This window comes from Sorex araneus, chromosome 3 (genome assembly GCF_027595985.1).
Source record: "Sorex araneus isolate mSorAra2 chromosome 3, mSorAra2.pri, whole genome shotgun sequence".
Classification (NCBI taxonomy): domain Eukaryota; kingdom Metazoa; phylum Chordata; class Mammalia; order Eulipotyphla; family Soricidae; genus Sorex; species Sorex araneus.
In genome coordinates this window covers 193,039,460-193,322,316 of record NC_073304.1, presented here as the reverse complement: position 1 = coordinate 193,322,316, position 282,857 = coordinate 193,039,460, and the positions used below count along the sequence as shown (strand labels likewise).

The following is a 282,857-nucleotide window of genomic DNA, read 5'->3' as shown; positions in this document are numbered from 1 at the left end:
CAGGATGACCACTCAATACCCTTATTTGGAACCACAACACCCAAAAGGAAAGAGAGATATAAAATTGGAATGCCATGCTACAGAGGCGGGGTGGGGTGGGGGGATGGGACTGGGGGGGGTGGGAGGGATATTGGATTCATGGGTGGTGGAAAATGGACACTAGTGGAGGGATGGGCTCTTAAACATTGCATGAGGGAAAAACAAGCACGAAAATGTGCGAATCTGTAACTATAACCTCACTGTGACTCACTAATTACAAAATAAATAAATTAAAAGAAAAAAAAAACAGAGTTTGCCTGGTGGTGGTGAGTATCTGTGTAGTCCTGAGGGTTTCACTAGTGTGCATGGTGCCAGGGGGACTTCCCTTTTGTACATTTGCTTTTCCCTTTTGGATTACTTCTTGGAGTGTTGTGGGGAGAGATCCACAGGACCCCTTCCAGTGACCCTCTGCCAGCTGTCCAGGGTGAGGGCCTGAGAGAGCAATGCTTTCGTGTCCTGCAGGCATGATCTAGCCACCTTGGAGGTTCTCAGTACCCAGGGGCCTCTCAGGCCACAGCCAGTAATGTTTGGGGGCCTCCAGAACTGCACCTTGCAATGCTTGGGGGACCAAACTGGGCCTGGCCATATGTAAGGCATGTTCCTTAGCATCCTGTACTGTCTCAGCTCTCTGGGAAAATTTTTTATTATGATTTTGCAAAATTGCTCTCTGTCCAGGACATAACATCTAGCAATTTGTAACTAGGCCTCTTCTGACTCAACCCTGATAATGCTGTTACCATTGGTGTTTAGTTTTGCTGCAGTGTTGCCTTTCAAGGTGAAACAAGATACTATTCACTGTAATGAAATCAGCAAGTGTGACGGAGGGGCTTGGAAGTTGTGACTTCCTGAGCATGGAGCTTCCTGCCACAGCTGCATCATTCTGGCCTTTTTTTTTTTTACCTATTTATTTATTTATTTTAATTTATTTTTTAATTGAGTCACCGTGAGAACAGTTACAGGGCTTTTAGGATCGAGTCTCAGTCATACTATACTCAAACACCCATCCATTCACCAGTGCACACATGTTCCACCACCAATAACCCCAGCATACCCCACTCCCGCTCCCCCTCTGCCTATGTGGCAGATGATTTTCACTTTACTCTTTCCTTACTTTGATTACATTCAATTTTCTACAGGAAACTCACTATCATTATTTGGAGTTTTTTCCCCCAACAGTCAGACCTGTCAGAATGGCATCAAGAGATTGTATGTTTTCTATTGTTGGTAACAAAGAGCATGTGATGTTGCATGGTCGCAAAAGCGGCCACCCGGATTTGGAATTCTGGTATTAAGTCCAGAGGTATTTCTGCCAGCAGCCGCTGCATTCTGAGATTGGTTTCTGTGCCTCTGGGATAATGGACGCTCAGGGGTGGTGGAGCCACTCCTGAGCATATATTTTGTATATCAGGAAATAGCATATATTTTGTTTGGAGGTGTCCCAGTCCCTCATACCGGAGCCGTGTTAGTAGAAGTTCAGTGTCGCCGGGGCTACATCTGGAGAAGGCGTGCTGGCTGTACCTTCTCCGTCTGGCACCCCGGTGTTGTGTGCCCGGTCTGGGGTCCGGAGCAATCTCCAGCTGGCAGTGCCTGCCAGAGAGGCCCGAATTTTCCCATTCTGGCCTTTAGAGATTAACTGTCTGTCCTTTCTACACCACTTGAGTATTTGGGTACTAACTGTATAGTGTATCATTTCTGTGTTTAGGTATAATGATCTTATGATCTTTGGGCCATAACTCTTTTTTTCTGGAGGTAATATAGTGGTCATTGCATCCTGTAAGCCCAGCTCAATCTCTGGCATAACATACAATCCCTCAAGCATCACCAGGAGTATCTCGTGAGCCAGGAGTAGCCCTGAGCACACTCAGTGTGGACTAGAAGCAAAAATCTCATTTAATGAAGACATACATATACATATACATACAAATATTCCCACATGCACACTCAACATATGTTGATATGTCCCCCAAACCCAATGCTAGGCAAATACAAATCATCACATAAATATACAGAAACTGCATTAAAAATCCATAGCCCTGCTAAAACGATTGTAAAAACTAGTTTGTTGTAGAATTTATGAAAGTCTACATGAAAGTTCATGAAACCCCTTCCCCTGCTTTCTCTCCTGAGAACAACTTGGTGAATTGTTTGTCTCAATAGCTCCCACTCACTGAGACCCCCTGTGAACGTGGGATTAAATTAAGTGCTTTAAATGAACTATCTCACTTGTTCTTCCCAGTCACCTATGATGCAAGCACTTACTTTATCCCATTACCAGGATGGGAAGACCAAGGCTCAAAGCATTAGTCCAAGGTCACTTAGGCTTGGTGAGGTGTCTCAGAAGTGTTTTCACATCCTTCCACAGAACTCAACATATCGACTGCACACTCAGCCTCCACCTGCAGGGGCGCCCCCCGCCATTCCCCAAGTGAGGGTGCAACAAGGAGGGTGAACCCCAGTCTCTTGTTTGTCCTGAATTCAGGAGAGCAGGACCTGAGTAGAAACAAGGCAAAAGCATTGTCCCGGCTGGTCCATCATCTGATTATAATCATGAACAACAGTAACCATTTGGGAGCCGCCTTCTAATTGCCAGCAACCGTACATCCTGAAGAATCGGCAGTCCCAGTCACCACAGGGAGAGCCCCGTGCCAGAGGCAATACAGTCTCGGGGAGGCTAAGTGACGCCGTGAGTGGCACGAACAGTGAGCGGCAGAGCAGAGATTAGATGCCAGGCTTGCCCGGTGCTGTTTTGCTCCCTTCCTTTTGCTCTCTTGCTGTTGTTGCTGCTGCCGTTGCTGCAATGACCCGGGTTGACCTCTGGCTGCAATGCTCACACACTCAGCACAGTGCTTGTGGGGTTACACATTTTAGCCTCACACCCATCTGTGCGCTGAAGATCACACCCGCTGCTGTGGTCAAAGACCAGGGACACTGACCACACTCTGTGCCGGCTCTGGGGATAAAACTCACAGCCTCACTCTTGCAACACAGATGCTTTTTACCACTAAGCCAACCTGAGAGTCCTTCCCCCACCCCATGTCCTGTAATAGCCCCCCGCCACGTCTCTCTGTCTCTCTTTCTTGTAGGGGCACATGCAGGAGTGTTCAGGACTTACTCCTAGCAGGCTTGGGGGCCCATAGGGGGAGCCGGGGATCAAACCCAAATGGATCACGTGCAAGGCAAACACGCTATCTAAGGTACTATCGTTCCCCTGGTAGTTCTTTCTTTCCACCACCAAGAGCATAGCACTATATCTTCAGCAAGGGACACTCCAGGAGCAGCCTGAACCCCACAATCCTTTAGAATCAACCCTGCCTCAGAGTCCAACCAGGTCTCCGGGATCAGTAGCAGACACCTACCCTGGGCAGCTAAGGAGCCCTTGAGCTGGAGGCCCGACAGCAAGGGGCCCGGGCAGCCTGTCGCTTGCTGAGAGCAGACGCCATATTTCCTTCTGCCAGTGACCTCACTTTGATTGCTCTCAGGCAGTCCCACTCCCCGCTAAGGGCATTCCCGGGGACTGGGGCTCAACAGTAGAGCACTGGCCTGCCATGAATGAGTTCCTGGGTACGATCCCTGGCATCTCTGGTTCCAGAGAGTCTGCTAGTCTGAGCTAGTGGAAGCTGAGGAAGTGGAAGGCAGTTCCCCGCCCGCAGCTGGCCAGAGCCCAGTTCTCCCAGGAGACTAGAAAGTCCTCAGCCCACAGAGCAGCACCTGCACCATCAGTGCCGTCAGCCTGAGGGCAGCCACACAGAACTGAGCGCTCACCTGAGACAGAGCAGTTCTGCAGGCTTGGGGTGGGGCTGCGGGGCAGAGGACCGCCTTCCACTTCCTCGGCCGCCTTGGCCCCAGGCCTCACTTTCAACTCTTCTCCATAATTTCTCCTGGATGCCAAATCTGGCCCTCATCAGAGGCCCGCCCTGCACTTGTCTGAGTGCTCCATCCACCCATCACTCGGGGCGACAGACAGGACTGACTGCCCCTCCAACCGCTGGCCCTGCCCTCAGCTTCCTGGGTGAGACTGGCCCAGACTCTGCTGCCAGCTCCGGTCTGGCTGTGACTTCCTGGGACAGGCTCACTGCTGGGCATCAGGAGCCAGAACATCCCTGGGCTGGTCCTCTCTGAACCTCTGCCTCTTCCCCAGTGCCCCTCACAGTGCCAACCACACCAGAGCCTTGCCATGAACCAGTGTCCCCAGGTACCTACCTGTGAGCTTTAGGCCCAGAGCCAACATTCCAGAGCAAGCCCTCAGACCTTCAGTCCCTGAGACCTTCCTGCCCCCTCGGCCCCCAGGGCCCAATGGAGTACTGTTAGCAGACAGAAAGGGTGGCTTTTCTTTTTTATTTGCTGCTTCTGAGGGCCTCTCGTAGATCACAGACTAAGGGATCAACACAGGCAGGGGGAAGGGATCCTACACTGAACCATCAGATCACAATGGTGCCACCCATAGGTTCCCTGACAAGTCCTCTCTGCCAACACTTTAATTGTACTAAAAGGAAGGAAGAAAGGAAGGAAGGAAGGAAGGAAGGAAGGAAGGAAGGAAGGAAGGAAGGAAGGAAGGAAGGAAGGAAGGAAGGAAGGAAGGAAGGAAGGAAGGAAGGAAGGAAAGGAGGGAGGGAGGGAGGGGAGGGAGAGAGAGAGAAAGAGAGAGAGAAAGAAAGAGAGAAAGAAAGAAAGAAAGAAAGAAAGAAAGAGAGAGAGAGAGAAAGAAAGAAAGAAAGAAAGAAAGAAAGAAAGAAAGAAAGAAAGAAAGAAAGAAAGAAAGAAAGAAAGAAAGAAAGAAAGAAAGAAAGAAAGAAAGAAAGAAAGAAAGAAAGAAAGAAAGAAAGAAAGAAAGAAAGAAAGAAAGAAAGAAAGAAAGCAGCCTGGAAACAGGACTTGGAGGCAGCATGCCCCAGTAACTGTCCAAGAGGCGTTCTACTGTGAGTGAAGGATGAGCTCCACAGCGTCCTGGGAGGGACTCCGAGCTCCAGAGTTTCTTGCCACTGGCAAGGCACCCCCGGTTTCCTCGCAAGCCTCGGTCCCTGCAGTTTTGCTCTGTCCAACGCGACTGTTCCGTTGACAGTGGTGGAGGGTTGCTTTGTCCTTTTTAAATTATTATTCTCTGAAGACATCCCTTTGTAGACATCCAGCCACGGGCTCCTCCCAGGCGGAAACCCGTCCTGGCGCGAGATGGCGGGATTAGAGGTGCTGATAGCCCAGTCCGGGGCCCGCGCGCAGGTAACCCCGCGGCCAGGGAAACCTCCCGGCAGAAGGAGCTCCGGGACATCGACGCCAGCTTCCCGCGGGGGGCTGGCCCACGCCCTGCCCCTCGGCCACCGCCCAGGGCCCCTCCAGGAGCGACAACGGGGAGCACGAGGCGCAGCGCGGCGCCCAGAAACTGGGGCCGACGGGCTGGGGTGTGGGGGCGGACAGCGGCGGCTCGGAGCCCGCCTCCCCGGTGCGCGCAGCCTGGCGGTGGCATTCCAGGTGCTCGCAGGGCCAGCGGGGCGCGGGGCTGGCGCGCAGAACGAGCGAGAGCGCGGTGATGCGGTGGATGGCCCGGCGCAGCGTGGCTATCTTGGAGAGCCTCTTGCCGCCCAGGTCGTGGCGCAACGCGCGGCGCAGCGCGTTGAAAGCCTCGTTGTAGTCCAGGATGCGTTTGCGCTCCCTTACGTTGGCAGCCATCCGCCGCGCCTTGGAGCGCACGGGCCGGGTGCGCTTCCTGCTGTTGGCCCCCTCTTCCACTTCGCCCAAACTGCGAGGGGCACCGTTCTCCCTTAGGACCCCGAAATCCCTCCCGGTCCCCAGGCCAGAGATCCCTAAATCCTGGGCAGAGCCCTCGCCCCCTTTCTGATCTCTGAGGCCTGGCCCTGGCCCGCCTTGGTGCATGGCCCTCCCTGCTGCTTGAGCCGCGGTTCCTCCCGGACTCAGGGTCCACCCTCTGAGCAAGCTGGACACTCCGGGACAGGCCCTCACTAGCTGGGCTTTATGGCACCACGTGGCTCCCCGCCCTCCTCTCATTCATCCCCCTCCTTCTGCCTATTACCTGCCTCCAGGTAGTTGACGAGGGAGGATCTGGAGGAAGGAAGCGTGCAGATTCTTGTAGGAGAGGACCAGACGGGCAGCCGGCCACGCCTGGGGCAGTGTCCCCCGCCACCCTGGAGAACTTGTTCTGCTTCACTCTAGGGTTCCACATTCTTCCTCCAACCCCAGTGCCAAATTGAGTGTGCGGGCAGGTGGGCTGGTGGACTCACACCAGGGCTGCTGCGGTCATAGAGTGTTTTCAGAACCTTGCAGGTTCTCGTCAAATCCCATGGACATTCCAGCACTGTCTCTGAGAAAGACGTGACCACCCCAGTGGACCAGGGAGCTGATGTAAAAGAGCCTGCAGGTGACAGACACAGTGAGGGCTGGTTGGGATTCAGGCTCTTCCTAAGGACATATGCACTTCCACAGCTGCCTGTGATATATGAAGAAATGAAGAAATGTAATATATGTGAAATGAAGAAATGCCTGGAAACAGAATAGTGAGAGGCTGTTTTCTCAGCTGGTTCCTGCCATCCCCACAACATATGTGCAGTTGTGCACATTTGCACACAAAGGCTTGCCGGCCAAGCAGGAGGCCATGGAGTTTGGCTATGGGTGTCTGAAAGTCTCTGTCCATACAACGAGCTCCAGTAGCAAGAGATCATTTTCACTGGCCTCAGAGTGGAAGGCAGGACTCAGGTCCAACCCACGCTGCCTGATTCTGATTCCTAAGGGTCATGTTCTATGGCCCTCTCTGCTGCCAGCTCACCCTCCATCCTATACTCATCAGCCCCTCTAGGAAGAGTTGAGTACCGGTCAGTTCATTGCCTAGCACCTCTGAACAGCTCCTGGGCTTAAAGGTGGACAGACCAGGAAGTGCAGGAGAATTTTGCAAACCCAAAAGGACAAGGGCATTTGGTGGGCAGGAAATGTCCGAGCCAGTGACTCTTCTTGAACCTCCCCATTCCGGGAACATTCAGACACACATATGATTCCAGAGAATTCCACTGGAATTCTAGTTCTAATATTGCCAGAACTAGGCTATACTTGAGCGTGTAATGTAATGTAATGTAACCTTGAGCTTGTCCTGTTCCCCTCTGAGTTGCAAACTTCCTTTTCTCTGCAAGGAAGACATCCTCTCTACAAAAGAAGATGGGCAGAACCAGCTACATAGTTTTCAGGCTCTGGTGCAAAATAACAATGTGGAGTCACCCAAAATGATTAAGAATTTGAGGCCAGAGAGTACAGCAGGTAGGGCACCTGCCTGCACCCAGATTCAATTCCTGGCACCACCTATGGTCCACCGAGCCCCCGAGAGTGATTTTCAAGCACAGAGCCAAGATTAAGTCCTGAGCACTACTGGGTGTGGCATAAAAAATCACAATAAAAATTTTTGAATGCGTTAAGCATTAAACTGAATTTAAAACCCTTCTCAGTAGCTGCCCACACCCCATACCCATGCAGCTGAGTGTTGAGTGTGGGGTAGAGCATCACAGGATAATGAGCACAAGCTTTATTCATTAATGATCTTGGGGAATGTTTAGGACCTCAGTCTTCTCCCTGAAAAATGGGAGTGATGGCAACCACAGAATACTCACTGAAATGGAATGTAGGCATCCAGGAACACTGCTTCTGGTTTGCTTAAGTATAACCTCAGCAGAGTATGATAATTCCCAGGCTTCCCCTCCTCTGTGTTCCCAGGGCACCCATGTGTCACTATCAGAAAGAATTAGGTGGTCAATCCCACAACACCACCCCCCTCCTTGCCATCTTCACAAAAGGTGGGTGACGACCCACCCAAGGAAGACTCCCCTTTGCAGTGTATCCCCAGCACAGCCTCAGAGTCTGCCTGGAGCCCTGTAGGTGCTGAGGTGAGGGGGCCGGTCCACTGATAAACATAAGCTCCTTCCAGTGTTACAGTTTCCTCGAGTGAGAAGTCAACAGTCCACCGTGGACAACATGTGCTTGTTGGTAATCATCTTTGCAATGTTGGTAGTGACTTCCATTGAGTGCTTATTATAGGACAGGCACGGTCTAAGTGCTTCATTATCTTGCCCTCAAAACATTCGCTATGGAAAGCCCTGTTATTATAATGCCCATTTTACAGGCTGGAAACTGAGACCTGGAGAGAGTTAAGAAACTTGCCCTAAGACAGAAGGCTGAGCTATGGCTGAGCCAGGATTTCAAATTGGGGAGTGTGGTTCCTATCTGTTGTCCAAGCCTCAGAACCCTCCCAGCTGGGCCTGCGTTCCTGGCATTGTTGAGTTGAAAGAAACTATATTGGGTTGAATGGTTAGCTGGCCACTTTTGACTTTTGTAACCTCGCTTTGTTCTATTTCTGTAACCATGCTTACACCCTTGAGCTATACATAACAATGCACTGTACCTAAGTCCTGTCACATACATCCTGCCATCTGTATGCCGGTCGGCTGATGATCACATACGAGCCTAAAAGATAAGGGAACATCTGACCCGCTCACAGAAGGAGTTACTGAGAACAAAGAACCCAGATAGTGACTCTGGAGGAACCCAGATAGTGACTCCGGAGGAACCCAGATAGTGACTCCAGAGGAGCCCAGATAGTGACTCCGGACACGTGACTGGCCCTGAGCGCAGATAGTGGTTCCGGACACGCGGACCCGGAGATAGTGGCTCCGGATGAGACTACGTGACTACGTGACTGGCCCTGAGGACTCAGACCCTATAAAAAGGCTGCCCTAACTAGCACAGACTGCTGCATCCACCTGAGGTGCAGCCCCAGCATGTTGGTCTGAATAAACTTTTTCTCTTGCAAGAGTCTTCTCGACTATCCCGTCTCCCTCTCTTGCGGCTCCGGTCCCAACATCATAGTGAGCGCCCTGGGCAGTACCAACAGCCTCCACTGACTGCCTCTAGGTGACTGTCCTCTGAAACAAAGGTCAGCAAGATATTCAAATAATTTCGGCCAAGTGTGAACAGTAAAAAAGAACTTGGATGATGAAAAACCTGACAAGGGGTGCTGATGAGGGAGGGTCCCCCAGATGAAGAGAAAGCGTCAAGCAGGAGAAAATAGAGAAGATGAGTTGGAAGCCAGGAGAAGGTTGAGCAGAATCACTGCCTGCCTCCTGGGGACTTGCTGCGTGAGTTAGGCTAGGTTGATTCCAATTCATTCCTGCTGGTGGTTGCTGGGACCAACAGAGCAAGAGAGCAGACCCTGCTGACCCTGCAGGTCTTTGTAATAGGGGATTCTGGGTCAGCCCTGGCTTCCTGCACGCGCATGTTAAGAATGCTCAGGCCTCAACCAGCAATTTCTCAGCAGCTCAACTTCATTCTAGGCTGGGGCCTGCTTTCCCCTGCAGGTTTCCCCTCAGTGCTGCTTCTTCCTATTTTATTTTTAAAGGGGCCTCCCCTCCAGTGACCCTGGGCCTTCTGGTGATACTCAAACTACCACACTAAGAAGGTCCTAGCCATTCTGGAAACATCCAGAGCCACCCTAGAGGTGCTCAAGGGCCAGCAAAGCTTCACCCTGAAGTGCTGGGAGTGCAGGTGTGGGATGCAAGGCCAGGACGGGGAACCTCATGATTTTGCACATGCCAGGCTTGTGCTCCACCCCTGTGAGCCATCTCCTCTGCCACAACTACGTAGCACTGCACTGTCACACTGTTGTCCCATTGTTCACCTATTTGCTCGAGCAGGCACCAGTAACGTCTCCATTGTGAGACTTGTTGCTACTATGTTTGGCATATTGAATACACCACGGATAGCTTGCCAGGCTCTGCCGTATGGGCGGGATACTTTTGGTAGCTTGCCAGGCTTTCTGAGAGGAACGCAGGAATTGAACCCAGGTCAGCTGCATGCAAGGCAAACGCCCTACCCGCTGTGCTACATATCAAGGGTGGTGAGTTGGCTCGAAGGTCTGGAGAGCATGCTATGCATGCTGGAGGCCTGGGTTAGAGCCTCAACATCAAGTGATTCCCCAAGTACTGCTGGGAGTGGCCCCTGAGCACCACCAGGTATGGGCCATAACCTTTTTTAAAATAAAGAATTTGAGAGACCATATTGTGCTTTTGTACATGCTGGTCCACCTCAAGGTCAGTCACTTCGATGTTCCCATTTCTTAGAAAAGTGCCCACAATATGTTTACTGAATATTGAGTAAATAGTACAAGCCTGGATATAAGATATTCATGAAATTTTGTAGATTTAACACCAGTCTAACAGAGAGTTTCTCTACTTAACTTCAACAGACAGTATTGAGCACCTCCTGTGGTATGTAGGTTGGGCAGAGTGCGTCTTTTGTCCATGTAAGGTTCCAGAGTTGGGTCTGCAGCACCAAAAACAGCTACTAAATATCAGGTTCAGTGCCCTAGGCTTTTACGTGTGTTGACAGCCACAAATTAACTTACTATTAAAATATTAAGAAGTAAATTTGGGGCTGGAGAGTTAGTAGAGTGGGTCTGGCACTTACCTGTATAGCAGCTCACCCAGGTTCCATCCCCAGAACCCCAAATGGTCCTCTGAGTCCTGTCAGGAGTAAGCCCTGGGCTCCACTAGGTGTACAACCTCCCCATCCCCGTCTGCAAAGAAATCTTGCCAACAGAAATATTTTAGAATTCTGTATCCACCAATTACCTGGAAGAAATGTGATATGTGATAACTGTGTTGAAGCTGTGATTCTCAAGCAGAGTTGTAGTGCATCTTAAAGTTTCCCAGGCCTGAGCCCGAGCAATAGTACAGTGGGCAAGGTATTTGCCTTGCACGTGGCAGACCCAGGTTCGATCCCCAGGCCCCATATGGTCCCCCAAGCACTTTCAGGAGTGATTCTTGAGGGCAGAGCCAGGAGTAACCCCTGAGCATCACTGGGTGTGACCCAGAAAGCAAAAAAAAAAAAAATTTCCCAGGCCTCTGTCCCCCATATACAGGATTCAAAATTCTGCCTAAACAAGCAAAGTGATTTAAATATTCAGAAAGATATAATTATTCTTCCAGGGTCTGGATCCCTGGTTATTAAAATTTTAGCTTGTATAAGAATGACTGGGTTATATGTATACTCTTTGTGCACTGAAGTTTAAGTGTTATTCATGGATAATTTTGTCTACACACAGTTTTCTTCTTGCACACAAACTTTGGGACACCCCATGCATGCGCTGAATGGCAGGAAAATAAATCCACAGCAACAGCCAAGTGTGAGGCTCAAAAAGAACCAAAGAGCCAAAGAAAATTAGTAAGTAGGGTCCGGAGAGATAGTACAGCGGGTCGGGCTCTTGACTTGCATGCAACCGACCCGGGTTCGAGCCCCATGCGATCCCCGAAAGCACCGCCAGGAGTGATTCCTGAGTGCAGAGCCAGAAGTAACCCCATGAGCATAAAACAAACACACACAAATTATTAAAGAACAAATTAAGAGATTGAACCACGGATTAGTCTGCAGGTCCTGAGCTCGAAAATCAACATGAAACCGAGGAAGGCTACTGCAAAGAAAGAGAAAGCGCCAGGCCCTCTTGCCCCAGACGCAGTCGGGGCGGTGGGATAGGGGGGATTAGGTATGGGGGGTTTCTCGGCGTTTCCTCAATCCCAGGCCTGCTGCTGCCCCTTCCCCGCAGCTGCCAGGACACGGCCCAGGGCGCCACGGAATCATTCGGGACCACTCTCGACGGGTGCCCGCGCCCCCACGCCCTTCCGCCCCGGGTGGGGATCGAGGCGGCGGTGGCGGGCGGTGGGGGGCGGGGGTCTCGCGCGCCTCGGGACTTCAAAGGCGGGGGAGCTGCGCAAGCATTTCCGCGGCACCTGCGGCGGCCGCCCAGCGCGTCCCGGGCCGCCGCCGTGATTTAGGGCCCGGCCGCCCCGCCCGCCGCCGCCAAGGTGCCTATTAGCGCGCGGCGCCGCTGGATGTCACGGATTTCAGGAATTCCTGGGCGGCCCCGGGAGTTCCGGCGACGCACCCCCGAGGGCGCACGGCACGCCCCCCACTTTGCAGAGGACCCCGGTGGGGGGCGGGGGCCCGGTCCGTGGGGTCCCGGGACTTGGTCTCCTCTCTCGGACTGAGACACCTTTAAAACAGAGGACACTTGGGTTCTGGTAGATGGGGAGGCCGTGTCAGACCCTGCCTCATCCGTCCATCCGTCCGCTATTCCCCTTCTGGTGAAGGAAGGGAGTCAACTAGATGGAAACTTGTCCTCATGGAAGTCACGTTGTAGAGATTGAGGGCAATGATAATAAGTAAACTTTGTTGTAACTAAGTACTATGTGAAGTAGATTGATTAGAAGGCGATAAAGTGCTGCAGGGGTGTGGGGGAGGGAGAACAAAAAAAAAAAAAAGAAAGGCAGTGGAAGGGCCAGAGCTATGGGACAGGGGGGAGGGCATTTGCCTTGCACGCAGCCGACTGGAGTTCTATCCCCACATCCCATATGGTCCCGAGCACTGCCCGGAGTGATTCCTGAGTGCAGAACCAGGAGTAAGCTCTGAGCACTGCCGGGTATGGCCCCAAAAACAAGCAAAAGAACGAAAAAGGCAATGGAGCAAGTGTGGAGGGGACCTGAGGATGGAAGGCCAGGGAAAGCCCATCAGGTGATAGAGATGACCCAGAGTTAAGGACTGGCTTTTTGTTTGCTTTATTTTGTGGCCACACCCTGCGGTTGGATGTCTGAGCTCAGGGGTCGCTAGGGTCAGGCCCGGTGACTGTGCTGGGGGACTGTGTCAGGCACCAGAAGCGCTGAACTGAGACCTCACCAAGCAAAACCAGTGCTGAGTGACCATCTGGCCTGCAAGTGTGGGGTGGCTTATTGTTGGTTTGTTTGTTTGGGTAGACCAGAGTACTGAAGTTGTTTTTCATTGGTTGACAAGTGGCATTTAGTCTATTCAAGCTATCACTTTAAATCTTTTTATGTTGTAGGGAACAGAAGGTCACAGACAGCGGTGCCTGCTGTGTTGTGGCACTGAGGGTCCCAAATGCAGAGCCACAGCGTCTGCACTCAGCACAGGTGAGCGGCCCTGGGAATCGAACTCATGGCCTCCTGTTTGTCAGGCGGGGGTCTTTAGCTACTGTAGGGCCGTCCTGGGCCCCCTGAGTAAGGACTCCAACAACACAGGCTACCTTGGAGACGAGGTTCCAGGCAGCAGAAACAAGTCCAAAGACCTGAAGTGGGAGAATGATGTGCAAGTTCCAGGAACTTGCAACTGGAGCTGGGGATGAGTAGCAATGCGCTTCGGCTGGTGACTCGGTCACAATGGCTACTGCAATATCTTCTGCTTTGACTTGGCATTTGATGGGAACCCATTAAATATTTATCTCCTCCTCTCACTCTAGGGATCTTTAAAAAGGAAAGCAAAGCCATTAGCTCTCTCTTCCTCTGAGTGCTGAATGAGGACTGCCTCCACCCTAGCTCTCTCCACGAACACCCATCATCTGTCTCCAGTGCCCACTCCCTCCCTGTGCTCTGGGAGGGGGTTCCCCATCTCTCTGTCCTGCCCCCCATCTCCTGGGGGTGGGGTGGGATGAAGGGTCTTGTCTCAGCAATCACCCTTCCTTTGTTTATACAGCTTTCTTGCTTTCTCTGAGATAGTCTTTCCTGGACATAGTTCCTTATTGCTCTTAAAAGCTTTCTTCTCCTTACCGTTGACTCCTCACCCCTCATCAACCAGGTCTGATTCTTTTTGTTTGTTTGTTTATTTAGGAAGGAAGGTTTGGGGCCATACCTGATGGTGCTTAAGGGGCTACTGCCCGTTCTGATTGAGGGTTACTCCCCATGACGCTCAGGGACCATGCTGGCACAGGGATTGAACCATGGTCAGCCGCGTGCCAGATAAGCCCCTGAACTTTGTACTGTCTCTCCAGCGCCCCAGGTCTGATTCTTGTTACCTCTCAACCCCAATGTAGCAAAACCCTTTTCTCTCATTTCCCCTACCTCATTTGCCTGTGACCTCAGCAAATCTTCAGTGATCAATTAAGTTATACATTTATTGAGCATCTGCCATTTATCGGGTTGATTTAGGTACTGAAGATAAAGATGAACAAAGCAGATATGAACCCATCCTCAACTAAATTGCCAGTTACAGAATAAGGGCAACTTATGAACTAGTTATTTTAAGAGAAGGAAACAAGCAAACAGAAAAAACCCCACATGATTTGGGGGAGTGAAAAGGATGAAATATTAACTTCCCTGAGGAATCAGGAAAGATTTTGCAAGGGACTGGGCCCAGAGGAATAGTACAGCAGGTAGGATACTTGCCTTGAGTGCAGTAAAGCTGGGTTCAATCCCTGGCAGCACATATGGTCCCCTGAGCACTTCTAGGAATCATCCTGAGCCAGGTATGACTCAAACACAGACTGAACACAGCAAGGTATGGCCCAAACCCTGTTGCTCCCCTCCCCCCCAAAAAAAACAGTTTTATAAGGGAGCTGTTGCCTGTAGTGAATTTCAAAGGATGAAGAAGGTGTTTGCCAATCAGGAAAGAAGTGGAAGAACATCGAAAACAAAGAAAAAGCATGTGCAAGCAAGGCCCCGGAAGTATAAGCTATTGCAGTATAATGAGGAAAATAGGATATGATTCTGACAGAGCATGGGATGCAAAACCAGGGCATGATGGGAAATGATGCAGAGATGATTCCTTATAATGCTCAGGGATTTTATTTCTGTCCTAGAGGTTATTTAATATCACAAACAGGGTAATGAGTTAAGGAGTTACACGGTCCTACTTGGAGTGTTGCTACCATCCCTTGGACCGTGTGGAGAATAAGTGTCACAAACTCTAGGTAGGGTCCAGGTAAGAGAGGAGAGTCCTGAGTCTGTGAGCCGGGAATGGGGACCCCACTTGTTTGGAAAGTACAGTCAGCAGTGTTGGGATGTAATAGATGCCAAGGGGAGGTGTTACCTTCACCACATCTTCCTTCAGAGTCCAAGGCCTGAGACTCCCGAGTAGCCTCTAACTGAGGTCGATGGTGGACATGGGGATAGGCCAGAGAGAGCAGAGAGCTGCCTGCATACAGGTGCCCAGGACACAGGATGGGAATGTCGCTTACTGTCACTGTGGTTTGCCTGCAGCTTTTATTTTGTTTTGGGGTCATGCCCTGTGCTGCTCAGTAGTTACTTCTGGCTCTGCACTCAGGAATCACTCCTGGCAGTGCTGGGGAACCATATGAGATGCCAAAGATGGAACCTGGGTTGGCCGCATGCAAAGTGATATCTTACCCACTATATTATTGCTCTGGCCCCTACCTTTCAGCTTTTGAATAGTCTTTTTAATAGTCATTGAGGGCAGGGGTGCCTAGATGGTGGGGCTCTGAGTAGGTGCGATTCCCGGCAACCAGGACAGAAATCAGTCGGAACCTGATGTCAGGACAGGGGCCCTGAAGGTAGAAGCAGCAGCAGGGAGACGGCTGGGCCTGTCCTGGGCTCCCCTCCTCCGGTCCTGTGGTCTCACCACACTGTTTCCTGTGGTTCCTGGAATGTGTTTTTCAAACCTAATTTTCTTCCATTGATCTTGTGAGCTACCAGCCTGGGAAGCAAAGTCAGTAGAGGGGAGGCCAGGGGTGGGGGAGAATCCCGACAACACTAGGCAGAAGAGCCTCAGTTCCTCCTGTGGGAAGTGGATTGAGAACCGCCCTGAAAGGAATAGAGAATGAAATGGCACCAGGTACAGAGCTTAGCACACCGAAGTACCGAGAACTTAGTATTCTCTCCCTGCAGACTACATCAGCACGGCCGGGGTTCTTTCTGCCAAGCTCCTGCAGGCATAAGGCCGTCTCTCATCGCTGACCCCAGCCCAGCCAAGCCCAGCCCACGGGGCAACATCCCTCAGAGAAAACCTTCCTGAGTGCCTGTTCCTGCTTGGAACCAGAATATTCCTTCGTTCTTCACCTCCACTTGCCTCAGCTGTGCCTTTCACGGGGGACAGTGCTCAGGTTGTTTGTCTCTGGAATAAGACCATCAGCTGTGAGCTGTGCGGGGCCCCAAGCTGCCAACGTTAACTCCAAGACTCCATTCCCAGTGGGTGAGTCTGCCAGTGGCCACAGGGGCTAGTTCTCCGTCTGATTTGTTGTGAGGACTAAATAAGCAGCAAGTCACACTCAGCTCAGGCCCTCCACTGCAAGCCCCCCAGGCCCAGGCTGGCCGCTGCAGCTGTAAATCAAGCCTCCCTCCCACCCACCCCAGCTTTGAGCCACCTCCGCCCACTAATGACCGGTGATTGGCTTCTCGTTAAAGAAATGACAGAGGCCTCTGCGGTTTGAGCAGGGGGTCAGCGGGGGTAAAGGAGGAATCCTGGTCTTGGGGGCTCTTGGGTGTGGATGGAGGGCTCAGCCAGCCTCTCTGACTCCACGGAGAGGCGGGGAAGGGCCCTGCTGTGATGGGAGGAAGGAAAGAAGCTGTGCCTAGTGGCCAGAGCCATGGATTGTCCCAAGGAGCCATGTCTGAGCTCCTGAGATCCAGTTTTCTCATCTGCCAAGAGAGAAAGACAACCCTACCCAGCGGGGTTGATTGTGAGGGCAGGAAAAGGTCAATGGAATGTAATTTTCTGGAATGTGGTAGGTGTCCGTCAAAAGCTATTATCATTAATTATTGCTGTACATTATTATTTGGATTTTAATTTTCATTGTCTTTGGAACCCAGGTGCCGATTTTTCCCAACTTCATTTGGTGAATAATTTATTGTTCAATTGTCTCCAATGATTTCTGATGCCACCTCTGGCTGCCTCTTCAATATCTGTCTGATCTGGCAAAATCTTTGGCCTCCTTGTTCATTTTCACAGTTGTGCTGGGGGGTCCCAGCCTTTAACACTTTCCAGGGCGATCTTAGAATCCCTTCGTTTCATTTGCCATGATTATTTCTCTATGATGCCCTCCGGTCTTGTCTATGTATGTTCCTTCTTTTTTCTCAAGGACACGTCCCTTGATAGTGGCAAAGGGCTACTATACTCTAGTAGGAGTTTTAGAAGCCACGTGCATATTCCATCATGCACAGAGAACCTTACAAGTAGGCCCCTCCCAAAAACCAGGCCCGCTAAAAATGACATAATGGATGTTTATTGTCTTCCTTCCTTCCCTCCCTCCCTCACTCCCTCCTTCCCTCCTTCTTTCTTTCCTTTCTTCCTTCCTTCCCTTCTTCCTCCCCTCCCTCCTTTCTTGCTTCTTTCCTTTCCTCCCTCCCTCCCTTCTCTTTCCCTCCCTCCCTCCCTCCCTCCCTCCTTCCTTCCTTCCTTCCTCCCTCCCTCCCTCCCTCCCTCCTTCCTTTCCTCCCTTCCTCCCTCCCTTCCTCCCTCCCTTCCTTCCTTCCTTCCTCCCTCCCTTCCTCCCTTCCTTCCTTCCTTCCTTCCTTCCTTCCTTCCTCCCTCCCTTCCTCCCTTCCTTCCTTCCTTCCTTCCTTCCTCCCTCCCTTCCTCCCTTCCTCCCTCCCTCCCTTCCTTCCTTCCTTCCTTCCTTCCTTCCTTCCTTCCTTCCTTCCTTCCTTCCTTCCTTCCTCCCTCCCTCCCTTCCTTCCTCCCTCCCTTCCTTCCTTCCTCCCTCCCTTCCTTCCTTCCTCCCTCCCTTCCCCCTCCCTTCCTTCCTTCCTTCCTTCCTTCCTTCCTTCCTTCCTTCCTTCCTTCCTTCCTCCCTTCCTCCCTTCCTCCCTCCCTTCCTCCCTTCCTTCCTTCCTTCCTTCCTCCCTCCCTTCCTTCCTTCCTCCCTCCCTTCCTTCCTTCCTCCCTCCCTTCCTTCCTTCCTCCCTCCCTTCCTCCCTTCCTTCCTTCCTTCCTTCCTTCCTTCCTTCCTTCCTTCCTTCCTTCCTCCCTCCCTTCCTCCCTTCCTTCCTTCCTTCCTTCCTTCCTCCCTCCCTTCCTCCCTTCCTCCCTCCCTCCCTTCCTTCCTTCCTTCCTTCCTTCCTTCCTTCCTTCCTTCCTTCCTTCCTTCCTTCCTTCCTCCCTCCCTCCCTTCCTTCCTCCCTCCCTTCCTTCCTTCCTCCCTCCCTTCCTTCCTTCCTCCCTCCCTTCCCCCTCCCTTCCTTCCTTCCTTCCTTCCTTCCTTCCTCCCTCCCTTCCTTCCTTCCTCCCTTCCTTCCTTCCTCCCTCCCTTCCCCCCTCCCTTCCTTCCTTCCTTCCTTCCTTCCTTCCTTCCTTCCTTCCTTCCTTCCTTCCTTCCTTCCTCCCTCCCTCCCTTCCTCCCTCCCTTCCTTCCTTCCTTCCTTCCTTCCTTCCTTCCTTCCTTCCTTCCTTCCTCCCTCCCTTCCTTCCTCCCTCCCTCCCTTCCTTCCTTCCTTCCTTCCTTCCTCCCTTCCTCCCTCCCTTCCTCCCTCCCTTCCTTCCTCCCTCCCTTCCTCCCTCTCTTCCTTCCTTCTTTCCTTGCTTCCTTCCTCCCTTCCTCCCTCACTTCCTCCCTCCCTTCCTTCCTTCCTTCCTCCCTCCCTTCCTTCCTTCCTCCCTCCCTTCCTTCCTTCCTCCCTCCCTTCCTTCCTTCCTCCCTCCCTTCCTCCCTTCCTTCCTTCCTTCCTTCCTTCCTTCCTTCCTTCCTTCCCTCCCTCCCTTCCTCCCTTCCTTCCTTCCTTCCTTCCTTCCTTCCTCCCTCCCTTCCTCCCTTCCTTCCTTCCTTCCTTCCTCCCTCCCTTCCTCCCTTCCTCCCTCCCTCCCTTCCTTCCTTCCTTCCTTCCTTCCTTCCTTCCTTCCTTCCTTCCTTCCTCCCTCCCTCCCTTCCTTCCTCCCTCCCTTCCTTCCTTCCTCCCTCCCTTCCTTCCTTCCTCCCTCCCTTCCCCCTCCCTTCCTTCCTTCCTTCCTTCCTTCCTTCCTCCCTCCCTTCCTTCCTTCCTCCCTTCCTTCCTTCCTCCCTCCCTTCCCCCCTCCCTTCCTTCCTTCCTTCCTTCCTTCCTTCCTTCCTTCCTTCCTTCCTTCCTTCCTTCCTCCCTCCCTCCCTTCCTCCCTCCCTTCCTTCCTTCCTTCCTTCCTTCCTTCCTTCCTCCCTCCCTTCCTTCCTCCCTCCCTCCCTTCCTTCCTTCCTTCCTTCCTTCCTTCCTCCCTTCCTCCCTCCCTTCCTCCCTCCCTTCCTTCCTCCCTCCCTTCCTCCCTCTCTTCCTTCCTTCCTTCCTTCCTTCCTTCCTTCCTTCCTTCTTTCCTTGCTTCCTTCCTCCCTTCCTCCCTCACTTCCTCCCTCCCTTCCTTCCTTCCTTCCTTCCTCCCTTCCTCCCTCCCTTCCTTCCTTATTTCCTTCCTTCCTCCCTTTCTCCCTCCCTTCCTTCCTTCCTTCCTTCCTTCCTTCCTCCCTTCCTTCCTCCCTTCCTCCCTTCCTCCCTTCCTCCCTCTCTTCCTCCCTTCCTCCCTTCCTCCCTCCCTCCCTCCCTTCCTTCCTTCCTTCCTTCCTTCCTTCCTTCCCTCCCTCCCTCCTCCCTTCCTTCCTTCCTTCCTTCCTTCCTTCCTTCCTTCCTTCCTTCCTTCCTTCCTTCCTTCCTTCCTTCCTTCCTTTCCTCCTTCCCTCCTTCCCTCCTTCTGTCAGTCTCTCTCTCCCTCTTTCCTTCCATTTATAGGACATACCCACAAATGGGTGAGATCAGAAGATGTTGGGCCTGGCCATGCTTGTGGAAACAATTAAAGGTGGGAGTGGAACCCGGGACTCTCACATACAAAGCATGCACTCCAATGAGCTCTCTCCCCTGCCCAGATGTCTTAAGTCAGTAAGTTTCGAGGTACTTCAATACGCCACAGTAGGAAAGGAATGTACACATTACCCCATTGCCCAGTGTTTTCTGCAACCTTGCCTGGTTTCTCTTGGTAATGCAGGAGGTAATGGTCTGCAGTCACTCCCTGCTTGCCTCCTATGCAGCCTACTCACTCCTTCCCCTATTTTCTGGCTGGAAGATTTCAGGCTACTCAGAAAGGGAACCACAGGATGAAAAATGGAAAGGCTGGAGAAAGGGCTTCAAGAGATGGAGTGGAAATCCAAGCTGATCCATGCCACGTATGGAACACTTTGCCTGACAGGCCTGTGGAAGCTCTGCCCAGCAATAGAGCCTGAACAGAACACCCACAGTGAAAGGAGTCAGAAAGAAACTTCACCAATATCACCCTAATCGATACAGAAAGCTAGTGGAAGTTAGGATCACCCGAAACTGTGACTAATGCTGAGCTTTATATAGACAAGACTTTTTCTAATATACACATACTCTATTAAGAAAATGTTTGAAGGGCTGGAGCGATAGCACAGCTTTTGCCTTGCACGCGGCTGACCCGGGTTCGATTCCCAGCATCCCATATGGCACCGCCAGGGGTGATTCCTGAGTGCAGAGCCAGGAGTGACCCCTGTGCATTGCCAGGTGTGGACCAAAAGGCAAAAAAAAAAAAAAGAAGAAGAAGAAAATGTTTGACTTGGAGTGTAGCACAGAAGGCCAGAGAGATAGTATAGCAGGTAAGACACTTGCCTTGCATGTGGCCGACCCAGGTTCAATTGCCAGCACAATGTATGGTCCCCTAAGCCCCATTAGGTGTGATCCCTGAGCACCACCAGATATCGCCCAAAATAACAAAAAAGAAACAAAGAAAGTAGCACTAGAAGAATAATGCAAAGGATAGAAAAGAAGAACTGTGCTATGGACAATACACCAATGATAAATTTTATGAATTCGACCTCTTAAAATATCAGATTCTATGTAATATTTTTGGACAGTGGTTGACCGCAGAAAGTAAAATCATGAATCAGAATGGACCACTGTGTGCTTTCATATAGAGCTTTGCAACTCTTTTAAAATACTACCAAATTTAATTAATTTGGCATGTATAGGAGCCAGAGCGATAGTACAATGGGTAAGGCGCTTGCCTTGCATGCAGCTGACCCAGGTTTGATCCCTGGCATCCCAAGGTCTCCCAGGAATGACCCCTACGTGCAGAGCCAGGAGTAAGTCCTGAGCACAGCTGGTGTGGCTCCCCCCAAAATTTTGCACATATATTTACTAATTCATTTTCTTTTCATTATCTCCTAAATCTCAGTTTTATCCTGGCTGAATAACGTTCTTTAAACTTTCCTTTTGGGAAAGTCTGCTGGTGATAAGTCCAATATCTATTTCTCTTATATGCTGTACTATCCCTTCAGCCTTGGTATTTATATTTTAATGGGTTTGGAAATATGTATATTTGGAATTAAATATACTCTCATTGCTATTGATGAGATGCCAACTTCAGACCAACTATTTCTCCTTTTAAGGCAATTTTTTTCCCAAATCCATTTTGAAGTCTATAGTTTTTGTTTTAGATATTTCACTATGACACAGTTAAGTGTGTGACACAGTTAAATAGGGCCAGAGCAATAGTACATCAGGGAGGGCAATTTGCCTTGCACATGGCCAACCCAGATTTGATCCCCAGAATCCCATAGGGTCCCCCAAACACCACCAGGAGTTATTCCTGAGTGCAGAGCCAGGAGTAACTCCTGAGTGTCACCGGTGTGGCCAAAAATGAAAAAAAAAATAGTGTGTAGGTTTAAAATTTATTTTCTAGAATTTGCTGGGTATCCTGAATTTGAGGTTTGATATCTTCTCAGATTGATAAAATTCCTCATCTTTATTATTATTTTGGGGAAGGGCATACCCAGTGGTGCTCCAGGCTTACTCCTGCCTCTATGCTCAAGTATCACTCTTGATGGAGTTTGGGGAATCATAAGCAATGTCAATGATAGAACCTGGGTCATTAGTTGTATGCAAGGCAAGCACCTTACCTGCTACACTAATATCTCTCTGACTCCTATTTTAAGTACTTTGTTTTATTTATTGATTGATTGATTGGCTTTTTTGGTCACACTCTGCGATGCACAGGGGTTACTCCTGGCTTTGCACTCAGGAATTACTCCTGGCGGTGCTTGGGGGACCATATGAGATGCTGGGAATCAAACCCGAGTTGGCCGCATGCAAAGCAAATGCCCTACCCATTGTACTGTCGCTCCAGCCCCCTTTGTTTTATTTTAAAATTTATTTAATGTTTATTTCATTTTGTGTTTCATTAAAATTGTTGTTGTTATTTTAAATTATTGTTGATTATGTTTTATTTATTTTCTATTATTTTTTGTTTTCTTGGGTTGCCAGCAGTTGAGTCACAACCAGTAGTGCTCAGGAGTGACCACCAGCAGTGCCCAACGGACCATACACAGTGCCAGAAATACAAACTCTCATTGATCTTATGCAAGACAAGTGCCTTACCCACTGTATTATCTCTCCAGACCCTGGGTATTATTATTTTTCCTACTATAAATACTGTTACTATTTTGCTTACACCACTGGTACATCATCCCTCCATCAGAATCTCAAGATCCATTCACCATTATCCCAGAGTCTCTTTCCTCCTTAACATTCCAGTTTACTGTTCTTAGCACAATTCCTGAGGGTTGTTTCCATTAGAGATTTTCTAATCCCATGCTTTATTTCTTTATACTCCGCATATGAGCAAAATCTTCTGATACTTGTTGTTTTCTTTTTGATTATTTTCATTTAGCATGACCCCATCCAATTCCATTCAAGTTGCAGCAAATTGTAAGATATCATCTTTTCTCACTATTGAATATATTGTATATATATGTATATATATTTATATCACAATTTTAACTATTCACCTATTGCAATGTCTCCAATGTTTTTTTCAGGATGGCTTTGGCTATTCTAGGAGTTTCATGTTTTGTACATATTTTAGAAATATTTAATCTGTGTCCTTGAAGAATGCCACGGAGATTTTGATGAGGATCATGTGGCATTTGTAAATTTCTTTGAGTAAGGTACTTTATGATTCTGATTTTAAGTGTTGATTCTTCCAACCCACGGACAAGAAATATATTTCCATTTCCTTGCACTTATTATTTCTTCCAGAAGTGATTTATAGTCTCCAATAAATAGGTCTTTTACCTTCCTTTGTTAAATTGATTTCTAGATACTTGGTTAATAGGGTTTTTTTTACACTATCATAAAAGTAATAGATCGTGGTGGGCAGGAGACACATCTGGCTGTGCTCAGGCTTACTCCTGGCTCTGTGCTCTGGGGTCTCTCCTGGAGATACTCAGGGAACCTAGCCTGGGTTGGCCACCTGTACGGCAAAGACCTGACCTACTGCACTAATGTCTCACCTAGAATAGATTTTATTCTTTTTCCTTTTGGATCATTATTCACAAATTAGAAAGCAACAGATTCTGTGCATTGATTCTACAGTCTGCTATTTTATTGTATAGGTTCATTGCTTCCAGGAGTCTTTTGGCATATTTTTTTTCTTGTTTGAGAACTCTATTTGTTTCCATAACATTTCTTTCCATAGTTTTTAAAAATCTTAGGCACTGTTGTTTACAATATGATAATGATAGTTTCATGCATAACCTGATGGACTCTTTAGGACTTCCTAGGTACAGTATCACTATCTGAAATAGTAATGGCTTGACTCCTTTACCGACTTAAACTCCTTTGATTTCTCTTTCTTCCTTTTAATTGCTGTGCAAAGACTTCTGATGCTATGTTGAATAGTAATGGTAGAAGTGGACATCCTTGTCTTGTGCTGGGTTTTAGAGGAAAAGCTTTCTGTTTTTCCCCTTAAATATGATGTTGGCTATAGATTTATTGTACATGAACTTTACAATATTAAGTTCTTTCAATCCCCATTTTCATCACAAGTGGACGTGAAATCTTGTTAAATGTTTTCTCTGGATCTATAATCACGGGGTTTTTATCTTCCCTTTTATTAATGTGGAATATCATGTTAAACTATTTGCATGTTTTGATCCAGTCTTGCATCCCATCCCCAATTGATCCTGGTGAATAATGTGTTTAATGTGCTCAGTTCCTTAGGATTTTTGAGGACTTTAGCATTCACGTTTGTCTGGCATCTTATTGGTGGGTAAGGTCTTTACTTTTGGTATTGACATACTCTTGGTCTCATAGAAACTGTTCAGGAGAATGCCTGTTTCTTCTTCTTTCTGGAAGAACTTTAGAAGGACACGCAGTCCTTTGAGAAGGCCTGGAAGAACTCATTAGTGAACCCATCCTGCCAGAGAGAGCACACTTCCATAAGCTTTGGAGTTTTGAAAAATATTTTGGTGTTTGTTTGTTTTGTTATTTTCTGTTTGTTTTGTTTGGAAGCCACACCTGGTGGTGCTCAGGGCTTAGACATGGCTCTGCTCTCAGGGATCACTCCTGGGGGCCCATATGTGGTGCCAGGATCCAAGCCTACTCGGCTTGCAGGAGTCAAAGACCATCCCCCCTGTACCATCTCGCTTGGGTCCCGAGTTGGTGTTTGAGCCTCCTTCAGGGAAGTAAGGCCGGGCACTCTTTGAGCAGTAGGAGCTGAGACTCGGGGAGGCAAAGGCATTGGGAGGAGGCCCTACCGCTTGGGTGGAGGGGGAAGGGGTCAGAGACAGCAAAGAGGGAGACCCAGAGAGCTGCAGTTTTAGTTTTAGTCCAAAATGCGGCAGTTCTGGGACAGACAGTCAGGATTTGAGTCACTCCCCATCATCCTAATCCCTTGGGACAAGCCACTCAAATCAATCTCTTTGGCTTGGATGACAGGGTCATCGTCTCGGTCAGCTCATGGAGCCGTTCAGGAGAAAGGCAGGAGAGAACAAGCGGAAAATGTCTGTCACCCAACAGTAGCTCAAGTATTAGATGAATTAATTCACAGCCTTGATGCTTACAAATTCGTGAATGGACTAGTTTGTGCATAAGTATACGACAGTGTCTAACTACCTGGATTGTCACTTCCAAGGGAGGAAGGACTCTCCGGGGTCCTGCTGCTCCGGGCCAGGCCTATTCCAAGCGGCAGACAGGGACCCTGAGGTATCCGGGCGGGTGCACCCGGAACTAACAGGTGCTTGGGGGTCCGTGGTGCCCCCACAGGTGATGGCCCAGGTCCAACCACCATCCCCAGATTTGGTGCACTCCACAGAATTGGAGCAGGGGAGTGGGGAAAGTTTGCAAGCTATGCCCCTGAGCTTACCCAGGGTGCACGGGTTCTGGGATTCTGGGACCCCAGATCCTGGCACTCCCTCACCTAGTTTCCTAGCACCGGCCTCTAACTGTGGGTGCCAGGGTTTCCCGAGGCTTCCTTGTCATCCATGCTCAGTGACATCCTGTGGATGCATTGGTTTGGGGCTCACGTCCCAGCTCCATGCCCCGGGGTCTGGGCTGTGGAGGACCGATTCACTTCCTTCCTTCTTTCCTTCCTTCCTTCCTTCCTTCCTTCCTTCCTTCCTTCCTTCCTTCCTTCCTTCCTTCCTTCCTTCCTTCCTTCCTTCCTTCCTTCCTTCCTTCCTTGCTTTTGGGTCACACCCAGCAATCTCAGGACTTCCTCCTGGCTCTGTACTCAGGGAATCAGTCCTGGCAAGGTTCGGAGGACCATATGGGGTGCTGATTTGCCATATGCACGGCAAGCACCTTGCCCACTGTGCTAGCTCAACCCCCAGAGCATTGATCTAATTCATACCCACCAGAGGGGAAATGACTTTCCCCAAATTGCAGAGCTTTCTAAATCAAAATCCCCCACAGCTCTGTGTACCCCAGAGAATAACTGCACCACAGCTGACAGACGCGAATCCAGTGGGCCCTGCCTACATAGGAGGCGCCACCTCAGAGCCAGACCCCCAAAGCTTGGGCCGCATTCCTCCTGAGCAAGGTGCCACCCTCTGTAGCCAAAAAGTCATTTGGGGGTGCTGGGTGTTCCTGGCTTTAGTTTTCTCCTACCCTTCTATACTTCTATGGCCAGACTCCTCTTTGCTGTTTCTGTTGGAGGAAGAAGTCATCTTCCCTATGCCCAGGGTCAGTGTTTCAGCCCCTGGGTGGATGGAGCACCCCATCAGTTATTCTTCTCTTTGTGGTCAGTCTCTGGCCTGGCTCCTTCCTTCTCATCTGCCTGTAGTCAGTGAGACATCTGGGTTGCTTGCACCCCCTGCTGGATTAGGAGACCAGTTTGCTCTTTCTCATGAATCTGTGGGTCCATGCAATGGTTCTTTAGCCTCCTGTGATGCAAGTAAAAGTCACTCCTGGGGGAGCAGGTGGCCCCTCAGCTTCCCCAGAACCTCTCTTCTCCTTGGCCTTCCTTACAGCATTGTGGCTAAACTTTGAGAGGAGAGAGGAGAAACCTGCTTGTTCTTTTAAAGTCTGAACCTGGAAATGCTTGGACACCATTTCTACCAAAGATCATTTTTTTTTTCGCCAAAGCAAGTCTCAAGTTCAGCTCCAAACTACTATTTTGGGGAGGGGCCTGGGGGACCATACCTGGTGGTGCTCAGACCTTACTCTGGGCTCTGCACTCAAATATCATTCCTGGTGATCTCAGAGGACCATGTGGGATATCAGGGATCCAGCCTGGGTCAGCCTTTTGCAAGGCAAAGTTCCTACCTGGTGAACTATCTCACTGGTCCTGTCAGCTCCAATTTAAAGAGAGGAAAACTGGGTGTGGAGGAATAATTGTACAGGGACTTAGACCATATGTCTTGCAAGCATATGGTCATGAATTCAAATCTTCTTTGGTGTTCCCATGTACAGAGCATGATCCTGGAGGCTCTGGTCTGTGAAATCCCCAGAACCCCAAACAATTTCTGGATCCCTACAGCCAGGCATGTGTGAGCAAGGGCGTGTGACCCCCAGTGAACACCATGGACAGAAGATATGTGCATGCCATGCCCAGGCAGTGTGACTTTGGCCAGCATGTGGATGAGCACAGCTAAAAGAGTAAAAACCTCGGTGAGCACCGCACTGAGTGTGTGAATACCATAGCCTGCATGTGAGCCTCTGGTCATCCCAAGGGAAGGAGGGGGGACTGAGTACAAGCAAGTTAAGAAATCGGAACCGAAGCATATAGCACAGTGGGCAGGGCTCTTGCCTTGCATGTGGCTGACCCGGGTTCAATCCTCCACACCCCATTTGATCTCCTGAGCCCTGCCTGGAGTGATCCGTGAGCACCACCAGATGTGGCCCAAATAATCCAAAGAAAGCATAAAGGGGAGTGGAATATACTGAAGTTTCTTTTAGGGAATGTATTGGATGGTGCTGAGTGTGCACAGGGCTTACTCCTGGCTCTGTGCTCAGGGGCCACCCCTAGGGGGCCTCAGGGGACCCTACGCAGTATTGGGGATTGAGTTGGGGTATGCAGGGAATATGCCTCCCCCCTGTACTATCTGACCTAATTGAGAGTCTGAGCAGTTGAGGGGAGGGTAGAAGGTGAGAGAACTTGTGTGCAGCTGTATTTGGGACCTGTCAACCAGAAGTGAGTTAGTGGCCAGCCTGCTGCTGTGAGAGGTCGAAATCGTTCCCTATGTAAAATGGGCTGATAACAGCCACTCCGTCAGAATGGGTGTGAGGATTCAGTGACACACTGGAACCCTTCTGACATCACTGAGAGTGCAAAATGCTGGCCTTGCACATAGATGGACCCTGGTTCTGAATTTTAGAACTGCTAGGGGTCACTCTTTTTTTTTTTTTTAATTTTATTTATTTTTAATTAGAGAATCACTGTGAGGGTACAGTTACAGATTTATACACTTTTGTGCTTATACTTCCCTCATACAAAGTTCGGGAACCCATCCCTTCACCAGTGCCCATTCTCCACCACCCGTAAACCCAGCGTCCCTCCCACCCTCCCCAATCCCATCTCCCCCCCACCCCACCCTGCCACTGTGGCAAGGCATTCCCTTCTGTTCTCTCTCTCTAATTAGCTGTTGTGGTTTGCAATAAAGGTGTTCAGGGGGTCACTCTTTTTTTTAATATGTTGAATATACTTTATTTCTTTCTCATTTTTTAATAAATTATTTATTTTTAATTAGTGAATCAACGTGGGGGTACAGTTACAGATTTATACATTTTTGTGCTCATGTTTCCCCCATACAAAGTTCAAGAACTCATCCCTTCACCAGTGCCCATTCTCTACCACCAGTAAACCCAGCATCTCTCCCACCCTCCCCAGTCCCGTCTCCCCCCACCCCACACTGCCACTATGGCAGGGAATTCCCTTTTGTTCTCTCTCTCTGATTAGGTGTTGTGGTTTGCAATAAAGGTGTTGAGTGGCCATTGTGTTCAGTCTCTAGTCTATATTCGGCACGCATCACCCTTCTGCTAGGGGTCACTCTTGAGCACCACTAGGTTGACCCAAACCGTTACCCTCCAAAAATTAGAAGGAAAACAAAGAAATTAGCTCTCAAAATTTCTTTTTCTCTCTCTCTTTTTTAACTGAATCACTTAAGTTACAAAGTTACAAAGCTTTCATGTTTGAGTTTTGGTCATACAATGATCAACCATCCATCCCTTCACCAGTGCACATTTTCCACCACCAAAATCCCCAGTATTCCCCCTCGCCATCCCACTCCTTCCCCTGACTGTGTGGCAGACAATTTCCACAATACTCTCTCTCTCTTTACTTTGATTATATTCAATATTTTGACTCCAGTCCCATCACCACTCAAACCTGCCAAAAAGGCAATGCTAGACAATTTGTTTTGTATTGCTTGTTATGAATAGCATAAGATGTCTTCTTGCGGCATTCTTGTGGGTCTCTTGCAGCACTCTTGCGGCTGCGCACTCCTGGAATTCCAAATTTTTACATAATTAAGTTCTGGAGAGATCTCTGTAGCAAGCTGCTCGGTTCTAAGATTCTTTTGTGTGTCTCTGGATCCTGGCTGTTAAGGAGCTTAAGGGGGGGCGGGGGGCGGGTAGTTTGTGGGCGTCACCTCAGGGTCCCATTGAGGTGGGGGGAAAGGAGAGTGACAGGCTCATCCCCTTCCCATGAAGCTTGGCGTTTGCTGCTACTGCTGCCACGTACCTGGGCTTCTAATTGGGTTCTGGAAGATGCCGGCCACTGGGGTTCCTAGGGGGCAGGTGGAGGGACAGCACCTGCTCCATCTGGTGTAGCCTCGCGAAAGTGGCCTATTGCGAAGTCCAGAGGCATCTGATCTGCAGCGAGCTGCTCCGTTCTGAGATTCTTTTGTCTGTCTCTTTTTCTCTTCAAGGGTAATCTGGAAGGAGTGAGGGTCACGGCCTCTGTGTTTAGGGGATTATACTCCGGGTATCCCGTTTGCAAAGCAAGCGCACCTACAGTTGAGCTGTTCTCACTCTTCAAACTTGGCTCACTCAGAAAGTAACTTTTATGCCTGGCTGGCGTCAGTGGCAAGATTGAAGCCCGGGGTATACAAAAGCAAAGTGGGTGGTGTTTTGGCGCACTCTGCTGGTCAAATGTGAACGTGCAGGGAAGCTGTCAAGCTGGGCCTGGGGCTCCCATTTGGTCCCTGCTCAGTCCTTGGAGATGTTTGGGGACCCCGGTGGTGTCCTGTCCAGCCTGGGCTCCCGCAGCTCCCACGTGTTCTGGTCCTTTGTGCTACCTCCCTTGCTCTTTTCTGGGACTCGCCAGTGTCCCTCCACTCTCCCTCTCAGGGGTTCTCCAAATTGTTACCACTATAACCAGGTTTTCCCTAACCCTTTCTCAACTCCCTCCCCGCAACAGGAAGCAGAACAGGAAGCTCCCTCCCAGGCCCACGGGTGTCTGTAGCCACACGCACCAGCACAACCAACCTCCTGCCGACCTCCCTGCCAGTCTTCAGACTTTGCTCCATCCCTACACCTGCTTTCTCCCAGGTATTCTTTTATTTTATTTTTCCCAAGGCCACTGGAATTATTGATTTTTTTTAACTTTTAATTTTGGGGGGGAATTACACCCAGAAGTCCCCAGGGATTCCTGGTTCTGTGCTTAGGCGTGACTCCTAACAGTGCTTAGGGGACAGTATATGTGTGTATGGGGGGGTTGTTTTGGGGGCCACACCCAGTAGTGCTCAGGGATAACCTCTGGTGGAGCTTGCAGGAGCATAGCTCCATGCAGGTACTGGGGAATAGAGCCGGGTTGGCTGTATGCCAGGCAAGTGTCTTCTTACCCACTGTACTGTCTTTCTGGCCCTGGTATATGTTTTCAATTTTTAAAATTCATTTATTTTGGTTTGGGGGCCACACCCAGAGATGCTCGGGGCTTACTCCAGGATCTGTGCTCCTGGCTGTGCTTGAGGGACCATTTAGGATACCAGAGATCGAACCCCTGTTGGTCACATGAAGGCATACACCTTAGCCACTGTGCGTTCTCTCGAGTACCGGTTCTTAAGTTTTTTAACGGGCAGCAAACTGCTCCAAAAGGAAGCAGATGTCACCAGACCAAAGATGACAGGTTAGGGAAGGGGCTGGAGTCATTAGAAAATCTGGTAACTGGGCTGGGGCAATGGTAGAGCTGGTAGATTACTTGCTTGCACAAAGCTGACCTTGGCATGATCCCTTGCACCACAAGTGGTCCCCTGAACACCGCCTGGTGTGTCATGTCACAAAACAACAAACAAACAAACAAGCAAAGCTGGTAAGTATCTATATGGAACAAACGGGGGGAGGGCAAGAGCGAGACCCTCCAAAGGAAGCTGCCAGTGCAGGAGAGAATGTGCCGCCCCGCCCCACAGAAACTGGAGCACATCCAGGACATCTGGTGGAGGGATGGGGAGGAGTCTGGAGACACAGCGGGAGCTGGGGCCACCCAGAGCATCACAAGGTGTCAGCTGCCAGCACCTCCTGAGCCACCAGGCTCTCGGGGTCTGCTCTGCGTCTTCAGCCCCAGAAGCTCAGAAGCCTCAGCAGAGCCCCCTCCCCCATCCGGCCAGGACCCCTCACCCATCCGGCCAGGCACCCTCTGGCTCCCCAACCCCATCTCCAGCTCGGCGAGCTCCAAGAGTTTGTCACCATGATCAGGCTTAACGACTCTTCCCAGGGGGTGAGTTTCTCACTGGTAGAGTTTACTAGTCTTTGCAGACTTAAAAATTATTTAGATTTACAGAAAATCGAGAAGCTGGTAGCAACCATCCCATTTCGTCCACACCCAGGACCCAACTTGTTATTATTCCTGTCTAACTTGGGCACATGTGTCACAGTGAACCACTATTGATACATTATTTGTTAGTATATTATTATTAACTAACATGCATCCTTTATTCATATTTTCTTCACTTTTACCTAATGTCCATTCTCTGTTCCAGGATCTCATCTTAGTTATCACATCACATTGTTTTTTGACATTTCTAACTACTTAAAACTCTTCTACATGGAGATTCTGTTTCTTCTTGAATCCCATTCATTCGTTCTTTCGATGATTTGTATCATTATGGATCATGAATATTTATCTAAAATAATAGGAGAGCACACCCAGCAGAGTTCAGGGCTTACTCCTGGTTCTGTGCTCAGGCATCACTCCTGGCAGTGCTCCTTAACCCCGATATGTTTCTCCAGCCCCTAATAAACAGTTTATATGAGTTTAAGTTATAAGCTAATACTACTTAATTTTACTGCTCAAAATGCTCTCTGTTCACTATTTTCAAATCCTTCCTTTTCTGCTGTGGCAGAGACAGAACCACATTCTCAAGGCTTGCTCAGTTATGTTTGATGCAGAGCTGTTAAAATAGCAAATACAGGAAATAGCCAAATATCCATCATTTTATCAATAATATTGTATGGAAGAGGTAGTCTGTCCCTCCTCCATCACCCCCACACCCTGTGCCATTTTCTTTCAGTGAAATGGATCATCATACAGTCACATGGAAGAATTTATTGATTCAAACCACAGACTCTAGAGACAGCTGAAATTAAATTTAAATTTTTTCTTTTTTTTTTTTTGGCAGTGTCAGGAATCGAACCCAGGACCTAACACAGTTAGGTCCTGTGTCACATCTGGACTCTGAGATCAAAGTTTGGTACTGTGATCTCTAGCAAACCACTTACCCTTCTGAGTTTGTTTCTATGATATAAAAATGTGAGTACAAGAGACTCCATTTCGGATGGACATGGAGAATATCATGCTAAGGAAAATGAGTCAGAAGGAGACAGACAGATGTAGAATGACTGCACTCATGTATGGAAATATATATATATATATTTATTTAAATGAGACTAATATCCAAGACCAGGAAAAACAGGAGCCAGGAGGACTGGTCCATGGTTGGAAGCTTGTCACAAATGTGTGGGGAGCGAAGGGCAGTTAGGATAGAGAAAGGACCAGCATGACAATAATAGTTAGAAATGATCACTCTAGATAAGAAGAAAATAGGGAAAGGGATATACATAATAACCCTTCAGTATCTGTACTGCAAAGCATAGTGTCCAAAAGGGAGGGAGAGAGAGAGAGAGAGAGAGAGAGAGAGAGAGAGAGAGAGAGAGAGAGAGAGAGAAGAAAAGTGCCTGCCACAGAAGCAGACAGAACTGGGTGGGTGATGCTGGAGGGGAAACTAGGGACATTCCTCTGTCCACTGTCCTCCCATTGTTCATTGATTTGCTCAAGCGGGCACCAGTAACGTCTCCATTCTGTTACTTGTTACTGTTTTTGGCATATCCAATACGCCACGGGTAGCTTGCTAGGCTCTGCCGTGCGGGTGAGATACTCTCAGTAGCTTGCCGGGCTCTCCGAGAGGGATGAAGGAATCAAACCCGGGTCGGCTGCATGCAAGGCAAACGCCCTACCCGCTGTGCTATCGCTCCGCCCACTAAGGACATTGGTGGTGGGAAATGTACACCTACACTGGTGAAGGGACTTATTGGAACATTGTATGACTGAAACCGGAATCATGAACAACTTTGTAGCATGTATCTCACTGTGGTTCAATTACAAAGAGGGGAGAGATTTTCCATTTCATTCGGAATGGTTGGGAGAATGAAACAATACACAGAAAAGGCCCAGAACTTGTCCACCTGGTCCAGTCTGGGATGAGATACTGTATTCAGTTAAGATCACCTCTATTCAGGAGCCCGGCTCTTGCACCCATGTCCACAAGGAGAAGCTTCCAGAGTGGGGATGGTGCCTTTGCCACTGAAGGAGCATCTTCAGAGCACTCACTGTTTCCCTCCTGCCCCCAGAGAAGCCCAGGTCTGCAAGAGTCAGGCTGACTCTTGAACCCCAAAAACTGAGCACTAATGGTGTAGTCCAAAACCCAAAACACTTAAATAGAAATAGAAAATGTCCCCCACGGTATGATGTTGAGGCAAAGACATCTTGCCTAGGGGTGAAGCTTGAAAGTCCTGGGGGTCCCTGCGAGCTGGACTGCTCAGGGCATGGCCACCACCCACTCGCTCACCTGAGGCTAACTGGGACCCAGGAGAGCGGGAAGGGGGCAGCACCCTGAGGGAGACCTTGGTCCAAGCTGCCCTCCTCCTGTGCAAGGAAGGGATTGGTTAGCATCCTGTCTCTGTGTTTCCTTGCTATCTCAGTATTTCCTTGCTATTTCCCTCCCTCTTGTCACATTGATCTTAATTTTTCTTTCTGTTTTGGGGACACACTTGGAGGTGCTTGGGTATTACTCCTAGCTCTGCACTCTGGAATTACTCCCGGTGATGTTCAAGGAACCGTATGGGATGCTGGGAATCAAACCCAGGTCAGCCATGTGCAAGGGAAGCGCCCTACCCGCTGTACTATCTCTCCGGTCCCCGATCTTAATTTCTGTTCTGCATCCGGGACATTCACTGATCCCAGGGCTCAGCGCCCTGGGCTGGAGCAGCCCCACCTAGTCCACGGCTCCCACCTGCCCAGCCAGAGCCCCCCATTGCCCATTGCTATCCAAGCCAGGAAGATGCCCAACTGTGTTTGCTTCTGGGGCCAGGAAACTGCCCTCTTCCTTCATGGACAAGGTCTGAATGGCTCATGAGGAGGCCTGGGAAGAACTCTTGCTTTCTCCACCTCTCAGTCAGGAACGAGCTCAGGCCTGAGAGCCGAGCCCCTAGGGGAACGCCAGGAGGACAGCAAGTCCAGCTGCTGGAGGCCAGGGCACATCCTGGTCACTGCATGGTCCCCCAGCAGAAACCCCCAGCAGGGTTTGGCTGGGGGTGTTGCTTTAAAACAAAAACAAGCAAAAAGATTTTAAGATCTTCATTCTATTATAATTAATATTACTACTATTATTATTATTATTTTGCTTTTTGGGTCACACCCAGTGATGCACAGGGGTTACTCCTGGCTCATGCACTCAGGATTTACTCCGAGTGGTGCTCAGGGGACCGTATGGGATGCTGGGAATCGAACCCTACTGGCTGTGCTATTGCTCCAGCCCCATCTTCTTTCTATTATTTAAGCAGTATAATGAGTTGTAATTGTGGTCTGCGAAGTAGAGTCCTAATGAAAACATGGACTGGAGCGATAGGACAGTGGAGTTTGCCTTGCATGCGGCTGACCAGAGTTCGATTCCTTCGCCCCTCTCGGAGAGCCCAGCAAGCTACTGAGAGTATCCCGCCCACACAGCAGAGCCTGGCAAGCTACCCATGGCGTATTGGATATGCCAAAAAAACAGTAACAACAAGTCTCACAATGGAGACGTTACTGGTGCCCGCTCAAGCAAACCAATGAACAACAGGAAGAGAGTGCTACGGTGCTAATGAAAACATTATTGGAGCGAGGGCATTAGTCCAGTGGGGAGGGCGTTTGCCTGGCAGGTAGCCACCTGCCCAGGTTTAATTCCTGGAATCCCATAAGATCCCCAAGTACCACCAGGAGTAATTCCTGAGTACAGAGCCAAGAGTAACCCCTGAGCACTGTTGGGTGTGACCCAAAGCCCAAACTCCCCCCACCAAAAAAAAGAAGAAAACATTAGCTAGCAGACTAGCCTTCACATACACACTCTTCTTTTTGTTTGTTTGTTTGGGGGCCACACCCAGTGGTGCTCAGGAACTTACTTTTACAACCTTTTACTTCCCTTGGCCTTTCCTTTTGCTGTTTTTTGATTTTTTTTTTTAATTGGTTTTTGGGCCACACCCTGCAGTGCTCAGGGCTTACTCTTGGAGGGCTCAGGGGACTACATGGGGTGCCAGGAACCAAACCTAGATTGGCTGCGTGCAAAGCAAGCTCCTTACCCACTGCACTATCTCTCTGACCCTCAGACCAACTGTTATCTCTGGAATAATGAGCTTTTGTGTCATGCTTAACTAAACCTGGGATTTGTAATAGCACTTAGGTTGCAAAATCTGCTGCTATTACAGAGTAACACACTTGGTCTTTTAATTATTCATGATTCATGTTTAGTTTTGTTCTTTGCCTCCTTCCTTCCTCTTCTCTGTTTCTGAGATGAGTGGGGGTTGTGCGCAGCCTGACTGCAGACCCCTTGCATACGTTACATACGTTAGAGTATGTAACGGCAATGCTGGCCGAGGGCTAGACTCCTGCCCATGCTGCTGTAGCCCTGCTCCCTCCGGGGGGGGGGGGTCTCATTCCAGCAATGGTGCCCACCAGGGCTCACACTTCCTGCTATGATGCTCCCACATCTTTTGTTTCTTTAAAAAAAAAAGATTCTTTTTTCTGAACCAGAGCAATAGTACAGCATGTAGGGTGTTTACTTTGTAGCGTGGCCGACCTGGGTTCAATCCCCAGCATCTCATCGACCCTCCCCCCCCTGCACCAGCAACCCCAGGAATAATTCCTGAGCACAGAGCTAGGAGTAACCTAGCTGGGTTGCTGGGTGTGGCCCCCTCAATAAACAAATTTTTTTCTCTTTTGTTTCTTCCGTATTGCTTTCCCTCCTTTTGTGTTCTGGGTCACACCTAGTGGTGCACAGAGGCCCCTCCCAGCCCCTGCTCAGGGCTCACTCCTGGCTCTAAGCTCAGGGGACCACGCAATGCTGAGGGTCACACCCGGCCTCCTGTCTGTGCTCCAGCCTATTGAGCACTCTCTGGCCTTTGGCCACATCTCAGTGGTGCTCACTGGAGGTCGAAGCCTTCGGTTGCAGTGCTCACACTCCCCCGGCTGCGGTGTGGCCAAAAATGGCTTGTGGATGCAGGAACCAGAGGCATCGGCACCACCAGGACCCCGCTTGGTGCCTGCGATGACACTGGAGCTGGAGACTGAAGTTAAGCCACTGAGATAATCCCCCAGGCCCGCACTTGGCCTTTAAAAAATTCCAAGTATTGGGTCAGAGGCTGGAAAGACAGTACAGCGGGTAGGGCGTTTGCCTTGCACACATCTTATGGGATCCCAGGAAAATAAGTGAGACCTTGGATTGGTCCCTGGCACCCCATAGGGTCCCCAAGCCCACCAGGATTGATCCCTGAGCACCGCCTGCTGTAGACCCCCAACAGCAAACAAACAAAAGAGAAAAGTATTGGGTGAGGCTCAACAGACTTTGCTCACCTGCTTTGCACACAGGAGGTCCGGGTGCAGACCTTCCAGTTCTGAGGTGGGAGTAGCCCCTGACCACCACCAGCACATAGATAAGAGCATTAAGGAAGAAGTCCACGCTCTTGGGAGCAGATGCCTCAGTATCCTGAAACCCTCCTCAAGAGTCAAGAAAGATGCCACAAATGCTTTTTCCTTGTTTGCTTGGGGGCCACACTCGGCAGTGCTCAGGGGTTGCTCCTGGCTCTGCACTCAGGGATCATACCTGGCGGTGCTCAGGGGACCCTGTGGGATGCCGGGGATCGAACCCAGTTAGCTGTGTGCAAGGCAAGTGCCCTACCCACTGTGCTGTCACTCCGGCCACACAAACGCTTCTTCATGGCAGCATAAAGAGGACAAGACAGACCAGGGACCATCAGGAAGCTCAGTCTGGGCCTGGGTATGAACTGCAGCTGCACGAGGCAGCCGTGCTCCGGGCACACTCAGCGCACGCACCCGTGAGCAACTGTGTTCATTAGCGTGGCTGGGATCAAGTCAGCCCGAGTATCAAATACATTTTAAAAGTGGACATGTTTTATCAGAAATATATAAAGAGCCCCCGCACGGCAGAGCCTGGCAAGCTACCCGTGGCTTTGGATATGCCAAAAACAGTAACAATAAGTCTCACAATGAGAGACGTTACTGGTGCCCGCTCGAACAAATAGATGAGCCACAGGATGACAGTGATAGTGATATAAACAGCCAGGGCCAGAGCTCCATGGTAGAGCACTTGTTTTGTGTGTATGAGGCCTTGAGTTTCACCCCCAATTTTGCATAATCCCCCAAGTACCATAGCTGTGATCCTGAGACAAAAGAACATTTTTATTTATTTTATTTATTTATTTATTTTTGCTTTTTGGTTCACACCCAGCAATGCACAGGGGTTACTCCTGGCTCATGCACTCAGGAATTACTCCTGGCGATGCTTGGGGGACCATATGGGATGCAAGGCAAAGGCCCTACCCGCTGCATTATTGCTCCAGCCCCTAAAAGAAAATTTTTTTTAAAATAGGTAAATACATGAAAAAAGTCACACCCAACTGTATCCAGGGGTTACTCCTGACTCTGTGCTCAGGGATTGCTCCTAGCAGGCTTGAGGGACCAGATGTTGGCCGCATGCAAGTCAAGCACCCTACCTACTGTACCACCACACCAGCCCCCAGAAGTGAGATATTTGGATCTAAAATGCCTCCATGCTTAATCTGCGGCATGTAACTGACAGAGGACACAGGGTTCTATCCCTGGCAACCAAAAAAAAAAAAAAACTTTTTTTGAGATTTAGCTAAAACGTTTTTCATAGTGTTCTGTGTTAAATGTAGCCCCTCCTCCAAAGTTATGTTGATGTTCTAACTCTGGTTGGTGCCTCGGGTGGGATGGGGTTTGGAAACAGCTCACACCACAGGTCAAAACAAAGCCACCACGTTGACCTGAATTCAGTGTCCTTGTAAACAGGGACTCTGGAGACAGTTTCTTTGGCTCCAGTGCCTGAGTTTGAACGTCTCTGTGGCTGGGACCCTGGCAAGTTCACTCACTCACTTTTACCTTTTTCTCTCCCTTGTGAGGTGACCAGCAGCCTGAGGAAGCCTGTGACCAATTCAGCCGACAGCCAGATGCGGCGGGCTTGGGGTTCTTGTCTGCCATCTTGTCATCTCTGTGGAAGGGTCCCGTCCACAGATGACAGTTCATGGGAGGGCCCTATCAGTGCTTGGGCACCCTACAAGGCAGACGTCCTCCCAGGCACAGCCTCACAGACCCACAGATGGCTCAGGCTTAGGTCTGGCCGAGGCAGAGTCATGGTGGGCTGCGGCCCGCAGCCCTGGACCACCCCACCGACCCCAGGAAAATCATCCAGTCACATGGCACCAGTGTCCTAGACACCCCTCCGCCCCCAGCCTCACCTCGCTACCACTCCACCAATACACACATTCTGGAATAAAAATGAGCCTCTGCTCAGAGCAGGACTTGGAGCCGAGATGCTTTTCATTCAGGGCCATTGGTTCAGAAAGGAAAAGAGGCCGGAGACGGAACAGGGCTTGGAGTACCTGCCTCCCCAGCACCCCTACACGTGAGTAAGGAGCAGCCCCAGAACAGCCCCAGGTGTGGCTCCCCCAAACTCCACCTTCCCGTCACACACACACACACACACACACACACACACACACACACACACACACACACGGAAAAGAATCCAGGAGGAAAATGTTGCCGGCTGGAGGCTGACTTCTGCCATGAGTGGACAGAGGCAGCAGCCCTGGTGGGCTACCCGTCTCCCTCTGCCCAACTTGGGGAAACCTTGAACCGCTGAGAGTCTGCAGTCTCACCAATCCCGTGGAGCAGTCATCTCCTTCGCCTGGGTTCCACTTGTTTAGCCCGACGTGTGACAGCCCTGCCACCGGAAACCTCTGCAGGGAGCTTGGGCCGGAGCAAGGAATTGCTCTTGGTAGAAAAGGAAAGTCAGTCCTACATCTTACCCAGACTTTCCAAACCCATTGCTTTCCCTCACAGAATTTTAGGAAAAGACGATGAGGGAAGTAAACCAAATTGGGGGAATTTATTGGGGAAATAAAAGCATGTCAGGAAAAGGTGGATAGTGACATAAAATGTATTGAGGAAATAAAGGAAGAGAGAGAAAGAGTGCTTGAGAGAGAACCCTGGCTTCTCCAGAGTGGAATAGGCAAGTACACAGATCTTCATGGGATGAAGGCCTTTGGCCCTTGGGGAAATGCACCCTAAAGTAAGAAAGTCAAATTTCAGGGAGCCATAAGAAAAAAGAAAGGAAATAAACATCTCAGGCAGAGATGCTCGCTAATATAATGTGCCTGCCCTCATTCCTCTACCAAGTTAGTTTATATGCTGTTTTCCCAAACTTTCCCCCCAAAGTCTGTTGCTAGGGTGGTTGCCAAGGGGGTGAGCATGGAGTTGTTGATGGTCTTTTGATATTCTTAGCCTGGACTTTGTTCCAGCAGTGGATCCTCTCCTCCCAGGTGGTCCAGCCACTCTCTGAGCCCAGAATCCTGCATCTCAGCGGGAATCCAGGCTGGCCTCCTCAGATGGGTTCTGTGTCTTAAAGGCCTTCTGTGTAGGGGCTGCTTTAGGTTCCGGTCATCAGAATTCTCCAATCTCTCTGTTTATCTCTGCTTACAGTAAAAATCGAGGTGATGGGGCTGGAGTGACAGTACAGAGGGTAGGGCACTTACCTTGCATGAGGCCAAGACGGGTTGGATCCCCGATACCCCATATGGTCCCCCAACCCCTCTAAGAGTAATTCCTGAGTGCAGAAGCAGGAGTAGCCACTGAGCATCCCTGGGTGATGCTCAAAATAAACATAAACAAACAAAACCCCCAATAATAACAACAAAACTGTTGTTATTGCTTTGGGGTTCTTGAGAAGATCGATGAATCCAGTCTACATATGCGGCATTAGCGAAGTACTGGACACACTTTAAGCACTTCGTACTCGGCGGCATTGAGGACAATGAGGATAACAGTGATTGGTATCAGGGTGTTGTTATATGAGACTAAAACACAAGAGCAGGAAGAACAAGGGTCGAGGGAGAGAAAGCACAGGGACTGTGGGCTCCCATGAGGTTTTGGGTTCTGAAGCAAGAACCACCCGCGGTAGGGAACAGCCTGGGGTTGAAACCCACTGGACAGCACCTACCCGCTGAGCCGGCACACAGGGTCACAGTGTCCAAAGCTTTCATTCTCCCCGCGCTGTGCACAGTGCCCATTTGTCCTGCCTCAGCTCCATGGGGCGCCCTCTGCCACTTCTCACTATCTTCTCAGAAGCGCCCACTGCTCCCCCAACCCCCGATGGCCAAGCAGAGGTCAGCCAGCACGCAGGGGCCTCCCGCCAGAGGAGAAAGAGCACTTCCGCCGAGCAGAGCAGCCGGGTGGCACACTCGGGCAACTGGTGCGAGCTCGGGCTGCGGGGGAGGTTCCAGAACACGGGGCTATTTTTAGTCTGGCACAGATGCCCAATTCTCCCCCGAGGAGAGGGGGCGTGGTAGGTGGGAAGCAATCTTGCCTCCATCGTCTATTATTCTATTAACCGCTTAGGATGCTGTGTGCAGTGAGCATCACCTGGGTGCAGGTCCAGCTTTCCTTCGCACCATTCCTTCCGGTGTGTGACTGCAGAAATGACATTCCTCCCTCGAGGCCAGCGAGAGACGAGGGAGAAAATGAAATTGACCAAGTGACAATGAATGAGGGCAAGGAAGGGATAAATATTCCTCCTGTTCCATCAGCAGTGGGAGTGGGTCCAAAAAAACACTTAGCCTCACAAATTGCTCACTTATCCTCCCTGTCGTGAATTTGCTCCAAATGGTTTGGAAAACTATTGCTGCTGATCAAAGCCGTCAGCCCCCTGGCTGGAAGGGGGCCAATGTGTGCCCAGCAGGAGACTGAATGTCCCTGGCTTCATTATCTCCATCAAATCCCACATTTCCGTGGTCGGGTTGTGTTTGATTTCTGAGTGAGATGGTTTAGGTCATTATTTGTTTAAATTATAGCTTTTAATTAGTGGATCTATTGAGATGAAAAACCCTGAAAGAGGCTCACAGGCTTCTAAGTTTTTGTTTGGAATTTGTAATTATCGCTGTTTGGTAAAGATTAGTTGGGGGTGTTGAAGTCTTTTCTTTTTTCTTTTTCTTTTCTTTCTTTCTTTTTTTTTAAGAAAACCCTTAAATTGCATGCTGTTGGCTGATAGGAGAAGACAGTAAATCTGATAGACTTTACCAGTCCTCTCAATTGCATTATCTCCTATGCAATATATCCTTATATTTGCAGAAAAAGAAGGGAACTAATGTTTGATAAGAATATGTATATTTTTTTAATCAGGAGGAGCCGGAACAGAAGCCCAGAGTGGGTAGAGTTGGTCGGATGAAAAGGTATCCAAAGATCAGGTGGGAAAATGGAGATTTGTTTCTCACTTACCCATCTATCCCCCCAGAAGGTAGGAAATAGTGTGGGGGGAGAGGCTGGGGGAACTCATGGGGACTTGTTTATGCCTTTAGGAAGAGAAAAAGGCTGATATTTGTTGTTAAAAAGGCTTAAATTGCCTTCCCGGCACTGGTTTCACGGCAGCTCTGCTCCTTTGCAGAACGGTCCTTAGTCCAGCAGGGGGCGCGCCACCGCCGGGTATAGCGCCCTGGCCCGAGTCTCCTGCGTCCCAGGATGCGCCGCGTCCCAGGGCGCAGGTTCTGCGCTGCAGGCAGAACCACAGAGATGCTCTACACCCCCGGACCCTACATTGAACCGCTGACTGAATGGTTGAGCAGGAGTGACCCTGAACCTCCTGAGCACTGCTTGGAAGTCATTCCCTCACCCTCACCCCAAATAAAATGTAATCCTTGGATTAGGTTGTTGAGGAAATTTTCACCGTAAGTCAGCAAAAAAATACCAAGCAGCACACGTCTGAGAAACGGAGACCAGTTTATTACCCTTGCGGGCCCAGCAGAACCCGTGCTCTGAAAGAACTGGGTTCAGAGCAAAGCCCAGAGTTCGGTTGTATAGAATATCTGACAGGGTTGGGGCATTTGCAGGCAGCTGGCAGGAGAGTACAGAAGCAAGAACTCCAAAGCGCGTTATTTTACAAAGCAGAGTCTGGACCACCTCAAGAACATGGGTACATTTGGCAAACGCTCCCAGGCTACTAAGGATATAAAGCGAGATTCTGGCCCTCTCAAGGACATCCCGAATGCAGCCCGTGGTTGTGTTCTGTCTCCCAGACTCAGCTGCCCCTTGGCAGGTCCCACTCTCCGTGTTGGTCTCCCTGCAGTGGGCCTGTTTGAAACGTGGGCAGGGGCTCTTTTCCTAGAGGTGATATGGCTCTATGGCTCCTGGGAAGAGTGCTTGCCTAAGAACCTGGATTCAAGCCCCAGGGCTGCATTAATAAGTAATCAAAAATCATGGGGGGGGGATTTAATTCTTGTCTTCAAAGAGTTTACAAGCTGGTGATGGAGAAAGACCAGAATCTAGCTTAACACAGTCGACCACCGAGGAAACCAGACCACCTAGGAAAGCTCACTTTAGAACAAAGGCCCTGCGGTGGGGATCAGGGGCTCTAGAATGATTTATCCTTGGAAAGGTGAGATGACAGGACTATTCACAAATAGCACTTTGGGATGGAGAGATAATCCAGGGAAGTAAGTCACTTGCCTTGCACAAGGATTTGCAAGGGTTTGGTTCCTGGTCTCCCATCCTGCCAGGAGTGATTCCCTCAGCATAGAGCCAGGAGCAAGTCCTGAGCACAGCCAGTTGTGGCTCAAAAATAAACCACACACACACACACACACACACACACACACACACACACACACACACAAATCCCTTTGTCCACGGAAGCCTGGACTCTAGCTGTGATGGGGTTTCTGTTTGTTTGTTTTGGTTTTGCTTTAGGATGTGAATTTGCTCCTCCACCCCCCCTTCTTGCTTTCATCGTCATTCTTAATGATGACAGAGACTTCCCATCTGGGAGTAATCAAAGAGATGAAACCCTTCCCTGGGGGGGAGAGCCACACATGTAAGGAAGCCCAGACATAGGAATTATTTTCTGAGGAGCAAATGTCAGATTTTATAGGAGATTAGCTTTGGGGATTGCAGGGCACACTCTCATTATGGCCTGAAGCAACTAGACGCATCTTTAGGTCGTGGCTGTCTGAAGTAGGTGGAATAAACGTTTGGGAAGGAATTCAATGCCTCAAAGACGTGTTTTGCTCTTTATAAAGGTCAGAGGATAATAAAAGATTTTATAGCTGCTTGGTTCTCTCAACAATAAAACACCCAAAATTTTATCTTTGTAATTTCATGATATTGAAAATGTATTAGAATTTTTTTTTCTAAATCACACCATTGCTCTAGTTCCAGCTGTGTGCACTGGTGTGAATCAAATACTGTCTGTCATTAGATTACTCTGCCTCCTCCTTGGCCCCCCAGAAAGCGTCCCAATGACTATAATTAAAACCACTGTACTGCATGGCTTCACAGGGGAATTCAACCAAACCTCCGAAGAGAAGATAATCCCATCACCATTTAAACGGTTACATATAAAAAGAAAGAAAATATCCATAATTGTTTTCAAGTATAAGCACAAATCGGTAAAGCCTTCACCAATCATATAAACATTCATTACTATTAGTACAAAAATCCAAGACTGCTTGTCCTATACTAATGTAGAAAATGCAGCATATTAGAATGAATATTTTATGCCCATTGTTTCAGGAACTTCAGAATAAATTTTCAGCTGGAAGTCTACTTCCATAATCCAGCAGTAGTAGACTATGTTGTGTAGGACAACCCTCTCCATGAAGAAAAATTTAAAAGCCAGAGAACTATGACAAAACTTTTTTAGATGATCAAAGAGTTCATCAGAGGGGAAGGATCAATTACTGAATGAAATCTGGAAGAAGCTGGGAAAGTCTGTCAAGTCTTCTGGGAAACAAAGCACCTGGTGTTGCTTCTTTTCTTTTTTAATTTTTTGGGGGATTTGGGCCACATGGGCAATGCTCATGAATTATTTTTATTTGTTTTTTATTGTTTATTTTAGATCCAGACATTACATATTTATTTTAAAAATTAATAAATCAAGAAGATTTAACAATTATTAACAAATAAATACCTAATAAGGGGTCATCAAAATTTGTAAAATAACTAAGAGAGCTGAAGACAGATTTCTACAGCAACACAACTGTTGCAGCAAACTTAGATAGTACATTTTCATCAGGGATTACTTTTGGCTCTGCATTAAAGAATCACTCCTGGCAGTGTTTGGGGGGACCATATGGGTCAGCAACATGCAAGGTAAAATCCTTTACCCACAGTACTATTCACTATACTATCAGCCTATCCACTGTACTATCAGCCTATCCACTGTACTATCACCCTACCTACTATACTATCACCCTACTGACTGTACTATATCACTCTACCCACTGTACTCTCAGCCTACCCATTGTACCATCAGCCTACCTACTATACTAACACCCTACCCACTGTACCATCAGCCTACCCATTATACTATCTTCCTACCCACTGTACTATCAGCCTACCCATTGTACTATCAGCCTATCCACTGTACTATCACCCTCTCCACTGAACTATTACCCTACCCACTGTACTATTAGCCTACCTACTGTACTATCAGCCTATCCACCGTACCATCACCCTCTCCACTGAACTATTACCCTACCCACTCTACTATCGCCCCACAGACTGTACTATCACCCTACCTATTGTCCAATCATCCTACTGACTGTACACCCAGTGTGGTCTCAAACAAGAAAATAATAATAATAAAGGAACATTCAAGCACCAGAGTCAGGTCTGTGTGTGACCCCCAGTCCTCACAACCACCGTGGACGTAGTCTGGGGACAGAGCCTCAGTATAGCGGCTAGTATACTTGCCTTGCATGGGGACAGCCCAGATTCCATCCCCTGCATCCCATATAATCCCAGGGCCCCCCAGGAGTAATTCCTGGTTGCAGAGCCAGGAGTAACCCCTGAGTATTTCCAGGTGTGGCCCCACAAACCAACCAAAACAAACAAACAACTGCCCTGGGGGAAGGGAAGGAGAGGAGACAGTGTGGCTGACATGCAGTGCAGAGAGATGGTGCCTGGGCTTAGTGCTTGTCTTGGCACCCAGTCAGCCTCAGTTAGGTCCCCACACCTAGCACCACCAGGAGTGATCCCTGAGTGCAGAGCCAGGAGTAAGCCCCGAGCACGCCAGGTGTGGCCCCCACAGGCAGTGCAGCACACTGTCTCCAGCATCTGCCCTATCAACTCCTTGACGGCAAGTCCATAGGCCCGCCGTCCCCAGCCCCAGCACACAGGCCTCCTTGTTCTTCCCCTGCTGTGCAGGATTCTCACACTCCTGGCCTTTTGCAATTCCTTTCCCGCTGCCTGGAGTGCCATTCCCTAGAAATCCACGTGAGCTCCCTGGCCAGCATGCAGAAGGACCTTCTCAAGTGGCCTTCCTCAGTGCGCCCTTGTTTTTTCCCTGATTTCTTTTTCTCTTTCAGTAGGTATCGTGATCAGATATAGTATCATTTTATTTATTTAGCTTGTTTGGTTTTTATTTTCTGTTTTGTTTTGTTTTGTTTTGTTGCTTTTTGGGTCACACCTGGTGATGCTCAGGGGTTATTCCTGGCTCTGCACTCAGGAATTACTCCTGGCGGTGCTTGGGAAACCATATGGGATGGCAGGGATCAAAGCTGAGTTAGCTACATGCAAGGCAAATGCCCTACCCACTGTACTATTGCTTCGGTCTCTTTTATTTAGCTTTCTTCCTCTCCCCGCCACCCCCAGTCCTCCCACAGAATCTAAGGGCCACAAAGATTAAGAGTTTTCTTGTGTTTTTTTTTTTTCCCCACTCACTACTCAATCCTCAATGCCTAGAATAGTACCTGCCAGGAAAGGCTACCATAAATAATTACTGAGACATTGAGATTACGTGCATAAACAGATTGACCAATGGAAAATTTTTTAAAATAAATAATGAAAATATTTATTTCATTAGTATTTGGTACAGATGGGATAAATGAGTAGAAACAAAAAGAGGATAGATTTGATTATCTAAAACATTTTGCAAGGCAAATGATAACATAAGCAAAGTCAAAAGATAAATGACAACTTGGAAAAATATCTTCAGCTCATATCACAAAATGATAATATTCTCTAATATTGTAAATAACTCCTACAAGATAATAAGGACAAATTAATAACCCCAAAGAAAAACTAGGCAAAAGATTCCAACAGATGGTCCACAAAAATGGAAAGAAAAAAAGGCTTATAGGAAAAATGTTCAACTTCAGTCATAAGATAAACGCAGATTTAACACACTGAGATGTAATCCTTCACCCATTATATTGGTAACTCTTTCCCCAAAGTTTATCTTAGAATGCATGTGCCAGCTACTCTGAAAACAAGCATTCTTCATCTATTGCTGGCAAAAAAGGTACACTGGCCCCTGCTCAGAGGACAACTTTTCAATGATTATCAAAACAGCAAATGCATGTACTGTCTGACGCAGTAATACCACTCCCAGGATTTCTTCTACAGATATCTTGACATATGCAAAATGATATTCAGATAAAGTTGTCAGTTATAATCACTGAATGACAAAAGATTAAGAATCGTTATATGGGGGCTGGAGTGATAGCACAGCGAGTAGGGCGTTTGCTTTGCACGTGGCCTACCCGGGTTCAATTCCCAGCATCCCATATGGTCCCCCTGAGCATCGCCAGGGGTAATTCCTGAGTGCAGAGTAACCCCTGTGCATCGCTGAGTGTGACCCAAAAAGCAAAAGCAAAAAAAAAAAAAAAAGTATTCCTGACTCTGTGCTCAGGGATCACTCCAGTGAGTGGTCAAGCGATAATATGGGGTGCTGGGGATAAAAGCTGAGTCAGCCATGTGCAAGGTCAGTGCCCTACCCACTGTTCCACCCCAGGTGCATTTGTTCCCTGATCTTTACTGTTTTTGTTGTTTTTGTTTTTGTTTTTTTTGGATCACACCTGGCGATGCACCGGGGTTACTCCTGGCTCTGCACTCAGGCATTATTCCTGGCGGTGCTCTGGAATTACTCCTGGAGGTGCTCAGGGGACCATATGGGATGCTGGGAATCGAACACGGGTCAGCCGTGTGCAAGGCAAACACCCTCCCCGCTGTGCTATCGCTCCAGCCCCTGTTCCTTGATGTTTAAACAATGTCGATCACCGCTCTCAGGTATTCAATGGCATGGGCAAGACTCCTAGCTAAGTTGTAGATGACCCTACTGAGTGGCCAGTGAGCAGCTTCTACCTGAGCACAGGTAACAAAAACCAAAGCTGTGCCTCAACCTGTGGCAGGGATTTGAGAGGCACTCTGCAAAGTTGGCCTGTGGCAATGCTCATGCAGGGCTCGCTAATGGGAACTCTGACAGGCTGCAAGCTGAGTACTTTTTTAATTGCCTCTGACCTCCTTGGAGGTGGCTGCCGGCAGAAACACCTGAGGAGCAATGGAACTATGAAATCCGCTCTCTGCAGAGCCCACTTCTCCAGCAGCTGTCTGGTCCTCACCGTGGTCATTGTGAGAGTGATTGCAAGGGCAGCTTCCTGCACCAAAAAGCATCTTAAACCCCTGGAGAGCACTCAGGGTGCCCAGCCCCATGACCCTGCTTTCATCCTGTGACCACGCTGAGATCATGTGAGCCACTGGCCTGGGGCTCAGCCTATTTCAGTGAAGATAGCCCCGCTGTCCAGAAAATACAGACACGGGCAAGAATCAGGAATGGGAAAAGCTCACTTCCATCCAGAACAGACAGCTTGGTGAGCCAGTCCCTTTCCTCCCTGGCTCAGCCCAGAGGTTTGACTTCATCCTCCCCCCCGCCCGGGCTCTGGCTGAAGACACAGAGCCCCCAGCCATGGATGCACTGAGGGTCCTAGAAGCAGGTAGTTAACCAAAGCGAGTGAGATGCAAGGAAATGTTTGCTGGCGTTTCTGGGACAGGTACCTCTTTGGTGTGGAGTAGAGGTGGGTGAGCAGAGAGCTGAAAATCAGGAAGGAAGTCACCTGTGGAGTTTCTGAAGTTTCTGTTCAGTCATGAGCCAGGCTGAGATCCAAACCCATGCCGAGGAAGGTGAGACACATCAGAGAGAACTGAGGTTCTGGGTACATTGTTTGAGCCTAAAGACAAGCCCCGCCTGAAGACACCTCACCTCACCTCAGAACCATTCAGTTACGCGAGCCAGTGGATGGCCTTGACTGACTGATTTTGATTTGGGGAGCACACTCGGCAGTGCCGGGGAGCTACTTCCAGCTCAGTACTCAGGAGTTGCTACTCCAGGCAGTGCTATGGGGGTTGGGGTGCATGGAGGGAACCATGCGGTGCCGGGGATCAAATCCACGACTCCTGAATGCAGAGCATGTGTGCCAGCCCTCGGTGCTAGCTCTCAACTATAGCCTGCTCTCAAAAGGCCAGGGTTTTTTTTTGTTTGTTTGTTTGTTTGTTTTGGTTTTGGGGTCGCACCCGGCGATGCACAGGGGTTACTCCTGGCTCATGTACTCAGGAATTACTCCTGGCAGTGTTCGGGGGACCATATGGGATGCTGGGATTCAAACCCGGGTCAGCCGTGTGCAAGGCAAACGCCCTCCCCGCTGTGCTATCACTCCAGCCCCCAGGGTTTTATTTTTAAAGCCAATTGAAGTTGGGTATCAGTTATTTGCAGCAAAGCTTTCCAACTGATCCCAGTCTCCGACATCACAATATCCAGATCTATCAGTTAAGGAGTTGGTGGCTGTTCCTGCGACATTTTTCTAGCTGTTGGGCTGGGGAGGCAAGTAAGGAGGGAGTAAGGGGTCTGCACGGGAGGGAGAGAACTGCCTGCAGGCCACTTGCTCACGGGAGGGGCAGTTGAGTGCTGCAGGCTGTAGCGGGGCCATCCCTGCCTGCGTCTCCGTGTCACTTCCCCACCTGTCTCACTTCCTTTAGAAAAAGAGGATGTTGGTCTTGCTGCGTTCTGCCACGCCTCTCACGCCAGCACCCTGAATGTCTTGGTTTCCGTGGGAAGGGCACCAGCTCTTACACATCAGGTTTGAGTGTGAGTTTGCCAGCAACCGCTGAAACAACATTAATCAAATTACTTCACCTCTCTGAGCCTCTGTTGTCTGCACTCTGAAATGAAGGTATTGATCGTACCTTCGGCACAGTGATTTTGGTGAGGACTAAATGAATGACCATAGATGGAGGTGCTAGCACAGTGTCCAGCGGGGGGAATGAGCTCTATACAGAGGTCAGCTCACCCAACTCCACCTTTCTCAGTAAACACCCAAGAAGTGGTCATCAGCCTCCCTCCAGAAGCCCAAGTCTGATGCCAACTTTTGTACCGGAAACTTTGCTGGAACATAATCATGTTCTTTCATGTGTAACTTTATCTGTGACTACTTTCTATCTACAAAAGGAGAGCTGACTAGTGTGAACAGAGACTATATGGTTCACAAGGCTTTAAATATTGCCTGCCTAGGGTTGGAGCTACAGTCCAGCAATTAAGACGCTTGCCTTGCATGCACCTGACCCAGTTCTGATCCCCAGGATCTCGTAGGGTCCCTCGAGCCCTGCCAGGAGTGATGCCTGAGTGCAGAGCCAGGAATAAGCCCTGAGCATAGCTGGGTGTAGCCTCAAAACTCAGAGCAAATCAATAAATTGTTAAAAATTAAAAAATAAAATATTTCCTGTCTGGCACTTTATAGAGCAAGCTTGCTGACTCTTCATGTGGATTGGAAGGCCTGGGATGAATGAGAGAGACTTTTCCATCATTAGTCAGCAGGTTAGAGAAATGTTGGGGAGCACCTCCTAAGCCACGCCCGTTCAGGGATTACTCCGGGTGGGGCTCAGGGGGATGCTATATGGTGCTGGGGATTGAACCCGGGTAGGCTGCATGGAAGACAAGTGCCCTGCCTGCTGTACTATTCTCCAGTGTGAGTCTCTCACGCCAACTCTCGGGGGAACAAGCTTTCATTCTGAGGGACGCAGCGCCTCTATGCCACTGCAGGAAAATTCCCTGTGAAGTAGCAGAAGGCAGAAGAGCACTGGCGCCTTCCCCAGCGTGTAGGGAAGGGCACTGGAAGGAAGACAGTCTCCAGAAGTCGCTCAGGAACTCAGGCACGCAGGCACACACACCTTCACAAAGTCATCAGAACTTCTCTGAAGCACAGAAAGAAAACAAGCCCAGGAGATGTGGGAAAGGAGTTCTGCTGCTAGGGCTTCCCTTGCTTGGGGGCGCTATTTTCAACAACTGTGGCATCCAGAGAGATGATCGAGGTGGGGGAGGGGTGCTAGCAAGCATTGGTTGATCGTGAGACTTGGGGGACCCCAACACAGGTCATTCGCCCCTGAGCTCACCCCTTGCTTCTGCAGGTTCCCTGACCCAGCACCAGTGCAATTCTTACTTTTCTCTGCACGTGTCATGGAAGTAGCCAAGCCAAAGCACAGAGTGGTATTGTGCTTTTTCTAGGTGGCTCAACCCAGGGGACTCACTGTGATGGTTCCCGTGCTCAGGCACCAGGACCACAGTTGGCGCCTCCCTGAGCTGCCTGTTGGTCAACGTAGAAAACACCAGCACTGGGGCTGGAGGAGACAGTACAGCGGGTAGGGTGCTTGCCTTGCACACAGTCGACCTGGGCGATGCCAGTGGGCCCCTGGGTGACTTATATGAAGTGGCGAGGACAGAGAGAGAGCCACTTTCTTCCAACCCAACTCCATCACCCCTGGAGTGGCTGAGATGGCTGGGATTGATAAAGTCTGAGATGAGCCCCTGCATGGCACGGACCTTGACTCACGAGATCCCCACTAGGTAGCCATCAGGCCACACCTGAATCCACTGGTTCTGTTTGGCACAGGAAATCCCCACCACCCTATTTCTCTTAGAGCCGAGGACTCAGGCTGAATTGCTCTTTGCAGGAAAGCAAAGCCAGTCAGTCCCAGGCCTTCTTCTCCAGGCTTCCAAAGATGGGAGAAAACCCCTGCCCTCACCCCAGCTTTATATATGAAAGTACACGTCTCAAGAGGGGAGATGAGGGTGACACAGATGCTCAGGCACCAAGTGCATCTGGCCACGACTCATGGACACAAGAAGAAGCACATGTGCTTGGGCACCATATGCACACGCTTTCTTCGTTCAAGTTGGCTGGAGCCCTTCCCTGTCCACCTGCCTGCCTCACAGGTTTGATCATCAGCGCCCATATGGTCTCCTGAGCCCCATCAGTGATGCCTGAGAGCAGAGTCAGGAATAAGCCTAGAGCACAGCTAGGTGGGCACACCTCCCCCGCCCCAAAAAAGGAGGAGATGCCAGTGCTCAAAAAGGCAATATAAGGGACCCAGGCTCCTAAATACCAGGCCGGCATCCTGGCCAAACGCATCGTGTGCGTAGTCTGAGCTCTCCTCCTGGGCCCTGTCTGAGACAAAACCACCGGAGGTGACCTTTCCCCAGTGCGGTTTGTCTGCTTTTAGCCTTTGCTCTGTGAGAGCTCGCGTCTGCATCTGCTTTCTTCCCAGAATCCAGGGCCGGACACGCTGCCCGCCCAGGCCCTGACAGCAGCCCGGAGACTCGCCTCTCAGCAGCCCTTCCTCTCTCCCTCTCCAGCTCCTGTCAGTTGCTGCTTCAGGCCGCTCTGTCCTTCCTGGGGTCAGCTTTCAATCCTTATCACTATCTTAAGAGGCTGGTAATATGATGATGCTTACTTATTTTCTTTTTAATGAAATAATTGTTGTTTTGTTTATTTTCTTTTTGGGAGGGGAACATAGCAGGTGGTGCTCAGGGCTTACTCTTTGCTTTGTGCTCAGGGTGGAGTTCAGGGGACTATGTGTGATGCCAAGGATGGAACCTGGCTTGCTTGCGTGCAAGGCAAGAGCCCTACCCACTGTATTCTCATTCTGGTCCCTAATGAAGTTTGTTTTACAGATTTATTCTTTGTTTTTGTTTTTGGGCCCCGGGGACCATGCAGTGCTGGGGAACCCATTGTAGAGCATGTGCTCCCGTCTGAGCGCGCTCTCTCCCCAGCCCTTGCTCATTGATGGAGTTAGGAAACTAAGGTACAAATCACGAGTGACCCATCCAAAGCCCCGTAACTCAGAGCTAGTAAGTGGCGAGGGTGCTAGTCCATCCCAGGCTCTCTGGCTTCCTGCTTCTATAGAACACACACAAACACACACACACACATAACCCCACATACCTCATACACAGCACACGCATACCATACACACAGCACACTACCACATACACATATACCACACACACAAGCACAACACACACCACACACACAGCACACAACCGTACACATACCACACCACAGCACACAACCACACACCATACACAAATGCATACCACACACAAACACACACCACACATAAATACATATACTCACACCACACACACACACACATACCCCTCCACACCCCCCATATACACACACAGCCACCACCGTACTCACCAATCTGGACTGGAGCATGACAGGGCGTCTGGAGCTACTGAACTGTCCCTCTGAATGTCCCTGTGTTCTTTCCTGCAGCCCTAGTTCATTAGTTCCCTCTCCTTTAACGCTGGCCTCACTGGCCTTGCAGGTGCTTGTCCCTGGAGCCACATCCCTGGCCAGCCTGGCCCGTTGGGTCACACACTTGGCCTTCAAGCTGGTTGGTTTCCTCTCCTCGGCTACTGGCTTTGGTATCTAAAGAGTCCCTGGGTATGATAGCAGGGACTGGAGGTGACACCAGAACAGGCTTGCCGGTGGACCTGGGACCATCCCTACCACTGGGAGAATGGGGGTGGTAAAAGGACTTAAATGTGGGGCTGGAGCGATAGCACAGGGGGTAGGGTGTTTGCCTTGCACGCGGCCAACAAAAAGTTTGATTCCCAGCATCCTATATGGTCCCCTGACCACCACCAGGGGTAATTCCTGAGTGCAGAGCCAGGAGTAGCCCTTGTGCATCGCCGGGTGTGACCCCCCCCAAAAAAAAAGAAGGACTTAAATGTTTGGCAAGCACACCTAGTGGGACCACAAGTTTTGTAATTCAACTTTCCCATTTTGGTTGAGGAAGGTCACACTCAACAGTACTTAGGGCTTGTTCCTGGCTCTGTGCTCAGGGATCACTCCTGGTGGATCAATCCCGCAAGGAGACCATGTGGGATGCCAGGGGTTAAGCCCAGGTTGACTACATACAAGGCAAACACCCTACCTGCTGTACTACTGCTCTGGCCCCAATTTCCCCATTTTCTAGATGCAGAAACTGCGGCCAGAGAGGTGAGGGGGTTTCCTGGAGACCCAGCCGGCTCACAGCAGCTTTGCAAATCCTGTCCCGGGTTCTTTGCACACCACCTGGTAAAGCTCACCATCATCGTCCAGCAGCTGCCCAGCTGGCGTCCTCAGACAGTCTTTCTTTTCTCTCCCCTCTCAGGGCTTCTTCCAGCTCTCTATTTGGGGGTTGCTCCCAGCATGTACTCAGCTGATATGCCTCCCTCCAGCCCCAGGACATTGTTTCATGAAAGTGATGTTGACACCAGGCCAAGTCTGACAGCTCTCATCTACTTTCAGCCACAGAATACAAGGCCTGCCTGCGGGCAGGGGTGGAGGTCGGGGGGGCTCACACCGCAGATGGAGCATACATACGTGAGATGGTTTCAGGTGGTTCCACTTTCAAGGGGCTATTTGGGGTTACACATAGAAGTGTTTAGGGCTTGCTCCTGGCTCTGTGTTCAGGGATCACTCCTAGGGGAGCCAGGGATGGGGTGCTGGGGATTGAACCCAGGCTGGCCGCCTGCGAGGAAAATGCCTTACCCACTATAATTTATCTTAGGCACTAACTGTTTTAAATAATTTATAGAATTGTTTTATAAATTTCATTTATAGAAGTATCCTGTGCTCTCTCTCTTTAGGCCAGAGAAACAGTACAGGAGGTCAGGCATAGGCCTTGTGTGAAGCTAACCCCGGTTCAAATCTCCAGAACCACTTATAGTCCCCTGAGCACTTCTAGGATTCAATCCTGAGCACAGAGCCACAAATACTCCTTGATCACCAGTGGGTGTGGTTTCCGAAATAAATAAACAAACATAAAGAGCTCTTAGAATCATAACCACTAGGGAAATAAGTAAGTAGACATCTGTAGCACTGTAGCACTGTCATCCCGTTATTCATCGATTTGCTTGAGTGGGCACCAGTAACGTCTCCATTGTGAAACTTGTTGTTACTGTTTTTGGAATATTGAATATGCTGCAGGTAGCTTGCCAGGCTCTGCCGTGCGGGCGGGATATTCTGGGTGGCTTTCTGGACTCTCCGAGAGGGACAGAGGAATCAAACCCGGATCAGCCATGTGCAAGGCAATTGTCCTACCCGCTGTGCTATCAATCCAGTCCCAAGTAGACATCAAATCTCTTAAAAAAAATTTTTTTCTTACTTTAGTGATTCCTTCACTGATTATAAGCATCATGGAATAAAAGAGTTAGAACTTTCTATAGGTAAAACTTTTCTAAAGATCATCCTGAGTTGACATTATGTACATAATGTTCAAGTTGTTATATAAGTTCACTTAGGAACAGAATTTTGAAATATTTTCAGCTTTCATGCTGTAAGGATCACCTTGTTTGGAAATTCTTGCTCATCAAGACTGACATCAAATCTTGTGTTTTGTTTTTGTTTTGGTTTTGGTTTGGGCCACACTCAGTGGGGCTCAGAGGTCACTCCTGCCTCTGCACTCAAGAATTATGCCTGGTGGTGCTTGGGGGGACCATATGGGATGCCAGGGATCGAACCTGGGCCAGTGGCATGCAAGGCAAATGCCCTATCCCTCCGGCCCCCTGACATCAAATCTATTAGTGATGCATGTATCTGGCTGCTTAGGAGAGATCTCAGTAACTGAAAATACATTCAGTAAATAATAGCGAGACGAAAGTGTGGGTGATGCTGTTATGGAGAGTACCAACTATATGGGAGGGATGCTTAATCAAGAAATGTGTGTATGATGAGAAGACACAGCCTCTGCGTCACCAGTTACCAGCAACATGCTGAAGGGAACTAGAATGAGATACAACTCACACCTTTCAGAGGAGGGGAGACTATAATGTTTGTTCTCACTTCCAAAGCATGCACCCTAAATTTAGAACAGCCCAGAAATGATTGGCACTGGTCCCTGGGCACAGATGACATGCAAATTAATGATAGATTCTGCGAGTCTGCTCTGTGAGTTATCACATTAAGAACTGGGGCTGTGAGTGTGTCTGTGTGTGTGTGTGTGTGTGTGTATGAGCACACTCATGTGTAAAGGGATCAAGCCCCCAGAGCCTCATGTGTGCAATGCATGTGCTATTCCACTTAGCTACCCTTTTGCACCAGAGAGGAAGGAAATGAGGGTGTTTTTTAAAGAGATGTTTAGCTACACCCAGCAGTGCTTGGGGACCATCACACTTAGGGCACCTGTATGCAAAACATGTACTACAGACTTTTGAATCATCAATCCAGCGTAAAAATTGAGATCTTTACTGGTAAAAAAAAAAAAAACAGTGATCTTGAATATTCATTGAAAGATTCAATACAAACTCATGAAGTAGTTTAAATATGTATCTCTGTAAGTGTATACTATGTGTCTGTATTATGTATATACACAACCATTTCCTAGCTTTTTCATCCAGTAAGACCTGTAATTGTCAATTCGGTATAAATAAACATCTCTAATATCCTGACTTGGGTCTCCAAATACTATTTCCCATTAAAAGGAACAAAAACTAGAGAAATGACAGATTTTCTGTGTGGGACAGAAAGGTCTCAAATGGCAACTTGAAGAGTTTCCTGCTGGTAAAAGTTGAAACAATTTGAACATTGGTAAGGTAATTAAAAAAAAAACAGTGCAACAAAATACATTGATATATTTAAATTCCTGGCTTAATAGCCTGTATGCTAAAAATGGTTTTAAACCAAAGAAAACCTTATTAGCTATCTTGAAAGAACATCAGTAAATAACTCATTATTATTGGTTTTTATTGGAAGTAAAGGTAAGGAACCAGCTACTCTTCATGGGTTTCCTACATAAACTATCTTACATTGTTGGGGGGAGGGCTACTGACTGAAGATGCAGTGGCAGGGTGACACCATGACAAGGTTCACAATCACCAGTGCAGCTGATCTTGCAGCAAGAGACATAATGGCCTGACTTCAGAGGAAAGAAGATAATTGTTCTAGGGTTTAAATCACTTTTGGCGCTACGGAAGTGGGTGGGTCACACCGAGTGAGGCTCAAGGCTTACTCCTGGTTCTGAACTCAGGTATCCCTCCTGGCGGGGTCAGGGGACTATATGTGGTGCCAGGAATTGAACTGGAGGGTTGATCGCATGTTAGGCAGATGCTTTAACCCCTGGATTATCTCTCTGGCCCCCTGGGAACCGGTTTTGACTCGTCCTCCAGAGATCCTCAAGCCGTAAGACAAAAGTATCAATGCACAGTACCATAAAGCTGCAATCAATGGAATCCAAAAGTATGGGGAAACTCCAAGACAAACTAATTCCTTCAACAAATATATTTCAAAGTCATGTGGAGGTGGGGCTGGGGTGGAGGGAAAGAGACAGAGGAGGAGAACCTATAAAACATTTCAGAAAGACACTGACTATAATCCATGCAATTTTACTCACAAAATTATTTAAGACAAATACTGGAATGATAGCACAGTGGGTAGGGCGTTTGCCTTGCACGTGGCCGACGTGGTTTTCAATTCCTCTATCCCTCTCGGAGAGCCTGGCAAGCTACCGAGAGTATCCTGTCCTCACGGCAGAGCCTGGCAAGCTACCCGTGGTATATTCGATATGCCAACCACAGTAACAACAAGTCTCACAATGGAAACGTTACTGGTGCCCGCTCGAGTAAATCCATGAATGATGGGATGACAGTGTCACAGTGTTACAGGGGATTCAAGAAGGAGTAGGCAATATTAAGGATATCTGGGGGAAAATTTTTTTTTTTTTTTGAAATTATATCTAAATTTTATTTTATTTTATTTTATTTTTTTTTTTTATTGAATCACCAAGTGGAGGGAAAATTTTTTTTTAATTAAAAGAGGCCTGAAAGATGGCTCATGCTTCAAATTCCTGCCCTGCCAGTGTGAAGCCACAAGATCAAATCCTGGTGATTCTGCCTGCACTGACATGATCCTCGTAACGGGGAATATATCTTTGTTAGAAATACATATTGATGGGGCTAGAGAGGGAGTACAGCAGGCTAGGTGCTTGCCTTGCATGCCGCTGATCCTGGTCCAATATCCAGCACCCCATTTGGTTCCCCAAGCACCCCCAGAGTGATCCTTGAGCTCGGAGCGATGAGTACTCCCAACACCCAAAAAAAAGAGGGGGGAGTGTTCCGAAAATGAAAGAAGAGAAAAAAGAAATACATATTGAGGGTGCAGAGAGATATACAGGAGTTAAGTTTCTTGCCTTGCATGTGGTTGATCCTGATTCCCAGCACCCCTTATAGTTCCCTGAGCAGAAAAAGGGGTCACACCTAAACACAGAGACGGGAATAGCCTCAGAGCAATACTAGGTGTGACACCCTTCCAATCCTCCCCCACCTGCAGAAAGAAATACAAAAGAAAAAAATATATTCACAGATAGTTGCAGAGGCCTTTTATCTGGGGTTTGCTTCAACATACTCTTATGGGAGACAGGAGAAATAGAGAGTATAGTGGGTAAGATGCTTGCCCTGCACACATTTGACATGGTTCGATCCCCAGCACCACATATGGTCTCTTGAGCACTGCCAGGGGTCTCACCTGAGCACAAGGCCAGGAATAGTTTCTGAGCACTGCCAGGTCTAGCCCTAAGAGAAAAATAACTACAACGACAAAAACAAAAAACCCAAACTCAAAATACTCCACCGGGGATGGGAGAGGTTTGGAGTACAGAAGAAGGACTGAGTACTATCATTTTCACTTCAGTATATGAAATTGAGCACAAAGCCCTCTCCTTGCTGTTGCTTGCTGACGGCATCACAGACATCGGCTATCATGTTTGCACATACCTGGTTGTGTGCAGGGATGAGACTCTCCCACTCCACCAACAAGGCGGGTGCTCTGTCCTGAGCTACCCCTGTCCCTTCAGCAATATTTTACTTTTACTATTTGCCAGTGGCATACTCAGTAGTACTTAGGGATTACAAAACACCCATTTTTATCAAGCATCTGAAGCAAAGGCTTTTTCATAAACTACAGCTCTGACACCATTTGGGACACTCTTTTTGTTTTGTTTGTGTTGTTTTGGGAGGCAATGAAGCAGAACCTAGCCTCAGGTCAAGGGTACATATGCTTTGGTCCAAGAATTCCAGTTTGGAAACTAGAACCTAGAGAAATGTAGTGCCAGGGATTAAATGGGGGTCGGTGGCTTTACAGAAATGCTTATGGGGTTCAGGGAAATAGACCCAAGAACTGGAGCACATCTCTGCGTAGGGGAGATTTGGCCAGATCTCTGGCAGCCCACAAAGCAGCACAGGACTGACCTGGAGCAGTGAGTCAGGAGTAACTGCCCAGAACCCCCACCAGAAAGAGGCGGGATGCTTACAGGATGTTTCTTGCTGCATTGTTAGTGATGAGCTCAGTGTTTGTCAATAGAGTGCTTCAGTAAATCACTGAGTGACAGTGGTTACTATTCGGACAAGCAAACTTCTAGAGCCTGTCACTAGGGCATGTTTGACTAAGTCATGGCACATGACTTTTAAGGGGCTGTCTGTCGAGCAATGAAACAGACCTACACCCCTGGTAAAATGCAAAATCAATATTTAGTTTGTGTCTGTGTTCCTTGGCATTAGCTCCTAAAACCCCTGGAATTTACAACCTATTGTATAAGAAGATTCACATGGGCCTAGAGAACTTCAGGATAGGAACTGGAGACCAGAAAAAGCAACCCCAGGAAGTGAAGGTCGGAACTTTCAGTCCCCAGCCCCAAGTCTGGGGAGGAGAGAGGGCTGGAGGTTGAATTTATTTAGTTGGTTTGGGGGCCACACATGGGGGTGCTCAGGGCTAACTCCTAGGTTCTGCACTCAGGAATCACTTCTGGAGGTTCTCTGGGATGCCTGAGATTAAACCTGGTTCAACCTCACTGCAAGGCAAGCACCTCGTCCTGCTGGTAACCGCTGTCACTCAGTGATTTACTGAAACACCCTCTATTGACAGACATTGAGCTTATCACTAACAATCAGCAGGAAACATCCTGTACTGTCCTCTCTCTGGCCCCCGATATTGACTTTAATCACGAGTGGCCAGGGATTGAATCAGTTGTATGCACTTAATGTATCTTTCCTAGAACCCCTTCAATGACAATTCAAAGAGTTTTTGAGTGGCAAACACATCCCTTAGCTGAGGAAGGGGGTCATACACCTCAAATCTACAGAAACAGATACTGCTATGCTTTGAACCCTTCTGAGCCTATGGTCCTCTCCATCTGCCTAGTCATCTGTATTTTGTTGTTGTTTTTGTTTTTTAAGCCACACCTGACCATGCTCAGAGGACCATATGTGGTGCTGGGGATCAGATTCAGTTTGGCCACATGCAAGGCAAGAGCCCTAATCACTTTACTGTTGCTCCAGTCCATCATTTATATTCTTGATAATAAACTACGAGTTAATATGGTGTCTCGTGAGTTTTATGAGTCATTCCGCATTTTGCCTAATCTGGGGCAAGTATTATGGGATCCTCAAATTTAGGCGGATGCAAAGGTAAACTGTGTACCCCTGTGTGGTTAACGTCTGAAGTGGGGAGTCTTCACAGGGCTGAGCCGGTTATGGTGGAGTGGGGTCTAGGCTGACTCTGAGTTGCCGGTGTGAGAGAACTGGAGAATTCATCACTATTAGGGAAAACCCCATACCACGTGCCTTGTCATAGAAATATCTGGGACTCAATCTGTCACTGTCACTGTCACTGGCATCACGTTATTTGCCGATTTACTCCAGCGGGCACCAGTAACGTCTCTATTCCTCCCAGCCCTGAGATTTTTAGCAGCCTCTTCTTACTCGTCTTTCCCAAGGATTGAAGCCTCTTTCAGGGTCAGGGGAATGAGACCTATTGTTACTTTTTTGGCATATCAAATACACCACAGGTAGCTTGCCAGGCTCTCCGAGAGGTATGTATGACTCAATCTAAATTAAAAAAGAGAGATTTTTTTTAAATAGGAGCCACGCCCTGGGGTACCCAGGATCTGGGGTCACTGTAGGTGTGAACCTGACGATTCAGCGTAGGGCCTGATTCTCTGCTGCTTGCTGGGCAGCGATGCTGGGGGCCAGCAGGCTGTCTCTGGAAGTGCTGGAGGAACGGTCATATGTGGTCATGGGGATCAAACTTGGGACCTCACTCATGCCAGGCATGTGCTCCACTGCTTTGTGCCATATCCCTAGCCCTAATTTTTTTTTTAAGGGCTGAAGCGATAGCGCAGCGGGTAGGGCATTCGCCTTGCACGCGGCCGACCTGGGTTTGATTCCTCCGCCCCTCTCGGAGAGCCCGGCAAGCTACTGAGAGTATCTCGCCCACACAGCAGAGCCTGGCAAGCTACCCATGGCATACTTGATATGCCAAAAATAGTAACAAGTCTCACAATGGAGACGTTACTGGTGCCCACTCGAGCAAATCAATGAGCAACGACAGTGACAGTGAAGAGACAAGTTCAGCTCACCCTTCAAGCCCAAGTTTTCTCTTGCACACGGATCTTGCTTGCTCGTCTCTGTTTCTTTGCTGGCCTATTTCCACTCTGGAGAAGCCTGTGTTCTCTCGTGAATACACACTTTTCCCTTTCTCTCCCCTCACTTTTTTTTTTCTATTTTGGGGCCACACCCAGTGGTGCTCAGGGATAACTCCTGGCTGCACTCAGAGCCTGGTAGTGCTCAAGAGACCATATGGGATGCTGATTTGATCCTCAGCATCCTATATGGTCCTCCTAGTACCACCAGAACTAACTCCTGAGTGAAGAGCCAGGAGTCACCTCTGAGCACTGCCAAAACTTAAAAAACTCAATCCCAAAATTTAAAAAAAAAAAAAAAGGCTGCAGAGTCTTTGCAGTTTTGGGATGAAGTGGTCAGCATTTGCAATTTATCTTCAAGGATCTAGGAGGGGCTGGACAGTAGGAGGGGCTGGACACCAATCTCGTTTTGAGGGATGGTAGGGCTATAGATATGGGGAACTCTATTTTTTTTTCCTTCCTTTCTAGATCCTTCTGTTCCACATGTTGGCATGCATAGAATTCAGGCTCTGAAACCACATGCTAAGGAAGGTGCTTGGGCCCAGAACCATAACAGCAAGGAAGGCACTGCTTCGGCCTCATCCAGAAGTAGCAGGAGAAAAGCTTCAGATCCACCCTCCTGTTAGGGAAATTTCCAGGGTTGTAATCATCTCATCCACCTTGCCTCACCGAGTTTCCTGACAGTTTCCAGGAAGGGTTGAAGAATTGGTAACACAGGAAAAAGACAATTAATTTACTGCATAGTTCGGTCACAGAACTTAGTAAAATGTCTAGATGCTCATGATGCCCTGATAAATGCCAAGATATTTGATAAATGGCCAAAAAGTACAGGCAACAGAAGCAAAAATAGACAAAGGGAACTACATTGAGCTTAAAAACGTATGTGCATTCAGGGCCAGAGAGATAGTACAATGAGCAGGGTGCTTGCCTTGCACATGGCTGACCCGGGTTCAATCTCCAGCATCCCATCTAGTCCTTGAAACCCACCAGAAGTGATCCCTGAGCACAGAGTCAGGAGTCATCCCTGAGGATTACCAGGTGTGGCCTAAAAACAAAACAAAACACGTCATCAAGCATTTGAAAAATTGTTCAGCACTGCTAATCATTGGTAAAATGCAAATCATATCATACTAAGGACTAGAGAGAGAGAGAGTGCAAAGATCCTGCTTTGCATGCAGAAATCCAGATTTGACTCCTGGCTCTGCATGGTACCCTGAGCACCACAGGGAGGGTCTCTGATCACCTTCAGGTGTGGCCAAAAAGCAAAAAACAAAAACAAACAAAACTCATATTTAAATATTACTTCACTTCCATTAGGATGGCCACTGTCAAAATCAGAAAACATCAAGGGTTGCTAAGGATGCACAGAATGAACAAATGTGTTCATGCTGATGGAAAGATCAAATGGTCCCACCACTATGGAAACCACTAAGGGAGGTTCCAGCACTAAAAATCTTAAAATAGAGACTGAAGCTCCTGTTTTGCATACTGGAGCCCTTGGTTCAATACTCAGCACCACGTTTTGAAGAAGATGTCTGACCATCTCGTAGGTGGGCAGCCACGCGGTGTTTTGATGTCCTGTGGAATCCAGTCAGTAACAGCTCTAGTCTGTCATCTCTAAATTGCATTATGTGTCTGGACCATCTGATTTTCGATGCCTTGGCAAACGACTGTCCCTGATTCTTGATCGTCGACAGAGGTCGGAATTCCAGATTCCTTCTCTCACTTGAGTGAAATGTGATATTCCAAGCATAGCTCTTTCAATTCCTCTCTGGGCTACCCAAATAGCATTTTCATCCTGTTTTCATAGGGCCCAGGTCTCTGAGGCGTGTGTTAGTGCAGGAAGAATGGTGGAGTTGAAAATATGTGCCCAGAGCCGGAGGTTCTTCATCCTCTTAACCACTTCTTCAACGGTCTTGAATGCATTCCACGCTGCTCTCTTCCTCCTGTGCAGTTCTGGCACCAAGTCTTTCCTCATGTTGAGTTCTCAACCCAGGTACACATAGCTGCTGAATTCAGAGATGTTCGTTCCATTGAGAGCAAATGGAACGTCAGGGACTAGTTCATTTTTCATGAACATTGTCTTGGTGAGATTCAGCTACAGTCTGACCTTTTTACACGCGAGGTCGAAGTCGGCAGCATTTGTGCCACTTGGCTAATATTTGGTGTTATTAGAACAATGACATCAGCAAAGTGGAGGTGGCATAGTTGCTGACCATCTGTCTTCACTTCCATTCCTTCCCATTCCAGTCGTCGCATGACGTTCTTGAGAGTGGCACTGAAGAGTTTCGGTGAAATGATGTTGCCCTGCCGCACCCCTCTCTTTACATCAATGATCACTTCCTTGTAGAATGGTGAGAGCCTAGTGTTAAATCCGTAATACAGCTCATGGAGGATCCTGATGTACTGAGTTTGAACGTCCTATTTGGCTAGGGCTTCAATGACCACTTCATTCTCAACAGAATCAAAGGCCTTCTTTAAATCGATGAATGTTGGACAGAACAGCATCTTGAACTCTCGAGAAACTTCAATGAGTTTGGTCACCATGTGGGTATGGTCGATCATGCTGAATCCATTTTGGAACCCAGCTTGCTCGCATGGTTATCCTTCACCTAGTGTTCTGCCTATTCTATTCAGGATGACTTGTGTGAACAACTTGTAGACGACAGACAACAGGCAGATTGGGTGATAGTTGCATGTCGTGGATGTCTCCCTTCTTGTACAACAGAACGGTCCTGCTGGTTTTCCATTGGGACCTTGCATTCGGACAGGTAGTGTATGTAGAGCTGAGCCAGTGTATTGGTGAGTACTGGCAGCAGATTCTTCAGGTGTTCGGGTCTGACCTTGTCCGGACCGGGTGCTGTATGCATCTTTACCAACGAAATGGCATGTCAGATTTCAGAAGGGAGAACATTGGGAATGACATATCCATCCTGTGGAATTTGGTACGTGAGCAGGTGGACATGGCTGTCAAAGAGATCCGAGTAGAAGTTGTGAATAATCCTCTCCATTGCCCTTCTGGAAGATGTGATAGATCTATCAGGACGTTGGAGGGCAGTCATCTTAGTCTTGTAGTTGGTTGTGTAAAACACAAAAATAAAAAGAAAAGCGAGGGCGAGGGAAGGGACGGAGCCAAGATGGTTGGTCTCACCGCAGTTTATTCCGATCTTCTTTCTCCATTCTCCTCTGATTCTCCTCCTGCTTCTTCCTCCCCCATCCTACTTCATTCTCCCTCCTGCTTCCATTCCAACTCGCCCCTACCCCCTCATACAGCTACCTTAAATCCCCCACATCCTCCCCGGATGCAGCGGGGCCAGGGTTTACACAATAGATGTGGTTACAGTCCATAGAGGGTAAAGTTCTATCCCTTAGGGGATGCTTTCACTAGGACTGAAGCTCTCTCAGCGGGACATCTGCCCAAGAGCAGAATTCCATGGGTGTGTTTCTCCTCTCTTTGTCCGACTGACATATAAGTATTCATATTATAAATCATTTTGTATGGACATAGCAAGAGACGCATTAAGCTTATAGAATTGCTCTCCAGGGGGTCACCTCAATCTCAGACTACAGGCTCAGGCCAGATTAGTCTTTCCTAGCCCTAGCAGGGCCCTAGTCTCCTCGTTGCTTTTGGATCATGACATGACAGCCCATGACCAAGCTCTTAACATATAGTTAAGCATTAGGTGCTTTGGCCAGGCCCATCTCGATGCCAGGGTAGCACACAACTCACCGCTTGCCCTGGGTCCGTCCCATCCCCCGTTGGGACCCTGCTTTTGAGGGTGCTAGGAAGCAAAGGCAGCTGAGGCTTAAGTTGAGAAAGCAGATGCCCAGGAATGAATAATATTTGAAGCCAATTAAATCCCATGTTACCAAAACATTAATAAATGTCTTTCTTTGTCCATACAAAAAGGATATTGTTTTAAGGTAAACTATTCAAAAGACATAAGAGAGGAGAAAGACAATATTAACTTAAAGACAATATTAACTTACACTGTCCTAGCAAGGTCTGACCTTATAAATTAACAGAGTTTGATTAGAGGAAGAGCAGATAAACTGGTAGAAGTGGTTACAGATAAAAAAAGGAATGGGAGTGACTCAGGAGCACTTTGATGGGCGTGACTGATATACCTAAGCTCCTAGTGGCAAGGGGGAAAGGACAAACCAATGATATCCAACAGTTGGCAAAGGACAGGCGAGCGTTGCAATACTTTTCCTGGCTTCTGCCATATCAGCCAAAGAGAGAAGAGGTCTTCCTTTATTGCTTCTCTGCATAGCTTTGCGAGCTCGGACGTTAGCTTGTGATTGCCTGAGGCTCATGCCAAACCACGATGGCGAATGAGCTCGAAAGTTTCCGAAGACAGGTGTCTGTTTTTGGCTTTCCCACTCTCGGCATTCTTCACGCAGTCATGGAGATACTGAATCAGTTGATTGTATTCCTCATAGATGTTGTCAATGATGGCATCTTCCCACATTGCTGCAATCGTGCCAAAGAGCTCCCAGTTGGTGATCATTCTGGGAGCTCTCTTCTTAAACTTAAACTTTGCAGTCCTTTCTTCCTGCTCTGTGAAGTAGAATTTTGCATGAAGGAGACGGTGGTCTGATCCCATTTGAAAATTTGGGACAAGAGCGACATCAGTCAGGCAAAACCATCAATCGAATATGATGTGGTCAATTTCATTGTGGAACTGTCCACCGGGAGACTCCCATGTCCAGCGTTTAGATTTGGCCTGGAACTGTGAGTTACCATGGACGGTCTTGGTCAACAAGATGATGAACTCATGATGAACTCAGACAGTCTCTCACCCTGTTCATTCCATTCTAGGCCATGGGCCCCGATGTAGAGTTCTTCGGGCAACCTTCTCGGTCCTATGTTGTCATTAAAATCACCGATAATGACCTTGTAGAAGGTGTGGTCTTCTTTATAGAGCTTCTCCAGCTCCACGTAGAACTTCTTAATTTCTTGGGCTGGAGTGATAGCACAGCAGGTAGGGCGTTTGCCTTGCATGCGGCCAACCGGGTTCGACTCCCAGCATCCCATATGGTCCCCTGAGCACCACCAGGAGTATTTCCTGAGTGCATGAGCCAGGAGTAACCCCTGTGCATTACTGGGTGTGACCCAAAAAGCAAAAAAAAAAAAAAAAGAAAGAAGAACTTCTTAATTTCTTCTTAATTAGTTGGATGTTGGTGCGTAGACAATGAAGATACAAACTGCCGGCAGTGAGCCACATCTATTCAAGCATAATTGTCCAATTTGGGTTGTTAGGCATTCAAATGAATCAATGCTCATGGCCATGTTCATGTTAACAAGGACATCGACACCACCGATGCCTCTATTGTCGCATGTTCCGAGGAACAGTTCTTCTCCCAGTGTTGAAAATGGTGTGATATGATCGATGCCTTCTTGTCTTGGTCAGACCAATGATGTCGTACTTGATCTTCTGCACTTGCACCATCAGGTCCTTGATGGATGCTTCCGATGCCAGCGTATGTGCATTGATAGTACAGACAGTCATTTTAGTCCTTCGTTTTGGCTGTCTAGTTCGTCCCTGAGATTTTATCAGCCTTTCCTTGCTCATCCTTATTTTTTCTTTTTTTTTTTTAGTTTATTTTATTGAATCACCATGTGGAAAGTCACAAAGTTCTCAGGCTTATGTCTCAGTTGTACAATGCTCAAACACCCTTCCCTTCACCAGTGCCCATATTCCACCACCAAAAAAACCCCAGTATACCTCCCACCCCCACCTGCATAACTGATAAATTTCACTTAATTTTCTCTTTACCTTGATTACATTCCATATTTTAACACAAAACTCACTATTGTTGTTGGAGTTTCAACACAGAACTCACTATTCTTGTTGGAGTTTATCCCCCCAAAATATGGCCCTACTGACAAGGAAGCATTTGATAATTAGTTTTCCACTGATGAGAATGAAGAGATATAAAGTCGTGCGGCCACGCTATCTTGCTCATCCTTCTTAACGCTGCCATATTGGGGCTCTTTCAGTGTCAGGGGAATGAGTCCCATTGTTTTTACTGTTTTTTGGCCTATTGAAAACATCACAGGTAACTTGCCAGGCTCTGCCGTGCATGCGGGATACTCTTGATAGCTTTCTGGGCTCTCCGAGAGGAGTGGAGGCCTTTAGGTTGGCCTCTAATCGCCCTTACAGGTGTTCCCATGGTAATTATGGGAAATGGGTATTAAGTGTCTTATGATGTGCTTCGGATGCAGCCCTGCAGTTCGGAAAGCGGCCTGGAGCGTGGCGGTGGCTGAGTAGTGGAGGTAGTGGAAGTCGGCCAATGAGGTACTTATCTGGCGCCAGTAGGGTGGGTTATCTGAGTGTGATCCCTGGGGCACCGGAGATTGGGGAAAGCAGGCAGAGCAGCTCTGTTTCAGGGTCCCATTGAGCCTGGAGTCCAAGGTCACAAAGATCTGCTTTACCTGATTCTGTGGGGCTTCACTCACATGTGAGGCTCGGCCCGAGGGTCCAGAAAGCGGCCTGGAGCATGGTGGTGGCTGGGTAGTGGAGGTAACAACTATTGAAAAAAAAAAAACAGGTGGGGCCGGAGTAATGGTACAGCAGGGAGGGCATTTGCCTTGCTCATGGCTGACCTGATTTTGATTTCTGGCATCCCATATGGTTCCCTGAGAGTGATTCTAAGCACATAGCCAGGAGTAACCCCTGAACATCACCGGGTGTAACCCAAAAAAGCCCCAAAAACAAAAACATTAGGGCTCAGGAGATAGTGCAGCAGGTAGGACACTTGCCTTACATGCTACCAGCCCAAGTTCAGCCCTCGGGACCACATACGGTCCTCTGAGCCCCACCAGGAAAAATCTCTAAGCACAAAGCCAGGAGTAAGCCCTGAGCACAGCCAAGTGTGGCTACTCCTGGCCTCTTCCACCCTCCCCAACAAAATTTAAACAAAAAGGCTGATCACAAAACAACAGTCACTGTGTGATTTCACTCTGAACCATCGAGCAGTCACAGCCATAGAGACAGAAAGCCCCGTGGCAGCTGTGCAGGCTGTGGAAGGGGAACCCAGAGCTGTGTTGTCGGGCTGGGTGCAGAATTTCAGTTCTGTAAGAAGAAACTCTGCCACGCGACACTAAAAATGGCAAACAAGTCGGAGACTATTGTTTATTCCGCAATTATATGTATTCTATGTTTATTACATCATTTCCCCCGCCCCTGGCATTTCAGAACTGTTGCTGCAGTAGCCTGGGGCGAGCATAACTGGGATCACACCCTTTGTTGTGGCTTGGGCGATCCCACGTGGTGGTGCTGCCACAATCCCACTTGGCACATGGAGTCGAGTTGGGGATCAAATTTGCCACCCAAACTCTGCATGGTAGGTGCCCTAACACTGAGTCATGCCCCCAAACCCTATAGCACAGTTTTTAAAAAAAAAGAATAAAATACTGAATCTACATTTGAGGCTCAATTTTCCTGACCTTGAACTAAGTAATGATTTCCTAGACAGGACACCAAAATATGGAAGCCAAAGAAAATCTCAGTAGACTGGACTCCATACATGGAGCATCTCAGTGTATTCAAGATTATCGAGAAAGTGAAAAGGCCTGGGGGTGGCTCTGTGGCTTACTGCAAGTGTGAGGCCATGAGATGCATCCCTGGTGCTGCCCACGTGTCTTAAGCACAGACTCCTGGGACCGTAACATGGTATACAAATCTCAGTTCTCAGCAAAATGTGTGTGTACACTGCAACTCAAAGTGCTTGACCCACAGAAAGATATCTGAGCACTGTGGTCAAGAGTGTGAACTCCACAGGGACCCCAGCCAAGCATGTCAGTGATGCCTCAGCACGGGTGATGCAATGGCAATAGCAGCCACAAAAGATGAGACTCCTGGGGCTGGAGTGATAGCACAGCGGTAGGGCGTTTATCTTGCACGCGGCCGACCCGGGTTCCATTCCCAGCATCCCATATGTTCCCCCGAGCACCACCAGGAGTAATTACTGAGTGCAGAGCTAGGAGTAACCCCTGAAAATCGCTGGGTGTGACCCAAAAAAGCAAAAAAAAAAAAAAAAGATGAGACTCCTATAAGACACAACAAAATATTTACAAATCCCAACTTTGACAAGGGCCTAATATCCAGAATATACAAAGAACTCAACAATAAAATGACAATCCAACTAAAATGTGAAGTAAGGATTTGAGTAGATGGTTTTTTTTCAGGGATTATATAGGGATGGTCAGCAAGCACATGAAAGTCTCAACATCGAAGACTCACAGGGAAACACAATAAACCAAAGCCACTCTGAGTTGACACCTCATAGTAGTAGCATGCCATATTGTACTAGATTAATAGGAAAAAATCTTTTTGAGGAAACGGAGCCACACCTGGCAGTACTCTGGGGCTACTCTCAGCTGCTCTGTGTCCCAAGAATTGGGGCACCATATGACATGTGAAGAATAAAACCAGGGTCCTCACATGCAGGACATGTGCCTCAACCCTGTACTATTTCTCTGATCCCAGTGATTAGTTTTGAGATAATAAAGAGAGAATGTGGTGAGATTTGGAACCCTCCTACATTGCTGGAGGAAATGTAAAAAAGCAGTCACTTTGGGGAACTGGCATTTCCTCAACCAGTGAAGCAGAGAGCAACCATATGATCCCCATCCCAAGAAGTATTAGCGAACGGAAAGCATATGTCCACACAAAAACTTGTGCTTGAATGTTCATAATAGCATTATTCACGACAGCCAAAAAGCGGAAATAGCTCAAATGACTATCAACTGATGAACAAAATGAGTGGATAAGCACAATATCCTCTCTTCCATTCTCCACTTCGGCCTAGACTCCCAGCGCTTTCTCACCAGCCAAAAGAAAAGAAAGTGAGACGTAAGCAGCTCCTCGCAGTGTGTGCGACAGAGCGCCAGACCCTCTCTTCCCAAGAGGCTGCTAGGTAGTCCAAAGGAAGTTTTGGAAAAGCAGAGCTCCAAGCATTATGGCCTTCAGAGGTGCCTTTCTGCTCCTGCTTTGGCTAAAGGTGGTTCTGCTGAAAGATGGTACGTGGTTGAAGTCAAAGGATCCATGTGATCACCCTCTTGCTCACCATTCATCCACTCAGCGGACATGAGGCAAGCACTAACTCAGGCTCCATGTTGGGTGCTCTGGTGCTGAGAGGCGTGCCAGGGTTTTCTCAGTGAGTGGGGTGGGGTTGATTGCACTGTGGTGAAACCAGTGCTCAAATCAAGGCAAATCCCTCTGTAAATGAATGTGCCTAACTGAACCTAGAGATGGGAAGGCTCTAGAAAGAAAGTCACAAGTGGGAAAGGGGCCTACTGGCAAAGGAGAGAGTAGCATAGGAGAGGAAGACATAAAGAATCAAAGAATAAGGGTGCTGGAGAGATAAAACAGCAGATTGGGTGCTTGCCTTGCATGAAAACAACCTGGGTTTGGTCCCCAGTACTTTATATGGTCTCCCAAAGCCCTGCCAGGCGGGAATTCTGGGTGAAGAGCCATGAGTAAGCCCTGAGCACTGCCAAATGTGGCTCAAATACCAAAAATATTAGAGGGAATGTTGATGCACATTTGGATAGCGGCATCAGCAATGTTATGTGGCACCTGGAGGGCATCTTAGTGGGAGGGGGCAGAAGGGAAAGTGGGTTATGAGTTATGATGGTACAAACATATTAGTAGAGACAGGAGTGAGTGGGGAAGAGAGAAATGGGAGGGGACATAAATAAGAAGAGAACACCAGGGTCAGAGCGATAGCACAGCAGGTAGGGCACTTGCCTTTAACATAGCCTACCCAGATTCAATCCCTGGCATCCTATTTGGTCCTCCGAGCACTACTGGAGCAGCAATAGTTTCTGAGTGCAGAGCTAGGAGTGACCCCTGAGCATCAGCAAGTGTGGCCACCAGAAAATTAAAAAGAAAGGAATGCAGGGCTGGAGTGATAGCACAGTGGGTAGGGTATTTGCCTTGCACGTGGCCAACCCGGGTTCAAATCCCAGCATCCCATATGGTCCCCTGAGTACCGCCACGAGTAATTCCTGAGTGCAGAGCCAGGAGTAACTCCCTGTGCATCACTGGGTGTGACCAAAAAAGCAAAAAAAAAAAAAAAAAGGGAATGCAACATGCACTGGTGGAGGGATGGGTGTTTGATAAATATGTGGTTGTAATCCAAACAAGAAAGCTTGTAACTATCTCACGGTGATTCAATAAAATTTTTAAAAAACAGTGGGAGGGGGAATGCCAATTGAGAGTTCATTATGGATTGATTGCCAAGCCATGATTGACACCCCTGGGAACACCCAGGGTTCATTCTTGCTGAGACCACTAAGTAGCCATGTGTGGTGCCCAGAAATACCCTCCAAAGATAGGCATCTGGGGCATTATTGACTGGCGCCCATTCCCTGGAATGTTCCTATCAATGTTCACACCTCCAGAACCACATGGTCCCCTGAGCACCATGGACAACTCCTGAGCACCAAGTGGAAAATACTGCTTAAGCACCACCAGGTGTGTGGTAGAAGCTCCGTGGGTGGGCTTGCTTTTCATGAGAAAAGCCCTGGGCAGAACAGCAGAGCATAGTCTGGGTGGGCACTCGGACAGACACAGTGCATAAGAACTGTCCACTGTAGTGGCCACAGTAAGCAGATATTTGTTTCCAAAGGGAAAGGGCATGGCACACAGAGGATGCTCAGAGGGTGGCTTAGATTGGATGGGGGCGGGGAGGGTGCTGAGTGGATGCTGGAAGCACAGAGGATTTAGGAATGGAGTTGATAAGTAGGCTGGGTTGGAGGATCCACTGTGAGGGGTCTGATATACCCTATTACAATGTTTATTTTGTTTTCGTTTGCTTGTTTTGTCGTTGATGTTTGGGCCACACTGATGACACTAAGTGGCATATGCTTAGAGTCATTTGTCCAGGTGCTTGGGGCACCAAACCCTGGTCTCTTACATACACAGCATGTGCTCCAACCCACCGAGAACTCTCTAACCCAAAAGTTTACACTTTAGGGATTGGAGCAATAGTACAGTGGGTAAGGCACTTGCCTTGCATGCAGTCAACCTGGGTTCAATCCCCAGCATCCCATATGATTCCCCAAGTGCCACCAGTAGTAATTTCTGAGTGCAGAGCCAGAAATAAGCTCTAAGCATTGCCAGGTGTGGCCCCCAAACAAAACAAAAAACCTAAAGTTTACACTCTATTTGTGTGCACGTGTAGATGTGTGTGTGTGTGTGTGTGTGTGTGTGCGCGCACCAGAGCTGGTGGGGCTCAAAAATTACTCCTGGCTCAGCACTCAGGGATTACTCCTGGCTGTGCTCACTATACCTACTGTACTACCTCTGTAGTCCCCTATATTCATCATTATTGACACCTAATTTGTGCATCATGATAAGTAATAGGTGCATAAAAATATTTACCAAATGAATAAATGAATGAATGCTAACAGACACACCCAAGTCAGACCTTCACAAAGCTTATTGGACTTTAGAATCTAGCAATTAGTGACCTCTAAAACTTTCATTTCTCTCTCCCTCTCTCTCTCTCTCTCTCTTTCTCTCTCTCTCTCTCTCTCTCTCTCTCTCTCTCTCTCTTTCCTACACACACACACACACACACACACACACACACATACACACACACAAACTAACTTTTAGCCCTGCCCTCTTTTTTTTTTCTGGGACACACTGACTGTGCTTAGGACTAACTAACTCCTGGCTCTGTGCTTAAGGATCATACCTAGTGGGGCTTAGCAGACCATGGAAGTGACAGCGATGGAACCAGGGTTAGCTTATTAAGGGAAGCACCTTACCCCTGTACTATTTCTCCAGCCCAATAATACCTTCTTTACAAGGTTGATGTAACGAATCAGATGAGATCAAAGATGTATGGCAACTAACATACTAACTCAGTAAATGTCAGCCACACTATCCCTGCCCCCATCATGACCCAAAGCCAGGTAATAAAGCTTAATCCCCCACCAGCTAAAGACAAGGAAGCTTGCCCCTGGGATCTGTTTACAGAAGATGTATACTGGTATTTCTGGCTATATTGGTCCTAGTGGAAAAAATTAGTGTTATTGGTAACAACTTCCCTGGACCAAAAGGGAACCATATTGCTACTTTAATTAAAGGACAGAGTTGAAATTATCCTCTCAGGGAATGTACATATGCAGGCAAGAATGCTTTTCTCTGTACATTAAAAAATACATATTGAAACATCTTCCAATCAATATGCTGCTGACTAGGGTCATATATCCCTGCTGTGTGCGTTTCTCTCTCTCTTCTGAAGTCTTAATGGAGGCCACGATGCTGTGGACCCCACTTGATGGAATACCCCCACAGAGACTTGGGCTGGCGCTGAGCTTCTCAGTCTCCCCGCCCCCAGGAGGAAAAGGAGCTTGTGGCAAGCCCCCAACCGGGAGGCAGGAACAGTCAATTCCAGACACAATGCTCCTGTGGGAGAGAAATCATGCAAAGTGGGAATACTCAATGAATTTTAACACATACCCATTCCCCCAGAGCAGTCAGGCACAAAGACAAACACTGGGATGATTCATTCCTGTGGTACACCAAATTAAAAGAAAGAAAGAGAAAGAAAGAAAATGGGAGGAGGAAGAGGAGGAAGAGGAAAGAGGAAGAAGGAATGGGGATACAGGAAAAGTGAGTAAATACAGACTTTGTCAAGAAAGGAAATTCCTGAGTTGAGAAGCCTCTGTGGGAAGCACACGGGCCCCACATCTGGAATGATACACAACTGGATGCACTGATTTGTTAAGAGCCTCTAGGTGGGGACCACCTATCTGTGGAGTTGGTTCACTCATTTGCTCTTTTTTTTTTCTCTTCAGCAATGCTCAATGATCCCTCTACCAAACTCTGCAAGAAATAGCAGAAACGCGAACATGGAAAAGACACAGTCCTGCCCTTGAAGGGTCTGGCAGATAAAGAAAACATCAACACTAACCACCTGAATACAGTGAAACTGGACAAAGATAAGGATGCATGCAAGATGGAGAGGTGAGGGAGGAGGGAGCTGGGGTAGAAGGGGCTTCTGGGAGGTGAGGATGCCTTTGAATCCACAGCAGTTCCCCAGCCTGCGGGGAATGGTGCTCCAAGAAAGAGGAAGCGGCACTCACAAAGATCAAGGCATCTTCCTTTCTGGTGTGGAGTCCATAAAGCATAGGGTGGGGAGACAGAGATATAGGATGACACGAAATGAGGAAGAATCCCTAGTCAAGGGAGACCCCTAGATTCCCACCCTCCGACCTGAAACAACTCAAGACTTGAGCCCAAAGCACAGTCCCACCTGGTTTGTAAGGAGCATCTTTCTGCCACTCATTCACAAGAGGTATATTGAGAGGACTGAAAGGGAACTGAAGGCCTGAGCAAGTGACTGGCAGGGGCGGGGACAAAGGAAAGCTAGTTTGGTTCCCCCGCCCCCACCCCAAGGGCATGGGGTGTGTGTAAGGGGATTCCCAGAATCTGCCCCTCCGTAAGGGATAATCAGTGTCCTCATCCTTAAAACAAAGGCTTGTGAGCCATCAGGAAAGTTTCCCGCTTGTAGTAAGTATCAGACTGGTCAGGACCTTGTGGCAGAACTCGTGACCTGGCCCAGGACTCTGGAAAAGCAGGGTGCCCCGTGTCCACAATGCAAGTACCAACCAGACTCCCTCGCTTCTCCTCTCTTGGCCTCCCCGAGGGGAGATGCGCGGGGAGTCCTCTTAGCCGCCCAGATCTGACTCAGTCTCGTGGACCACGAGCCCCTAGCGCTGTCGCCATCTAAGCCCGGAAAAACTCTCAGGAACCGTGGAGAGGAAGGGAAGAGAAAAGATCCTCACCCCCACCTCAAATTTTACCCCAAATTTCGGATTAAACAACTCTATGGTCTCGGAACGAGGTAGAGAAGAGTCCTCCGGCAGCAGCCGGCTTCCAAGCCACCTTGCCATGCCCCTCGCGTTTGCATACTAGCCGGGGACGCGCCGCCCGGACCCCGCGCGCGTGGCCGCCGCCAGCCGCCTGCAGAGCGCTGGCTGGAGGCCGGCGGAGCCCCCGCGCGCGCCCTCCCCGCGCCCGCCGCCTCCCGGGCCGCGCGGCCCCGCGCCCACTGCAGGGATCGCGTGCAGATCGCGCGCGGCGGCGGGAGCTGCGCAGCCACTGGCCGCCCAGGTGCAAGCCGACAGTCCGCCGCGGCTCTCCTCCCGCAGCCTTTCGGCCGCCAACACAGCTGCTGGGCCGCCAGCCCGGCCAGGCCCGCAGCCCCCAGGCCGCTCCGCGCAGTCCCAGCCCGCGAGCGCCGGGCCACCCGGCTGCAGAGTGCGGCGCGTCCTGCCCGGGGCGGGCCCTGGTTCCCGGGCGCCCGCCTCCGCCGCGGGTGACCGCTTACGTCAAGGAGGCGAAACCCAGAAGAAAGGGGGGAAAGGCACGAGGGCGGAAGGGGAAAAACTTTTATTATTATCTTTTTTTCTCTCTCTCTCGTGTTCTTCTCCGGGGCTGCCGCGAAGGATCCCCAGTCGGGCCGCGCGCGGAGAAGCTGGGCCTCCCCAGGGGCGCCCGGCATGTGGGACCCGCAGGAGTTCGAGCGCCACTGGCAGGCCGAATTCCCCGGGGCCGAGGCGCCTGTCATGAAGCTGGACTCGGTGCTGGACATGGAGCGGGAGCTGGAGCGCTGCAAACTCAACCTGAAGCGGCTGCAACAGGTGCTGGCAGAGGAGAAGTTCAAAGTCGTCCACCTGCAGGCGGCCCTGGCCGGGGAGCCGCGAGAGTCGGGCTGCGCGCGCCTGCGGGGCGGGGACGGCGGCCACCCCCGAGCCTCAGCCGAGCAGCCCGAGCAGCCCGAGCGGCCGCAGCCCCCGCGCGAGGAGGAGGGCGCCACGGTCAGCGGCGGGGAGCCCCCAGCGGCCGAGGTGGCGGCCGGATCGGAGACGCCCCCTTGGGGGTCCCTGGACCTTCTCCCGCCCTGGCCCGTGACGCCGGGGGCCGGGGGCGCAGTGCGCAGCCTGACCGCTGCCATCCACCAGCAGCTGGTGCAGCCGCGCCTCCTCTTCAGAGCCCGGGAGGTCTGCGCGCCCCCGGGCCCCCAGGGCACCGCGCCCGGGGCCCCCGGAGACCAGCCGCCCGCCGGGACCCGCGCGGGGCGGGGCTCCGACGACTGCGAGCCCGACGCCTCGGGCGCTGACGATGGGGGCGACGGCAGTGACCAGGACTTCGAGATGGTGGATCTGAACGAGAAATTCGTCCTCGGCCACTTGCTCGTGGGGCCCTGCCGGCTGGGGCCCCGCGATGAGGCGGAAAAGCCCGCGCGGGCGTGCAGCCCCCATCGCCTGCTGCACCTGATCCCGCGGGGTCGGCGACAGCGGCGCCGGAGCCGCGACCTGGAGCCGCAGGAGGCGGAGGCCAAGGACGGGCGGGCCTCGCCCCGGGGGATGGAGGAGCCTCCCCGGCGCGGGGCGCGCGAGCACCTCGGGGGGTGGCGCCGCAAGCGGTTCCTGCGCGTGCCGGAGCGGGACTCGCCTGGCCACAGCTCTCCGGAGAGGGGTAGCGACTGCAGCCGCAACAGCTCGGACCACGAAGACGGCTTCTCTACAGGTAGGGGACCCCCACCTCACCCCTCAGCCCTGCCTCGCCTTTTGGCGGGGGCTGCTGCTCTTCCTGGACCATCTTGCTTCTTTCTGTGAAACCTTGGGGGCACCTTGGAAGAAGGGAAATGATTTACCTGTTTTGTTTGAAGCCACTTGTGGAACTTAAATATATATATATATATATATATATATATATATATATATATATATATATATATATATTTTTTTTTTTTTTTTTAAAGGCGCGGGGTAAGGTGGGGTAGGAGGGGTGGACCCGGCTAAGTGACTTAGACTTGGAGACTTTAGGAAAATAAGCATGACTGGCAGGGGCTGATGGAACAGTGCTGGTGATGGAGGAGGTGTTTGGGCAGACCGTGGCAGGAATGCTTCACTCTGGCCTTAGCCTTTCTGCTCCATTGATTCCAGCACAGCAGCCTTCCTGCCCTTCTTCTTCTCCTTCCCAGGTCAGTCAGATACCTTTGCACTACACTGACACTTAAGTATATCCTCTGGGCACAGACTCCCTGAGGCTCTTCATTACCCCCAGATTTCGTGATTCCAAAGTCTCAATCTTCCACTTAATTTCCGGAACTTCTCTCGCTACTTCAGCCTGTATCTGTATTTGGAGAAGTGGAAAGAGCTTTGCACTCCGGGGGGGAAAGTGCATAATCTCAGACACTCCCCCCCCACCACACCCTACACCCCACCTCCACCCTGCCTCCCCAGCTTCCTAGAAGGCTGCACCTGAGCTGCAAGCTGCCCAGAGTCTGCTGGGAAGGGGACGGCTTAGAGCGATAGTTTGCAGGCTGGCTGGGTGCCCAGAGATCCTGTCACACAGGCAGTACATATATTGGATGGAGGAGGAAATTGAAGATTAAGTGCTTGCTGGTGTGAGCCAAGCCCCCTGTCCTGTTGGTTCCCCTGCCGTCTGCCCTCTCTTCTGAGGACCAGCCTTGGTCTTAGTCATCTTTGAGTGCCCTGGTAGTTGTCAGAATCGCGCCTTGATCATTGGACATGCTCCACACATACTTCTTGAATAAATGGATGATTGCATTGAACTGAATGTCACCCTGTCACATGGCTCCACAGAGATCTGGGAATGGGAGTGGAGCTGAGGAGGAAAGGACAGATGGGCGGTGGAGTGGCCTGTGGATGCTCCTTTGCAGCATGCAACCCCTGTCAGGGTCTCTACAGTCCTGGGGAAGGCATAGATTGGTGTTTGACTGGGTCAAACGGGTGACCAGAAGCTTCAGATGCCTTAGTGCTCAGAGAAGGGGGAAAAGAAGAAATCACGGTGCTGGGATGGTTCCAAAGTCTCCATTATTTGATCTTATCTGGGTGAGCTTGCATTTGAATGAATAACTGTCCACTTTGCTAAAAGCACATTTGGAAGGTCCACCAAGTCATCTGTTGTGATCAATTACACTTATTCATTAGCTGAGATTGGCTGCTTTTCCCATAGGTAATGCTTTTGCTGTCCATATTGGTAACATTTTTTTTGTGCTCCTATAATTTAAACGATGATTCTGAAGATTTTGTTCATGTGCCAAGCTCCAAATGTCCTCAGTAGAAGCTGCCCAAGTGACTCCAGTTGCTCCAGAATTGGCTCTTATTCCAGTTCCCCAAGGCTCACATCAGTCCCAAGTGTAACCAGTGCTCTGGATTTTCCTCAGGAAGTGATTTTTATTTCTGTGCACCATCTTCTTTCTCCTAACACCTAGAACACCTTGATGGGGACCAGGAACCTGCATTTCCTTTGGTCTGATGAATGACCAAAGGTGCCACCTGGGTAGGACCATGATATAAAGATTCTTCTTCCTCAGGATTGAAGACTCAAGCCATGGCATCTGTCAGGCTCTCATGGCTTTGGGAAAGCATCTCCTGGGCTGTGTTTCAGATTCAGTTCCCGGTCCCTTTAGTGGGACAAACATGCACCCATCAGTAAAAACCCCTGCACCCCATCCCTAAGGAGACTGCTGTCTCTAAAATCTCCCCAGTGATGGGGCTGTAGAGATAGTAGAGTGGGCGGGCACTTGCCTTGCTCGAAACTGAACCAGGTTTGATTCCCAGTGCTCCTTAGGGTCCCCTGAGAACTACCAGAACTGGTCCCTGAGTGCAGAGCCAGGAGCATAGGCGGTCCAATAACCCTCTCCCCAAATGAGGTTAACATTGTTGAAATAAAACAAATGGGATATTGTTTGGAAAGGATTTTGGACAAATCTAGACAGATCTAGGCATATAACAAGTGATCTGACTTGAGATCTTCGAGACCAAGGGGCACACCTAGCAGTGCTCAGGGCTTCCTCCTAGCACTGCACTCAGGAATCACTCCTGACGGGACTTGGGGAACATATGGGGTGATTGGGATCGAACCCAGGTCATGCTCTCTCTCCAGATCCACCTTTTTTTTTTTTTTGGCTTTGGTCAAACCTTGTGGTGCTCCCAGTGTTGGTCAGCAAACTATACAGTGCCAGGAAACAAACATGGGGCACCCGCATGTGAAGCATGCACTCCAGGCCTTGGAGACATGAAGCCAGCCCCTGAAGTACATGCTTTTTCTACCTCAAGGCTCTTTTAAGAAACTTTTAGGCAGCAGGGCAGGATGGTTATCTTGGTAATTAGGCTCAAGGGGTTCTTTTGCTAAATTGGCCCTCAGATTGTTTCTCCCTCTCCGCCTGCAATCACACCAGTTAACTGTGGTCCAAAATCCTGAGCTGGGTCTGGAGGGAGAGCTCAGGCTTAGAATGTCTGCCTTGCAAGCATCCTCTCTTGAGTTCAATCTCCTGGTACTGCTACATGAGCCAAAGACAATGCGGGCAGCACAGTTGTCTTTAATGCCCGGCGCCAAGAGTCATTTCTGGCCAAGCCAGGTGTGAACGAGCACCGCAACAAAGGGGTGTGGCTCCATGCTGCAGTTCAGCACAACTAAACTACAGGTAAACACCAGGGCCAAGCAGTTCATGTGTCAGCACAGCAACTAAAGGAGTACAAGCCTTAGCCAGTCCCAAAGCTGCAGGTACCACAACCCAGCGTAAACCCCCCAGTGAACACCACAGTCAGGTGTGCGTGCAGCCTCGCGACATCATACATGGGACTGGAGAGATAGTACAGTGGGTCAGGTGCTTGCCTTGCGTGCAGTTGATCCTGCTTCAATTTCTGCTACCACATATGGGTCCCCGGGGCATCACCAGCAGTGATCCCTGAGCACAGAGCCAGAAGTATACCCTGAGCACAGCCAAAATCACCAATAAAGGAAAGGGAGAGGGGTGGCGTGGGAGGGGACTTTTAAAAGAAAGACAAGAGAAAATCCTCAACTCGAGGATGGATGTTTTTGGACAATCCAGACTTTTCCCTGTCTCCAGATTTCATAGAAAGAGAGCTCAGAGCCCTCATAAAAAATGCTCAGGAACTGGGGAGACAGCTCAGCTGTCAGGGGCATGCCAGAATGTGAATTTGAGTCCCAGCACCTTTGTGGACCCAGTAGATACCAGTACCACAGAGCCGAGCACTGAACCCTCCACCCAGTTGGCCCAGGTGGCCCCCAAGTTCTCTGAGCACTGCTCCAGAAGCCCCCCACCAAAAGATGCCCAGAGAAGACAGTGCTCTCCTCTTAGAAAAGGAATCTTCTCTCTTAGCTGACGGACAGGTATGCCCATACCTGCATCCATTGGATTTATCTTATTGATGTTTTATTACTTATTTCATTTGTTATTTTTACTTATTTTATTTATTTTTGTTGTTTTTTTTCTACACATGATAGCCAGATCAAGTTCAAGTAAGTTTAAAAGTTCAATGTTTTTAGGATCCCGGACTGGTATGAGAAAGGCTGGCCGGCTCAGCAGAGTTCAGAGTCGAGGCTAGGGCTGGAAGCTGCACACTGCGTGGGACAGGCATCAATGTGACAAGTTCCTGTGTGGTATGCAGATGACCTGGTTATATCCTGGCACTGACCCTCATGGCTGTGAGGTCTTGGCCAAGCTACCATCCATTTCAGTGGGGTGGGAAAATCACTGTATCACTGTCATCCCATTGTTCATTGATTTGCTCTAGCAGGCACCAATAACATCTCCATTCATCCTAGCTTTGAGATTTGAGCAGCCTCTCTTTACTCGTCCTTCCCAACTATGCCACAGTGGAGGCTTTTTCAGGGTCAGGGGAATGAGACCCATCATTTTTACTGTTTTAGGCATATGAATACGCCACAGGGAGCTTGCTAGGCTCTGCCGTGTGGGCAGGATACTCTGGGTAGCTTGCCAGGTTCTCCAAGAGGGAGAACTAACTTTGTTTTATAGTCTCTGAATCTTGGCCGTTGATGGGATTACACAGTGTTGGGGGCAGTTTGTGAGAGTAACTGCCTAGCTCCTGGAAAATGGGGGATCTGGGAAGAAGAGGCCCAGTCCTGATCCAAGCAGGCTTAGAGATCTCAGCCCTGGGTCCTGCACACCTGGGTTCCTCTGCTGGTTCCTTCATGCGTGAGGCTCTTCTGAGCATGTGGAGAGTGGCCTTGAGCATGGCTGTGGCTGGGTTCTGGAGGTCTTTGGCTGCTGGGGCTCTGCTGGGGGCGGGGAGGGAAACTCAACCTGCCCCCCCAGGGGGCCCCCAGTGAAGACAGCCAGGTGTGGGGCAGGAGACTCTGCGGGGAAGAGGGGAGGGGGGAAGATAAGGATAGCAAACATATACTGAGGGATGATGATGATGACAGTTTTGGTTTGGGGCCACTTCAGTAATACTACTCCCAGCTCTGGGCTGAATGACCGTGTGGTGCTGGGGAGGGAACCCGGGTGTCCTGCATGCAAAGCCTGGGTTCAGCCCTTTGAGCTCTCTCCTGCCTGGAAGCCTTCTTATTTGGCAAATTCCACCTAAGCGATACCCACAGAGTAAGTCACTTAACATGTCGCAACAGGTCCAATCTGATAGCACTCATACTATTTTTCCGTTTTACATCTGAGACTCTTCAGATCAAAGAGCTTAAATAATCCTGTCCCAGGCCACCCAGCTGAAAAACAACACTTAGTATGTTAACTCAGGCCAACTGGCTCCTGGGTCTGTGGATTCAAATACCAAACTAAATTGCCTCAAATAATAGCGCCCCCCTCTCAGCATAGTTAAGTTTAAAGATGACACAAAAGTATTTAAAGAATTTAGCAAAGTATCTGGTTCCCAGTGCAGTAAGTACACACGTTTGGATGACTATATGTGTGTGTCATTTTCCTTATCATATCACTTATCACTTTCTTTGTTTGCTTGGGGCCACACCAAGTGATGCTCAGAGGTTACTCCTGACTCTGAAATCAGGAATTACTCCTGGAGGTACTTGGGGGACCATATGGGATGCCAGGGGATCAAACCCCCAGGTAGGCCTCATGCAAGGCGAGCACCCTACCTGCTATTCTATCTTACTTGCCCCTTTTGAGGGAACTATATATATATTTTTTAATAAATTTATTTATTTTTAATTAATGAATCACCATGAGGGTACAGTTACGGATTTATACACATCTGTGCTTATGCTTCCCCCATACAAAGTTCGGGAACCCATCCCTTCACCAGTGCCCATACTCCACCACCAGTAAACCCAGCATCCCTCCCACCCTCCCCAATCCCATCTCCCCCCACCCCACCCTGTCACTGTGGCAGGGCATTCCCTTCTGTTCTCTCCCTCTAATTAGCTATTGTGGTTTGCAATAAAGGTGTTGAGTGGCCACTGTGCTCAGTCTCTAGCCCTCATTCAGCCCGCAACTCCGTTCTCCCACATGGCCTTCGACTACATTATAGTTGGTGATCCCTTCTCTGAGTTGCCCTTTCCCCAGAATGTGAGGCCAGCCTCCTAGCCATGGAGTCAACCTCCTGGTAGTTGTTTCTACAATTCTTGGGTGTTAGTCTCCCACTCTGTTATTCTATATGTCATAGATGAGTGCAATCTTTCTAGGTCTGTCTCTCTCTTTCTGACTCATTTCACTTAGCATGAAACTTTTCATGCCGATCCACTTAAATAAAAAATTTGTGATTGAGGGAACTATATTTTGAGGGGACATCTCAAGGTGATGGAGGCCTCTGGTCTCAAAGTCCCTTCAGCCATCCCCAGCCTAGAATCTTTAAGTTTTAGATGAAGAAATAAATTTCCAGTGGCTTAGTGGTTTTGGTTGGGTTTTATTTTCAATTTTTTTTAATTTTATTTTTGTTTTGGAGGTTCATAAGTTACTCCTGACTCTGCACTCAGGGATCACTCCTGGCAGAGCTTGGGGAATCATATGAGATGCTGGGGAATCAGACCTGAGTTGGCTGCATGCAAAGCAAGTGCCCTACCCACTGAACTATCTCTCTGGTCCTTCCTGTGGGTTATTGTTGAATCCTAAGATGTATGAGTGGGAACTTCCTTAGTGGAACCTCATCAACACTCCAGAGCCTGGACCAGGAAGAGCAATGAGGGTAATGTGCTCCTGCCTCTCTCCAGACAAACACCTTTGGAACCCAGACAGTCACCTCATGGTCAGCCACTCCTGATATTCTCGGGGGCCTTCAAGTCAAATCTCGTCTCTTCCCATTGTGTGCTGTGCCCCTTACTTGCTTGGAATTTGAAAAGACCTGGATAAGATATGGCCTGCCGGAGTCTCATTTAGTCCTCAGCCATCCCAGGGGAAGGAGTCCCACCTTCTGGGTGATAGAACTGAGAGGCCAGGAGAGTTCAAGAGACATGTCCAGGGCCAGACAGATGGCTCTACTGACTTGTTCTCTGCAGGTAGGCCCAGGGCCCATCCCCACACCACAAGGCCCATCCTCCAGCAACACCATGAGTGCCTCAGGTGAGGAGCAGAAGGGAAAACGGGGAGGAGAGGATAGAGTCACTCTGCTTGCAGAAGTGTCAGCATTTGCACTTAGTCCCAGTTACCCAGTGGCTGCACTAACTTGCAGCCAGATTTCTCCCCTTCGGGAGGTGCTGCCCTCAACCTCCACTGAGACCTTTAATTTTCATCCTGCACGCAAAATGCATTTCCTACCAGGAACTTGTATCATTTGTGATAGCTTTTTGCCCCTTCCTATTAGTGACTAATGAGGTTTTCTTTGGGGGGTGGAGGGGGTTTGGCTTTCAGAATTCCTTCTGCTTAGTGGATGTGCCTGAATAACTCAATTCAAAATATTAAAGTTTCAGCCTCAGCTGTGATAGAGACACTTCCCGGTTCTTTGTTATAGAGAGATATTAAAAAACCATTTGGGACACATGAGCTGGCGTTTGGCTGTGATTAATTTGTGATGAGCTGGCATTACATCCCCAGTCACAGTCTTTGGTTCTTCAGTGCTCGCCTTCTCCAACCACTTGCCATCCCACCCCCACCCCCGCCTCGCCCCCACCACACATCTCCTACACCTTATAAGCCCTTTCACCCGAGGGCCAGAAATGGTTGTGCTTCTTTAGTAAGTCCTTCCTCCACTACAAGGATAAGCACAACCATGCCTGAAAGTTTTTCCATTCTTTTCTTTTTTTCCCCCCTTCTGTTAAGAGACTATTCACAAAGCAATTGACTTTGTGTATTTTTTCAAGTGAGAGTCTTCCCACATTTTCTTGAGTCTAAAATAATGTTGTGAACACTTCCTGTGTCTGGAAAAATGAACCCGTGTTACCCAACTGGTCGGGTTGGGAGGCTTCAGTGCAGGTTTCTTGTCTGCCCAGTGGGGGTTGGTGATGATGGGGCAATGCCACAGACTTGTGATGCTTCAGCAAGGTAATGTGTCTATTGTGTGCCTGGCACACCAGAGTTTAATCAATCTTTGATGCTGTCATTGTTACTAGTCACAGGCCAGGAATTTCCTGTCTCTTCAGGTCATGAAATTCCCAAGCCTCTTAATCTCTTTCTTCCTCTCCTTACTCACCTCCTCCCCAGGGCCAGAAGTGTTGTGCTCATTTGGAGGGAGACAAGATTTCTTGGTCCTCTTTGGCCCCTGGAAGCTCTGGGTTAAACCTTGTCTCCTCTAACTTCATGTGACATCATCTGACTGTCCTTTCCCCCCCACTTTCTAACCCCTTGCTTTCAGCCAGTGCTCATTCCTGTAACTGCACTTTGTGTGTGTGCATGTATGTGTGTGTGTGTGTGTGTGTATACTGGGTCAGGATGGGAAGAGGGGGGTCAGCTCTCAGCCAAGGTATGGGGCATGCAGTGTTGGGGATCAAAGTGGAGTGGTCTTAAGTAAAAGATGCTTGGAAGGCCCACTCGGGATAGGACATGCGTGCTGAAAGTAGACTATAGACCGAACATGATGGCCACTTAATACCTGTACTGCAAACCACAACACCCTAAAGGAGAGAGAGAGAGTAAAAGGGAATGTGCCTGCCAAAGAGTCAGGGGTGGGGGTCATGGGAGGGGTGGGAGTGATACTGGGATCATTGATGGTGGAGAATGGGCACTCAATCATTGTGTGACTGAAATGTGACACAAAAGTTTGTAAGTCTGTAACTGTACCTCATGGTGATTCATTAAAATATAGAAGAAAAATAAAAATTTTAAAAAGTGGGGTGGTCTCATGCATGCAAGTAGTTGTTCCACCCCTTTGCTTATCTTCCAGGTCCCTGCCAGGGTTTTTTTCCTGTGCCCTTCGTCACATATGAGAAGTCCTGCCATCTCCTTTAAACCTAACTTCAGGGATAACCTTTCCCATAGGCCTAGCTTTTCCACAACACTTAGATATTAATTAAGATATGGATTGGCTGCATCTGACAAAACCAGCAATTCCATGGAATGAGCAATATATGTGATTATTTGTCTCTCATTTAAATCATTTCAGAGGGGCCAGGAATATGGTTTAAAGATAAAGTGCATGCTTGTATATTCATTGTAGCACTGTTCACAATAGCCAGAATCTGGAAAAAACCCTGAGTGCCCGAGAATAGATGACTGATTAAAGAAATTCTGGTACATCTACACAATGGAATACCATGCAGCTGTTAGAAGAGATGAAGTCATGAAATTTGCATATAAGTGGATGGACATGGAGAATATCCTGCTAAGTGAAATTAGTCAGAAAGAGAGGGACAGACATAGAATGATTCACTGATTTGCGGAATATAAAGTAGCAGCATAATATGAGACTAACACCTAAGGACAGTAGAGATAAGGGCCAGGAGGATCATGCCATGGTCATGATTTGGAAGCCAGCCCCATGTGCTAGGGGAAAAGGCAGTTAGGATGGAGAAGAAACCATTAAGTAAATGATGATTGGAGGGATCACCGGCATGGGAGAGGTTTGCTGAAAGCAGACCAAGGACCAAACACGATGGCCTCTTAGTATCTATATTGCAAATCATAATGCCCAAAATTAGAGAGAAAGAAGGATTGTACCTGCCATAGAGGCAGGGAGTGGGTTGGAGTGGAGGTGCCGGGTGGGACACTGGAACAATTGTGGTGGAAAATGTGCACTGGTGGAGGGATGGGTGCTTGAGCATTGTATGACTGAAATATAATCATGAAAGTTTGTAACTGTATCTCACAGTGATCCAATAAAACTTAAAAAAAAAGATAAAGTGCGTGTCTTGCATGCATAAGACCTGGGTTCAATCCCTCCATACAGCAAAAATTATAAGAGGATTCCAGAGAAAATCAGCTCAAGGAGAATGTGGTGAATCAGAATCATCAGGAGTTCCAGCTCCCTTTCTGTTTCTATTACTCTCTCCAGGTTGCCTCGTGGTCCAAACTAGCTGCTGGAAATCCAGCCCTCACATTCAATTTTCAAACAACAATTAAAAGTATATGAATAAGGACATAAAGTGAGTGGTAGTTCGTGGTCTGCCTTTTAAGGTACTTTCCTGGAAGCCTCTCTTGACACTGTCTGTCTAGATCTCATTAGTTATCTCTAAGCTCCAAGGGAGGCTGGGAAATATAGTATTTTCTCTGGGCATATGGCCACCTCAAATAAAATAGGGGCTCTGTTACAAGGGAAAATGGAAGAATTGATATTGAGCAGGCCACTAGCAGCCTCTGGCACAAGCCGTGTCCAACTACGACAGCCCATCTTGTGGTTCTGAGAGCAAGCCCCACACTCACACAATCGACTTCTTGTTATGCCTTTTATTAATTCATTGACCTGATGAACAAATAATGGCTGAACCACTGCTCTGTGCAAGGCACGATGCCTTTCAGATGCTGGCTGTCAAGTGCTGCTCTCCAGCCGAGAGCCTAGCTGACTCCCCAGCCTGTCTCATGACTGACGCCACGTTTCTCCCTGGCAACACTGCTTTCCCCATGCCGCGCAAATTTGGTCTGCTGGTTTGTTTATGGACCACACCCGGCTGAGCTCAGGGTTTACTTCTGGCTCTGTGCTCAGGAATCACTCCTGATGATGCTCAGGGGATCAGGTGGGTTGCCAGAGATCGTACCCAGTCTGCTGAGTGCAAGGCAAGTTCCCGCTATATTATCATTCTGGCCCCCTGATTGATATTTGGAATCACCACCAAGATAACAGCTGAAAACACTATATTCCCTGTGCTAGAAAAATTCCGATGGTAGGATGTTTGGTCTGGGCATCGTCTGATTTGGGGGAACCAAAGCAAGGAGAATGGGGTATGAGTATCTCTGAACATCAAAGGCTGCCTTTGTCTAGGTGTTGGGGGTAGCACTGGCTGTTTTGGAAACGGGACTGTTTGCACATCAAACTAGAAGTGGGTGTGCACCTGACTTCCCACTGCTGTCTGCGGGCCATGTTTGCACCACGTGACTCCTGCTGTTTCTGCGTGGCACCGACGCTGTTCTCTCTGCAGTGCACATCAGCCTCGCTTCAGGATTCTGGCTTCCTGTTTGATCCTGGCTGGAGTCTGCCAGAGACAAGCCTGTCTGAAGCGGGGTTGCCTAGAGCTTATGTCACATCTGCTGAGAAAATGATTGTTTTAAAAATTCTTATTGGCACTTAGGAGGAAAGGAGCTGGAATATACTTAGCATCCACCACCTGCAAGGCGCTGTGTTAAGCGCTTAACTTACATTACCATCGTTTAATGCTGGGAGTCGCCTCCGGTTCTGTTCTCACAGTAACGTGCTGCCTGCTCTTACAATGCGGCTGAGAAAACCAAGGTTCTGAATAGTTAATGACCCCAGTTTCTCTTAAGACTAAGCACAGGCATTTTTCTCCATGTGATTATTAAACCATTTATGTCCTATTAAAGTCATCCCTTTAATGTAAACAGGGGTGTTGGGGGGGAGCTACACCTGGCAGTGCTCAGGGGACCATACATGGTACGGAGATATGAACCATTGCTGTGGCCACAGCTGCATATAAGGCAAATGCGTTTACCTCTCTGCCATCGCTTGAATCCCATGTTAATCACAAAGCTGTGCGATAGTCCCCAATCTCTAGATCATTTTCAGATCATTTTCACTGAGGTGGGGGGCTCTAATTTTGATTCTAGCCTTCTCCTATGACCACACCATTTCCTTTTCTGATTTGCCACATGCAGAGGTTTAAGATAATTAGGGCAGATTTGGGCGACTGTCAGGGCTGGCTTGGGTGAAATATGTACTTGAGAGGGCTACCTGCTTCTATGCTGGGCCCAGAGACCCTTTGAGCCAGGGCTCCCCTTCAGTTCTTCAGACTCAACCCCTAACCCACCTTGCTTGTTTCTTAGACTTGTGGTGGGGGCAGAATATCTCAAATTCAAGATTCCATAAGCACCCCACATTTCTGCCCTGGACTGGGGGTTGGCATGGTGAGAAGGCCCCTTGTTCTGACCTGTATCTTTTCGTATTTGGTGCCTGACATGTAAAAGGTGCTCAATAAGTGTTCATGAAGACCTCGGTAATCATCAGCCCTGATCTAAAACCATTATCGTAACTTTTGCAGTAACTACAGTAACTTCTTCACTTCTGCCTGGAGCCTTGTTCTTCTATACCCTGGTTCTCCTCCTTGGTAAAGCCCAAGTGATTACTTCTAGCCCCTAAATCTAATTATTCACACCCCCAGCCTACATTCTTGAGTGACTCTCTGCCACCTGCAAAGTCAAATCTGATCCTGAGATGCAAATATGCCTAGCCCCCCATCGTCTCTCCCCATCTCCTCCCTCCCATACGCCACAAATACAAGCACTTTATGTTCTGGCAACACTGAGCTACTGGTGGTTTTCAGATGTACCCTGAGCACTCACTCCTTGGTACACAAGACTCTCATCCCCTGCAATGCCCTTTCCACACCTATCTGTATGAGATATCCTGGCTGTCCATAAAGTTTCCTTCTCTTCCCTAGGTAAACACTGGTTTCAGGAGTGTATTTGATAGCAAAGCCACAAAACAAAACAAAACAAAACAAAGAACAAACAAACAAAAAAAAAACAGAAAACACTGCCCAGAGTGCTGTGGTATGCAGAGTAATGGCCCTAAAGGTGTTCGTATCTTAGTCACTGGAACCTATGAGTGCGTTATCTTACAGGGCAAAAGGCACTTTACAGAAGTAATTAAATGAAGTGCCTTGACCTTGGGGAGATTTCCCTGGAGCATCTGGTTGGCACTAATGTAATTATTAAGGTCTTAGAAGTGGAAGAAGGGCAGGAAAGAGAACTTAACAGGCTGAGCATATGCTTTGCATGCAGAAATGATGGGTTTGATCCCTGTTTCCCATGATCCCCCAAGTAATTCCAGGTAGGACCACCAAGTATTTTTGGGTGTGCCCCCCCCAAAAAAATAGAAGGAAGAGTTAGAAAAGAACAGAGAAGAAGGGAAAAACTCACTTCGAAAACAAATGAAGGGGCCTCCAGTAAGAAGGCAGCGCTGCTAAGGAAGCCCAGGAAGAGGGCCGTTTGCCCCTGATCTTCAGGGAAGACCCGAGTCCTCTCAGCTTGGTTTTCCAACGGACCTCCAGACTATTGAGTAGCAAATTGGGCGTATGGTTTGTTTGTTTCTTTCTTTCCCATGGTTGCTGTGATCACTCATGATTGGCTGTGGTGCGCGAACAGCCTCTGGGCCCGCAGCATTGCACACTGTGGATTGCAATGATTGTCCGCACTCACGCACCCATGCCCACACACGTGCTTGCACAGATGCTCACATATACTCACACACACACTGTACATATGCTTGGACACAGATTCTTGCACACACGCTCTTATACACTTGCATACACACACAAACATACTCAGGTACACGCTCGCACACAGGCACACAGGCACACATGCACACATACACACATCTTGCACACATGCTTGCCAGGGCCATGCTCCTTTGTTGTGTTGCTCACGTATACTCCCCTTGTAGGGCTCCTGAGCATGAGTCACACACATGCTCACTGGCCATTGTCCTCCTGGCCATAGGACTTGAGCTACAACACCTTTTATTTATTTGCTTTTTTTTTTTTCTGTAGAAATTTTATTTGGAAAAAAAGAAGGGAGGGTAGAGTAGCTGGGGAATGAAGGAGGAAGCCCTTTGACAACATGTTTTAGTTGTGGTGCTTGCACCTGCCTGGCTGTGGTGGTCCACAGACACACCTTGTGGTGCCAGAGGCTGCAAACAGCAGAGCTGCCAGGACCATACCCTCCACTGTGAGATGCATCAGGGATCAAACTCTTGGCCTCGTGCTTGCAAGGCAGATGAATTTTGCTGCTGAACCATAGCCCCTTCTTCCTAGGGTTCTTTTGTTTGCTTTTGGAGGGCGTAGCAGGATTGAACCAGGGCCTCAGATGTGTGAAGTACAGGCTTTGCCATTGAGTACTACCACTAAGCTGCATCTCGAACCAGGCTGGAGCTTTGTTTTCCTCCTATAACAGGAAGTGCAGAGGGAGGCTTTCTGGGATGGCTCAGTTGTGACTTTAAGGACTCAGAATGCTCTTTATTCTCTATCATTTCAGCCCCCTTTTTTCTGCTATGGGCCACACCTAACAGTGCTCAGGGCTGAGTCCATGTGATACAGGGATTGAACCTGTGGATCCCTCATTCTAAGTAGGCACTCCAGCCCTTTGAGCCATCTCCCCAATTCTAGTTCTTCTATTGCTTAGCAAAAAGATGTTTTGACCTCTTGCTAAACTTGTACTTAACACAATAAATCTGCCACATCATCACATGTTTTCTGGTGTTTCAAAGAGGCGGGATACAAAGGACTGAAATGACTTTATTGTGTGGCTGTACCTTTAAAAGGCTTTCCGGGAAGCCCAGCCTAGCAACTGCTGCTTTCACGCTATTGGCCAGCACCTTAGGGTCACGTGGCTCACTTTCGCTGCAAATTGCTGGGACTCAAGACCTTTAGCAGAACTGCTTCTCCATCAAGACTATTCAAGGAGAAGGGGACTAGGAATGGCTTTGAAAAAACCAGCCTAGTGTTAACTCCGCATCCCTTCCCTGAACTTTGTATATTCGTTCACTTGAACAATTATGAAATATTTAAGGTGGTTTTTACCTCTGTCTCCCCCCACACACAACTTGGCTCTAAGCCTTGAGGTATATGAGTCAGAAAGAAACCACTTCTTTCATTTCTAATATACTGCTCTAGGATGATGCTGGCATGTTGTATTTATTGAAAAAAATAAAAGAATATGCCTTTTCAAGTAAAACTTTTGTGAGACTTGGAATCAATTTGTGGACAGACTATGGGATTAGCAAGCATTTTCTTCCTCCTCCTTTTCTTTTTGGCCTTTATCTTCATCTATTCCCTCCCTCCCTCCCTTACTTCCATCCTTCCTTCCCTCCCTCCCTCCCTTCTTTCCATTCTTTCTTCCTTTATTCCTACCATCTTTTCCCCCAACTATTGGTACTAATGAGCAAGTTGTTAGGACTATAAGCTATATATTCCCATTCTTTCTTGCTTTCCAGGGACTTGGAATGTAGGATTCACTTCTGGTCCCCTTGGAATTGGGCAGAGTCATTTGCTTAGTTCTGGTCAGTGAGTTTTAGTGGAAGTCATGTGAACAACTTCCAGACCTGAGTATTTACTTTTATTTTTTTAGCTTTTAGGCCACACCTTGTGGTACTCAGGAATTATTTCTGACTCTGCACTCAGGAATTGCTCTTGGCAGTGCTCAGAGGACCACATATGGTATGTGGAATCTGACTGTTGTTGGCCATGTACAAGGCAAGCACATTAACCCCTGTACTATCTCTCTAGTCAGTTATTAACCTTATTTGTGAAAGTGGAAAACCTAAATGTCTCATTGCCCAGAGCTCTAATAAAAATGTGATTTCCTTGGAAATGTTGCATGTTTGGAATAAGTGTGATGCTCAGAGATGTTCCAGAGGTACAATATCCTTTTCCAGAGGTCTCTGGGTTCCAGAATCTCCCATCATCCTACTAATTTGACAGCACGTGCTTCTCTGAGCAACAAAAGCTTCTAAACCGTCCATCTGTAAAGACACCTGATGATGACGTGCTTTTTCTATGCCAAAGGCTTAATGAAGAAAATACTAAACCATACATTAATCAGTGTAGTCTCTTGAGACTAAGTCCTATTATTTCCATCCTATGCTCATCAGCCAAGAGATACGGAGTCACTGCCCCAGTCAAGAAGCTAATGAAATACTAGGACTAAGCCCAGATCTCTCTGTTCTCATCACTGTTTATTTTTTCTGCCCCCTCCTCTTCCCTCTAAATGTTTGTGTTGGGAGTGGTGGGGAGCTCACACACACTTGGTTTTAGTGCTCACTGGAGGTTCACACACACACACACACACACACACACACACTCTCCAGAGCCCCATACTCTCTGCTGTTTGGGGCACCCATCTTTGTACAGTTGCCATCCTCACCCTTGCCTGCCTGCCGTGAGGCTGGAAATCACTTGTGGCACTTGAGATCCCAGACAGCCGAGCTGCCAGATGCAAACAGTGTGTGGTCCCCGGGCTCAGACTCAGGGCCTCATGTTTGCAAGGCAGAAGCTCTAGCCACTAAGTCATCACCCCTCCTGCTCACCACTTTTGTTTCTTTCCATTGAGGCACACTAATTTATAGCAGTGTTAATATTAGTGTTTGAGCCATATAATGTTACTGTACTACACCAAAACCCACCACCAGAGCACCAGCATCCACCACTGTCTCTAGGACCCCCTCTAACTCTCAAGCGCTACAGGCCCTATATCCTTACCTCTATTTTATTTTTGGTTTTGGAACCCTACCCACCTGTGTTCGGGGCTTACTCCTGGCTCTGTACTCAGGGATAAGTCCTGGCAAAGATCCTGGGGGACTATATGGAATGCTAGGGATCAAAACTAGGTCGACATACAGGACCGGGAATATTGCCTCATAGTTGGGAGCCTGTCTCATGAGCTGGGAGAGAAGGCAGCTGGAACAGAGAAGGGATCACTAAGACAATGATGGTTGGAGGAATCGTTCAGGATGGGAGATGTGTGCTGAAAGTAGATAAAGGACCAAACATGCTAACCCCTCAATATCTGTATTGCAAACCATGATGCTCCCAAATAGAGAGAGAGTATAGGGGAAATTGTCTGCCAATTTGGAGGCAGAGGGGTGGGTGGGAAAGGGGGGTATACTGGGGACATTGGTGGTGGGGAATATGCACTGGTGGAGGGATGGGTGTTTGATCATTGTATGATTATAACTCAAAGATGAAAGCTTGTAACTGTATCCATGGTTATTCAATTAAAATAATAAATAAATATAAAAAGTAGGTCTACTACATACAAGGCAAGTGTTATGCTGGCTATACTATCACTCCGGTCCGTAGACCTTCACCTTTAAAATAAAATGAGAGGGGGCCGGAGCGATAGCACAGCGGGTAGGGCGTTTGCCTTGCACGCGGCCGACCCGGGTTCGATCCCCGGCATCCCATATGGTCCCCCAAGCACTGCCAGGGGTAATTCCTGAGTGCAAAGCCAGGAGTAACCCCTGAGCATTGCTGGGTGTGACCCAAAAAGCAAAAATAAATAAATAAAATAAAATAAAATGAGAGGGACAGATATATAATATGGGGGTTAAGATGCTGTCTTGCAGGTGGCTGACCCCAATTAAATCCCCAGCACTATTTATGGTCTCCTGAGCACTGTCAGACATGATCCCTGAGCACAGAGCCAGGAGTAAGCATTAAGCGTAGCAGGATATGACGCAAGATCCCTGCCCCCCAGATAAAATGAAAGAAGGTGAGAGCTGGGGAGATAGTTCAGGAGTGAAAGATGCATTCTTTGAAAGGGCAAGAACCTGGGTGTGATCCATGGTACTTCATGTTTCCCCCCAAGCACCACCTGGTGTAAACTGGAGGCCTCCTAGCACCCCTGGACCCAGGACCTTTGCAAATAACCACTGAGTCTCGTGGGCTAAGTATCAATGGCCGAGTGTCACTAGGAATGGAGCTCAGAACCCTGAGAACTGCTTGGGAAGTCGGGGTGGGGGGCTTCCAGAAAAAAAAAAAAAAAGATGATTGGGCCAGAAGGCTTCTACCTGAGTTTTGTGAATACCAGTGTGTTTGATGAGCTGGGAAAGAAATGGTTAAAAATCTGGCTTTGAATCAGAGGCGCTGAGGGTTGAACCCTGGCTGTCAGCCAAGGGTTAGTTTTGTGCCCTTAACCAAGTCTCTTTACTGTTTCCTATTTCCCCTTTTTGCTCAGTGGACAGGATTAGATCTCGCCAAGGCTGTACTGATTAACAACTAATGTACAGAAAAGCACAGCACAAGCCCGGCACAGAGTAAGCTCTGTGTAAACGGGCAGCAGTTGGCATGAGGATCCAAGGACGTGCTGGCGGGGTCCATATGGCCTGTATTTACAGCCCCAATTCTTCCACTTAGCTGCCCTGTGAGGCTGAATATTTTACTTAAACTTGTTGTGCCTCTGTTTCCATCTCGGTAGACCGAGGGTGACCACACTAGAGCATCAATAACTCAGGAAGTGGATATGAAGATGAAAGAAATCAATAGGTGCCTTTGTACTCTGAGCAGCCCTGGCACATCGGAAATGGCATGTTGGTTCATTTTATTATTAATATTAACCACACTCCTTCCTAGTTGGGCCATGCATCTTGCTGAAATAAACTATGAGGGAAAAAAAAAAGAGTATCAGGCTCATCTTGCTCCCCGGTCCTATTCTTCCTTGAAACCCGAGGCTTCTGGGAATCCTGCAGTTTGAATAATCCAGGAGCCCAAGCAGGGTCGCATCCAATTACGTAGGCCTCAGCCCGGCACCTGGGGAGGAAGGTGAGGCCCCGGCTGGCCTGGGGCTGGTCCGGCTGAGGCTGGAATCCTATTATGGAGAAAGTCCTGCTTTTTATGCAGCCGCCTCCTTTCGGGTTGGCTGCATAATTGTGCCTTTTTGTTTCACTTAAAAGCTGTTTGAGAAATTCAGAGTTCTCTCCCGCTGACAGCAGCGGAAAGTCCTGGTGTCATGTCTCTCTAAGTGTGCAAATGTTCTGAGGGCCCGTCAAGGCACCAGCCAGGGAGCGAGCACATAGGCCCGCTCTGCCACCACGCCAGACTTCATTAGGGAGCTCCGGAGCACCCCAGCACCCCCCAGGGCTGTCTTTGTTGTCTCCCAGAGCCGGAGTTGTTTCCTGAATGCCTGACTTGTTGGTAACCTTTGAAGACTGGCAGTGAGAACAGAATTAATTATTCATATCAGCCAGCCCAAAGACACTGTTGTTTGCCAGCCGGCCCCAGAATTCCCCAGGGTCTTTGGATAAGCTGGAGACTGCCATGGTCCTCAGGGATGGCTGCTGGGAACCAGGGATGTCCCACACCACCCCCCCAACCACACCCCCCATTCCCAACCCTTCCTGTTACAGATGGTCTGTGGATATTTTTGATTTGGGCTACAGAGAGTTAAGACAAATGGAAAGAATTTAAAATCAAGAGATTTTCTTTTCCTCTACTGGGGACAAATCCCTCAGATATTCAAGGCACGTGAACTGTATTCCCCTCCCTTTACAAGCAGGACATTTTTACATAAACATCTGGATTCCTGGCTTTTCCTGAACGTCGAAAAGCGCCGTAACATCTGTGGACAAGATCCAGTAAAGCTGACTAGACTGGATGTGATTTTCCTGCTTGCTTCGCCTCTGGCCCTCGCCTGCACATCTGTGAGACTGTGCACCGCCTCCGACAGCCTCGGACAGCCAGAAGTGGGCTGGGCGCCACCTCTGCAGCGGACCTGGGACCGTAGGCAGATTGCTTGACCTTTGTGGGCTCCAATTTTCTCATTTGGAAAATGGGGTTAGAATAGCTTACCTCACCAAGCTGTGAGAGTGAAATAATGTAAGTGCTTCAAAGAGAGCTTGCCACAAAGTAAATGCCAGTTAGATGTTAAAGGCTACTGGTATTACAACAGCCACTGAGTCTGAGGCATGGGAGGCCACAATTCCTGTGTTTTTCAGGGAGGAAAATTGCATACTTTATATATTTTGGGATATATACATATATATGTATATATATTATATATACCAATCCATGCTGGAGGCTCTCTCCACACGTTCAGACAGGCCTCATGCATGAAGGTACCGGCAGAGGAGCCCAGGTGTGTGTAATCTCATCAACGGCCAACATCCAGAAAGAGACTTAAAAGCAAGCTCTCAGAAGCGCGTGGCTGCTTTGTGGCTGCGCGATATCTTTAGCCTACTTCTCCCTCTGGGAGAAACTGGCAATTTTCTGAGAGTTTCCTGCTTGCATGGAACAGCCTTGCAAGCTTCCCAGGGTGTATTCATATGCAAAATCCAGTAACAAGCTGGAACTCATTCCCCTGACCCTGAAGAGCCCCCAGCGCAACATCGTTAGGAGGGCCGAGTCGAGATAGACTTCTAAGATCTCAGGGAAAGGATGAAATGAGATGTTACTGAGCCCGCCCGAGAAATTGGTGATTAACGGGATTTTGTGATTTTGTGATGTATGTATCACTGTATCACTGTCATCCCTTGGTTCATCAGTTTTCTCAATCGGGTACCAGTAATGTCTCCTTTCATCCCAGCCCTGAGATTTTTAGCAGTCTCTCCTTACTCGTCCTTCCCAACAGTGCCATATTGGAGGCTCTTTCAGGGTCAGGGGAATGAGACTCGTTATTGTTACTGTTTTTGGCATATCAAATATGCCACGGGGAGCTTGCCAGGCTCTGCTGTGCAGGCGGGATACTCTCGCCGGGCTCCCCAAGAGGGATGGAGAATGTATATAAGAGAATTTTACAAGTAAGTATGTTAAAACCAAATACATGTGTGCTGCTTTAGGTACATCACTGGGCTAGTCTAGCGCCCTTCCAGGAACTTTGTTTTACAGTCTCTGGATCTTGACTGTTGATGGGATTACATGACGCCAGGGTCAGTTTGTGTGTGTGACTGCCTGCCAAGCTACTGGAAAATGGGGGATCAGGGTGGAGGCCCAGTCCTGATCCAAGCAGGCTTAGAGATCTCAGCCACAGGTCCAGCACACCTGGGTTCCTCTGCTGATTCCTTCATGCGTGAGGCTCTTCCGAGCATGTGGAGAGTGGTCTTGAGCATGGCTGTGGCTGGGTTCCGGAGGTCTTCGGCTGCCGGGGCTCTGCTTGGGGCAGGGAGAGAAATTTAGCCGGCCCCCCGCCAAGGGGCCCTGGTGGAGACAGCCTGGCGCGGGGGCAGGAGATTCTGCGTAGTGGCTCTTTTCCTGGAGCTTTGTTTTATATATGGTGACATGGTTACAATAGTGTGAATGTTTGATGTGCCATGTTACTGCACCCCACCACCACCACCACAGTGCCTAAGACTGTATCCCTATGTCACCTCTAGTTCACCTCTTTCTTCCCTCCCCAATCCCTCCCCCCATTGTTTGGTAACCCCAGGTACATAATCCCAGGCCAGCAGCTGGCCATTCTCTCATGCTGTCTATCCCCTGCTTTGTTTCTCTATAGACTACGATGAGTGAGATTACACACTATTTGTCCTTTTTTTCCCCTCTGGCTTAACATGATGCCCTCAAATTCCATCCAATATGCAGTTTTAAAAAATATAGTTTGGTATCATGCTAAGTGAAAAAGAGAGAGACAGACATAGAAAGATTGCGCTCATCTGTGGAATATAAAGTAACAGAATGGGAGACTAGCTCCCAAGAATAGTAGATATAAGTACCAAGAGGTTTACTCCATGGCTTGGAAGCTGGCCTCACATGCTGGAGGAAAAGGCAGCTCAGATAGAGAAGGGAACACCAGGTAAAGTGTGGTTGGAGGACCCACTTGGGATGGGACATGCGTGCTGAAAGAGACTATAGATCAAACACTATGGCCACTCAATACCTCTATTGCAAACCACAACACCCAAAAGTAGAGAGAGAACAAAAGGAAATGCCCTGCCACAGAGGTGGGATGGGCGGGGCGGGGGGAATGGGGGGGGCGGGGAAAGGAGGGATACTGGGATCATCAGTGGTGGAGAATAGGCATTGGTGGAGGGATGGGTACTAGAGCATTATATGACTGACACGCAAGCACGAAAGTATGTAACTGTACCTCATGGTGATTCACTAATAAAAAAATTTTTTAAAATGTACTTTGGGGGCTGGAGTGATAGAACAGTGGGTAAGGCCTTGCACATGGCCAATCCAGGGTCAACCCCCAGCATCACATACAGTCCCCACGAGATCTGCCAGGAGTGATCCCTGAGCACAGAGCCAAGAGTAAGCCCTGAGCATCGCTTATTCAGGTGTTGCCCCCAAACAAAAATAAAATTTTAAATGTACTCCCCCCCCCACTACTGGTGCCTCTTAGCTCTCCAATATATATTGTCTCACTCTTCCCACCCCTAGTCTCAGGGCTCTGGGGTGCAGCAGTGCCATCCTCTGCCACCAACCAATGCCAATGATAACATAACAGCCAACATATCCTCTGGTTCATCTAGCAGGGAATGTCTGTGTTCCCGCTGAGGGATTTGCTTCCCCAGTCACTGAGAAGCCGGCCCCTGGATCCTTGTGACTCTGTTTCTCTTCAGGCACTGCATGGGCTCCATCCCTCAGCCTTAGAAGAGGTTGGGGGAAGAAGAGAGCAAAGACACTTTCTTCTGAATTCTTCAAACCTAAATTTAGGTATCTGTTTTTTTCCTCCCCTACTTCAGTGGCAAAGACTAGGCAAGACATACGTTTGGTTTTTCTTAAATAAGGGGATCCTGGCAGATGTAGCCCCTACCCAGACACCACAAAATCTGTTTTTAGAAACTGAAAGTAGGAGCTCAGGGGATAACTTAGCAGCAAAACTCCTGCTTTGGGGGCTGGAGCGATAGCACAGCGGGTAGGGCGTTTGCCTTGCATGTGGCCAATCCTGGTTTGATTCCCAGCACCCCATTTGGCCCCCCGAGCACTGCCAGGAGTAATTCCTGAGTGCAGAGCCAGGAGTAAACCCTGAGCATTGCCGGGTGTGACCCAAAAAAAAAAAGCAAAAAAAAAAAAAATTAAAAACCTCCTGCCTTGCAAGCCGGACACTGCCAGTTTGATCCCTGATACTGCCCATGTGCACTGAGCACAATCCTGTGACTCTGCTGTCTGGTGTCCTTGGTGGCCACAGGCAGGTATGTACAAGCTCTGCAACTAATAGATGTGTACGCCCCTAGGCTGGGAGTGTCCCCTGCCAGCAATATTGTGACCTCTGGTCATTGCAACAATGGCAAAGGGAAATGAAGGGGGATGGAAAAGCGATTGAAACTGAAAAGTGAAAGCAGCCGGTTCCGTTTCTTCATCCTTGGGTGGCGATTTATCTAGTGCCACGTCTACTGTCTAGTGTGTGAAGACAAAATCTATGGATCTCTATTTGTGGTCAGAAGGGTTGATATTTGCTGATTCTTTTCAGCCACATGCAGAGATTGACTGGGATCGTTTCACAACTCTTTAGCTGTGTGACAAAAGGGTGAAAAAACTCCCAGAGTCCTGAGCTGGAGAGAGGTTAAAGACTGAGCCCCAGGCTGGCATTTGGGAGACCAGAGTTTGATCCTTAACATTGCATGGTCCACAAGCAGCTCTCAGAAAAGCCCCTGAGCACTGGGTTTGTGTTACCCCAAATAAACAAACAAACAAAATCTCTAGAATCCAAACCCTCACCCAGAGATGGTTCCTCCCCAAGTGTTTGGCATCCAAATTTAAGCCTAGTTTCATACAGCCTCTGAAGATAATGTTATTGGTTGCCCCTTTCAAGTCTTACTGAGGCAGGGACTGGCTTCTGATAATAAAGGATGTAGGCTCAGGAGCCAGTATGACCAGCTATAAGAACTTTTAAAAGTAATTTCAGGGGCCAGAACCATAATAGTGGGTAGGGTGTTTGCCTTGCATGCGATTAAACCTGGGTTCGACTTCTGGCATCCTGTATGAGCTCCCTGAGCACCACCTTAGTGCAGAGCCAGGAGTAACTCCTGAGTATCACTGGGTGTGACCCAAAAAGCAAAAAAATAATAATAATTTCAGCTGAGGCAAGTAAAACTGGTGCAAGCCCGACCTTTGAAGTTGCTCAATAAGAACATGATGTAATGGGAAGAGGGACAGAATTTTTTTTTTAATTTTATTGAATTACTGTGAGATAGTTACAAGCTTTCATGTTTGGGTTACAATCTCACAATGATCAAACACCCATCCCTCCACCAGTGCACATTCCCCACCACCAATATCCCGAGTATACACCCCCTTGCCTCTATGGCAGACAATATTCCCCATACTCTCACTCTACTTTTGGGCATTATAGCTTGCAACACAGACACTGAGAGGTCATCATGTTTGGTCCATTATCTACTTTTGGCATGCATCTCCCATCGCAACTGGTTCCTCCAGCCATCATTTTCTTAGTGATCCCTTCTCTATTCCATCTGCCTTCTCCCCTCCGCTCATGAAGCAGTCTTCCAGCTATGGGGCAATCTTCCTGGCCCTTGTATCTACTGTCCTTGGGTGTCAGCATCATGTGATGTTATTTTATACTCCACAAATGAGTGCAGTCCCTCTATGCCGAATTTTTTAAAATGGCTTCATAGGCCAGTTCCTTAGGTGTCCACAGATTGACCTCTGACGTTCCCATTTCTGGAGGCTTCTGAGAATTTAAGAATTATACACACATTACAAAAACAAGAGTTGAGAACCTTATTTCCCACATGTGATGCAAAAAATTTTTCTTTGTGTATGGGGGGATTGCAGGGGTGAGGTGAGAGCCGGGCACACGCAGATATGCTCAGGGTTTACTCCTGGCTCTGGGCTCAGAGATCACTTCCGGGGCTCGAGGGACGACATAAGGTGCCGAGAATTGAACCCAGATTGACCGCATGCAAGGGAAGCAATCTATTCACTGTACTATTGCTCTGGGCCCCAGAAAATTATTTTTATTAAATCAGGCATGGTACTAAAGTGGTGTCTGTCTGCTACATAAATTACAGGGCACTTAATCAAGATTTCTTTAATTCAATCCCTGAGACCACGCAATGTCACCTCAAGAACATATTTTATTTTGTTGTGCCATTTTATTCATTGTTCTCAAGATGGAAAATGGAAAAATTAAATAACAACATCATTCTACAGAAAAAAAAAAAAAGCAGTTATTTCCCTTCTCAGTGCCTTTCCTAATCTGTAAAGTGGATGGTGCTAATAGAATTCCCCACCAGGAAAGCAACACCAGAGCAGGTGAGATCACCGCTTGGTATACACTCAGCACAGAGCCTGCACACAGTGAGTGCTCGGCAAGTGAGAGTTATTGCTATTGTTGTTATTGTTATTATTGTTATTAGCTCTGGGGGCCACACCTAGCAGTGCTCAGGGCTATACCCAGCTCTGTGCTCAGAGTCCCACCTTGTTGGGCTCGGGACGTGCTGTGCTGGGGTTGGCCACATGTAAGTCAAGTGCCCTGACCCCCATGCAGTCTCTGTGGCCTTCATTACTATTTTTGCGAACCTTCATAGTTTTGCGAGCCTTCGTTTTTCTTGTTGAGAAGAAATTTTATTACAATTGCTGCTGAATATGGAATCATGTACATTATATCCCATTATACATAAGACCATGTACATTATATCCCATGTTTTTAAATAGGGTTAGTACTCAGAATCAGCAGCACTCAGAATCCACCACAGCTTTACCAATGATGCTTTGAGGACCATATGGTGACGGGGATCAAAATCAAGGCCTTGCACATGCTTTGCCTTCCCGGCATCCCATAGGGTCCCCTGAGCCCCACCAAGAGTAGATCCTTGAGCACAGAGCACAGAAGTCAGTCCTGAGCATTGTCAGGAGTGGCCCCCAAGCCAAAAAACCAAAACAAACCAAAAAATAAATAAATAAATACATGCATACATAAAGCCCAGTTTGCTTTGGATACTTTAGGCCCTTTGAAGCACACGGTGGGGGAAAATTTGTTTTGAGTTTGCAGTGAGTATATAAGCTCTACCAGAGACAAAGCATCCTTCTGTATTCCCAGCCTGCAGCAGTGCTGGGAGGAGTCAGGCCCAGGTGACCTTTGGTCCTAGAGTAAACACATAGACAAAGGCTTGGTCAGGGAGGAGGCCACTGCACTTTGCTGTTGTGTAATGCTTGGCTGGTTTGTGGTTTACGGCCATCCGATGGGTGCATGACCACCACCCCCTTCCTGCCCCCCAGAGTGTGATCACAGCTCTGGATGTACATGCTCACCCCGTTCCGTCTCCCCTGCTGAATACTGGGGAGGGCTGGCCTGGGGGATGCGGTGACAGCTTTCTACCCAGGTGACAAGAGACAAACCCAGCCTTCAAGTCCAACAGTATGAGGCCCAACTTCCGCCTCTCTGACTCCCATTACCTCTACTTTCTCCCTCTCTTGGAGCGCTCACCCTCACTAGCTTTGCTTCAGTGCCTGGATGCTGGTGTGTGTGTGTTGGGAACAGAAATCCGTGTGCAGGGAAACAGCCTGGCTGCCGCTTGCACACTGGCCTTGTGGAAGTGGTTAGGCAAACCTGCTAGACTTTGATCAGCAGAACTTCTCCCCGATCTGTTTTAAAAAGCGCCTGTGGAGGGTGTGGAACCTCCATATCCGTCAGTGAAAATAAGACCGATGCCTTTCCTGTAATTCTCAGTGTTTATGGAGTGCGAGAGGGTTAAGAGAGGGAGACTTAGACAGTAAAACATCACCCACTTTGTTTTGTTTGGGGGACTACACCCACTGGAGCTGGGGCTGGTGGGTTGCTCCCCAATGGGGGGGGTTTGAACCTGGAGCAAGAGTCAGAACTCCAGCCCTTTGGGTCATCTCCTCACTCTCAGACATCACCCACTTCAGAGCAAGTTTTGGATAGTAAAATAAAACATTGTCTAATTTTAGGGCTAAAGAAATCAATTCTGGGCTGCCCACAAATCACTCCTATCTTAGGGAAAAACTGTGTGTGGACACCTTTAAAACAGCCTTTATGGACACCAGAATTAGACCAAGCAGAGTTCCAGGAGAAAGGGTTCAAGCCTCCATTTCCAGTGCGTTCAGTCTCACTGTGGGAGCAGGTTATGACTGTAAGAAGGTGTTTGTACGAGAGTCCCATGCTCAGGGCTTGTCATCTTTCACTGGCTCTCAGATCCCAAACTCTGGGGCCACGGAGATAGTCCAGTGGGTAAGGTGCTTGGCTTTCAGCTGACCAGGTTTGATCCTTGGCACCATGTATGATCCTTTGAGCCCCACTATGAGTGATCCCTGAGCACAGAGCCAGGAGTAAGCCCTGCGCATAGCTGGGTGCTCTCATCTATGCTTAGCATGGAGGAATAGGGTTGGCCTCACTCCAGGGTAAAAGGGCAGGCTGGGGATCAAACCAGGGTCGGTCACATGCAATGCAAGCACCTCAACCCTGTATTCTCTCTATTCCCAGCTTTTTTGTTTGTTTGTTTGTTTGGTGGTTGCTACTCCTGGATTGGCACTCAGGGGTCACACCTGCAGAGCTCAGGGGATCATGTGGGGCCGGAAACTCAACCCAGAACTCCTGAGGGCAAAGCCTGTGCTCAGCCCTCTGAGCTACCCCTGGGCCCCTTGGTGCTGCCCCTTCACTCCCCGTCACAGAGTTGGCATCAACTCTGTCCTGGCTAGATCGTGACCTGCGAAGTCCTCCCTCAATCTGACACTTTCTCCCCTTCTTTCAGGAATTATTTAGCATTCCTGGTCCTGGAAAGTACCTGGAGTTATTTTCCTGAACTCTCATGCATTTTGTTTAATACCTGATTTATATAATGACTAAAGATTTGGATAAAGAGGAAGAGGCATATGCAGAATTGATTGTAAAAGCATAAAACCCACATAAAGTGGCCTTTAATCAACTGCTCCAAAGGAACATTGATGTATTTCCATCATCAAAGATGCAAACAGCCCTGGAGTTTTTGCAATAAAATGTCCAGGTTCCTATCCCATTTCTCCCCCTGGCCTCTGTCTGTCTTCTCTCCAGATCCAAACTGCAGTTCACAGTCTGGTGTTGCTTATCTACCTCTTCAGTCTTTTAATATTACACAACCAAGTATTTGCATCTGATTTGTGCCTTGTTCCCTTTTTTCTCTCACAAAAACTATAAACATGTAGTAGTATCATTTTAATTTCATAGATGAGGCCTAAGAAAGTTGGTCAGTGTATTGGGTCCACAGTAAACTAGTTTGAACTTGGTTTCTCATTTTGAAGAGTCTATGCCTGTGTTTCAAGGGATCTAGGTACCACTCTTGACAAATATAAATGAATGGCCATTACTGGGTGGTGTCATTGTCATAAATATCATCATCATCATCATCATCATCATTGCAATTAGGGGTAAGAAGGGGTCAGAGCACTAGTACAGCAGGTAGGACCCTTGCCTTCATACAGCCAACCTAGGTTCAGTCCCTGGCATCCAATACGGTCCCCCAAGTCTGCCAAGAATGATTCTGAGCACAGAGGCAGGAGTAACCCCTGATCATTGCTGGGTGTGATCCTCCAAAAAAAACAAAAACTAGGGGGTGGGGAAGGAGACTCCTGAACAATGTAGAAACTGCCAAGGCCACTCCCAAAAATTTTGAAATTCAAGGCTGAGAGGAGAGGTGATTGAACCAGGTGAGCTACAGCCTATACCCCTGAGGTCCAAAAGTTCAGTGGATCTATGGTGATTCTGAAATCTCTCAGCTCAGCTCCCCTCTTCACAGCCGTTCTTTTAGATATCTGGATTTCAAATCTCCCTATTCCTTGAACCTTTTATTTGACTTTTTAATTTTTAGGGCTTGGGGGCACACTTGGCAGTGCTCAGGCCTTACTTCTGGCTGTGTGCTCAGGGATGACTCCTGGCAGTTCCCAGGGTACCATATCCAGTGCCAGGGGTCAAATCAGGGCTGGCCTTATGCACAGCAGTTGCCTTTTAACCCTTGTATCAGCTCTCTGGCCCATTCCTAGGATCTTTTAATCCCTGTGAAAAAGTCCTCCTTGACATGACTTCCGGGAACTCTTTCAGGTGCTAGGGACCCTAACAGTTCCCTGAAATCTGGCAGCGACTTCAGTGAGTACCAGCTGGGAAAGAACGAGGAGAAAGTGGGCTGGTTGGCACCTGGTGGACAGGGCTCATTCTCCTTCCCCTGCAGGGTTTCCCCATCGACCCAGCACTGAGGGGTGGAAGCGGAAACTGATTCATTTATTTAATTTAAAACCAGAATGAAAGGGCCCAAATCCACTAGCTTCTTCCTGCTAGCTTGTCTTTGCATCTTGACTAATCCACACAAATATGCCACACTCAGTTCTGGTCCCTCTTCTGGGCATTAAGGAGATCCCCAAAGGGTAACTTCCTTCACGTGGCTATCCAAAAGTAGAATCTGAGGTGCCAGGCCCCAGGCTTTGAATGTATTTGCATGCCACAACCGACTGCGTAAACCTCAGAACCTGAGGCCCCCCACCCTGCACAGCTCCGAGTGCAGCAGGCCACCACGGGGCTTCGGGTTTGATGCTGGGTTAGTCATGTGTACATGCATGCAAGTGGAGACAGCTCGGGCAGCTGGTGTGGTTTCACATTTAAATGTAGCCCCTGCTTCATCCTGGCCCAGAGCCCCGCCCCACTCCGCCAGCCCCCCAGAGTGGTCTGGAGCCTGAGCAGAGCCTGGTGCCGGGCGGGGGGTGGGGTGGGGGTGTTCCTGCCTTGACCCCCATCAGATCACATAGACCTAGAATCACACAGATGGAGAATCTAGTAGGGTTCAAGGAGAATTGATTGTTCTGGCAGCTGGGGCCTCCTAAGTTGAATGGAGAGAGGAGGTAGGTTTCCTCATGAGAAATAAACGCTAGGAGTCACCTTGCCTTCCCAAACAGGACCTGCAATTTCAGGCAATGTTACTAAGGGAGAATTTGTGAAAAGGACACTCACTACACACAGAAGCAGGAGAGGGTGGCGGCCTCCTTGTCTCCAGTGGAAATTTCCTGAAACAATGACTTCATGGAGTGTGTGTGTGTGTGTGTGTGTGTGTGTGTGTGTGTGTGTGTGTGTGTGTGATGGAGCCCTTTGCCCTTTGTGATAAGCTGTATCCTTGGATCCATAGTACTTCTTGAGGGGGTAGGGGTGGGAAGAGGGGCTGGCCACCCCAGTGATACTTAGGGGTTACTCCTGGCTCTGCACTCAGGAATCACTCCCAGCAGTGCTCAGGGGAACATATGGGATGCTGAGGATGGAACCAGGGTCAGCCATGTGCAAGGCAAGCTTGTATCCACTGTGCTATCTACCTCTCTGCCCTTTCTTCTTTGAATGCATTTAGACACCTCAGTTTCCCTTTTGCTCAGGAAGGCTCTACCCTAGAGAAAATTCTGTGTTAGAATGTTTATACTTAGCTTTTCAGTTTCCGTGGCCCTTGAAATCTTTCAAGGTTGGTGAGCAACCTAGACCCTCCTGCCTGGGGCCTGTGAGATAGTGCAGTGGGTACAGTGCCTACTTGCACCACCCAAACCGGGTTTAGTTCCCACAAAATATGGTCCCCAGAGCCCTGCCAGGAGTGATCCCTGAGAGACTAACACTCAAGAATAGTAGAGATAAGTACAGGAGGTTTGCTCCACGTCTTGGAAGCCAGCCTCACATGCTGGGGGGAAAGGCAGCTCAGATAGAGAAGGAAACACCAAGTAAAGGGTGTTTGAAGGACCCACTCGGGATGGGAGATGCGTGCTAAAAGTAGACTATAGACCGAACATGATGGCTATTCAATACCTCTATTGCAAACAACACCCAAAAGAACAGAGAACAAAAGGGAATGCCCTGCCACAGAGGCGGAGTGTGGGGGGGATGGGGGTAGTGGTGGGAGGGATACTGGGATCATTGGTGATGGAGAATGGGCATTGGTGGAGGGCTGGGTACTCGACCATTGTATGATTGAAACGTAATCACTAAAGTTTGTAAGTATGTAACTGTACCTCACAGTGATTCACTAATAAAATAAATAAATACAAATTTAAAAAAAAATTTTTTTAAAGGAGTTATCCCTGAGAACAGAGATAGGAGAAAGCCCTGAGCACTGCTGGGTGTGGCCCCAAACAAAAATAAAACAAGAAATCTCCTATCTCTCTGAGGCATGAGGGTGTGTTCTAGCTGGATCTTCTTTTACTTCCTCCAGCTGCTTTTCAAATGCGAAGAAAGGAGTCAGCACACAAGGAGGAAGAAGACTGCTTTGCCTCTTGAAATGCTTATGAAGTTTTTGTTATTTGGGGGTTGCTCAGGGGTTACTCATGGCTCTGCACTCAGAAATCACTTCTGGGGGTACTTGGGGGACCATATGGTATGTGGGGTATTGAACCTGAGTCAACTGCATGCAAGACAAGTGCCTTACCCATGTACCTAGGTGGTGAAAAATGTACACTGGTGAAGGGACTGGTGTTGGAACATTGTATGACTGAAACCTAATTATGGACAACTTTGTAACTGTGTGTCTCACAATGATTTAATTGAAAAATTTAAAAAGTGCTTATGAAGGCCAAAGGATAGTGCAAGGAGTAGGGCACTTGCCTTGCCCACGGCCAACCTGGGTGCGATCCCCAGCATCCTATAGGATCCTCGAGCACCACCAGAAGTAATTTCCGAGTGCGGACCCAGGAGTAACCCCTGAGGATCACTGGGCGTGGCCCAAAAATCAAACAAACAAACAAAAAGCTTATGAACTCATGGGCCAGAGAGATCGCTAAATGCGAGATACATACTTTGCACATAGGAGGCCTTCTTGAGCTCAGGAGGTCCCCTGAGCACCACTGGGATTGACTCCCAACCCCTGTCCCCCAAGCACAGAGCCTGGAGTATCCCTGAGTGTTGCCAGGTGTAGCCCCAAACAAACATAGTTAGGAATAAATTCCTCAGTGGTGATGAGACCCCTCCAGAAAACAAAAGGCAGCTTGGCTCTGGTGACTCAGAAACAGAATCTCCCGACTAGACTTAAGATCTTGGGGATGTGGGGCTGTTTCACTTTGGAGTCGGCGGGGGGGGGGGGGGGGGGAAGGGGAGCTTTTTTGCTTTTGGTTCTTGGGCCACACCCAGTGGTGCTCAGGGCAAGCCCCTGGCTCACTGTGCTATCTTTCCAGCCCCCCTGTTTCACTTCTGGTATCAATTTTTACCTCCAGAAAAGTAGGGGTGTGCGTGTGTGCGTGCGTGCGTGCGTGCGTGCGTGCGTGCGTGTGTGTGTGTGTGTGTGTGTGTGTGTGTGTGTGTGTTTAAGTGACAGTGTGTATGAGTGTGTGTGAGGGTAAGTAAAGTTCAGCCAACACAGTGACAATGGCTAACACTCCTTGGGTGTATGTGATGAGGCTGGCTCCTGTCTTCCACCCATTCGGTGTCTCGGTGGAGTCAGTGACCTGGCATCTTTTTACAGCTAAAGAAATGGAAGCAATAGAGTAATGGAAGTTCTTAAGCACCCAGGTCTGTTCTGTCTCCAGGACCCTCATCCTGCTCTGGGCCATTCAGCTCTTCTCCAGAGCCACAGCAGCCCAGCCCCGGACCCCCAGCCCTCAGGGGCTGCTGCTGCTGGGCGTAGCTCTGGAGCTGTGCCAAGGTCCCTTCTGGAAGATGGAGCAGGTGTTCCTCCCTGGAGGCGGGCACAGGCCCAGGGCTGTGGGCTGGAGAAGAGCTGCCATGGGAGCGGGCAGTTCTGCTTGGGTCCACGTCAAGAGCTGCCCTATGGCTTGGCCGTCAGGCCTCTGGGCTGGGAGCTGGGCGCATGTTACAAATCTGACCAAGGCCTTGGTATCTCCTGCAGGCCTGGGTGTGAGCCCTCGGCCCACTGAGTGTGCAGTGGAGTTGCCTGGACACTGTCTCATTTTCTTTGCTCTGAGGGGAAGGGGACGCTGCCTCAAATGGTGCAGTGGGTTGGGGGTCTGGTGCTTTTATCTTGGCAGTGTGGGGGTGCTTCCAAAACTCAGTGACGCTCCTGCAGCCCGCGCGTGCTTGGCAGAGTTTGGGGGAGCAGGGCTCCGGCTCGCCCCACTCTCCTCCTGGAGTTTGCCCGTCAGTGTGCAGAGAGCTTTAGCAGGGGGGCCAGATGCTGATGTCTCAGCCTGAGGGAGGCTGTGTAAGTCGAGGGGCAGTGGGATGTCCCCCCCAACACCCCACCTCACCCTGCCCCTGACCACACACAGCTCTCTCCGTTCAGCCCACTCTGCTATGCAAACTGGTGGTTTCCTGCGTGGGCCGTGCCGTGCCGGAGCTTGGACACACCTTTCTCTCCTCTCCTGAGATGGGGACCACAAACCTGCCACCCACACTGTCCCTGTCAGGGGCACAGAGACACACATAACTTTCTCTTTACAATTCTCCCAGCGCCTCTTCTGGATCAAGGCTGGGGGTGGGGTGGGGAGGTGGCTAATACACCCCCTCTCTCCCAGGACAGGTGGGTAGACCCGGCTGGGGAACCCTGAGACTTCCTTCTTGTCGCAACACCTGCCATCAAACTGCCCCAAGGAAGGGTCAGGTGCAGTTCACAGCGTCCTACTAAAGCTGCCCCCAAAGAAATGATTGATACTTCCTGTGGTGAGGTCCTGAGTTCCCTTCCTGGTACTACATGCCCTTTACACCCCCTCCCTCCACCGTGAAGTGTAGCCCTGGGGGGCCCTGAGTACTTCAAGGTGTGGCTCTGGTGTCTGGAAGTGATTCTTCACAAAACAAAACAAAACAAAAATCAAAACTGGAAAACTCCTCTAGCTGTTGAGAATGTAAAGAATGTTCCATCTTCCCTTATCTTCCCTTTCTCTAGAAGTCTCTATGAGGAAGACAGCACGTAAGCAGAGTCCCCAGGAAGGACTCTGTGTGTGTGTGTGTGTGTGTGTGTGTGTGAGAAAGAGAGAGAGAGAGAGAGAGAGAGATTGGAGCAGGCATCAGAGGACCAGGAAGCAACCAAATTGATGGTGTCCTTGGCACCCACACATCCACATCATGTCCCATCTGAAAATACAACTCCCAGGAATCCTGGAGAGATCTCAGAGGGCATGGAGCACACAGTTTGCATGCTTTGCATGTGGGTTCAACCTCCAACACCACGTGGTCCTCCAAAAAAAGCTGGCAGTATCCCCCGAGCATTGCTAGGGATAGCCCCAAACCCAGCAAAACACACCAGAACCCAAGAGATCTCCTGGCACAGAGGGCCAACCTGGTTGGTACACTAGTTCTATACAGGGCTCATTTTATGTTTGGAGTCAAGGAGGCTGTGAACAAGGTGAGGTCATAGTTCCTCTGGTTAGAATTTGCCTTGCAATCGAACAGGAACAAGCCTGGATAACAGGCACGGAAGCTGGACAAACCGAGCATCTGTGGCTGAGAACTCACTGAGCACAGGCTGGAGAGCTGTTTTGATTATGGCTAAATAAAGACGTATGGTGTATGCATACCAAAAAGGACTGGGAAACTCTCAGTTTAATTTTTATTTCGTTTTATTCCGGGAAGGGGGACTAGGCCACACCCTGTGGTGCTCAGTGCTTGCTCCTAGCTCTGTACTCAGGAACCATTCCTGGTGGGCTCAGGAACCATTTGGGGTGCCAGGAATCAAACCTGGGTCAGCCCTGTGGAAGGTAAGCGCCTTGCCTATTAAACTATCACTTCAACCCCCAAATCTTATTTTTAAGGGGCTATTCATGAATCATCACATTTTGCTTTCTCATTGTCTAAGTTATATATCTATATTTTATATCAACATATATTTGGGTTTGGGGCCACCTTCGGTGATGCTCAGTGGTTACCCCTGTGGTTCAGGGGTTCTGTGTTCAGGAATTACTGCTGGTGGGCTGAGGGATCATATGGGATTTGGGGAATTGAACCTGGGTCAAGGCAAGTGCCCTACCTGCCATACTATCTCTCCACCCCCTGTCTAAAAAAAATATTTGTGACTCTGTTACTTCTATCACATAAAGCAATAAGCTTATAGTAAAAAAAAAAAAAGAAAAAAAATCCAACACAACAACCCACAGTCTGTATGCTTCACACCTTTGGTGCAGGGCCTTTTGATGATATATATGTAAAATACACAAATGAGCAGGAGACAGGGTGTTACTTGCGATGTGGTTTCTGAGCCAGCACCTTGAGTGCTCATGGCGGGGCCTTGGCACAGTTCAGCTCTCAGCTGCAGAGCTAGAGAGAGCGTTAGCTGTCCAGAGCCAGGTGTCCGTGGCCCTGCCCACTCCTGAGCCAACTCGCAGCTGTCCCCCGATGGGTAACTTGCTGGCATTCGCCCTCGGAGGGAAGTGAGTCTGCGTGGGAGCGGGTGTTCCGTCCTCAGGACCGACACCTTTGTAGAGTCAGGCGGCCGGCTGGGAGGTCAGCTCCTGCGGCTGCCTCAAGCCATGCTCTCCTCATAAGATGCAACCTCTTCCTTCTGTGCTGTGAAAACCACATGAGAGCCCGGCGGAAGTGCTGTCATTTGTAGATGTACCCATGTGAGCTAGCGCTGGGCTTCATGGTCTTTATAGGAAATTAAGGTTCCCTGTGAGTCTGAAAGAACACTGGCCTGTGGACACATACAGCAGCAAATGAGGCTCCGAGAGTGTGCCAGAGCCCAGGAACCCCGGGTGTGAGTTCACAAAGCAGCGTGCAGGTGCTGCAACGATTTGCATGTGTGTTCGGTGGCTGAAAGCCGCTTCACATCCTCCCCAGGCCTCCCCAGCAGAGAGAAAGAGAGACGGGGACCACGGCCTGATAGTGAAAATGGCCTGTTTAGCGCAGAGCTGCTTGCATACTTATAGAAAGTCTCAAGGGGTCAGAGACATAGGACTATATGTCCCAGTGATTTTTTTTTTTTTTTTTTTTGCTTTTTGGGTCACACACAGCGATGCTCAGGGGTTACTCCTGGCTTTGCACTCAGGAACTACTCCTGGCGGTGCTTGGGGGACCATATGGGATGCCGGGGATCGAACCCGGGTCGGCCGCGTGCAAGGCAAACGCCCTACCCGCTGTGCTATCGCTCCGGCCCCTGTCCCAGTGATTTACAGAGGAAAAATATTCCAGCAGAAGCAATTCTCTGGGGGAAGAGAATAAACTAAAGGAGACGCTCTGTCTCCCAGAGATACCTATATTGCTATATTGCTTTTCTCTTTCCTTCTAGTTATATATATATAACAATTAAGCCAAACAGTTAATCAAACAATTCTACTTCTTACCAATACTTACAGTCGTTTGGATAAACAGAGTAAGAGATAAAGACCACAAAATGTAGTTCTCTGGGCTCTGAGAGCAAGCAAGGCTTTTACCGTAAATCCCAGACTAAATCCTCAGGCCAGTTCAGCTTGTCCTTCCCCATGGGGGTCCTGTCTCTTAAGTCATAACAGCTTGCATCAAGATCATGCATTTATGTCCCATTTCAATGCCGGAGTTGCTTTGCCACTCCCCCGGCTCCGGCCCAATCCCACGGTGGGACCTCCCTTTTTGGGGTGTTAGGAACTACAGCAACTGAAGCCTGAGTCAAGTAATTATGACCAAGTAATTATGCCCAGGAGTGGGCATATTTCAGAGTCAATTAACTCCCAAATATTAGGAGCATAGCATTAAGGTCTTTCTGTATATAAGCAAAGAGCACTGCTCTATAGTAAAATATGAACAGGCTACAGGGGAAATAGAAAAGCAAGTAATTCACTACAAATACAAAATCCAGAATTACCAGAAAGTTTTGGCTTATAAGTAACCAAGATTGACTTGGAGAACTATGACAATGAGATGTAAAACACAAAGTAAAGATTAAAAATAAACTCAGGAAATTAGGGATGCTCACAAGAGCACTGTGAGCTTCCCTGGGAGAAGGAAAAGGGGCAATTCACTAATGAAGCCTAAAACACTGCAGGTTACTATCCAACCCAGGGACCAGAACTTCTCTGCTCTGCTTCCTCCTCCGTGGTTAGCGGTGGCAGGAGGCATAAGGGGGTCTCTTACAAATGCAGCTCTTCAGGGCTGGAGTGATAGCACAGAGGGTAAGGTGATTGCCTTTTGTGCAGCCGACCCAGGTTCAATTCCTGGCACCTCATATGGTTCCCTGAGCACCACCAGGAGTAATTTCTGAGCAAAGAGAGCCAGGAGTAACCTTGAGCATTGCCAGGTAGGTGACCCAAAAATTTTTTTTGAAAAAAAAAAACAAAAAAACTTCACCTCCAGAAAAAAAAAAAAAACAGCCCAGCTCCCAAAGAGCCTACTAATAACTAAGGGGAGACTGGGAAACTAGCAGGAAGGTGCCTCAGTGGCGACAGTTCTGGTCTCAGTGTCCTCAGCTTCACTTGTATGAACGGGGTTGCCTCAAGATCAGGGATCTGAGGGCAGAGTAGGTGAGTGCCAGGTCCAGCTGGGCCCCCGAGGATGCCCCCAGCTCTTTTTAGCTGATGTGGATCAGTCCCCACTATCTTCTTTTTTTTTTTCCCCACTGTCTTCTGCTCCTGGATGCCTAGCCTTGAACCCACAGAACTCTGTAGTCTGGGAAAGTGAAAGCTGAGTCACAGTCTCACTTGGGTGTGCATTCCCCTCTGCAGCCCCTGCAGGAGCCCCAACCAAGCCTGAGGTCCAGGCAGGGCAACTTCTCGGCATTTTCCTCCCTCGGTGACCTGTGACTACCCTCGTGTGATATGCACATAGTATGCCAAAGCAAGAAACCTGCAGAACCAGATAGAAATAGGAACCTGGAGAGGGGCTTCTATTTGTGCAAGGGATTGGGCAATGCATTGTCCAGAAGACGCTGGGCCACGAGAGGGGGTGAGGGCCAGGATTCAGTTTCATCTGAGTCATGGCTAAACTTTAAGGAAGTCTTGGGCTTAAAACTTCGAGGTCAGGACCAATGATATGGTGCAGAGGTTAAAATGCTTGCCTTGCACGTGCTTAAACCCTGATTTGATTCCCCAGCATCCCCTAGGGTCCCCTGAGCACCATCAGCAGTGATCCTGGAGCACACGGCCAAGAGTAAATCCTGAGCACAGCCCATGTGTGGTCCCAAAGCTATAAAAGTAAAAACCAAAACAAAATAAAAGAACAACTCTGAGGTAAGGAGGCAGAGAGACAGCGACTTCCTGTCTTGGTTCTGTCTGCTAGAAGCCTGACAGGGCTTATCCTCGTAGACTGGGGCAGAAGTTTTGAAATGATTCAGCAAGAAGCTCAGGCAGCTGCAGCTCTGAGCCCCCAGCCCCATCTCCTCTCCATCCTGTGGAGAAGGTCAAGCTGTTTCCTGGTCGCTCCAGCAAAGTACTTTGTTTATTTTTGGACTACACCTGGTGGTTCAGGAGCTATTCCTTACCCTATGGGACTCTCTGGGACTCCTGCACACAAAACATGACCTTCAGCTCATTGGACAGCCTCTCTGGCTCAGGAGTGATTATCTTTAAAATGTTCTTGAGTGGGGCTGGTGTGATAGCACAATGGATAGGGCATTTGCCTTGCACGCACCCAACCTGGGTTTGATTCCCAGCATCCCATATGGTCCCCTGAGCACCACCAGGGACAATTCCTGAGTCTAGGAGTAACCCCTGTGCATCACCGGGTGTGACCCAAAAATAAATAAATAAATAAATAAAATAAAAATAAAACGTTCTTGAAGGGGCCTGAGAGATAGTCCAGTGGGAAGGGGGCACTAACTTTGCAATGGCCAACCCGGGTTCAATCCCTAGCATCCTATGGTCCCTGGAGCCCGCCAGGAGTAGTTTCCAACTTCAGAACCAGGAGTAACCACAGAACATCGCCAGGCATGGCCCAAAAACCTAAATTTTAAAAATATTAAATTAAATTAAATGCTCTTTATAATACCTAGCTGATTCAGGGCCAAGGAAACTGGGGTATGGGAAACTGAAGTGGGAGCTGCCTTTGTGGAAGACATTAGTCTACACACATACACATACACACACATGCATGCACGCACACACAGATATGCATGTGCACACACACGCACACACACGCACATGCACACACATGCACACACACGTACACACATGTACGCACACACAGCCTTTGAAAATGCTCTGTCCAGGTGGCACTGCAGAGGGTCTGTGGGAAGGGTGCTCAGAAGTACAGGCTTTCCTTAGGAAAGCGAAACTTTTCCCGTGGGGCATCTAGCTCTGTTTGGAGCACAGAGAATTTTCGAGAACATTCTGCCTGCGCTGAGCCTCTTCTTAGGACCAGGAAACCAAAGACAGGAATATTTGGAGGAGGATGCACAGCGGATGCCCCAGTTTTCTCGGCCTTCCCCTGAGAGCTTAGCTAAGCATTGCTTTTCCTTACGTTGCTCTTTCCAGTACTCGGCTAAATCTGGACCAGGCAGGCCTGGGGCCACTTCCATGTGTGACATCTGCTGGAGACTAGGTAACTCCTGCCACAGTGAGGAGCTCTCTACATCAGGGACACACCTGGTACAGGCCCTCTGCCCAGGGAGCAGAGGGAAGACCCAAACACTTTAGCTGAGGAGGAAGAGGGTGGAGATGAATCCTTCTGTCCTCTTTGCCCTGCTAGGCCCTAGAAAGCAGCTTTAAGAACTCTGCCTCTGGGCTTCCCGCTGCTGCACGAGCATGATCCCAGAGGCCAACTAAACTACTCTGGACAACAGCAGCTCGCAGAAATGCCTCTAGACTGTGAACTGAGCCACTGCCCCATGCAGCGCCAGCGGGGAAGGGTTTCTCTCTCTCGGCTTTTCCATCCTATGAGCACCACAAAAAGGAAGTAAAAGCTTGCAGTGATGCAATTTCACCACTGGACTTTATACAGAAATCTGTGCGGCCTCATATCTCTTAATTGTCAGCAATGTGAAACGGTTCCTTTTTAGCAGGTCTAACTTTGGGGGGAAACTCCAAACAATAATAGTGAGTTTTTTTGTTGAAAAATTGAAGGTAATCAAAGTAAAGTGAAATCTATCAGCTACACAGGCGGGGGGTGGGAGTGAGGGCTGGGGGGAGGTATATGGGGGCTCTTGGTGGTGGAAAATGTGCACAGGTGATGGGATGGGTGTCGAGCATTGTATAACGGAGACTTAGACTGAGAGCTCTGTAACTTTCCACATGGTGATTCAATTAAAAAATAGAAAAGAACTCTATCTCTGGGCTGGAGAGAGAGTGCAGAGGGTAAGGCACTTGCCTTGTTTCCAGCCACTTCCAGCTGCCACATGTTTGATACCACCTATGGTCCCCCGAGCATGGCCAGGAGTCACTCCTGAGCATAGAATCAGGAATAACCCCAGAGAACTGCTGGGTATGGTCCAAAAGTCTAAAAGAACTCTGCTACTGTATTCATATTCTGTCACATGCGAGAGTGGCTGGTGTGACTAGAAACTCACTCCTCAGGACCTGATGGTGTTGAAGATGTGTTGGCGTTAGCATGGGGCACAGCAGATGGGCAGTCCCTTGCCAGGGGCTCGGACACTCCAGAGCCAGAACGACATGCGATGGACTGGGTGACTCAAAGGACAGACGCCTATTGTCACGACTTTGGAGGGTGGGGATTCCAAGATCAAGGTGCTAGCCTGGCTGAGCTCCTGGTCTGTGATTGGCTGCCTCTGCCCAGTTGCTCAGCTGGGAGAGAATGAGGGGAGAGAAGGAGGAAGTGTCTGTGCTTGGTCCCTTCCTCTGCTTCTAAGAACTCGAATCTCAGCACAGGGCCCCATACTCATCACCTCAGTGAAACCTAATTTCTTCCCCAAGGCTTCACCTCCTGAAACCAACACATTGAAGATTAAAGCTTCAACCTTGACTTTGGCAAGGGGGACACAAACATTCTGCCCGTAAAAGTGGTTGGACACTTGGACCTCGTTCCATCGCAGTGTGCATTTAGTTCTAACACTTTCTGGAGCTTCTTCTATCAAGAAGAATGTCTGTATGTCTGTCCTCCACATCGAGGTATTGTCAGAGTGGCAGGGCTGGGGAGATACTGCAGCTGACAGAACACAAACCTGAATTCATGCAACCCTTCACCAGTGGCCCCAGCCCCCCACCTCAGGCCCTCCTGGAATGGCCCTGATAAAATAAGTTAGGGTGAGGGAGAGGGAGGGGAATGGCTCAGAGGGCTGAGTACAGGCTCTGCATGCAGGGGACCTGGGCTTGATTCCCAGCACTGTGTGGGTCCCTGAGCACCACTGAGAGTGACCCCCTGCCCTGCACAGGAGTAGCCCCGGAACACTGCTGGGTGTAGCTCCCAAACAAAACAAACAAACGATAGCTACTAGGTCAAGGATGTGTTAACTGACTTTACTGCAGTAATCATCCCAATCGACTGGATCGATAGCACAGTGGGTAGGGCGTTTGCCTTGCACGTGGCCAACCCAAGTTCGATTCCTCCATCCCTCTCAGAGAGCCTGGCGAGCTACCGAGAGTATCCTGCCCACACAGCAGAGCATGGCAAGCTCCCTGTGGCATATTCAATATGCCAAAAACAGTAACAACAAGGGGCTGGAGCAATAGCACAGCGGGTAGGGTATTTGCCTTTCACGTGGCAGACCCGCGTTCGATTCCCAGCATCCCATATGGTCCCCCAAGCACCGCCAGGAGTAATTCCTGAGTGCATGAGCCAGGAGTATCCCCTGTACATTGCCAGGTGTGACCCAAAAAAGCAAAAAAATAAAAAACAGGGGCTGGAGCAATAGCACAATAGGTCGGGCATTTGCCTTACACGCAGCCGACCCAGGTTCGATTCCCACCATCCCATATGGTCCCCCAGCACCACCAGGAGTAATTCCTGAGTGCAGAGCCAGGAGTAACCCCTGTATACTGCTGGGTGTGACCCAATAAGCAAAAAACAAAACAAAACAAAACAAAGCAAAACAGTAACAAGTTTCACAATGGAGACGTTACTGGTGCCCGCTCGAACAATGGGAGGACAGTGCTACTGTGCTAATCATCCCAATGCATACTGATACCAAATCAGCACATTGTACACTTTAAACTTGCACAATGTTATTGATTGAGTCTAATTCAACTGAACTACAAAGAGCAAAATCAGCATGAAAGTCATGTGTGTTCCTGTGACCAGACTGTGCAGGAACGACAGCTGGAGGGGCAAGACCCGTGCTAGTCTGTGAGCGAATACTGCAATTAGAAACTGTGCAACTGGTCGAGCCAGGGAGATAGCTCAGGGGTTAAGGTCAGGGGTTAAGGCACTTGCCTTGCATGTGGCTGACCCTCGTTTAAACCCAGACACCGCACATGGTCCTTGAGTACAGCCTGGAGTGATCCCGGTCACAGAGCCAGATCTAAGCCCAAAGCACCACTCGGTGCTAGCCCCCAATAAAGAAATAAAGATGTGCAACCAGGGGTGGGGAGATAGCTCAGGGGGCAGTGCTCGTGCCTGCTAGCACGAAGCCCGTGTTCTGTGCTGCAGTCTGCGGTTCCCCTAGCACTGCCGGCCCAGCAGCTGCTCACGGCCAGACCCCATTATTGAGCCATCTGGATACACAGGCTGTGTGCTTGGATTTAATCACACCAGGAGTGACCCCCAGATTCTCTGAGCACCAATGTGGAGGCCAGATTAAAAAGTATGACCCTGGGGCCAGAGCAGTAGTACAGCGGGTAGGGTGCTTGGGTGGCACATGATTGACCCGGGTTCAACTCCCAGAACCATATATGGTTTCCTGCACCCGCCAGGAGTGACTCCTGAGAGCAGAGCCAGGAGTTCCCCCTGAGCATCGCCGGGTGTGGTCCAAAAACAAACAAATGAAAAGGACAACCCTGACATGTACCACCCCAGCCGGCGTGTGTGACCCTGGTCATCAGGGTGACAGCAAAAAGGGGAAAGGAATGGGGAGGTAATCCTGTGTGTCACACAGAAAAACATCGATAAGAAGAGGGACACATTGCCTAAAGGCTGCAGAATCTAGACAGCTCTGCCCACACAGTCCTTGGGAAGGGGTGAGCACTTTGGGGGTGGAGGCATCCTCACGAGCCCTCTTGATAAAGACAGGACTGAGGAAAGCTGAAGTCAAACTGAACCAAAACCCTATGTGACAATATGTGACAAAACCCTATGTGGCCAAACCTTAGTAACAGCCTCTTCTCCTCCAGGCCCCCAGAGAAACTTCTCGACCCATCACCCCTTCAGACCTATTTTTCAGCTCCATTATTTTGGTTATTTTTTTTCCTTTGGGGGCACACCCAGTTATGCTGCTTAGGGGTTACCCCTGGCTCTGCACTCAGGAATTACTCCTGGTGGTGCTCGGGGGACCATATGAGACGCTGGGGATTGAACCTGGGTCAGCCTCGTGCAAGGCAAACACCCTACCTGCTGTACCATTGTTCTGCCCCCCTTGTTTTTATTTTATTTTTAAATGTCTTATAGTTTAGGTATCATGGTTATAACAATGTTAACTTTTAAAAAAATTGAATCGCCATGGGATCATCATCATCATCACCCTGTTGATGTTGATTTTCTCGAGCTGTCTCAGTAACATCTCCATTCGTTCTAGCCCTGAGATTTTGGAAACCTCTCTTTACTCATCCTTCCCAATGGTGCCACATTGGAGGCTCTTTCAGGGTCAGGGGAATGAGACCCATCATTGTTACTGGTTTTGGCATATGAATACGCCACAGGGAGGCTGCCAGGCTCTCCTGTGAGGGCAGGAAATTCTCAGTAGCTTGCCAGGTTCTCTGAGAGGGAGAACTAGTATACATGTTCAGTATACATGTTCAGAATACCCATCTCTCCACCTGGTGGTGTACTTTTCTCACCACCAATGTCCCCAGTTTCCTTCTGGCCATCCCCACCCCTCCACCCCAGCCTACCTCCATGACAGGCACTTTTCTTTTTTCTCTCTCCCCTTTTGGTCAGCCCCATTTTTGTCTCCTGCAAATTGCTGACTCTTCTTATCTCCTCTTATCCTTACCTCCTATGCGCGAGCACATGCACACAAGTGCACACGTGCACACACACACACACACACACACACACACACACACACACAGAGTGCCCTGACTCGCACCCACCATTTTTGCTAGTGAAACATCATGTTTTTCCATGCATTTTCTCTAAAAGTCACTTTATCATCAAATCAACTTGAAACAGGTGATGCACCCTGCTTCTATATGCAGACTCCCCTGCAATGACCCCCCCCCCTCGTGTCTCTCCCCCAGTCTTGCCCTGCCTCTTTCAGTGACTGTCACTTCTGGGCTTCTCTGATGAATCTACTATCATAAGCATTCAGAAAAAAGGACTCCTGTTTTTTTCAGTCCCATTAGGGCTCAAGAACAACGAATGACCTAGTGAACCACCCTTTTTTGTTTTGTTTTGTTTTGGGCGGTCACACTCAGCAGCGCCCAGGTCTCACTCCTGGCTCTGTGCTCAGGGGTCACTCCTGGCAGTGTTTTGGGAACAATCTGTGGTGCCAATGACCAAACCCCAATCGGTTGCATGTAGGACAAGTACTTTATCCACTGTACAACTTTTCTTGCTCTCAAATCCCAGGAACTTTCTGAAATAAGAGGGATTAAGGGTTGGGGAAAGGAAAAAATATTTTTCTCCCCCCTTATTATTTCCTAGGATCTGACTTTCAAGCAGTCTCGCTGGGCTGATTCTCATCCCTCCCCATTAGGGGGGAGACTCTGGACCCTGAGAGGGAAATTGGGAATTCCTCGAGGTCACGCAGCATTTCAGTGCAGAGCCAGGACCTTGATTCAGAGTAATTTCAGTTTAGTGCTTTTTCCATTCTCTTGGAGAAAGTTAGTAAAGTGTGGCGGGTCCAAGCATGAGCTTTGAAACAGTTGGGGTTACTGTGATAATACAGTGATTTTTTTTTTTTTTGAGTGGGGAAAGAGTTGGAGGCATTCCAATGACACTTAGGGGCTATTCCTGACTCTGTGCTCAGGAGTGACCACTAATGGTGACTGGGGGACCAAATTCAGTGCAGGGGATATAACCTGGGTCAGCTGTATGCAATGCACGTATCTTGTCCCTATGGTATCTCTCCAGCCCCAACAGTCCACAGATGTAACACAACAGACCCTGCAGGTTAGCCCAGGCCCAATAAGACAATAGGCATATTACTCTTAGTTAAAAAAAATATTTTTCCACTTTAAACACAATGGCTTACAGAGTTGCTCACGATGCATTTGTTACAAGCACTCAATGTTACAACACCAATTCCACCACCATTGTCCCCATTTTCACAACCACCTTTAGAGTCTGCCTCCTTAGCAGGCAAAAAAAAATAAAAATTATTTTATATTGCTTGTTATCACTAAATGGCTAATTAAATTATAAAAAAAAAATCAGGGGCTGGAGCACAGTGGGTAGGGCATTTGCCTTGCACTCGGCCGACCCAGGTTTGAGCACTGCCAGGGGTAATTCCTGAGTGCAGAGCCAGGAGTGACCCCTGGGCATCCCCAGGTGTGACCCAAAAAGAAAAAAAAAAAACTTCAGTAGAAGAAAATTTATAAAAATCGTTATCTCACCATGGGGTTATTAAATCATTGTCTGAGGATTTGGGATTGGCTACTTCCTAAGCTGTGGTTGCTAGTTGAGCCTTCATTGTTAATGTTTTTGTTTATTGAGTTTAGCTGGTTCTATGTTACGTCCCCATCCAATCTGGTGTGCTCCTACTGGGCTGTCAGTATTGTAGTTTGGGGATGTTGCAAAATATTTAACCTGGTCATGACTTTACATGACAGTAGCTATGGGGTACGGGTATGGCCCTTGGGCTTCTAGAAGTATGGGGGGGAAGGGAAGAGGCTTCCTGCCCCCACTCCGAGAAGACCCCAGGGTTCTCCGCCCAAAAACTGGTGTTCCTAAAAATGTTTGGTATCTCTGCAGAGCTCACCATGAGGTGGTGGGGTCTTGCTGTTGGCATGGTGACAGCTGTTGGGGTGTGAGTGCAGCTTCTGGGGCTGTGGCAGGGTGAGGACTCGGACGATCCCCTCCTGTGGGCGTCCCAGAGTTTTCAGCCAGGAGACCAGTGATCTGTGCATTTTCTTGCGTCTAGTTGATCTCTTCCAAGATTAAATCCTGAGCCTGTGCAGCTGGGCTGAGAGAGGAGCTGCTCTCACGTTTATCACTCTGCTTCTGCTCTTTACGCCCCCCTCCTGCCAGCCCCCTCCATTATGGCGAGAGAAGAACCATGAGAGTTTTAATGATTCCAGAACATTCTTTTTCTGGCTACATTTGGGGGAGTATTTAAGCCACCCCTGTTGGTGCTCAAGATTTACTTCTGCCTCTGTGCCTAGGGATCACTCTTGGTGGGGTTCAGGGGACTGTATGGGGTTCCAGGGATTAAACTCATATCAGCCACATGCAAGGCAAGTGCCTTACTCGCTGAACTATCTCTCCAGTTCCAATACCAGAATCTTCTAGTAGGCAGCAGATGGGCAGTTGGCAGGGATCTAAAGAACTGTCTGGGTTACAGACAATAACCCAGAGACAGCAACCACCCGGAGACCTAAGGTGATCTTTTCTAGCTCAAGTTCCAAGAAACTTGACTATAAACTGGGTGTGTTTGTCCCTTTGCTTCAGTGAAGAGAAATTAAGGAGAAACCTTCTTCCCATTTTTGTAGGTGCCTGGCTGTCTGGGTGAGTCTGATGCAGTGTCCCTAGAACTCACGTGCCCGTCCCGTGGTTACATGATTCAGTACAACCAGCAATCATATCACGAGGGTTTCCGTGGTCACACCCATCTGTCTGCCAAGCAAGCTGCAGACCCTTTCCACATAGGCCTTGGGGAAGACAAGGAGGACCCAGAATCTATATCCATTCTATTTCCCTGTCACCAAGCTGAGGGGCCATCAAAGCAACAGCTCCAGGGCAGAGACAGTGCAGGAGGAGAGGCACTTTCTTGCCTTGCAAGCTGCTGAGCCGGCTGTGACCCTGGTTCCAATCCTGGGCACCACATATGGTCCCCTGAATATAGCCAGGTGTCACTCCTGAGCGCAGAGCCAGGAATTGTCCCTGATCACCGCTAGGTATGGCCCCAATCCACAACACTCACCCTCCCAAACACACAAAAAAGCCACAAGAGGGGCTGGAGCGATAGCACAGCGGGTAGGGAGTTTGCCTTGCACACAGCCGACCCAAGTTTGATTCCCAGCATCCCATATGGTCCTCTGAGCACCGCCAGGAGTAATTTCTGAGTGCAGAGCCAGGAGGAACCCCTGTGCATCGCCAGGTGTGACCCAAAAAGAAAAATAAATAAAACTCCGTTTTAAAAAGAAAAGCCACAAGAGTGACCTGTAGCCAGTGAGGTGGGGATGGGGTGAGGTAGGGGAACAAGTTGGGAACAACATTGCTTCAGAGCAGGAGAAACTTTTTCTGTGACACTCATCCCCCTGTGACACCCATCTGCCCATTGCCCTGGAGTGCCTCCCCAGGGAAAACTGATCCTTTGCCTTCTTTCACTTAAAACAAATTTAGTGGCACATTGGGGGCAGTCCTAGGAGAAGGACTCTGGGAATTGAGACCAAAGTTCTCTTAGCAGCTGGACCATTTCTGGGTCTCTGTTCCATTTCCTGCTGGCACCTGATTGGGCCGAGCAGAGCGCAGCATCAAATGCCAGCTGCCTAGGAAGGGAGCTATGCACGGGGGAGCTTTTAGTTGCGATTTCACGGGAGCATTGAGAGGATTAATTGGAGCAGCAATTCTGCTGCCCTGAATCAGGTTCTAGAATCCGGGTGTCTTTTTCCTGTCTTTTCAGAGCTGGACTATTCTGGACTCCTCGCAACCAGGCCAGACTGTTCTTTTCCAGCAGCTGGGGCGGGACTAAGGGCATCTGTCCTCCCTCCCTCGCTCTTTCTAGTTTCTTTGTCACTCTGAACATATTTGGTCATTCATTCATTTACTGAAAGCATTTTTTCAAGAGACTGGGGCACAGTGCTAGGGGCTCCGGGGTACAGTGGTTGCCCCTGTCTTGGGGTCTCCCTCTAGCAGAAGAGGCAGCCACAGCGTGATTTCCAAGAGCAGGGGAATTCTGAACACAAACCTCCTTGGTCTGTGGCTAGGAAACAACTTCCTGGAAATCTTATGTTGGTTAAGACCAGAAGGATGAGGGACTGGAACAATAGTACAGTGGGTGTGGGACTTGCCTTGTACATAGGCCACTTGGATTTGACCCCCAGCACCCTTGAGCACCGTCAGGAGTGATTCATGAACGCAGAGAGCCAGGAGTAAGCCCTGAGTATCTCCAGGTGTGGCTCCACATCCCCCTGCCAAAATAAGACCAGTGGGATGAGATATTGAAACATTATCAGTAACAATCTGGGCAAAAGTGTAGAAAACTCCCCAAAGAGCAAAGAAGTAGAAATGTTCCAGATCAAGATAAAAGACGGCAGGCACAGCAGCCAGGCTTTGTATGTGCAAAAGGGTGAGGGTCTTTATTATGCCTGCGAGGGCGAAGCCTTCCATGGAAGGAGTGACCAGCCAGATGAGTTCTAGAAAACGCTCTTTCCCCATTTGACGGTGGTAGCTCTGCCTTGGAGGCTGGGGCTGCTCCAACCAGCTGCCCCACCCTGAGGTGCCACGGAGCAGCTGCCAAAGCCACTGTGGCTAGTGTCACGTCTGCTTCCCTTCCCCACTTCCTGAGAGCAAGCATCCCTGTGTTGGTGGCTCACGACAGTCCCTGGCACCGGGCTGCTTCTGAGGCTGAACAGGGGACCCCAAGCTACGAAGGAGAAGGGAAAGTTAAGAGTCACAGGTTTCCAGGCAGGTCCTGGGACAGTGCGGGGCCAAGATAGAGTCATCCTGGTGGGAGCAGGCAGGGGTGTTCCCTGGGGAGCAGGGGGGAAGGAGAAGCGGGCAGCTGGTTTTCTATGATTGTTTCTCCATGGAGACCACCCACTGCCTTCTCTTCGATCCTTGTCCTTCTCCCCTGCCCAGAGTCCTGCTAGACCAGTGCAGCCAGGTGTGAGACAGGAGTCCCTAGGAAGGAGGCTGGAGCCAGGCCAAACCTTCTCTCCACCTCTAAAACAATCAAAGCGAGACTTATGGAAGATACTAAAGATGGAATGATGGAGTAAAGAGAACAGGGGTAGAGTGTGCCCAAAACAAGTTGCATTTGCCTCACATTTGGACTTTTTTTATAGAGGAGGGTGGTTGTTGTTTTTTGGTCTCATCCAGTGATGCTCAGGGCTTACTCCTGACTTTGTGCTCAGGGAGCATTCCTGGTAGTGCTGGGGAATTGAACCGAGGTCTGCCACATATAAGGCAAGTACACTACCTGCTGTACTATCACTTCAGCCTTTAGTTGTGACACATTTTATATGCTCTCTAGATTTAAAATGCTACTGATTGAGAGATATACAGCTTTAGGTATGCTTTTTGTATATGTAGATCATGGGTTGATCCCTGGCACTTGCAAAATAAAAATACAACCATAAAATCAGATGTATTTTGCACATTTTGAAATGTTCCTTTTCTTTCTTTTTTTTTTTCCAAACCAGCAAGTTCTTTATTTTTTTATTTTGTTTTTTGGCTCACACCCAGCAATGATCAGGGTTACTCCTGGCTCTGCACTCATGAATTACTCTTGGTGGTACCTGGGGGAACCATATGGGATGCCGAGGACTAAACCCAGGTCAACTGCGTGCAAGGCAAATGCCCTCAGCGCTGTACTTGCACTCCTGCCCCTCAAATGTTTCCTAGTGAGACAATGCTAACAACTTCCCTCCCCCAGTTGAAAACCACTTGTTCCTGTGTTTTCAGGGCCAGGGTACGTACAGGTATGCCTCAGGTCCCAAAAGTTGCAAGTGGGATGACTGGGGAAATATTACACCTTTATTTTTAGGTTTGGGGACACACTCCACAATGCTCAGGGTTTACTCCTGACTCTGCACTTAGAGTTCACTTCTGTTGGGACATGGGGAAGCATATGTGGCTCGAGGGATCACATAAAGGTTGACTGCATGCGAGGCAAGTGTCTTCCTTCACCCCTGGACTATCTTTCTGGTCTCCACACCCCATCTGAGACCATCCTGGGAAAGCTTTTGTCCAATAGCTGATTTTCCTTCCCAGATGACTCATAGGGATTCCTGCTATCTCCTGACCCCAAATGAAGTTCCTCCTGACAGAGCCCTGGGCAGAACCTGGTGGGGGGGCCTGGGGGTTAGCACTGGCATTGATTCCCAGGGCTCTGGGCTGGAGCCAGCCAAGGTGGCAGGGTTTCACAACTGATGGCCAAGATGCTGCTCGGTTGGGCCACCAGATGGCGATCGAGAGCCCCTCCTTGTCTGCGGCAGGCAGCTGGAGGTGGCTGGAGGGACTGCAGAGGGAAGTTGCCTTAAGGAGAGGCCTGATCCTTAAAGAGACATAGCCCCACACCTGCTAACTTCCCTGGGAACCCCAAGGACAGACTCCACTGACGACAAGCTGTAGCTGAGCCCTGAAGCTCCTTTATTCTTGCACAGTGCACCTCCACCTCTCCCAGCGTCTCCTTGAGGGCTGGTCCTCAGCTTCTGCGACCACTTCTGGGCCTGACCGAGGACAGGGATCTCTGGGCTGGTGGCATCACGGCTGCTGGCAGAGCAATGCAGGGCTGGGCTGCATCTGCAGAAGTCTGACTGAGACAGCCTGGAGGACACACAGCCGGGGTGCCCACAGGAGGGCAAGGGACAGCCTGTGATCTGATCCCAGCTGGCCATGACCCCGCTGTCCACTTACAGCTGATAAGATTGGAGCCAGTGAACTTTGGGGCTTGGGGATTTAGAATCCTTCCATTGCTTCTGCTGACCTCTTTCCGGATCCTGATGGGGACACGGCGGTAAGTGAATTAGGGAGGGAGGGGACTCCAGTCACCCTCACCCCCAGCCTGATGGCCTCTGTGGAGAGAGGGGTGCAGGCACCCACACGGGGTGCAGGCTATGGCGGCTGTGTTCACTGAAATTGTCCTTTATTTGCTTCATACTATCTACTCTGCCGGGGATGCTGGACTTAATTATGGTCTGGGGAGTGGGGCTTCAGCGGGAGGTGGGGTGCTGGGAGGTGCCTGAGCATGTGTGGGAGCTCCTCAGCGCCTGGAGGTGACCCCGCTTTCTCCTGGCTGGTGCTTGCTTTGGGGATGTTTCTGGATCCATGCTCAGGAGTCATGCCTGATGGTGCTCAGGGACCAAACCCGGGCTTCGTGCACACAGACCATCTACCTTGGCCCTGAAAGCAGTTCTGGGGCAACCTCTTGCCAGGGCTATGGACCTTTCCAGTGACTGTCACTGACACACAGCTCTGGCTGAGAAATGACTGGTGGGGAAGCCTGGAGGTCAGCTCAGAGAGCTGCCTGCAGCATCCCTGCTGGGAAGGAAGGAGGCAAGGAGGAGGCAGGAAGAAGGGCCAGGACGGATGTCAGGCGAGGCTTCTGTGGCAAGAGGTTAAAGCAGTGGAGGCTTGAGGAATTTACTTCCTTCCAGGTCCGAGAGTGGAGAATTGCTCCTCACTGAGGAAATAGAAATGAAGCTGAGAGGAGGGAAGGGCCACCTCAGGGTGTCCTAGGAAGTAAGTCTCATGGTGCATGAGGGCTGCTCCGAAGTCTAGAATAGTGGTTTTCAACGACTGGGCCACGGACCACTGCCGGTCCACAGGAGTAAAAGCTGGAAAACCACTAGCCTAGAGGTCATCACCCTGACTCTCCCCGCACACCTGTGCCCCCACCTTCTCCACATGTGAAAACTTGCCAAGGTTGGAGTCTGGCTCCAGCCTCTAAAGCACAGAAGAGAAGGCTTGGCAGGGGCCACCACTGAGAGGCGGTGGCTGTGGCATCCAGCTTGTCTTTGGACTCTCTGCCCTGTAAGTCAAGGCCATGTTCCTCGGGGAACTCTTCTGTTTCTGCTTCGGCGGCGGCCCTGGCAGGTTCTGGAATCACACTGCCTCACATTCCTCACGGGGCTCTGATTTCTTCCTCCCGGAATTTGGCTTCATTCTGGGTGTTCATTCACTGCAGTCCAACACCCAGATGACACGTGTGGACTCTGGATGCGGAATCTCAGTCCCTTGCCAAGTGTCACACCCTGTGGAGCTGGCCAGCGGCTTCAGCTCTCGGCTTCTACGGAACAGAGAGTGTGTGCCTGTCCCAGTAGCTTCTTACTGGGAGGGTGAGCGAGATCATCTATGCAGAGCCCGCCACTGTTGAGGGACTCATGAATGTTAGCTGGCACTGCCTTATTTTACCTGTGTTTACTATTGTTATTTTGGTTCAAGAGCCTCACCCAGCAGTGTTCAGGAGCTACGCCTGGCTCTTATGCTCAGGGATCACTCATGGCTGTACTTAGAAGGAAGCAAACGGGGTGCTGGGGATCGAGCCCAGGTTGGCTGTGTGCAGGGCAAGTGCAAGAGAAAGTGGCACTATCTCTCCAACCCTTCGCCCACATCACTGATTGCCCGCATGTTGGGCTTTGGGTGGAAAGCTGGCCTGGGAGCAGTGTGGTCACTCTTCTGCAGGTCAAGCTGAGCCTTATTCTTCCTGTGGTCTGAGCGCCAGTGAAAAATGTTGCAGTCACAGTTCCAGCATTTACAGAGCATTGATGTGCCAGGGAGGGTGCGGACTCTCCGTGTTTGGAGAATTGATGACTCTTTATTCATCTGTAGACGGCCACATCCCACCAGCTGCCTTTATCCCACTCCCCACACCCCCTCCCTGTTTCTCTCTGCCTGGCCCCCACTGCAGAGGGGAGAGATGACTCCAGCAGTGAAGGTGGGGGTTGAAGAAGCAGGACTCCCAGCGCCTTCCTGCTTCCTGCCTTGAGCAGAAAAGCAGGGAAGCAGAGTCCCGACTTTGGTTCTAAACACAGTTCCCCTTTGCCCATTCTGGCCAAGCCGCTGGTTTGGCTATCAGGGAGTAGCAGAGGCCGGGGGGGGGGCGGAGGGGGTGGTGATGGAAGGAGAGCAGAGCCGCAGCTTTCACACCTGGCTACTGTCCTGCCCCGCAGCCCCTCATCAGCCGCCCACAACCCAGACGGTGCAACGGAGCAGGCTGGCCACCACAGCCTCTGGTGGGAACAGGCAGCACAGGTCAGAGGCAGGGCTGGGGGAGGCGAAGGGTATTGCCAGAGAATTGCACGGTGAGCGGTCAGTGCTGATGCAGTGCCTGGGGCTGCCGGTCCCACGGAGCTGAATCAGGGCAGTCTGTCCCTGTCCCTGTTCCTGTCCCAGTCCCTGTCACAGGAACACCCTGCTGCTTGGGGGCTGCTGAGGAGCACTCACCTTTGGCCAACTGCCGATGCAAAGGACTCTTTAACTCCTTCCTTCCCGGGGTGTGGTATTGGATCTTCCTCACCTCAGTGCCAGGAGTCTGGAGGTTTCCAGTCCTGTCCCCTACTGGCCTCTGTGGCCAAGGTGAGATTGAGACTGTGCAGAGCTAACATTGCCGGGAATCATCTAGTGAAGTCTCTGAGGGAGTCTGGAATGACTGCCCTTTCTCTGGACACCAATATCCAAGCCCCGTGCTTGGATACGGATCTGGAGGAGGCTGGCCATGGTCAAGTCTCTGATTCATGACCAGCAGTTCCCAGCCAGGGACCTTTGCTGAGCAGGAGCAGACTGTGAAGGGTCGAGTCCCAGCACCTTATTTCCTGTCTGTACAGAGAGCTTGGCTGCTCAGTGCTTCGGTTTTCTCATTGGGGGAAAATAGGGATAATTGAGAAAAGAGTGGGGTTCTTGGGGGAGCTAGCCCTTGTAAACAATTCACAGGGAGCCGCGGCTGAAGCTGTCTATTCCGGTTTCCTGTTCCACTAGTTATTAAAAGGATCCTTCTCAGCGCATCCTCTCTCCCTCTACCCTATAAGTGCCTGGGAGGGGGAGGGACATGACAGGATTGGCTAGAAAGTTAGAAAAAGCACACTGTCGCAGGCTTCAGAGAGCAACTGCAACATTTCAGCTTGGAAAACACTGAAAATAGCTGCTTCAGCCTTTGCAGACAAAAATGTAAAAATGTATGCAAATGTATGTGACTCATGCAAAACATGCATCCATGGCCTCCTGGCAAACAGTGCCCGGATGTGGCATCAGGAAAATTCCCATCGGGTGCAGAGGGTCCGGCTGCCTTGGTGGTCCCGGATGCTGGGGAGAGGACAGCAATGCTGCTGGCTTGAGGGGGTGCCCCTTCCTACCTCGCTTCCCAGTGCTGTGTCTTCTGTGTGGAAAGAGGAGGGCCCCTGGGCCCCCTCAGCTCCTTCCCTCTCCCCGGCCTCATCCTCCCTCAGGTTCCTCTGAGAGCCCAATAGCTCCCTCTCCCATCCTGTCTCTATTTCTGGAGCCTCTCAGTGGCGATGCACCCGCCCTCCCTGCCAAACTGCAGGTGCCACTTGGCCCTCTCTGTGCCTGGGAGTGGGGCCCTGGGGGAGGGTGGCAGCTGAAGGGGGGTGTCAGAGCCCAAGCCTGGCAGGAGCCTGGGGTGGGGGGCTGGAGCAAGGGTACCCAGCCATGCCAGAGGGGTGCCTTCACCACTGCAGCCACTTGTGGCAGTTTCCGTACCCCCAAATCTTCCCCCTGCACCTCCCATTGCTCTCAGCTGCTGGCCACAGCTCTCCTGGGGCAGCCCTAGACGCCACTCCCTCTGGGGCCTGGCCTCGCTCTGAGCCTGGTGGGGGTGCTCTCACCCCCTCAAGGGAGTCATGAGCAGTGGCCCACAGTGTGCCAGGGACAGGAATAGGGACACCTCACTTGTCTGCAGAGCCTCGAGGGGAGGGTGGGGTGGGGTGCTGCTCCAGCCTCAGGAAAGCCTGGGGACTCTGGTGGGCCCACTGTCGCCCTGCCCTTGGGTCCACACCTTTGTCCTGGACCACCCAGTCTGGCTCCTCTCCCTCCTGCCCCAGCTCTGGAACCCTATGGCCAAATCTGAAGCCAACTTGGACTACATGGAACCAGCCGCCATGAAGCCCCCCCGAACCTTCTCCCGACTCTTTGGGGGCTTACAAGAGATTGTGCTTCTAAAGTTTCTGTTCCCGGAGGTCATCTGGACCCCAACTTCCTCCAACTGTGCGGACGCGGTTTGCTCCCTGGGCTGAGCTGCGGTGCCCCATGGAAGGTCCCTGGAGGGGACCCCGGGGAGACCCTGGAGCAGCTCCTGTACCCCGCCCGAAAGGGCAGGTGTAGAATTTCCCTGCCCGCACAGACCGACCCCCGCAGCTGACGGGCAGCTTTCCCGCCTTGCGGCCGTCGCACCCCCGGCAGGGCAGAGAAGGGCAGGAACTGCGCCCCTCGAGGTGGGGCGCGTGGAACACAACGACTCCTGCGGGGCTGGGAAAGCAGCGGCTGGTGGCCACCCCGGCTTCGAGCGGGCGCCGGGACTTTAACCCTGTCGGCGCCGCCCCCACCGAAACTGCGCTTGGAGATCCTGGGTGGCAGGTGATGTCACCCGTGCGGTCCAGTAGGTCTCCCCGAAGCACCTCGTCTGCGGGTGACCCGGGTTTGCGGAGTCCGGAGACGGGGCGGCAGAGGCGCCAGGGCCTGCGTGCATCTCCCTCAGAGCCCCCCAGGACCCCTTCTCCGCGCCGCCTGGGAGCCCGCCTCGCCCAGGCGACGGTGGGGCCCGGGGCTGCTCCCCACAGCCCTCACCCGGGGAGGAGGCGTGCTGCGGCGGGGAGGGGGGGCTTGGGAGCCCGGCGCCGATTGGTCGCGGCCCCCGCCCCGCCAGCCCCGGGCACGGCGCAGCCCCCGGGAAGTTGCTAGTTGGCGGGCGGGCTGCGGGGCCGCCGCTCGGAGATCCGCAGCGGCCCGAGGGGCTGCGGGGGGCGCTCGCCCGCCGGCCCCGGTCCCCGGCGGCGACCCGCGCTCGCTCCGCCCTGCTACCTGTTTCCCCGCCGCCCGCGCCCGGCAAGTCGGAGCCCCGGGCCGGCCGCCCCCGCCGCCCGCCACCTGCCTCCTTTGTTGTGCGATGAGGCTCGGCTTTCCGAGCTGAGCGAGCCGCGGGCATGGAGCCGCTCAGCCACCGCGGCCTGCCGCGCCTCTCCTGGATCGACACGCTCTACAGCAGTACGTGCGGGCGGGCCGCGGTGCGGGGGCGCGGGGGGCGCGGGGCCGGGGCGCGGGGGGCGCGGGCGCGCGGCCGGGGCGCGGGGGCCGCGGGGAGACCCGGGACGCGGGGCGCGGGGGGCGCGGGAGATGGACCCGGCCATCACCGCGCCGGGGGTCCCCGGGAAGGGCCGGGCGCGCGGCGCTGTGTCACCCCTCGCCCACCTGTTGTGTCCCCTAGCACTCCCCAGCCCTCGCCGAGAGGGGCGGCCCGGAGCGTGCTGCCCGCCGGGGCGCGCGGGCTGCCCAGCGGTTTCCGTCCACGCCGAGGCAGAAAGGCCATTTTGGGAAAGTCCTTGGCGCCCCAGTGGCTCCCTCAGGGACACGCCGAGGCCGTCGTGTGTTCGGGGTGGGGGCGGTGTCGCTGGGGAGGGGGGCTGCAGGTGCAAGTCTCCGCGGGGGGCCACCTGAGTGAGGCGCGGGGTCGCCCCGCCCCGCAGCAGCCTTTCCTGCAGCCTCATCGCCGCCCCCACCGGCACATTCCCCCCACCCCGGAGGGAGGGGGCGGACGACAAACCTCCGGGGCTCTCCACCCCCTCGCTCCCAAATCTGCTGGATCATGTGATTGCTCTAGCGCTGCCTCTGAGAATGTGTAAGGGATCACGGGTCTATTCTGGGGGCCTGCCCACGGCTGGGAGGACCCCACCCCCAGACCCTCCCCGCCCTTCTCCCCACCCCGCCTGGGTACACCTGCCCTTAGAGGTGTACTGGCCGCCAGAGAGGTGTGGATTCGCCCCTCCTGGGTCACCTGGGGTGACCCTCCCACTCTTTTGCTCTGTGTGTGTATGTGTGTGTGTGTCTGTGTGTGTTGGGGAAGGGGGGAGAGGGGGTGACTGAGGTGGGTTTAGTTCTGGTTCCAGAACCTGGATGCCACGGAACATTTTAAATGATCCTCCTGACTTGAATTTATTGTCATCTCGGGGAGCGGTGGAAAAGGAATATGCCTGAACCCCAGAATCTTGCCTGAGGCTCCTGAATGCTGACCTCTTCATTCCTTTGAGTCCCTAAACAATTTCTCCCTTTTCTCCCCCCACCCCCCTTGCTTTTTCCCTCCTCTTCCCAGGAGTGGGTCTGCTCTGCTTCATTCTCTTAGGCTTCTCAGCATCAAAGGGCCAGGCAGGCTCCCGGGTGTGTGTCCAGCGCCAGCCCAGCCTCCACATCTGCTCTTTCTCTGGCAGGGCCAGTACGGTTGGGTGAAGGTCAGGGCGGGTGCCCATGGGGGTGGCTGCGGGATGGGACCCGCATCTGTTCGGAGGCAAGTCGGCTGCAGATGGGGGCCGCAGGCGGGTTAGTGACCTCTCCCCAGCTCTGCTCTCGTTGAGAACAGATGCCTCAGATTCACGTGCCACTGCTGTCCCTGAAGATTTCTGACTCTGGGACTCAGTACCAGTTCCCCTTTTTCTTATCTCAGCACAGAATCTTCTGGAAACCGTTTCTCCATTTCCCTGAAGGAGTCTCCCCCAGCTGGTGGTCTCTCCTCCCCACCTCCTCTTGGGCACCAGGAGGCAAAATTGCCCAGGGCAATACTGGACAATTTCTGACCTTGAGGGATGGACTTGGAGATGGGAATTTGGCCCGAGGCTTCTTTGGGGGGTGGGGGTGGGGTGCCTGTGACAGTCTGGCTGTGAGCTGCCAGCCCTGCCACTGTGACTCTGGCCTCCGGATCCCTTGGTTCAGCCTGGGTGGGTGCTGACGTGGTGGCCACGGGCGAGTCCCTGCCATTCTCTGGGAACCCAGCCCAGGCTTCCTGGGGAGGCGCCTGCAGTCAGGTTTGGGCTATGCACCATGAAGTTTCCTCCTGACAAGAGCCTAAATTAAAACAAATACCCAGGCTGTCATTTGCCTGGCAGCATGGTTTGTGGCTCCCCCGCCTCCCGGGAAGCCGTTAGCATACAAGACTCTCCACCCTCCGAGGTGGTAAGTCCTTAGCAAGCCATGCTAGCCAGGAATTGTAAGGCAGCCAGGACACAGGGTGGTGGTGGGGGGGGGGGGGGGTCACGCATCCTGAAACAGTGACTGGGGCATCCCGGAGGACTGGCTGTTGGCACTGAGCTGGACACCCCTCCACCTCCCTTCCCTCCGGGCCCACTGCCCTGCTGGACAGGGACCTTCACTCCATCCCGCAGAGAGAGGCTCAGTAAACTGGAATCCTTACCTAAGGCCGCACCCCTGCAGCGGCAGCTCCTTCTCCCCATCTTCAGCCTTTGTGCCAGAGTGTGCCCTCGACCCTCACAGCGAAAGGGCCGTCTAGGAGGGGGGCAGCACCCCCCACACTACATCTCCTCTGTGGTAGAACCCGTGGGACTACAGAGATGACGACAAGGAGGTGAGAAGGGGCAAGAGAGAGATTTTAGCGGGCAGGGCACTTGCCTTGCTCAAGGCTGACCCAGATTTGATCCCCGGCATCCCATATGGTCTCCTGAGCACTGTCAGGAGTGAGCCCTGAGTGCAGAGCTGGAGTCATTCCTGAGCACAGCTGGGGGCGATCCCAAAAAACAACGGAAAAAAAAAGGAGATGGCTTGGCTCCGAGCCGCTGTTGAGATGGGATCTGATAGGAGAGGGGTCCTTTGCCCCTGGCGCCTTGGAGTGGCAGATGAGGGTGCCCCTCACCCCAGTGCCCCCTGCTTTTTGATAGGAATGCACACCACTTGGCTTCGCCCTCTTGTCCTGCTGCACTCGATCCCGGAAGCTGGCGAGCGTCCTTCCCGGAAGGATCTTCATTTTCTCGTCCCCGCTTTCCTCCCCCTCCCTTCCCACCAAGCACATCACTTTCTCTTGGGTTTCTTCTCTGCCAAGGGATTTGGTTGAATTCGACTTGATTTTGTGGAAAACCCCCAAATGGCGGGTGGGTGGTGCTCTGAAACTTTCTGTGTTCCTATGAGCGAAGACTGTTCTCCAAATAGATCCGAAGGGTGGCCCCTAACGACAGGCTGGCCAGTCACTTGGCACCTCGTCAAATGAGAAGTCTTCAAGCTTGCAAGATTTTTATTTGTTTTTGTGTCAGCTTGCAGACTGCTCCTGACTTGGGGGGTAAGGGAGGGGAGCAAGGTCACTCCCAACAGTGCTCTGGAGAGGAGTTGGTGCTGGGTATCAAACCCAGGGAGGGCTGCACACAGGCTAGGCGAGGGTTCTGCCACTGAGCCATACCCCAGATCCTGATCAGAATTCCTTTAAAAGAGAGCTGAGAACTACTTTAAAGTGTTTTGTTTGTTTTGTTTTGTTTGTTTGTTTGTTTGTTTTGTTTTGTTTCAAGCAATGCAACTCTGGCCCCAAATGTACCTGCTTTATTGGAGCAGATTGTTGGTTGCATGTGGGAGCCCTGGATTCAATCCCTGGCACCAAATGGTTCTCCTTACCTCCAACACTGCTGGGTGTGGCCCCAAAATAAAACAAGTTTTAAAAGTCTGCTGTAATGTAACTTGGACTTTGTAGAAGGTTGCCATGAGCATTAGCTGTAACCAGAACCTGCCGTGGTGCCACATCTTTCACCCCAAACTGTATTTCCAAGGAACATTTCTGTCTCTTGCAATAGGTCCATACCCCTTGTAGACTCAGTGTCCTAGCAGTGGGCCAGTGAAGCATTCGGGGCCTTGGGATATAACCCCGCCCCACATGGCTGTGGGTTTACCTGCTTCCCGTCTGATTCCTCTGAGCTATACCAGGTTGAAACCACCAAGACACTGTCCCAGGCCGACCGAGTGAGTTCATGACCTACCCTAGGATTTTTCTTGTCTAAGCCCCAGTCATTTGGTCCTTCTTATTGTCACAGCAGCTGCCATCTGTGGGAGCCTGGTGGAATGAAGTCTTCTGTTCAGAGAAATGTCATTTGTGGTTGTGAGTGTGAAAGCGGTAGTTCTTCAGAAAAAGGAAGAAGTGACAGGGGCGTGAACTTAGAGAAACTGTCAGCAGGGCAGAAAGGTGGGGGACAGGGGGCAGCATCAATTATTCTGGCTCAGGCTTGTGGTCGGAGGACCCATACTGGCTGTTCGTTGAGACATAATTTGCTTCTTGGGGTATGATTCTGGTACCTTCCTTGTGAATGCCTCTGCGAAGCGAAGCCCTGATGTCTCTCATGGGTGTCGTGTGGGTTAATTAGTCAATGTTTATAGAGTGCTTTAAAGATGAGTGATGAGATGGAACCCTGCCTCCCCCCAATCCAGCTCACTGGGGTCCTCACCCTTGAATAGCCCTCAAGGAAGGTCTTCAGAGGAATCTGGAAGTATCTGGGTTGAAGATGCAAAGGGACGGGTGGGCATGAAGGGTCGGGCCAGGATCTCTGGCGGAACCGAGCTCGTTGTGCCTCAGACATGTTTATAGTCGGTTATAGTCACTTCTGGTTGCATGAATAAGCCCTAGAGGAAAAAAAGGAAAATTGTTTGTACTTGGCTCATTGCTAGCCTAACCCCACCAGCAATCCCAGAATCCCTCTCTCTGGCCCATTCACAAGTTTCCAGTTGTGCAGATTTGGTAATTGGAGTAGCTTGTCATGAAACTGAGACCCCCAGGGGAGCCCGTCCCACACCGAGCTGGTGCGTGTGTGAGGACTGGATAGAGAACTTCACTGCAGCCTGGGCTCTGCAGCTGTTTGACTTGGCGCGAGCCTTTGGTGGGAGGCCAGGCAGAAACCAGGTGGCTTCGGGAAGGCAAGAGCGCACTACGTCTGGCCACGGAGCCAGAGACACTCCCCTGGAGAGTATGGTGGGACTCGGAGCACCCACCATATCCCCTGTTACCGGGCCTGGGCCCTCGGTTGTCATGGGGACTTCCTGCCAGCACACCCATCTTTGGGGCTAGGTAAGAGGCAGATTTTTGACCTGCGGCCTTGACCTGCTTAGCTTGCATATTTTTGGGGCAAGATATGTTGAGTTGGAGGCCTGAGCACCCTTGAATGGCCATGGGAATGTCCCGTTGGTCCCTGAAAGTTGGGGAGAGTTTGTCTAGACCCTGTGAATGGTCAGAAGGAAGGAATGAGGGGGGCTGGAGTGATGGAACAGTGGGTAGGGCGTTTGCCTTGCATGCGGCTGACCTGGGTTCGATTCCCAGCATCCTATATGGTCCCCTGAGCACTGCCAGGAGTGATTTCTGAGTGCAGAGCCAGGAGTAACCCCTGTGTCTTGCCGAGTGTGACCCAAAAAGCCAAAAGAAGAAGAAGAAGAAGAAAGGAACGAGGGCTACAGACAGATGCTCTTCTGCCCCAAGAGTTTGGCAAACAGGGACCAGAGAGATAGTTCAGCAGGGAAGGCACTTGCCTTACATGTGGCCAACCCACGTTCGATCCTGGCACCCCACATGACACCCTGAGACCTACCAGGGGTGATTCCCTGAGCACTGAGTCAGGAGTGAGCCCTCTGCGCAGTTGGGTGCTGCCCCCTCCTGAAGAAAAAGGGAATTTGGCCAAGTGCATGTGACATGGGGCCAGCTGGGCCCCCCACCCCACCAGGCTTTCTGCCTGTCTTTCCTTTCTCCCACCTCGACCCCGTAAAAGGTGAAGATGAGTTTACTGTCCAACTGGAAACTGACCAAGACAGTTTGGTCTCCAGGAGGTGAGTCCAGAGAGGGCAGCCTAAGTGACAGATGTCAGGCCTGCCCCTCTTTTCCCCACCCTCCCCTCTTGGGGACTCTAGACCATGGATGGACATGGCAGTGAGCAAGTCTCCGAAAGGGCCGGTGACGGCGATGCCTGGGTGCACCCATGCCAGGGGCGCTCTTGAGCCCTGTCTGTGTCTGTGTCTTGGGCCCATGAGTGTCTGGGATGTCAGCGGAGCTGGCACTGCCCGGTGCCAAATTGGGATCTGCTGGTTAGTGTGGGGTTGTTGGGGGGAGATGTGTGGCCATAATTACCTTCATGGGATCAGAGGGTTCATCCTATTAGTGTGCTGGGCTTCCTCATGGACCTTGCCTCCTGGCCAGCAGCAAGGATTTAATGGATCAAGATTACAGCGACTAAAGATGTCGTGTAATTAAACCCAGTTATTTCCCTAGTTGAAGGGGGTGGGGGGCTTCATCTATGCCCCAGAGCAGTTATTGATTTCCTCATTTGTGGTCACCCATTAAGTTGCATGTTGCCCTGGATTATTTGTTTTGTTTTGTTTTGGGGCCACACGCAGTGGTGCTCAGAGCTTTCTCCTGACTCTGCACTCAGGATTCACTCCTGGCGGTGCTCTGGGGAAAATATGAAATGCCGGGAATCAAACTCAGGTCGGTCACGTGCAAGGCAAATGCCCTACTTGCTGTACTGTCGTACTGTCACTCCACCCCTTCCCTGGATTTAGTCTTTAGGTATTTTCTCTCTCTCTCTCTCTCTCTCTCTCTCTCTCTCTCTCTCTCTCTCTCTCTCTCTCTCTCTCTCTCTCTCTCTCTCTCTCTCTCTCTCTCTCTTTGGCTTTTTGGGTCACACCCAGCAATCTCAGAGGTTACTCCTGGCTCTGCACTCAAGAATTACTCCTGGCAGTACTTGGGGGACCATATGGGATGCCAGAGGTTGAACCCAGGTCAGCTGCGTGCAAGGCAAATGCCCTACCCTCTGTACTGTCACTTGCCTGCAAGGCAAACACCCTATCCACTGTATTATCGCTCTGGCCCTCTTTAGGTATTTTTTTTTTATGTGCACTGCTCCTTTATAATTTTAATGAGAAAAATCCCTTTCTGAAAGGTTTGGGGTCCAAGTGGCCTTGAGTGGTGTGTGATGGCGCCCCCTGGAGGTGTGCTATGCCATCACCTTTGGGAAGTATGTGAAGGGGCATAGAGACGTCATCCTTGGGTCTCTCAAAACCACTGGGCTTGATGGAAAGTAGGCTCATGAATCCTGCTGGGTTCATAGAAATTAGATTTTTTCATTTGCCTTTAGAAGAAAAACATAATGTTAGCCAGTTCCAGATGCTGTGCTAAGTAGTTTTCTTACATGATCTTTATTCATTTATTTATTTATTTTTTTACAGTGCTGGGATCAAACCTAGAGCCTTACACATGCAAGAGAGTTTTATACAAGTTGCTCTGACACTAAGTTCCATCCCCAGACCTTTCCACTTTCTTAATCGCTACCATCTCTTATGGCTATTGTCGGTGCTTGGGGTCATCCCCCTGTTTGTAGGTGAGGAAACGGAGGCCCTTGAGAGGTTCAGGTACTGCTGAAGGGCCCCACTTCGAGCTGGATTCAAATCTAAGCACCAGCAACAATGTCAGCAAGTGCTGCTGGGCACCTCCTGTGTACCCAGGTTATCCTGAGTACTTCCCACTTGCTATCACAGCCCTCTGCCATGCTAATCTCTGAGGCACGAGTTATGTCTGTTTTCTAGGGAGGACACCTGGGTTCCCATGCTAGAAAAGAAGCCAGAAATTGAACCCAAGACTGGCCGGCCTGTAAGTGGTTTCTCCCACACTCCTTCACCTTCTCAGTGGTGCCAGGGTCGGCCCGTCGTCAGTGGGTCTTTCAAGGCCAGCGGATTCTCTGGTTCATCCCCTTTAGCTGTGAAGACTGTCCTGGTGTCCCCGGGGTATTCAGGCAGCTTTGTGCCCACCAATTGGGCTGCCTCTTTCTACTGGGGGATCCTCAGAGACACCCCTGCCCCACTTGTTGCCCCACTTTTCTGAGTCCCTGGGAATATAGATACGAGGTGCTCATTGTTGAGCAGGGCAAAGGACGAAGGAGGAGATAGACATGGAGGGGCCAGGATGGGATACACGTGATGCCTCATTTCCAGAGCTGGGCAGGGCCCCGGCAAAGAAGCTGGGGGTGGAGGAAGAAAGAACTTGGCAGAGCCCCTGCCAGCCCGCCCTGCTCTCAGGCCTTTTGAAATTCACCTCCACAGTTTCCACAGGAAAATAAAGAGAGCCTCGGCCGTAAATCAGGCCACTGAGCCCCAGGGTCCTGGGCCAAGGCCCAGGGCCGGTTGGAAGGCAGATCCGGCCCCTGTGTTGAAGGCCCCGTGTGTGGCATGTTAATGATGGGGTGCTGGGTGCAGGCCCTCTAGGCCCACTGTCCAGTCATCGTCCTCCCCACATTCAAAGGGGGCAAGACCAGAGATTTCCCCGAAGAGGGGACTGTTCCCTGGAGGAGGGCTGTGCCACAGGGGGCAGCAGGTGGGCTTCTGCTCAGCAGACCCCATACCCCCCCTCACCCGATGCTCATCTTTGTGTGGCAAGGAGAGTGGAATTCACTTGCCTCTGGGGCCTTGACCTTCCTCCCCTTCCCCCAGCTGCCTTCTCCCTGCCCGGGGGTGGAGAGGTGGGGGGAAGGAGGGGGCTCTGGAGACAGCCAGGCCTGGCTCTGCCTGCCCACCAGATCCTCACTCTGCTTCCCCTCAGTGACCTGTCTGAACTTGAGCTGCCTAAGCCCCCAGCCCCCGGAAGGCCAGGGGAGACACCCCCCACGCACCCCCCCCCCATTTAATCACAAGCAGCAGCAGCCACTGTTGCCCTGCTCCCAATCCTCAGAGGCTGTGGTGGGGACCTCCAGGGCGTTGCATGCAGATCTGGGCATCATTGATTATTTGGGTATCAAAGGGACCTTTGCTTGTGGGTGTCTGAGACAAGGTGCACGCAGCCAGCAGTGACCAGGTGGACAGTCTAGAACATTCCCACGAGGGGATGGGTACAGGTGAGTGACTTACTGGCACTTTGGATACCCATAGGTTACATGTATGTTCACACACACACACACACACACACACACACACACACACACACACACACTGAAGTAGAAGTCGCAAGGCACAGTATGTGGAACGTCTACCACATTTGCACTCATAGTTCCATGCCGGTGTATTCTATTTCACTCCATTAAAACCAACCCCAGAAGGGACTGGGCATGGGGACCCAGAGGTAGAGCCCAGGCCTATCATGTGTGAGGCCCTGAGTTCAATCCCCAGAGCAGTAGGTGCCCTTCCCAGCACTCCCGGATGAGCCCCGCCTGGTCTGGCCTTGTGGGGGCCGAGGGGGCTGGGAAGAGAGATCCTGCTAGGAAGGCGCCCCAGTAGACAAAAAGACAAAAGCTTTAAAAAATAAAAATTGCTGGCCACGGTCTGCGGCATTTACTTCATCACTCACTATGAGAAAGTAGAGGAGGAACCAGATGAAATAATCATTTGCCACCCAGCAGCCACTTATCTGGGCCCCCTGCCGTGATATTTGCCAGACTCATACATTTCTGTTACTGTGGACTTACTGTTTTTCTTCAGTTTGATTCATGGTTTGAGGTGGAACTTATCTGCAGAGGAAAGGCCTGGCAAATCTGTTCTCTGGTGGTGACTCTTCAGTTATCTTACACCGGGAGGAAGCAGTGTCATTAATCTAGCGCCACATTGTTGCCGTGGGAGGGGATATAGGTGTGGGCCTTCTGTTTCTTTGTTTCAAGGGAGGCTCTTGGAGGAGAAGCCCGGGAGGAAGCGCCAATCCCAGTCTCTCTTCTTCAGTAAAAGGAAAGATGAGAAGGAATCAAGAGGGGAGTAATTTTCTTAACATGTGTCCAAGTGTGCTTTAATGCGCTGTGGAGGGCTCGGAGGCACGAATCAAAGGGTCCTTCTGCTGCGGAAAGCTCAGCTTCTCTGTACGAGTCTTGGGCTCAGATTTTCCGGGATGAGGTGGGGCGGCTCAGATGCCTGTCCCCAGAGCCAACTGGAGGCGAGCAGGCCTCTAACCCGAGTGCACTTTTGAATTGTCTAAGGGATCTTGTTACGGTGCAGATTTTCCTTTCCTGGTTTTGGCAGGAGATTTGAGGTTCTGCATTCTAGCAAGTTCCTGGGTGCAGCCAGGGCTGCGGTGGACAATCTAGAGCCTGCGTGCGATTTGGATCACAGAGCTGCAGACTCCTTTGTCCTCCGTGGCGGGGGGAGGGGACCGCAGGCGTGGACCAGGTCAGACCCTTCTGTGACTTGGATTCCGGCTAGATGAGGAGCGGTCTGTAAGCCATCTCTCTTTTGATTGGAGTTTCCCCATCAAAATTAAAATAGCAAAGCCGCTGATGAGATGCATCCCGGGGACCCTGCTGGAGGTTGTGTTCTCAAGCGCATTCATGAGCTCATTTAATCCTTAGTGTACATGAAAAGCGCTGGTCCTCTCAACTTCAGAGGAGAGAAGGAGGCCAGGGAGTGGCCACTGGGATTGCCTAGGGGCAGGGGGCACACATCACTTCTCTGCCCACCCCCTTCCTGAGGTGCCAGTAGCTGGGCATCTGGGCTTGAAGTGTGCATCTGTCTAGACAAAACCCTGCTCCCTGCCCCCACCCCCCCAAGGGCCAAAGACTGTGTTAATGGAGCAGAACTGGTTGGCTGTTAACTTTCTGATGCATCATTGCGAGGGCTAATGAGAGACCAGCTGGTGTGCGTGCTGCCTCGGGGAAGGGTCGTTTCCCCTTGATTTAAGCTGGCACTTTGCAAACCCCATCGTAGATCCTGGCCAGTATCTTAGCCCCTCTGAAAGCCTGGACGTTGGTTCTCTAGGTAGATCAGTGGGTACCGTGTGCATCTCCAGGCACAGAACTTTTAGAGAACCCCCTCCAAAGAGCAAGCAGGACTGGTTCTCTCTCCTGCTCTGGGGGGAGGAAGGAGGGGACTCACGTTTGATGGCAGGGACAGAATTCTGGCCTGGGGATCGGGTGGCGACTCTTTGACAATCTCTGGAGCGAGGCCCCAGTGGCCAATGTCCCTCTGACTTGAGTCACTCCACTGCTCCATTTCCTAGGGCTGCCGTTGCCTCCCCAGTGCCCAGAAATCTTTAATAGGAGTTTTCTTTCCCACCGTTCGGTATCCAGATTGCCTTCCTCATTACCTACCACATTTCCCAGCATGCCCGCACACTGCCCCTGCTCTGGCCACAGCCAGCCTCTGTCCTGGGGAGCTCCCAGTCAGCTTCAAGTCTCAGCTTGACTGCCACCCCCTCCAGGAAGTCCCCTGGGCCTGGGCCCCGGCGCGGAGCCCTTTCTTCTCTGCTGTCCACTCTTTACCTGGCTAGTGTTTCAGGCCTGTGGTCATTTCTTCACTGCAGGCTCTCAGCTCCTGAGAGGCATAAAGAGGCACAAGGCTTTGTCCTAGGGTGCCCGACACTGTCCTTAGCACTTACAATGCCCCATTTAATCTGCAGTCTCCCCGCCCCAGCTCCTCGGTCCCGTTTATTTTTATCCTGTTCTATGGGTGTAGAGACACCACCCCCAAGATTCTGAAAGGTTTCAGCAGCTTTCTTAAGGTCGCACAGCCCAAAGGGAGGCGGGCTGGGCACGGAGCACGGATCTGTGGGTGTCTAGGCCCCCGTGCCTTCCCAGAGGTGCTGCATGCCAGGGCCTCTGAAGGAAAACTTGGGTGCTGGGTGGGGGGCACCTGTTTGAAAAGCTCCAATTTGAAGCCTTGATTCTTTGTGGGGGAGTGGGTCTCCTCAGCAGTCCTGGGGGGCCCAAGGATCTCTCCCAATTCTTGGCCCCCACAGTCTGGGCTGACAGTTCTGTGCAGGGACCTGGCCATGTGTTAGCGTCTGGGCCACCCCTGCGGTGCCACAGGGCCATGACTGTACTGAGCCCTCCGAGCTGACTCTGCACCATCCACACTCCCTTCCACCTCAGCGGGCGTTGGCTGAGATAGTGCTTTGTGATTGGCAGGGGGTGAAGAATGGGAATGTTCTCTGAGGCTGAGGGCTGCCGCATATCAGCCCCAAGGTTCCTTCCCAGACTCAGGGAACTTGCCAGCCCCCTACTTTCTACAGCCGGGCATCCCTTCAGGCACCCCCATCCTGGATTCTGGCTTCTCCCCAGGCCCCAGACTCACCTGGGGGCGCCTCTGGACCTCTCACAGGAACCCCCTTTGGCTTTCTGGACAGGCTGCATGGCACTTCCTTGCGAACACCGCTCAGGGAGGGGACTCCAGGTGACACTCTTGGCCTTGGAGAAGGAAAAAACCACCAGAAGTCTTAGAAATCCCCACCCCCGTCCCCGCCCTCTCTTCCCCCCTCCCCATCCCTACTCCCATTAACATCAGCTGTGGTCCTCGGCCAAATGAGGATGGGGTGGGAGGGAATCAAGTGACTTCGTTGTCCTGCTTTGACCCCTTGTGTTTCTTGCCACCTTGGAGTAAAAATAGAGTTGAGAATGACTGAAGTGAAACCCCACATTGGTGTCAGGGAGAGCAGAGCCGAGGGCACTGCACGCTGAGGCCTGATGAGCTCAGCTGCAGGGTAGACAGGGGATGGTGCTGGGCTCTTGCCCCTTGCCCGCCCCCCCCCCTGCCCAGCTCCCCTCGAATCCTCCCCTGCTTTCCCGCCAGGGTTTCTTCTCAGGGCTATGGAGGGATTTCGGTGCTTCTGGGGGCTTTTCTGGAGCACCTCTGAGGTGCCATCCTGGGCTGTGGGCCTCAGGTTGCTGCCCTCTGTCCACCCCCCACCGGCTCTTTTCCACAGCGGCTTCTGGAGGGGGTGGGGGGGACTGTTGTGACTTCCTCTCAGTTTGAGTGGGGGAGGGGCATGGCTCTTCCTGTGCACGGCTCCCAGGCAGGGCCTTCTGTGCTCAGTTCCTCCTCATTCCTCCAGCTGGAGGGCTGGACCTCTCCTGAGAGGGCTGGGCAGCTGGTGGAGCAGCGAGCAGTCACCCGGAGCTTTGACTACTTGCTCCCTCAGACGGCTGACTTCACACACTGACACTGGCAGGCATGTACCACTGGTGGCTCACACTTGGAGGAAGTCTGATTATCACAAGGTTCAGAGCTTTTGTTGGTTGTTTTTTTTTTTAAGCCTCGGATTTATTATTTACTTATTTATTGGTTTGGGGGCCACACCCAGTGATACGGTTTATTCCCGGCTCTGTGCTCAAGGGCCACTCTTAGCAGGACTTGGAACCATATTTAGTGCTGGGAATTGAACCCAGGTCGGCCACTTGCAAGGCAGGCACCCTACTCACTGTACTATCTCTCCAGGGCTGCGAAATATTTTAGTAAATCAGAGTTCAGAAAAGTGGGGCTGGAGCGATAGCACAGTAAGTAAGGCGTTTGACTTGCACCCGGCCAACTCGGATTCGATTCCCGGAATCCCATATAGCCCCCCGAGCACTGCCAGGAGTAATTCCTGAGTGCAGTGAGCCAGGAGTAACCCCTGTTCATCGCCGGGTGTGACCCAAAAAGCAAAACAAAACAAAGTGCAGGAAAGTGGAACTCAACTATAATACTGTTTGAGGGCTAGAGATACAGTGGGTCAGGCACTTGCCTGTGTGACTGACCCGGGTTTGATTCCCAACATCCCGTATGCACCTGCCCCCACTCCCCCACACCACCAGTGCTACACAGAGTGATTCCTGAACACAGATCCATGAGTAAGACTTAAAAAAATTTTTTTAATTGAATATCCATGAGATAGACCATTACAAAGCTATTCATAATTGGGTTTCAGTCATACAATGATCCAGCACCCACCTCTCCACCACTGTACATTTCCCACCACCAGTGTCCCCTGTTTCCCTCCCCACCCCCTCAGTCTCCCTTTATGGGAGGCACTTTCCTTCTTGCTCTTTCTCTCTCCTTATGGTTTGCAGTACAGGTGCTAAGAGGTCATGGTGTTTGTTCAGGGCATTCAGTATTTTTATCGTGACAGCAAGGCTAGAGTAGCTTTTTAACTGGGTGGCAGCTTTGGGTGTGGACATGACTGCCGAGGCTTCTGGCAGTACAAGGAGGTAGGGGGAGGTAGCCTATCCCAACCCTGAGAAAGCCTGGAGATTTCAGTCACAAAACCCTCGTACCAGAATTCTCAGTGAGACCTGTCCTGAGATGATGGAGTCAGGCGGCCGAGGGCCTGGTGGTGATTTTGGATTGTGGAAGCAAGTGGCTGCTGGGGGCTCTGCTTGGGTGGGCACTAGGCTAACCCACCCCCCTCCAATTTACCCTGGTCTGTTCAGCCATGCACAGGTCTGAGATTAACTGCGACTTTTGATCTCTTTTGAAATTTATTTATAGGTTTCTGAAGCAAGGCATGTGGTTGAGCTTACATGGTGGCACTGGAGTTGGTTCGTGGGGGTGACTGCCAGTTTTTCCAGCAGTATTGGGAAGTGGGGGAAAGTAGCCCATCCCAACTCTGAGAAAGCCCGGAGATTTCGGTCGCAAAACCCACATACTCGAATTATCAGCAGATTACATCTCTGTGAGGTCCCTCCTGAGATGGCAGAGTCAGGCCCAGGGTATGCCGGCGATTTGGAATTATGGAAGCAAGCAGCTGCAGGGGGCTCTGCTTGGGCGGGCTCCAGGCTGACCCGCCCCCCCCCCCTCCGATTTATCTCAGTCAGTTCAGCCAGGCCTGGGTCCAAGATTAATTGTGGCTTTTGATCTCTTTCTAGATTTATTTATGGGGCTAAAGCAATAGCACAGTGGGTAGAGCATTTGCCTTGCACGCAGCTGACCCACGTTCGATTTCTCCGTCCTTCTCGGAGAGCCCGGCCAGCTACCAAGAGTATCTCACCCACACAGCAGAGCCTGGCAAGCTACCCGTGGTGTATTTGATATGCCAAAAACAGTAACAGGTCTCACAATGGAGATGTTACTGGTGCCGCTTGAGCAAATTGATGAGCAATGGTGATCTCTTTCTAGATTTATTTATGGGGGCTGGAGCAGTACCACAGCAGGTAGGGCGTTTGTGTGGCCTTACATGTGGCTGACCCAGGTTCAATTTCTAGCATCCCATATGGTCCCCTGAGCACTGCCAGGAGTAATTCCTGAGTGCAAAGCCAGGAGGTAACCCCTGTGCATTGCCAAGTATGACCCAAAAAGAAAAAAAAAAGTTTATTTATGAGTCTCTGAAATAAGGCTGATAAATGAACTTGTATAGCTGAGCTGGAGGTGGTTTGTGGGCATGACTCCCACATATATAACTTTGGCCATTTAATTTCTTGGTAAAGTTGGTCCCAAGTTGTTACAATCCAGCCAAAGGCACAGAAGCAATTTTGGAAGTCTGAAGGAACCATCAGGCTGCTGAGGCACTTGCCCCGCAGGTACAGGCTAACTTCCAGGCAATTCACACCCCTGCAGGAGTAAGTCTTGAGCACCTGTGAGTGTGGCCCCAAAACAAACCAGAAACCCCCATTAAGTATGATTTCCAAAGAATGATGCTTGGCATAAATGTGTCCCCTGTAATATTTGGGGCATCCACATATAAAAAGTCTATAATGCTTATTTCAAATTCACCTTTCTGGGTGTCCGGTGTTCTGTCTCATGTCCCTAATCCTAGGTGAAAGGTCCTGCATGTGGACACTTTGTGAGTGTCTATGGCCTGTTCGTGTCATCGCTTCTCTGCCTCTGCTGCCCCCCAGGCCCCCGCAGGCCTCCATGCCGAGCTTTCTCCGATGACTTTAGAGCAGACAGCAGAAGTAAGGGCCTGGTGACTGGATTCTGGCTCTGCATCCTGGCTCTGTCCTGGTGTCTCTGTATCCTGTTCCCTTATTCTTCGAACTATCCACAAAGACAGCACCCCACTTTACAGCTGAGAACACAGAGGCACAGGTTCAGTAAGAAGCCTGCACGAGGACACATAGCGATAAGCTTGTGTAGGGATCCAAGAAATCTGGCACCTCTGGTCTTGCTCTAAAGCAGGCCACTTGGCCGGGCCATGCCTGCAGTGGCCAGTGGAACATTTCACTAAGGCCATAGATATGGAACCTTACAAGGGTGGTGTTGTGGTACACAAGTTGTATTGCCCGCTCCTGAGGGAGGGAGCACTTCCTGGGCTCCCTGAGATTCAGGCTCGGAGAGAGGCAAGAGGAACTCGCACCGTGTGGGGTGGAGGCATCTTTTCTTTTCTTTTTCTTTCTTTTTTTTTTTTTTTTTTTTTTGCTTTTTGGGTCACACCTGGCGATGCACAGGGGTTACTCCTGGCTCTGCACTCAGGAATTACCCCTGGCGATGCTCAGGGGACCATATGGGATGCTGGGAATTGAACCTGGGTTGGCCACGTGCAAGGCAAACGCCCTACCCGCCATACTATTGCTCCAGCCCCTGGAGGCATATTTTCTTCTGCCTCTGCCCCCCAGACCCTGGCGGACATCTCCGCCAGCAAATCCCAATCCAGGCTCTCTTCAGATAGATGCTTCCACCATCCTGCCCCCTATGATGGCCTCTTTCTCTGAGAACCTTCTTGCTTGTTTAGGAAAGAGGGTTCCCTTCATCAAGAAAATGCCTGTGTTAGAGGCTGGAGATGTGTTGGTATAGTAAGTAAAGGCCTTGCACGCAGTAGACCCGGGTTCAATTCCTAGCATCCCATAAGATCCCCCCAAGCACTGCCAGGAGTAATTTCTGAGTGCAGAGCCAGGAGGACCCCCTGAACATCACCGGAAGTGACCTGAAACCAAGATTTAAAAACAAAACAAAACAAAAAGCATGTGGCCAAGGAGCAGAGTCCCTCAACATGAAGGGACAAAACACATGGACCCAGGGTTGGCTTGAGGGCTGCAGTTCAAGTGCTGGAGCCGATGCCTTGGGTTCAACCCCCAGCACCACTGCCTGCACCCCGCCCCCACCTCTTTGGGGGTGGCCCACACAACACTTAATAAAGCACGGAGAGGCTGGAGAGAGCATAGAGTAGGTGAGCTGCTTGCTTTCTAGGTGGCTGACCCAGGGGTGACCCCTGAGCGCCGAGCCAGAAGTGAGCTCTGAGCACTGCTGGGTGTGTCCTCCCAAACAAAAAATAAATAAATAAAGCAGCCAAGTCATGCCCCAGACCCTGAGAAGAGCCTTCTTTGCCCTTGTCTGTCACTGGAGGCCAGGCCGGAGATCAGAGCATGAGGGGTCCCCAAGTCCTTGCTTGTACTAAGGAGGGGTAGGGGGTGCCATTGGCAAAGAGGATCTGGACGCTGCTACAGTCCACCTTTTCCTCAGAGTCTCAGCTCTTTATGATGGCGTGTGTGTGTGGGGGGGGAGAGTTAGGTAGTTCCCCCAAAGGCTGCCCTGCATCCCCTTGTCCTCACCCCAGAGCAGCAGGATGAAGTGTTTACTAAGATGGGGGGTTCCCCGGCTCCCACCCAGCTTGTGACCAGAGATTAGCTTCCAGGAGGCGCTTGTGGGTTATGCTAATGGCTCTGCTGGGCCCAAAGCCCAGACTTCAAGTGTCCCCCATCTCTTCCCACCACCCGCCTCCCTCCGGCCCGCAGCCCTGTGGACTTTCCCCATTTGTTGAAGGTGAACTCGAGGCCAGGCCGGGAGATGGCTGCTGAGAGCCCGAGCTCTGCCTGTCATCTCTGCCCTCCACTCCGTTCTCTGCCGTCTTCCTTTCTCCCTGTGCCTCCTCCTCACTTCCCACGGGCGCCACTCAGTAGCTGCTTATTGCAGCTCAGAGAGACCCTGACTCCTCCCTCAGGAGACCAGAGCACCAGACCTGTGACTTACTGCTACATCCTCAGTCTCCGGCTGGCATAGGGACGGGGCGGGGGGCGGGGGGGGGGCTGGAGGGAGGGCATGGAGCAGGCGTGTGCTCAACGCTGGGTGCTCTGCGGAGGGCCTGGCTCAGGACCTGGGGTGATCTCCTGGCAGCCACCTCGGCTTTCTGTGGAACAGGTGGTCCGAGTGGCTGGGGGAGCCCTTAGGGGTGGTAGAAGGTCGGGGAGAGGCAGGGAATACGCCAGCCTCCTGACCTCTCTCTGCTCCCCATCTCCCACTGCCCAGATAGCAGAGAGGAGAAATCGGGAATGACACAGGGAGAAAGCTGGCCCACCCTCCTGCATCTGCAGAGGGAGAGTTCTAAACACCTGGCCTGCGTCTGTCCTGCGGTGGTTGTGAAAGTCAGTGAAGGTGATAAAGATGATGAATGACAAGGAGTGCCCTCCTCACACTGTTTTATGCCAGAATAAAGGCTAATTGTTGTTATTGATACATGCTAGCAGGATACTCAGCACAGAATGAGTCTCCTAGGCCCTCATTTCTGCTGGGAAGTCTCCAGCCTCCAAAGGACATGTAGGTAGGGGGAAAAAATTGCAAAAGCCTGAATTTGAATTCCAGAACCCCCATTTAATATTCATGTGGCATCGGGTGGGGGAGGGGTGCTAGGGAATTTAAGCAGTAAACAGACCAATTCTTTCTTTCTTTCTTTCTTTCTTTCTTTCTTTCTTTCTTTCTTTCTTTCTTTCTTTCTTTCTTTCTTTCTTTTTTCTTTTTTTTTGGGGGGGCGTCACACCTGGCAGTTTTTACTCCTGCCAGGTGTGCTCAGGAGTCACTCCTGGCAGGGCTTATGGAATGCCAGGGATTGAACCTGTGGTTGGTGCTTGCAAGGCAAACGCCCTGCTTGCGGTACTATTCTCTGTCCCTATTAGCTCAGCTCTAAGTCATAGCATGGCCCTGGCTTTCTGAAGAACTCAGCATCAGTACTGTGGAGGAGGTGCGAGCTGAGGGCCCCAGGCTCTGTGCCTGAGGAGAGGGGGTGTATTTGGACTGGGGGTGACGTTCAGGGGACCAGCCAGTCTGACCCTTTCTCAGCCAAGGCACTTCTCATCAGCGCCCCCTGGAGGCGGAGTGATAATGAGCTCCTCTATCAAGGGCCAGTGTCTCCCAGAATAAGTGTTCCTCTGGGGATAAGGCCTTACAATGGGAGATTTGTTGAATGTGTTAATTAATGTTTGCCCGTCTAGATTAAATATCCTTTGAATCAGAAAGACTTGGATGTGAGTATTGATTCTGTTAACCATTACATTTTGAACCTTGGTCTATTCATCTGTAAACTCAGTATAATTTGTATGTATAGGGTTGAGAGTTCGTTCAAGATTAGCATACTTTGTTTGGAGGCTGTGGGGTTTGGGTCACACCTGGTGATGCTCAGGGGTTACTCCTGGCTCAGCACTCAGGAATTACTCCTGGCTTTACTCAAGGGGCTCTATGTGATCGTGGGGATCAAACCATGGTCGGCTGCATGCAAGGCAAGTGCCCTATCCACTGTACTATTTTGCCAGCCCCTGAGCAAGAAGTGCTTTGCATGTGGGAGGTCCAGGTTCAATCCCCAGAACTGTGCAGAGCTCTGAGCACGGCGGGAGCAACACAAGAGCACAATTGCCCACAAGCTCTGCTGGCTGTGGCTGCAAAAGCAAAATAGTAGTAATAGTAGTAGTAGTAGTAGTAATAGTAGTAATAGTAGTGGTAGTAGTAGTAGTAATAGTAGTGGTAGTAGTAATAATAATAGTAATAATTCATGTGTGCAGTGTGGCTGGAAAGCCAGTGTTTGACTCGGTTCAGTTAGATAATGGGGGATAAGTGCCCGGCCCTTAGAGGCACCCCCAGCCCTGTTGCAATGCACCTGGGCAGGAGTCCAGCAGATACAGTGTCCCCCCAGGGCTGCCTTCCTGCCTCTGGGCCCACCTCTTCTCAGGCAAGGCAAGCAGTGGGGCTCTCTCTCAGTCTGGGGGTCTCTTCTCTGGCAGGACCACCTCCCGGGTGGTGCCCCTTGCAGGGACCTTGAAGGGGCAGTTGGCCTTCCTCGGCCCATAGCTGAGCAGACACTGCAGTGGCGCCCAGGACAAGGATGTGTATCCAGCTGAGTAGGCCTGACCCTGGCTCTCAGAACTGGCACCTCCTGGTACTGGCACGGGTCAAGGAATTCTCTGGAACGGCCCTGAGCCCCCAGAGAACATTTCCGTCCAGGACTTCCTTTATAATCCTCTTCATTGGCTTTCAGAACATTCTTCAGACAAGGAGCCAGGGGCCTCCCCGGCAGCCTGCCTGGGTCTGTGTGTGGCGCAGAGAGAAGGGTCCTATTTGTCCCCAGAGGATGAGCGGCAGGTGGCAGCCCCTGGTGGCTTTGCTGGGTGAGAATGCACAACCCCTGGGTTCTTCTAGTCTGTCCCCTTCCTGTCACCACCAGTCCTTGGCCTTTCAACTGTCAAGTGCAAGGGCTGGGTTACCATAGGTGGCTTTAGTTTCTATTTGACATATGGAGTCTGGTACAAAAGAACATGATATCCAGCTTTGGTGAGATAGACACCCATTCACTCTGCGTTAGCCACAGTGCTATCCTCAGGGAACGGTCTGCTGACACGGGCCGCAGCCCTGCCTTAGCCGGCAGTTCTGATGCCTCCTTCTCTGCAGCTGGAGGCCAGCAGCCCGGGTCAGGCTGTCAGCTGCATTGCTTCCTCCTGAGGCTGGGGGTGAATCTGCTCGCTGTCTCTCCTGGTTTCTGGGGTGTGCAGGGAGCTGGAGAGCGGTGCCTCGCACATGTGAGGCCCTGAGTTCAATTCCTGACAACACATAGACATATATAAATTAAATATATTTTAATATATGTAAATGTAAACATATTAAAGATATATATATGTGTACACATACATATATTAAAGATATTTTCAAATAAGGTCATGTTTAAAGCTATGGGGGTTTCCTTTGATGTTTTGTTTGGGACTGTGGCCGGTGACACTCAGGACTTACCCCGGCTCTGTGCTCAGGAATTGTTCCTGGTGGGGCTCCTGGGACCATCTGGGATGCTGGCAATACAAGTGGGGTTGGCTATGTGCACGGCAAACACTAGCCCCTGCGCTTTCTCTCCGATCTGCCAGCATTTTTTTATTGGGGGTCATTCCCCGGGGTGTTTGGGGGACCCTTGGACACTCTTTACAGTCTCTGCAGGAAATACAGTGCCAGGGGTCAAACCCAGGACCTTGCAGTTGTTCAGCACATACCCAACTACCTGAACTATCTCCCCAGTCCCCCGAAATTTCTGTTTCGGGGGACACAGTTGAACCCAATACACTCCCATTCACTGCCTGGCATTATGGATTCTGTGTTAATCACTTCTCTTTAGAGCTTGATTTCATGGGTTCCTAGGTAGCATATCCATGTAGTTTGCAAATTATATAAAAGGCATCATAGTAGAAATGTCTTTCTGTGACTTGCCCTTTTCTCCTTTAATTATGTTTTGAGTTTTCTCTTTGTTCTTGCCTAGATTATTCATTGTCAAAGCGGCATAGAATTCCATGATGGGAATAAGCTACAATTTATTTAGTCATGATTATATACTCCTATTTTTTAGACAAATTCTATAGTAAGATAATTATTTTATGCTGCAGCATAGCAGATATACCCAGGTTAAGTATATATACTTAATGTATATCTATATTTTTAATATGTTAACTATTTATATCTAAATTATATATTTGAGGGAGAGAGAAAAACAAACTTCAAAAATGACCCCTGAGGCCAGGTAGATAATGCATGAATTAGGACACTTACCTTGCATGTACTTATCCTACCACCCCATATGGTTCCCTGAGCAGTGCCAAGAATTATCTCTGAGCACAGAGCCAGAAGTTAGCCCTGAGAACACCACCGGGTGTGGCCCCAAACAAGAAAAGCTGAACCAAAAAATTGAAAATAATACCTGTACACTTAGTACGTTAGATCCTCTTTTGGGGGGTTGGGGGGGACACACAGCCTGACTCTGCCTATGGACCACTCCTGGCAGGGCTTATGGAATCACAAGTGATGCTGGAAATGGAATCTGGGTCAAGCACTTAGTAGGTGCTTCTCCTGTACTCTCTCTGGCCCGGGAAGCTCCTTCCAATCCAGGCCAGGGGCCGAGTTCATCAGCGAGTGGGTCCTCCTGCAGTTGGAAATAATGCAGCACCAATGCACCCCACGACGCACCCAGCCCAGTGCCCAGCAGTGGGCCGGGACATGGCTCTGCTTCTCTCCTAGAGCTACTGCCCATCACTTATGGCCCGAGTCCAACATGCCCTGCAGACTCATCCTTCCGGCTTCTCCCGGCCAGAGTCTGGCTTTGCTCTTATCCTGATAGCGAATCCCCTGGAGTATAACCTTCAAGGCCAGACTCCTGGGGGTGTTAAAATCATGGTCACTCTTGCTTTATGGACGTAAGCAGGGATAGAGGACAGCAGCTTCAACTCCCAACCTGGCCACTCAACAGCTGTGACCTGGGGGCAGGACACGGGACCTATCTCTGCCTCATTTTCTTTTTCTGTGAAATGGGTATACAAGCATTCCCACCTCCTGGAGGGGTCTGCATGTGCAGTGAATTAATTTCTTGTTGCAGTGTGGGCTGTTGTGACCACGTCCAGGAGTCCGTTGCTGCCTGGGATCCACCTATTCTCTGCTAGCTTCTCGGCACTGCAAGTAAAGGCAGCCTGGAAGGTCTGATCACCACCATGAAGGGGGAGGTGGAGGCAGATGAGCTTCTCTGGACTCAGCTGCCGGTGTTCAGACTCCAGCTCCTTCCTCCTTAGCCAGTCAGCAAGTTGATTTATCTTTTTTTGCCTGGGTCTCTTCACCTATGAAGTGAGGACAGTTATGATGCTCATGATGTAAATTCAAGAAATGGCCCTGTGTGGGGGTGTGCGGGTGTGTATGTGTGTGTGTGTATGTGTGTCTATCTGTGTCTGTGTGTTTGCGGTGCAAGAAATCTACCCTAGGACCTCAGGCACACTAAGCATGTTTTCTGCCCTCCTCAGGATGGGTCTCTGCGCCCCCCTTTTATTTTTTTATTGAGTCACCATGAGATATATCATTACAAAGTTGTTCATGATTGGGTTTCAGTCATACAGTGTTCCAACACCAGTCCCTTTACCAGTGTACATTTCCCACCATCAATGTCCCCAGTTTCCTCCCGCTGCCATCCTCCCCCAGCCAGTTACCACCCCCCCTTTCCTTTTGGGCACTATGGTTTGCAAAACAGGTACTGAAAGTTTATCTTGTTTGTCCCTTTACTTCAAAAAACGGGGAAAAGGGGCTGGAGTGATAGCATAGCGGGTAGGGCGTTTGCCTTGCATTCGGCCGACCTGGGTTCAAATCCCAGCATCCCATATGGACCCCTGAGCACTGCCAGGAGTAATTCCTGAGTGCAGAGCCAGGAGTAACCCCTGTGCATCGCCAGGTGTGACCCAAAAACAAAAACAAAAACAAAACGGGGAGAAGAAATGAACAGAAACTTCCTCAAAGAAGAAATACAAACTAAAAGTCACATGAAAAGAAAAATGCTCTACATCGCTAATCATCAGGGAGATGCAAATCAAAACAACAATGAGATATCATCTCATGCCACAGAGACTGGCACACATCAAAAAGAACAAGAACAAACAGTGCTGGCTTGGATGCGGGGAGAAAGGGACTCTCATTGGTGGGAATACCAACTGGTCCAACCTTTTTGGGAAACAATATGGACATTCTGCAGAAAACTAGAGCTTCCCTATGACCCAACAATACCTCTTCTGGGAAGGTACTCCAAAAACACACTGCAGAAAAAACACCTGCACTTCTGTGTTCATTGTAGGACTAATCACAATAGCTGGATTCTGTGTTTATTGCAGCTCTATTCATAGAGTCTGGAAACAACACGAGTGCCTGAGAACAGACAACTGAGTGAAGAAACTGTGATACATCTACACAGTGGAATGTGTCCCCCCTCACCCCCCAGCGCCACACACACACACACACACACACACACACACACACACACACACACACATACACACTTTTTTTTTTTTAATGTAAAGAGATTTCTTTTCTCACAATGCACAGTGACCTCTGTGATGAGGAGGTTTCTGGTGTTCCTGCTCAAAGAGGCTCAGTTCTCAGCACTGACCCCAGGGGTCACCTTGGGGTCAACACCTTCCCTCTGGTTCCTCCTCCTGACCCCATGGGACACTCTTTGTCCCCAGTGAGCTGAGGCTGCCTGGGCTCTGCATGCGGGGTCCCACCACATGCGCCTTTCTGTCTGGCTCTTGGTGGCCAGTCGCCCATGCTGCCCAGTGTTGGCTTGTTCAGAGTGTTTGCGTGAGGAAGGCGTGGGCTATGCCCCAGCGTCCTGCTGTCCCTTTCGCTCCCCCCGCCCTACCCTGGCTGGCAGCCAGGTCCTGCTCTCTTCCTCTGGCACCCCCACCCACCCACATCGGGGCCTCCCCCAAACCAAAGCCAGATCAATGCTTCCTTCAACTTCAGCCCCTTGCTAGGCTCCCTTGTGCCCTCCGGAACTGTCCAGCACTTGGCACCGGGCACTGGAGCAGCTGCCTGGGAGTGAGTAGAAGCCCCGCCGCTTTGCTTTCTAATGTTGTGCTCTGGAGCCCGTTTCGTAACCTCTCTGTGCCTCAGTTTCCTCGCCCGTGAGCTGGAGGCTCTCTTCCCGTGAGGACTCAGGAGGTCGCCCGTTGGTGACCAAAGGCTGTGTCTGCCCTGCCCCAGTATTCCAGTCCTGCACTGCACAGTGTGGGCACACGGGGGTGGTGGGGGAGGGATAACAGAGCATTGTCAGCAGAAAACTCTTTCCTTCCTTGGAGAAATCCTTTTCCTAGTTTTCAGCTGCGTCATGGATCTTTATTTATTTATTTATTTATTTATTTATTTATTTATTTATTTATTTTTGCGGGAGGTCACACCCGGTGATGCTCAGGGGTTACTCCTGGCTTTGCACTCAGGAATTACTCCTCCTGGCAGTGCTCAAGGAACGATATGGGATGCTGAGGATTGAACCCAGGTTGACTACATGCAAGGCAAACACCCTTGGGGGGGCTGAGTGATAGCACAGGGCTATCACTGATATGATGCAGGGCTGAAGAGATAGCACAGTGGAGAGGGTGTTTGCCTTGCAAGCGGCCGGGTTCGATTCCCAGCATCCCACATAGTCCCCTGAGCACCGCCAGGAGTAATTCCTGAGTGCAGAGCCAGGAGTAACCCCTATGCATCACCAGGTGTGACCCAAAAAGAGAAAAAAAAAGGCAAACACCCTCTCCACTGTGCTATCTCCTTAGCCCTGCATCATGGATCTTTTGATTTAAAATTTTTTTCTTTTTATTGTAACACTATGATTTACCAAGTTGTTCATAATACAGTCACTCCAGGCATTCGGTATTACAACACCAATGTTCCAACAGTGTTCCCACACCAATTCAATGTCCCAACACCAACCCCACCACCCGTGTGACCTTCCCTCCACCAGTGTCCCCAGTTTCCCACCCACCACGCCAGCCTTCCCCCTTGTAGGCATAAATAAATTTACTTCCTATTGTTTGTTACAACACAAAGGCAATTGGAATTATTAAAAAAAATAGATCAATAAGAGTCAATTTGTGCTATTGTTACATCTCACAATGGTTTACTGAACTCATTGTCTGAGGATTTACTGTGCTAGTTAATGCAAGTTGAGTCTTCTGTGTTGTGGTTTAGGCTCACAGAGTGTGGCGGGCTTCTAGAAACCTTCCCATTAGATTTGCTATGGTCCTACTGGACTGACAGTACTATAAAATTCGCAGGTGCTGTGCACAGCCATGTGGTCCAGTGACAATTCGGTGGCTTGGCAGCTTGGCGAGGTTCAGTTGTGGAGCTGGGCTATTTCTCTATTGGAGGGTGTTGGGTGTGAGTGGGGGCTGCTGTGCCTTTAGATAGAAAGGAGAATCCGCCCGTCCCCATTTTGAGAAGGCTCCAGAGTTTTCAGCCCTTGGAGTGCTCCCACTTGGGAAGATTAGGTGCCGTCATGTTCTTTTTGAGATTAGTTGTGTTTGTTTTGCTTCGTTTGGGGGCCACACCTGGTGGTGCTCAGTGCTTGCTCTTGGCTCTGCACTCAGGAATCACTGATGGTGGTGCTCAAGGGACCACATGGGATGCTGGGAATCAAACCTGGGTTGTCTGCATGCAAGACAAGCGCCCTACCCAATGCACTGTCTCTCCAGCCCCTCCGAGATTGGTTGTGATGGCGTGTGATTGTTGAGTTGTGTGTTCTTTTTTTTTTTTCTTTTTTTTGGGTCACACCAGCGATGCACAGGGCTTACTCCTGGTTCTACACTCAGGAATTACTCCTGGCAGTGCTCAGGGGACCATAAGGGATGCTGGGATTCAAACTCGGGTCGGCCGCATGCAAGGCAAACGCCCTACCTGCTGTGCTATCGCTCCAGCCCTGAGTTGTGTGTTCTTCATATAGTTTAGTGGCAAGTCTCTCATCATCTATGTCATTTGCAAATATTTTCTCCCATTGTGAGTTTCCTTTCACTTTCTTTTTAAAATTAAAAAAAAATTTTTTTGTTGTGGTGGTGGTGCTGAGGATCAAACCCCGGACCCTCTCACGAGGAAGACCAGTGCTCTGCTGCCAAGCAATGTCCCGGCCCTACTTTTCTTTTCCTTTTTTTTTCATGCCCCTCCCAGCAGAGCTCATGAGTCACTCCTGATAGTGCTGAGGGGACCACCTGGGGTTCCAGGGCTCAAACTTGTGTCACTGCATGCAGGGCAGGTGCTTGACCTGCCAAACCTACATTTCATTTTCTTTTTTTGCTTTTTTTTTGGGTCACACCCGGTGATGCACAGGGGTTACTCCTGGCTCTGCACTCAGAAATTACCCCTGGCGATGCTCAGGGGACCATATAGGATGCTGGGAATCGAACCCGGGTTGGCCGTGTGCAAGGCAAACACCCTACCCGCTGTGCTATTGCTCCAGCCCCTACAATTCACTTTCTTGATTGTGTTTAAAGCACAAAGTTTTATTTATTTATTTATTTTTGCTTTTTGGGTCACACCCGGCGATGCACAGGGGTCACTCCTGGCTCTGCACTCAGGAATTACCCCTGACAGTGCTCAGGAGACCATATGGGATGCTGAGAATCAACCCGGGTCGGCTGTGCGCAAGGCAAATGCCCTACTCGCTGTTCTATCTCTCTAGCCCCAAAGTTTTATATTTTTTTTTAAGTAGCGCCCAATTTACCTTTATATCTTTTGCACCTTTGGTGTCATTTCTGAGAATTCTTTGCTAAATCCACAATCTTGAGTTCACCTGCATAATTTTAGGTTTTTCTTCAAAAATTTAATAGTTACATAGAACTTTTTTGGCCTTGTAGTTGAATAGGCTTGCACTGAATCCTCTGACCCATTGTGAGTTGAATTTTGGGGATGGTGTGAAAAGTGGTGCAACTTTGTCCTTTTGTTTGTCCTTGCCCAGTTGTTTCACACCCTTGGCTGGAAACACCATTCAGTGATCTTGGCAGTGCTGCTAAAAATCAGTTGAGAGGGCTGGAGAGATAGCACTGTGGGTAGGGTGCCTAGCTCATATGTGGTGGACCTGGGTTCAATCCCCAGCACCATATAGGGTCCTCTAAGGCCTGCCAGGAGTGATCCCTGAGCACAGAGCTAGGAGTAAGCCCTGCGCATAGCTGATGTAGCCCAACCTCCCCCCTTCAGAAAAAATAAATAAATAAATAAATAAATAAACAAAAAGAAAGAAAAGGAAAAAGAAAAGAAAATCAGTTGCGGGCCAGAGTGGTAGTACAGTGGATAGGGCGCTTGTCTTATATGTGGCTGACCTGGGTTCGATCCCCAGCATCCCATATGGTCCCCTGAGCACAGACAGGGGTAATTCCTGAGTGCAGAGCCAGGAGTAATCCCTGAGCATTGCTGAGTGTGAAAGAAAGAAAGAAAAAAGAAAGAAAAGGAAGGAAGGAAGGAAGGAAGGAAGGAAGGAAGGAAGGAAGGAAGGAAGGAAGGAAGGAAGGAAGGAAGGAAGGAAGGAAGGAAGGAAGGAAGGAAATCTGTTGAGTGCCGATAGATTAGGGTATCGATGAATCCACAGTTGTCCCCCTTGACTGTGGCTCTGAACACCCAGTGCCCGAGCTTCCCCTCTGCCCAGCTGCCCATCCTGGAGGCCTCCATGGGAGCGGTTCCCAGGATACCCCATGGCCCGGCGCCTTCTCCCCAGGGGCCCTGGGGTCATCACTGCAATCTGGCCTGGTGACCTGGGCTTCACTCCCGGGCTCTGGGGCCCCTGAGCTGGGTGTTTGTGCGCAGCTCAGCTCCTGATTGGGCGCTGGTCCCCGCGGGCCAGGAGGCGGCATCCCTGGGCGCAGGTGGCAGTGGGGATGGAGAAGGCTGGGCCTGCAGGAAGGAGGCATTCCTGGCACTGGAGGCATCTCCGCCAGCACCGCGGCTCGGGGAGGGAGAGCCCGCAACCATGGGTAGGCACAGGGAGGCGTGGGCTCTGTCCAGCTCTTGCCCAGCCCCAGCTTCCTTCCCAGTGTCCTTCCTGGGGCGTGGGGGTTGTGAGCGGGTCGCTTGAGCCCCCTGCTTCTGTGTGCATGCAGTGGAGACCCGGATACTCTAAGGAGAGGCGGCGGGTGGCTCTTGGCGAGGGCGTCTTCAGGGCAGACCCGTTGTCCTGCCCCGGTGCTGAGCAAGACTCCGCCAGGCCCGCCCCAGCCGAGGACAGGGCCGGGCCCTGTCAGGGGACATTTGGTCTTGCAGGAGTTCCAGGACACGTGGGCGCATCCATGCACCACTGAGCAGACGCCTGGCAGGGCCACCTGTGGGATTCTGAAGGGCAGGGTGCCTGGCGGCTGGGGAAAGTGGGATGCTTAGCTGCTCGGGCGCTGGCCCCAAAGGCAGGGAAGGGCCCATGTGGGAACGGAGACTAGTGCCCTAGTGCAGTCTCTCTCCCCTCCTGCCCCCCCTACGGTTTCCAGGGTCTTGTGGATGAATCTTCTGCAGCCACTGAGGATTTGTTAGGGACACAGAGGGGGTATCCACGGCTCACTCCAGGGCCCACAGCCCTCAGATCCAGCCCTGGGAGTAGGAGAACGAGTGTGTGTGTTGAGATGAGGGACGTGCGGGGCGGGGGGGGGGACACAGATTTCTGTGGGGTGCACGCCTATCCCCTTCATTTGTTGTCTCGCCCACTACCGGGAAGCAGAGCTGAGCAAGCGGGAGCGGCTCCTGCCTGCATTGGCATCAGCCCCGCCCGCTGCAGGCTGGAGCAGGAGCCTGTTGCTATGGTGACCACCAGGCTGAGTTCCTGTTGCAGGGTGTGGCTCCTCGCACCCGTGATGCTGTCATGTGAGAGACACAGGGGCTGTATGCCCGGCCCTGCGGACATGCCATCTGTTTGGGTGGGCTGCTCCTGAGGCTGTGTGGGCACTGCCCAGGGTGGTGTGTGCGGCTGGACAGCTTGAACCACTCTCTTGGCCCTTCTACCTAGTTCTGGGGGAGGGGGAGATTTGTGAACCAGATTCTGGGGAAGCCAGGGGTCAGGGATGCAAATGTTACCCACCCCCTAGCTTGCACACACGCGCACGCACGCGCATACACACACACACACACACACACACACACACACACACATACACGCACACACCACAGAAGGCTGCTCTGAATCCCTGCCCGTTCCACCTGGCAGGACTGCAGCGTGGAGTTTATTCTAAACCAACCACCTGACAGAGCTCTTCATCCTACGGCTAACGCAGCACTTCACCTGCTGGGCTCTGTGCTCTGGTTCTCATATCTCCTCTCACATTTTGCAGGGGGGAGGGATAAGGTAAACGGTGTGTGTCTAGGGGGTGCCTGCTCTGTGCAAGCCATGGCATGCTGCTCACTACCGCCTCATTTGAAAAAAAAAAAAAGTTTTGGTTTTTGGTACCACACTTGGTGGCGCTCAGGTCATGCAGGTGGAATCCAGGTTCCAGGCATGGAACCCGGGCCTCCCTCGTGCAAAACTTGTGGATCCCTTTGGATCCTCCTTTTCTCGTCTCCCGCGCCCTGGGGAGTCGACCGTGCTGCGTTTGTGCAGAGGTGGGGCTCAGGGACCCCGAGAGTTCCAGTGACAGAGTTAAAGCACAAATTTTTGGCTTCGTGTTGTCACATCTTTTTTTTTTTTGGGGGGGGAGGGTGAGAGGGTACACCCAGTGATGCTCAGGGCTCACTCCTGAATCTGCGCTCAGGAATTACTTCTGGCGGTGTTTGGAGGATCTTACAGGATGCCGGGGATCCAGCCCTACCCACTGTACAATCGCTCCGGCCCCGTCACATCTTCTTTTACACCCCATATGCTCCTAGGATTCAGGAGTTCTGGGATGTGCAGTAAAGAAATGCACTGTCTGACTTCTTTTTGTTTTTGTTTTTGTTTTGTTTTGTTTTGTTTTTGGGTCACACCTGGCGGTGCACAAGGGTTACTCCTGGCTCTGCATTCAGGAATCACCCCTGGCAGTGCTCAGGGGACCATATGGGATGCTGGGAATCGAACTCAGTTTGGCCGCGTGCAAGGCAAATGCCCTACCCGGTGTGCTATCGCTCCAGTCCCTGCACTGTCTGACTTCTGACGGGAAAAAAAAAAAAGAACCTGGGCTGGCTCCACTCAGAGAAACGTGCAGGAGCTGCTTCTGAGGAAGAGGCCGGCCATTGGGCAGGGAGCCCCGGACAGGGCCAAGCCCAGGACATGCCAGGGAGGGCAGGGCAGGGTGTTGGCAGAGCTCAGACTCTGTCTGCAGATGGAGCTTTCGGTTCCTGCTCAGGCTCTCTAGGGATTAAAAGTTATTGTCAGGGGCTGTCCCGCAGGCGCGGGTCCAATCCCGCCCGGCATGAGCTCTAGGAGCAGAGGAGCACTGAGGTCTTGCGGGCTTGAGCACCGGCACGCCAAGCTTGTCGTTCGCCCTGGTAGTTTGTATTTAGGTGGTGCCCGTACATCTCTAAAGGCGCCCTGGAGGCACTTACTCATCCTCGTAGTTCCCGGGCCTTTGGGGACTGCCTTCTATTTCCAGATAAAACGAGGCCCAGAGAGGTTAAATAACTGTTCAAGGGCACACAGCTGGTAAAGAGGGCAATAGGGGCTAGGGCCCAGACAGTCTGGCCCCAGAGCCAGTTGCCCCACCCCCCCACCCGATTCTGCCGCATCTCCTCTTCCCTCCCGCCTGGAGCGGGCCACAGAGCCCCGTGCCTGGGCGCAGGCGCACCTCCCTGGGGAGCAGGCCGGTGCCCCGCCGCTTCTGGTGTGGAGACGCTGAGGCTGGTGACTGAGCTAGTCTCCGGGCCCCCGGGCATGAGCTCAGGGCTCAGTCTGAGTGTGCGCAGGGGCCCCAGGAGGGGCAGCAGCCAGGGCCAGAGCAGGTTGTCAGGTGCGTCATGGGCCGTTGTCTGGTGCCTGCTCCTGCTCAGAGCCCACACAGTGCCCAGAGAAGTCCCCGAGGAGAGTCCCCCACACCGGGCATCCTCTTGGTGTCTGTCCCAGAGTGGGGACCACCGGGAGAGAGAAGAATGACCGAGCATCAACCTGAACCAGCACTAACATCCCTTACTTCCGGCCAGGCGCTCTTCTCTATACTTGGAACAAGTCGCTTTACTGGCGCAGAAGCTGTAGAAGACAAGGCTAGTATTATGTTTATTTTATAAATGAGGAAACTGGGGCACAGAGGAGTTAAGTAAGTCACCCAAGCTCACACAGCCAAAATTCCGCTTTGGATTCTCCCCCTTGGCTCCAGAGCCTGTGCTCCCAAAGCACTGGAAACTGGGAGCAGAGAGTTAGCACAGTGGTTAGGGCGTTTGTCCTGCACTTGGCCAAGTTGGGTCTGATCCCCAGCATCCCCGTATGCCCCCACCCACCCAAGCACCGACAGTAGTGATTCCTGAGTGCAGAGCCAGGAGTAACCGCTGAGCACTGCCAGGTAGGTATGGCCACACAACAAAAACAGGAAACAGGGCTGGAGCGATAGTTCAGCGGGTAGGGCATTTGCCTTGCATGCAGCCAACCCAAGTTCGATTCCCAGCATCCCAGATGGTCCTCCAAGCACTGCCAGGAGTAATTCCTGAGTGCAGAGCCAGGAGCAACCCCTTTGCATCGCCGGGGGTGACATCTCCCCCCAAAAAAAAGGAAATAAATAAGCTCACTGTAAACTGCTCTGTCTCTTCGTGGCCCTGAGAGGAAGCCCGTCTCTTGGCTGCCATTCAGAATCTTGCTTCCACTTTCCTGGGAGACTGGGATATATTACATTCACGTGCCCAAACTCCCCACCCCTCAGGAGGGCTGGCCCCTGGCGTCAGCGCCACCCTGCTTTTAGTGGGATCTGCGCCCTTCTCTCCTCTCCTGCTCACGTGCCCAGGCGTGGCAGGTTGTTTCCGGGAGCGTTCCTGCGAGCTCTGAGCCCGGCCCCTGCTGCTCCAGCCTCGTCCTCTGTTCACTGAAACCAGGACCACGCATGGGAGCCATGGCAGGCAGGTCCCGCCAGCCTTGGGGCTCTGGTGCTTGTCACTCCAGCCCCCCTGAAGACGAGGGCCCCGTTTCTTCCCCTCCTGTCTGCCCCAAGGCCATGCCCGGTCCTGAGCTTGATTCTTGGCCGAGGCTGCCCTGGTGTGGAGGCCGGTGCCCCTCCCTGAAGGGGTGCGAGCAGAGGACTTGGGAGGGGGCCTGAGGGGTAGGAGCAGAGTCAGGGACAGAGGCCACCCCCAGGGAGCTCCGACTCCAGCCTTGCCGCCTGGACGGTTCCACGTGCTTCCCCACAACGTTGTAAGTTGAACACCGGGGCGGCCTGAAGGAAGAGGCAGTCCTGGAACGGGAGCTGATAGACGCTTGGCTGCCCCTGCCCAGGGCAGAGCCAGGCTTGTCTCGTGCCAGGAAGTTGGCAGCCAGACTAAGGGCTAGAGCCTGTCTTCGGAGCCCAGAAGGTGACTCCAGAGCTCTCTCTGCACGATGCGCTGGCCCCTGACCTGGGTCTGTCCCCTGTCCCCTGCCCAGCCCCCATGAAAGAGTTTCCGTCTCTGAGGCTGCACCTCCCCGCTCTGCTTTTTTGTCGTTGCTGTGTCTTCGTTTATTTTTCAAATTGTGTTTCAATGTGTGACTGTAAAACCTACTGTTGTAAGCGTGTGCTTCGATGGCGTCTGGGGACATTTGTGGGCACACCAGGACTCTTGTCATCTCGCAGATCGGAAACTGCACCCCTAGAACACCTGCCCTCCCCCAGCCCCACGGCCATCCTGCTGCTTCCTGTCTCTGTGGACAGGACTCTCAGAGGAGTGCGTCACCCTTCTTGTCATCTTGTGGCCGGCGGGTTTCACTTAGCCCACGTGGGTCCTGGTCTCCCTCCCACCATCGATGCATTTGCCCTTCCTTGGACACACGGGGTGCTGCTGTCTTCTGCTCTCGTGCACAAAGCTGCAGCCATGGGAGTTTCCCTTGCCTACTTCGGGGCTCACATCACACATTGCCCCAGGCTGTCCCTGGGGCTTAGTTACGGATGGCTCACTGCCCTGACCCTGGTTGGGTGAGTGGGGCCCTCAGACTGGCACGGAAGGCCTGGTCCCCTGGTGCCAGCTCCTACCAAACCCAAGCTCTGAAATTTGAGAGTCCCTTCCCCTCTCCTGCCAGAAGAGGGCGCTGCGGCATTCCTGGCTCTATTGAGCCAGTGGAGGCTGGTGGAGGCGGCGCTGGGAGCCGAGGATTGCAGGGCACTGAGGGGAGGACCAGGAGCTTCTCAGAGCCCAGGACGGGCAGGCTGGCCGCACCTGGACGCGGTGGGGGTGAGCTGAGTATGCCGAGGAGCCGCCCTGTCCTGAGACAGCCTTGACTCACACGAACTGGCCTGTTCCTTGCTTCTCTGTGCCGGTCGGGAGCAGACGTGGCCGCTTAGAGACGCAGCCCGCCCGCCTGGGGCTGCTCCCAGGGAGACTCACAGCCCCCGGGTGCAGAGGGAGCACGGAGACACGCATGATCACGCAGGGGTGTGGCCAGCCTCTGCCAGGAAGTGACCCGTCACATTCATTCTCACTGGGGGGGCTGCAGTGATAGCAAGAGGCTAGAGCACATTCATTCTCACTGTGCTAGCCAGCACGGACTCAGGGCCCTGCCCACCGCACGTGCCGGTGGAGAAAGTGGGTCCTCAGCGGCTGCCCTGGAACCAAGGGACTGGAAACGGGGGTGGGGGAGAGAGGGGGCAAGTGACTGGTGGTATCCCAGGGTGGGGGCGGGGGGCCGTAGAAGGGATTTGTGTGTCGCTGACTTCTAGGACAAGTGGCAGTCATGTGCAAGGCACTGGACTTCTTGGGGGTCTGGGGGCCACTCCTGGCGGTGCTCAGGGGTCACTCCTTGCAGGACGTGGGAGGCCATCTGTGGTTCTGGGATTCCAGCCCTGGTCAGCTGCGTGCAAGGCAAGCCTCCGGGCAGAGCCCTTGATCCACCTGGCCTCCTGAAGCCTCAGTTCACTGTTTCCATCCCACATTCCTCTGAAGTCATCCCAGGGCTACACACGTGTACACGGCCGGATGGAGTGATGGGAGGGCAGCTGTGCCAGTAGAGGGGTGCCCAGCTGGAGGTAGGTCTGTGTGTGTGAGTGTACCCGCGGGATGGTGGCGCCGTGTGCATGCGGGTACAGAGCAGAAATGAGCAGCTCAGCCTCACCTGTCTTTTCATGACCTAGAGGAAAGGTGAGGTTGGCGTTTCAGAAAGAGGTCGTGAGGGGTGTGTGGGGTGTGTGTGTGTGTGTGTGTGTGTGTGTGTGTGTGTGTGTGTGTGTGTTGGGGGGGCAGGGATTCTTTCATCTCCTTGGTGAGTGACAAAAGGAACAGGAACAGCCAAACCATTATCACAGGGGAGCAGGGACAGGGGAGATGACTTGAATTGGTGTTGCGGGGGGCGGGACACCCTGTGATGCTCAGGGTTATTTCTGGTGGGCTCAGGGGACCATATAGGATGCAGGGCAGAGGGTGGGATCTGGGCTGGCCGTGTGCAATGCAAACACCCTACCCATTGTACTTTTTGGGCTCTGGCCCAAAAAGATGAATTTCGAGCTGCCTTTTCATGGTCCCATTCAGTAGGAGAATCACTTGGGGGGTGGGCTGTCCTGATGACTCTTGGCCAACTGGGTCAGTGCCTCAGAGGAGGGAGCCGTAGCTGCTACTTAAACCCTGCAGTGCTGAGGGTTACCCAGGCCACCCCAGCAGTGCTTGGGGGTCTGTGGCACGGGATTGAGCTAGGTTAGGTGCATGCAAGGCAAGTACCCTGAGCCCTAGTTCACTCTCTCTAGCCCAGTAGAATCATTAGTTTGGTTTCTTTTTTTGGAGGGATGAGGGGGGCGTTGCAAGGGAAGAAGTTTCTTTTTTTTTTGATTCTTAGGCCATACCCGATGATGCTCAGGGGTAACTCCTGGCTCTGCACTCCGGGATTATTCCTGGTAATGCTTGGGGGAACCATAGGGGATTCAGGGATTGAACCTGGGCCATCCGTGTGCAAGGCAAGCGCCCTACCCGCTGTGCCATCTCTCTGGCTCTCCAGTAGAATCACTTTGAAGGCCCAGCCTCGAGCTGAAGACCAAGCAGTGGACTCTGGCAGCCTGGGGAGGACTGGGGTTGTTCCGGGGGGTGGGATGTGAGGCTGTGCGTGTTGGGAACGACGTGGCTGGTCTCTGCAGAGTGGCTGGAACCTTCTGACATTGAAGGGCACCGCGGGCGTGAAGGAAGGGCGCATAGATCCTGATCCTCCCTGCGGCCCAGGGGCAAAGCCACTGAGAATCTCACTGGCTCTCTGGACTTTATTTTATGCGTCTGTTCTCTGCAGAGGCATCTCTCAGCCCATCTCTCAGCACTAGATTGAGAGTCATTTAATTTTTCATAAATCCCCTCAGGACTCACGAAACCTTATATGGGAGAGGGGCTGAGTGGGGGAGAGAGCTCGCAGGTGATTAAGTGGGCTTGGAGTCCAAGGTCAGCACCGCAGTGGTCCTTTGATTCTCCCTTCTGCCTCCTGGGGGCCCAGCAGCACGCCCCAGGAGGGCAGAACCCAGCCTCCACTCACCTCAGGCCAGTGTCAGCGCTGGACATTTCTCCACAGTTCCGAGGGGGAGCAGGAGGCGAGTTAAAGCTGCTCACTCGAAGGGCTGGAAGTCCTGTAGGGTTGGTCAGCGGGACCACCAGACCGCAGACCCTAAATGATAGCATTATTTGTTTCTGTTGTTTTGGTTTTGTTTCGGAGCCACATCCGGTGCTGTCAGGGTTTACTGCAGGGCTCTGTGCTCAGGAATCACTCCTGGCGGGACTTAGGGGACCATAGGGGGTGCCAGGGATCAAACCCGGGTTAGCCCCTGCAGAGCAAGGGCTGGACCCCCTTGAAATGGTTGTTATGGGAAGAGGTGGGGAGTTGCTCTCAGGATGGACTGGCCGGCGGGCAGTTATCAGGCATCTGTTCGTGTGCATGTGGCCCGAGTGCTCTGGGGGAGATGTAAGGAAGCCCGTCCTGGGCCCGGGAAGATGCTCAAAAAAGTGGAGCCGGGGAGAGAACAACTTGTTTGAACCACACCACCATGAGTGATCCCTGAGCACTGAGCCAGAAGTGACCCCTGAGCACTGCCGTGGGGCCCAATCTCCCCAGAAAAGTGAAGCTAGCTGGTCTGGAACCTGGATTTGATTCCTGGCACCGCATTGTTCCCTGAGTACTGTAGAGCACTGATTTGGGAGTAGCCGCAGGCACTACCAGGCAGAGACCAAAGCCCCTCACCCTACAGAAGAACGGCCTTGACTCGCCCTACTCCTGCCACCTAGTGGGGGAATCGGGATATGCCGGTGCGAGTGCATTCCTGCTAGAGGAATGGTTTGTTTAGGTTTTGTTTTGGTGGGATTTGGGGTTGCTGTTGTTTTGGTTTTGGTCTACTTAATCCAAGCCTTGCCTTTGGGAAACAGCCTCTCTCGAGACGTCTGCCTGCCCTTCAGAGCAGTCCTGTGGGCTCGCGGGCAGCTGTGTCTGTGTATTCCAGAGACCTGCGGGCTCAGGGAGTGAGCCTGACTGGAGTCGTGGCGGGGAGCAAGGGATGGACAGAGGTGTCTGCGTTCCCTGGCTGGTCACGGGCTGCTGGCTGCGAAGCCCGTTTGGGGTCTGATCTGCGACAGGCTCTTGCAGTGTTTGTGCCTGACTGTTGTTTGGGGGACAGTGAAATGGACTTTACTCCATGCTGGCAGACCATTGGCCTGTTCTCTCTCTCCTCCCTCCCTCCCTCCCTCCCTCCCTCCCTCTCTCTCTCTCTCTCTCTCTCTCTCTCTCTCTCTCTCTCTCTCTCTCTCTCTCTCTCTCTCTCTCTCTCCTCTTCCTCCTCCTCCTCCTCCTCCTCCTCCTCCTCCTCCTCCTCCTCTCCTCTTACAGAGCAGGGCCAGGAGGGTCCTCTGTCTGGGTGAACAAAAATGTGGGAAGACAGAAGAGCAGTAAGTGGGGGCCAGAGAACAGGCTTGCCGCTGTGGACAGGAACCTCTCAGCCTCAGTTTCCCGCCTCGAGGAGGAGGTGTGGTACTTACCAGTTGTCTTCCTTTCCTCGGGCTTGTGAGGTGGAAGCAGGGCCCGGCTGCGGGCTTGCTGTGTACACTGGCCAGTAGTGCACAGCTTCTCTCTGAGAGCAGGGCCACTGATTGGCCCCCCCTTCTCTCCCCCGCTCGTGGGCTGTCCCCCACCCCCACCCCCACTCACCTCTCCTCTGCCCAGTCCTGAGCAACCCTTTGTCTCTGACATTGGAGCCCTAGGCTTTTCCAGGAGGCCACGGGCACTGCTGGCCTCCCCGAGGGAGGCTGGAGGAGGAGATCAGATCCGGTCTCCATAGCAACCAGAGGGCCGCGCTGCACCCTACCAGGGGCCTCGAATCTGTTCCCGGGCACAGGGATGGAGCCGCTGCCGGGCCCTCAGCAGCCCCCCTCCTTTCCTTTCCCTTCCTTTCTTTTGTTGCAGCACCCGGGATGGAACCTGGGGCCTCACACACATGCAAGGCGAATTCTGTGCTGCCAAGCCTTACCCCCTGCGGCTTCCCTAGCCCCGGGTGGGCTGAGTGTCCCTGCTCAGGACCCCCCGCCCACACACACACACACCAGGGCCTCCTGTGAGGGCCCTTTGTGAACGGGACAGGGCTGCCCTCCCTGCCAGCTCTGCCCTTTCTTCCAGGCAAACAGACCGATCCTTCCAGCCTCCCTCACGCCCGCCCTGTGCGGGAAGGTTCCTGTCCTTTCCCTCCCGCCTGGCTGATGACTGCTACGGGCAGTGTCCCAGCCTCCGGGCCTGGCCTTAAGGGCCATGTGGAACCTCGGGGGCCTTGTCTTCAGTGGATGGTTCTCAGCCTCTCAGGGCTGTCACCTGGGAAGCTGTGCCCAGCCCCGGCCCCAGTCCTGAGCCCCTGCTGGTGGGGATCTTTGGAGCGGGAGTGGGAGTCAGCAGGCACTTGTTCCCCAGACACCCTCCACCCGGGGGTGCCAGTGTGCAGTGAAGTGGGGAGCAGGCCCCTCGTGGTGAAGTTTCCCACGGTGTCACTGACCCGTGACGTCAGCTGGATGCCGAGCACAGATTCAGAGTGGCAGGTGAACTGCTCGGTCAACGGATTAAGGAGGCCTGCGTTAGGCCAGTGGTCACTTGCCAAAGTCCAGTTTGGGTTTTGGTTGCCTTTTCAGGCCCAGGAGATGGATTCCCAAGGGAACAGGGTGCCCAGGAGGGAAACCGGGGTGTCCTGGTCACAGCCTTTTCACAGCATGGTTTCCGGCAGCATTGCCATCCCACAGAATCTTCCTGAAAAATGACCATTGTTTTATTTTTTGTCTGATTGTTTGTTTGTTTTGTTTGGGGGCCCTACCCAGCACTGCTCAGGGCTTACCCCTGGCTTTGTGCTTAGGGATCACTCCTGGCAGGGCTCAGGGGACCCTACAGTGTGCAAAGAAGAGAACCCGGGGTGGCCGTGTGCAAAGCATGGGCCTACCTGTTGTACTATCTTTCCAGTTCTAGACTTTTCATCGTTAGCCCCACGGAACAGAAGAGGAAGCTGGGACTGTGGAAGGGGAAGGGGCCTGGCCAGATCAAAGGTTCTTTACTGTGATACTGAGACTGGAACCCGGTCCACACGCCACTAGCCCTTAACCTATCCCGTAACCTATAGGAGGTTAAGCCTATCCCTTAACCTCCCCACCCACCCTCCACACCAGTCACAGAAAAGGGGGTGCTGAGAGGAGGGACTAATCCCATGGGAGATATGCTGGTCCCAGAAGCCCCCTTTGGAGGGGCTACTGGTGTTAATGGGGGTCACGGGACCCTGAGGGCATCTAGCCGACCCTCCTGAGCCTTTAGCCAGCCTCTTTTTCTTTTTGGAGAGAGGGGGACTGGGGACAGGGGATTTGGACTCAGGGATCACTCCTGGCAGACTCTGGGGACCATATGGGAGGTTGGGGGTTGAACCTGGGTCAGCCGCGTGCAAGGCAAGTGCCCTCCCCGCTATGCTATGGCTCCAGCCTCTCAGCCAGCCTCGCTTGCGGCCTGTCCTCTCACATACTGTCCAGGCCCTCCAACCTGCCTGGTGGGAATTGACACCACGGTCACTGGCCCCCTGTGACCTTGTCATCTCACTCACTGATGGTGAAGTATCACTCCAAGAGACCCAGGCCGGGTGGTCTCCCCAGAGCCCCAGCTCAGGCCCGGATGCAGAGTGCCTGGCTGCTGAGTCTGTGTGGGGTCCTGGTTTCCAGCGGGTCATGGGGAGATCAAGCTTCGCAGCCCCTGTGCCCCTCAGCTGGAGGAGGTGATGGTCCCCACAGTCATCACCTCCAAACTGGCCCCAAATGGTTTTTTGTTTTTTGTTTTGGGGCCACATCCTGCAGTGCTCAGGACTTCTGGTACTGCACTCAAGAATTACTCTTGGCATGCTCAGAGGACCATATGAGATTGTGTGGTCACAAAAGAGGGCAGCGGGGCTTTATCTCTCCTGCCACCCGTGTTCGGTAGTCTCACACTGCTTCCCCCACCCCAGGGAGGCTGATGGAGACGGGCAGGCAAAGGAAAGAACGAGTGCCAGGCTGGTCGGTATCCACTGCAGTTTATTCCAATCTCCGTTCCCTTTCTGCTTCTGTTTCTTCGCTCTTCTGCTTCTCTTTCTCCCAAGTCCCTCTCGCTCTCACTTCTTTCGCCTTGTGCTCTGCTTCTGTGTCTTCTCCCCTCACTTCTCCTACAGTCTTAGTTTATATAGCAATCGCATAGGGTGGTGACACAAAGGTGGGTCGGAACATTAACAAATCGACAAAGAGGGGCAAGACCATTTCTCCAGGAGATTAACAAAATCTCATCTAAGGAGATTACTCCAGATTACTAGGAGATCTGCTCAAGGGTGGGATCCAAACAAGGGTGTGTCGCTTTCTTCCTTCCTCAGCCAGTAATCCACTTAAATAGTTATAGTAAATTTACTTCTAATACTTCTAGAAATGTCATTCTGTATGAGCACAGTAAGAGATATATCAGACTTAAAGTTTGGTTCTTCCTGGGGACATCTCACTATACATTCTAGACCACAGGCCCCAGGCCAGGTCAATCTTCCTAACCCCAGCAGGGTCCTAGTCTCGTCGTTACCTTTGGATCGCGACAGCATTTGTCCATGATCATGCCCTCAATTTATAGTTGAGTATTGTGGCACTTTGGCCTGGCCCGTTTCGATGCCAGGGTAGCTCACACCTTTCCCTGGGTTCTTTCAGTTCCTCATCGGGACCCCGCTTTTGGGGTCCCCAACTTTCTCCATCGAGAAAGCAGATGCCCAGGAGTAAATATTATTCGAAGTCAATCAACTCCCAAGTTATAAGAGCATAATATTGACTGTCTTCCTGTGTCCATACAGAAAGGACATTGCTTTAAGGTAAATTATACAAAAGAGAGAAAAGTAAGATTTAACTTAAAATACAAGTTCAAAGTCCTTAGAAGGATCTGATCTTACAAACTCACAGAATCTGATTAGGGGAAAAGGTGGTTAACTGGTTGGGAAGGAGGGTACAGAGAAGCGTTTACAGATGAACAAAGGAAAGGGAGTGATTCGGGAGCACTGTGATGGGTGTAACCAGGTAAACCTAAGTTCTCTGAGGCAAGACTGAAAGGACAAGCCCTGTGTTATCCTACATGAGATGCCGAGGATCAACCCCAGATCTGCTGCGTGCAAGCAAGCGCCCTACCTGCTGTCCTGCCTCCTGGACAGCTTCCTGGTCCCAGCTGTTGAGTGTAACCAACCTTTGGGAGGTGGGGGAAGTGCTGTTTAGTGTTGGAGTCATTTGCGGCGGGGGCAGGCAGTTTGGGGGAATGGCAGAGAAGGAGGGTGATGTGGAAAGTGATGCATGCAGGTCCCCGGCCGTCCGGGGACCTTACAAACTAACAGAATCTGATTAGGGGAAAGGGTGGTTAACTGGTTGGGAAGGAGGGTGGGCCTGGCCTCTAGGTGACCTGAGCAGGAGCCGCCCAGCCCGGCCCAGCAGGCAGCCCCCCAGGTAGCAAGTGGACAAGCCCCTGATCCCGGGGCAAGGGCTGTGGGGGCCTGGCTCTAGCTTCCCTGTCCTTCCCGGGCCCTGAGCACCGGGAGCACCCCTCGCCATCCCGGCTGGCCCTGTGGACCCGTTTCTCCTCGCACTGCGTCAAAGCAGCCGCCTGGTCGGTTTCTGTTTGTGGGGCTCAGGCAGGGGCCAGACTTAAGTGCTTAGTGTCCACTTAACCGAGAGCTCAGGCAAGTGGCCTGACCCCGGGCCTTCGTCTCTCCAGCGGCCTGTGAGAACCAGGACGAGTCTGCTGAGTGCGCTGGACGTGTTTTCAGCTTTTCTTTGATGGGGGCACCCCTGGGGAGCTGGGGCCACCGCTCCAGAGAGGCTCTGCCTGGCCGTGCGGGTCTGACGCCTCATAGTGCTCGGGAGGACAGATTGACTCAGCACCTGAGGTGCTACCTCTGGGCCAGAGGTGATACAGCTAGGGGGCGCTGGAGTATGACCCCCCAAGTTCCAGAATAAGTAGGTCCCTGAGCATAGAACCAGGAGTAAGCCCTGAGCACCGCTGGGTAGGACCAGAATAAACCCCAAAGGAGCCCCAATGAACATAGGTGTTAATATGTGCTAGATGAGTTGCCAATCCTGAGCTATTTCCTCGCCCCCTGAGCTTTTGGGATAAGAGGGGATCACCCAGGCAGTGCTGGCGGGGGGGGGGGGTGTTCAGGAGGCCTGTGGTGCTGGGGTTGGAAACATGGTCGACACGCACCCCCTGGTCTGCCTTGACGTTTTCCTTTTGTTGTTGCTTTTGGGAGGGCAGGGGCACACCAGGCAGTGCTCAGGACTTACTCCTGGCTCTGTACTCAGGGGTCACTCCTGGTGGTGCTTGGGGGGAGCATATGGGTTGCCAGGGATCAAACCCAGGTCAGCTGTGTGCAAGGCAAGGGCCTTCCCCGCTGGACTATCGCTCCCCCGGTCCCCACTGCCTTGAAATTTTCAAAGCGCAGGAACATCCGGCACTGGGCAAAACAAAGACCTCCTGGTCCCGGCAAAGCAGGGACCCCTTCTCCCAGCCTGGAAAGTTCCCTCTTGACCCTGTGGGAAATGTCTGTCACCTTGCCCATGACTGACTGTTCTTGAACTTCCTGTGAAGGGACTCGTACTGCCTGTGCTTTTCTGGGTCTACTTTTGCCAGATACAGCGATCGCCAGATCTGTCCATCATGGGGTTTCTCTGTGTGGGCATCCGGTTCCTGACCCTCTCAGTTACATCTGGCAGTGAGCTGGGATAACCCTGGGGACAGGGGGCTCCTTTGTCTGTCCTCACCTGTGGCACACAGGGCCTGTGACGCTGAAGGCTTTTGATGCCTCTTATTTTGTTGGGTTTGTTCTGTTTTAGGGCCACAGCTCGGTGCTCGGGGGACTGTGTGCAGTGCTGAGGACAAAACCCCTATCTTGAGCTCCCAGGGGCTCAGTCTGTGCTCCAGCCCCCACCCCTTTTTTATTGAATCACCATGAGCTATGGTTACGGAGCTTTCATGTTTGAATTTCAGTCATACGATGATCGAGCACCCATCCCTCCACCCGTGCACATTCTCCACCACCAATGTCCCCAGTATACCTGCCCCCCATCCCACCCCTCCCCCTGCCTCTAAGGCAGACAGTTTCCCTCCTACTCTTTCTCTCCTTTGGGCCATTATGGTTTGCAATACAGACACTGAGAGGCCATCATGTTTGGTCCTTTACCCACGTTCAGCACACATCTCCCCTCCTGAGCGATCCCTCCAACCATCGTTGACTTAGTGATCCCTTCTCAGTCCCAGTTACCTTAGGCTCCAGCCCTCTGAGCATCTCCCTGGTTCACCTTTTGATGCACTTGAGAGGAGTGATATCCATGTCTGGGCTGCGCTCCCCGAGGTCCTCCACCCCATCACTGACGCTGGAGCAGGGAATGTATTCTCACCTGCCACCAGCCTCCGCACCTGGAGGGCAGGACCACACCTGGAGCCTCACGTTTTCTGCCTTTTGTCTTGGTTGTTGGGCTGCAGTGGCCAGGGTCACACACACGCCTGGCCGTGGTGCTCACACATTTGGTTGTGGTGCTCGCCAGGGGCCCCCATCAGGGCTATGGAGCATTTAGGCTCCACCGTGCTCCCATGGGGTTTGCTCTCTCCTTCAGCTCTGGCGCTTGCATCTGTGCTGGCCCCAGTTCACACTCTTTTTTTTTTTTTTTGCTTTTTGGGTCATACCCGGCGATGCACAGGGGTTACTCCTGATTCTACACTCAGAAATTACTCCTGGCGGTGCTCAGGGGACCATATGGGATGCCGGGATTCGAACCCAGGTTGGCCGTGTGTAAGGCAAATGCCCTACCTGCTGTGCTATCGCTCCAGCCTCCTGGTTCACACTCTTTTTCCTTCACGTACGTGTTCTGGTTGTGAGTTTGGGGGGGAAGGGGTTGTGCTGCCTGGCTGTGGTGTGTAATAGCTCCTTCATTGCAGGGGTCCCCGGGATTGCATCCTGCAGTTGGGGTATCCCCACACACTTGGCTGGACACCACAGGCGGCAGAGCTATTGGGGCTATGCCCAGGACATGCAGAGACTCCAGGAATCAAACTCATGACCTCCTGCTTACAAGGCGTCCTGTGTTTTGTTTTTGTTCATTTTTTTTGTGTGTGTGCCACACCTGATGATGCTCAGGGGTTATTCCTGGCCCTTCACTCAGGGATCACTCCTGGCAGTGTTAGAGGACCATAAGGGATGCCGGAGATCAAACCCATGTCAGTTGCGTGCAAAACAACTTCCCTACCCACTGCACTATTGCTCCAGCCCCTGCCAGGCACGTGTTCTTAGCCCCCAAACCAGCCCCAGGCCTCTGGAACTTTACTCTATCTTGCATCCACAGATTCTTTGAGGGTCCAAAAGTGGCTGGAACTCCCCCCTGCCCTAACAACCTTTGACATCTTCTAGGGGTTTTGAGTTACAAGGACCTATTCCTGACTGTGTCCATCAGTCATTGATGCCAGTCTCAGGAGAGGGGTGTGACAGCTTCAGCCCCTGGTGGTTTGGGCTCCTCTTCCTGCCCTGTTGGACAGCAGAAGGGGGGACTGGCCACCTGGCCTGCCTCCCGCAGGCTAACCCTCTCTCTACGTGTCTGAGAATCACCTGGTCTCTCCATGCTTGGCTCAGAGCCCAGTACCAGGCTCCTTGCCAGGACTGGACTCAGTGCTCCTCATCACATGTGGTCACTGTCGGGGCTGGAGCAATAACACAGTGGGTAGGGCGTTTGCCTTGCATGCAGCCAACCCAGGTTCAATTTCCAGCATCCCATAGGGTCCCCTCAGTACCACCAAGAGTGATTCCTGAGTGCAGAGCCAGGAGGAACCCCTGTGCATTGCCGGGTGTGACCCTCCCCCCCAAAAAAAGCACATGTAGTCACTGTGCAGGTAACTCCCGGAGTCTGGTGGTCTTGGGACTCTGCCTGCATTGCCGCTCCCCTGAGGGCCACAGGCCAGGGGGTTCTCAAGACTGAGCAGAATTTGGCCTCGGGCAGGCTGGCAAGACCCCCATGGTGGGTGACGGCTGGGGTCATCAGCTTTTCTGAGTCCTGCTCCATACTTCACCTGGTGCCCCACCCTCGGGTGCCGGTGCGCGCCCACTTCTCCCTCACACTCTCCCCCTCACCCTCCTGCACGCTCCGTGTTCCAGCCAGGCCCGGCTATTTATAGTTCCCTTCAGGGACCCTGCTGTTTCACACTTTGTGCTTTTGCCAAGCCTCTTCCCTTTGCCTAGAACTCTGCTCCCGTCCCCCATCTGCCTGGCAGGCACCCACACATCTTTCAAAAGTCAATTAATATTATTAATAATAGCAGCCGAGATTTATTGGGTGCTTACTATGTACTAAGTGCTGATCTAGCTTAGTCCTTGCAGCAGCCCTCTGCAAGCAGCCCCCTCTCCTCTCTCACTCCTATCCTTCTAACCAATCCGTGTTTCTAAGGGACTGCCTTGAGCGGGGAGGCGGGGCAGGGAGGGAGCCAGGATTGGATGTAAGCCATGTGACCCCAGGCCCTTGCTCTTAGCCACCCTGATAAACCTTCCTTCCTGCCATGCATTTATCCCCACTATTGCCTGCTTCCTCTTCTCTGCCTTGTTATACCTAGCGATGCACCGTCATAACATCTAGAGTTTGTGTAGTTGCTTTTGTGGTGCCAGGGATGGAGTCCAGGGGCTCACACATGCAAGGCATGGACTTTACAGCCGAGCCACCTCCCCAGCCTCCAGAATGTTCCGCTCCTGGTTGCATTGCCTCCATCTAAGGATATCGCTGAGGAATGTGGCAGGAAATTCAAAATATCACCTAATGAGAAATGGATGGGGGTGGGGGTAAGGGCTATTTTTAGCATGATTCAGCAACTCTACAGCATCAGGGAAAAACCTCTCTTCTTCTTGGATTACTTCCTCAAGGCAATAGCGTGGCCACTGGCACTCCAGCCATCACATCTGAGTCCAAGGAAACATCCCCTTTTCTCTTGTGGGATTGATCTCACCTCTCACAGGCATGTGCTGTACCACTGAGCCACATCTCCAGCTGCCAAGGCATCTCATTGACCGGAACGATGTCCAGGTCAGAGGGTAAATGTGAGTGGTCAGGGAGACAGAGAAAGTCAGTATCTTGCTGAGACTGGGTCCAGTGGCACTTCATGCAAAGTCAGACTAGGGAAAGGAGCAGGGAAGAGAGAGCAGCTCGGAGACAGGCAGTGTCTGTGGGTCCTCTGGGGCTGAAACTCTATCTGTTTCTCCCAGATTCCTGGGTGCCGAGTGCTGGAGAATTCTCCGTGTTCTGCCTTCCACGCTTTCTTCTATGTATATGCAAACATCTGGATTTTATCATAGTTGCATACGGTTCCAGTTATTGGTAATTCCCCTTAATAAAATGATGCATCTATATAATGTTTATGACTGTATGGTCATCCATCTTAGAGAAATACTGTAATTGACTTGGCCGATCCTCGGTAGTTAATTATGTAGATTGTTTTTAATATTTCACAATCATAAATAGTCCTGGGATTGATCACATGTAACTTTCTTGATGTACATTTGTAATTGTTTTCTTAAGAAACAGTGTAGGATAATCCTTGGTTGAAAGCTGTACCAACTGGGACTGGAGAGTTAGCATAGGGAATAAGGTCCTTATCTGACCTGTGGCTGACCTGGGATTGATCCCTGGTACCACATATGGTCACCAGAGTCCCTCACCCCCATGTATCCCTGAATACAGAGCATGGATAAGTTCTGAGCATGACTGAAAAGTCACCCCAACTACTCATACATACAGAAACATTGAATCTTTCGATACCGGCTGACAAATCAAGAAAAGTGTCAATTACTTATTTTGTCCAATAATTTTTTATTATGCTTATCCCCTGACCATTTTGGCTCTTTTATTTAAAAAAAAAATCCTCACTGATTTGACAGGAAAATTCCAAAAAATTAAAAAATAGAACATGCAGGTGAAGTTAACATTTATATCTAACAGGGATGAGGTTAACACCTAAGATCTACATTGTCTAGGTGTGAGGTTAACATCTCTCTAATGTGTATACCAAAGCATTTGTGTTACTTGAAATTTTCTGTTCTCTTAGAAACTGAGGCATTCATCTTTGTTGTTGTTTTGGGGCCGCCCCTAGTGGTGCTCAGGACTTACTCCTGGCTCTGCACTCAGGGATTACTCCTGGCAGGCACAGGGGACTATATGGGATGCCGGGGATCAATCCGGGTCAGCAGCATGAAAGGCAAATACCTTACCTGTTATACTGTCCCTATGGCCTGAGGCATTCATCTTTTTCTCATTGGTTTGCAAAAATGCTTTATATATTCAGGAAAGGATAAAGTGGTGCTAGATTTCAAAGCTAAGTAGGATTTAACTGGAAGGACAGAGCAAGGAGGGCGTTTAGGTGTGAGAACAGTGTGTGCCAGGGGCAGAGATGGAAACAGTGGTGTTTGTTGGAGGACCGTATTCATTTCCATAAGATTGTCATGAAAATTTATCACAAATTTGGAGGTTGGGCAAATTTAGGGCCCGAGGTGTGGCTCAGCCATAGAGCACTTGATTTGCATGTGTGAGGCCCCAGGTTTGATCCCTGACATTGGGAGAAAGAAAGAAAAAATAAAAAAGAACAAAAACTTTATTCAGAACTTTATTTGCTCGTCAAAAAAATAAGAGTTTTAAACCCAAGTGTTGGTGGGGCATGCCTGTTTCAAGGCTCGAAGACGGGGAGAATTATTTGTTTTGTTTTGTTTGGGGGACCACACCCGGTTTGCTTTGGGGTCACTCCTAGCGTGGAGGACCGCACAGTGCTGGGGCTCTCGCAGGAGACTTACTCGCCTCTTGCAGTTCGTGTGGTCCAAGCCCTCCTTGGCTCCGGTGGCGTGAACGCAGGCTGGCCCCCATCCTCACGGGGCCTGACTCAGCGTTTCCTTCCCTTTGTTTCCTGTAATGACACAGCATCAGCCTTGGCGCCTCGAGGGTTAATCTAGGATGATCTCACTTCAAAATCCTTCATTAAATGACCTCCGGAAGGCTGTTTGCCCAAATACAGTCACAAGTTAAATGCCACCGTTTTAGGATTTGGACGTATATTTTGCGGGAGAGGGGGGCTGCTCTTTCGCCCTTTGGGGGAACCTAAAAAAAAAATCTCTGGTGCTCTAGGGCAGAAGACTGTGGCCCCGTGGAAGGGCCTTGAGCAGAAGGGTTGCGGCTGTGCCCTTCAGGACGTGAAGAGCAGTTGAAACCAGGTCCATCTTGGCGAGGGGCTGCTGTGGAGAGGAAGTGGTGGGACTGGTGGGCAGGGACTGGTGGGGGTGGAGGCAGAGCCCGGGGACCCCAGGGACGAGCAGGAAGAGTCCCGCCTCTGCCGCGGTCACCCCAGGGACAGACTGGAGTGGAGATTCCTGAGCGAGGGTATCCAGGAAGTCACTAGAGAACCGCGTCCGCCGCCCCGACCTCTCCCCCAGTATGCAAGACAGTGGGCAGAGCGAGCAAAGAAGGGGTGGCAGAAGCCTGGGGAACACCAGTTCCCCTCACCCTGAAGAAGAGATCCAGACAGACACCCAAGTGTCAGAACCCCGTGTCCCCACCGGGGCGTCTCCCATCACTCACCCCTGCTTCCTGCCTGCCTAGACCCCACCTGTTGAACTTGGCCTTTGTCCCAGAATGAGCTGTAGACACCAGGGCACCTCGTGTCAACATGCCGGCACGTGTGTCACTCAACAGAGGAGTTTTCATGCATTTCCTTATTTTATTTTTGGTTTGGGGGCCACACCCAGCAGTGCTGAGGGCTTATTTCTGGCCCTGGGCTCAGGGATCACTCCTGCAGGGGGTCAGGGGACCATGTATGGTGCTGGAGTTTGAACCTGGGTTGGCTGAGAGCAAAGGTAAGCACCCTGCCCTACTCACTATACTCTCTCTCTCTCTTTTTTCTTTTTTCTTTTTGGGGTCACACCTGGCAGTGCACAGGGATCACTCCTGGCTCTGTACTCAGGAATTACTCCTGGCAGTGCTCAGAGGACCTTATGGGATGCTGGGAATCGAACCTGAGTTGGCCAGCCGCGTGCAAGGCAAACGCCCTACCCGCTGTGCTATCACTCCAGCCCCTCACTATACTCTCCAGCCCGAGGGGGAGGGGATTGCAGTCCCAAACAGAAAGCCCTGTTTGTGATGGTGCATCCGCCTGTGTACCTTAGTGTCTGTCAGGGCACAGAACACCTCCCCCTTCCCTCCCCAGAGTGCTCTCAGAGCCCCTTCCAGTCAGCTCCTGCCACCCCCTGCGTCCCCCCACAACTCATTTTGCTGACCCAGGAGAAACATCGTTCGTTCTAGAACTCCCTGTGAGTGTGTCCCCGGAACGCGCCGCGTGGCTGGCTTCTCCCACTTACGTAACGCCTGTGAGCGGCGTTCCTGTTGCACATATCAGCAGTCCGTCCCTTTTGATTTCCTGAGCAGGGTTCTGTTGACAGGATGGATAAGGAATACTAATGTTTGAAGGGGTAGGCGAAGAGAAAGGAATCCACTGAAGAGATTTAGAAGGAACAGTTACAGCAGGAGGAAAAGTACCAGGACAGAATGTCAAGGAAAGCCATCTGGATCCGTCACATTTAGGTTTGACTTCATATAACATAAGAATCAAATGACAGTGGCTTAAATGAACAAGCTCTTTTGGGGGTGGGGGGAGTGGCGGTTGTCTCACTGTGTGCTACGTGGTTCAGCAGTGCTGGGGGCCACCAGGGCTATCTCAGCTGTGCTCGGGGGAGCCAAGCGTTGCCAGAGATCAAACTCAGAACCTGACACATGCTAGGTATGTGGTCTACCACTTGAGTTATTCACCAGCCAGCCTTTTCCTTTCTTCCCTTGTTTAAAAGTGGCAGAGGTAGGTGTTCCTGGGGTGGGGTGAGGATGTGGTAGCTTGTTGTGCGAACCCAGCCTTGGTTACTGTTCAGAACATCTCATTTCAAGGTCACCTCATGGTACAATAAAGCTGCAGCAGCTCCAGCCATCTCACTGCTTTCCACATGGACAATGGAGGGAGGAACCTGGAGAGCTCCTACCCCACCCACTATCCTCCCAAAGTAAACCTTCCAGCCAAAGCAATCTCTCCTAGCGGCCTTCCTCAAAAGTTCCACACATACCCACCTAACATCTTATTAGCCAGAACTTCATCCTATGGACTGTGCCCCTCAGAACAGCTGTCTTTCAGCTGGCCGCTGGGCACACGCCATTCCGCACAGAGAGCACTGCCCGCTCCCAGCAGGAAAATGCCTGCAAGAAAGCTATGCAGAGGAGTAGCTTTCAACTTCAAAGCCATCTCCCATTGATGGGTTTTTTCTTTTCTTTTTCCTGGTGCTGTTTCTAGTTCATGGTGCTCACCCGAGTGAGTGCTGCCTGCTCTCGCCCAGCTCCTGTGGCGTGACCCAGCTTCCTGGGCCCCTGCAGCACCCCCAACGTACCAAGGTGCAGGGCAAGCTCAGGGGCTTTAAAACCACAACAGTCATGGCCAAGAAGCCGACCTTCATGGGAAAAGTCACATTCAACCTGTGTGTGTGTGTGTGTGTGTGTGTGTGTGTGTGTGTGTGTGTGTGTGTGTGTGTGTGTTTATTTTGGGGTGGGGAAGTGGGGAGAAGGCCAAGCATCAAGAAGAAATACTGGGAGCAAAGGCTGTGACATGTTTGCATTGCAGCCCAGCTTCTGTGCTCTGTCTGTCTGTCTGTCTCTCTCTCATCACCATCCTCATCTTTCCATCCTCCCACCCCACCAGGCTGCTTCCCGCAGGGGACCTTCTCCAGTGTTCTCTGCTTCCTTTTCTCGGGAACGATCTCCTGGTCTGTGACTAACTTCTCGAGCTGCCCGGCTTTCTGGGGAGCAGGAAAGGGAATGCATCGTATCTAGGAAGGCAGGAGCGAACTCGAGGGACACTTTTCTGCACTCCTGGCCCTCTGGAGGCAACACCTCACCTCTCCCTCCATGCCATCCCCACCCCTCTTTTCTGGCCCACCCTTAGGGAGCACCGCCGTGATTTCTCCGAGAGCTGGTGAGATCCAGAGAGGGGGAAATGCCGTTTGTCAGGGGCCTGGGTTCCGGTCCTTCCTGTGCGAACCTCTCTAAGGTTCCTTGCTCTGAGGGGGGTGACAGAGAAGCAGGGGGTGCAGGACCCGGTGAACCCCTCCCCCACCACCTGCCACCTCCACGGGCAGTGCCCCCAGCCCCCTGGGTGCTGGCCACCCCTGCTGCTCAGGGGCTGACGCCCTGGGTCGGAGGGATCTCCACATGCGCGTGCCCACGTCCCCCGACATCGCCAAGGACCGTCTGCGCAGGGCCGGGAGAGGAAGGCAGCGGAGCAGGTGCAGGGAGGCCGGGACACTGCGGCTGCCAAAGGCCAGCGGCCTGGTGACCGGCTGACCGCATTCCCCGGCTGCCGTGGGGCCGGTGTGTGTGACAGCTGAGGAGGAGGAGCCGGCCCCTGTGGAGAGCTTGGCGCGGGCCCTCAGACCTGCGAAGGGCAGGGCCTTCCTCGGCTCCCACAGACTCTCCGACCGCCACCACTCACCCCTGCGCCCCTGCAGCTGGTGCTCAGGGTCTGAGCGGCATGGAGCAGTGGACCCTGGGCCGGGCACATGCAATGGGAATTCTGAACTGGGGGGGGGCCTGGGAGACCCCCTGGCTGTGAGAGTGACCCGGGCCTGAACAGGTGCTGTCCTGAGCCCCCACCAGCCGGCCAGCCAGGCCCGAGAATGGGTGCCTGTGCCTGGGCTCCGGCAGCAGCGCCGAGGGGGTTAACTCCAACTTCCCTGCGGCCTTTTCTTCCCTCCTTCTCCCAAGGAAGCCTCCATGGAAATGATAGAAATCAGGGCCGCCTTCTGCCCACCCGCCCCCGGCCCCCTCAGGGGCCTTGTTTGAAGGGTGAGAGCTCCTTCGGTGCCAGCCCCTCAACCCCCACCCTGAAATCTCCTTTGGTCCCTCCCCCCACCATTTCCCAGGGATGGGGCTCGGTGTTCAAATGGTACCCCAGGAGGAGGGGCTCAGGAAGTGACATCGCCGGGCCCGCCCCCCCTCCCTACTCCCTATAAAAAGCAAAATGGTGACTCAGAGAGGAGAGTTGGAAGCGCCCTGCCTCCTGCTCCCCCGTTAATTTTCAGGCTGGGAACTGGGCAGGCGGCAGAGACGCTGCAGCTCCAGCCAGGACGCGGCTGACGTGCGATTAAGCGGGTGGCAGCCGCGGTGTGGCTCCCCCCCACCCCCAGCTCCCAGCAGCCTCTGACGCGCAGAGACCCATCAGCGCCTGCTGCTCTGACCGGCCCCCCTCGAGGCTTGGGGCCCCCACCCAGCCCCTGGCCGGCGGGCACCCCTGGATGGTGCGGCGGGGGTCATGGCAGCCGGGGGCCGGCGCCGGCGCCCTCTGCGCTACCAGTCTCTGGCAGCCCTGGTGGAGGACTCTCAGTGGCCCTTCTTGTTCCTTGTCTCAGACTTCAGCTACGCGGCCGACGACTACGACGGCGAGGGCCATGAGGAGCAGAAGGGGCCCCCGGAGGGCTCGGAGACCATGCCCTACATCGACGAGTCACCCACCATGTCACCCCAGCTCAGCGCCCGGAACCAGGGCAGCGGGGAGAGCGTCTCCCCCACCCCGCCGGAGGGACTGGCACCTGGGGTAGGTCCCCCCACTTTTCCTTCTGGGTTTGTGGGGGCTGGGGGCCTGGGAGTGAGGGCGGGAGGCGGACAGGGGGGTCCCGGCTCGGCTCGGTGGGGGCAGGACTCCGGGTATTTGGAGCCGGTGGTTCTCAGTTCCTCTAGTCTTGGCCCCGCACAGACAGCCCCCACCTGCGGCTCTGTCCCTTGCTCCTGCCTGCCTGCACCCCCCTCCCTCCTGCACACTCTCCACTCTGCTCCTCTGCTGCATGTGAGGGTTTGGGGGGCGGGAGGGGCACCAGGCTCACCCTAGGGGGTGTGAAGACACCAGGCTGGCCTCCCTCTGGACTCATTAGAGGCGGGGACAGCTGCATGTAGCGTTCCCTGAGGGTCCCGGACCCCATCCTCTCTCTCCTCCATGGAGTCTGAAGGGGACTCAGCTCTGATGGTGCCCCCCAGGAGCCCTGCTCCAGGGAGAAGCTTTTCCCACAGACTCGGGAATCTGCTCGATTGCAGTCCTGGTACCCCCAAGAGCAGCTCCCAACCCCAGGGCGCTCACCGCCTGTACCTGTGCGCACCCTGAGACAGAAATCCCTCGGGCTGTTCTTAGAAAGGGATGGGGGTCGATCGGAGCTGCCCCTTCCCTCCCCCAGGGGTGGGGGGATGCAAGTACCTGGCCCTGCTTGGCAGAGCGCCCGTCCAGTTGTGTCCCCCCCTTCTTGCTACTGATCCCCACTAAGGAGCAGCAGAAAAGCTGAGCGATGCTTATTTTTCCTCCAGCTGGGGGGTTTGGGGGCGCAGGGGGCCGTGGAAAGGTGGCTGTGGGACTCTGCCATTTGCTGAGAACCCCTGCCCCCTTCCCTCCCCACCCTACACCCCACTCTCAGAGCTCACCCCCCTCTTCACACACCCGGTGGCTGTTATAGCCTTTGGCAACAGGGGCCTTGACAACAGCTTCCCACTTGGGGGAAGCCACACTGTTGCCATAGCAACAGAGATGGAGGCAGAGCTCCGGATCGCCAGGCAGCTAGCTGAGTTTGGGAGAGGACAGTGGGGGCAGGTGGGAGGTGGAGGGCACGGATGAGGGTGTGGGTCAGACTCAGGGCCCCCCCCCCCCGCAGCCAGGATTCTTGTCCTAAGGAAGAGGGGCGCAGCAGCAAGCTGGTCCCCTTTGGAAGGCAGGAGTCTTGCTTCGGAGAGGGGAGCGTGTGTTCTGGAGCCTGAATTGAGGGCCAGCAGGGGAGGGGAGAGGAAGTCAGGGATGAGCTCCTGCGGGTCTCCGGTCACGCTGGGCTCAGGGAGGCCCTGGAGGACTCACCTGCTATTCCGCAGTGCTCAGGCTCCGGAAGGTCCTCCGTGGCAGTGGCACGGCCCAGACTGGCGGGGCACTGAGAATGTCACCTGTCCGAGCGGCCTGCTGAAGGGAAGGCTCCTGTCTTCTCTCTGCCTTGCTGCGAGCAAGCTCCCCATCCCCGTCCTGTTCATGCGACTCCCTGGCCGCTCTGCTCATCCATCGACGCTCGGGTTCCTGGTAATAGTGTTGCCTGTGTTTTTCCCAGGGAAACAGGTCGCAGGCCTAAAGGAGAGAGGTCCCCACCTGGAGTCCGGAGGCTCCAGGGCACTAACAGGTCCCTTAGCTTAGCAGCAGCCCAAGCTGGGCACAGCTAGGAAATAACTTGGTCTGAGATCTAGGCTCGGAAAACCCCAGCATGGGGCATTGATGCCTTTGACCAGAGGTCATGCAAAATAAGGGTGGGAGCCTTTATTCAGCTCGGGTTCCCCGTGCACATGCGTCCCCTGTGGCCGGGCCTTCCCCTCCTCAGGTGGCCGGCTGCCCTCCCGAGGTGGCACACGGGCCCCACCTAGCGCTCCCTCCCGGCATTGCTGCGTGCTCGGGCGCCTCGCAGGGCGTGGACCCACCTTTTCCTGAGCGTGTCAGGGCTGTTTCTGGTGCCAGAGGAAGGAAAAGACAGCCAAGATTTCTGATTCTGGGTTCTGCTCATTTGAACCGGCAGGTCCCCTCCCTGCCAGGTTTCCGGTGTGGTAACTGAGAAGATTTTGGGTCCAATTCAGATGATTGTTTTCGATATTCCGGGCTTCTAGCCTTGGGCTTTCCACTCCAAATATGCAGCTGACTTGTACCTGGAAGCTGAAGGGTGGGTCGTTGTATTAGTCAGTTCCCCAGGGAAAGGGGGAGGGGGAGAGAGAGGAGGGGGGGAAGGGAGAGAGAGGGAGAGGGAAAAAGAGAGAGGGAGAGGGAAAGAAAGAGAGGGAGAGGGAGAGAGGGAGGGATGGAGAGGGAGAAAGAGAGAGAGAGGAAGAGAGAGAGAGGGAGAGAGAGGGAGGGAGAGGGAGAAAGAGAGGGAGGGAGAGAGAGAGGGAGGAGAGAGAAAGAGGAAGAGGAGAGGGAGATAGAGGGAGGGAGGGAGAGAGAGAGCCGGAGAGAGAGGGAAGAGAGAAGGAGGGAGGGAAAGAGGGAGAAAAGGAAGGAGGGGGAGAGAGGGAAGAGAAAGAGGGAGAGAGGAGAGGGGGAGAGAGAGGGAGGGAGGGAGAGAGAGGGAGAGAAGGAGGGAGGGAAAGAGGGAGAAAAGGAAGGAGGGGGAGAGAAGGAGGAGAGAGAAAAAGGGAGAGAGAGGAGAGGGAGAGGAGGGAGGAAGAGGGAGAGAGGGAGAGAAGGGGGAGAGGGAGGGGGAGGGAGGGAGGGGGGAAGTGACTGGCTCAGTATTGGAAGCTGAGAAGCTCCACCAGACCCCAGGCAGCAGATGTATGTATGGTTCCAGCCTGGGTTCTGGGGGCCTGAGAACCAGAAGACTCAGTGGGTCCCAGTGGGGTACAGCTTCCAACAGCAGGCCTGACACCCAAGAAAGGGGGACATTCAGAGGCTGTCCGGTCCTGAAGCGCAGAGGGGTGGCTCCTTGTCTGCCTTACTCGGCACTGGGGGCAGTGTCAGTCTCACCCAGAAACACCCGCCGACACACCCAGACTAATGCCTGGCCAGAGACCTGGGCGTCCCGTGGCCAGTCAGGTGGACTCATGAAAGTGACCGGCACTTCGTACTCTCCCAGCCACACAGAGAAGGGGCACGTGAGCACTGGGTAGTGAGCATTTACTGCTCTGTAGCTGGGACACAGCAGGCGAGTGGCGTTACCCATGTGACCCCAGTGAGGTGGGGGGCTTCCACCCTGGCCAGGCTCACTGTTGGGGGCTCAGGCTGTGCTGCCTGAGGCCAGGAGCCTGCGAGGAGCCAGCCGTGAATACCTGCTGGGCAGTTACTGAGTGGGCTTTTGTGCCCTCCCCCCCACCCCATCTGTGCTGGCTTCAGTCCTGAACAGAGCCCCTCTGGGTGGTGTTGGGGGCTTACCCGCCCCCTGCCGCCTTGCTCTGTGCTCTGTGCCTGCCCCCAGAAGGGTCTGTGTAGGTGGGCAGCCCTGCCCTGCCAGCTCTCCCCTCCCCGAGCCCAGGCAGCCCCAGGGCCGTCCTCTGTGTGTGCCACAGTGCAGGACAAGGGCGTCCCCTCCTCTGGCCTCATGCACCTGCCACGAGACTTCCAGGAACGTGGGTGGCCCATGTGTGTCGGTGCAGACTGCACAGTCCCGACCTCCTGACTCCGGGAGCACCTCATTTCAGATCCTCCCCAGCAGTGATCACCCTCATCTCCCAGGGGAGCAAACTGAGCTCAGAGAGGTAGAGCCACTTGCTCCAACACCAGTCCCCAGTCCCCTCCCCAGGGCCCACAACCCTCCTCCCACCCACCTACCTCTGCGGCTGCCCTTTTCCCCTCCCCCGCTGTCCTAGTGTTCCTTTCCCTAACACCCCCCCCCCCCGCAAAAAAAAGAAGGAGTTCACCTCCTCCTCATTTCTGTCGGGCTGGGGGCTTCCAACCCAGGCTTTCAGGCCAGGTGTGTGGCCCCGCCACATCCCTCGGGTGTTGCTTGTGGGCGGCTGCTGCGTGAGCCCTTCCTTGTCTGGGAAGGTTAGTTATTTGTGGGATACATCTGCCCTGGGGGTCAGGGAACCTCATCCCTGCTCATCATCAGCACCTCCCCTCCCCCTCCCACAGCATCCCTAAGGATGCTGTCCGGGTATTTGTAGCATCAAACCAAGTAGCCCTGGATGGCCAGGAGGAGACGTGCCGGGGGCACAACCTCAGGTCACTGACCCCTCCACTCTGAGCTCCACTTATCTGGGGGCCTGGGGCTGGGATTGGAGGCTGAAAAGCTCAGGAGCTGGAGAGATGGTGCAGTGGGTAGGGCACTCGCCTTGCACATGGCTGACCTGGGTTCGATTCCTGGCACCTCCTATGGTTCCTCAAACCCTGCCAGCGGTGATCTCTGGGACTGGAGAGAGTTCAGCAGGTAAGGAACTTGCCTTGCTGACTAGTGTTTGGTCCCTGACATGCATACGGTCCCCTGAATCTGCCAGGAACTCAGAGTCGAGTGGGCCCTGAGCACCCGGGGCTGTGGCCCCCAGACCAACAAAGCAACCTCCAGAGTGGCTTCTAGGTGAAGGGATGGAGCCCCACCGGCCTCTTCTGGAGGGGCATTTGGGAGAGGGCCAGTGGATGCCCACAGTCTGTCTGCCTCTGGGACGGCCTTGCCAGTGGCAGAGGGTCCTAAGCCCAGGACCCCTAAGGTGAGCGACTCTGCTCCCTCCACAGCTCTGGTGCCACCCCTGTTGGTTCTGGGTCTTGAGTCTCACAGTAAAGAGGGAGAAATAAAATGGGCTCACAGCCTCTGCCTGCCTCCAGCCACTGCATCGCCCCACTTGGCTGATGACACAGAGGCTCAGCAGGCTCCCGGCTGAAATGAGAAGGAGACAGACCGGACGCAGGGGCACAGTGTTCCGACTGGGCCCCCATCCACGGCTGGCCATCCCTGACCGGTCTGTGTTCCCCTCCCACCTGCCTGGGCTCTGTCGTCTCTGACCAGTGGGCCCTCTTATCTACTCAGACCCTGCCTGGGGCGCTGGCTCCCCGCCGCCCTGGGGCTCCCCCAGATTCCACGGCTCAGTGCAGGCTTGCTGCCCCCTGGCAGCTCAGGCGCCCACACAGGTGAGCCCTCCCGCACCCTCCTCACCCCTGAGGTCTCCAAGTCTCAGGAGGGGCAGGGGAGGGCAGAGGGAGTCACCCCCATAACCACACCAGCAGGGGTAGATAGATTTGCCCCCTACCAGCGCCAGGAAAGCGCCTCACTACCAAGTGCTCCCACTGTCTTGAGGGCTGGGGCCACGGAGCTGAACCCCAGGGGCAGGGGCTGACTCTCCGTGTGCTCCTGCACAGAGGGGGGACCCAGGTGACGCAGTCAGGCCCCCCCAGCCAGGGAGCAGCGAGGTGCTTGTCACTCCGCCCAGAAACGCGTGCCTTTGCCTCCTGGAGAGTCTGCCGCTCAGCTGGAAAGGAGCGAATGTGTCGGGAGCCACAGTGAGAAGGCGCCCTTCTCCTCCGGGGCCGTCCCGGGGAGGGCTGACTCCTGTCTCCCGGCGTTCCCGGGTCCTACTGGCGAAGGCCCAGCTCGGCAGGCCACCCTGGGAAGCTCAGGGGGAGGGGAGGGCAAAGAGGAGCGCCCGCTTGGTGGGAGAGGGCGATGGCTCTCTCTTTTTCCTCAGGCTCTGCTTTTTCCTCAGGCCCCTGCAGGGGGTGCCCCTTCCTACCCAAAGCCCGCCTTGCTGGACACACTATTGGGGGGTTCGTGGGCTGAGAGAGAAGGGAAGGGCTTAAAAAGAGACCTTGGTCATGCTGGGCTACCACACAGAGTAAGTCCTGGTGAGTGGTCTCACACACACACACCCCACAACTCTCTCACACCACACACCTCACCCCACATACAACCACACACATACACACACCTCACAACACACACATACAACCACACCATGAACACACATCCCACACACCTCACCCCATACACACCACACACCACACATACACCACACCCCGAACACACCCTCCCACACCTCACACCATACACACACCGTTGCTCACACCATATACAACCACACACACACCTCATGCCGTACACAGCCACACATACACATACACACCATACCACACACACACACACACACACACACACACACACACACACAGCCCTCAACCACAGACACACCGCACCTCAGTGATGTGCGGAAGAACCCGGGGTGGAACTCGTGGCCTGGAGCCCGAGAGGCACAAGCACTCTGTCTCTCAGTACTTGGAGCGATCCACAGCCGTATCCATAGGTCCTGAAAAGAATATGTCAAGTGTTTGAATTGTTCACTGGGGACCAGAAAGACCGTGCAGGGGTTTAGGTACTTGCCTTGCACCCCCACTAGCCCCATGTGATCCCCGGCACTGCATATGGTCTCCTGAGCACTGCCACGGGTCCCTCCTGAGCACAGAGCCAGGATAGGCCCTGAGCACTGCTGGGGGTGGCCCCCACCTTCCCTCCCAAAACAAAAGAACAAAATATATATAAATGTTCACTAGTAAGACAGGCAATGGTCTTCCTGTCCTTGGCAGGACTCGGGCAGAGGGTGGTGAGGAAAGTAGACAGAAAATTGTTCATTAGTAGAACTGAGTTCCCATTACCCTCAAGTACCCAATATCTTATGACTAGTTTTCTTCTTTTTTTCCCTTTGGTTTTTAGGCCATACCCTGTGATGCTCAGGGATCGCTCCTGACTCAGAAATTAGTTCTGGTGGTGCTTGGGGGACCATACAGAATACTGGGGGGTTGAATTTGGGTCAGTCAGGTATAAATCCAGCGCCCTACCTGCTATACTATCGCTCCAGCCCCATTATGGCCAGTTTTCATAGGAACCACTCACCAAGCCTGGTCTTTTATCTTGGGAAATGTCTTGTAAACTTTCAGGAGTGATTTTCATTCCCCAGGTATTTTCTGCATACTCACTTTTCCACCTTTTACTACATACTGTTCTGGGTGGTGTGAGGAATTAGCATGAATTACCTTCTTCTGCATACCCTACACTCTCTCTATTTTGAGATTGTGACTTGTGTGATGTCCAATACACCAAGAGTGTGTGAGTCCATGTGTGTACGTGTATATGTGTGTGTGTGTGTGTGTGTGTGTGTGTATGAGAGAGAGAGAAGGAGAGAGTAGGAGGGAGAGGGAGAGAGAGGGGAGAGGGAGGGGTGAAGGGAGGGGGGAGGGAGAGAAGGGGCTAGAGAGAAGAGAGCACAAAAGTGGAGAACTCAAGAAGATCATGGAGAGGGTAGCCTTAGAAAGTAAGGAGTATTCTGCCTGAGTAGCAACCAGAGAACATTCTAGAACAGGGTAATTCTGTCCCGCCTGGGGGAAGTGCTGAACAGTTCATGGAGTGTAGTAGCCTCAGGTGCATTTGGGGAACACTTTCTGTTGTTTTGTTTAAAGAAAGTAGATTTTTAGGAGTGGGTGCACTGAGTGATTTTTTACTGTTTTTCTGAAAAACAGGAAGTAGGTCAAAGAAGGGGCTGGAGCAAACAGCACAGCAGTAGGGCATTCGCCTTTCACTCGGCCGACCCGTGTTCGATTCCTCCACCCCTCTCGGAGAGCCCGGCGAGCTACCGAGAGTATCGTACCCACATGGCAGAGCCTGGCAAACTACCCGTGGCATATTCGATATGCCAAAAACAGTAACAATAAGTCTCACAATGAGAGACGTTACTGGTGCCCGCTCGAACAAATCGATGAGCAACGAGATGACAGTGACAGTGACAGTGACAGGTCAAAGAAGTTTAGGGATTGCTGCTCTAGATAAAGGGGCAGTACAAATTCGGCGATGTGGGGAAAATATCTGGAGATTTGAGAAAAGAATGGTCTGTGGTGGCTGGGCCATTGGGCTACTTGGAAGAGGTGTGTGTGTGGGGGGGCGGGCTGGGATCGGGCTAGGCTCTCTGAATCTATTCCCCGTGTCTATTTCCATCACCAAAGAGAAGGTGTCTGCCAAGAGCTTAACACACGGCAGATCCTCTGCACTATGCTAACTGCAAGAGGCCCAGGGCTGGTGTTCTAACTGTTCCCAGTTTACAGATGAGCAAACCGAGAGAGACTTGGGAATCTAAATCACTTGCCTAAGGTCACACAGCCTGCAAGAAGCAGAGCTGGGTTCACACCCAGCATTCAGGGGACTTTTGTGTTTGATCTCTTTCACTGCACAGATAAATGCCAGGTGCTGGCTTACAGATTTGCATAATTAAACCTTGTGGAGAGTTTCTGTTGTGACTCCTGCTCTGGAGAAAGGAAAGGCAGTGATGGGAAGGGCCGGCTATTAGGAAAATAACAAATCTGATTCCCTCTGCATCTGGAATGACCTGTCCCCCCACGCTGTCTTTTTGGAGTCAGTTCTCACTGGCCATGGTCTGCTGAACTCCAGAAAATCTGGAAGTGGGGTTAAATTTTCTACCAATCAGGCCTGGAGAAATAGCACAGCAGTTAGGGTGTTTGCCTCTATCCAGCCGTGAGGACTTTTTAAAAGTAACTTCAGGGGCCAGAACCATCAATGGTAGGGTGGGCAAGGTGTTTGGGTAGGGTGGATAGGGTGTTTGTCTTGCATGCGACCAACCCAGGTTCAATCCTCAGTATCCCATATGGTCCCCCATGCACCACCAGGAGTAATCCCTGAGCATTGCTGGGTGTGGCCCACAAACAACAATCAAAAAAGTTTTGCCTTGGGGCTGGAGCAATAGCACAGCGATAGGGGGGGATAGGGCGGGCGTTTGCCTTGCACATGGCCGACCACAGGTTCAATTCCCAGCATCCCATATGGTTCCCCAAGCACCTCCAGGGGTAATTCCTGAGATACAGAGCCAGGAGTAACCCCTGAGCATCTTGGGGTGTGACCCAAAAAGCCAAAAAAAAAAAAAAAGTTTTGCCAATCAATCTGGGGAATATGGGATAGGCAGCAAAGGGGGAGAAGAGGCTTCAAGCTGAGGGCAAAGCCTGGAGGTGAGTGTCTGCCTGGCCCTTTTGTGAGGGGACAGTGAGCAGCAGAGACTGTTCTGGACTGCCTGATCTGGTTGTATCATCTCTCAGAGTTTGGGCCAACTGGTGACTTCCTGGTGGGCACCAGTGAACGTATTTTAGGGGAATCTGGACTCAAAGGGAAGAATGAGCTATGGAATGATCCAGTGTCTCACTACAAGTTCCTCCCTTTGTCCTGACAGTAAAGCTGCCCTGGGCATCCCCAGCCCTCCAGCCTGACCTTCCCACCCACCCGCTCCTGACCTTCCCACTTCACCCCTGCCCACCTCATTGGCATTCACATGCCCAGCCAGCCCTTCCCCCACGGAGAGTGTCAGCTCCAGCAGGGGGCGTTGGTCTGGATTGCTTGGCCAGTTTTGTAACAATGTTTTCCCTTGGCAAACTGATGCCTCTCTCAGTGCTGGCACCAAGGAGGTGCTAGTTAGGGCCGGTTGAATGAGTAAACAGCCACCACCCTGTTTATGTACTTTGTTACGCCTCACATAGACCTGTCTGTCCCCCGGCCCCCAGGGGTATGGCTAACCCTGCCTCATTCTTAGCTAGGAGAAAAATTCTCACCTCTTCCAGGACCCGCCCCCACTCCCCCCTTCAGGCTCCAAAGCATCTTCCAGTGCCCCAGAGCTGGCAGGACTTTCCCAATCACTGCACTGACCACACTTCTTCCTTCAACTTCTTTGGTTTTGTCGATTGCATCACCAGAAACATTTAACATCACAGAAATACATAACGTAGAACGAGAATGTCCGTTCAGAGCGGGCATATATTTCGCCTTCCCATTTCCATATGATTACACAGAGCATTTAAGTGAGTTTATAGTGTTAATCTCTTGATACTCTTGGTACTGTTTGTACCAAGAGTGTTGGTACTCTTGTGTTGGGTGTGATGGAACTGTGACCGTTGGTATGTTGGTGTTGGTACTCTGTTGGCACGGTTAGGCTCTTTGTTCCTGTTATTTTACTTTAGTAAGTCTTGGACACCAGCCATGTCAGTAATTGAAGAGCACTCTCATTCTTCCCCATGACTGTATGTGGCGGTGGGTGGCTAATGACCAATCATCTTCTCTTTTTTTGCTTGTTTTTTTTGGACCACACCCAAGGGTGCTCAGGTTGACACCTGAGTCTGTGCTCAGGAATCACTCCTGCTGGGGCTCAAGGGACTATACGGGTTGCCTTAACCCTTGTCTATTTCTCTGGCCCTCAACATCCCACTTTTTCCCTCTGGTTTTTGGACTACACCCTCTAATGCTCAGATGCTACTATTCTTGGCTTGTAAACCATATGTTGTGCCAGGGATTTATTTTCTTTTCAAATGAATCACCATTTGATACACAGTTACAAAGTTGTTTATGATTTGGTTTCAGTCATACAATGTCCCAACAAGATGCCAGGGGCCTGAACCTGGGTGAGGTACGTGCAAGGCAAGCATCTTGACCATGGTGCTATCTCTCCCCCGCCCACCCCTCACCCTCTCCTGACTGTCCCTTCTGAAGTATATTTGGGGGTTGGGGCTACAGCCCAGACTTGCATGCCTGAGATCCTGGCGTCAATCCCAAGGGGGCAGCGGCAGGGAACCTTCGGGCTGGTTCTAGAGTCACTGAGACAGGATGTGGACATTTAAATTCACAATTGATGTTTCCGTGTTGTCCTTTCCGAAAGAATTGTACCTCCGCCCGGTGGCCCTGCCCTGGAGGGCAGCCCCAGCGCTATTTGGGCTCACAATGGACCCAAGGCCGAGACGGGTTGGTGGCAGCGTTCTGGGTGTGCCCCTTCTGTCAGGAATAGGGACTTGTTGATTGAGTAGGCAAAGGAAGGAGGTGAGTACGGGAAGGCCAGTGGAGGGAGCCATGCCTAGTTAAGCCACTGGGGGGAGGTCGGCCTGCTGCTGTCTCGGAGAGCGTGGGTGTGATGACGAGTGTCACACCCCTTGCCCGTGGGGGAATCTGTTAACCACCACAGGGGCTGCTCCAGCCCACTTCTCCAAACCCACCCCCTGCCTCCTTTCCTTTCCGCCCTCCAGCTGGGTTCCCCTGGGCTCCTTACAGACCAGACCGTTGTTCCCTTTCTGCCCTTCTTCTCCTACCTGGAAAGTCTTTGACTTTCCAGTAAGCTGCTTAAAGACCTCTCTCTCTTCCTGGTGGCAGGTTTCCTTTCATGCCAGTGAGAGCCTTTGTCCTGTGTTGATCTCTGTGTTGATCTAGGGGCCGAGTCGCCTGGAGGCTGAGAATGCTCTAGGTTTCTGGGGTTTCCATCTTAGGGTATGAATGAACCAAGTGCCCAACCAGACAGGCGGGCAGGCCCGGGCAGGAGTCAGTGGAATTTCACCCCGCAGGGGCGTTCCCCAGGTGCTGTAAAGCTTGGTTTTAGGGTGGTGGGTTTGGGAGAGGAAAGGAAGGAAGAAAGAAGCAGAGAGAACTGGTAAAGGGATGTGGGGCCTGAGGTACAAGTCACAGGCCTGCCAGCAGAAGGGAGGCACCAGAAGGGGAAGCTGGGCTGGGGGAAGTTGGGGGGGATCACTGGGGCCTGAGTGCTCAGAACTCAGGGGCTGTGCATGAGCCTTCCCCGAGGGTGGTCTTTATGCGAGGGAGATAGTGCAAAGGGCTGGAGTGCATGCATGGCCTGTGGGCCCAGTGCCATCCCTGAGAAACCACTGGGTATAATGGTGGCCCCTAGCATTGCTGGGGAGCCCACTCCCCCAAAAAAAATAGGTTAAAAAGAAAAGTGAAGAGGCCTAGCTGGCAGCACCCCTTGGAGCTCAGCAAAGATGCTGGTGTTGCCTTTGGTGATGAGTATCTGTGGCCTAGGGGTGCAACAGGCAGAGTGCTTCGAGGATCCTGGGTGGTGCCTGCACATGGAGGAGAAAGAAGGGTGGTCCGTGTGGTCAGTGGCCACACTGGCCTGGTCCTGGGAGCCAGTGGATGGGAGGAAGCCCAGCTCTTGAAGGCCACGGAGGAGAGGGAGGCCTCTGGTGAGAGGCGGAGAAGGGGGCTGGCGCAGGGCGAGTGCAGGCCACAGGGAGGAAGCTCTGGACCAGCTCTGGCTTGGGGGCGTTGGGAGGGGGAAGGGGCTGAGCACTGTGGGAGGTGTGAATCACTTCCCCTCCAGGGGGAAGAGCGAGGGCCTCTGAGTGGCGACTTTGTGTCTGGTGGCACTAGAAGGGCATTTTGGTTACTCACTGGGATTTCCAGCCAGCAGGGCTGGGGTAGGCAGGCCTTGGAGCTTCAGGGAGCAGTTTTCGGACATGGTTCAGGGTTTGTGGGAAAAGTGGCACCTCAGGAGACTTTGGATTGGGGCGGGGGGGGAAGGGGCATCCTTCAGTGTCCATGTTGCCAGCTCATCTGACCAGGCCATCCTGCAGAGCAAGAGATGGAAACAGTGGCACTGAGCCCTGGGCTGGCACACTTACACCCTGGGGAATGCCAGGCCTGGTTGTTCCCAAGCCCTGGAAACAGCCTCTCCCACCCAACCCAAATGAGGAATTGTGGCTGAAAGGGCCCTTCAGATGTGCCAGCCTATTTATAGCTCAGCCAGGGCGGGAGAGGGGAAAAAACCAGGAGCTCAAGGAGAGGGTGGGTATGGCATGGGGACGGCCTCCGGGACCTGGTCGGGGAAGTCCCTGATCACGGCCCATTTGCCCTGGGACCCCAGACGGCTCACTGCAGTGGTGACAGGTCACTGATACCTGCTCTGACAGGAAAGCCGGGAGCTCCATCACAAGCTCAGAGTCTCCACAGACTTAGGGCAGGGGACGGGCAGGTTGGGATCAGAAGGTATGGATCCATTCTCCTTTCACATGCCTCGTCCTCAACACTCCTCAGCTTGCCACCTGACAGGGCATGTGATACATGGCTGGCACCGGCCAGGCCACGCCGAGTTGTGTCTCCAAGAGACACACTGGTTGCCCTCAGGGAGAGAGAGAATAGAAAGCTGGAAGCTTCTGGAAGATTGGGGGCTGGAAGAGATGACCCCCTGGCCAGGGGTTGGGGTGTGGGGCATGGGGATTTGCTTGAGTGGGACTCAGACTTTGAGACTCACCCCGCAGATTCCCATTTTCACTTGGTTGCCGCACCAAGTATCTGGGTTTGAGTGGTGGGGGGGCGGGGGGAATGAATCTGATTTTGACTCCAAGGTCCAATAAGGCAGTAGGATAAAGGGGACACTTAAGGACAATGTCCCTCTAACTCCCCAAGTTCCCAGAAGCAGAGTCCGGCAACAACCTTGCTTTTGGGCCCAGCTAAGCACCGTGAGGGCCCCTTGCCATGTTTGTTTGCTTGTTCGTGGAAGGCCTTTGCCGTCCTCTTAACACCAAGGGATTTCGCTGAAGAATCCGACTCCTGGCTTCTCACTGAGATGGGGCTACTGTAAGTCCTCCTGGAGCCGAGGGGCGTTGCTTCAGCTACCCAGTCATATGGGGTTTGCTTCACCCATGTCACCTGCACCCCCAAACGCTCTGCAGTGACCACCTCTACCCCTGGTGTTGTATGGCTGCTGCCGTGGGGCAGTGCTCCTAACTCCCTGGGAGTATATTTCCAACTACGCACATCTCGGGCCAGGACTCGGGGGGGCCGCCGTCACCCTTGGGTGAATTAGCCTCAGGGACCTTGAAGAAACCCAGAAGGAGACGGAGGGGACCGCGCAGGGCCCACGTGGCCCCGGCTCTGGGAAAGGCTGGGCTGAAGTGGGCGCAGGTCCCCTTGGAGGAGAAGGAGCGGGGCAGAAGGCCGCCTGGCTCTCCACGGTGCCCTGGGAGCACAGGGCACCCCGGGGTGTGCCAGGGAGCCTTGGGGGGCCCTGGCCGTCCGCCGGGGCTGGTGCTGGCCGTGGCCGCCTCTGCACCCGGCGCTGTAGGGCCGGAAAGGCGGTCCTCTCACCAGGGCCCCCCCGGACACCCTGGTGCCCAGGTGTCAGAGCCTGCGGCCGAGGTGGGAAGGGGGCGCGGGCGGCGGCCCGGGGCGGGCGCGGGCGGCGGCGGCGGCGGCGGCTCCTCCCCCTGCGGCGGGCTCGCGGGGTCTCGGGCCGTAAATAAGGCGGCGTGGCGGGGGCCGACCCCCCTGCGCCCGGCCTCCTGGCCCCTCCCCGCGCCGCACGCGCCGCCGCCGGCCCGGTGACCGCACAGACAGGGCTCGGCTCCACCTCGCCCGTCCTGGCGCGCATTTCCTGTCTGCACGGCCGGCGCGAGCGGCCGAGGGGCGCGGGGCGCGCGGCGGGAAGGGCGCCTGCTGCGCCGGTGTGGCGGCGCGCTCGGCCGGGCCCGGGCATGGGGCGCTCCCCCGCGCGCGCGGGGCCCGGGGAGGCCGGCGTGCGGGTGTAGGCCTGCCCGGCGCGCCCTCCCCGCGGCCCGCCGCCCGGCTTCCTGTTTGCCCTGCGCCGCCCCGCTGCCATGGAGGAGGAAGAGGAGGCCATAGGCTTTCTGGACAAGGTGCTGGAGGATGAAGATGTGTTTCTCCTGGAGGAGTGCGAGCTGGGAACCCCGACCAGCCCCGGCTCAGGGTCCCCCTTCTTGGTGGCCGTGAAGGTGGGACGGTGACACGCCCTGGGTGCTGGGCGGGGGCGGGGGCCGCGCGTGCGCGCGCGCGCGCGCGGGAGGACCCCCACACAGGGGCGCCGCGAGAGGGGGCCGGGTGGGGAGAGGTGCGGGCGGGCCGCCTGTCCCGGCACCAGCTGGCCCTGGGGGGAGTGGCTGCCGCCTCGTCCCAGGCCAGCTGTGCCTGCCCAGGGCTCGCTCTCTCTCTCGGGCAGGGACATGAGTCACCCGGTGGGCACGGAGTGGTGGGAGCCTGCGGCCCCCGGGGGAGCTGGCTGACTTGAACCGGGAGGCAATAATTCATTGTTTCCATGGCAACAGCCGGGCTAAGTGCTCTCCTGAAGTTGGGGCCCAGGGGGCCGCCTCCCTAGCCAGAGAGTGAGGACTGCATGAATCTGGGCTGGGGAGGGGGCGGGGAGCCACTGAGGCTCCTGGCGGGAGAACTGGACCAGTCTCCCCCCACCCCCCGTGACCACCAGGGTCCCGTCACCGTTTGGGGGCTGCACCCTGTGATGAGGGGCTTGTCCCAAAGTGGGCACAGGCAGGAAGTGGCTGCTGACAACACCTCCCTATCATCACCAGCTCTCGGTCTCAGTGTCCCCTCCTCTTGCCCTAGAACTTGCCTTGAAAGTAGAGCAGGAGAGTGGGGACACCTAGCCCCTTTCCCAGGGCACGGCTCCCCCTTAAGCTGTGACCCCCCCCCCCCGCCTGAGCTGCCTGGCACAGCACCCTGCTTCTTCCTCCCCCCACCCCAGCCCTCTGACCTCAGCTTCTTGCCAGCCTCATCCCTGGTGTACGGTAGAGGGCAAGCCCGAGGGGGAGCAGAGCCCACAGCCCACTGCATCCCAGGAGAGGGGTCCCGAGCAGTCTGTGGGCAGGGCCATCACCAAGCTGCCTGAGAGACCCTCGGCTCCTCCTGTGAGGCGCATCACAGCCCTGCCCCCTCACTACACCGGTCCTGAGGAGGCGCTAATGGGGTAAAAATAGATTGCAGACCCACGGAGCTGGCGGTGTGTGGAGTCTGGGTGGAGCAGTAGCTGGAGGCCTGGGTGTGGACTGCAGTGGGAGGCTGGTACCGCTGGCATGCCCCCGGGGCTCTCTTCTGTTGCGACTTGGAGCCCTGGGCCCAAGTCATGTGTCTCGCCACCCCCGAGGCGCTCTCACCGTGGAGGGCCTGGCCAGACTCACCAGGTCTCCTTCCCAGCCGCGAGCCCCAGCCGCGAGCTGTGTGGTGCGTGGGGTAGGTTGCGTGGATCTTTGAGAAGCCTCCCCGGTGCTCTCTGTGGTTCTGCCCTGAGTCTGGAAGCTTCCTTCTGGGTCTTAGCCCGCGCTGTGTTCTGCTCAGAACTCCAGGTCTACACCTCCTGTCATGTGTCCTGAGGGCAGGGCCCATACAGTCTCCGTGCTGGACACAGCTCCATGCTTGGTGCATGGCTGGTGCTCCGTGAATTCGGGGGTGGGGCGGTTCCATGGGACCCACGACGGGGCTACGAGGCCCCGGCCAGGCCCCTTTTCAGAGGTGTTCTAAGAACACCCAGACTCATGTTGGCTTCTGAAAAGTCAGCTTGCCCCAGCTCTCTCTGAGTTCCCCGCCTTTCCCTCTTCCTTGCCACCTCGGTGTTCTGAGCATGGGGCAAGGGGGCCTTTCCAGAATGTTGCTGAATTCCTCAGCCCCGTTTTGGCCTCAGCCCCGGGAGCCTGTCTCGCTTGAGGGGGCAGGCTTAAGGTCTGCGGGGGAGGAAGAGAAGCAGGTGGCTGCAGAGAGGGGGCATGAGAGCGTCTATTGATTCAGCAAACACTGTGTGCCCGTTCCTTCAGAGCATTCTGCCCGGCCCTGGGGAGGAGTGGCCCTTTCACAAAGTTTCAAGTTCTGGACGAGAGTGCAAGTGCACAGACGTCAGAATATACAGAGAAAGTCTTCGGGGCCATGAGAAGCATTCTCATCGAAGGCACCAAATTTGAAGGAAAAGCCATTACTCATGAAGGCAGGGCTAGACTGGGTGTGTGGCCGCACGTGTGGTCCAGCGGCCTTTCTGGAGGCTGAGCTGTCCGGGACTGTCTGCTGTCTTGGCACCCTCCCGTGTCCTAAGACCGTTCCTGGCAGCTGGTCGGAATCCAGGGCAGTTCTCTCTGTGCTATTACTTTACTTCAGGAGTACTTACCTTAAACGGCAGTTGTGTTTCCTGCGCGTGTGTCCAAATGCCTGTTCTATAAATCAATCCTGTTTTCAGGGTAATTTCCAAGCTGCTTCATCTTCCTAGGAGGCAGCTGTGAAGATGGCCGTGGTGCTCTCGAGAGCTAGTACGGGAGCATCTTCCAACCCAGACTCGCTTTTGAGGAGTTAATGGTTATAAGCGAGTGATGATGCAGAGAACTCATAGCAACATCACCTCCCATCTGTGAAGTATTGTACACTTTCCAAAAATCTTTCACGCAGTTCTATTTAAAGGTAGGTAGGGCTGATAAGGGCTTTGCTATATAAAAGCGTCTATTTAAAGGAACTCAGTGTCAGAAATAAAGATCCTTTTGTAATGCAGATGAACCCATTCAGGTGTGACTCTGTGCCAGGTTTTAATGGTTTGTCTGGAGCGCCTGTGTTTCTGCTTCACCTGCCCAGGTCTCTGCTCCTCGCTTGCTTATGACAGTGCCACCTGGGACCTTTGCATGTTTCCTGAAGCGTGGGCCACCAAGGTGAAGATTTGAGAGACGTGTTAGGTGGCACCTGAATATGGGTTTTGAACTTTAGTAGATTAACATGTATTAGAAAAAAATAGAACTTGCGCATGTCTCGCCTCTGTGATTTCAGACATGCTTGGGGTAAGACCTAGGAGAACCTAGCTGTGGGAACTGGAGAGATAAGACAGTGGGTAGGATGCTTGCTTTGCACGTGGCCAACCTGGGCTTGATCCCCAACACCTCATATGGCTCCCTGCGCCCCGTCAGGAGTAATCCCTGCATGCAGAGCAGGAGTAAACCCAGAGCACCACTGGGTATGGCTCAAAAACAAAAAGGAAAACCTAATTGTAGAGCCAGGGAGATGCTCAATGAGCTGGAGCACAGGGGGCCTGGGTTTGATCCCCGCTACTGAATAGTCCTGTAACTACCCTCAGGGAATGACCCCTGAGTACCACCAGGTGTGACCTCCAAATAAAGCATGAGAAAAAGGCTTGTTGTCAGTCACAGTGCTAAGGAGATAACAGTGCAGGTGGCATGTATGGGAAAGCTGTGGAGGTAGGGCATGGATCCCTGAAGTCAGCACTGTCTGCTGGACCCTGGGGAGTTCTGTGTAAAGCCTGGGTGTGCAGGAAGCCTGGGCCATCCCTCCCTGTGGGCCTGGGGCCGGAGAGCGTGGCGCATGACCCTGCCTTGTCTGCACTCAGATAAGAGCTGGCTGTCGTGGGGTTGGAGCCGGGCATGGGCAAGCCGCCACCCGAGTGGAGCTGCTCTGAGCAGATCCTGCTGGAGCTTTCTGCCCGTCAGCTGAATCCTGCTGTCTGCAGAGTCCCTTGGCTCAGCCTTGGCGTTGCAGCTGGCCCTGCCTGTCCTGTCCCCGCTGCTGTCTTGGAGGAGGTGGAGATTCATAGAGATTGAGTCTTAGCTTGGCCCAGACTCAAACCTTCGGCGGCTTTATTTAGCCCTGAACTCCACAGAATACCCGCCCAGAGCTGGTCAAGCCTTGCTTGGAGATACCCATCAGAGTCACCCGACCCCGTGGACGTGGGGGGCCGCCTCGTGCTGCCCCCGTGAGCCCGGCAGCTCCTGTGAGACGCTGGAGCTGAAGGAGTCCCACGGCTGTTTCATAAGTCCGGCTCAGAGAGGAAGTGGGGATCGTGCCTTTCAGAAAACGGCTTTCCTGTTGGGGGGCCTGCAGGGAGCACAGCACTGGCGGTGGGCGCCCTTCAATGCTTTGGAAGATGTGGGGCATCTGGGCACCGGCTGAGACGGTCTCCCCCATCTTTGAATCCCCGTGCCAGGCACGGCGTGGGAAACGATGAGTCAGTGAGTGTGGAGACCTGGCTTTAAGGCGATTAGGGCCCCGCGAGCAGGGAGCCAGCAACTGCGAATTTCCAGATAATTCTAAAGCAGGAGCAGGTGGGGTCAGAGGGAAGCAGAGAAAAGGTGGAAGAGGGTATTGGTGGTAACTGAGCAACGGGCCTCCCTCCCCTTAGTGAAATCCACGGAATTTGTCTTCATACCTCCTCCCCCGCTGCGCTGGCCAGACCTTGACGATGAATGTGCCCGGGATAGGAACTCTTTGGGGGTACATTTCGGTACCTTTTGGAGAGCACTTTCAAGATTGGACTCCGAAGAATGGGCATGCCGCTGAGTGAGACAGTGTGTGCTTTGCATACATGTCCCCCCGGCAAAAAAAAAAAAACAGATTGTGTTCATTGAGGTAGTGAGACATCTCTTAAGAGTAAGGATCTTGCTGAAATGGGGTGTCAAGGAGCAGCTGAGGGTGCTGTGAAACCCCAAATCTTCCCCCAGGCCTCGTTCAACCAGCTCCGCAGTAGGTTCACAGGTGTGATCCAAGCAGCTTCCTTTAACAGGTATTTATTTGCCAAGTCCTCAGGCTAACCCGTGACTGGCCACGGGCAGGAGGGGAGTGGGGCTCAGTCGGAAGGGTGGCACTAGCCTGATGGAGGGTTCCCCATTTGGCCCACTTGGTGGCAGCTGTTTTATGTGATGTGCAGGGAGACCAGCAGGGCCCTGGTCCTGAGCCAAGGCTGGGGTCAAGGCTCCAGCTAGGATCTCGTTCCGGGGAGGGAGCCGCCTGCCGGCAGTGGCCCAACTCCAGGCAGCCGCAGCCTCTGGAGGGGGGCGGCAGGAGCACCTCCCAGATCATGGGATTCCAGTGAGTTAATCTGTGGAAAGAGCTTAGAACAGTGCCTGGTACCCGTGACGCCATCAATAAATAATTTCTGCCCTCCTTCCCTACAGCGTGGCACCCATGCTGCCTTGCTAACACTGCTAAAATAAATCACCCCAGGTTTATTATCCTAACACAATACGAAATTATTCTCTGAAGTCGGAACGGAGCAGCAGGGCTGTGTTCCTCTTAGACATTCTAAAGGAAAGAATCCCTTCCTTGCCGTTTCTAGCAGTCCTGAATTCCTGGGCCGTGCAGCATCTTGCAACATTGCAGTCGGTATCTGTCCCCTGTCCCCTATCCCCAAGGGTGGTCGTGTTGATCGTCACTACGGGCCCTTCCACTGCCTTGGGGTCCAGGTTCTCCTGAATCAGCCAGGAAAATCTCCTGTCTGAAAATCCTAACTCTGTCCATTCTGAAGTCTCTTTTTTGCCATGTAAGGTAACACGTCCTACATGTCACTGGGGGGACAGGACATCTTTTGCTGGAGGTTGTGCTTCTGTCTCAGCATCAGATAACATTTCAGAGGCCTCCAGCACAAATCTGCTAAATGGGTCACTGATAAAAGGCCAATGATTCAGTCCCTCCCTGGGGGCAAGGGCGGGAACTCCCTCCCGAACATGCCCGCCAGGCAGGTGTACAGCTGCTGAGAGTGGTTCAGCTCTGGACTTTCAGATTGTGAGATGGCAGAGTGGGTCGGGTGCTCGCCTCGTGTGTGACTGACCTGGGTTCTACACCTGCACCCTGTATAGGTCCTTCGAGGCCTAGCAAGGGGCAGTACCCGAGTGCAGAGCCAGGAGTAACCCCTGATCACTGCTGGGTGTGGCCCCTAAACAAACAAAAAGGAGTCAAAGTTCAGAGACCATAGTACTCCTGACTGCTGCAAAGGCGCTCTGGTTCCTGCGGGGATTGGAAGCGTCGGGAAGAGCACTGGGGGCTACTGACGTGAAGAGTGAGCTAGGCTCCATATCACAGTTTGCCCTCAAATGTTTATTATTGGGGAGGGGGCCTCTATCTGGTATTGCCAGGGACAGAAGCCTGGACCTTGTGTGTGCTCTGCATGTGGCCTGGGGTTTGAGCCATACCTGGCAGTGCTGAGGGCTCCCTCCTGGCAGTGCTCAGGGGAGAATATGTGGTGCCGGGGGATCAAACCCAGGTCTGCTCAGGTTAGTGCCCTCCCTGCTGTACTGTCTCTCTGGCCGAAGCCGATTTTACTTTACCTTACTGCTTCCCAGTGTCTTTCTCTCCTGCTGAGAGAGCCGGGGCGATGGTGTGCTTGTTTCCCGTTGTACCTACGGGAATTCTGTGTATGTTTGTAGGACACACAAGTAAGGGGTCAGTGACCTGGTTGAATTCCTAGAGGATCCTGTTTGGTGGTAGGGGTAGTCAGTCCTTGAGCAGTGCTGGGCCTACGTGGCGTTCTCAAAGGGTTACCCTGAGGCGGATGTGGACAGGAGGGAGGCGAGGGGAAGAGATGAGCCAGAGGAATCGGGCAGCCGCAGAGGATGCTGTGAGCTTCTGCCATACCAGCAGGGAGGGCGGAACGGAAGGAAGGACACTTAGGAGAGACCAGCAAGAACACTGCCACAGCTGCGAAGGGCTTGGGGGCTGAGTGTGGGATGGGCATGTGGGGGAGGGAAAGAGAGGGGCCAGTAGTGACCCTAGGGGATCCTGGATGACAAGAAGACACATGCGTTTGGGCAGTCAGGAAGACGTGCTCCTTTCTGGCTCTTGCTCTGCGTCAGGCACGAATGAGTGGGCATTGTAGGTCCACTGAGGCAGGATCTTCACGGAGGCAGGAACTCTGCAGCAGCTGTAGGAGCTTGCCCGGTCTTGCAGATGGATGTGGCTCTCGGGAGCGGCTGCACAGGCTGGTCCATCTGTGGTGGGTCTGAGCCCTGGACGCAGCAGGATTCCACGAGAGATACAGCCAGAGGCCACAAGATGGGTGCTCCCGTGGCTCTTGCATCCGACACCCCTGCTCCTCCCAGCTGCTAGGCGACGGCTTCTGGCCATGTGCTGGCCCCACAGTGTCCTCCTGGCTGATAGGCCCGGCCTCAACATGACTGATTTCCCTTCTGGACTGCCTACAGTTGCCCCCAGCCCCTGTCCCTGACCCCACACCCATTGGACTGAGTCTTTTTTGGTTTTTGCTGTGTCTTTGATGCCCCGCGAATGAGCTCAGCACCTGTGTTCTCTTGTCCTCTATTAAAAGCCTGAATAAGAGGCAAGAGAGTTCATACAGCAGGTAAGGTGTGCTGGCCGTGCATGCCTGCCTTGTATGCAGCCAACCCAGGTTCATTCCCTGGCACCACATATGGTGCACTGAGCACTACTATTATGCCCCCCTCGAACAAAAAAAAATGAGACAATTTATTTCCAATCTGGGGGTTGGAGAGAGTATAGTAGTAAGGCACGTGGCAGATCTGGCTTTGATCCCCGGCATCACGTACGGTTGGTCTCCGAGCACCCCCAGGAGTGATCCCTCAGTGGCGAGCTAGGAGGAATCCCTGAGCACAGCCAGGTGTCACCCCCAAGTGCAGAACAAGAAAGCAAAGACTGAACAGGTAGGAGGATGAGTGGAAAGATACCAAATCATAAGGGCAAAGGTGGGCAAGAAAAAAAAAGCAAGAAGTTGGTGGTAGGAATGTGCCTGACTGCTTTTCTGGATAGTCAAAAATTTCTGGGGTGAGCTTATCTGGCTTTAATCCCCTCTGAAAGTATTTGTTGAAGAAGATGCAACTGGCTAGCTAATAGCCCCAATCCTGGGTTCCGGCCCCTCTCACGAGCTCTGGCTTCTGTTTGCTTTTGCACAGGTGGAAGCCGGGAAGGGCTTGGAGATGAGGAAACTGGTCCTCTCGGGATTTCTGGCCAGCGAAGAGATCTACATCAACCAGCTGGAGGCCTTGTTGCTGGTGAGTATGCCGTCTGGGGGCTTCCGGGCTCCTGTGGGACAGTGTCACTCTCCGGGATGGTGTTTGGAGTTGAAGAGGCAAAGGACCATTCCTTTGCCCCGGGAGGAGCCTGTAATTTTGCTGTGCTCACAGCACCGGGCAGCCATGGTCATTGGCAGAGTGACCCCGCATCTCTGCGTTCGGCTCTCCCTTACCTGCCCTGGGAAGGGTGGGGACCACAGCACAGCCAGGGCCCCACCTGGCCAACCTCCCCATGGCTCAGTGGGCCGGGCATTCCTCATTGGCCTCAGTGCTCTGTCCAGGTGGGGAACGCACCGTCCCCCAAGCCGTGTCTCCTGGCGTCAGGTGAGACCTCTGTGTCATGGCTGGACCATGTTTGTTTCCTCCCAGGAAAAGCGACCCCTGAGGCTCTGGGCCTGGGCCTGTGGGTAGAAGCTCTTCGTGTTGTTTTGAGAGGTGCCATAACTCCACAGCAGGAGACCCACCCGCAAAGGTGCCTCAGTTTCCTTTCCCAGACAGAGGCTTCACTCGGGGATCCGGCCCAGGAGGGGAATGTTCAAATGTTTTCCAAACATAAAAGGACTACACCAATGTAAGATATTTTTGCCTTTGAAGAAAGTGCTTATTAAATGTGTCTGGATATTATGCAGAGTGATTCTGACATGTAAAATCCCCTCCCTTGGGTGTCGCACGGTCTGACATAAGATCGTATCAGAAAAAATGAGGAATTGGGCGGGTAGATCAGTGAAAAGTCATTCTTACCAGAATCATGAGATGCATATTTATGTTCTCGCTGTGATCTGAGAAGCTTGTCACTTACTGCCCCAGGAGTGAGTATCTGAGTGCACAGATATGTTGCCACATGTGGGCAGCTGGTGGTGGAACACATCCGAAGTTGAAGGCACACCCTGTCACGTTTTCCAGGCGAGGGACAGTATGGCAGGTAGACAAGAATTCCGGTCTGGGATCAGAACTAGAACAAGACCTGACTGCCATAACTAGGCTATTTTTGACTCTGTTTTCAGACCATGAGCAGGTTGTGAAATCAGCAGTGTGTTGAGCGAGAACTTGGAAATGAGGAGAAAGAAAATACAATTAAAATAATCACTGTTTCTTGAAATGATTTACTTCGTTTTGGGGAGTTTTGTTCGTTCATTTTGGGGCCATACCTGGCGGTGCTCAGGGCTTCCTCCTGGCTCTGCACTCAGGGATCACCCCTGGCAGTGCTCGGGGGACTATATGGGATGCTGGGATCAAACCCAGGTTGACTGAGTGCAAGGCAAACCCCTTACCAGCTGTACTATTGCTTGGGCCCCTTAAAATGATTTTTGTTTATTACCTCTGGCTGTATGCTTATGGATCTCTTGTGGTAGAAGGGCTTGGGGAAATCATACGGTTACCAGGGAGCAAACCTAGGTTGCCACGTGCAAGGCAACTGCTCTACATGATGTACTTGAAATGTTTTTTGTTTTGTTTTGGGCCACACTCAGGCTGGGGACTACTCCCCGTGGAGGGACCAGGTGGTGTCAGGGATGGAGCACAGGGCTCTCCAGTGCAAAGCATCTGCTCCAGCCCTTTAAACCATCTTCCTGGCCCCTGTTTCTTAAAAAGCTTTGATTGGTTTACATCTGGGTAAGGGTGGACGTGTGTTCTCGTCCAGGCTATTATGTGTGTACTGTGGGTTTAAAACCTCTGGCTTTGGGCAAGCTCACAGAGAGTCATGAGTTTCAGTTTGTTTATCTGAAGATGAGAGATCATGCCAGGACCGAAAACACTGTGGCTTGAGATCCCTTTGGGGACCAGATCCCAATGCCAGGTGCCCAGGCACTTAAATGCTCGCTGATAGGAGGAGGCCAGTCAAGCAAATGGTTAGTCAGACTCACGTGAAATAGAAACTGTGGGTTGCTGGGCCCCGCTCCAGGGCGTAGACGAAGCGGCTGCAGAGATGCCGAGTGGCGGGAGGTCAGACAGAGGAAGCAGGCTTTGCGACATCACCCGGTGGCTCCCGGGCCAGACCCGCCACCTTTTCTACAACTGCAGGCCGGGCATGCTCTTCCTTCCGGGGCCGGCCGTGAGGGTTGCGTGCGTGGAGCTCTCCTAGAGCGTTGCCAAGTGGGAGCTGGTACCGCGCTGGGCGGAGGTGCAGGTTCGGGCCTGCTCCCGGGTGTCACCGTTCCCTTTCCCTGAAGGCAGGGGAGGCTCCTGCCGTCTCAGAGGCTGCACTAGGTTCCAGCTAGATGCCTCGTCTGTCATTGGGCCTAACGTGCGCTTCCGTTTGTCCTGGCACAGATAACTGATATGGAGGGCAAAGACACTCCTCCCTGACGTGCTCTGGCAGCTCCTGCCCCCGAGGCATCAACTGTGAGATGGGGACCAAGTCCTGAAGTGACCCAGGGCAGGCCCGGTCTCCCTGCACCCCTTGAAGGCCTGGTCTGTGACTTGCGCCCTCCCCTCCCCAGCCTCAGATGATAAGCCTTGGAGATAAGGAATCTAGCCCTCGCCCCTCCTCCCTGCACTGGCTGACAGAGACAGAGAGGGGGCGTGCCTTTCTGCCACCGGCCAGCTCGGTCTCTTCTCTCTTCTCCGGGCTGTGATCTGACAAGGGGCTTTAGAGGAAAGCAAAATCTCTCCTGTCCGGCCAGGCCCTGCTCCCACACTCCCAACTTCTCACACCCCTCCCCCATTCCCACAGCTCTCGGGTGCCTTCCGTGCTCCCCTGTTCTCAGCTTAACACTAACTGATACACAGACGCTGGGAGTGTGTGCCCAGGATTGTGTACAGATGCAGGCTCAGACAGGGACTGCAAGTGGCCTCGTCCTGCGCCCCGCCCCCCTAGCCCCCCGCCCCCACCCACCAGTGTTTGGTCATCTGGAATTGGCTCAGATTACCAGTGGAGGGCCTGGGAGCCTGGGTTGAGGTGGGGGCGAGCAAGGGAGGTGAGTCCCCCATGCTTGTAATTTGGCCTCACCCCCAGCACCCATGGTTCTTTCTCTCCTTGCCTGAGCCCCTGCCCGACCCTCTGCCATACTCCTCTGGCTGTTTGCTCTGCAGTCCTTCCTCCCAACTTTTCTTTTTTTGGCTTTCTTGGGTCATACTCGGCAATGCTCAGGCGTTACTCCTGGCTCTGCAGACAAATGGCTCAGAACCCCCTGGGCCCTTCTTCCTGAGAATCAGGAGTGACCTTGAGGTCACTTAAGAATCCTCTGTAAAAATCTGTCCCTCTGATTTCAGGGAGCACCAAGGCATCCTCCAGGCCCTCTGCAGCAGGAGTCTTTGGGGAGATGGGGCACTGGGACAGAGGAGCAGGTTGGGGGTGGGGGGTTCAGCCCAGATCGAAGCTGGGTGTTGGCTTGTCAATCCCCTGCCACACGCCTGTACTCAGACCTCCCAGGTCTAAACAACAGGGTCTGTGGCCAGTCAGGAACACTCACCCGGCACTGGCCTTCCCCCAAGTGAAATCAGGGGTGAACCAGAGGTCCCGGCCTTGTCGTGAGAACTTTCTGACGCCGAGCACAGGCCCTGCCCCCTGACCTGCATGTGTGCGTCCTTGCCTTCCTCTTTTGGGGACTGAGTGGGAAGTTGAGAAGGAGGGAGCTGTGTGTCTGTCCCTGCACGGGCAGTGGACCCAGGCTGCTCCTCGCCTGCCTGGCACTGTCCCCTCCCTACTGGCTTTGTTCCCACCTCGGTGCCCATCGCAAAGGCAGAGACAGGGATGAGCTGGTTCTGGTGGGTTCTGGGCAGCTCAGACCCTCCCCCGATCCTGGCCGTATCTGAAGCATCAGCTCCGACTGTGGTCCCCAGGCAGCTTTGTCCCCTTCCCGGAGAACCAGAAGCCCCCTGAGTGTGGCTGCTCTCGGAGCACCCGTGTCCCGAGGGAGAGAAGCTTCCTTCCTGCCCTGTCCTGGCTTCGCAGCCCCGCTCTCCCGGCCCCAGGCCTTCACCTTCCAAACCCTGTTCCCTCGCCCCCCTCTGGAGTCCTGCAGTCCTGTCCTGCCCGCCTTGCCTCATCTGCTAGTTGCCTTTGTCTCGGTCCAGTTTAGCCAAGTAGATTATGTCCCAGAGCAGTGATCATGAGTCATAAAAATAATCTTCCAAAAAGAAAATTGGAAAATCGTTCTCCTGCTTAAACCCCTCCCGGGAATGCTGTGCCCTGGCACGGAATTCAAAGCTTCATTCCCAGCCTGCCTGCCCACCCCCTGTCGCTCTCCCCTTCTCCCTCTCTCCTCCCGGGGCCCTGCCAGCGGGCGTGCTGCTTTCTCCCAGCTCCTCCTGTACCAAGCCTGTTCCTGCCCAGGGGCTGGCACTGAGGAAGCTGCCTGGAATAGTGTCCCTGCTTCTGTTTCCGGCAGCTCCCTTCCTAGGGAACTGGCCGCACCATACCCCCCCGCAACCCCCGCCAGCTCTCCCCCGATTCAGGCCTCCCTTTGGCCTTGCAGGGAGGAGGCGGGTTTTGTGGATCAGTTAATGCCAGCGTCTGGCCACACCTTAGGTCCTTGAAACATTCTTTGTGAATAGCGATAACGGTTTCTTCAAACCGTTATTGATTCCCTTCTATGTGCCAGACACATACTAGGCACTTGACATAAATGATGGCTGTTCTTCTCAGCGTTCTTGAGAAGGGAATATGATCCCGGTTTTACAAATAAGGCTGCTGAGTAACTCGCCTGCGCTTCTGCTTGGGGAGGTGGGACTCCCCAGCGGTGCTCAGCAGCACGCTTCCAGGGCCAAGTTGTGTCAGGGAAACAACTTGGCACCCCCTGCTCCAGCCCTGTGAACCGTCTCCCCAGCTAGCCTGCAGAACTGGGGGCCAGACCCATCTGCACGCAGGCTGTGCGAGTCGGGTGGACAGACCCTACTTCCCCTGCCTGCTCTGTGGCAGGTTCTAGGACCTCTGCGGGGTGGCCTTGGGGACTGTAGCTGGACCACTAGAGACCCAGGGAAGGTCTCAGCCACTTGGAGATGTGGTGGTGGTTGTTTGTGTATGGGCCATCTTGTTAGTGCTCAGGGGTTACTCCTGGCTCTGCACTCAGGGATCACTTTTTGGCGGGGCTCAGGGGACCCTATGGGGTGCTGGGAATTGAACTTGGGTCACCCGCATGCAAGGCAAATGCCCTGCCTGGCTGTCCTATCTCTCCAGCCCCTCAACTTTGAGTTGCTAACAGCATCCCTCTTCTGGATTCTGAATTCCACGCCCTGTTCAGGTGATTTGGAGAGCCGCAGGCCCACTGCAGGAAGAGTTCCCAAGCCTCGCTACTCCCTGTCCTCTGCAGGGCTCTCAGGGACAGTGTCAGCTCCCAGCCAGTGTTGGGACCTCCCCTCCCCTCCCCTGCAGGGCTCCAGTGTCCTGATGTAGACCAACAGAGAGACAGGGCGGTTTTATCCCTCGTGCCAGCCTTGGCACTGAGAGACATCTGAGATTACCCGGGCTTGGTACAGATGGTTCTGATGGTGGGGCCGGGTGCTGCCTGCTTGCGCGCCCGCTCTCAGGCTGGGAACTGACCACCAGGACAGGAGAGGTCAGTCTGATCTCTGAGATGCCCCCTGCAGGTGCTAGCCTCCTCTTCTTTGTCTCAGAAGGAAGTAGCTTAGGGGGCTGCAGTGACCAGATCAGGCTTCCGTCCACAGCCCAGTGTCCAGGGCACCTGGCTTGGAGCACGAGCTGTTGCGAAGAGAGATCTTGCATCTGGTTGTGCGCACATGCAGCCTGGCATCAGGGTGCTGTGGGCCCTCGGGAAGGGGGGGGGTCAGGGAAGAGTGCCAAGGGGCTTCCGCTCGGGCCAGGCTGCTGTGGGAGGGCAGTGCCTGGGCACCAAGCGCAGTCCAGGCGCCCTGTGCTCAGAGCACTGTCTCGGTGCCCGGCTCACCGACACTGCTTATTTGCTCTCACGCCTGTCTGCCCTTGCTTCCTCCCTCTCCCAGCCCATGAAGCCCCTGAAGGCCACGGCCACCACCTCCCAGCCCGTGCTCACCATCCAGCAGATCGAGACCATCTTCTACAAGATCCAGGACATTTACGAGATCCACAAGGAGTTCTATGACAACCTCTGCCCCAAGGTGCAGCAGTGGGACAGCCAGGTCACCATGGGCCACCTCTTCCAGAAGCTGGTGAGTCTTGGTTTGGGGCGGGAGCTCAGCACAGCTGCTGAAGCCAGAGGAAGCGTGCGGCTCCTCCACTGTGCCCCCCCACCTCCACCTCCGAGGAATCCTCGAGTGCTCTGAGGAGGCTGGGACTGGTGGGGGGGGCGGGGGGCAAGTCCAGGACTGGAACAAAGGTCCTGACCTCAACTGACGAGGGTGTATACCCAGCAGACTGGCATCCCCTACCCTGTGCTGCTTCTTCACGCTCGCAGTTTGGGAAGACCATGCCAGTGACCCCAAGTCTGCAGGGTCCCCGGGGTGTAGCCTTCTGCTGTGGGAGGGCCAGTGAGGAGGTGGGATCTGGGTGCAGACTGAAGCTGGGGAAGCTGCCCAGGGGCTGCTGCTTCCCAGGGCTTCCCTGCCATCCTGCCCCCTCACTCTGTGTCTGTCCCCTAAAACTTCTGCCGGCGCAGCTTGCAAGAAGGAAACCGGAAGCCAGAGCCACCATGCTTAGGCTCCTACTTGAATGCCGTCCCTGGAGCCCACTTCTTTAATGCTCACTCCACCCCCAGCACCCCCTGCTGGCACCCTTGACCTCAGCCTCCTCTGCCCTCCTCACCTGGACCCTTGGGGCAGAGCGTGAGTGGCTCCTCCCTCAGGAGAGAGCTCTCCTGACTCCTGATGCCTGTGCTTCTCCTCTGCTCCTGTCCCTTCAGAGGCTCCCCTTGCCCACGGGGCTTCTAAGGGCCCAGCCCTGGGGCATGGCTCAGGCCACTGCCACCTTACCTAACAAGCAGCTTTCCCTCTCAGTTCCTACCGCAGCACTCTTGGCCTCTCTGAACTTGTTGAAATGTCCTTCCCTGTTTTACCTGGCTTCCACTGACCAACTCCCAGCTTAGAATTGATGTTCCTAGGAAGTCATTCACAGTTCATTGAAGGAAGTCTCTTTGCTTACCCCCTCCATGACTACTTATAACTGCCTGAGACATAGGGGGATAGCCTGCGTTTTCTTTACTAGACCTCTGAAAGCATCCCATTGCTCAGACACATGGGTGGACGGATGGCTGGGTGAATGGATGGATGGATGGATGGATGGATGGATGGATGGATGGATGGGTGGATGGGTGGATGTGTGGGTCAGTGGCTGAGTGAGTGGAGGGTGAATGGATGGATGGATATGTGGGTCGATGGGTGAGTGGGTAGATAGGTGGATGGATGAATGGTCGGATAGATGGATGGATGAATGAATAGATACATGGATCGGTGTGGATCAGTGGGTGGGTGAGTGGATGCATGCATTCATATGTGCATGTGTGGATGGATGGGTATTGAGTAGAGAGATGGGTGAGTAGGTATGTGGTAGATACATCATGATGTTGACCTTGGGGACAAGAAAAATCTTGGAAAGGGCATTGAGGGGGACATCACAGAGTCTGAGGCCTGTGCCCCGAGAGATCAGTATTGTAAAGATAAGTGCAGCTTTCAGAGCCACGTCACCACTGTTAGAATTCCAGTTTTGCCAGAGATTAAACCTGTGACTTTGGATTACTTACCCAATCCCTTTGTGACTCTGAAAAATGATAAGAGTAACATTTACCTCATTGGATTGTTGCAAATTGGCTTGCTGTGAAGACTGAGTTAAGACCTATGAATCAAATTGCTCTAAAGACTGAGTTAAGACCTGAAAAATGTGCATTAGAGGAGGTGCTTCGAAAAGCATTATGACAAGGAAAGGCCATACTGAGGTCCAGATAGAGCCGGAGAGCTTGGCCCCCCCATACACAGTTCAGGGCGTTGAACTCCACACACACACACACACACACACACACACACACACACACACACACACACACACACACACACACACACACACACACACACACACACACACACACACACACACACACACACACACACACACACACACACACCCCCAACCATCACTCTTGCTTGGTCCCAGGAGCCGGAGAGCTTGGCCCCCCCATACACAGTTCAGGGCGTTGAACTACACACACACACACACACACACACACACACACACACACACACACACACACACACACACACACACACACACACACACACACACACACACACACACACACACACACACACACACACACACACACACACACACACACACACACACACACACACACACACACACACACACACACACACACACACACACACACACACACCCCCAACCATCACTCTTGCTTGGTCCCAGGAGCCTGAGCTAATTGGGTAGGGGAGGGAGCCCCTCTTAGCCCCCAGGACAGCTGAAGAGAGCAGATGGGGAAGGGGGTATTGGGGGGGCCCAGACCGTAGTCAAAGAGGTTCCTCCCTCCTTTATCCTGTGGACCTTGTAGTCAGTCCCTAGGGTCCCCCATTCTGATCCCAGCTCTGAGAGGACCTCGTCAGGAACTGACTGCCCCTGCCCCAGTAAGGCCCCACGGCTGCAGGCTCGGGCCAGGGTGGAGCAAGGCGGGCCGGGCATCTGGAGGCAGTTTCCTTTCAGCTGGTCTCTGGGTATTTGATTATCCATTACCCAGAGAAGGGAATTAGCATCTCTGTTGTTTGTTTTATGAGATCACCCCAGTGCCAAGCTGCTGTTTCCAAGCAACCTCTACTTCCCAGTTAATAACCCTAGCAGGTCGGCCCCGACAAGGGCGCACTGTGGGGAGGGCAGTGCCCAGGCTGGCCCTGCCAGGTGGCTCACACCCTGCTCCTCCTCGGAGAGCCAGACAGCCCGGGGCGGGCTCTCCTGGAAAGGGACCCTCGCTCTGCCCCTCCAAGGCTGATCACCCAGCTGGTCTCGAGCTGGCCTGGGCTTCTCCATGGTCATCCTGGTTCTCGTTTCCATTCTGGTTCTCCTGCCCCCCTCCCCATCTCACCACTTTCCTCAGAGTTCTGTCTCTGCCCTGGGGGAGTTCAGATCCTCACCCTCACCTCTGTGGGGAGTTGCCCGAGAATCCTCAGGATTCTGCAGAGAGCAGAGTGGTCTGAGATGCTTGCTCCCCCATTCAGCATGTGCAACACACTACGTACAGGTAGCCAGAAAGATTTCCGTCTGGGAGAGAAAGCATGCCAGATGGAGAGGAAGAATCGTTCCCCTCCACCTTCCTCTCACCCCCCCTCTGCTCAGCCGAGAAGCAGCTACTGGCCTCAGCAGGCTGCATTTTGAATTTCAGCACACGTCTGTGTGTTTTGTGGCACTGCACGTTCCGTTACTCTGTACTCATAGCTTCCAGGCGTGCAACCATTCGCAGATGTAGTTAGGCCTGCGATGGCGACATCTGTCCGGAACATGCTAGGCTTTTATTCCATCCTCTTGTTCCCAACACAGTGCAGTCAAACAGCTATTTACATGGCATTTCCATCCTATCAGGCATTGTAAGTAAATTTAGAAGAGATTTAAAGCATTGGGAAGGTTACCTAGGTTATATGCAAATACTCTTGATATTTGATAAAAGGAACATTTTACTCTGCTGGGTCCTGGGACAAATAAAACTATGAAATGACTTTCAAGCATTTTATATCATCTGTGTATAGTAGGTGTATATATATGTATATATTATACATGTACATATATGCTTGTGTACATACATACATGTATTAAAAACATAGTGTGTATACATATGTATGTATATACACATATACATATATATGGTTTTGGCCTACACCTGGCTTTGTGCTCAGGGGTCACTCCTGTGCTCGGGGGAGCATATCCCCCGAGCTGGGCATTGAACCCAGGTCATCCATATGCAAGGCAAGTGCCCTACTGTACTATCTCTCCAGCCCTCATGTGTATTTTGTAATTAGCTAAGAGTTTATAATTTACTCATTTTGAAATGTTGTGTCATTGGAACTACACATAGATCCCATTTGCTTTTTTAAGGGCGATATGGAGTCGGGTTCCCTGCTGATGAGCAGATTCTGAGAGGAGGGGGCATGACTATAGACCCCGCTCACACCTGTGTCCATCCATGCAAGTTCCTCCAAAGACACGCTTTCGGAAGCCCTAGTGTAAGCCACATGGCTCGTCTTCAGCTCCTAGCATTCATACTGCTGAACACAGAAGTAACAGACAGAAGGTGGAGAAACAATGTAGTGGGCAGGGCGCTTGCCTTGCACACAGTCTTCCCCGGTACCCATACGTACCCCTAAACCCTGCCAGGAGTGATCCCTGAGCACAGTAAGCCCTGAGTACCTCTGGGTGTAACCCCCAAACCAAACAATGAATAAATAAATAGCAGAGGGCGAGAGGGAAACAAGTAGCAGAGGCAAGGGGAGGGTTCTTGCCCTGGGTGCAGCTATCCCGACACTCCCCAGAGCCAGTATGCACCCCCAGCCCAGAGTCAGAAGTGATCCCTGAGCTCGGCTGACTGTAGCTAAATACCAAATAGCAAAAAATTAATGTTAAGAATGTATTTTATTGGGCCCGGAGATTGACTCAAGTGGTTGAGTACATGCCTGACGTATGCAGGGCCCTGGTTTAATCTCTGGCCCTGCTTGGACCCCTTAGACCTTTACGAATAGTCCTGGGTCCTCAAGCACCATTGGATATAAAACAGTAGAAATTAAAATATAGGGGCCGGAGTGATAATACAGTGGGTAGGGCGTTTGCCTTGCACATGGCCGACTTGGGTTCGATTTCCAACATGGTCCCCCAAGCGCCCCCAGGAGTAATTCCTGAGTGTGGAGCTAGGAGTAACCCCTGAGCATCGCTGGGTGTGACCCAAAAAGCAAAAGAAAAAAAAAGAAGGAAAGAAAGAAAAATTAAAATATATTTTATTTAACCTATAACATCATTTAACATAATCAATATTTAAAAATCAAGCTCATTACATTTCTTTCTTTTTTAAATTTTTTTTTAATTTTGGGGGTCCTATCCAGGGTTACTCCTGGCTCTGCACTCAGGAATTACTCCTGGCAGTGTTCAGGGGACCATATGGGGTGCCAAGGATCGGACCCAGGTTGGCTACATGCAAGGCAGATGCCCTGCCTGCATTCCTTTTTATATCTCCAGCCATTGAGATGGGGGTGGAATTTATACAGTTCAGGCACCATGGGCAGCTAGTGGCTTCTGCACTGGCCAACAAAGTGCTGGACTCTGAGTGTTGAAGGGGTTTGATGATTTGTTATCAACTCAACAACTTACTCTCCAAACAATTATGCTCTTGTGCACCTCACCGCCCCCCAAGACTGTAAAAGTTGCCACTTCCTCACGTGCCTTTTTATTTTATCGATCAATTGATTTTGGTTTTTGAGTCACACCCAGTGATGCTCAGGGGACCATGTGGTGGTGGACGTCAGACTCAAACCTCCTGCATGCAGAGCACGTGCTCAGCCCCTGCGGTCTTCCCCAGCCTCCTCCACCCCCACATTCCTGCAAGTGCTTAATATCATTAGACTTTTAAATTTTAGGCAGATTGATGGGTATGAAATGGTATCTCATGGTTTTAATTAGAATCTCCACCCTGTGCTCCCCTAAGAGGAAATGCATATGAAGGGTCCGGAGAAAGCGTTCGTGAATATTTGAGGGACTGAATTAACGAATCTCAGTTTCTCCCTTTGGAAAAAGGGATGTGGCATCTGTTGCCTCCCAGAGGAGGTGAGGCTTGTGTGGCCATAAAATCATGGAAGACTCTGCTGTGTTCAGACTGACATGCAAACGCATAGTGAGACAGGTCCCTTGAGTCTCCTCTCCTGGCGCCCCCCACACACACTCATGGGAGGCTGGGCAAGGGGGGACCGGGCCCTTTAAACGCCGCCCCACACACTCAGCCTGGGGAGCTTCCCCTGCGCCAGCCCTGTCCGGGCTGCGGAGGAGGTGTGAGGCATTACCCGAGGCATTACCCGGCTGCAAACCCTGTGAGACCTTGCCGGTGCTAAATATAGCTCAGTGCTGTGATGAGTTGAATTTCTGGCGTGCCAACAAAGGCCCTGCCCTGCTCCCCATCCCCCAGTACCCCCTTTAGTAACCTCCTAGATCGGCTGAACTGGTTTCCATGGAAACTGCCCGGTTCAAAGGGATGCGGTAGTAAGGCGCATCCTGCCTCCTCCCAGCCAGCCGTTTGGAGCCGAGTCAGAGGTTGCGAGTGCCACGGGTTTCGGGCAGGTGCTGGGGTTTAGCTTGCATCCATTCATTAATCCTCTCTCCCCATCCCGCGCCTGCCCTCCACCCCCCTCCCCCCTGCAGGCCAGCCAGCTCGGCGTGTACAAAGCGTTTGTGGATAACTACAAGGTCGCTCTGGAGACAGCCGAGAAGTGCAGTCAGTCCAACAACCAGTTCCAGAAGATCTCAGAGGTGGGCACTCCCCGACGCCTCTCTCTGGCTGCTCCCCGACCTCTCTCCCCGGATGCTGGGCCTCGGGGGCCGCTCCGAGCCCTCCCGCCTTTGGCCTCTCCTGCCCTGCTTGTCCGTTCAGGAGCGGCTTTTCCTGATGGTTAACAACACTCAGCCTGACATTTGCTTACTTGCACTTGACATTTTCTCTCAACATAAGAATATCAATTTGTTTGCTTTTGTTATTGTTTTAGGTTAGAGAAAGGAATAGGGGAGATTAAAAAAGAGAGAGAAAAAAAGGCAGTGCGCTTCCCACTGGGGGTACTCAAGGCCCTTTCTTCCTTTCGCCTCTGTCGCTTCTTTGGGGGCCGGGCCACACTCTGCAGTGCTCGGGGCTTACCGCTGGCTCTGTGCTTGGGGTGTACTCCCGGCCCAGGGGACCACATGAGGTGCCGGGTATCAAACCCGACCCACTGCACTGTGCTTCCTTGGCCTCTGTTTCCTCTTCTGTGGAACAAGGTCTGGATTCCTTCAGATGTTCACAAATTTGTCTATAAAAATTACCTGGGGGGGGAGCCGGAGCAATAATACAGCGGTTAGTACAGCTTGCACGCAGTTGACCCAGGTTCGATCCCCAGCATCCCACATGGTCCTCCCGAGTACCACTAGGAGTAACCCCTGAGCATTGCCGGATGTGACCCCCCAAAAAAAGCAAAAAGCAAAAAGAACTGCCTGGGGAGGAGGCCAGAGTGATAGTACAGTGGACGGGGCACTTGCCGTACACTCTGCTCCCTTGGGTTCAATCCCCGGCTTCCCACATGGCGCCCCCAAGCACCACCAGGAGTAAACCCTGACCACTGTTGACTGTGGCCCATACACAGAAAGAACCGCCCGGGGAACGGTTCAGAATTCAGAGACAATACAGTGTGTAGGGTGCTGGCCTTGTACTCGGCCAACCCATGTTCGATCCCCAGCACCCCACCTGGTGCCCTGGGCCCCACCAGAAGTGAGTCCTGAGTGCAGAGCAAGAACAAGCCCTAAGGTCTCCCAGGTGTGACTCAGGTGCGCCTCCCCGAACCCCCCCACATACCCCGCCCTCCACCAGGTCTCAGGTCTTGGGCCAGGACGTTCTTTTCGTGGGCCAGCATAGTCCTTCCTCACCCCAGCCCCCAGCATGGCTGCCTGTGGCCCTTAGGAGAACTCTTTAAAATTAAATGCTGATCCATAGGGACCTTTCCTGGAATTTCAGGAGGTTTGGGGTAGGGGCGCCCCAACGTCTTAATTCTTCTATTTGACTGTATTTAAGCTGCCAGAGCTTCAGAAGGGTAAAGGGAATGCCCTGCCACAGGCTGCCTCCCCAGCCCCGGGGAGTTTGTGTGCTTCATTCAGCCCCCGGTAAAGTCTTCCTTGTTTGTTTTTTGTTTGGGGCTGGTGCGGGGAGGATACCGGCCAGAGCTGGGGGACCACATGATGCCGGGGATGGAACTGGGGGCTCCTGCATGCAGAGCCCGTGCCCCGGCTTCCGGCGCCATCTCCCTGGCCCTGCCCGGGAACTGTCTGCTCCGGAGTCTGTGAGGGAGCCTGGGCAGGTGAATTGCGCAGCCGCAGCCCCTCTGGCTGACAGATGCCTGTCCCTGCTGCCACCATCCCTCCGGACTCCCCCGCAGAGCAGAAATGGCCTTGCTGTCTGTGGACGCGTCTGTCCCGAAAGGATCCTGGCCCAGTGGTGACGCCTTTAGCCAAAAACATCTGTCTCACCCCACGCTGCTGGCCAGGCAGTTCAGGGCCCACAGCTCCAGCTGAGGAGGCAGGAGCCCGTGTTTGGGGTTGGGGGTTCCTTCTGCGCTTTCCAAGGTCCCGCCTCTCAGCCCCCCTTCTCAGCTTTCCTTTCTCGGCTCTGATGCTTGCAGGGTCATTTCTGTGAAATGTCTTGCTTATGGGTTATACCAGTCCAGTCAGTATACAGACTGGAGCGATAGCACAGCGGGTAAGGCCTTGCACGCACCGACCCGGGTTTGATTCCTCCATCCCTTTTGGAGAGCCCGGCAAGCTACCGAGAGTATCCCGCCCGCACGGCAGAGCCTGGCAAGCTACCCGTGGTGTATTTGATAGGCCAAAAACAGTAACAACAAGTCTCACAATGGAGACGTTACTGGTGCCCGCTCAAGCAAATTGATGCACAAAGGGACGACAGTGCTACAATGCTATAGGTTATATGCCCCAGTTTGCAGTTGGCTGAGAGGCAGCACAGAAGTTGGGTGGGGGCCGGAGCGATAGCACAGCGGGTAGGGCGTTTGCCTTGCATGTGGCCGACCCGGGTTCGATCCCCAGCATCCCATATGGTCCCCCAAGCACCGCCAAGAGTAATTCCTGAGTGCAAAGCCAGGAGTAACCCCTGAGCATCGCTGGGTGTGACCCAAAAAGCAAAAAAAAAAAAAAAAAAAAAGAAGTTGGGTGGGACACAGGTGGGTTTCTGGAAGTCAGGCTGAAACCGGGCTTGCTGGGCACCCTTTCCGCCTGCTCCGTGTCCATGGAGCCCGAGCACACAGAGGGGTCTGGGCTGTTTCTTCTCCCCAACTCTGGGGTCAGGTTGGGAGGATGGAGCCAGGGGGTGAAGCCCCCCCCGGGGGTGGACTCACAGGGCCAGAGGGACTATTTCCCCTCAAGGGGACAGCTGGGTGCCCTGCCCCGTTGACAGTGGCTCTGCAGGGCTGCCCGGTGCCCTGTCAGAGCCGAGGGGCAGGGGTCTCTCCTGATCTCTGTGTTTGGCAGAAGCCCCTGCCCTCCTCTGAGCCACCTGCCAGGTCCCAGAGGGCAGAGCCAGGCCCTCGGCCTGCTGTCAAGTGGCTTCTCCCCCTGATTCATGCGCTGATGCCGTTGCTTCCTGCTGGCACTGCCACTTAATTACTGCAATTAGACCCTGTTCTGCAGCTCCCATCTCATACCTCTGGGCAGCCCCGGAGGGGGCGTGTGGAGACAGATTTTGTGAAACTGGGACTTCAGGGTCCAGCCAGAGACACAGCCCGGAGGATCTGAGTCACACCCTCTTCTCCCCATCACGACCCCAGCTCTAGGCTCAGTTCGTGAGGGGGCGAGAGGGGGGTGCTTTCTCTGCCTAGAACCGGCCTGAGGCAGAAGGGAATGAGATGCTCCCAGATAGAGACCTTTGTCTCCTCAGGGGAGGAGCAGACAGTGTCACCTGGGAGCCTGACCTTGACCTCACCTTCCCCCTCCTCCCGCCAGCACCCCCCTGAGGCGCCCTCCTGCACTCTGCCTACCTAGTGGGGATTGTGTTACAGCTCCAGTTACAGGCCACACTGCGCAGTCTGCTGTCCACGGGCCAGTGTGGCTCCCTCTGCGTCCCTCACAGGCTAGGAGTCCCCCCACCTCCATATGGACAGGCCCTCGCTTGGTTGTCCTGGACGCTCAGCCGCTCGGTCCTGGGTGCGGCCCTACCTGCCACTGTCCACAAGTGTGTGGGGCTCATGCCCCGAGGGCCTCCCGTGCCCCGTCCTGTGCCCCGGGCTAATATGTCGGGGAAGCAGCACTCGGGAGCGGTGGGGACTCGAAGGAGGGGCTTCTTTCTCTGCAGGACCCTCCGAGCCTCCAGACCAATTTCGGGGATTGGTCTAGAGGAACCCCTTAATCTTACCCTCTCTGGGACCTCGAGCCCCAGGCTCCACCCCCGTGTCCAGGGCTGGCCTGCATGGAGCTCTGGGTGCCCAGACCTGCTGCTCCTTGTCCCTCTGCTTGCGATTGTACCCTGGGGGGCTTCAGAACCCTTCTCCCCGCCAGGCTCCGGACAGGGGGGACGGGACAGGGCCTGATGCCTCTCCTCTGTTTGGCAGGAGCTCAAAGTGAAAGGCCCCAAGGATTCCAAGGACAGCCACACGTCGGTCACTATGGAAGGTACTGGGGGAGCGGGCGGTGGACAGTCCCCTTCCTTTGTCTGCTCTGTGGACGCGGCCTGCGGCTGTGAGCGCGTGCACGAGGTCCCCAGGCAGCCGGCCAGCTCCAAACGTGCTTTTCCTTAGGATGCCAGCAGGCGGCTCTCCCCTCCCGCCCCCTCCTCCCGCCTCTCCACGCGCCTCCCCTCCCCCTTGCCGGTGGAGCTCTCGCTGGCGGGCGGGCGTGGGCACTTGGTTCTGGAGGCTGTGCGGTGGCAGCCGGCAGAGCAGGCAGGGCAAGGTGGCCAGGGGCCGGGCTGCTGGTGGGACCGGAGCTGGGAGCGATGGCCGTGTGCTCCTGCCGCGGGGACGGAGGCGGCCATGGAAATCCTCCTTATCATTCGCTTCTGCTGTAACTGCACCTACGGTAACCCAGGCCCCCTCTCTCCGGGGCGCGGCCGGGCTCCCCGCTGTAAGGGGAACCCCAGTGGGCTTGAATGAGGGGCTCCAGGTTTGCGGGAGAGCGGAGAAAGGAGGGGGGCGAGTGCCCTGTCTCCCAGCCACCTTCCTCCCCGCCCCCTGAGTCTGGACTTGAAGTCTCGGGGTGGCTTTTGGAATGAATGGAAGGGCCTGGCTGGAGGGGGCCGGGCACCCTGAGAGAGGATGGGCGGGAGATAGCCTGGCTGCAGAGGCTGCAGGCAACTTCCCGGAGTGGCTATGGGGGTCAGTGGCCTGACTCCACCTGTGGGCATGACCACCGGGGGCCCTGAGGGTGGGCAGGGTCCAGCAGAGGGTGACTGGGGGTCTGGAGAGCCTGCTGGGCTGGGGGGCTCGGCTGGAGGGAGAAGTTGGGAGTTTCTTTGTCTTGGGAGCCGCGGGGTATTGTGTGCGGGAAGGGCACATGCTGCTGGTACCTCGCCCGCTCGCTTGCTGTCAGGACGTGGGTGCAGCTGGGGAGCGCGGCCGAGGTCTGTCCCACACCAGGGGGTCCCCGGGGGTCATGGCTCTGGGCAGGGAAGGTGGGCCGGGCGCTGGCAGGGAGAGGGGGCGTGGCAGGCGCTGCTTTGTGAAGGTCACGGGGGCTGGCCCAGTGCCGCTCAGTCCACCAGGAGGTCCTGGGACAGCAGCTGTCCTTGGGGCTCCTGCTCTGCCCAGGCTGGTGCTGGGAGCTGCTGTCGGAGGCAGGAAGTGTCCTGGGCTTGGCCCCAGCTGCCACGGGTGGGCAGGCAGGGGTGGGATGGGGGGCTGGGGGGTGGTGCTTCAGGGCGTGTGTCCCAGGCAGGCCGAAGGTGGAGGCCTTTCCTCTCCCCTCCTGCCAGGCCCCCTTTGTCACTTTTGGTTTTGCCTTTTGTGGTAAGCGACAGAGACACTGAGGTCTCCCGGGCGCCTCCCAGAGGCCTCTGTGCTGGCTCAGCCCCGCTGTGTGGAAGACCCCTCCCAGGGGAGCAGCCCCCAGGGGCCCCACCCAGGGCAGCCACCACACAGGCAGGAAGCCAGCGCTGCCCTGCATCCCACCTTGGCTCCGACTCAGGCTGGCGGGGCCCGGGCAGAGCTGCCCTTGAGCCGGGCTGTGTGAAGACCTGAGGGGGAATCTGGCTTGCTTGGTTTCTTTTTTTTTTCTTTTGTTTTTTTGGGGGGGTCACACCCATCAGTGTTCAGGAGTTTACTCCTGGCAGTGCTCGGGGGACCATAAGAGATGCTGGGGATCAAACCCAGGTCAATGTGCATGGCACACGCCCTCCCTGCCGTACTATCGCTCTAGCCCTTGTTTCTGTACTAACCTCCATGGCGTGTCAACCCTGCTCCCTGGGGAGGAAGCGTGCCCTGTGCTCCCCCTGCCTCCGTGAAAGGCAGCTCAGGGGCGCTGTCCAGCAGGGTGTCCATGGGCTCAGCTCTGGGTGGGGGGCGGGGTACTGGCCATGGGTCTGCTGTCCCGTCCCTGAGGGGTGCTGGTGTCAAGACCCACGGAGATGCTGCAGCCTGGGACTCGGGCCTCCCTCGGGTGCTGTCTGAAAACTGCCCACTCCTTGGGGAGCCAGGGGTGGGGTGCGGAGGGAAGGCACGGGCCCCCGGGCACAGGAGAGGCCAGCTCCCCACTCTGCAGTGCATCTCTCCAGGCCCCCAGGACTCACTGAGTTTAGGGGGTGCTGTTCTTCCCTGCGGGTGAGGAGGGCCTCAAGGTGGGGGTGTGGGGAGGCCTGGAAGCCAATCACTGCTGGTGCCGATCCCCTGACATCCCTGTGCCTTTGAGAACTTTGCTCACCTGTAGAATGGGCCCAAGTGATCACTGCTTCACCTTTTTCCATCAAGAGAAACAATCCCCGTGGGGCCGGAGCGATAGTACAGTGGGGAGGGCGGTTTCCTTGGGTTCAGTCCCCAGCATCCCCTATGGTCCCCCCCGAGCACCGCCAGCAGTGATCTCTGAGCACAGAGCCAAGAATAGGACCTGAGCAAGGGGCTTGGGCGATAGCACAACAGGTAGGGCGTTTGCCTTGCACGCAGCGGACCCGGATTCGATTCCCAGCATCCCATATGGTCCCCCGAGCACCGCCAGGAGTGATTTCTGAGTGCAAAGCCAGGAGTGACCTCTGTACATTGCCAAGTGTGACCCAAAAAAAAAAAAAAAGACCTGAGAAAACTGCTCAGTGTGCCCCCCTGTCACCACCACCCCCGCCCCCCCAAAATACAGTTCATGAAACTGCTTAGCTTAATGCCACTGGACGCAGAGTCAGTGCCCAGCAGAGTAGAAGAGACCAGTTTGCCTGTGTTCTCACTTTGAGGCACTGTGGGTGTTGTTGGCAAAAGTCCTGGTCAGGGAAGGCTTCCAGGAGGAAGGGGCAGTTGCCCTACATCTCGGGCAACTATGTGTGTCGCAGGAGCAGAAACTGCGTGATGGAGAGGTGGGAGGTGGGGGGAAATCGATTGACCTGTGGCGGCCACAGAACAGGTGAGAGGAGCCCAGAGAGGGGCCCCACCCGCCTCTCAGGTGCAGGTCCTGGGGGTTCCCCACCTCCCCCCTTCCCTCCCAGCTCTCTTCCCCATGCTGTGCCCCAGGCTGAGGCTGCAGGACCCCCCCCCCAAAACCCCTGTCAGAGGAATAGGGTGGCTGCCCAGCTGAGTCTGACCGCGCCCCCTCTCCCAGGCACCTTCTCGGGCCTCTCAGGGACTCTCAGCGCACAGTGCTCACCCATGGAGGTGGGCTGGGCCTTGGGTGGGTCCCCTCAGTAGCCCGTGTCCCCCTGAGGGCCGACAGGGCTCTCCTCACGGCCCCTGGTAACCTGAGCCTGGTCTTGTCCATTCCAGCTCCCAGAGCCCATGGGGAGGGACTCTAGAAATTGCTAAATTACGGGGGACTCGAAGTCAGTCCTGGGAAGTACGTCGGCATAGAGCAGTGGTTTCCATCTGTCACGGCATCTCGGGACAAGCCAAGCATTGCTGGTCGCCGGTTCCTCCCGGCAGAGACAAGCTGATGAGGTGTGGCGGGGTGGGGGCCCGCAGCTGTGTCTTTTTATGGGTTTGTTGTGTTTGGTGCTTGGGTCACTCCCAGCTGTGCTTGGGGACCATACGCGGGCTTCTCTGGCGCTCAGCATGTGCTCGGCCCTCTGAGCCGTGGCCCGGGCCCCTGCTGTGACCTTTCAGAGCTCTCCCAGGGATGCTGATGGGCAGCTGTGCGGAGACTGCGGACAGGGCAGGCCGGCTGCGCTTGGTGCGATGCCTTGTCTGCCCACGGCAGATTGTCCCCCGGAGTCAGCGTGCAGAGCTGTGCCCAGGAGTTTCGAGCGAGCCTGCCCGAGACTCTGGTTTGCGGCAGAGCTGGCCCTGGGACCCGCCACAGCCTGGCCCGGGGGACTCCCAGTTTAAGATCCTCCCTCCAGAACCTGTTCCCCCACAGAGTTCGTGACCCCACGAAGCCAGTTTCCAGGTGTAGGGCCAGCGCCAGGGGGGAGAAGGGCAGCTGTCTGCCAAAGGCTTCGCTGGTTGACCCGCTGCCACCGCCCCTGTCCCTGATGCATCTCAGCAGTGCCATGTGGCATCCCTGGGTGTCCCTGGGCGCCCTGCTGAGCTTGCATTGTCTGCACTTCTCGTGGCTCCCAGCCCTGAGGGGGCCCCTGAAAGCTGAGAGTGCAGCTGTTGGGCGCAGGGCACTGGAGCTGCCTGCCTCCCGAGCGCCCCCCCCCGCCCCTGTCTCATCTCGGGGAGGGCTGAGGCATGTGACGGGGTCTTCGAGTGGACCAGAGCGGGGCTGTGTGGGTCAGAGGGGAGCCGGGAGTTCTCTGCTGGAGCACCTCGGGCCCGAGGAGTGGGAAAAGGACCTGGTAGCTGCCACCCCCCACCATCCCAAAGCTGTCCCCTCCCCACCTCTGGGTTCCTGGGTGTGACCCAGAGCGTGCTGGAGCTCGGCGGGGTGTGTCCGTGTCTGTTCTGAGCCTGGTGTGACCAGGACGGGCTTTGGGGGACAGCCTTGAGCAAACCCCCTGATGGTGGAGGTGGGGGCCAGGCTGCCCGGGTGGTGTGTCGGGCTGTCACGTGATGTGGTCTGGCCTGCCCTGGGCGGGGGGGCGGGGAGGGGCAGTGGAGCCCCTTTGGCCCGCGGTGGGCGCCGGCGCCACGTCCCTGTCCCCTGTCCTCACCTGGCCCGCCTCCTTCCCACAGCTCTTCTCTACAAGCCCATTGACCGGGTCACCAGGAGCACGCTGGTCCTGCATGTAAGTGACCGTCCTGAGCGGGAGCGGGCTCAGGGCCGGCCAGGGCCCGGGGGGCAGTTAGGCGGAGGGCTTCTCGCTGGCCGGGAGTGCGCTGCCCGCCGCGTGCTGACAGGGCCAGGGCCTAAATATAGCGAGGCTGCTGAACTTGACATTTGGCCAAACGTTCCCTAGGAGGCGGCCACTTCCTGCCTCCTCCTCCCTTGCCTGGTGGTTTCCAGTGTCCTTGGAGCAGCTGTGGGAGGGGGCAGGGGTGGCTGGGGTCTCTCCCAGCTGCCCGCAGAGCTGGAGCTCCACCTGGCTTCCTCCCTCCACAGGGAGCAGCAGAGATGCAGCTCCCTGGGCCCCTCACCTGCAGCTCGGACCCTGACATTTAGTTTGGGTCTTGCAGGCAGGACCAGGTTGGGATATGGGGGTCCCTGAGCGCCCCCTTAGGAATTCCTCTGGGGAGGACCGAGAGTCCAGTTGTCTCCCCTGGAGGCGGAACGCCCCTCCCACGCCCCGCCCGTCCTTCCCCAGGACCTGCTGAAGCACACACCCGTGGACCACCCCGACTACCCGCTGCTGCAGGACGCCCTCCGCATCTCCCAGAACTTCCTGTCCAGCATCAATGAGGACATCGACCCTCGCCGGACAGCGGTCACGACCCCCAAGGGGGAGGTGAGCTCCCCGCACCCTGCCCTGTTCCTCGCTAACCCCGCGCCTGCCCCCCCACCCCCCGCGCCCCCGCAGCACAGCACCGAGCCTTCGAGTTCTCGGCTGGAAGCTTAAATCCAGGCCAGTGTCCCCTCGATCCTAGTCACCCAGGGAGGCCACAGAGGAGACCCTGCCCATGTCTGGCAGAGGATCTTGGCCCACAGTGTGGGGAGCAGATGCTTTGAGCTGGGTTCCTGCAAGCCCCCCGCTCTGCCCCTCAACCAGGGACTGTGGCTGACTCCCGCCTCTGGCTGACGGCTGCTCTTGGGGTCCTGTGGAAGATCGTAGCTCAGTCGGGTGGGGTTCAGGAGCTGGGGGGCCTCTGAGCTGCTTCTGTTCAGCCTGCAGGAGCTTTCCAGGCGGGACCTGGGGAGGGAGCCTGGACGCAGGTCCTGCAGGGACACGAGGTACCTCCAACTGCCAACTGTCTGGCTTGTCCTGTCAGCACCTCGATGCGGTCCAGTGGCTCTGGTTCCCTGGGAGAGCCCTTCTTGGAAAAGGCGGGGAACCCCGGTGAGGGAAGTGAGTTGCAGAATGAAAGGGGCACCGGAGACTTAGTACATGCCTTGCACACCGCCCACCCAGCTGCGAGCCCCCGCAGCCCCTAAAGCCCGCTCAGTCGGGAGCAATCCCTGAGTGGAGAGGCAGGAGTAAGGCCCAAGCTTTGGCCAGGTGTGGCCCAATAACCAAAGACCGAGAAAGACTGTTTTTGGTGTGGGTCAGCAGCCTGGCCACATGCTTCCCCCTGGCTCCTGGGGTCGGGGTGAGACTCGGGGTCGGCCTGGTGACCCCCCAGGGTGCGGGGAGCTGCCCCTCTGTGCAGTTCCCAGCTCAGGTTCCTAAACCCGGGGACCCGAGTCTCACTTGTCTGCTTGACTCTGGGGATCTCAGGAAGATGATCGGGCCCTTGGCGCCTGGTCATCGCGTGCTGAGTGTGGTCACTCGCTGCCGCCACGCGTGCGTGTCACATGGTGTGTGATACACACAGAAAGCAGAAGTGGCCGGGGCTGCTGGCTCTCAGGGTGGGGGCGGGGCAGGCCTGGGAGCTCTGCGTGGAACCTAGCGCCCTTACCAGGGGCTACAGCTCCTTCCGGGCTAGTGCCCCCATCCCTCGGAGACGGCACAGGGCCCCCCCGTCCCCAGGATCCACCTGCAGGAGCAGAAACAGATCTGCCCGGCTCTGCCAACCGAGGCTGAGCTGTAGCCCGGGTCGACTCCCGAGGGCTGCTCTCGGGGGCTTCCTGGGGACAGGAACAGGGTCTGTATCTACCCCAGGGTGAAGGGACCAAGTTGGGGTAGGGGTCCCCCTACCCGAGTGGGCACTGTCCAGAGCTGTGGGAAAGTGTGAAACACCTTGGTTGGTCTCAGCTAGCGGGTGTCAGGTTGGGCTTCAGAGGGTGCCTGAGTGACCCCAAGTCAGGCGTCGTCACCCCCAAGTCCTCGGGCCTTCCCCGCTGGACGGGGCCCCAGTGCAGGCTGGGCTCTGGGTGCCCCGCCCCTGAGCAGGTGGGTCGTCTCCCTCAGACCCGGCAGCTGGTGAAGGACGGCTTCCTGGTGGAGGTGTCGGAGAGCTCCCGGAAGCTGCGCCACGTCTTCCTCTTCACAGACGTCCTGCTGTGTGCAAAGCTGAAGAAGGCGTCGGCGGGGTGAGTGTGCACGGCCGGGGCACGGCTCCTGGCTTCAAGGCTGCTGGATGCCATCTGAGCTTGGTTTCTCTTAAAAATGATCATTACTGGGCCAGAGCGACAGCACAGAGGGTAGGGCGTTTGCCTTGCACACGGCCAACCCGGGTTGAATCCCCGGCATCCCATATGGCCCCGTGAGCACCGCCAGGAGTAATTCCTGAGTGCAGAGCCAGGAGTAACCCTTGAGTATCACTGAGCATCACTGGGTGTGACCCAAAAAGCAAAGAAATAATAATAATCATAACTAAGTGCCGAGCATGTGGCTAGAGCAGCAGGGCATAGTTGGGGGCCCCAGGTTCCATCTCCAACACACCAGCTCCCCAAGCACCACCAGAGTTCTGACAGCTATGCAGCATATACAAGTGGAAAATTTACTGTATATGTATATACATATGCATATATACATATACACGTATGTGCGTATATACATATATATAAATAAACTCAGGTTAGCTAATTTCTTTGTTTTGTTTTTGTTTGAGGGCCACTTCTGGTTATGATGCTCAGGGTTACTCCTGGCTCTGCACTCAGAAATTATTCTGGGCAGTGCTCTGGGACCAGAAGGGATGCCAGGGATCAAACCATGATCGGCCACTTATAAGCAAGCAAGTGCCCTACCCGGTGTACGATCCCTCCATCTCCTTAATTTTTCTACTTAATCTTTTCTAAAAATAAATGATGTTTTTAATTATAAGATACAATCATGTTACTATATATATACATATATATATATCACCCACACAAACATAAGCATCAGTCTCCCGCTGCTGTGATTCTTCCATTTCTTTAATGCTTCCCCCCCCCCCCACCACCATACACTTGTAATCAGTGAAGACCCCTACTTGGAGCTCTGCTCTTTCCGTTTCACGTCATAAGCGTTTTCCTTGTTGCTGCCTGCTCTTCATATTCATCACTCTACTTTCCTACACGATGTTGCCAGTAGCTCTGCCACCGTTTACTCACGCATTCTTCTCGTATTAGACATCTCTGAATCCTTGCTAGCTGCAACCCAGTGAATATTCATTGACTGCCACTTACTGAGTGCTTTTGCCGTGCCAAGTGCTCCGAATATGTTCTTTCACATATTTCACTTCCCAGGAACTCCACAGAGTAGGTATTAATTATCCCTGTCTCACTGGAGAAAGAGACACTTAAAAATGTTAAATAAGGGGCCAGAGTGATAGTCCAGCGTGGGGGGTGCCTGCACACGGCCCACCTAAGTTTCATCCCCAGCACCCCAGTATGGTCCTCCGAGCCCTGCCAGGAGTGATCCCTGAGCACACAGCCAGGAGTAAGCTCTGAGCTCTGCTGGGTGTGCTCCCTCCCCCCTCCCCCAAAAAAAAATCCAAGAAAGTTAAATAAGATGCAAAAAGCTTTACACCTAGAAGTAGAAGGACATGGAACCCGACCCTGATCAGACCCCTAAGCTTCTCCCCCCCTTGATCCCTGTACCCGTTACAGGGGCTTGCTCTGTGCCACCAGAAAGGAAGGTCATTCAGTGTCATTCTCACGCCTCCCCGCTGCCTTCCCTTATCACTGTGTGCCAGGGCCACCGTCCCCCCAGCCCAGGGCAGACAGGCCATAGACTCACTGCCCGTGGTGGCCGGGATGAGCTGTGCAAAGCCACGTCCCCTTGGGGTGAGGCAGCAAGAGTCAGACTGAGCTTCAGCAGAGGCGGTGATTGGCTGAAAGCAGTGCCCGCTGGAGACCTCCGGGGCTGAGGGCAGTTGACGCCTGCAGGCACCCGCCTTCAGCCCTCCACGGTGATGAACGGTCTCCCACTGGGCTCAGATGTGGCTCCTCAGCCCCGTCCCTCGGGTGACGTATATTGATGAGATGACATTCTGGGGCCAGAGTGATAGCATAGTGGGTAAGGAGCTTGCCTGCACACCACTGACCTGGGTTGGATCCCCGGCACCCCATAAGGTCCCCCGAGCCCGCCAGCTGTGATCCCTGAGTCCACAGCCAGGAGGCAGCCCTGAGCTCCACCGAGTATGGCCCCGAAAACAAAGAGATGGGATTCGGGTCGTGTGTGTAGCCCATCTCCAGCCTGCCGGGCGTGGCGGTGTGCTCAGGCGGCACAGGCTAGAGCGGGGGAGAGTGCAGTGGGGAGCAGGAGCGTGGGACCGCTCTGCACACAGCCCTGAGGTTTGGGGGGCTTATACGGAGCTGCCAGACTGAGGCCCAGGCCAGCGCCTGGCTACTCCTGGCCCACAGCACCGACGCCCATCACCCCGGGGGTACATTTCCAGTCCTTGCCTGTGACCGGTTCCCAAATCTCTTCCGGGTGTCTTTGGGGGGTCTGGGCCCAGCAGTTCTGGTGCGGCGAGCCGGGCTCCCTCCACCTCTCACCTCCCGCTGGCCTGTTTGCAGGAAGCACCAGCAGTACGACTGCAAATGGTACATCCCTCTGGCTGACCTGGTGTTCCCGTCCCCCGAGGAGTCCGAGGCCAGCCCCCAGGTGCACCCCTTCCCGGACCACGAGCTGGAGGACATGAAGATGAAGATCTCTGCCCTCAAGAGTGAAATCCAGAAAGAGGTGAGTGAGTAGGACCTGGCAGCAGGGCGGGGACTGGGAAGGTGACCCTTTGAACTGGTCTCGTCAGGGAAAGGAAAGGAGGTTGGGGGTCCAGGAAGAGCGGCAGGACACAGAATGGGAGGTCTTTTGATTTCCTTTGTGTGGGGGGAAGCTTTTTGGGTGGTGCTTGGAGGACAATCACCAGCAGTGCTCAGGGAGCTGAGAGGTGCCCGGTGTCTGAGCCTGGCTCCCGCATGCAGAGTGCTGCTCCGGCCCTGGGCGCTGTCTCCTGGACCCCCTGTTTTTTTTTCAGTGTCATTGGAAGGGTCTCACCTTGCAGTGCTGGGAGGCCGGGAGGTGCCTAGGAGAAAGCCAGGACGTCAGGCTCCCTTGGCATGTGCTCGACCCCCGAGCCACATCCCTGGCCCTATAGAGTGTGAAGTCTGGAGCCTAGAGGTGCCCGGGGAAAGGCCGACCACAGCCGGAAAGCACTACGTTGATGGAGGAAGGCCAATGAGTTTATGGCATCACTTATGGGAAGTTTTGAGCTGGAGAGAGAGCGCGGCAGGTCGGGTGCTTGCCTTGCCCGTGGCCAGCCCGGATTCAGTCACCTGCACCCCCAGGAGGTCCATGAGTCCCTCCAGGATGATCCCTGAGTACAGAGCCAGGAGTAACCTGAGAGCTGCCTTGTGTGGCCCAGACCCTTGTCCTCACAGTAGGGTAAGAGCGGGGAGTCAGCCAGAGAAAGGTAAGGCAGACTGAAAGGAAGCAGGAAAGCAGGTGAGTGTAGGAGAAAGGACCCAGGAGCCTCTGGGGATAGGCAGGTGAGGAAAAGGGGCACTTAGAGTCACAGTGAGTAGACGATGTCAGACACACAGAAGCTTCTGACAGATGGCGGATATTCTTTTATAAAAAAAAAAAATTATTTATTTACTTTGGTTTTTGGGTCACACCCAGTGATGTTCAGGGATTACTCCTGGCTCTGGCATTCCGGGATCACCCCTGGTGGTGCTCAGTGGATCCAGATGGGATGCCGGGGATCAAACCCAGGTCAACTTTGTATAAAGCAAATGCCCTCCCCGCTGTACTATCTCTCCGGCCCCCACAGCTGACATTCTTGTCACATGAATTTATCCTAGAGAGTTAGACTGCAAAAAAAATCTCAAATTAAAAACAAACAACTATTACAGCCAGGAGGGGCCCCCTGAACCCCCCTGAGCACTGCTTGGGAGGGCTCTGTCCCGCAAAAAAGTTATCGTGTTGTGGGGGGGTCTTATCACACGCATTATCCACTGGTCATGTTCAGAGACCACAGCACGGTGAAATCAGAAACCAACGGTTAGAATACAGAATTACAGTTAGGTATGTACAATCCTGGAAAGTGAAACTTTCTTTGTTTTGTTTTGTTTTGGGCCACATCCGGCAGTACCCAGGGCTTCCTCCTGGCTCTGCATTCAGGGATCTCTCCTTGGGGGCTGAGGGACCATGTGGGATGCCAGGGATCGAGCTTGGGTCAGCAGCGTGCAAGGCAGGCTCCCTGCCCGCTGGACTATCTCTCCGTCGTCACCCCCCTCCCCCAAATGAAAACCTCTAAGATGAAGAGGAAATCTGAGTGGAACATGCTTGGCACTGCCAGAGAATGAGAGCGTCATGCCCCGGGACCCAGGGAGGAGGCCAGAGTGTCTCAGCGGAACCGGAGAGCCTTCACTTCCTGTCGGAAAGGGGCCCCGCCCCCGGCTCCCCAGGGGAAGGGCTGGCATCAATGACCGGGTTGGGTGGACTCTTCCTCCCACATCGCCTCGGGGCTGCCCAGGGCCACTCGCCAGGCCGCTGGGCACCTGCTTGCTCCCACCTCCCGGCCTCGGCCTCGGTGCAGTTTGTGCCGTCCATCCTGGATCGTGACTGCTCCGTTCTCTCCATCCTTCCCTTCCTGGACTCCCGGCACTGCCTCCAGCCCTGTGTCCAGTGTCCATCCCTGCCCTGTAGTCTGGATGGGACAAACAGGCTTCGGAAATGACCGTGAGAAGCAGGTCACAGAGGGCCTGTGTGGGCCTGTCTTTCTCTCGCCATGGTTCTGCGCTCAGGGCTCACTCCCGTCTGTGGTACTGGGGCTCAAACCCAGGTCAGCCATGTGCCCGGCGAGCACCTGCCCCTCCTCTGTCCCTCCAGCCCCCTGCGGGTCTTCCTAGCTCCGATCCTTCTCCTGACCCGCTGGTCACCTCACGGTGTCTGGGGCTGAGTGTCTGAGTGGGGGCCAGGCCGCGCCCGGCACTGCCCACCGCACCCCACCCAGGGCTGTGTTCTCGCCGGCAGTGGGCCTCCCTCCTGCCTGGGTGCACCCCTCAGTCTCCTACGCTCCATTCTGCTGCGTGACCCCACGTGACCGGCCACTGGAGGGCCAGTGACACTCCAGGTCTCAGTCTAGAAGCCGCTAGGAAGCTGTGAACTATTTCTATAAGGTTTTTGTTTTTCTTCCCTGTTTTGTTTGTTTTTGTTTGGGGGCTTTACCTGGTGATGCACAGGGGTTACTCCTGGCTCTGCACCCAGGAATCACCCCTGGCGGTGCTCAGGGGACCATATGGGTTGCTGGGTGTCAAACCCACGTCGGCCGTATGCAAGGCCAGTGCCTTATTGGCTGTAGTATCTCTTCGGCCCTCTTCACCCATTTTGATGACAGTACTCTGGTTAACAGTATTCTTTTCTATTTGTTTGCTTTTGGGCCACACCATGATGCTCTGGGATCACTCCGGGTAGAGCTTAGGAAACCATATGGGATACTGGGGATCGAACCTAGGTTGGTTGCATGGAAGACAAGTGCGTACCCGCTGTGCTATCTGTCCAACCCCTGACACAAGTTTCTTAGTCATCCACACAACACTGGCTTGTTAGGGGCCAAAGCGGGTAGGGCGCTTGCCTCACACACTGCCAACCTGTGTTCAGTCCCCGGCATTCCATAGGTCCCCCAAGCACCGCCAGGACTAATTTCTGGGTGCAGAGCCAGAAGTAACACCTGTTATAACAAGAAATACTCTGAGGGGCTGGAGTGATAGTACAGCAGGTAGGCTGTTTGCCTTGCACATGGCCAAACTGGGTTCGATCCCTGGCATCCCATAGGGTCCCACGAGCACCACCAGGAGTGATTCCTGAGTGCAGAGCCAGGAGGAACCCCTGAGCAACACCGGGTATGACCCAAGAAGCCAAAAAAAAAAGAAAGAAAGAAAGAAAGAAAAAAGAAAAGAAATGCTCTTACTCGCAAAGTGTATCAAGGAAAACTGACTACTACCCACATCTCACTGATAGCAGTCTGAAATCTATCCCAGCCTCTCCGTTTTTGTCGCACTGGCTGGCATACACAAGAATACGTACGTGTATTCTTCCGGAATGAGATCAGAGCCCCGTGTGCTGCTTGGTGGCTCACACATTTGCTCAGTGAGCACCACACACCACTTTGGTCCATCACATTTTTTCTGACAGCTGCTCAACCACACAGGGACCTATTCAGATTGTTTCTTTTTCTTTTCTTCTTTCTTTCTTTCTTTCTTTCTTTCTTTCTTTCTTTCTTTCTTTCTTTCTTTCCTTCCTTCTTTCTTTTTTTCTTTCTCTCTCTCTTCCTTCCTTCCTTTCTCTCTCACTTTCTTTTCTTTCTTCCTTCCTTCCTTTCTCTCTCTCTTTCTTTTCTTTCTTTCTTTTCTTTCTTTCTTTCTTTCTTTCTTTCTTTCTTTCTTTCTTTCTTTCTTTCTTTCTTTCTTTCTTTCTTTCTTTCTGTCTGTCTTTTTTTTTTTTTGCTTTTTGGGTCATACCCGGTGATGCACAGGGGTTACTCCTGGTTCTACACTCAGGAATTACTCCTGGCGGTGCTCAGGGGACCATATGGGATGCTGGGATTCGAACCCGGGTCGGCCGCGTGCAAGGCAAACGCCCTACCTGCTGTGCTATCGCTCCAGCCCCTCTCTCTTTCTTTGTTTCTCTCTCTCTTTCTCTTTTTTCTTTCTTTCCTTTTCTTTCTTTCTTGGATTTTAGTTTTGGGATCACACCTGGCAGTGCCTTTGCACTCAGGGACCACTCCTGGCGGGGTTCAGGGGGACCACACAGCGTGCCGGGGATTGAAAGGTTGGCCACTTGCAAGGCCAGTGCCCTTACTCGCTGTCCCACCCAGCCCTGTTTCTGGTTCTTTTCACTTAACACGCAATCTGCCGTCAGTGTCCCCACGTTCTCCGCTCTCTCCGGTGAATTCTGTACGGCGGGAGGGCTGGGGCAAAGATCTTGTGCGTGTTCTTGCCAGCATTGCCTCTGCACCGGTCGCCTCTGATCCCCGTCTGTGGCACGCCTGAGTCACCGTCTCCCCATGCTGCCGGTGCTGTGTGCAGTTGTCAGAATTTTTGTCAGCCTAGTGGTTTAAAAAAAAGAAAAAGTGCTGTGGTATTAGAACTGATTCTTGCCACACCCTGAGTGGCAGGAGATAAAAAAGGGCCTCTTTACAACCAAGCTGGAGGCTGGGACGGGCTCCGTGGGAGGCGCGTGCCTTGCTTGTGAGGCTCTGGATTCAATCCCTGGCACTGTGTGTGGGGGGGGGGGGTGGGGGGGCAGGTAAAAATACAAACTTGGAAAATTGGAGAAGGTGATCTTCTCCAGAGGGAATATCTTGTTTCTGCAGGGGGACTGATCCCGGGAGGCTGAGCGTGGGAGGGCATAGCGGGCTGTCTCCTGAGCGCCCAGGCTGGCGCCTCCCGTGCCCGGGAGTCAGAGCTCTGTGTGGGGAAGTGAGATGTCTAAGCCAGTGTCCCGGCTGGCACCCAGGATTCAGTTGGTTGATTTTATTTCAGGGCCACACCTGACTGTCTCAGGGCTTATTCCCGACTCTGCTTGGGGATCACCTCTGGCAGGGCTCGGGACAGCCATAGGGGATGCTGGGGATTGAGCCAGGGCCAGCCACATGCAAGCCACGCGCCCTGCCCACGGTTCTGTCACTCCGGCCCCAGGAATTGATGTGTAGACGTGACTAGGAGGCTGCACAGAGAGACTCATGGCACTGCAAGTTTTCTTCACTGTTTCAGAGGAAAGAGGGCATCACCCACACACCACGGGGTGCCTTGCAGGGAGGCGCTGAGCCCCCCGGGGCAGGCCGGAGGGAGCACCTGCCCCGGAGCCAGCACTGCCCCTCCCAGAGAGATCTGGCACGGGGCTGGCACCTGTGGACAGAGCGGGCAGGCGGGCTCTGGGCTGTCGGATTGGCCCGTGTCTCATCCTGGCCCTGGGGAGGGAGGACAGGGGAAACGCTGGCAGGGAGCGGAGAATGGAAGAATGAGGGCTGTGTGCGAATGGAGTGTGGGCTGGTGGCTTTGCATTGGCTGGCACAGGAGGTGCCCCCAGCGGACATCACTCCCCGTCTCGGGAATCAGCTTGGCCCCTGGGTTGCAGGAAAAGAGAGAGAAACCGTGATGAGCGCACGGGATGGGGGTGGGTAGGGTGGGACGGGAGTACCGGGAGCCGACAGGTGAGCCGTACAGGTGGGGGGGAGGGGGAGGGGATCCAACAGAGCCCTCCCTCCCTCCCCCACAGAAAGCCAGCAAGGGGCAGAGCCGGGCCATTGAGCGCCTGAAGAAGAAGATGTTTGAGAACGAGTTCCTGCTGCTGCTCAACTCCCCCACCATCCCCTTCCGGATCCACAACCGGAACGGAAAGGTCAGCAGGCAGGGAGGGCCCGGGACAGTCAGGGTCCCCACTCCCACCTGCGCCGTCCGCGTACTGCGGGGGGCGCACGGTGCCCTCCCGGGAAGGTCCCCGCACTGGCAGTGCCCGAGTGAGGAGTCCTGCTGTGGACCCCCCCACCCCGGGGACATGGCGTGTGCTGGCGTGACCGACCCCTCATCTCTCCTCAGAGCTACCTGTTCCTGCTGTCATCAGACTACGAGCGCTCCGAGTGGCGAGAGGCGATTCAGAAGCTTCAGAAGAAGGGTAACGGCCTGCCCACTCCACACTGCCCGCAGTGCCCCTGGCACTCCTGAGCCCCTCTCACATCCCTGGCAGCTCCTCTTTGCCCCTCAGCACCTTGTGAGGTGCCAGGACAGGTGCCGCTTAACTGGCATTGCTGTTGGAGGCTGAGGAAGGCGGGGGATCTGCTCCGGGCGTGGGGGGGTCCGTGGCAGGACCCAGCACGCTCACCTGCCCCTGCTGCCCCAGGAACGCGTCGGTGTGCCTGGCCAGCGCCCGCCCCTCGGCGAGGGGCTCCACGTCCTTCCCTCCCTCCTCCCTCACCGTGACCAACACAGCCTGCAGAGCCGTGCTCCCGCCACCACCCCCAGGGATGGACGAGCCACTGGTGCTGGTGGACCTGGGGTGACCGTTCCCTCTCTCGGCTTCTCCCGCAGATCTCCAGGCGTTTGTCCTGAGCTCGGTGGAGCTCCAGGTGCTCACGGGATCCTGCTTCAAACTCCGGACTGTGCACAACATCCCCGTCACCAGCAATAAGGACGGTAAGGGCTGGCGTCCAGGGTCCCCAGCGGTGACCCAGCTAGACCCGCGGCAGCACGGCTCCATCTGTGCTCAGTGCTCTGCGCAGTTCAGTGGCCGGGGGCTTGCACGGGGATTGCTGAGCCCCCAGGTGGCCCCTCCCTCTTTCCTGGCATGATGGGCCAATCTGGCTGCCTGTGCTTGGGCGGGGGGGGGGGGGCGCTCAGATGCTGGCACTGGAGGCTGGAGCATGGGCAGGGCTGGGGAGTTGAGGCTGAGTGATGGGTCAGAACCATGCAGGGAGCCGTGCGTGCCCAGCCAGTAGCTGGGAGTCTGTTGCTGCGGTGGGAGGGGTGGGTTCCGGGTGCCCGGGGGCGCTGGGACAGGGCCCACCCCATGGTGAGGCTTCAGACAAGCTCTTTGCACTGGATGAAACTGTCTGCCCCAAGCCCCACACAGGGGCAGGGCTGGGCGTCTCTCCCCACCCCGTAGCGCAGAGGCACCGCTGTTACTGGTTCATTTCCACTTTGAAAAGCTAGACTGAGGAGGGCAGCCCAGGCCCAGCAGGGCTCAGGGGCACAGGGACAGTGCCCTGTATCATAGAGGGACACCCTCACCCAGGAGGCTGGTGGGGACCGGCTTCCTGGTCCGCGCACAAGTATGGGTGCCGGGAGTGCCTTCATTTGGCCACCAGGGGGCGCCATGGACCCAGCGCTGGGACTCAGCCGCCCTGCTGGGAACCTGGTGTGGACTTGAGCCCTTTTCTCTTGCAGATGATGAGTCGCCAGGACTCTATGGCTTCCTCCACGTCATCGTCCACTCAGCCAAGGGGTTTAAGCAGTCAGCCAGTAAGTGCCTGTCTCAGGAGTGCTTGCCTAGAAAGCCCCCTCTGGACCCACTGCCTGGGCCCTGCTCTGCTCGGGTCCCCCAGTCTGCCAGCTGCCTTGAGGTGTGGGGCGTTCCCCGAGGCGAGGAACCCACTCCCCGTGGCAGGTTCCTGGAGTTATGGCTTCCACCCCACCGTCTGCTGTGTGACCCTGGGCAAGTCTCTTAACCCCTCTGAGCCTGACCGGCTTCTCCCAGTAGCCCCAGTTCTCAAGAATTCATCCAGGAGTCATCACTCAGGCCTTCGCTTGACCCAGAAACCTCTACAAAATCACAAAAATCAAGAAAGAGGTCTAAATCTTCGTGTTCACTTTAAGAATCGGTGTGAAATGGGGCTGGAGCGATAGCACAGCGGGTAGGGCGTTTGCCTTGCACGCAGCTCACCCGGGTTCGAATCCCAGCATCCCATATGGTCCCCTGAGCACCGCCAGGAGTATTTCCTGAGTGCAGAGCCAGGAATAACCCCTGTGCATTGCCGGGTGTGACCCAAAAAGGAAAACAACCTGTGTGAAACTTCCTAGGCCCGGCAGTGTATGCCTGTCCAGGAGCCCAGTGTCCCAGGCCACCCCTCACGAAAGCGGGGCATGCCGTTCCGTCCTTCCCCAGGTGGGCCGGTCCTGGCCCAGACGGAGCCCCTGCTTAGACACGTGGGGAGCAATGCTGACCTGAGATGTTGAGTCCCTGACATTGAGTGAACCCAGGTGGACATAGGGCCCAGGCACGCCATGGAGCCTCGAGGGCTCACCAAGGGACACCCCGCCCCAAGTCCTCCCTGCCTGCTGAGGTACTCCTCGCTGGGAAAGAGCTGGTTGTCCCTAAACCAGAGCAGAGGTTCGCGGAAGAAAAGGTGATCCAGCAGAAACGGAAGAAGCACAGGCTCTGATCGGGGAATACACAGGGCGTGGATAAGTACACACACAGGTCTGTTTGGAGGCGCTTGCCTGTCCCACACGGGGCAGGCGGAGCAGAGCTGTGCGTGGGCAGGGCCACCCCTTCCTCCCTATCTCCGGTCACTATGTCGCTGCCATTCACCCGTTTTATGGATGAGAAAACCGAATCTCAGAGAGATGGTAGGAAGTTTAACGGGACAGGAAACCTGAATCCCAGGGCTGGGGCCGAGTGTGGCTCTGCAGTCCTGACTTAATTTGCATGTGTGTAGCCCCAGGTTCCATGCTAGACACCACAGAACAACACACACGCATGTGCACGCGCACACACACACACACACACACACACACACATATACACACACAGGCTGGAGTGATAATACAGCAGGGAGGGTGTTTGCCTTGCACGGGGGCAACCCGGGTTCGATCCCCAGCATCCCTTATAGTCTCCCGAGCACCACCAGGAGTGATTCCTGAGTGCAGAGCCAGGAGTAACCCCTGAGCACTGCCAGGTGTGACCCAAAAAAACCCCCAAGATTCTGACTTCTTTTCTGCCTGCTCCCATCCCTCCCCTTCCTCCCTGGTAGTGAGGGTGGCCCCTCGCCCCTCCCTGGGGTCACCCACAGAGGTTGTTCTTTGCCTGCAATCAGCCCCTCGGAGACATCAGGTGAATCGTGAGTTCCTCGGTAGTCAGCTTCTCCGTGTCCCCAGCACTCCAGGGCAAACTGCACGGATGCTCTGTCGCCTGCAGGCTGCCTCTGCCCGGGGCCGGCGCCCGCTCTGCCTGCTGGAGGCCCAGCACTGACCAGTCCCTGAGCCCCAGGAATGACCCCAGGCGCCGCCCCCTTAGCCCGGTGCTCTCCCCCAGCTGCCGTCCCCCTGAGGTCTCCGGGCCAGGGCCTGCCGGGCCTGGGTAGTCGCCCACCGCTGCCCGAAGCCCTCGGGGCCCCGAGCTCCCAGGGCCGCCCACTCCCGACTCCGGGCTGCTGGGTCACCGCCCTCGTTCCCCGTGGACACACACCAAGAAGTAAGACACGCGCCCCCAGGGCCTGCCAGGTCACCAAAGCCCTGTTCCCGGTGCCCAGGGTGCGGGCCAGTGTCGCCAGGAGGAGGCTTCAGGGGCCCTGCAGGCTGTGCTTGGGGCCGCCGGGTTCAGTCCCTGGGACCCGCCTGCCCCCAGTGCTCAGGGGGAAGATCTGGTGTGTCAGGGGAAGTGCGGTGAGGGGACGGCCTGCGCGTGGTGGGGGGCGGTGGGTTGTCCCACAGACACTGACTGCCGTGTCTGATGCCCCTGGGCAGCCTTGGGCTCGGGGCCAGCGTGGTCAGGGCACCTGGGGGGTCAGTGTGGTCAGGGAATGGGGGTCAGCGTGGTCAGGAGCCTGGGGGTCAGCATGGTCAGGGGGTCAATGTGGTCAGGGAGGTGCTGGCGGAGGCCTCACTGGTGGATGACAGCAGCTGGGCTGAGACTGGGTCAGGGACTTTGGGGTCCAGACGAGAGGGAGGCGGCTGGTCTCCGAAGCATTTGGGGCTGTAGGGAGCACCCAGGACCCCCCGGGATGTTGAGAGGGACGGATTCCTGCCTCTGCCCCCCACCCTCCCGCCTGACCGGCCGTCTCTGCCTCTCAGACCTCTACTGCACGCTGGAGGTGGACTCTTTCGGCTACTTCGTCAGCAAGGCCAAGACCAGGGTGTTCCGGGACACGATGGAGCCCAAGTGGGATGAGGTGAGGGGGCGCCCCCCGCCCTGCACTCCCCTCCCCTCCCCTCCGCCAGCTCCCTGCCGTGGGCTTCAGCGCTCACTCCCGTTCCCCCCCAGGAGTTCGAGATCGAGCTGGAGGGCTCCCAGTCCCTGCGGATCCTGTGCTACGAGAAGTGCTACGACAAGACCAAGGTCAACAAGGACAACAACGAGATCGTAGACAAGATCATGGGCAAAGGGCAGATCCAGGTGAGGGGTCGGGGGGCCATGCGCCTTGACCTCTGGGCCCCAGAGCCCGTGCGTGTCCGCCCTTGGGCTTCCATACCTGCTCCAGGGACCCCCACGTACCCGTGGCTGGGGTCCACACCCACTGCAGCCAGTGGTGGCTTCCGTGTTGGCATCAGTCGCTCGGTGCTGAGGTGCTGAGGCATCGACCCCGGGGTTTGGACTCAGGGGTCCCAGACCCTCAGCTTGTGCCGTTTCTGTGTTCCTAGTGAGGTGTGGGCACTGCCCAGCGTGTTGCGCCCAGTGGAGGGGCTCTGAGCAGTTGCCAGGGTGCTGCGTTTGATTGGCAGCTGGCTCCAGGGAGGCTGGCACTGACCCTGGATGGAGGGTCCGGGGGGCTGGGGTCCGGCTGGGGTCCTCACTGCCCTGTGCAGTTTGCTGACACTGGCAGGTCTGTGGATCTCTGTGGAGTTGGATCTGTTGTGGTCGGAGTCTGGGCCGGGCCAGGCTCCCGGGGGGTGTGCCCGTCTGTTGCCCGAGGCTCTGCAGAGAGCTCCCGTGACAGCGAGACAGCGGCCTTCCCTCTCCCGTGAGTGGACTCCGGCACCCTCCTCCGCACATGCGTGCGGCCCCGCTGGATCCCCAGGCCAGCCTGGTGTCAGGGGGAGTCCGTGGCCAGGAGCCCCAGTAACTGCGCGTGCTGGACATGGGCTGTGGTTGGAGGCCTCTGACTCTGTGGCTGCCGATCTCTGGCGCTCGGCGGAGCCCAACGTGGCGTCGCCCCGAGGGCCTGCTGTGGACTGTCTGTCCTGCTGCCCGCCTCCTGTCCCCAGCTTCAACATGAGACCTGCGCCGTCACCAGGGAGACGGTGTTGCTAGGCAACCACAAGCCACGTCTTCCTTACTGAGGCAGTAAGGTGCGCGCGCTCAACCCAGACCTGGCCCCCTTTCCGGAGATGAGGGGTTGCAGCCCCATCTGCACGGCCCTGGGCTGGCTGAGTGAGCAGCTGGGGTTCGTGGCTGGCCCCGAAGGCCCCGAGAGAGACCCGGGCGTGGGGCGGCTGCAGGCGCAATGCAGGGGGTCGTCGTGCAGCGGGGACGGTTGGCAAGCCCGCCCCAGGGTTCCTTCGCTGGTCCTCCTCCGTGCCCACCTGGACTCCCGGCCCTCAGTCCCCCGCCCTCCTTCCTGCTTTGTCAGCATCCAGGCCCCTGGGGCGCACGCCATAAATCACTGCCTCTCGGAGACAGGAGCAGATGGAGGCAGGGGGAGCCGGGGAAGCCAGGTTATGTTTGGCAAGGCAGAAAAGCAGTCTGGGAAGGCGAACGGCTCTGTGTTTAAGCTTCGAGGAATGCTAAATGCCCGGGCTTTGGTATGAAAAGAAACACAAACTGTTGGGCTGCCAACTGGCCCGGGCCTGCGAGTGGGCAGGGAGAGAGCTGCAACCCTGCACCACCCCTCCCCTCCGGCCGGGCCTGTCCCGTCGGGCAGAGACAGCCGCGGGCATCGGGAAGGGCCACTCCTCGGGTCCCACGTGCTGGGACCACCCTCAGAGCCACCCAGGATGTCCAGGATGAATGACCAGGCCCTGCAGAGCCACGGTGTCCACCCCCACCCCCGCCAGGGACAGGCCGGGCTCTGTCGCACATGGGGGCAGATGGGAAGGTCTGAGTGTTTGGGGGTAGCCCGGAGGAAAGGCAGGGAGGGGCCCAGGGCGCCATCTCTCTCCCACCCCTCCGTCGCTCAGCACAACCAGGACACCAAGAGGATCCCCGTTTCCTAAGTTCCAGGCCTGGGCTCCGGGGATGAGTCTCCTTGTCTGCGTCTGTCTGGCGTGGTGGTGGGGGTGGGGGGGCAGGGGGTGGCCCTCAGCAGCAGAACAACCACTGAGTCCCTGGGGGTCCTCCCCGAATGGGACCTCACCGCCCCTCACCCAGCCCCGCATAAGAGTGGCCTGAGAGCCCGTGACTGTGTCGGCCAGTGAGAGGTCAGGTACCCTGTGCGGGAGGCCCTGCTGCCTCCTCGGGGGGTGGCACTGCCCAGGCATCGGGTGCCCCAGCACCTGCTTTCATGCCTGCGGTGGGCCAAGGCTCCCTTCCAGAAAGCCCAGCCCTCTCCCCTCGACCGGGGGTTCCTGCTGGGGCATCTGCCTGCGGGGGCTGCCCCTGGGGGGTCCACTCCCAGGTGGGGAAGACAAGTCTCAGTGTCCGCCAGGGTCCTGGAGAGCAAGGCGAGATGCCCACGGCGTGTGGTATCGGGAGCTCCCTGGCCAGTCTGCACCCTCGGGGCGGGAATGTCCTCGCTGAGAGATGCGGACAGTGGGGCAGGCGCCATGGTGCGGGAGTCTCGCCTGCCGTGTACGTGGTCACGCCTGGAGGAAGCCCCGGCCCGGCCCAGCAAGTCAGCAAACAGATCAGTAACCGGGCGGGGCAGGTGCGGGTCCAGAGCAGGGGCTGCAGGGCTCTACACGCCGGGCTTAGGCCCGGGCCCGGCACCACGTGGCTGGTGAGCACTGACACAAGCAACCCCCAGGTCCCGTGGATAGGAGTGTTCCATGAGCATCGCGGGGCGTGCGTCCCCCACCCCCAGGGAAGGAAGCCGGGCTGGACAGCTGGCACCAGCGCCCACCGTGCTTGCTCTAGGTTCTCCCTCTGTGAGCTGCGGGAAGCCAGAGGAGGGGCGGACACTGAGGCTGCCGTGTGGCTCTCGGGAGGGGTGGAGAGAGCACCAGGGGGGTTGGGGGTTGTGTTTTGTTTTTGTGACGCAAAATTGTTTTGTTTTTTTGCTTTCTGGGTCACACCTGGCGATGCACAGGGGTTACTCCTGGCTCATGCACTCAGGAATCACTCCTGGCGGTGCTCAGGGGACCATATGGGATGCTGGGAATCGAACCCGGGTCGACCGAGTGCAAGGCAAACGTCCTACCCGCTGTGCTATCGCTCCAGCCCCAAAATAGTTTTTATTGAACAAAACTGAGTTATGGGGCCAGGGCGCTAGTACAGCAGGGAGGGTGTTTGCCTTGCATGTGGCCGACCTGGGTCAATTCCCGGTATCTCATATGTTCCCCAGAGCACTGATAGGAGTAACCCTGAGCACCACCGGCTGAGACTCAAAAAGATCAAAAAAAAAAAAAAAGCTGAGTGAGAAAGATGTAGAGGGGCCTGAAAACAGGAGATCTAAGCTACAAGTCACCAAGCTGAAATGTGCCTGTCAAGGAGGCAGGGGCGGGACGAAGGGAAGCTGGCATTGGTGATGGGATGGTGTTGAAGTAGTACATGCCTAAAACAACGCAAGGATCAATAGCTTTGTAAATCACGCGCCTTTAAATTTAAAAGTATTTTAAAGAGGCTGGATCAATAGCATAGGGCGTTTTGCCTTGCACTCGACCGACCCGGGTTCGATTCCCAGCATCCCATAGGGTCCCCCAAGCACCGCCAGGAGTAATTCCTGAGTGCATGAGCCAGGAGTAACCCCTGTGCGTTGCTGGGTGTGACCCAAAAAAGCAAATAAATAAATAAAATAAAATAAAAGTGTTTTAAAAAAGAGGAGGTTGGAGCAATAGCACAGCAGGTAGGGCGTTTGCCTTGCACACAGCCGACCCGGGTTCGATTCCCAGCATCCCATATGGTCCCCTGAGCACCGCCAGGAGTAATTCCTGAGTGCAGAGCCAGGAGTAACCCCTGTGCATCGCCGGGTGTGATCCAAAAAGAAAAAAAAAAAACAGTATTTAAAAAAAGAAAGACAGGAGGGTGAGAAAGAGAGGAAATGTGCCTGCGAGAGAGAACACAGGCTTCTCCGGAGTGGAAAAAGCAGAGAGATGAGACAAGCAAGAGAGTGTTCAGGGGAACACAAGCCTGAAGAGCGAGTTGAGTATCAGCTTTTTAAAAATCTGAAAGCAGCATTTCTGGTTAACATCGCAGTCCGAGAAAAGGACCTGACAGAGTCACAGACCGTCCTTTCGCCTTCTCGGAAAACAGCTTCCAGACCTTAGGCTTTGTGTCTATTTTTGTGGGGGAGGAGCACCCCTTGGCAGTACTCAGGCATCACTCCTGGTGGGATTCAGAGGGCTACACGGGGTGCCGGAGACCAGGCCCATGTCTGCCGTGTGCAAGGCAAGTGCCCTGCCCCAGTCCTGTGTCTCTAGCGCCCTGCCGTTTAATCAGGGTGCCTATTTGCTTCTCCTTGCATTCTTGTGATGTTATTACAAACCTTTTTTTTCCTCAGTCTGTATGTATTCTTTATAATGGCCTGTTTCTGAGTACATTGTCAGAATTCCTTCACATAGTTTATTTTTAAAAATAAAGACATTTTCTGGGGTCAGAGGGATAGTGCAGGGGTTAGGGCACTTGCCTTGCATGTGGCTGAACCAGGTCCCCTGAGTACCACCAGGAGTGATCCCTCTGACACAGCCCGGAGTGAGCCCCAAGCACCCACAGGTGTGGCCCAAAACCAAAATAAATCAAAGACAAAACCAAATCACTTTATTTTTTCTTAAGTATTTTTTTCACAATATTTGATTCCATTTAATATTCGAACACCGATCCCGCCACCATTACACCTTCCCATCACCATATTTCCATCCCAGACCCCAAACCCTGCCCCCAAAGCAGAACTGAAATCATTTATTTTGTGTTGTTTGTTTTGAATAATCTACTAAAACTGAGACAAAAAAAGGTTTCTGGGGGGAAACTGTATGAAGATTCTTGTATTTCACCCAGGAGCCATTAAGTCCTCCTGTAAGAGATTACTAACACGTAGTTAAAGGTTGAGCTTTGGGTGTTTATATATAAAAACCAGGTGACTTCAATGACAAAACCAACAAATCATTTTGCATAATGTCCAGCTCTTTGGTGGCCACTCTGAGGCTTGGTCCAGGGGCCTCAACTGCAGGGGGGTAGGTAGAGGGGTGGGTGGGCCCTGGGAGACGGGCTGGCCAGCCAGGGCAGGTCTGCTGGCGGGGGGTGTGTGTGTGGAGGTGTCCGGGCCCCTGCAGGCCAGGATCCCTGAGGGCGTCCGCAGACCTGGTTGGGGTTGGGGTTCGTTTTGTTCTTAAGGGACCGAGAAGGGGGAGCGGCGGCCACAGGCACAGCTCAAGGGGAGCTGCCGGCCACCACTCGGCCTTGGTGGCAGGTGGGGGCGAGTGGGGGTGGACGCTCAGTGCACCCCTCTCTCCCTGCTGGGGCCCTCCCTCCCCCAGAGCTGCCAGGGGGGCTCTGGCCCCAGGCCCTCCATCTGGACACCCCCTGCCGCCACCCCCACCCCGTGCACACACTCCCCCTAAGTTTGCCGAGGCCTCTCGGGCCCTGGGGACGCCAGAATGTTTATCCCGGACTATTTCCAGCCCGGCCCTCCGGCTCCAGATGTGCCGTCCCCAGCTGGGACCTGCCCTCGGGCTGCTGAGCACATTCCCAGGGTCCAGCCCTGTGGGGAAGGACCGAGCCCCTGAGGGCCCCAGGGCGCAGTTCCTGCCTGACCCCAGCCTTACCCCTGGGGCAGCCCCTGCCTCAGCTTTGTTCCCCACCTTGGCCCTGTTGGCCCTGTTGGCCCTGTTGGCCCTTGGCCCTGTTGGCCAGAGGCCGGAGCCTGCTGGGCTGGCGGCACCGGGAGCCGAGGGCATGGGGAGGGGGCTGGGCCCCGGGCCAGGGGGACATTCGAGCTGCCCGCCAGCCTGTCCAGAGCTCAGAGCTGGGCTGCCTCCCCCCTCTCCCCTTCCCCCCCCCTTGCCCCTCTACGCCTCCCCTATCATCCCCACCCTCTCTTCTCCCCTCTCCACCATCTTCCGTCCTTTCTCCCCTGCCCTCTCCCTCCCTATCTTGCCTTCTTGGGGGTGATTTTGCTGACCGCCCATGAGCCCCTTCTCAGACCCTGCCCACCTGGCGGTGCCTGTTTTGACACAGCGGGAGCATGGTGGGGTCCCCCTCCACCCCAGCTCAGTCTCCAGCCGCTCCCCAGCCCCCTCCCCCCAGCCAGTGTGGGACCAGTGTGGGCTTCGCTGCCCCACTCAGGGAAGGGTCTGCCCCAATCCCTGACCCTTTGACCCTTCAACCCTCGGTCACCTCTGAGCCTGCCCAGACAAGGGGTGAGGTGTTGAGCACTGGACAGCCCTCCAGGGACCTGGAGCCTGGTGTCTGGACCGCCGTCCTGTCCTGTCCTGCCTGCCGGGAGGAGGGGGGAGGGGCGGCATGCTCTCTAGCCCCCCTGCTGTCTTCCTGGCAGGCCCCACTTACTGAGAACAGCAGTAACGGGAACACTGGGGCAGGACCCCAGCAGAACCACCCCGCTTACCAAAAGCCTCCACAGATCCCAACACCCACTCCGGCCCCTGCTCAGCCGCCCCCAGCTCCCCGGTGCTCCTGATTTGGGGGAGCGTAGGGACAGAAGCAGGTGGAGGCTGGAGTCGCCCTTTCTCCTGTCTCCCCCACTGGGCAGCCCCCCTCAAGCCAGCAGGCAGGCAGGCTGGTGCCCTCTGGTCTGCCTCTGAGGGACCAGTCCAGAGGGGCCAGGGCCCCGGTTCATCTGGGCCAAGGAGGCTGATGCTGCCGCCTCTGACCCTGGGTGACCGCAGCCCGGCAGCTGCTAAGTGTCCTCCTGTTAATGTGGCTACTGAGGGGAACCAGGCCAGCAAGCAGAGGCCCAGGGAGTTTTCCCAAAGAGAGTGGAGATAAGACGAGAGTTTCACATCCAGGACACTGGCCCGGAAGTTTCCTTAAAAGGCTTCCCTACACACACACACACACACACACACACACACACACACACACCTGCTGCCCCTCTCTGGTAGAATGAGCTCGTGCAGTGCTCCCTCTCAGAGCGAACACACACACACACACACACACACACACACACACACACAAACACACACACACACACCTGCCCCTCTCCGGTCGAGCAAGACCCAGTTCCCAGTCTCCCTTGCTACACACACACACAGTTCCCGGCCCAAGTGCCGGTGCTCTCTCAAGAAGGGTCCTGGAGTGGCACTGCCCCGCCCCGCAGCACACATGGGGCTGGAGGGCTGAGCCCTTACGACTGGACCAGGGACTTTCAGTTCTGCCTGGGGGTCTCTGTGCGGAGCTGAGAGGTCTGAGCGGGTCAGCCAGCACGCCCACTTTCTTTTTTTCTCCCGACCTGGCTTGCTCCCCAGCACCACAGGGTCTCCCGAGTGTCTCTGGGCACAGCCCTGGAGACCCCGAGCACCACACTGGTGACCTGGCGATCCCCACAAGGCCTGAGCAGCGCCACGTCCTTGGGGCCCTGCATAGTTCATGGCCTTCCTTTCCGGGGCCCCCACTGGGCTCCCCGCATCCCCCCAGGCCTGCTGCTGCCCACTGTGGCCTCTCACCCCCACCCTGGCCCCATTTGGCTCTGGCTCCAGTGCTGGGGACTCCCCAGCTGGCCTAGGTGCACACTCCCCTGCCTTCTTGCTCCTAAGTGGTCCTCACTGGGGGGTGTCAGGCTGCTCAGAACCCCCTTTCCTGGCTGGCCAGAGGATGGAATCGGGGTTCTCTTTTGGGAGGGGAAGTTATTCCAGTGTGTGGGAGACGGGGGTGGGGAAGGTAGAAAAATGTCAACCTCGTCTCTAGTTTCTTTCTTTCTTTCTTTCTTTCTTTCTTTCTTTCTTTCTTTCTTTCTTTCTTTCTTTCTTTCTTTCTTTCTTTCTTTTCTTTCTCTTCCTTCCTTCCTTCTTTCTTTCTTTCTCTTCTTTCTTTCTTTCTTTCTTTCTTTCTTTCTTTCCTTCCTTCCTTCTTTCTTTTTTTTTTTTTTGGTGTCTGGGCCACACCCAGCGATGCTCAGGTTATTTCTGGCTCTACTCCTGCTCAGGAATCACTCCTGGTGGTGCTCGGGGGACCACGTGGGGTGCCAGGCCACATGCAAGGAAAACACCCTCCTCCCTGCTGTACTATTGCTGTGGCCTCTCTTCTGGTTTCTAAGAAAGCACCATCCTCCTGGGGCCCCAGGCCAGAGGGTTTGCCCGGAAGAGCTCTTCCCACCCCATCTCAGGCTGCAGGTGTTCCCTTCCACCTTCTTGTCCTGCCTGAACCCAGTCCCGCTTCCCTCCCTTGTGCACGTGGAGCCAGGCGCCGCCCTCCTCCCTGCAGGTCCTCCCGGAGCCCAGGGAGGATGGGGCGGCCCCTCGGAGGAATGTTTTCAGTTCCAGAGGCAGCAACATCTGCTGGCCTGAGACTCGCCGCCCCGGCTCTGTTTACCCAGACAGGCTCCCCGAGCTCCCCGAGGGTCCTCCCCTCCGAGCGAGGCGGGGCTTGCCAGGTGTGGCTGGATGGACACGGGGGGGGGGGGGGGGGGGGGGGGCGGGCGGGGGGGGCGGGGGGCGGCGGGGGTGAGATGGGGCTATACCTCCTGGGTGGCCAGGGCGGAGCTATGAGGAAGGGCCCCAGGGGTGCTGCAGGGACCTGAATTTGCGCTGCTTTTGAGGAACTTGCTAAGAACATTTGTCTCTCACACAGAGGCCCCCTCCTGTCGCTGCCCCTGGGCCATTTGCTTCTCAGAGGGGCGGTCCTGTGGGGGTTGCTGTCCCCAGAGAGCTCCCCCCACTCCCCCTTTCTGCCCTGGGAGGGGGAGGAGGGAAAGATGAGCGTCTCAGAGGGCCCACGAGCCCCCAGCCGGCTGCCCATCTGCTTGCGGCTGCGCTGCCATGGAGACTCCGTGCGGGTCCTGCACCCAGTCGGAGGCGGCTTCCCCCAGACAGTGTTGAGCCTGGAGCTGCTGAGACAGACGAGCAGAGAGCTCTGGGCACGGAACCCACGCAGGGGGTGGGGGGGCGGGGGTTTTCGTGGCACAGCCTTCCTGTCTGTAAGAACAGTGCCCGCCCGGTGGCTGTGGCACGGCCCAAGGGGACAGAGCCGTGGTGTCCCACGGAGGGCCAGCTCTGCGCCTGCCCAGCAGCTGCCAAGGGCTGCCCGGCGTCTGCAGCAGGTGAATGCAGTCAGCAGTCACTGCCGCACCTTCCCAGCGGCTTACATAAGTGCCACTGCAGCTGCCCGGGAGCCCGGGAAGCACAGACCAGGGCCGTGGCTTTGCTTTCCTTAGCTCCGAGGGTCTGGCCCAACCTTCCTCCTCCAGGAAGCTGCCTCTGATTGCCTCTGGCTAGACATTTTCCCTCCATTCTCCCATACTTTGATCTGTGCTGATCCGAGGGTCTGGCCCAACCTTCCTCCTCCAGGAAGCTGCCTCTGATTGCCTCTGGCTAGACATTTTCCCTCCATTCTCCCATACTTTGATCTGTGCTGATCTTGTAGCCTTTGATGCATTTCTTTCTCAGTCTTTTTTGGGGGAGGGGTGCCACCCCTATTGGTGCTCAGGGCTTTCTTCCTCCTGTCTCTGCTGTAGCAGGGCTTGGGCAGGGCGGACCGTATGTGGTGCTGGGGATCAAACTCTGGTCAACTGTGTGCAAGGCAAATGCCTAACCTGCCGTGCTATCACCCCAGCCTTTTGTTTGGGGGGCCACATTCAGCAGTGCTCAGGGCAGAGATCACTTCTGGTGGGGCTTGGGGGGCTCGGGGTCCTAGGGATTGAACTGGAGTTTTCTACGTGCAAGGCAAGGGCCTTAACCCTGGACTCTCTCCGTCCCCCTCTTTTTTTATTTTTCTTCATTCCAGACAGCTCTCTTCAAGAGAAAGGCCTTGCTGGGTCCCTTTCGGCCTGGCGCAGGGAGGGTGGGGGCTGGTCTATGCTAAGTGCACGGTGCTCCCAGGGCCTTCAGCCCCCGCCCCTCCCCCTGCAGCTTCATCACGGACAGGGTTTACTTTCTGGTTTGTTTCTTGGAGGATGGGGGGGCTCCTCCCCAGTGGTTCTCGGGAAGCCCTGACAGCCCCTCAGCCACACACAGCCAGCCAGGTGAGCGGCTCAGTGTGGGGCCTGGCAATGCAGTGCTCTTGGGGTCCACAGTGCCAAGGGCCTTCGTGTCTGGTCCTGCAGCCCTGCCGAGGCCCGTGCACAGGGCACATCCTCTCCGTTGGTGTCTCTTCAATGAGCGTGATGGTCATCAGGGCAGCAGGAGGCTCAGAGTCTTCCCAGAGGGAAGGGGGTTCTGGGCTGTGGGGGCTGAGGAAGCTGCCTGACCCCCTCCCGGGCTGGCTGGTGCCACTAGCTCAGAGGACAGCTGAGGCCTCTACTGCGCTGGCTGGGAGTCACTCCCCCGCGCCCTCAGAGCTCCAGGGACCTGCAGCATTGCTGACCCAGAGGCAAGGAGGCTGCTTGTGACCCGAATGACCCCGCAGAAGGGGGTGTGGAGCGAGGCACCCTAGCACTGACCCCTGGACCCTGCCTCCCCCAGGCAGGCTGAGCCAGGCACTCAGCCAGACATCTTCGTCCCGGCCTGTGTCCTCACAGGCCAAGTGGGTGTGTTGGTTCTGGGGAGCACTTGCAGAGTTGTCTCCGTACACGGAGTTTAGCGTGGGGCCGATGGAACACCCAGCATGGGCAGCTTGTGACCCTGACCAGCTGGGAGGCGAGGCCATCCCTGTTCCCCAGGAAACACAGGGGGCTCGGATGTTTGCTGGGACGGCCGGCAGGATCTTTTCCAGTGCCCGGGCTTCCGTGCCCTGACCCACCTGCCCTGTGGGCAGCCTCAAAACTTTCCTTTTTTAAAAAAATTTTGGTTTGGGGGCCACCTCTCACAGTGCTCCAGGGTTACTCCTGGCTTTGCACCCAGGGATTACTCCTGGCGGTGCTTGAGGAACCATGTGGGATGCCGGGAATCAAACCCAGGTCGGTCGTGTGCGAGGCAAGTGCCCTACCCGCTGTGCTGTCACTCCGGCCCCAACTCACAAAACTTCCCGACTGTCAAATACCAGCCACACTTCAGGGAGGCCTGAGGCTGCTAGTAGACCCTTTGGTTTGAGGGTAGGGGTTGAGTGTTGAGGGGGGCTGGGGACTGCTCCCAGCTGTGCTGGGGGTTACTCCCAGTGGTGCCTGGGGACCGTGGGGGGCTAGGGATTGAACCCAAACCCGGGCTTCCCATATGTGAACCTCAGGGTGGGATGCCCAGACGCCCCATCCTAGCGCGGAACCCAACCTTGTGTCCTGATTCGTCCCCAGACACCAGGTGGTGTGTCGCAAAATGATCCCGCTTCTCAAGCTGACCAGAACGGTCACTAACTTGCAGGTCCAGAACTTGCAAGTTCTTCTGGCTGGGAGATGGCTCAGCGGGCTCCTTCACATACTGGGGAACCCTCTCCTCTCCCGAGGGTCCCCCAGCACTGCCCAGGGGAACAGCTCTGGAGCACTGCTGAGTGTGACCCAAAAAGAAGAAAAGAAATTAAGTTCTTGGCGCTGCCTTGGTGCCCGTCAGGCCTTGCCGAAAGTGGGTGCTGGTCCCCCTGCCTCCCGGGGCACCAGCTCTGGGAGGGCCCTTTCCGTTGAGGCGTGGGTCTCGCTGGACCCCGGTGCCCACTGCTGCCCTGCCTTCTGCGTGTGCGCAGGAGAAGGCCCTCAGTGGCCGCAGGCATCTGTGTCGCTCTCTGGGGCCACACCCTGCTGCGTCCAGGGGCTCCCAGCAGAGATGGGGGTGGGGCTGGATAAATGTGAGACATATGCTCTGCCACTGGCGCCCCGGCCCAGCCCCGGGGGACTCTCCAGCAGAGGATGTTTGTGTCTCCCACACTTCTGTCCCTGTCACCGGGCTGGCCTGGAGGCGGGCCTTGAGAGTGGGAGGGAGTGGAGCTCTGGGGCGGGGGTTTGCCAGGGAGGTGGGCTTCCTGGATGGCCAAAATACATCTGACGTGCTGAGCCGGGTCCCTGCAGACTCTGTGTGGCAGCCCCCTCAAAGCCTCGGGAGCGGCCTGGTGATGACGGGGTTAAGCAGATCCCCCCCAAGGGAAGTGCTTGGATGTGTTTAGCTGCGAGTCCAACTTTCTTTCCTGGGGGCTGGAGGCACAGCCCAGGGCTGCCAGGAGTTAAACCCGGAGGCTGGATTTTTGGAGGGGGCAGCCTCCAGCGCCTCCTTTGAGTCACTTCCTCTGGTGGGGGCGGGCGCTCCCCGCGTCTGTGGCGCAGGCACGGGCAGTCCTGCCGGCCAGCCCTCGGAGTTGCGGGGCTGCTCTCCTGGGGGTGCGGCAGTCTCCGGGGAGGCAGGGCCGCGGAGAGGAGGGGAGAGCCAAGCCTGCACGCTTAGGACCGCGCGCGCCGCCCTGCGCGCCCCGCACCTCCCCACCGCGCGCGCGCACCGCACCGCCCCGCGCCTCCCCGGCGACCCTCCCAAGCTGCCCACGAGCCCCAGGCGCCGGCGGCCAGCATGACCGACGTCCTGCCCCAGCCCGACTGCAGCCTGATGGAGGTGTGCGAGCCCCTGGAGCAGCTGGAGGAGCCGGGGAGTAAGCGACCCCTCAACACTGGCGCCAGGCTCTGGGGCCGCGTGCGCAGCAAACTACTCCGACAAAAGGTGCTGGCAGGGTCCGCAGAGGGGTGGGGGGTGGAGGGAGCCGGCGAGCCTGGGGGGGGGGTGTCCCCCGGCTCCGCCTCTTTCCTTTCTACCTCCAGAGCTGGAGGATGGTTCCTGCCTGACCTGCACCCGAGTTCAGGCACGGGAAGGTGGGGGTTGCTCCGTTCTTGTAACAGTTATTCCCCCATCCCTGCTTTTAGCTGTGTCCCCCCATCTGTCCCTGTCTCTGTGTCTCCCCGGGGAGAGGAGTCTGCCTGTCTCCTTCTCAGCTGGCAGCGGCACAGTCAGACCAAGCAGGGGGCCGCTTGGTCCACTGGGAGTCCCTGGCTGAACCTTTGGAGGGGCGACGGGGGTGTGGGTGGGCCCGCTTGCGAGGCTTGTGAGGTCTCTTTGTGCCGGAGTGTGTGTGTGTGTGTGTGTGTGTGTATGTGTGTGTGTGTGTGTGTGTGTGTGTGTGTGTGTGTGTGTGTGTGTAGGAGTTATGCTGAGTCTGGGGGCTTCTAGCTTCTTCAAGGACTACCCAGGTCCCCCAGCCCCAGTGCTCCAGGGGGTCCCTCACCCAGCAGGCAGCCTGAACCTGACTGAGCCTGGGCGGCTGCCTGCAGCCCCTCAACTGGAGAGGGGCTGAGAATCCTGGTGTCCTGCACATGGGCAGTGCCCGAGGAGCTGCTGCCGAGTGAGCGCACGGGGTGACCACACGGGGTGACCACACGGGGTGACCGGAGCTGCACTGCCAGGGAGGAAGGGAGAGGACAGGAACCTCCGGGCTGGTCTGTGTGGCAGGCAGGGCTCTGCGGGCCCTGCTGTGGCTGGGGGTCTCTCCGTGCCAGCTTTTAGTGCCCGCAAGCACAGGGGTCCCGGGCAATGGCTCGGGGGAACGTGTCCTTGCTCTCCCGGTTACAGCCCCTGTGTGACCTCCTGGAGGGAACAGCAGTCCTGGAAAGTGCTGGACCGGGCAGCAACCTGAGCTGCCCTGCTGGGCCCTGTGCCTCCTGCAGCCTCTCGGGACGACAGTCTGTGCTGAGGCAGCGGTTTGGGGCCGCCGGCGGCGCAGAGCCGCCATGCCCCCCTGCCCAGGCCCTGCTGAGACTGGCACTCAGCAGCCCAGACCTCCCGGCATTGCAGACCTATAGGCGGGCGCGGCATCCCTGGCCCGGGGCCAGCCCGGCAGGGAGCGGCACCTGGCACACGGTCGGGGCAAGTTGTCAGCCCTGAACTCTGGACCCTTGGTTTTCCCTGGACATTGGCGGTTGGCACTACCAAGAGGCCCCTGGAGTGGGTCTTTAGTGGCCCGTGTGTGCTGTGTGTCTGTGCCCCGTCCCTTGCTGTGCTGTGGGACTAAGAGTGTCAGTGTCCCGGACACCAGGACCTGCATGGTGGGTAGCAGAAGGACAGTGACTCACCCCGCTGTGTCCAGGCTGGGTGGGAGGTGGCGGGTCTGCAGAGCGGCCTCCAGCCCACGACCCTTCCCCCCCTGCATTAGCCCATTTTTCAGTGCCACAGATTGGCTGCCAGGCGGGGTGAGGATTAGGAGCATCTCGGGAGGTGGTGAGGGGAAGGGGTGGGGGGCCGGTCGCCCCAGCTCCTCATTGGCTTTGTCCTGAGGCTGCTGTAGGCCTCCTGCTCCCCTGTAAATCAGGAGTCCTGCCTGGGGGTAGGGAGACTCATGGGGACCCCATGCTGGGGCTGATGAGTCTGTTCAGATAGAGCAGCCGCAGCATTTACCCGCAGGGCCTCAGGGCGAGAGACAGGGAGCACTGGGGCCAGGAGACAGAGAGCACTGGGGCTAGGAGCAAGGAGATCTGGGGCCAGTAAATAGGGAACACTCAGGGCCAGGAGATAGGGAGCACCCTGGGACTCTGTTTCGGATTCCGGCGGGCAGGGGGAGGCAGCATGCTGTGTTCTGTTCCTTAGGAGAGTTGGGGGCCCCTCCCCACTGGGCTGGGTGGTGCTGCTGTGCCGGCGTCCGCAGGGTACTTGGCTCTCTCTGCCGGTGCTCTCCCTGGGAGCCTCACATTCGCGTTCCTTGTTCTCTTTTTCTTTTTCTTTCTTATCACAGCCAGCAGTGCTCAGGCTGGGCGCCTGTTAGCTTTAGGTGGGCACTGGAGAAGTGGGAAGTGACCATGGGACCTACCCCAAGGATCCTTCCCCCTGCTCTGACCTGGGGTTCAGTCCCTGGCACCACGTATGGTCCCCCGAGCCCACCGGGAGAGAGCCCTGGGCATAGGTGGGAGCAGCTCCAGACCACCAGACAGACCAGCAAAAGCACATGGCTGCTCCCTCCTGATTCCCGTCCGGGCTCCAGGGATCCCCCTTTTAAGCCCCCTGTACCCTTGCGCCCTCTGGGCTACAGCAGCAAACACCCCCCCCACACACACCCGTAGTGTGTACCCCGCTGACCTCCATCACCTTGAGGCCAGGAATTACCAGGCCTTCCTGTGGCCTCACTCCCTCTGTGGACTCACGCACACTGACCGATGGCGCTCTGGGGACCCTGGGGAGGACACGCTTGATGGTGGTACCCCGTGCCCCAGATGGCAAAGCCACTGGGATTGCACCCGGCACATGGGGGCAGCCTCTGGCTCACCAGGCAGGCTCTGGTCACGGAGACACCCCGTACCTCTCCTTGGCATCCTTCTACAGAGGCTGGGAGGGCCTGGCCGCTCCACAGTGACACCCCAAGTCTGCACTGGCCGAGACTTTAGACCAGTCTTCCCAGCAGAGCGCTCAACCAGTGCAGCTCCCCTTCCCAAACGCCTCCTCCAGGGAGCCCTCCCACACTGTTCAGGATGCCAGAGAAGGGAGGGCACCAGGCTGGCAGGAAGGGGCCGGCGCCTTGTTTTCCTAATGCTGCATCTGCTGTTTCACCTTCGCTAGGGCAAATCTCTTCACGGGGCGGGTCTGTAAAGAGGGCGCCGATCAGGATGACCCTCTAAATCCAGCTCATGTGGGGACCTTGGCAGCGTCTCAAGATTCTTTCCCTAAGCCTTAAACCCTCAACACGCTGGGAAGGTCTGGGAGAGGTTATGCGGCTGCCCCTGGGCCCAGGCCAGCCTCTCCCTGGCCGCGGGAGCAAAGGCGTTCATGGCCCGGGAGGGAGAGCCCGGCTTCCTGCAGCCGCGCCACCCCGTTCATTCACCGCGTCCCGGTTTGCTGACGGGACCCTGCCAGTGCCCCGGGCAGAGAGCCCCAGCTCTCATGGAACTTTCTGTCCCTTAGAGGAATTGGGCAATCAATAAGCTCATTCTCGGTCGGACGAGGGCGATGAAGAAAATACAATTGGGTAACAGATTCGAGGCTGGGAGGGAGAGGGCTTGCTCAGAGAGCATCACGATAGGGCTGGTTCAGGAGCCTGGGCTGTGGGGCTCGGTGAAGCCCTGGGTCCTGTGCCCAGCAGTCCCCGAGGACAGGAACCAAAGAGCCTTCCAGCCTTGAGATTCCTAAGGAGCTGCCGACAGGCCCGATACCCATGGCAGGGCGGACTGTGGCAGGCAGAGTCACCTGGCACAGCCAGCCTCAGCCTAGCAGTCAGCCTAGAACACGGCGAGTTCTTGGTACCAGTCGCCCGCAGGTGCTATTAGGGTCATGTGGCCGTAGGGGCCAGGCCATCAGCAAAGCCAGGCCACTGTGCCCAGTACAGGCGCCAGCTGGGGAGCTGGCAGCAGGCCTTCACGGCCTGGGGTGGTCTCTGCAGCATCCGGGAGCTCGTGTGGCCCATTTGGGCTGGAGCTGTACGGCCAGGTGGGAGCTCTGGGGACTTGGGGTCCCTGTCCGTCCCTCTCCGTCACTCCCCTGGTGCCCCTGTGTGTACTGTGTGTAGCTCGCAGTGCTGTGTGGCCTTGGGTCCAGGGAAAAGGCTCCTTGTGCTCACCATTGGGGTGTGGGGGTGTCCTGGGTGGGTGGGCGGGCGGGCAGGGCCAGGGGGCTGCCGAAAAGCACTTGCAGTTCCCACCAGACGACAGCTCGCTCATCCTTGTTCCTCTAGGGGGGGCCTGCCCTTGTCTCCCGGGTACCTGGCATGGCTTGCTTGGGGCCCCCCTTCCTGGAGAAGTCTTCAGGCCGTCTTGGAGGGAGGGGGTGGTAGGGGCACAGCAGGCGGACCAGCTCCAGGAAGACGGGGCCCGCGGTGGGCTGGACGTGTGGCGGGCACATGTCAGGCTGGGCCCCGTCAGGAATGCAGCGGGCCAGGGAAGGCAGGTCGGCCGGGTGCGAGGAGGCGACCTGGCTTCCTTCAAAGGCTCGTACGGGGGGGGGGGGGGGGGCTAAACCCTTTCCATATGTGCCTCGGCAGCTTCAAAGCTGCAGGCGGGAGGGGAGAGGCGCGCCGAGCAGCCTGTCTGTGGCCTGGCCTCCGGGGTCCAGGAGGTCGCCGTGGCCTGTCTGTGTTTCCCTCTGTGGCCACGTTGACAGAGGAGAGCCAGGCTCTGGCTCCTGCTCCCTGCCGGGCCGCTGCCAGCCCCGCCGTGCCTTTCACGCCTGTGGTTGGTCCCAATGACAGACTGGCTGGGTGTCCCATGGGGTCGCTCTTGAGTGAGGGCAGAGGAACAGCAGCCTGGGGGTGCCACGTGGCCGCTTGCTGGGCACTGCAGGGAGCATGGCCACAGTGGGACAGACACCTGGTCCTGAAGCCCCTGGGGGACATCACCGCCCGTCCCTGTCCTTCTTCTGGTGACCAGACTTAAGTGTCCTTTTTTTTGTTTTTTTTTTTTTCTTTTTGGGTCACACCCAGCGATGCTCAGGGGTGACTCCTGGCTTTGTAATCAGGAATTACTCCTGGCGGTGCCCGGGGGACCATATGGGATGCCAGGGATCGAACCCGGGTGGGCCGTGTGCAAGGCGAACGCCCTACCCACTGTGCTATCGCTCCGGCCCCAAGTGTCCTTGTTGTAAAGAAACTCAGGCTCGGGAGGAAGGGCACCCCACTTCCCAGCACAAGCCCGGGGTGCACAACAGTGCTCGAGAGCCAGAAAAGGTGCAGCCAGGCCTCCGACCCCCCTAAAGAATGGGGTTGAGGTGCATTCCTGGGGGCCGGTTCCCCAGGGCCCTCTGGTTCCATGTCTGTGGAAATGATGGAGGAGGCATTCCTGAGGGCAGGAGTGCAGACCCCAGGGGCTGGGGGGAGGTGGGAGAGGCCTGGGGGGCCCAGTGAGAGCTTTGTGACAGTGATACCCTCCCTCCTCATCCTCACAGCTCTGCCTGGCTGCCCCTCCCCTCACCTGAGCTGCCATCGCTAACAGGTGCTGCCCCAGCCCTGCTTGAACACGGCGGTGCCCACACATGAGGGCGGGTGGGAAGCAGCATAACCCCGCCCCCTCCTCCCAAGACTCTGGGGTGAGTTGTGTGATGTGGTACAGGGTGTGGTACAGCAGGAAGCGTCTGTCATCTTCGAGGGGAAGCTGGAATGGGGACCCCAGACTCAGGTGTCCTCTGAACCCTGACACTGGAAGGTGGCCACCCACGGGCTCGAGCAGAAGCCCAGAGTCAGGGCACTGGGGAGACCCTCATCTGCATCGGGGGTACCAGGTCTCAGGCAGAGAACCCCTCTCCCACCTCTCAGCCCCCCTCATGGCTGGGGGGAGTCGCCCACCCCAGAAAGGGAAGTCACTGCTGCCCCAGACCCAGGACCACCTCTGCTGGGGCACAGGGCCCACAGTCACCCCACGGAGGGGCCGTGTGGGACCCACTCTGCAGCCCACCACCTGCCTGCTCTGTCCCCACTGAGGTGACCCCAAGCGTGGGCAGGTGCCCGTCAGGGCTGCCCCCCACCACTGTGCTCAGGAAGCAGCAGAGTCCACGTTTCCCAGGGTTATAAATAGCCCCGGCCACTCTGAGAAATGCACCAGGGCTGCTCCACGCCGCGCCCTCCCTCTCGGTATGCAAATGACGTCCTGAAATAGACTTGGTTTCTGGGAGCTGCCCGCCTCCGGGAGACAGAGCCTCATTGTTGGGGTGCCGAGGGACTGGGCAGGCCTCCCCGTGTGGGGACCACGGCCTCACCTGCAGGGGATCCTGGCCGTGGCGGGGCCGGGGGACCCACAGGGAAACTCCCGAGTGCCACTTCATGCTGACCTGGTCTTGGACAGGCCAGCGGGGTGAAGCAACAGCAAAGAGAGCTGGAGACACATCCAGCAGGAAGGCGGGGGACTGACCCCCAAGGTCTGGGGTTATCTTGGAAGGCTTCCTGGAAGAGGCGGAGGCTGGAACCAGGCCGAGCAGCAAGAGCGACTTTTCCTGTCTTCCAGTCTCCCAGGCAAACGTGGGGTCACTTCTTGGCAGCCGGAACAGAAGTGATGGGGACGGGGGAGGGGAGCAGTGGTGGAGGGGGCCTGAGTCGCTTCCTGATGGGGAGCTGCCTGGTGGCGGCCTCCAGCACTGCCCCCGTGGCCCCCATATGGGTGTGGGCAGAGCAGAGACCAGGCCCAGTGCTCCCTTGCTGGGGGTGTGGCACCAGGCGAGTCCCTGACCCTCTGTTGGCCTCACAGTGCCCATCTGTGAGGCGGGAGCAGCTGTCAGAGCTTCGACGTCCCAGGCTTGTTCTGGTGGTGATGGGCGAGTGGTGGAGGGGAGTGGATCTAAGAGCCGGACTCACCGACAGAAGGCTCCACACTCCCCAGCTAGTCCCGCCTTTGAAAATTCCCCTTCCTGGAGCCATAATACGGCGGGGAGGGCATTTGCCTTGCATGTGGCCATCCCTGGTTCAATCCCGAGCACCCCCTTCTGTCTCCTGAGTCCCACCAGGAGTAGCTCCTGAGTGCAGAGCCAGGAGTAAGCCTGGAGCACTGTTGCTTGTGGCCCAGTGCCCAGATTTTTTCAAGTTCCCCCTTCCCTGGGGCTAGAGATAGGACAGCAGAGAGGTCTTGCATGTGGCAGGCTCGGGGCTGGTCCCCAGCACTCCAGAGTCCCCAAGCCCATGAAGAATGATCCCTGAGGGGCTGGAGTGATAGCACAGTGGGCAGGGCCTTTGCAACGTGGCCTACCCGGGTTCGATTCTCAGCATCCCATATGGTCCCCTGAGCACCGCCAGGAGTAATTCCTGAGTGCAGAGTCAGGAGTAACCCCTGTGCATCGCCGGGTGTGATCCAAAAAGCAAAAAAAAAAAAAGATGATGAGAGGGAGGTGTCAGACTTCCCTGGGGACCCACTGGGACCCTGGCTCTGGGGAGCCCCGCACACTCCCCCTGTGTTTGAGAAAGGGCTGGGGGCAGGGTGCGCCCCTCTCCCCACACTCCCCCCATCTCTCTCCTGTTTCCCATCTCCTCCCCTCTGTGGGCGGCAGCTGACTCGGGAGGCGGGGTCTGGGCCCCAGTGGCCCATAAACAGGCCTGGACCCCGTCACAGGTTCCCACTGCTCTGGGGGCATAGAAGGGACGACGGAAGGACTGGTGGTTTGTAAAGCCCCCTGCCTCCCCTGGGCTGGCTCAGGTCGATTTCCTCTGGGTGGTCCTGTGTTTGCGCAGAGGTGGTCCCACTGTGCCCCTCGTGCCTCTGAAGTGCAGAATCCCCAAGGCCTGGGGTGAGCCCCACCCGGGGCCAGGCTGGCGTCGCTGTTGGTCTGGTGGCCAGCTTCCAGCCCTTGGTTTCGGGCTGGCGAGACGGCACAGGGGTTCCGGCACTGACCTTGCACACAGCCCTGCAGACGACCCTGGTTCAGTCCCCGTCACTGAGTATGGTTCCCTGAGCCCCGAGCCAGGAACAGTCCCTGAGCACAGCAGGGTGTGGCCCCCTGCCCCCCGCACCAAAATAATTAAATAAAAAGCTCTTTGCTTTCCACAAAATGGATGAAAGCTGACAGCTGACAACTTTGAAAATAAACGCTGACGATAGCTGTGTATACAATTTAGGGCCCGTAATGAGGAAGAGGTTAAAGAATTTCATAACATTGTTATCATAAGGCTATTTTCAGGCCTATTTACTTATTGATGCGAACAAGATGTTTTTTTTTTCCCCTTTACATCTTTAAAAATAAAGCCAAGAGAAAGAGTGAACAGAATTGTTGCAGAACCCGTTTTGACCTAGCAGAAAATAGTGCTCGTGTACATCCGTGAACTGAAAAAAATGTTCTGTCTTATTAAGAGACACAGTTCTGGGCTGGGGAGCTGGCACGCGGGTTGGGGGCTTGCTTGGCATGTAGGAGCCCCTGGACCTATCACCAGCATTGTGTGTTCTGCTGAGCTGCAGAGAAAACACCCCCCCCCACATGAGCACTCAGCTAGGAGTAACCTCCCCAGCACCTTTGGGTGTGGCCCAGACAGATGGATGGCCAGAGTAATGCAGTTCCACCCAAATAGCACTTTGTTGCTGAATATTTAGTAAAATGTGTAACATATTAACGATTTTATTATCTCTTACTCATCATGATAATAACCAACCCAGGATGTATTTTGAGTATTTGGGAACTGGTGATCTCCAGAAAATCATTCATTTTGATTCATATAGATGTTTTTGTTGAAACGGAACACGACTGGGGAATGCATTAAAGACTTTAAGAGAGAAAAAAATAGGACAGAATTCTGGGGAGAAGTAGAAGAGAAACACAAATCCAAGAAGAAAAAGAAACAGTGCCGCGTTCCTGCCGAGAAAAAGCTTGTTCGTGTGTTTTTAACTGGATGGTGGCGGGTATCAGGTCCCTGTAGCATTTGGATTCCAGAGAATACATTGAAAGGAAGGGAGTAACGGCTTCAAGATGTAAATATTTTCATGAAAATTAGATTCTTTTTTTTTTAAAAAAAAGGATTATTTTCTCTGAAACTATTTAAACTTACCATGGAAATATTCAGATGTTGACTTAAGAATGTAACAGGGATGGGCCAGAGCGATAGTACAGCGGATAGGGCGGTTTCCCTTGCACACGGCCGACCTGGGTTTAATACCCAGCACCCCATATGGTCCCCTGGAGTGCAGAGCCAGAACTAAGCCCTGAGCACTGCCAGGTCTGGAAAGGAGTGGGGGGAGGGGGGAGTGAAGACTGACAAATCATGATGCCCAAATGTAGAGAGAGAGAGAAAGAAGGAAGGTGCCTGCCACAGAAGCAGGGGGTGGGATGGCAGGGGGTTGGCGGGAGGGATACTGGAGACATTGGTGGTGGAAAATGCACACTGGTAGAGGGATGGGCGTTCCATCATTGACTGAAACTCAGTATGAAAGCTTTGAAACTCTATCTCTCAGTGATTCAATTAAAAAGAATTGTTTTTTAAATGCGACGAGGAGAGCTAGAGAGATCGTAGAGATTGGACAGGGGATAAAGCACTTGCCTTGCACACAGCCGACCCCAGTTCTATCCCTGGCAACTCATTTGGTCCCCCAAGCCCTGCTGGGAGTGAACCCTGAGCACAGAGCCTGGAGTGAAGCCTGAGCACTGTCAGGTGTGGCCCACTGCAAAAGAAAAAAGAAATGTTCCAGGGGGCATCTGATTATTCAAAGTGAACTTTGGGGCATACAAGGAAAACCAGGTGAAGGCTGCTGAGGGGGGGACAGAGAGGATGGAAGGTGCCTATCTCCCAGAGGGTCCTACAGTGGTCCTACGGGTGCCACCCCCCAGTGCTCCCAGTAGGCAGCAGCCCGACTGTGCCACAGGGAACAGGAGCGCCTCTCTGTACGAATGCCACAGGGAGCTGACTCCGTGTCCTGCCCCGCGCTGTCCCATGCAACCAAGTACCATCCCAGTGGCCCTGCTGTTGTGCCCTGGCCCTGGCAACAGCCACAGGGTAAAGGGAAAGAAGGACAAAGCCCCAAACCAGCTGCTCAAGGTCTCAGCGATGGCAGAACTGGGAGCAGAGACAGTTTCCTGCACCCCCTGTGCCCCCCACTCAGTGCTCGCCCCCACCTCCCCAGCCGGGGGGACGTGGCCCTCAGCGTCTGTGCGTGCAGGCAGCTGAGAAGCCCCCGCTCTCAGGATGGAGTTGGGACTGCATGGTGGGCGAAGGCCTCGCAGGGCAGGGGAGGGCGAGGGCTGCATTTCCAGACAGGCGTCTTCGGGCCAGAGTGACGTACAGCGGGGAGGGCGCTTGCCTTGCACACAACCAACCAGGTTGATCCGTGGTGTCTCATGGGTTCCCCCAAACCTCGCCAGGATGATCCCTGAGTGCAGAGCCAGAAGTAAGCCGTGAGCATCGCCAGATGTGGCCCCCAAGCAGACCCACAGAGAGGCGTCAGGGCTGCGTCCCACCGTCTGTGGGTTCTGGCGTAGCCCCCCGGGCTGTCATCCCTCCCGCGCCCCCTCACAGTCTTTCTTTCTTTCTTTGCAGTTGGATCCACAAACCGTCGAGACCAAGAACTGGCACACGGATGTGATTGAGATGAATGGGGTGAGGCTGGAGAGAAGGGGGCACCTGTAGTGGGGTGGGGGTCGAGGGTGGGGCCCTGCCTGGCCACTGACCCTGCAGCCCTATCCCTCTCCCCTGCCTCCATCTTTCCCACTGCCACCTGCCAGGGGTACCGGGTGTTCGAGGTCACCCTTACTTCCGGGGCAGGGTCTCGACGGGGGGAGGGGGGCTGGCTCCTGGCATGCAGGCGCTGGAGACCTTCTGCCTGCCTCACCCCCACCAGATCAAAGTGGAATTCTCCATGAAATTCACCAGCCGAGACATGAGCCTGAAGAGGACCCCCTCCAAAAAGCAGACGGGCGTCTTCGGTGTGAAGATCAGCGTGGTGACCAAGTAGGTGCCGCCCTGCCAGACCCTGCCAGACACCCCCTGCCCTGACTTCATCCATAGCCAGTGGCTCGGGGGTCACTCTGGCCAGTTGGGAGTGGCTCCCAGCCTGAAATGCCTGTGTGCCCGGGGTGGGCTGTGAGCAGACCTGCTGTGAGGTGTTGGCAACCGGCGATCAGCTTGGCCACACAGGCTGTCCCATTCCCCCTCTCCCACCCCGGTGGCACCTTTCAGCTCCCTGCACCCCCCAGTGCCCGCCGAGCCCCCCACAGACCCCTGGCTCTGAGCCCTCTTTCCTCGGGATGTGGTTTCCCCGGAGGTTTGGGACCCCCGGCCCTTGTACGTCGCTCTCGCATCCCCCAGCAGCCTCGAGCAGGTCCCTTCCTCGCTGCCTCCTGACGGGGGCTGGGGGTGAGGGGTCCCCGAGGCCAGGGTGCAGGGGGAGGAGCCCCGCAGCTCCCCTGAGGTGCCCCCCTGCCCCCCCACCCAGGCGGGAGCGCTCCAAGGTCCCGTACATCGTGCGGCAGTGTGTGGAGGAGGTGGAGAAGCGGGGCATCGAGGAGGTGGGCATCTACCGGATCTCGGGCGTGGCCACGGACATCCAGGCGCTGAAAGCCGTCTTTGACGCCAGTGAGTAGGATCGGGAGTGGCGAGGGTGGGCAAGGAGGTGGGCACCGTGGGACTGAGTGGTCACCCGTGCGGAGACCCTGATTCTCGGCAGAGAGGAGCCCAGTCTGTGGCCTCCTGCCTTGAGGCCTGGGCCTTTTCCAAGTCCCTGCATTTTCCCACATAACCCCCTTCCATTCATTCATTTTTATAGGGGGGGCTGGGGGCCACACCCCGCAGTGCTCAGGGAACCATGCGGTGCTGGGGGCCAAACCTGAGGCTCCTACATGCAGACCCAGCCCTTTGCGCCATCTGCCCCTCCCTCCCTTCTCCGAGCCCCTGCTGCAGCTGAGGGAACTGGGGCACAGAGGCTCGCTTGCCCAGGGTCCCCCCTGCAGCCTCTGAGCCTGGCTCGTCTGCCTTCCTGGCTTGCGTGCTGGGTCCTGGGTGCCAGGTGGCAGTGTGGAGCCCAGCCGGCTGGCCTCGGCTGCCCCTGGGTGTTACATGAGTGCCACCGGGGCATGCCAGCCCCGACTGTCTCCCTGGCTGCTGGGGATGTGCCTCTCTGGTCCTTCACTTCCATCTCGCGGGGGCGCTCGACAGTTGACAGGAAACCAGGACTGAGGGTCACTGTGACTCCACGGGAACCCGAGAGGGGGCCAGGAGTGCTGTGAACAGTAGCCGAGCAGACGTGATGGGGGAGCCCCGGGCACCAGACAGGAGGGGGCACTCGGGATAGTGTCTCGATTTTAGGTGTTAAAAATGCACAGTGCTGTCCAGAAAGGAGCTTCGATGTGCATCAGTTCTAGCGGGACAGGGGTGTGACACGTGTCCTGCGTGATGCACTCTGCACTTCGTCCCCCCCACAGAGACACGGTCCACCTGCTGGCCTGACCCCACCTTTCTCGGGGAGCCAGAGAGCAGGCTGGGTGTGTACTGGGGCTCCAGCTGGCGAGGCCCTGACCGCAGCCTCTCGCACAGATAACAAGGACATCCTGCTGATGCTGAGTGACATGGACATCAACGCCATCGCCGGCACCCTCAAGCTCTACTTCCGAGAGCTGCCGGAGCCCCTCCTCACTGACCGGCTCTACCCCGCCTTTATGGAGGGCATCGGTGAGGCTTCGGGGGGCCGGGGGCGGGACCAGCAGAACCCAGAGCCAGGCGAGAGCCATGCAGGCACACCAGGGTCAAAGGAGGGCATATGTGCCCGCCACCCCCCCTCCCATGGGTGCTGACCTCCCTACTCGGAAACTCAGACATCCAGCAATATCTACCCTGAGTGGGGGTCAGGGCAGGCGCCCAGGGGCCATGGAGGAACCTGGGGAGAGCTGGAGTGCTGGTGTGGAACCTTTCAGAAGGAGCGCTCACCTCTAGGGCCTTTGCCAAGGGTGGGCAGGAGCCGAGGCCCATGGCCAGATGGCAGTTGCCTGTTCGAGGCAGGCTAGATCCGGCCCAGGCTCCCCGTGCCCCCCCCCCCGCACCCCCACTGCTTTTCCCCCTGGGGCCAGCACTGCAGGAGCAGAGAAGCCCCAAGAGGCTGTCCGCCGCTGCCCTCCTTGTGCCCAGTCCTGTCCCACTGCAGTGGGGGTGCAGCGGGTGGAGGGACCACCACCCAGCCTGACTTCAGGCCAGGGGTCCAGTCCTGTTGGAGCTGGCCTGTGACAGCCTCCAGTCACCCCTGCTTCTGCCCAGGGAGCCCCAGAGCCCTAGAGCACCAGGCCAGGTGCCCCCTTCCCTGTAGGGCTGAGCCCACTTTCTCCCCGCAGCCCTGTCGGACCCCGCTGCCAAGGAGAACTGCATGAGGCACCTGCTGCGTTCTCTGCCCGACCCCAACCTCATCACCTTCCTCTTCCTGCTAGAGCACTTGAAAAGGTACCGGTGGGGCCGGCCAGGGCAGGGGGCAGCAAAGCCTGTGTGAGGCGGACGCTGCCGGACCAGCCTCTGCCGGCCACTCTCTGTGCACTGCACCCTGCTGTCTGGGATACTGGCTGAAGAATGCCGAGGAGGCGGGAGGCAGGCGCCACGCTGGGCTGTACAGCAGTGGGCAGTCGGTAGTTAGACATTGCATTTGTTTTGGGGCCATCCCCAGTGATGCTCAGGGCCGACTCCTGGCTCTGCACTCGGTAATTACTCCTGGTGGTGCTTGTGGGGCCGTATGGGATGCGGGAGATCGAATCCGGGTCAGTCATGTGTAAGGCAAACAGCCTACCCTCTACACTATCTCACTAGCCCACTCAGACGTTTTACTTTTGAGGGGGTGGCTCTTGATTTGGGGGCCACACCCAGGGGTACTCACTGGCCACTCTGGCTCTGCGCCTGGGGCCCCTCCTGGAAGTGCTTGGAATAGCATGGGGCCAGGGGGCAGACTCAACCCCCCACATCTGCTCCGCTGCTGAGCACTCCCCCGCTCCCTCCAGTTCTATATTCTCTCATGGATTGGGTGACCTGGGGTGCTGCAGACACGAGTGGGTGCCGTTTGTTCCTTCATGCACCACCGGGAGCCTCCCCTGAGCACCGAGTGGTGTGACCCCAAAACCAACAAAAGTGCCTTGGAACCCCTGGTCTAGATCTTACATCTCATCTAACAGATCAGGGCATTGAGTCCCCAGCTGATCAGGGGTTCACTGAGACCCGAGACGGCTCTGTCCAGGGAACCCCAGGTCCTGAACCAGCCCTGCCTTGGTTCGTCAGAGCAAGGGCTGCTGAAGCTGGAACCGCAGCGGGTTCACGCGAGCCCCTGAAACCTGAAGGCCCCCTGGCCAGCCCTTTCCCATCTCCTCTGGGCCCCTGCATCGTGGCTGATGCCGTGATAATGGGCCCTGCACATGTGGCCCGGTGCTCACTGCGCTCAGCCTCAGTGGCCAACACGTCGGCAGCTCTCTGAAGGCCAAGGTCTCTGCTTGCTTGTTTTGGGGCCACACTGGCCATGCTCAAGGCTTACTCCTGGCTCTGCACGCAGGAAATACCCCTGGCGGTGCTCAGGGGACAGTATGGGATGCCAGAGATCGAATCTATGTTGGCCTCAAGTGAAGCCTTGCTCTACCCACTGTGCTATCTCTCTGGCCCCCAAAGGCCACAATCTTGGTTGAAGCACACGGTGGTGCTTGTCAAGGGTTGCTGAGGTGCTCATATGCCTTTTAGTTGCCATGTTGGCGGGGCATGTCACCCCTTTCTGGTGTGGTGCTAGGAATCAGGTGGCAGAGTTACCAAGCTCACGTGGAGCTTGGTGCCCATGGGCACCCAGGATTCAAACTCATGAACAGATGCCGGCAGGGCGGGCGCTCCAGGCCTCAGGCCCATACCCTCTGGGGCTCAGGACTCGTCCATGGCGTGAGTAGAGAGGAGTTGCTGGGGTCTCTACAGCCCCCCTGCTCCCTGGCTGCTGGGGGACACTGGGCAGGCGCTGCCCTTTCTCCCCCCCGGCTGGGCCTCTCCTGCCACTCCCCAGGCCAGCGTGGAGCACTGGGAAGCCTGGGCCTGCTGGCTTGTTTTTTCCATGATGAGGCATTTTCCCCTTTGGTTTGGCCAGCACTGAAGTCCCAACCAGTACCCAGATCCTCTGCACATGCCACGGGGATGATACCGGGGAGGGGTAGGAAGGGGAAAGGGAAAATTCACTAGGGTTCCGTCCCGGGAACTGGCTCAGCCTGTTTCCACATCTGTGTGTGTGTGTGTATGTGTGTGTGTATGTGTGTGTGTGTGTGTGTGTGTGTGTGTGTGTGTGTGTTTGTGTGTGTGGGTGCTCGTGGTGTGGGGTATGTTTGTGTGCTGTGGTGTTTGGGGTTAAGTGTAGAGGAATGTATCGGGGTTGTGTCTGAGTATGTGTATTCGTGCATATAGTGTGGGGTGTGGAGCGGATACATGTGTCTGGGGTGTGTCTGTATCTGTGTTGTTTTTTGTTTGTTTTTGGTTTTTTTTTGGGTCACACCCAGCAATGCACAGGGTCACTCCTGGCTCTGCACTCAGGAGTTACCCCTGGCGGTGCGCAGGGGACCATATGGGATGCTGGGAATCGAACCCCGGTCGGCCGTGTGCAAGCAAACGCCCTACCCGCTGTGCTATTTCTCCAGCTCCTGTATCTGTGTTTTGTATGTGGGGAAATTGTAGGGGTATGTGCCTGTGTGGTGTTAAGTGTGTGTGTGTGTGTCTGGTGTGTGGCAGTAATGTATATCTGGGTATATGTATCTGTGCGTGTGTGTGTGTGTGTGTGTGCTTTTGTGTGCATGTCTGTGTGTCTGCCTCTGTGGCATAGGGTTAATGTCTGAGTATATGTTTCTGTGTGGTATATGTCATGTGCATGCGTGTGTGTGTGTCTGGTGTGAGCATCACTATATCACTGTATCACTGTCATCCCATTGCTCATCGACTTGCTTGAGCGGGCACAGTAAAGTCTCCATTGTAAGACTTGTTACTGTTTTTGGCATATCGAATACACCATGGGTAGCTTGCCAGGCTCTGCCATGCATGCAAGATACTCTTAGTAGCTTGCCGGGCCCTCCGAGAGGGGCGGAAGAATCAAACCCAGGTTGGCCGGGGTCGGCCGTGTGCAAGGCAAATGCCCTACCCGCTGTGCTATACACACACACACACACACACACACACACACGCACGCACGCACACACACACATCTGGGTATATGTATCTGCGTGTGGTGCATGTGTGTGTGTCCCCTATGTGGTGTGTGTATGTGAGGGTGTCCCTGTGTGATGGTGTGTGTGTGGTGTATGTGTCTCCGTGTGTGTGGTGTGTGTGATATATGCATGTGTGTGTGTGTATGTGTGTCCCCCACACGGCTGCTGGCATGGCCGTGTTGGTCTGCGCCTTTCTAGGGCAGTGAGTAAGTCTGGCCCCTTCCGGAGGGCGGGTGTGGAGTGCTCAGGAGGGGCGCAGCAGGTGGGGCTCGCCTGGGGGGCCCAGCACAGGGGAGCTCTCCTGTCTCTGACCCAAAAGGAGGTGATTCTGGGGTCCCCCAGTACACCCTTGGGCAGAGACATGGGGGCACTGCCTCCACCCGCCCCCAGGCCTCAGAACCAGTGAGCAGGCTCTGTGGGGCCCCCGCTCCCCGATGTTTGTCCCCCCAGTCACCTGTCCTCCGGGGCACTCTCCGCCAGCCACCGGAGCGTGGCCGCAGCGCTTATACTCTGGAGCGTGCAGTGCTCAGCCAATCGTTTCATCACGGGGGGGATGAAGAAATGGTGCCCACCCCCGAGGGCGATGCTGGGTGTGACTGCAGGGAACAGTGTGGGGACAGCAAAGTACACCGGAGCCCAGCACCTGCTCGCCGGAGACGAGCCTTGCCGACTGGCCTGGGCCGTGTCCTTCCCGATGTCTGCCCTGCAGGAGAGGCCAGTCACTCCTTTCTAGGAGAGGTCCTAGTTCTCGGTGCTCGGCCGCAGCTGCAGCAACCCCGAGGAGCTGCTAAGAGCGGCCGCTCCCCTCCCTTCCAGGGTCGCCGAGAAGGAGCCCATCAACAAAATGTCCCTGCACAACCTGGCCACGGTGTTCGGGCCCACGTTACTGAGACCCTCCGAGGTGGAGAGCAAGACGCACCTCACGTCCGCCGCTGACATCTGGTCCCAGGACGTCATGGCACAGGTGCGGCACTGCCCAGCCTGCGGGGCTGGTGAGGGGGGCACACACGGGGCCCTGGCGGAGGCGCGAGCACAGCTCCGGGCCCCCCATGCGGCCCCCCTAACAGGGATGAGCCACAAGAGGGGATTCCTGGAAGGAAGGGAAGGCTCCTGCCCTTCCAGGCCCAAATCTGAAGTCTGAGCTGAAGCAGGGTGCGAGGACAGTCCCATCCCCGGCACCCCATAGGGTGCCCGAGCCCCACCTAGAGTGACCCAGACCAAGCCTGGAAAAGTCTGAGCCAAGACCAGTGGCCACTGCAGCCCCGGGAGTGCCTCCAGGACAGCCCGAGGGTGCAGGAAATAGCTGCAGCCTGCCTTGTTTGGGCAGGACAACAGGGGTGGGGGTAGGGGGGTCACCCCCTGGGCGGACAGCTGGGAACTCTCCTGGGATTCCTACCAGACCTTGGGCAAGAACCAGCCCCAAAGCCAAATTCTCTGTGGGGTGGGAGCTGAGCCGCCCCCATCCTACAGCGCCCCCTGCTGCCGCCAGCGGCCACGACAGCGACTTTCCAGGACCTCTCCACAGGGAGACCCGGGGTCCTGCAAAGGCCAGGAGCCCGCCTCAGTCCCCTGTCCCTCCACAGGTCCAGGTCCTCCTCTACTACCTGCAGCACCCCCCCATCTCCTTCGCGGAACTGAAGCGGAACACACTGTACTTCTCCACCGACGTGTAGCCCGGGGGGCTGCGGCCGCCCCAGCCAGGGACCCGCACAGGCTCGGTCACGACGCTCCATCACTCCCCAGCCCAGCACTGCAGACTCCGAGGACGCAGACTTCCAAGAACTGGAACTCGTGCATCTTTTGTGCCACTTGTACAGAGCAGCCGCCCCAGCCCCGCCGCCCAGCCGCGCCCCGGCTCCCACCTCTGTCCCTCCCGTCGTCTCCCGCTGCTCCATGCTCTTGGGATCATTGTCTCCTGTCTCTTTCTCATCCAGAAAAGGGAGTGACCAACCCGCCATGGGCACGCAGGTGGCCCGCTTGGCTCTTCTCTTCCTCCCCCACTTTCTTTCCTCCCGAGTCTAGTCCAGCGCCTTGACTTGGCGCCGTCACGGTGGCCAGCTCCAGTCATGGCCTCGCTCCCAGGTTGCCGTGTCCTGGCGGCCCCGCAGCCCCCCCGCGCTGCCCCTGCATGCAGCCTTGGTCTGTGCTCAGCGCCCGGAGGGGGGCGGTGCTGCCCCCAGCCCTCCGCTCACCCCACCATGGGCGCACACCCACTTTGCCTTGCTGCTGTGCACAGGAGACTCGCATTCGCCCTCCCTCCGCCCGGCACAAAGCAAGGGCCCCCGGCGGGGGTTCCCATCGGACAATCTCCCTTCCTGGGGTGTATCTGCAGTCTCCTGCCGACCAGCGAGGCATCTTTGGACTGTTTCTCCTACTGCTTTGTGGTTCCTTTTCCCCCTGGTGTTCTGCTTCCTCACAAGTGACCTACCAAGCTAACCGGAGGGTCGGGAAGAGTCAGGGAGATGGGAGTTGGGTGCTCACGGGTGAAGGGCATTCGAGGGGTGCCATGGAGCACTGGGTGTCTGAAACGGGGACTTAGAAGGAGTGGGGCGGGCTTTACAGGGGCTCCTGCCATTGGCAGGCTCTGTCCTCTCCTGGCGCCTCGTGGGCCTGGCGGCACCGTTGCCTTAGACCCTCCACACACCGTCCACAGCCCCCACTGCCACGAGTGCTCAGGGCCTGCGCAGCAGGGGCTGGTCACCACGGAGCTGCCTCTGCCCTGGCTTCCGGTGCCGGCCTTTGGGGGATACCAGGATTCCAGGAAGTGGGGGGAGCAGGGGGGGTCATGGGCACCTCTCCTGGGACTGGGCTTTGCAGGCAGGCCCTCCCAGTGAACACTGCAGAGCGGGGGAGCGGGGGGCCCACTCCCAGCCTGGAAGCCTGTGGCTTGGCACTGGAAAGGCGGCTCAGTGGGCAGTGCCCAGTGCCCCCACAGCCTGTGAGGACAGACACTCCCCAGCCCGGACGCCCGCTTCCTGCCTCTCCTGTGGGACGGGCGGGCGGCGCTGCAGCCAACACTCGGAACTCGACTGGAGAAGGGAGCAGCCAGGACCTTTCGGGCTCCGACACCCGTTGCTTAACTTTGGTCCAGCCCGTACACAGGAGGAAAGTGCCTCGGGGCGCCCAGAGGTGGCACTGTGGGCAGTCAGGAGTGGGTGTGTGGCCAGAAGGTCCTGGCTTCCAAAGCCATTGCTGGGAACGGACTGGGCCCATCAGCACTGCAGCTCAGCCCGCGCCTCCCGCTTCTCCCACACCAGGGCTGCTGGGAACGGGATGGCGGAAAGGGCCGGAAATGCAAAAGGCTCCTCCTCATTGGTCAGCCCCACTCCCGAGGTGCCCAGGCAGGGGAGGGGGCTCCCAGACCTGGACGGTGCTGTGTGGTGGAGAACTGCTCATCGGTCCTCCTGGTAGAGGCTGTGCCACCCCCAGCACTGTCCAGCGGGACATCTGTGCCACTGGGACGCCCGCCCCCTCCCCACTGTATGCCCCTTGGCGTGGGCAGTGGCCGAGGGCAGTTGGGTTTCGCTGATACAGGCAGGATGAGACCCTTCGATAATATTTGACTTTAATAAGTTGGTAAGGATATATTTTTTGTCTATGTTCTGTTTCAACTTATGTAGATTATTATAAATTGATGTAAACCAAGTGAGAAGAAAATGTTAATAAAAAACATGCAAAGCCCCAACATTTGCACACAATTCAGCCCTGCAGCATGGCCGTCCGTGTTCTCGGTAGTTCAGGGACGAGCACCAACCTAAATATTTAACTTCCAGCTGCGCGCAGATGTTCCCAGGGCTCTACTTACCTAGTCATCTCCCTCATGTTTCTCCCCCTGCTGCGACTGGCAGTAGGGGAGGCGAAGCCAGGCCCTCCCCGTGTCCTTCACACAGGACAGCCTCCGGCCACTCCCTTGGGCCCATCTCTGCCTTGTGGGATGGCAGGTGATACCTGTTCAAGCGTTTCATGTCAGCTTTTGTTCATTTGCTTCGGTTGAGGCCACACACGGTGGTGCTCAGGGCTTACTCCTTGCTCTGCACTCAGTGGTCACTCCTGACCATCTTGGGGGACCTTATGTCAACTTCTCACCGAATTCCCTGGGAAATGGCGATGCTTTGGAGCTGCTTTTTGTTTTGCTGGGGGAGGGGGGGACTACACCCTGCAGTGCTCTGGGCTTGCTCCTGGCTCTGCACCCAGGAATTACTCCTGACGGGCCTGGCTCAGGGAGATACACAGGGAGCCAGCCAGAGTTGGCCACATGCAAGGCCAACTGCCTTGCCCACTGTGCTCTATCCAGCCCTTGGAACTGTTCTTTGACCTCAAGTGGCCATCGAAAAGCTGATTCCATAGACCAACAGTTCTCAACCTTTCCCCGGCCATGGCCCCCTCCAACCTTGTTCCTTCCTGTGCCCCCCATCCTACTGTTGGTTTCCCATTGATGCGATTTGCACCTGTGGCATCCTTGGGACATTCTGGGGTAGCCACAGGGACCACGTCCCAGGCCGAGAGCACTGCCCTGGAAGACTCGGCCTCCCTCAAGAGAGCCAGTGGGGTTAATGCAGCTCCCACCAGCCTAAGCCAGTGTTTATTCTGGAGATCAAGAACAGATGTCTTTGAAAATTGGTGTTTGGTTTATGAGCTCATACTAACTCCTTTAGCCATCTAAAACAGGAAACGATTCATCTCCCCTTGATTGAATAGTCAGCGTGGACAATGCTTGGCTTGTTGAACGGACAGCTACTGACAGCCTCGGGCGCATCTCTCCCGAAGCAGCAGTGAGCGGCCACTCTGCACAGGGCCGGTGGGAGAAGTGGCCAGGCACCCACAGAGTCGCTGCCCCCGTGTCAGTGCCTGAAGGTGAACGCTGCTCTGTTTGTTCTCGGATCAGAGGCGGCCCTGCCTGCCGAGCAGCAGGAAGTCGGGTGTGCTGGGATGGCACCGCAGAGAACTCATCAAGGGGCCCAGCACTGCACACTCGCTGTTGTCCATCCCCCAGGGCTGAGAAAGGTGCTGCCAGCTGGACCAACACTGTCACGCACGCACAGACGTGCACAGAGTGTGTGCATTCTCGCTGGAGTGGGTAGAGAAGGCAAGCACGGGGACGGAGGGGGAGGGAGGGGTATTCCACAGGCGGGCATCTGTTTATCCCCTTCATCGTACCTCCAAAGCAGCCGCAGCAGACACAGCAGAGCCCCACTGTCAGAGGTTTGGGGCCTGGTTTTTGGCCTCTGGCACACAACTAGACTAAGCAGCTAAGGCTCAGAAAAAGGCCACTAGGTCATGTCAAAAGACGGGGCAGAGGGGCTGGAGCGATAGCACAGCGGGTAGAGCCTTTGCCTTGCACACGGCCAACCCGGATTCAGTTCCCAGCATCCCATATGGTCCCCCGAGCACCACCAGAGGTAGTAATTCCCTGAGTGCATGAGCCAGGAGTAACCCCTGTGCATCACTGGGTGAGACCCAAAAGGGAAAAAAAAACAGGAGTGTGGGGTGGGAGGAGGGTGCCACCTCACCTTCGGGGGCCTCAGGTTTGGTCCCCACCCCAAACTGACCAGCATCACTGGATGTGGCCAAAAGGGAAAAATCCCAAACCCTAATAAGATCGACAGCAAAACCTCAGGCTGGGTAGTGGAGCACAGCTGCTCGGCCACATCAAACCCGAGGGCTCCATGGTAGGTGTGTGCCCCCACATGTGAGGCCCCATGCCATCGCAGGCACTGCTGGGCGGGGTCGCCAGAATGTCCCCAGTAGCCGGTGGTCAGAACATGAACCACTATGGGTGGGGGGATCTGGAAGAACCCGACATAGGAATTTCAGTGTGGCCTGAGGCAGGTTTGGGTTGGGCTGCTGGGAAGAGTGGGCAACGGAGCACTGGCCAACGTGGCCACCTCGCGAGGATACACAGAACCTGAGAGCGCCTAACGCCCCTCACTGCACCAGGGCACGCACTCTCTTCCTCAGCCCAGTCCACGTCTGGGAATCGCAGGGTTGGAAAACGAACCCACCTTCCGCTGGGGAGCACGCTTGGCGGTCAGGGACCCAAGATCAACCCCCAGCACTGCGGAGGTGGCCCAGGTGGCACTGGCGCTCAACAGCCCAGCCGGTGGGCAAAGTACTGCCTGAGTGGCCCGAGAACCTCCTAGCACTTGGGACGTTGACTCCCTGTCCTGTGTCATCCCCCTACCCCCCCAAAAAAAATAATTTAAACCTAATGGTAAGTGTGTATGTGCATATACACCTGACAAGGAAAGAACACAGACAGAGTAACATTCTGGCTGGCCCACATCGTTTACTTCACCTGCCCGACCACCCGGGAGGGCCGACTACAGAGCTGCCAGGTGGATGCGACAGCACCTGTTCCCACGAATGGCCAGTTGCGGAGCTCAGTTCCTTCAGGGAAGTGGGGGGCGCCCTCCAGACCTGCCGCACAGCCAGGGCAGCAAAGAAAGGGGGTTCCCTGAGACTGGAGGCCCCCTCACCACACCAACACCAGGAAGAAATGTCCTCAGACCCCAAAGGGGTGCCGGAGTGGTGCAGAAAACTGTCCCCCACATCCACACTCCAGCTCCAGGGCCTGAGCAGGGGGTCTTCTTGGGGAGAATGACTCTCATCGGAGGTAATAATCGATGGCAGCAGAGAAAGCAGAAAAACCGCCACAGCCGATGACGCCTGCCTTGAGGCCAGCTGTAAAGCAGAAAGAGAAAGTGACAGCGCTGTCAGATGCTGGTCACGCTTCCTGCCCAGGAAAAGATGCGAAGAACCTAACACAGGGGGGCTGGAGCGATAGCACAGCGGGTAGGGCGTTTGCCTTGCACACAGCCAACCCGGATTCAGTTCCCAGCATCCCATATGGTCCCCCGAGCACCACCAGAGGTAGTAATTCCTGAGTGCATGAGCCAGGAGTAACCCCTGTGCATCACCAGTTGTGACCCCACCCCCCCAAAAAAAAGAACCTAGCGCAGGCATAAGATCACCAAGACTTCACCGCAGGTCAGCATCCAGCACCCAGCCTGTTTTCTCTAAGCGACAGCCATCTGACCTCATCTCATCCCAAAGAATCCCTACATGACAGTAGTTCCTCCCTCTGGGACCACAGTGATAGGACAGCGGGTAGGATGCTTGCCTTGCACATGGCTGACCTGGGCTCAATCCCTGGCATCCCATATGGGCAGCCCAAGCACTGCCAGGGGTAACCCCTGAGTGTTGCCGGCTGTGGGTACTTCACCCCCCCACACACATCCCCTCCCCCCTCCAAAAAAAAAGTGCCTCCTTCACAGCAGGGGAACTAGTTAGGAGAAGGAGCTTTTTGAAGCCAAAGGGAAGCATATGGTCTGTTAGCCTGATTTGTTTGTGGCATAAATTCCTGGGAAGGTGATCAAAGCAGCCTCAGAGGAAACCGAGCGTTTCAAAGAGGTCCCGGCAAGAGCTGTGCAACGGGAAGACCAAAGGAGAAGTTACTCTATAAACCACAAACGACTGCCGGTCAGCAAGAGCCGGGGTGTTGTTATTCTTTGACAGAGCCAGGGATAGGGCCCGGGGCCTCACACACACAAGGCAAGTGCTCCACCACTTCGCCACAGCCCGGCTCCAGAAGCAGCTTTTATTTATTGGTTTTGGGGTCACACCCGGTTATGTTCAGGGGTTACTCCTGGCTCTGAGCTCAGGACTTATTCCTGGAAGTGCTCAGTGGACCAGGTGGGATGCCAGGGATCGAACCCCAATCGGCTTCATGCAAGCCACCGCCTGCAAACACCCTACCTGCTATGCTGTTTCTCCAGGCCCCAGAAGCAACTTTTAGTGACCACAAAATCTTCTGCCTTTTAGGAAATGTGGAAGCAGACATTTTGCTTTGGAAAAGCGAGAGTCCAGCAGAGTGGCCCTGTAAGGCCCGCCCAGTTGGGAAAGCCAACCACTGACATCCCCATCCTGCTAGGCGTCCCCACAGCAGGGGTTAGGGGCATGGTCACTGCCTACAGGTAATCACCCATCACTTCCAGAACACCTCTATTTGGCTTTCAACAGTTCTACTGTAGAAGCTAACACCCTTCAAGTGCAAAAAAAAGATACTCTGTGATAACTTATATGCAAAATGAAGCAAGAAAATGATACAAAATTAGACATTAGAAATATCCTGGGACAGAGGGGTGCTGGGAATAGAAGCAGATCTCCTGCACAATAGGTTCCTACTGAGCTATATCCCTAGTCCCAAGAAAAATGCCTACTTGAAATCCATGGAGCTGAGTTCAGCAGTGACTGCCACATGGGCTTCTGGGGCGACAGGGACACAGCTCCAAGCCACCCCCTGCCCCTTGTGTCCTTATGTCACATGTACATACTTGGCCACATCTTCAGCTATTATCACAACTGAGAGGTGCTACTAGCACCCAGGAGGTGGAGGCCAGGGATGCTAGTGAACACCCTGCAATGCACAGGACACCCCCTCAGCCATCCATACCTCAGTAGGGAAAGGTATAGCTGGTCCAAAATGTCAAAGTGCCAAGGATGAGAAACACTCTTTTATTTTTTATTTTTTTGCTTTTGGGGTCACACCTGGCAATGCACAGGGGTCATTCCTGGCTCATGCACTCAGGAATTACCCCTGGTGGTGCTCAGGGGACCATATGGGATGCTGGGATTCGAACCCGGGTCAGCCGCGTGCAAGGCAAACGCCCTACCCGCTGTGCTATCACTCCAGCCCCCAGAAACACTCTTTTAGATACTTGGAGTTTCTGCGTTCACACATAAGCAAATGTGATCAACTGTCCAAAAAAGAAAAACACTTTTTGCTTTTTGAGTCTCATCCAGCAATGCTCAGGGGACCATATGGGATGCTGGGAATCGAACCTGATCAGCCGTGTGCAAGGCAAACGCTCTACCCTTTGTACTCCCACTCTAGCCTCCCCTAAAACAGCATATGTTGACATCTGTCTTGGACTGTCCCATGGCACACCCTCTACCTGGAACAGTCCACTTGGACACGCTGTCCAAGGCCACAAGGAAACCAGGGGAGCTGTTTACTGACCTCTAAAACCAATGGCCCCGCCAGTGATGCAGCCACTAATGACACTGTTCTTCCAGTCCGACTTCCCCCGATACTGTGGGTGCAAAAGTGAGGTTCAGAGCCAAAGAAACAAGCTGGACAAAATGGTGAGTGCGAGTAACCGGGGCATCTAGCTGGCTAAGTCGGTCCACAATTGAAACCTGACCTTCATCTCAAAGCATAGTTCCTAAAACTTGAATGTGCTCCTACATGCTTCTGGCAGTTGGTAGCAGAGAACAGAAGCCAAGTGCAGCCTTTGAGAAATACTCAACAGTCCCCCGAGGGTTCCCCAATGGACCTTTTGCTTAACACCATTAGTCAGGGGCAGGAAAGACAGTACAGCGGGAAAGGTACCTGCAGTTCAGGCAGCAACCTGGGCTCTATCCTGAGCACCACATATGATCACCCAGGCCCTGCCAGGGATGATACTTGAGTTCAAAGTAAGCACTGAGCACAGCCAGGTATGGCTCAAAGAACAAACCAAAACTTCAAAAGTTAAAACAGAATCATTAATTTCCAATGTAGAAAAAAAGAAGTGAAAAACAGTGCAAGCTCAATTTACAAAAACAAAAAGTTAGAATTAGGGACCATTGGGGGCTGGAGCGATAGCACAGCAGGTAGGGTGTTTGCCTTGCACACAGCCGACCCAGGTTCAATTCCCAGTATTCCATATGGTCCCCTGAGCACGGCCAGGGGTGATTCCTGAGTGTAGAGCCAGGAATGACCCCTGTGCATCGCCAGGTGTGACCCCCCCCAAAAAAAAAGAATTAGGGACCATTTAGCAGATATTCAATCTAACAAGTACTAGACCTTTCTGATCTGTTTTCTGATAAATTAGGAGTGTTTCTTGGGGACCAAAGCAGTAATACAGTTGGTAGGACACCTGCCTTGCACCTGTCCAACCCAGGTTCAATCCCTAGCACCACATATGGTTCCCCTGAGCACTGTCAGAGGTGATCCCTGAGCACTGTCGGGTGTGGCCCCCAAAACAAACAAAAAAGGGTATTTCTTGGGGCTGGAGAGAGCGCTCAACAGGCTGATGTGAGCACATGGTTTGCGAACAGGAAGACCGGGTTTGTTTGTTTTTTTTGGGTCACACCCGGCAATGCACATGGGTCATTCCTGGCTCATGCACTCAGGAATTACCCCTGGCAGTGCTCAGGGGACCATATGGGATGCTGGGATTCGAACCTGGGTTGGCCGCGTGCAAGGCAAACGCCCTACCCGCTGTGCTATCACTCCAGCCCCAGGAAGACCGGGTTTGATTCTCGGCAAGGCAAGGTCCTCTGAGTGCCACTGGGTAGTGTCCCCGCCACCAATACAGAACAGGAAATAGCCCCTAGATACTGTGATCTCCTCGCCACCATTTCCCGCCCCCCCCCCAGTCAAAAGAGCATTTTGGGGGCTAAGGAGACAGCTGACAGAGTAAAGCATATGTCTAACAGGCACACCGAGCACTGCAGGGAGTAGCCTTGGAGGACAAGTACTGCTGGGTGTGATCCTGGGGTCCCAAACAGGCTGGGCTTGAGTGTCTTTGCACTGCTGGGCCCGAGCACTGAGCCATCCAGCCCATCTCGATGAAGTCTTCCCAGGAGTGGCCCCAGACGCCCTCCAGGCTATCTGGGAGAGCTCCTGGCCCCCCCATACCCCTCCAGGAACACTTCTCTTTAGGAGGGCAGAGACACTTACAGATTCTACCAAACACTCGGTGCAAGAGAACATGGCCCCCACGATGGCGAAATTCTTGGCGTAGGACACGCCTCTCTGTCCCATGTCTTTAAGGACTTCCTTTGCTGTTGGCGTCCGGTAAGGATCCTTGGGGTCAAAGCCCACGTTGGTATCAATGCCGGCAGTGAACACCCCAAATGCACCTCCCAAGACAAATCCTAAAACCAAACGGAGGAATGAAGATTTCTTGCACTGGGTTTCTGACTTGCTGCTGTGGGGTCATGCTCCAATAGCCCCTCTTGGGTGAGGGAAGCCCCTCTGCCCACACCACTTCTACACATACACCCCACCCCGCCTACTTTCAGATTAGCTGAGTTTCCTGTTCCTCTTGGATTTGGCCCTCCCTTCACTTCCGGCATCACTGGAACATGCTGCTCTCCCCCCACCACCCCCACCTCCTCTGACCCTCCATCTGTTCCAAGGGTGGCCTCTAGGAGGATGAACTGATGTCATAAGGGCCCCCAAGACAGTTCCCAAAAATGGAGATGGGCCTCACTCATTCTACTATAAAGCTGGGGGCAGACACCCCAATCCCCTTTCTGCGTCTGAAGAGACCCTGGCAAGTGGTGGCTATCCCCCAGATGCCAAAGATAACAAATGGCAAGGCCTGCCCTGTGGGCACTTCCGTCCAAGGGTCCTCCCATCACCCCAAGGTCAAAATGATCACTGAAGCCGGGGCGCCTGCTGTGCTCCCTGGCTCGCTGGGGGCTCCCTCCAAAGCCCCAGCTCCAAACTCCAGGGGCCGGGCTCCCCGTCTTGCCCTGCCACCGCGCTGATTTGCACCGGACTTCACACAGTGACCGGCCTGTGTCACTTCCATAGGGGGCACCGCAAGGACCCCGCCTGGCTCCCCATGCCCTGGGCCCCCTGTTCTCCCCGCTCCGGCCACCGCCGGGCCCAGGCCCGTGTCGGAATCCCTGGCCTCGAGAAAACGCTTCCTTCCAGGTGACACGGGGCGTGACCGCGCGGAGCCCCGTGTTCGGCCCCGCACGCGCCGGGCGGTCCCGGGGGCGCAGGCCGGGCGCGAGCGCGCAGGAGGGGCGCGGGCGGCGGGGGTCCCCTCACCTCCCACGCAGGCCAGCGCGGCCTTGAAGGCGCAGCTCTCCATGGCCCTCTCCACCATCTTCTGCTCCTCGCTCTTGGCCGGGCTGGGGATGCCGCCCAGGCGGCCGGGCTCCAGCAGCCGGGGCTGCCGCTGGTCGCCCACCAGGTGCTGCAGGAGCACGCTGTACTGCAGCGGCGCCTCGGGCACGGGCTCCGGCGCGGAGCGCGCGGCGCCGGCGCCTCCGGCCGCCATGACCGCACTCGCCCGGCCCCGCGCGTCCCCCCGCGCCCGCCCCGCAGTGGCCACGCGCCCCACGTGGCCGCCGCAGGCGCCGCGAGCCTCCCTCGGGCCGCCGCAGATTCGTCACGGCGGGGACGCTGCCGCAACAGAACCCACTCCTGCACGCAGGCGGAAATAGCTCATACTCCCCCCCAACACCCCGCGCCAGGCCTCGGGGGCACCGACTCGCGTCCCCCACACCGCCGGCACGCGCGAGCCACCGGCGCCCGCCAGGACCCGCCGAGCCTCCGCGCAGTGCCTGTCGGGAGTTGTAGTTCTGCGCGCAGGCCTGGTCCCAGAAGGCCTTGCGCGCACGCTCGCTCCGGGTCTACCCTGGAGAGCCTCTACCGATCGGGGCTGCCTTAACGCGCACCGGGGCAGGCGGGGTGCCGGCAGGGGGCGGGCGTTCCTCACCGCTGCCCTAGCAGCCTAATAATTTCTTGCAGGCGTTGTGAGATATCGGTGATGGAAGGTGCTGTGTACATAAAGGTGAGGTTGCTTAAAAAAAAAAAAAAGGCAGGGAATAAATGTTTTGTTCGCTAATAAACCTTTGAGGCCCGAGCGATAGTGTCGTGGGTAGGACGCCCTTCTTGCACGCGGCTGAGCTGGGCTCTGAATTCAGCACCCCAGAGGGTTCCCCTCCCCAGTCTACCTGGAGTGATCCCTGAGCGCAGAGCCGGGATGTAAGCACTGAGCACAGCTGGGTGTGGCACAAAAGCAGAGAAACAAACCAACTAAACCTTTGAGGAGGGAGAATGAGCCAATGAATGAATGAAGCCAACCAAGAAACTCGAGACTCGAGAAAGCCCCGGGAAGTGGAAAGGCCCCGCCTGCTGGAGAGCTCAAGGAAGGCGGTGCTGGATGTTCCGTCCGTTTATGCCAACGGGGCTGTGATAGCATTGCCATTTTTAAAAATTAATAAATTTCGGGACCAGAGAGACAATACAGAGGGTAAGGCGTTTGTCTTGCATGGGTCTGACCCGAGTTCAATCCCCAGCACTCCATAAGGTCCGCTAAGCCCACCAGGAGTGATGCCTGAGCACTGCTGGGTGTACCTTTATCAGGTTAAACCAAGTGAAACGTA

The 282,857-nt window shown here is 53.7% G+C and overlaps 3 protein-coding genes and 2 long non-coding RNA genes across 13 annotated transcripts; 1 reads left to right on the top strand and 4 right to left on the bottom strand.

The window, feature by feature from the left end:
- Window positions 1-5,214: 5,214 nt before the first annotated feature.
- On the bottom strand, window positions 5,215-5,904 carry BHLHA9 (basic helix-loop-helix family member a9). Its single transcript, XM_004605277.2, has one exon. The coding sequence runs from the start codon at window positions 5,902-5,904 to the stop codon at window positions 5,215-5,217; it is 690 nt and encodes a 229-aa protein (XP_004605334.2).
- A 68,956-nt stretch (window positions 5,905-74,860) lies between these two features.
- On the top strand, window positions 74,861-273,369 carry ABR (ABR activator of RhoGEF and GTPase). Of its 6 annotated transcripts, none has more exons than XM_055131987.1 (23): window positions 74,861-75,905; window positions 182,970-183,154; window positions 205,295-205,393; window positions 211,313-211,498; window positions 217,677-217,784; window positions 221,612-221,672; window positions 226,304-226,356; window positions 226,873-227,013; window positions 228,574-228,695; window positions 231,108-231,273; window positions 236,812-236,934; window positions 237,132-237,207; window positions 237,621-237,725; window positions 238,476-238,550; window positions 241,101-241,198; window positions 241,291-241,422; window positions 264,040-264,099; window positions 264,341-264,450; window positions 264,935-265,074; window positions 266,032-266,166; window positions 266,820-266,925; window positions 270,501-270,648; window positions 271,268-273,369. In XM_055131987.1, exons 1-23 carry the CDS (start codon window positions 74,876-74,878, stop codon window positions 271,355-271,357), a joined length of 3,549 nt encoding a protein of 1,182 aa, XP_054987962.1. In that variant the 5' UTR covers window positions 74,861-74,875; the 3' UTR covers window positions 271,358-273,369. The 6 variants fall into 6 exon arrangements, with proteins under 6 accessions (XP_054987962.1, XP_054987964.1, XP_054987963.1 ...); XM_055131989.1 differs by lacking the exon at window positions 74,861-75,905 and adding an exon at window positions 125,427-125,824; XM_055131988.1 differs by lacking the exon at window positions 74,861-75,905 and adding an exon at window positions 130,639-131,022.
- LOC129403445 (uncharacterized) lies at window positions 133,588-142,923 on the bottom strand. 2 transcript variants are annotated; one of them, XR_008629281.1, is made up of 4 exons: window positions 142,813-142,923; window positions 142,002-142,053; window positions 140,226-141,164; window positions 133,588-135,414 (listed from the first exon to the last, which is right to left on the bottom strand). It is a non-coding gene; the product is annotated as an uncharacterized LOC129403445 (long non-coding RNA). The 2 variants fall into 2 exon arrangements; XR_008629280.1 differs by lacking the exon at window positions 133,588-135,414 and having other exon boundaries at window positions 139,564-141,164.
- Window positions 177,963-185,277, bottom strand: LOC129403447 (uncharacterized). Of its 2 annotated transcripts, none has more exons than XR_008629283.1 (3): window positions 185,053-185,277; window positions 184,451-184,708; window positions 177,963-178,444 (listed from the first exon to the last, which is right to left on the bottom strand). It is a non-coding gene; the product is annotated as an uncharacterized LOC129403447 (long non-coding RNA). The 2 variants fall into 2 exon arrangements; XR_008629282.1 differs by lacking the exon at window positions 177,963-178,444 and adding an exon at window positions 179,853-179,959.
- A 2,581-nt stretch (window positions 273,370-275,950) lies between the features above and the next one.
- On the bottom strand, window positions 275,951-281,988 carry TIMM22 (translocase of inner mitochondrial membrane 22). 2 transcript variants are annotated; one of them, XM_004605276.2, is made up of 4 exons: window positions 281,515-281,981; window positions 280,411-280,607; window positions 278,704-278,776; window positions 275,951-276,365 (listed from the first exon to the last, which is right to left on the bottom strand). In XM_004605276.2, exons 1-4 carry the CDS (start codon window positions 281,744-281,746, stop codon window positions 276,289-276,291), a joined length of 579 nt encoding a protein of 192 aa, XP_004605333.1. In that variant the 5' UTR covers window positions 281,747-281,981; the 3' UTR covers window positions 275,951-276,288. The 2 variants fall into 2 exon arrangements, with proteins under 2 accessions (XP_004605333.1, XP_054987965.1); XM_055131990.1 differs by lacking the exon at window positions 278,704-278,776 and having other exon boundaries at window positions 281,515-281,988.
- Window positions 281,989-282,857: the final 869 nt, after the last annotated feature.

What these genes read in the sequence shown, in the direction of transcription:
- BHLHA9 (XM_004605277.2), bottom strand. Translation starts at nt 5,904, where the DNA reads ATGCACCAAGGCGGGCCAGGGCCAGGCCTCAGAGATCAGAAAGGGGGC.
- ABR (XM_055131987.1), top strand. Translation starts at nt 74,876, where the DNA reads ATGTGGGACCCGCAGGAGTTCGAGCGCCACTGGCAGGCCGAATTCCCC. An exon ending in CGGAGGGACTGGCACCTGGG is followed by an intron (nt 183,155 to 205,294) that starts GTAGGTCCCCCC and finishes GCTTTTGCACAG; the next exon opens with GTGGAAGCCGGGAAGGGCTT. An exon ending in ATGTGATTGAGATGAATGGG is followed by an intron (nt 264,100 to 264,340) that starts GTGAGGCTGGAG and finishes CACCCCCACCAG; the next exon opens with ATCAAAGTGGAATTCTCCAT.
- TIMM22 (XM_055131990.1), bottom strand. Translation starts at nt 281,746, where the DNA reads ATGGCGGCCGGAGGCGCCGGCGCCGCGCGCTCCGCGCCGGAGCCCGTG. An exon ending in CGCGCTGGCCTGCGTGGGAG is followed by an intron (nt 280,608 to 281,514) that starts GTGAGGGGACCC and finishes GTTTGGTTTTAG; the next exon opens with GATTTGTCTTGGGAGGTGCA. An exon ending in CCGAGTGTTTGGTAGAATCT is followed by an intron (nt 276,366 to 280,410) that starts GTAAGTGTCTCT and finishes TCTGCTTTACAG; the next exon opens with CTGGCCTCAAGGCAGGCGTC.